Source organism: Hoplias malabaricus, chromosome 13 (genome assembly GCF_029633855.1).
Source record: "Hoplias malabaricus isolate fHopMal1 chromosome 13, fHopMal1.hap1, whole genome shotgun sequence".
Taxonomy (NCBI): Eukaryota; Metazoa; Chordata; class Actinopteri; order Characiformes; family Erythrinidae; genus Hoplias; species Hoplias malabaricus.
In genome coordinates, this window is record NC_089812.1 from 20,871,337 (window position 1) to 21,159,694 (window position 288,358).

Sequence of the window (288,358 nt, forward strand, 5' to 3'; positions counted from 1 at the left end):
AGTGGAAGGAAGTCTTCACGTTTAAAAGCCTGGCCAGGCTTTGATTAAAGTGAATAAACAGAAACCATATGTGAATTTGTGTAATATATACCCATCAGCCACAAGATTAAAATCCCTGAATAGTGATGTGAATAACTCTCATGATCTGGGTACAGTGGCACCTGTTGGGTGGTGATATACCAGGCAGCAACAGACGACCGAGTCAGAGCATCTCAAAAACAGCAGGAGCCTCGTTTATAAAGGGAGTGTACGCATACAAACGGGTCTGAAATGTGCGTGCGCAACATCTCATGCAGAAACTGTGATTTGTAAAGACATATCTGCGTAAAAATCAACGTATTTTAAAGCAAAGTTTGACTCATGCGTACCCAGAAAACATCGCAGAGAGAGTGCAAATTGGTGACATCATGTGATAAAATAGAGAATTGCAAGTAAAGGAACAAACCATGCTGACACGCATCAGTCCATAACGAATAAAGATAAAAGAAAAACAGTTTAAAACAGAGTTAAGGAAGATTAACACCCATTTGTTTAAATTGCTTTCATTTTTTTTAGATTCTGCATTTTTTAAGTTTCACTGTGTGCTGTAACTCATTCATGAATGATTCACTTACAGGATGTTATCGCGCCAGGATGCAGAATAAGAAGAAGGCAAGCTAAAGCAGGCAGTGTAATCTTCTAGGTAACGTACTGCTGAGTAGCCTTGGATGAATTACAGATGACTACTTGGTGCTGGGTGTCTGCATTTTGTCACACATCATGGTTTAGTCCCTACTTGGCTCGCCTGGAACCATGACAGAGCAGGTACTGCAAAAAAGCTCCTGGTTCCAGGCACCAGAACCAAATTAACATAATCCATCCATCGTCCACCGCTTATCCAGGTCCGGGTTGCAGGGGAAGGAGTCAGTGTAAAGAAACCCAGACCTCCCTCTCCCTAGCCACTTCCAGCTCTTCTGGGGGATACCAAGGCATTCCCAGGCCAGTTGAGACATGTAGTCTCTCCAGCGTGTTCTGGGTCTTCCCCAGGGCCTCCTCCCTGTTGGACACGCCCCAAACACCTCATCAGGGAGGCTTCCAGGAGGCATCTGGACCAGACGCCTGTACCACCTGAACCAGGGTTGAGATGTAGATAAGAGCTTTGCTTTTTGGCTAAACTCTCTCTTCACAATTTACGTAATGGAAAATCAAAATAAATAAAAGCAGATTAGATCCGAGCTGATTCAAGTAGGTACTATACAGTGGAAAAGTGCCATTAGAGTGTCTCCTGAGTATAGCATTGGTTTTGTCAGACCTACAGTGCTATAAAAGTGTTGTAAAGAGCCCTGTGGCTTTCTGCACACAGTGTACGTCAACTTTGTTTCTCACAAACAGTGAGAAACATGATTCCATCATGTCCTTCCACCTGCAGAGATTCAGCGTCTGTCTGATCTGCTTAGCGTGGGGATTATCCATGGCCTCTTATCCTGAACCCCACTGCAGACGTTTGTTCAAACACTGCCAGCATATTCAAGTCAACCTTATCATTCATTAACTCTAATGAGACTAAACTATAACTAGGGAGAAGGTTCTACCTTTCATTTCAGCAGAGGTAACACCTTACTGATGTTCTTCTTTAGTTTGGCATCCTTCTAGATAACGTACAGATCAGCCACAAGATTAAAACCACTGACATATTAGACAGCAACAGAACAAGATTTTGAAGTTGAATGTGTGAATGGGAAAAATGAGTGGGCTTTGACAAAGGCCCAACTTGGTCAGATCTACCCCAAATGCACGTCTCGTGGAGTGTTACCGTATGTGGGGGTTAGGACCTGCCAACAGTGGTCCAAAGAAAGATAACCAGTGGAATGCCCACAGGGACCTGTGTGCCAAGGCTTACAGATAAGGAAAGGGGAGATAAAGCAGTGTTCCCTCAGAGCCAGTGTTAACTCTTTGAGCAATGTGTGCTGCCGTAGCTCTTCTGTGGGGTCAGACAAGATGGTTTAGGCCAGTAGTCCCCAAACTTTTGAATGCTACAATTAATATAAACTGCTACTTCTTACTGAAAAACAAACGAAAAAGAAACTATTCTTTTTGCATCCCTTTACACTGGAATGATTACAAACTACATGCATCATGTATCTCATTCATGTGCCCCCCCTGCAATAACTCCTCGCCTCCTTTAGGGGGCACACTCACTGTTTTAGCCTTTGTTCCTTTCACACATCAGTGAGCCCAGTGCAGCCATGACCCTGTCACCATTTTCCTGGTTGTCTTTCCTTTGACCATTTTACTTAGGTGCTCTGTTCTTGTTTGTGGTTTTCTACCCACTGCTTGTTTTCTGACTCCTGTTTTCCCTCATATTTTCTTGTGAGCTGTAATCATGTCACGAAAACAGTTCTGTATTAATCAGTGCCTGTTACACACTACCTGCTGCACCAGTGATTTATCACTCTTTTGAATATAAAGTTTTGTATGAATTACAGTGTTTGTAAATGCAAATGTGGTTTAGTTTTAATAGAAAGGTGAACATGGAGAGAAAAAAAAAGCAGGTCCCAAACACAGGTTGCCGGTCACAGTTCCAGGGTCCTGGAGGTTGTGGGTTTGATTCCCGCTCCGGGTGACTGTCTGTAAGAAGTGTGGTGTGTTCTCCCTGTGTCTGTGTGGGTTTCTTCCGGGTGCTCCGGTTTCCTCCCACACTCCAAAAACACACGTTGGTAGGTGGATTGGAGACTCAAAAGCGTCCATAGGTGTGAGTGTGTGAGTGAATGTGTGAGTGAGTGTCGCCCTGTGAAGGACTGGCGCCCCCTCCAGGGTTTGTTCCCACCTTGCGCCCAGTAATTCCAGGTAGGCTCCGGACTCTCCGCCGCCCTGAACTGGATAAGGGATACAGACAATAAATGAATGAATGAATGTTACAAGTGTCATGCGTTATGTATGTATTTATTTACCTTGATGTGCCCGCCCCAGGAACCACTATTTTTAATGACCAGCCATGACAACGTAGGTCCAGCGCTGTGATTGGAGAGACTCACATGAGGCGGCGAGGCATTTTTTATGTCTTAGAACCTGATATCAGAAGTGGAGCAGAAACAGAATATCTCATTTTCTTCTGTGTTTTCTGACTTAAGCAGCCCACAGCAGCCCAACTGACTGGGAGGTATCGTTTTACAGTTTGAGGTTTGGTAGCTGCCAGATCTCCAAATTAATGTGTACATGCACTGAACATGTTGTATTTCCAAAAATATGCGCCCTTTAAAAAACATGATTAATTTTAGCACGATGAAATAAAAGTCGTCCAAACCAAAGGCCACTAGTCACTCAGTCACCTTTGACTTTGGAGCGCCGCGGTGCCGCATGTGGGACAAAGGCTATTTATTTGCCACACTCCCTGCAATTGTGAGCTCTAATCATGTGACAACAAGTCACAGAGTACCTTGTTCCCTAGTCTCAAGTCTTTGTCCTCTTTTGGCTGTTATTTATGCTGCATGTGTTTGGAGGGTCTCACTGCAGCTCTGTTTTAATCAGTGCCTGTTACACTTCAACCTGTGTTTATGTGTATGTCTTTGTTTTATTTTTTTTGTTCATGTTCACCTTTCTATTGAAATTAAACCATATTCGCACTTACAGCTGTCTCCACTTTCCTTGTCCCTAGTCCCAATGCACTGCTCATTAGAGGTACTAATTACTGAATGCCAGGAGCACCCACATGCTCTCTAAACTCTAAGAATTGATCATCACAATGTCACTTACACTGAGTATTTCTCCTGTGTCCTACATCATCCAGACAGCAATGAATTTCTGGTTAAAACGTGGCACATCTGCAGATCTCTTACTGTCCACGTTTGGCCTTGAATTACAGGCAGACGTGGCTGCCTCAACTCAGCCACATTTCCACTTTTTATGTGCTGTCAAATAAGTCCACTACTTATCATTACTGCGCATGCTCAGACCCACAAATTTTTTTATGTTTTCATGTGTTTTTGTGATAAATCATTTTTCCTCATTGGAATTAAAGAATGATAAGGTGTTTTTCCACTGCATGGAACCTACTCAGCTCAGCTTGGCTCGGCTCTTCTGCTTTTCCACTGGCCAAATCTGATACCTGGTCCCTGCCCGTTTAGGGATCCAACCAAGCTGAGTAGGTACTAAATATGAGGTGTAAACCCTGCAGAGCTTTGATTGGCCAAAGACCACCCGCATTGTTGTGGTTTTTAAAGCCTGTGGTTCCCCTTAGAGCAGGGGTGTCAAACCAAATACATGGAGGGCCATGTGGGTGCAGGTGTTCTTTTCAACCACGCAAAAGCCCCACACTACTGAAAGTCAAGCTCTATTGATTAGATCCAATGATTAAAAACAGGTGGAATGAGGTGTGGCCTCTGCGTGGTTGGAAAGAAAACCTGCACCCACATGGCCCTCCGTGGATCTGGTTTGACACCCCTGCCTTAGAGACTGGGTTTTGTTACATCATCCTACCCTCTTCCACATGTTAAATAGTGTGGTTTCTGCAGTGCTGGACCCAGAGTAGCAATGGCGGTCATTTAAGGAACAGGTGGTGGAACCAGACGTTCTGAACAGGGCTGTTTAGACAGGGGAGGACGCTGGTGTGGGTTTAGTCCTTGTAGTATTTTGACCAAAGCAGGTCACAAACATTTAATTTGGACACCAGAACTGTGTTTACTATATTCCCTTTAAAAACTGAAATGCTATTCGAATGAGACATAGTCAGTGTCGTGTGGGAATTTACATTAAAGGAAACGACCCTGTTTTTATAAAGCGAGGCTGGGAAATGGTCAGTTTTTAGAACATACACCGATACAAACTTTTTAAGGAGGAGCTAATAAAGTAAAAATAGACTATTGACTCTAGGTATGGTTTACGTCTCCTGTTGCTTCGTGTAAACGGAATATTCCTGAAAGTTTTGAAAGAAAATGTAACTGCGTTCCTTCGACATTGTAGGCTCATTTGAGTGTATACACTCTTTGGAGAGGTAACGTTAACGATATGTTTTCTATGAAGGCATATTAGCCCTAGTAAATAATTTTGGCTCTGAATTACCCAGTCCACCTTAAGGTTTACCTTTAAGGTGGAATGTATGGAACTTTCTAAACCGATAAACGTGAAGCCGTTAGCTAGCCGTGTTTTATTGCACTAAAACAACGACATGAAACAATCAACCTCTCATATTTATTGTTTGTTTCGTTTGGACCACTATTGTTTGTCCATTTCTACCGATGGATTTCATACGTTATACTTCCTTGTATATTTAAACTTATCTGGACGCTGTTTAATGAACGGATTCAGCGTTAAGAGCGGCATAAAACAAGACATTTTCCACATTTATTGTTTTGTTCCTTTATTCACCCTTTAAATCCGAATAACATTCTCTGACTTTAAACATAACTAACAACGTCAACATAGACCAAGTGTTGCAGTCCTAGGTCGTGGATTGTTTCATATATTTCTATTTTAATGATATTAATATTAAACGTATAAATTATTGTTTGGCGACAATGCGTGTAATAACTGATTAATGGGGAAACGTCAGCTGGGGATTAATACCTTTTAATACATCATTCGTTAGTGTACACTTTTATACCGCCCCTGTCTCCTCCTCCTCCTCCTCCTCTTTCTCTTTTCCTTTTTTCACTCGCAGAGCCGCACTCACTACTCATTCTTCGTTGCAGAGAGGTCCGCTGCTCCTGCTCCGGTCCGATCGAAGATCTCCAGCACACACCTGAGTGAGAACTCCAGTCCTGTGGCCCTGACCATGTCCAGTGATAAGCCAGGTTTAGTTTATTTGATAACAGGGGGATGTGGGTTTCTCGGGCAGCACCTGCTGACAGTTCTGTTGGAAAAGGACGACGAAGTCAAGGAGATTCGACTCTTCGACAAAATCGCAGATATCAGCTTGCAGAGCCACAGCACAGGTGAGTGAGATTCGTTTGTTTTTTTTGTTTTATTAGTTAGATCTGACTTGCCTAGGTGTGAAGGATATGACATAGATGGTATGATGACGTTTTCAGGATACACAATGCACATTTAAAAACTCACATGCTATTGACGTCTGCAGTTGCTTAGTGTCCAGTTTCTCACCCACGAAGTACAGGAGCACACTGCTGGTTTTACTGCCCTCAACAAAAATGCTTAAAATCAGCAGCTCCTTACAAACCCTTACTGAGCAACAGGTGTGTAGAGCCGTGCAGGGCAGAGCCGTCCGCCTCTTTTCCACCAGTATAACACCAGTACTAACTTAGGTTCTGACATATCAATGATGTGCGCATAAGAACCTATTGTTGATTATGAATACAGACTGTATCATGAGTGATAAAATATTATATATCTAATTTTATAAACCTGTTTATATCATCTGTTTAATCTCAATGTTATCTGATACATAATGAAACTGGAATTGACCTCAGAGGTGGACACTGGGCATTTTTAGAAATGGTTTGGTTAAAAAAGGTTGTCTTGTTTCAGTACATGGGTAATGTCCCTTTGGGATTAATAGAGTTTTCTTTAATTTATCTTTGTTTATCTTAAAGTGTCAGTCACTCACTCACACGCACATATATAATGACAAAGTCTAACACATTTTAAAACCATGTATCATGATTATACAGTGACACCATACGAATGTTCTGACTTTAACAATTAGTGAACCTTGATGTTCAGGAGTGTGGTGGCATGTGGGAAGAAGCTTCTCTGTAGCCTGTGTCAGGTCTTCTCTGCAAACCTGATGATGCGCTGCACTCTGTGAATGTCCTGATTGGTGGTCAGAGAATGTGATAAGATTAGTGACCCATGTTTTATGTTTTAGCTACTATAAATCACAGAGTTCAAACACAGGGTTAAAAGCCTTTATTTTTAGTTTTAATGTTGTTGCTGGATTTAAAATCAACAATGACCTCATGAACTCAAATGAAGACAGCTAATTTTGATGCAAAAATAAGCAGTGAAGTGATTCAGCTGATAATGATCTGATGAGATACAGGAGCCACAATCTGAAAGAAAACTTAACAAACGAAAATGACAGCTGAAAATAAAGGCCTCCTGCTTTGCCATTTCTTTTTCAAACATAGTTGATGTAATTAATTTTAAGTGTAGTGCATGCTTAGGGCACAGATGCTTTGATATTCATCCTGTTTGAATAAGATGTACATTACTTTCATTTGTCTGCATTAGAGATCATTTTTGTGAGGTCTTCTTTTTTATGTTAAAAAAACACTGTAACACCCCTGTGACAAAAAAAACCCACACAGTCCAGAGATTGCAGAATGGATGTTGACCTCATGCATGGAAGCAAAGACAGATTAATTATTTTTCACCCCAGAAACCTGAAGTACCAAGTACCACCTAAGACAGGTGATCAGAACTTGGGCTGTTTTCTTTGTTCTGTGGTGTTGTAAGAACTGCAATTCTGAGAACTGATTCTCCCGAGGTCTAACTAAATATTTATGTGAGACCACGGTTTTCAAGCTTGTCCTGGTGAATGCCCTATTCTTCCTACTTTTGTAGTTTTCTGCTCGTACACTACACACTCACCTCATCTCAGACCAGTGTGTTATTGCTGTGTCAAGATGGTCCTGGTCTAGAGGACCACTCCTATACTTTCCGCAAGTGGACAAATGAACAGACCCTTTGTGAATAAGGGGAATTGAGCAGGGAGATCAATAGCAGATGTTCACAGTCTTGATCATGGTGACCCCAAGCTGCATTTTTGTGTTTGGCCTCCTCTAACAATCTCTGTAAGTCAGTGAACGTGCTCCTCGTGGTCTGACTCAGGCGTCTGGGTGTTGTTTGGATGAACGCAAAAATGTGCAGAGCATGAGGTCAGCAGATTTGAAGAGCAGTTGTACTGAAGATATATTCAGTATATATTTCTATGTATGTACTAACATGGTTTTCAGAAGAAATAAGCTTGATTTCATGGTGGTTTTAATTTGTGTTTCTGAGAGGACGTTTATTCCCTGTCACAAACAAAACACAGCCCCAGTTCAGGGTCATTGTTCAATCAACACAGATAAAGAGAGCTGAAAAATTAATCACTATATAATGGTTAAAAGGATTGTGGGGAAGCACAGTTCTAACTCTGCCTCTTTTAAAATGGAACGGTGTGTTTGAGGGAGGATAAGGATTGTGGTTTTGTGGTATGTCTGAAGTGGAATTTGTCTGTACGTTTTTATTCACTGTTTAAATTCCCACAGAAATTCATTTGTAACTCAAGTATTTAGTTTTGTAGCACTTTCGCTAATGCAGTTAGCCGTCTCCCGTATTTGAAGACCTTAAGTGATCCGAAAAGGTAAAAATAAGTCAATATTAACCACCTATGGGGCAGGAATAGAGCAATATCCTCATCTCGGTTAATGTTTTTCAGTATTTGGAGTTCTCTCCGTTGTCTGAAACTCCAGATGTCGCTGCTCAGAGAGGGACAGAAAGACTAGCATGTTTTTTTTTTTTTTTTTTAAATATATATATATATATATATATATATATATATATATATATATATATATATATATATATATATATATATATATATATATATATATATATATATATATAAAAACCTCATTTACTAACACTGGTGCTTTGTAAACACATTTGACCAGTTTTGAGCACAGAAACACTGTAGAGCAGCAAATGGCAACGAAACGCCTTTTGAATTTGTAAAACATGACATTTGATTACAATTGTGAACTTCATCTTTAAATCACATTGCGACCTCACAAATTCTGTTCATATCTTTTATGGACAGAATTTTTCACTGTACCCAAGTGGTGGAATGTGTCCGATTTGGATTCTCAGGATTCAGTGTCTGCTTTTTGCAGATGATGTGGTCCCCAGTTTGCAGCTGAGTGTAAACCGTTGGGGATGAGAATCGGTTTCCTCCGCAGAGTGCCTGGACTCTCCCATAGAGATAAGGTGAGGACTTGGACCTCAGGGAGAGACTCTGAGTGGAGCTGCTGTTCCTCCACATCAAGAGGAGCCAGTCAAGGTGGTTCAGACATCTGGTCTGAGCAGCTCCTGAGCGCTTCCCTGGTGAGGTGTTTCGAGACCCCAGGGAGGACCCAGTACACACTGGAGAGGTTATTGGTCTGACACCACACCTAGTGAGCTGTCTAACTAGAGAGCACTTTACATCACAGTGAGCGCGCTCCTGACACGGAGGCTGTCCCAAATCTTAGATACCTCATTATGCTGTCTACAAAGATATCTTGGCTGAATTTTTAAGGCGGCATTGCACCCTTCCTCAGCCGAGAATTCAATCCCATGATGCAACACAAGAACAGCTCCCATTTCTTCTCCTAGAGCAAAAATAATTAAAATCGCGATTAAAAACAGGAAGTTTAGAATCCACCGCGCTTCAACACTGAGGCGACGCTAAAAAAAAAAAAAGCTTATTGCGAGTGGTTGGCGGGAACAACCCATGCCGCAATCGCTCACTAACTACAGTATCTCAATAATCTGCCTCATGAGGACAGACGACCGTTAGAGTGCTGTCTACTTAAGCAGCTGACTATGCTGTCAGTGCTTACCTACAGTCCCTGACAGAAGTTCTGTGGCTTATCAATGTTGTGGAAACAAAACTTATAACCTGACTTTAAATTCATCCATTGGTTTTAGAAATGACTCATATGAAAGCTGAGGTTTAATTTACAGAAATAAATTTGCTTCACTGCAGAAATATTGATCATTTAATGAAAACAGAAAGGTCAGATTTTGGCAAGAAAAAAGTTTTGTCACCTTGTCATATAATGCACCCAATACTAGTTTACAGCCTCACCTGTGCTCACTAATTGATCGGTTAATTAGTGGGTGTGTATAACTTGAACTGCAACTTGACTTCTGACAACATGCCAAAAATCCATTCTGCGACCAAAGCCATGGTTGAAGGCTGAAGGCCATATCTATTGCAGAGGTGGCTGGTACCATTTAATGTGTCTCAGTGGTCGAATCAGTGCGCAGAAGCCAGCACTAAACAAAAGGCAATTAAAAAGCTGTGTGGCATTTGTCAAGGCCCACAGCCTGGTAAACGGATGGACGCTGGAAAAGTGGCAGAAGGTGGATTTGTCAGATGAATCTTCAGTTGAATTACACCACAGCCGCCTCAAATACTGCAGGAGACCTACTGGAGCCCGTATGGATCCAAGATTCACCCGGAAAACAGTTAAGTTTGGTGGTGAAAAGATCATGGTCTGGGGTTACATTCAGTGTGGGGGTTTGCGAATCATTTGCAAGGTGGAAGGCAATCAATAGCCTCAAATATCAAGAAGTATTAGCTACCTCTTACATTCCCAATCATAAAAGGGGTCAAATTTCACAGCAGGATGGTGCTCCATCTCATACATCCATTTCTACATCAAAGTTCCTCAAGGCGAAGAAGATCAAGGTGCTCCAGGACTGGCCAGCCCAGTCACCAGACATGAACATCACTGAGCATGTTTGGGGTAGGATGAAAGAGGAAGCTTGGAAGACAAAACCAAAGAATCTTGATGAACTCTGGGAGGCATGTAAGACTGCATTCTTTACTATTCCTGATGCCTTCATCAATAAATTGTATGAATCACTGTTGAACCGCATGGATGCACTCCTTCAAGCTCATGGAAGTCACACAAAATATTAAATATGGCTCAAATAGCACCACAACTTCTTTCACCAATGTTATGAAACATATCTTTGTATTTGAAGTAAATTATTTGTTAAATTTTCACATTACTTTCTGTGGGCGACAACTTTTGTCTTGCCAAAATCTGACCTTTCTGTTTTCATTAAATGATCAATATTTCTGAACATTATAATAAATGGAAGCGGAAATGAGTCGTGTCTGTCTCTCTCTGTCCGTTTTCCTGTGACATTGGTCATATGCAGCAAGACCTTATTCACACTGGCATGTCATGTATAGTGTTATGAGAGGTTTCATTAAATGATATATATATTTCTGCAGTGAAGCAAATTTATTTCCGTAAATTAAACCTCATTTGGTGGATTTCAGCCTTCATATGAGTCATTTCTAAAACCAATGGATGAATTTAAAGTCAGGTTATAAGTTTTTGTTTCCACAACATGGATAAGCGATAGAAGTTCTGTCAGGGAGTGTAGGCTGCTCACTAGGTTTTGGGACAGACCGTATGTTTATGGACTGGCCTGGGAACCCCTCTGTATCCTGTGGAACAGTTGATAGAGGTGGCTAGGGATGGGGTGGTCTGGGTTGTGACCTGGCAGTAGACAATGGACACAAGTCAAGACTGGGTGGGGTACTGTGGAATGGGCAGAAGAACATTATTATAAATGGAACCGGAAATGAGTCGTGTCTGTCTCCCTCTGTCCGTTTTCCTGTGACATTGGTCATATGCAGGAAGACCTTATTCACACTGGCATGTCACGTATAGTGTTATCTGAAACAAAAGGACATTTGTCCACCATTCCCACTCTTTTGAATTGAATTGCCTCTTCTGTTTCTCTGTTAAAATCAGCAGAATTCTCATTCCCATTCTGCTTCCATGTAATTAATTAATTTTCCTGCCTATTCCCTCCTCTCATTCATAAGATAATTGTTCTACTTAAATTTATCAACCATTCCCTGTTTCAGCGCTCTTAATATGGCATAGGGAAGGAAGCAGATTTGCATCTTTGCAGTCACACAACTTTTTATAGTTGGAATATTGATGGAAAACCATTCTCAACTCCAGCGGACATTAATAAAATACTATTTTGGGTCTATTTCTATTGGCCATAAAGAAATTTTTGGAAAAGATTAGCTGATTAAAGTGGTTTTGAATTCAATGTATGATTTTAAATTTACAGTGCCTTTACACTTAATCCATGGTAATACACCAAATTTCCCCTTCGCCCGAGGAGTCCAGCAAATCAGTGACCTTCCCTAAGTCCCAGAGCCTTCTTCCCTAACCATGAGGCCAAAACTGCCCATGATAAGGGAGTAATGGCCCGGAGTGATAGAATTGGCCACTGTTTACATATTGGCTGAAGCTGCTATATAGAAATGCAGACTATGGCTGTTTCTCGGTACCAGGAATACAAAGAACAGACTTATGTTCTATAAAAACGTATTTGAGAAGTCACATCCAAAAGCCAAATTCACGAAGCTGCTGTTAATGATGGGATTTTCAGGTTGTTGTAACAAACCAATGTATCTTCATTATTTTGAGCAAATTGAGAGCAACATCACAGTACTTGAACAGTTCTTCCCGTTTGTGTTCTTAAGCACTGGCGTATGATTTCAGCAGTGGAAAATGATGTCCAGCAAGAACATGAGAACGTAAGCATGGACAAGAACACCTGTTGAGAAATCTATATTTACCTTAAAGGGAATGTCTATGGTTGTGGGGAGAACTGTTGTTTGTATGCGGCTGAAGTGTAGGTCCAATAATTTTTTATCTAATTTATTATTTGAATTTCCACAGAAACTCATTTGTAACTCAATTAGATTAGTTTTGTAGCAGTTAGCCGTCTCTTGGGTTTGGAGCAAAAATAAGTGTAATATTATCCACCTATGGAGCAGGAAGAGAGCAACATCCTCATCTCGGTTCATGCTTTTCAATGTTTGGAGTACTATCTGTTGCCTAAAAACCTCAAGATGCCTTGACAGAGAAAGCCTAGCATAATGGACAGAGCCAGTTCGTTTTTTTACCCATTTACAGACACTGGGGCTTCATGAGAACATTAGACCGCTTTATAACCAGCACGAAAACAGATGGGAGAGCAGCACATGGGTGCACATCTGAATTTTATAAAAAGTGTTTATTTGTTTCAGGCGTGACTGTTGCCTTTAAATCACATTACATATTACATCATGATAGTGATGATGCTGCCACTGTTTGTGTTGAGTTCTCTCTGTGTCTGCTAGTTAATGTCTGTCTCTCAGTGTATGTTAGTGTGCTCTTTGTGCCAGTCCCAGGCCTGGGAGGAAAGGGCGGCTGCATCTGGAAAGGAATGCTGTGTGAAACCTGCACCAAGTTGATTGTGCAAATCAACTGATCTTCTGTTGTTTTACAACAGGATTAAAGTCTACATTCTCTGCTTTTCATTCATTCATTCGTTCGTTCATTGTCTTTATCCCTTATCCAGTTCAGGGCTGCGGTGCAGAATCACTGGGCGCAAGGCAGGAACACACCCTGGAGGGGGTGCCAGTCCTTCACAGGGCAACACATGTTTACACCTATGGACACTTGAGTCACCAATCCACCTACCAACGTGTGTTTTTAGAGCGTGGGAGGAAACCGGAGCACCCAGAGGAAACCCACACAGACACGGGGAGAGCACAGTTGTTCTGTTTAACTAATGAACAAACATCAGTTCAAAGTTTTATGAGCGCAGTGGTGTAAATACATGCTCCGATGTTTCCCAAGTCATCTGATCCAAAATGAAAATAAGCACTGTATTGTTTTTTTTTTAAATGATATACTTGCATGTCTTGTTCTTGTTGATGAGATCCCTAGGCAGCTTGCTCTCACACGTTGACCCTTGAGGATTAATGAACTTTGAACTGTTTGAAGTGCTGTTTGTTTAATGGAGCAAAAATATGTAACACGAGTCCAGAAGATGTTTTTGTACCTAAATCATCCTGTATTTACTGATCCTCTAAACATTAGGACATTTGGCTCTTTGTGTGCTCTGAAATGTAGTGTGATTGATGTATTGTAACTTTTACCCTGTTCTAAATCAGTTTCCTATTGCTTCAGGTTTGGTGCCCCCCCTCAGCTATTCTTTTATATGGTTGCAAGTTTTGTGAAGAAAAGCTGTGGTCTGAAAGAATGATTTCAAGTTTAGTCTTCGAGAAAAGTATTGCAGTGTTTTGCTGATGCGTAATGAGGTTAGATTCTGTCGAAATGGAAGACACACAGACAGAGAGAGAAAAGCGCAACAGCAACAAACTTTGACCCGTTCTTACAAGCAGAGACTGAGCCTGCTTTGAAAATCAAGTCAGAACTAGAGTCTCTGTTTAAACATGGTATACTGCAGTCTTGAAAAAAGACTTTCAGGTTTAGTCTTTGGGGAAATCCACCAGGTTCCACACACACACCTGAGGCTTTGTGCTTCCTTTATTTGTGTCTTTGTTAGGAACAATTAGAGTTTAACACATTCTGGACTCGCTGGGGTTCCCTATGCAGTGGATGGAGGACCTCACACCACCATAAGGAGGATATAACACCAGAATATTGTTGAGGGGGCTGGTATTTATCAATTTCAAGAAACTCACAGTATGGTGTCAAGAGATGAAATGATTTCACGAGTGTACACAATTTCAACAAGTAACAACCTATAAAAGAGCTGCAAGTGTGTACTTCTGTAAGCGTGACGGTGCATCACAGTGATATATTTTGCCGTTGAGTGGAAAAAAGGATGCTACAGATGATGTACCTGTGCTGTGGATGTTTTTGCTTGTGCTTGTCTGTATCAGCATGGTTTTTTATAGCACCCTTTCCTTTGCTGCTGATGTCTCCTTCACATCAGCACAGCGTACCAATCTTTCCTAGTTTTTTAAATGAAAGGAAGTTGTGCTGACCCCTCCAAACTCGAAGTCGTTTTTCTTTTCTGCACTTTCACAGCGTTGCTTGTAGCAGTTATTAGAATTTACTAATTGAATAGAACTTGGAGTGGGTTTTCTGTGGTCAGCTGACTGGTGAGTCATAAGAGTCACATGTCCTCCTCCAGAAGGAGGACTAATGTCTGTCCAGGCATTGAGCCAGATGGAGGACAAGGAGCAGGAAAACCGCCGGACGTCTGGCAGCCCTAAAGTGGATTTAAGATTTGTTCTCGAGGAATTAATTCATATGGTCATCCTCCAGAAGTATTTCCCAGCTTCAAGCTTTAGTTCACAGATGTTTCCTGCTCTTTAAACCCACAATTAGGGGCATCCTAGGGAATTTCATTCATGTGTGTTAGAGCAGGAACCCAAAGTGCTGCAGTAGTGGGGGTCTAATGAGGGCATTCTTGCCAGGCCCTTAAGCGTACTTTGATTAAAGCCTTAAAACATTTTCCTTTTCTAAAAAGCATGTCACTTGATTGTTCATGATGAATGCTACACAGTTGAGGACACATGCATGAGAGTTAATACTGTTTTTTTGTGCAGGAAAGTAGCAGAAAGTTTGCTACTGCAGCATCTGTAAGGTTTTGTGAAGGAACAATGGCAATGAGACACGGGTTGGTAAAAGTGTGTTTAAAAAAAAAAAAGCCACAAAACAGATGTGTAGAGAACACTTTTTGATTGTGTTTGGATAAATTTATACTTTATGCTTAGGGCAAAGTCTATGTCCTTGGGACTCAGGTCTTAGCTGATAACATTAAGCGCCTGAATTAGGACTCAATGGTGCAATCTGACAGCTGTAAATAATTTATGAAGTTGGACAACTGTCAATTCACTGAGCTGTAACTATCAGAGCTTGGGTAGTTATCACTAACTGGTAGAAATATCACACAATCAATACTTCTGGACCAGCCCCAGCTTGATCAGCTGTGTTTAGTAATGACCAATGTTTTGGTTTGTGATACAAACATGGGTTACTTTAAACTTGGCCAGGTTTATTTATTTGTGGTAGGACTTGGAGTACAAGCCTAGCTGCTTTTAGAAGTAATTTAAAAGTAAAGCTGGACGATACGGCCAACATTTTATATCACAATATATTTCAAAATTTTGGTTGATACGATATAGTTCAGATATAGATATGAACAATAAAAAATCGCCAGAATGTCTGCCAAGAACTAAAAGCAACATGATATCACCATCAAACAACAACCTCTTGGCTTTGTCAATGTTAATATTTTTAAACTAACTTTAAAATTGAGTGCTGAACTACAGACAGTGCCCTCTAATGACCGTCAGTCAGTGACAGATGCAGTAAATGTGTACTGAAATACTGAAAATGTGTTTAAAAATCATATCATTGTTATTGAAACATATACATTTTTTTTCCCGCTCTATGAGGAAGTTTCCTATTTGGAAATTGAATAAAGGCATTAAAAAGTGCTGGAAGCCAGGACACAAACAATGCGAATTGAGATGGGAAACGTTGGGTGTGGTCCAATGTATTCTTTGTAAACTGTTTTATGGAAGATAGATGTTTTACTGGTTCTACACCAGATGAGTTCCACATGGCATTCCCGAATGATTTCTCAGAAAGCTTTAGTGGAAAGACTCCGTGGAAAGCATGAGACAGTAGGGCACTCTCAATGTTTCTCCATGGCCATTTTGGAGAGTTTCTGTGGAGACAATAAAAACCTTTGGACAGAAGTGGTGCTGTGTATTGGTCTCTGGGACTACTGCTAGTGGAAGAAGTATTTTAGAGGAGTTGATGGAAGGCAGGATGGATGAGTGGATGGCAATTCATGTTCATCCTAAAGGAAAATGCAGTGTAAAAGCAGAAAGACTTCCTATTTTCTGTTAACTTTAACAGATGCTGTATTATTGCAACTGACACTTTTAACCTATATGTAAATATTTTGATATATATACAGTTATTAAAGGAACATAATATTTTATCATAAAATTACAGCTTCAAAATTACTGTGATGCTCCACTGAGCTGTAGTAGGAAGAACAGAGCCTCTCTTATTGCTACTCTGGGCTCAACACTGCAGAAACTACACTATGTAACTTTTGCAGGAATGTAGGAAACCACCCTCCCTCCCCATACCCACTGATTTCAGTACAGTGCTATAATTATTTATTACCCTAGAAGAAGCCCCAGGTGTCCAAAAGCCAAATCTTATGTAGTTTTATAGTTTGTCTGATTATAGTCATTACCCAGTGCTGTGTAAAGTTGGGTAATATAGTGTGTGTGTGTGTGTGTGTGCTAATCATGATGATACATTTCTGGGAGGACTTATAAATAAGCAGAATATTAGTTCTGTTTAATTGATTAGCACAGTCAGAATATTGTGGTGCAATGCATATCTTGTGGAAAGTTGTTTAATAATAATAATTGCTACATAAAACCATGCTTTAATCAGATAGTGACTCAGATTACCTTTATGCCAATCAGATTGTGTGGGAGACCTAGGCATGATATAGATTTACAGTGTGGGGTGCTGACCATTCAGAGCAGTGTTGTTTACCTCAGGCAAATCAACAGGTCCTGAGTAGAAAAATGTCTGTGCCTGGCCTTGCGCTGTATGAGTCCAGACAAAGTAAACAGGTTGCACAATGGCCCGAGGACACAAACAGGAGACCAACAAACATCCCTGTCTCTCTCTCTCTCACGCAAACACACACACACAAACATGCCAGACTTCCATGAACTGAGTGTTTAGAGGAAGCCTGTGGTGGAATTTCTTAAAGCACAAACCTGTTTTCTTAAGGTTACAAAGACTTTATGGAATTTACAAGGGGAACCACACACGCCAGACGCTCCCACATACATGCTCACATTAGCATACAAACACACACACACACGACATATGCACTCTCACACGCAAGTCTCAGTGTGGGCAGACGGAAAACACACAAACAAAAGGTGAACTGTCCTGACAATATGAGCATTTACTTACTCAACAATGACTCTGTCACATTCAAATTTCTGCTGTTCCCTGATCAGTCTCTGACTTTTCACTGGAAGTCAAGAAACACGTGAAGGAGTTTTTAAAGCATATTTATATTCATATTTGTTTGTATATCGCTATTTTACAACCTAATGGTGTCACAAAACAGCTTTATAAATCCAAATGAAAAGCAGAATGGATTACACCCTGTGAGTGGCCAACAGTGACAATGAAAGTGGCAGTAAAGAATCTCCCTCCACGCTAGATGAAGAAACTATGCGAGGAATCATAACTCACAAAGGTGGGACTCCTCCTTTGGTCAAACAAATTACACATAATAGAGCTTTTATCTGTCCAACACTAAACCATATGTACTACATGAAAATAAAGCTGCAAAACATGTTTTTAATTTCGCATTGGTTTTGTCATGTCACTGTTTTCCTGTCCACAGCAGTGTAACCCAGGGCAGCCATTTAGAGCAGGATATATTAAAATTGAGATTTAAGTAAACTGTGGCTTTGATGTGACCATGTAGGCAATCGCAAATTATAGACAATAAAAAAATAATAATTTATCAAGAAGATTGACCAGAGAAGGATAGGTCACCCCTATATTTAACACCCCTGTGTGAGCCTTGCTTTCTTCCAGCTGAGGGAGTTTTTCCTTGCCACTGTCGACCTTGGCCTCACTCACCTGGGGATTTGTACATGTTTACATTCTTTACATTCTTTACATTTTTACATTTCGTGTCAAAACTCTGTCTTACCGGAATTCTGTGACGCTGCTTTGTGACAACAAAACAAGTTGTAAAAAGCGCTTTACAGGTAAATTTGTTTTGGTTTGAAGACACCAAGGATCATCATATCGCTCACTTCTTGTTTTTCAGCTTTTTCTGAGCATGGTTGTACAGTAGGAGTAATTCTCTCTCTCCCTCCCTCTCTCCCTCCCCTTTAGAGCGAGTGAAGGTGGTGGCCATTAAGGGGGATATCACAGATTACGAGAATGTTCTGGACTCCTGCCAGGGGGCTGACCTGATCATCCACGCTGCGAGTTTGGTGGACGTCTGGCACAGAGTTCCAGAGAAGACCATCCAGGCCGTGAATGTGGGAGGTGAGGGAGAGGCTATTAACATGTACTTTATTTTCACACGTACACAGACCAAACAGATATCACCTCACATGATGAACAAGCATCTGACTGTTCCTCATCACGGCTGAGAAGTGTGTGGGGCTGTGATTATCATATCATCAAATTTGTGCTCTTCATGTTCGGATGAAACGGACGGTTGGTGAGTGTGTGTAAACAGCAAAACTAACTTCAGGTTAGGGCCAATTCCCTGTGTGGGACTGAAATCAAATCCACATGCAGCAGTGAGCCTTGGACAGAAACAGTCAAACTGGAATTCAGTAGACTACTATCAATCCAACTCAAATTACTTATCATTTTAGCAGTCGTAGGATGATTAGAGAAAGCTTGCCCAAAGTGGTTAATTGGAGACATTCGGGGAATAGAAACTCATGGTTCAAAGCTTTTATTTATTTTTTGTTTTCTAAAATTACTGGAAAATAACCAGTGTGTCATATTTCTTAATTCATTTTGAAGGAGCTGCCTTATGAGAAACAAAAACTGAAAACAGAACAAGAGAAAAGAGAACTTGTTTCTTAGTGTGGCTTTATCTGTTGTATATTGTCATGTCTGCTCTTTGGAGAGCCCATGTTTGTCAGCGCCTTTGTTTGTTTTGACAGGATGTGCAGACCTTTACCTCTGGTCAGCGTGTATGCCGTTCTTTTGTGGCTTCTGTTCAGAGTAATATCGGGTACAGGGGTCATTACTAGCATAGTGTGAACAACTGGATAGTAAAACCCCTAAAGAAAACAGAGATTATTCAACACCAGCCTTAACCCACGCTGTGACACAGTTCTCCATCAGCATGGTTGTGCTGGGAATGGAGAGTTTGTGCCAGTAAGTGATCTACGTGTTGTTTCCCGTGAGTTTTACACCTCACCTTCCAGCCATGCTCTGTACTGTTTTTAGTGGGTGGTGGTGTGTGACATTTGGGACGCTGCTGACATTAAACTTTGCACCGCACTTTGGTGACCTGGGAACCACAGCGTGGAAACACCTCACTTTACAGTTCTTTTCATAGCAAAACCTCATGTTACCAATTGAGAAGTTTAAAGGAAAAGGAAGTACGATTTTTAAATTGCGGTGTCAGCAAAGGATATGAAATTGTCATTGCTGGTATGTCCATCAAATGCTTACATAGTATAAAGGTGAAGTTATGAGCCCATTTTGTAAGCACTGTGCTGGAGTGTTTTTTTAAACCCTGTGTCCACTCACTGTCCACTCTGTGAGACACTCCTCTGTTGTTGGTCCACCTTGTAGATGTAAAGTCAGAGACAGTAGCTCATCTGTCACTGCACAGTGTGTGTCGGTCGTCCTCTACATCAGTGACACAGGACGCTGTCAGCTAGATGTTTTTCGTCGGTGGAATATTCTCAGTCCAGCAGTGACACTGAGGGGTTTAAACACTCCAGCAGCATTGCTGTGTCTGATCCACTCGCACCAGCACAACAAACACTAACACACCACCACCATGTCAGTGTCACTGCAGCGCTGAGAATGATCCAACAACAAATCCAAAAAAATGGACTGTTCATAAGTGTGGAGTTAGACTTTTCTCACAAAAGGTAGGGCAGGGTTGGAGAGAGAAAGTATTTGCATATTAATTGCAGCTGCTGGCAAATAGTTATGAATATATTTGACAGGAAAATAGGTGGAACAGTGCAGGGCCTTCAATGGAAATTCAGTCTGCTGAGTACATGATATACAAATTATCTCCAAACGTGTGTATACTGCCCTTGTAATGAGGCAGTTCAGCTAGTTTAAGGTGCACAATTTCATACATTCAAGGATTTCAAGCTCCATAATGAGGAATGAGGCACCGTGGAACACTGGAACTGCGTTCAGTATAATCTGTGTTTACCAGTACCTTTTCCGATAAGTTGGAATGGTGTTTGTGATCTAGAACTAATCATCCAACATCTGTGCCTGACTTCACTCATGCTCCTGTGGCTAAATGCCATCAAATCCTCACACAAATGGTCAGACATAATGAGTGTAACAGCTTCCCAGTGGATGGTGGACATCCGTAATAAGAAATGTTTGATAAATAGATGTACACACACATTTAGTGTAACCACTGGTCCACACTTATTTATAAACACTGATCTAAGATCAGTTCACCTCAGTCCATGTGATGTTGTATAATTGAAAGTTATTGCAAATCGAAGTTGTAACCTAACCCCTGATCAGTGAGTGGGTGGACTTGGGCCTGTTTTGTGTGCGTGCTGCAGTGAACGTTTTGTGAACCTCAGATGAAAGAACACCAGAAGAAGGAATGTGCTCTTGTGCTTAGCAGTTTGCTGTTAATTTTCAACATGCCACATCACCTTCCAGACGTTATTCACATGCTCTGCTCTTAATCTGTTACCATTCCTCTAAATCAAGACAGAGTACAAAGAGGTGACCCTGCTCACAGCCTTTGATCATAAAAAGGGACCTTTTTTATTTATTTAAACTGTTCTTGGTTTGATTTATATCCTACAAATATGTCTTTGGTACTGGTATAAATGAAGACCACCTGGTCCTGACCCTCGTTCCTCTTTCTCCGTGTCCTGCTTTCACACTTGGGTATGTAGCTATATGCAAAACTTTGTGGACTTTGGTTTAAGTAGATGTTTTATTTAGCTGGACGATACAGTTAAAATTTATATCACAACATATTTCTTAAAACCTCTTGTCTGTAAGCGTTTATCCAGTTCAGGGCGTTGGTGGGTCCGGAGCCTACCCGGAATCACTGGGCGCAGGGCGGGAACACACCCTGGAGGGGGCGCTAGTCCTTCACAGTACGACTCTCACATTCACTCACAAGCTCACACCTACGGACACTATATTCATGTTCAAAAATCACCTGTGCAAAGGCTAAAATAAACATGACATTTTGAGATCATTCATGTTTTCTCTTTCACTTCTGTCAGCGACAGATTCGGGGAAACGAGCTGCACTTGAATGCAATATAAGTCCAAGCTTTGGATCTCTGTCACTGTTTCCATCCATTGTTTTGTAGGTCTGTTAGCAACTATTTTCTACATTTTAAGAGCTATTTTGAACAAGTATTTGTCTGTTTACAGAAAACTCTTGTTAGTGCAGATCCAACTTCTTCCCAGGGGAGTTTTGCTGACTTTGTAAGGTTCAGCTCCTCTGCCGATAACAGGCTTTAAAAGGCTTTATACACAGTTACTGTGTACATCCTGACGTTAACGTTCACTCATTTGCTGTCTGTAACCCTTATCCAGTTCAGGGTCACGGTGGATCAGGAGCCTACCCGGAATCAATGGGTACAAAGACCCACTTCCACCCTCAACAGGATGAAGCACATATAGAAGATGAATGAATTATTGAGGGAATATAATGATTTATACTGTGTGTACATTTGCTTCCAATTGTTTAAGCTCAACAATTGAAAGAAATTGTGCAGAAAAAGGTAATATCTAAGTTAATTCATTCATTTTGTTTAATTCAAAATAGGTGTGTGATTTATAAAATACATCTGATGATATATGAAGGAGTGAGGGGAAAAGAGAAAGAAGAGCAAAGCAGAGAGAAATGGAATGTGAGATGCCAAAGAGTGCTGTTCATAAATGAGTTATTATTGCTTTATTCCACAGCCCCTGTATCTCACTCTTTCCATCTTGCTTCTCCCTGCTGGGCCATCATCCCTCACTCATGGCTTTCCTTTCAGATTCAACCCTCCACATGCCTCTGTCCTCGTCGCTGGTTTTCCTGCCAGATGACGCACAACAGCTGCTACTGGAATCTACTGCAGTAAATATTGTGAAGATTGTATTGTCCTCCAGGTGACTCTGCGTGTCTCTGGAGCTGATTAAACGGACATTTACCACCGCTTCCTGATTACATTCTTTTGTCACGGAGACTTCTGGTGTGGTGTAAACATCCTCTGCTGCCCTTTTTAGATTCTACATCTATGTCACCTTCTGTCCTGGTGAGGAGACTGCAGTAGCAGGCAGATATTTGAATGTACACGCTTGAAGCTATATTTAACATAGGCAAATTGCATTTAAATGGAAGAATCTAGCCAAGGAATTCAAGTGAAATTTGTGTGAAACACGAAACTCAATTCAGAATTCATTTTTGTGCCTGTGGTGAATATACCATTTGGGATTTATTTTTAGTCCAGTTCTAATCCCACCCTCAAAGGTACATTTGTCATAATCACAATCCTGTAATTTCTCATAGAAATGGACATCAGCTTTCAGGAGAATCAGACCGTCTGCACTTGCTGTGTCCAAGATCATTAATGATCCAACGTAATGGAAATTCATGAGATCCAGTACAAGTCGGGAATGGAGCAGAGTGACCTCAGAGTCTGAAATTAGTTCATTCAATACCTAAGGCCATGAAATTAACAGAATGAAGCAGGCCCAGAAATTGCAGCACAGTTAACCACATGTAGAAATTCAAGTGTTTCTGCATCAACTGCATATGTTACAACTGTTTAGAGGATGTTGCGTGAAACTAGGCCTCACTGCAAAGACACCGTTGTTATGTCAGAAGAGGAAGAGCGTAATGAATGAGGACGAGAGGTGGGATTCAAGGGTCATTTCATCTGGGCGACAAAAAAACATTCTCACTATCCAAAGCAATACAAGTATCTCGATTTTAATCGTTCATTTTTAATTTACCACATCATTTGTACACAGCGGATGTCTCTTGCAATGTGTGAAAATGTAATGATGAATGAACCAATAGAAACGCTGCAAAATTACTCTGAATTAAATATTCTAAAAAAGGTTACTATTTTGGAGCTGCGTGTTCTTTGAACAGCGGCGATATGTATTTATAGACGACATGCTTTTTCTCATTGCTACTGATTTCTGGAAGCCTATGCAATGTGAACAAGGTCATTGAGAATCATTTGGTGAGAAATTCTCAGTTTCAGAAAAACGTTCCGAGTCAGATTTTCTCAGCGGTAAGCGGTGATAAGAATCAGGTTTCTGTTTACCGTTTTTATGCTGAACTGTTATAAAGGCATTGTCTGATGCGCGAGACTTTCTGATGTGATTCTGATTTATAGTTCAGCCTCTGAAATCTGTTTATGTTTGAGAGATACAGGGAGGATGTTATCTGTAATACAGGCTGATGTACCTTTTTATATACAAACAGTGCTGAGAAAAAGTATTTACTGTTTGGTGACCTCCTGGATGAGCTGTCCATGCACTCCTGGAGAAATTGATGGTGGCCCAACTACTCCCTGGAAGATTTGCCACTGTTTCTAATTTTCTCTTTTATCTGTGGATAATGTTTTTCTCTCTTTGTTTCATTTCTGTTTTGAGTGTCTTTAGAACACGGAAAATGTACAGCATTCCAGAGATATATTTTAGTCTGTTTCACATTGTGAAATTGAAAGTTGAATTTTATAAGAGGGTTACTTTAATATTTAAGCGGCAATTAATATTAACTCTGAACAGTAAACTAGTTGATGGTAGCTTTTACACCCATTTTCCTATATTCATATTTAGCCTCAAACAATCAGGAAATTGAACTGATAAACATTACACCGACCCTAGAACAGTGGTTCTCAAACTTTTTCTGTCATTCAGCACCTCAGACGAAGGGGAATTTTCGTGCCCCACCTGCACCATATCGGCCCCAAAAAATGGTAGTAAAATACACATGCAAGTTTACAATTTTGTAATTTACTTAAGTAACATCAATTTCTATCTTTACAGAAGTAGCTTAACATTATAACAACAGATACAACATTAACATCAGTGTTCACAAATACAGAACATTGTGCTTCACTTTCTCACTTTTCAGTCAAAAACATGTTGATGTTGAGCAAAGGCAGGTGCAGGGCGTAGGAGTGAGGTTTATATTGGTGAGGGATATATTTGCTACATCAAAATATTAGGTAGCTATAAGCTGTTTGCTATGTAGATAAAGCAGTAAAATACTACATTTATAACGATGTGGAACAGTATTTGATTAACATTAACGTTAGAGAATGAGGCTGTGTCCCAACAACACACTATGGAACTTAACACACTACACTACAGAGAGCACTGATAAGGGTGGTGTGTATATATATATTCACACCATTCAGAGCACCCGTGTGCAGTTTGAGACACGGCCAGAGACTAACGTTAACTTGCTGCATGTTTAGAGCTCTTTCTCACGACAAGAACACAGCTAATATCAACGTTCACTGACTCTCAGATCCTCCTCTGTTTCCCTAACAGTTATAAACAAGCCACTTTCATAACTGTAATTGTCCCTCATTGTTATCTGTTGTGCTCTCGTTACTGACCTCAGCCCAGAGCTGGTCAACATTAAACTTTAAAAACCAGACTCTGACGGTGAAGCTGATGTTTGGAGCTAATTTATATTTGAACAGGTGCCTTAACGAAAGCTGAAAGAAGACCCGGTGTCTGACTCACTGCCAAAACACGTTAATCTCAGTGGCACATTTTCAAAATAAAGGTTTGCCAATAAAAGCATATTTTGTTTCCAGGCAAGCTACGTTTTTCTGGGGTCCCATCTAATGCTCTTTTATTATGTTCAAGAGCTATTAATGAATCTATTGTGAGTGGGTGCTTTTTACTGAGTAAGCTTTATAGGCAAAACAGAAAGGCATTAATAAAGAAATGCTAATTTCTTTAGATTCCTTGCTCCCCACCTGCAATACCCACACGCCCCACACTTTGAGATACACTGCCCTATAGAGTTATCTTTCATTAATATACAGGGCCTGCTCTGGCTGCATAACAGCAACATTAATGGAGACACAGGCAGTGCTGGGAGTGAAGCAGGCTGATGAGATGGGAATAGTATGGTATTTAGGAGTGTCTGAAATCTTATTACAGAAGAGATTTAGGCATGAATAATGGAAATATATTAGGAATATATTTGTTCTGCTCTACCCGGCTGTACATGAGCAGAGTTTCCCCTTCAGTCATTGAAATCAATATCTTATTAATTACTTATCTTAGTCTAATATTACAATTAATTTTATGATCTGAAATATTTGTGGGTGACGGATATGCACAAATAGAATCTGGGGAAGAAGCGTAATAGTTCACAGAACTGTGCACACGTACGTCTGATCCACAGTTCTTGTTTTTCTCAGCCCTCGTGGTTATAATACCAGTAGTGGCCTCAAACTCAACTCAAGGTTGTGCAAGAACCTTCTGATGAAGTAGTATGGTCATTCAATTCCATAAATTTTTTTTTTTTTTATTAATTTCAGAAACAGAGACAATGCCTCACATCTCTGGACTTTACTGCATAGTAACTGGAAAAAGTACTGAAAAAAAACCCAAAACGCCTTGTGGTCTGGGAGCTGTTATTATGGAAACTTATTAATGCTGTTTGAGGAATCTGAGATTTCGAAAGATTTTTCTGCTTTCAGGAATGTGGCTTTGATACTTTTATGTTTCCTGTCATTTGACGTTTTGGTTACAAACCTTCCCATAAGCACTGTGTATGAGGAGACCAGACTTTACTTAATAATGTTTTGGGTGAGTGACCGTACAAAAATAAGTGATTCCATGTTGTTGTTCTCTCTTTCTTGTGTTCTACAGGTACAGAGAATGTTATAAATGCCTGTGTGGAGCTCGGTATTCAGTACCTGGTCTATACGAGCAGTATGGAGGTGGTGGGTCCCAACGTAAAAGGAGATGCCTTCATCAGGTGTGTGTGTTGTTTTTTTTTTTTTTTTTTTTTTTTTTTTCTTAAACCATTTTGGAAGTCATACATTCCCTTCTGTCCTGATTTCTCTCCCTCTCCCATGTCATTACGTGGATCATGATCCATCATGCCGGATCATCTTCTCTAAAAGCATCCAAAACGAAAAGTGCCCCACACAGCAAAGTAGTGGTAGTTACTCAAAAACATAATTGGTTACCAATAACTGATCTCTTCTCTCAAACTGGAATTATTTTGCTCTACCCTTTGAACTAAAACCCAACAGCTCCTTTACATATTTACTTATGAACAGAAAGCCCGGTCAGTGTCCTCACCTTCACTCAGAACAACACAAACTGTTATGCTGATTAAAATTATACCAGGCAGGTCCAGTCTCAACACCCCTTTCAAAATAGATTTTAAAAAGCTTTCAAGAGATGCAGCCGTTTAAAGTTGGCTAACTGTCTGATCCCCTGTGACGCATCAATCATCTGAAGATGGCAGTTAAAAAGTGGCCTGTCTCTCTCTCTCCCCCCATGTCACACAATTAGAATGAGAATCGCTTTATTGGCCACTGTGCTGCACACAGAGGAATGTGTTCTCTGCATTTAACCCAATCCGTGCAGTGAAACAAATTTGCATACACACACACACACATACACACTAGTGAACACTGCTCCAGGCAGTGAGCAGTGCCTGGAGCGGTGGACAGCCCTAGCCACGGCGCCCGGGGAGCAGTTGGGGTTTAGGTGTGCACTTCAGTCATGACCTGCCAGCTCTGGGGATTGAATCAGCAACCTTCCAGTTACACGCCCAGTTCCCTCACCACCAGGCCACGGCTGCCCTCCCAAGCACCCTGCTAGTCAGTGTTGAGCATGCTAGCTGATGTGACAGAACTGGGTATTTGTTGTTCTCCTCCAGTGTGTTGAGCTGTCCATGCCTCCACCTTCCCAGTTTGGTGTCAGTGTGTGTGACTGGGGGGCAGTATGAGTTCTTGGGTGGCATTGGTGATGACTAATATTTGGGGCAGGAGCAGGGGTGTCACTTACTGAGAATGTTCCTGTTGACTTTATGGAGTTTATAGCGTGCTGCTCACTGTCAGAGAAGACAACACACAGTAATTGCTCAATGAAAGAAGGAGAAATCAAGCAACAGTTGCATGTTTCTTTGCACAGTTCTGCCCCTAAATCCCCATGATTTATTCTTCTACAAATGAGTCCAACATAAAGGTAAAGATCTCAGAAGATGTTGGAAGTCTCCTGGAGAAAAGGATGTTTGTTGATGTTGGTGACATGAAAGAGAAGATTATTTTTAAACCTGCTCTAAGAGCATTCCTATAGTATCTTTTGGACATTGCCAGCAGGGGTCCACAGCTTGAGGCCTGGAGGACTTCACTGCGCTCTTTTCCATTGGCACATCTAAACCAGCATTTACTGCAGATAAATCCTGTTCCAGTGAACTAAATCAGTTCATCTTTAAATGTAAAGCACAAAGAGGAAATGCTAATCAGAAGACCATGTCCATGTCCCTTTATTCTCTGCACTGTTTTGTCTTCTCATTCATCTTAAACATCAGTGGCATGACAGCTTGCTCTCAGTTCGATCAGCATGACTGAAAACAGACTAAACAGCAGAGAAGAGATTGAGTGTGTTACTGTGAATTTGTTACTGTGATTTTACCACAGGATAAGGGATTAGAAAACACAGTGCAAGCAAGTGTATGCAGAGCAACAGATGGACTACAGTCTTCAGTTTTAGAAATAGGATGTGTGGCTGTGAAAGTTGAAAACTGGAATGCGAGTGTAGTTTTACAGTTATGGCTGATTTGTGTGACGCCTATTGTCCAGAGACGTTGAACATGACTCTACAACCTGATCTGTCCAATTTAAGCCTGTTTTTATTTCATTATACTGAATATGAAATAATATTAGACCTTAGTTTGGTCAGCAGGGAAAAATCCTGAGATGAGAACAGCGCTTTTGGAGTATTGTTTCAGCTGCATACTTCACCATCCACTCTTCACTTAAGCTACAGCACAGCAAGTTTAATCCTGTGGATGACTGAAAACTGCAGTACAGCAATATATCACTGTCTATGAGATGACATCACTGAAGCACAGGCTCTAGTTTCAAGGGGCTGGATTCTGTAGTGGTGGTGTTTTTGTTATAATTATTATTATCATTATTATATTATTGTACACAGAGTATATCAGTATGATATACACACACACACACACACACTTATACATAAACATGTGTGTGGGGAATTGTATGGAATTTTCACGATGAATGGACCAATAGAAATGCTCCAAAATGACTTGAAATAAAATCTTTTTACATTGATTCCATTAAAATTTAAGAAAATACATGTTATTAGTTTTGAAATATATGTATATAAAATAGATTTATATTTTTTTGGGGAGGATGACAAGCAAATGCTACTTGGAATTCAGAGGCAGTCAGAGTCCACAAACATCAGAAACAGACCAGTGATTTGCTTTTAAAGCTTGCTGTTTTTTGTTTGTTTGTTTTTTCGTATTTGTGGAGAACAGAGGCAGAACCCCAAGGAGTGTGTTAGAGTCATATTACTGATCTGTCGGGTTCTGACCCCCCTCTGACTAGCCTAAGTGTGGCTTAAATCAGTGAAGAATGCAGAATGTTCTTTGCCAGTCCGTGGTCACTGGAGCTTTTGAAGTCTTAGAGCATCAACAACAGCACTATAAACCCAGGGGAATAGTTAGCTCTCCCGCCACGCGTTCAAGGGCAGTTTACATAATATACACAGCCCTGCAGAGTTAAAGTTGTCATCCACTAGTTGTTTAAAGTTTTGTTTGAATTCAGTCATTGAAATGTAAATAAGATCATCCAAACTGTATTTATGTAAAATGGTTCTGATATATCAGCGCTGGGGGATTCCTCACCATGTTTCATAATCCAGCTTTTAGATGCGTTCAAATCAACTCTTCAGACGCCTGGTTCCTGTCACTGTCATTGTGATCCAAATGGACTCTCTAGAACAGGGCTTAGCACACTAAATCATGCTGAAGTATTCTATAATATACATTTATAATGGTTTAATTATACAGAAATGATGGTAAATCTGTAGAATTCAATTTCAAACACACACACACAGAAAAAGAGGAGGAACTGTAAAAATAAAATGTTTTTTGTTTGTTTTTTGGGTGAAGTCCTGGCATTTCCTCACTCCTTAGTCCCCTACAAAGAGAAAAAACAACCCTCTGGACCATTTGGCCAATTCCTGTGGACCCCCAGAGTGCATTACAACAACAGGCTGCTATTGTTGTCAGTTTTATCACTGTTACATTTCCTGGTCCCAGAAAGCATGTGTTTTGAAATTATGGAATCTAGGTATGTTTCTCTTGGATGAAGTATGTGGACCTTTGGTAACACTTAATAAGTGGAGCACCCCAGTTTCCAGGGCCCTTTTCTGTAAGGCTTAGAATGGTTATGATTTATGTCGTTGAGTGTGCAGAAACATGTAGGCAGCGTTTTACCTTAAAATTTCAGCTTAAAATCATTGTGATGTTTCACTGAGGTTTAATAGGGAGATTGCCGCCTGTCGTAGCTACTCTGGGCTCAGCACTACAGAAACCACACTATGTAACTCCCTCCACTCCCCCCATCTCCCTTGATTTTAGGACAGTGCTGTAAAAATGAAATACAATCTGCATCTGTAGCTGGAGGGCGGCACAATGAAGCTGCAGGTACAGCTCCAGGGTCATAGGGATTATGGGTTCGTGTTTGGTGTGTTCTCCCAGTGTTTGTGTGGATTTCCTCCAGGTGCTCCGGTTTCTTACCATGCTCCAAAAACACACGTTGGGAGGTGGATTGGCAACTCAAGTATCCACAGGTGTGAGCATGTGAGTGAATGTGTGAGTGTGTGTCGCCCTGTGTGGGACTGCTGCTCCCTCCAGGGTGTGTTCCTGCCTTGCGCCCAGTGATTCCGGGTAGGCTCTGGACCCACTGCCGCCCTGAACTGGATAAGGGCTACAGACGATGAATGAACTGTAGGTGGAGCCCATGAGCAAAAATACCAAAGCTTGCCTAGTGTTCCTTTAATGTAGTTGATTCTAAGTCTTTTAAAGATTATTTTTGTAAACCAAAGTCTACCATTGGGAAGTCTATCATTAGTCTTCACAGTTGTCCACAGCTAATCCATACTCCCAGTATTTGCTACACTCCAAAACTTCACTCCACATCTGTGGCCCCTGTTGTCCCCATGCAGCAGCTCTTGGATATTTGATGGAACTGAGAGAGCAGTTCTAAAGACCGCCATGATCTATACGGACTCCAAGGCTGCTTCCACCAGCAGTTTTAAATTATAACTCTATTGTGTATAATTAGTTTGACCACAGGAGGGTGTGTACCCTGTGAGTATTGATTTGTTCCAAGGTTTCTTCCTTCAGTTTTTCAATTTAGATTTTTGTTTAATTCTCAATTTTGCTTTGAGACACCATCAGGTTATAAAAAGCGCTATACAAATACATTTAACTTGACTGGACTCATTGTTGAATCCTCTGGAGTAGGGTTCACACCTGAACAAACAGTTTTAACTGTGTAAATCTAGAGAATACTGTTTACTGAAGAATCGGACATAGCCTGTTTCTCTTCTTTGCCCTTCCACATTTTCCAGAGAAACTCTAAGTCCAAAGATCTACAGGTTATCCATGTCTAGTGCAGGATTCCTGTGAAAATCCCAATCCAACACACATTAGCACTGAAATCTCAACTGGGTCCAGTCACTGCCTTAAAAACAACAGCTCTGAAAGGTTTGAAAGGATTCATGACTATTCTGGTGGGCTTCCTTATGTTACTGCATCTTCTCTGCTCCCTTATATGGAGTCAAAGGAGTCAGTGCAGTACAAGAGCCAGCGTGTTTTGGTGTTATCAAAGCTATAAGTCGATGACAGACATCAGCCATAGTTCATCAACGCCAGGATATTACTTGAAATAAAATATGACCTCGAGTGTTGTGTTTTATTTACACAATACTTCTGCAAAAGCACTTCAGTCAACACAAAAATTAAAAGTCTTTTATAACACAGAGCTGGCAAAGCGTTGCAAAGACAGATTAAGCTCAGCTTTTTAAATCTTTGCCATATGCAGTAAATAGTGGTTTTGTTCCCGTGAGAAAAAAATTTGACATTTGATTTTATAAATATTAATTTGTTTATTTGTTTGTTTCTTCAGAGCTTTTTTTTTTTTAATCTTCAATCTGAAAATGTGTTGCCAGTTTTTTAAAATCCACACTCATATGTCCAAGTGTTGTGTTTTTTTTTTTTTCTATCTTTGGGTGGAAATCTGGCAAATAGCAAGTTCAGTACATGATACTGATATTGCCGCACTCTTCGGAACCTCAGTGTTGTTCCTGTGGGAGTGAAAGTAGGAACTCTGACGGCTCTGTGTTTCAGGCCGCAGTTATGTGGGCTATGTTATGTTATGTTGTGAATTTGAGGACATTGCTCACACACTTTCTTACAAAAAACACTAGATCACAGTTCAGCTATGTGTGTGTGTGCGCGCATTGGGGGAATCTTGTTACTAAGCTGTGGATGCCAAAGTGGCCTAAAAAAATGTATCAGTGTACATACTATCTGGTATCATAGCTGCAGCCCCATTACAGAGTTAATATCCAAGCATGTTTACAGCCTGTGATGTTGTGCTAGGCAGGAACACACCCTGGAAGGGGCACCAGTCCTTCACAAGGTGACACATTTACACATTCACTCACACCTACGGACACTTTTGAGTCTCCAATCCACCTACCAACGTGTGTTTTTGGAGCGTGGGAAGAAAATGAAGCACCCGGAGGAAACCCACACGGATACGGGAAGAACACACCACACTCCTCACAGACAGTCACCCGTAGCAGGACTCGAACCCACAACCTCCAGGACCCTGGAGCTATGACAGAGGCTACCTGCTGCGACATCATATGGCTCTTTTAAATACATATATGATTTTATTTTTAAATAGAAATGATCTGTGTTTTAATGCTAGACTAAGAACATTGTGTTGCCTCAGTTTTGATGTGTGTGGGTGTTGTCTTATGGCAACTGTGTTCTAGTATTATATAAGACAATTTAACAACATTTAACTGTTTATTCCCCATTCTCATTTATACTCCAGGGGTGATGAGGAGACACCGTATAAAATCTGCCATGAGATGCCGTACCCCAAGAGCAAAGCTGAGGCAGAGGAAATGGTGCTAAAAGCTAACGGTATAAAGGTACAGCAGCAGATCACTGAGATCTTTTCCTCATACGTACACACACATATAATACAGTGCCAAGAAAAAGATAAGATGTAAACTAGTGGTAAATAGAAATATGCAAGTCAGAATAACAAGCTGTACCTGGGAAATATCTGTAACTACTCCCAGATGTGTCACATGACCACAGCAGGGCAAGGGTGGAGCAAGGAACATAACATAAACCAAAGCACATCAAACACAAAGATGAAGGAATTTACAAGAAGAACAGACAGAGACTAGAACATGCAGGGCGTTACAGTTCATAGCATCTAACCAAATTCCCAGATTGTAAACAACAGTACACCCCGAAATACAGAGTCTCTCTACTTCTCTTTCTCAGTCTCTCCTTATGTCTCCTCTATTTGAAGCCATCGTCATCACCAGTTAGAGGCTTCTGCACACAGGACTTAAAAATGATGGTCCTACAAGGGTTCTTTATTACAGGAAATGGTTCTACATAGAACCCTGAACACTTGAAAAACCTTTTGCTTGATTAACAGGTTCTTTGCATCATGAAGGGGTCCTTCAGATTGATGGAGAATGTGTTATAGATGGTTCTATACAGCACCTTTCATAGAAATGGTTTCTAGACATCACCAAAAACAGTTCCTCTACTGTAACAAGCATGTCATCATAACAATAGTTACTAGGTTTTTCAAGTGTGCAGGGTTCTATGTAGAACCATTTTCTGTAATAAAGAACCCTTGGTGGACCATCATTTTTAAGTGCACTATCTGCAGCTACATTGAAATAATATTGTCCCTCTTCTAACCAACAATGTAATGTAACAACCCAGGTCTTTTCACACTCAAACCTAGCATCATACACACACACACACACACACACACACACATGCATGCACACAAGCAACAGGGCAATACCACAAAGAGGATGTCAAAACAGTATGCAGCCCTGACCCTCTGCAAGTACACACATCCTCACAGATAAAGAACTGAAAGAAAAACATGCCTTAAATGGCACATTGTTCAGCACATGTCCATGCTTCATTTTTCCTCATTATCTCAGCCCTGCAGTGTTCTCGCTGTCAGCCCCTGCTCGGTCTACATCTACCTGATAATATCTTCATGCACTGGATGAAGATGGATTGATGCGCCTTTTGAAACTCATGTCTAAACTGTCCACCCTGATGCTTTGCTCAGTTTTTCCATCCTGGCTGTTTCTTTTTTTTTGTTTTAGAGCCCTTCGTATCTCTCCTCACCATTCTTTTTCAAAGAAGCAGAATAGCTGCAGGATAACATAGGGGCCTTAATGAGAAATGTCCACAAAAATGTTCAGAGGAACTGTCTTTTCACTTTGCTGTTTTCGAAAGAAGCGCCTTTATCTCTTGTCTATGGGAGTCTGACGATGCTTCCTGGAACTCCAAGCTTTGAAACACATAGTCACTGGGTAGATAGGACTCATTGGCTTACAGACAAACATAGTTTAATTACACCCTTCCTTTGAGGTAGCCGTCGGCCCTTAAACCTCCCTCTGAAACATCTTCCTGCTGATATACAGGGCAGGATTCAAGTCCCCTTCCATAATCCTGCAGTAAAACCACCCAAAGTCCACAACCTGATGCCTCAGTTGGTACTACAAATGGGTTGTTCAAGTCACAAAAAGTTCCTGAGGTCCTGAAACGCTGCCTCACACTTCAGTCAGTTCATTTTACTTTGTTTGGCATGTCCTTTTCACCAACTCTGTTAAAACTGCTGCTCTTTTAGAAATAATGGGAATATAGTAAGGGTACCACCCAACTACTCCTGAAAAGGTTCACACACTATGTTTTATGTTGGGCGCCAGGGCTCTTCTTCACTGCCTCCACCTTGTCGACTCCACTTCCAAGTACGTACCCCAAATGGGAGACTGATTCTTTTGCCAGGTGACACTAGTTTGTATTCACAGTAAATCCTGCCCTACCGATTCTCTGAAGTATGTCCTCCACGTGCAGCAGATGCTCTTACCACAACTCGCTATCCACCTGTTAAGTGTGATGCTATGTCTCCAGGTCCAGTCGCACTGTCTCAATCAATTGTGACCTCAGTTCAGGAGTGCAGAAAAAGAAAGAAATTGAATGTTTAAAAAAGCAAACATGTCTTTGACATTCACAGCTCATTCTGATGTTTGTGAGTTGCCGTGCGGACTCTGGGAGCAGAGAGGCTGCGGAGAGAGAGCTCCTGCAGCTCCATCTCTGGGAGCAGAGGAACCGCAGAAAGAGAGCTGTGTCTCCCGCTGCTCCATGTGTGGAAAGGTCTTAAGTGGTTTCAAACTTACGTCACCACTTAACAAATGGCATCATAGAAAAATGGTATAGACCTGCAGATACATGGACATCTGTAATTTGTGGATTTAAATGAACTTGCCCATGACCTTTGCAAAGGTGAAGTGTTGAAAGGTGCCCATCTTTTCCCAATCTTTCGATTAGCTCAGTTTCTAAAAGTTGACACAGAATCTTAAACCTCCATCTTTCTTTGGAACAAGGAACACGGGACTGAATCATTTGCTTGTTAAAGGTTCAGTTATTCCCGGCTGAAACATAGTCTCTACCTCCTTCCCCATGTCTGGTATCAGACGTGCCAGAACTCTACAGTTGGTCTAGCGGATTGGCTCACTTTTCAGCTGAACTGAGGTTGTGCTGGATCAGGTCCATCCTACCAGGTGCTATTCTGAAGAGTCCTGCTGGAATGACTCTCATCAGTTTTGCATCATTTTGCACAGCTTTGCATCGAAAGGAGTAAGATCGGGATCTGAACCGAAGTTGCTGGCTATAGGGTCTCTTTCTCCTCCCTGAGGACTCGCACCCACAGCTGCTCTGTCTGGTATTAGTTCTTTATTTGTATTTAGTTGTATAACCTTTATTTCTGATAACTGCTTTACATCTGTGTGGCACAGTTCTGTTATTAACATATAAAGCTGTACATGGGCTCGCTCCTGAATACCTTCAAGATACTATTTCCTATTATGAGCCTCCACGTTTACTCAGATCACGGAGTACTGGAATTTTAATAGTTCCCAGAATTCAGAAGGCCTCAGTTAGTGGAAGATCTTTTTCTTATATAACTTCCAGATAATGTTCGGGACTCAGACACAGTCTTCACAATCTTCAAATCTAGGGTAAAAACGAATTAGTTTAGTTTATCTTTTGGTAGTTAATGCTCCCCTTAGATAAAGGAGGCAGATATAGGGGGTCCATGGACCTAGGGAATTACAGTAAACTGAGATGCTGCTGTCGTCCCGCCACTTGAAGTTTTCACGGACACCTAACTATTATTACCAGTAGATTGACCAGAGGAGGATAGGTCCCCCTGTGTGAGCCTTGGTTCCTTCCTCAGTTCTGATGGAGTTTCTCTGTGCCACTGTTGCCCCTGGCCTCACTCTCCTGGGGATTTTATAGTCTTAACATTTTTACATTAAACTTCATCTTAAACATGTTAAAACTTTATCTTAACTGGAATTCTGTGAAGCTGCTTTGTGACATCATCAGTTGTAAAAAGTGCTACACAATTAAATGTGATTTGATTTGGTTTGATGTTAAACTACTGACTGATAAAAAGTTTAGTGCAGCCATAGTGCAAATGAAACAAGTCTCATGCATCAGCAATAATAAAAGTAGGTGGAGCATGGCATAATCTCCACAAAACCAACAAAGACTATTGTAGCCTGCTGTGTGCTGTGCCACAAAGCCTAGCATTGCCATTAACGTTATTATGATGGACTCATTTCATTAGCGAACTTGTCTTTAAGTAACTTACACGTTTCTTTGAAAAATAGCTTCTTTTGTCCACCTTTTTCTTTTTTGCTGCCATCCTCACTTGTTTTAGACTTGAGTCACGCATTTGACTGAAAACGTAGCTAGACGTTGACAGAAACATTTTTGTTTGTTTTGGAGGGGATCAAATTATTGGTGGGGACAGTTCAGTAATCGCTGTAAATTGGGCTCTTGGGCTGGTCACTTCATAACATCAATCTTGTCAGTCTGATGTGTTTGGGGTCGTTGTCCTGCTGAAACATCCATTTCAAGGGCATTTCTTCTTCAGCAAAAGGCATTTTGACCTATTCAAACTGGTCCATGGTGCACGGTTTGCGATAAATGGGCAAAACTCTGAAGTATGAGAAACATCCTCAAACCATTATGTCTGCGCTTCCATGTTTTACAGTCTTCACATGTAGACTCTCTACAGCTACAGCTCCTGTACAGCTCCTTTAGACCCAACAATCTTGCTCTCACCTATAACTATAGAATGTAGCGCTGATTCTCTTTAGGCCAGTCACTGTGTTCTTTGGCAAAACTGTGTTGACCTTTCCAACACATTTTAATTTTTTAGAAATGGTAGTTTACAAGGGTTTCTTGCAAATAGTTTGGCTTCACGTAGGTGTCTTCTGGATGTTGCAGTACTCACCGGTAACTGGAGATCTTCTTTGATTTCCCTGGAGCTGATCATTGGATGCTGCTTTGCCATTCTTGTTATTCTATGATCTACGCAAATGGTAGTGTTTCTTTTCCTAGCACGTTTCAACTTTTTTTTTTAGCTGAGCAGCCAATTATTTTCAGCCCTTCTTAATATGTTTTTCCTTCTCCAATCAACAACTTGATCAAAGTTCTTTCTCCTTCGGTACAGTGTCTGGAACGACACATTTTACTCACCAAGCAAGGGCTAAACCCAACAACATTTACTGCCCTCCTCCTTTAAATAAGGGCTCTAATTGACACAAGTTTCTTCAGAGTCAGTGATCTCCCTAGTTGAACTCCACACTGCTAATTACACTATTGTAATTAATTGACATTAATAGTCAATTACACCCAATTAGCAGTGTGCCTGTCATGATTGTTGATTATGTTGGTTGCCCACTGCTTGGCTACACCCAGTCAATAATATTTTTCCCTTCTCTTTTATGCCAAAGTCTGTAACTTAACACACATTGGTGATGTTAGACTGCTATTATTTTGCATGTAACTGTACAACAGTACACAAATTTTATAGTGAAAAGCAAAGACATTTGTCCTCATCAGAGGGAGAAATAACACATCCATCATTTCAGCCTCATCCTGGGGAAAAAACATTGTGTAATTAGTGATTCTGAGCTGTGGCTCCACCTTTCCTGTGACAGATTTATACATCTTGGCAGTGCAGTTCATTCATGTTGTAAAGTGTTTTTCTCTCTCCCCCTTATTTTTGTCTTTCTTTTTCCTTTATTGCTGTCTGTTTCTCAATTTTCTCTCCATCTCTTTGACTATTGTCTCTCTGTTTCTCTCTTTCGCTCATTCTCTCCGTTTTGTCTATCTCTCTCTCTCTCTCCCACCAGGTGAAAGGAGGACAACCTCTGTACACATGTGCCCTGCGACCCACAGGTATTTACGGAGAGAATCACCAGTTAATGAAAGATTTCTACCAGATGGGAGTCCGCACTGGGGGCTGGCTGATTAGAGGAGTTCCCCAGAACACAGAGCACGGACGTGTCTACGCAGGTAAATAGAGATTCATCAAAAACAAAGCATCAGCGTTGAAGACATTTGCCATTCTGTTTATTTGAAATCGCCGTGACAGTTTTTTTCTTGTTTTAAGACAAGATAGAAAAAAAGAATAAGAAAATGCTAATAAATAATGAGCGGATTTCACAAGGAAAAGTATTTTTCAACAAATCTACCTCCTCCTCTTCAAAGCCTTCTGCCATGATGCAGTATATACGTGTGTAGATTACAGAGTTAATTGATCATTTAATTAACATTAAAACTGCAGAATCTATGATGGACTGGCGCCCCTCCAGGGTGTGCTCCTGTCTCGATGATTCTGAGTAGGCCCTGGACCCATCGTGACCCCGATCCTTATGAAATAAATAATTAAACAGTCTTCTATAGAGGTCAGGAAGGTAACACTGGTCTTGTTGAGAAGAAAATTATCTAACGCTAGAAGTGTGAGCCGGGCCGATCCTGTGTTATACTCTGCAGCTGCATGTCAGCTACAATACAGCCCCAAATGCTAAAACGAACGAACGGCACACAACCGAAGCTGGTACTTTGTCATTCGTTAGATAGTTATTTTAATTTACAATGTATACATTATGGCTGAGATATTTTTCTCCATATTCATATTTATATATATATATATATCATTCTGATCTGTCTATCTCATGTGTAAAAGACAGATCAGAGAAATTAACCAATGAACCTTGATCAAAAGAAAAATATAAATATATACAAACAAATTGTTTGCTATACCTCATTTACATATGAAAGGATAGATAATGGTCCACTAAGGGGCTGCAAGGAGGAGGAGGTAATGTTCTCAGGTTCTGAACATTTCTAAATTCAGGAAACCTTTATTGGAATGACACTGAAGCAGGTGCAAAGCGGTGAAACGCTGGGATGAACATCAGAGGAAAAGCATTATTCATGTTCAAAACCTGTGTGCACCTTGGAACCAAACAGTTATGACATGTCTATATCAGAGTTGGCCTGGGGCGCTGATAATGGTTGTGTTAGCAAAATAAGAGACAGCAGATCCAATGTTAACAAACCCTTTGAACTGTTTCTTCTAAAATAAAGAGCTGTGTCTGTTCTCCACTTAGTGCAGAGGTTAACACAGTCAGCTGCTTCTACACAAAATTGCTGGCTCCGTTCACTGAAGAAAATGTCTCTTTGTTTTGGCTTGTTCTTTAAAGAGCCATTTTGTCCTTTGTAGAATAAACATTTGATATCCATTTCAGTCATTTATTACTGGATGGGTTCAGTTTCAAAAGAAGATGTTTATTTAATTACATTCTTAAATAGTCTCCTCTGTCAAGCAAACGATTATGCTTTTGTGATCTTTGTTCATCCGTGTCGTCGTTGTTTAAAGTCCAGGTGCATTTTTCTTGTGTACGGATAGTTTTCCGGCCAAAATTCAGTGTAAGACTGGATCCAAAAAGAAAGCAAGTGCTGTTCCAGTTGAGTAGGGTGCGGACTTTCTGACCTGAGTTATCCATTATCTAAAATGCAAAAACTGCTCTCTGACTTCTGTGGGAGGGTTAATTGCACAACAACCTGAAGGATTATGCCGTTTAATTTTACTAATGGTCATTTTTGTAGTGCTACAAGTCTTGGAACCACAGAAGTCCAGTATATCCAGTGATTATAAAAATCCAGCCCTAGGACGTGTCTTCAAATACACAAGTATTTTGTTTTGGCCTTTCTTCTCAGATTTTAGTTAACTGAAAGTGAATGTAGTTTAACTGTGTGGAGTTTTAGTGCCAGAGCCTTAGTGAAAATATTTACAAACTGAGCTGTGAACAGAGCTTGTGTATATAACCATTATGAATTGTAAACTTTGTACCACAGTCGATGGCGCTGTCGAGCACGGTGCTCACTCTGGTGTCAGTGGAGAGCAGAGTTCTGTTTGTGTGACACAAGGGGTAAAAGGCTGAGGGTAAAAAGGAGAAATCTAGCAGAAAATTCACCTCAGAGTGCAGGATTCCACTATTTTAATGTGTAACGTAATGAAAGAATATGACACGGAGCGGTAGCTCCTCAGCGCTGCTAACTCACAAAAAGACCATGTCAAAATAAAAGTCACAAATACAAACGCCTCGGCCTTTGGGGTCCTGGTTTGTTTGGGATTGTTTTTGGGGCAGTTTGATGCATGTTCAATGTTGGGGAATGTGAGTGCACTGAGATTAACAAAGCACCTATTAGCTCCGCTGGACACTACGCGCTGATGTGTGTGAGGTTCCCCAGTTCTCAGCGTGGGGTTAGTACCATACTGTACTCTCCTTTGGCATTTGCTACATTATGTTAAATATTTTACACTTGTCTTCTCTGGTCCGAACCAGGAGTTTTGTCCAGCGTGAAGACGATTAGAAACTGAAAGGTTTTCAGTGTTGTTGTGTAGATTGGGCGGCACGGTGGCTTAGTTGTTAGCAAGTTCGCCTCCCAGCACTGGGATCTTGAGTTCAAGTCCCATCTGGATGGAGTTTCCATGTTCTCCCCTTGTCTGCGTGGGTTTCCTCCGGGGTCTCCTGTTTCCTCCCACAGTCCAAAAAAAAAAACAAAACATGGAGGGTAGGTGAATTGGCTTCTGTCTAATAACTGTCCTGCTGTGTGAGTGAATGAGTGTGTATGTGTGAGTGAATGTGTGTGTGCCCAGATATGGATTGGCACTCTGTCCTGGGTGAAATCCTAGTGCCCGATGCAGTCCTCCAGGTGGACGGTCGTTCCTGGTTGAGAGTACACTGTGCGCGTTTGGCTGCTGCTTCTCGCCAGTGCGTGGATTGAGTGTTCTGAGCGTTCTGAGCAGTGTGGATTGTAAAGCATCCTTGGCTGTCTAGAAAGGCGCTATATAAGTGTAACGATAGATGGATAGAAAAGACAGGTTTTTGGCTTGTAAGCTCAAAAATCACCCATCGTTTCTTAGGCTTGATGTCAGAGTGAGAGGGGATTTGTGCAATGCCAGGAACAGGGTGTTCTGGGAGTGCTGGGTGTAGCACTGACCTCTGTAGATCATTCTGGCTCCTTTGTTCCCTGTAGTAAATATGTAACGGTATATGCATTTATAAATGTTTAACATCCTGTTGGCAGTTGTAAAAAACGCCACTATTTTGGCTGCACTCTCCCCTATAATTTATTTGGGTTTGTTGTGATGTTTGTGCACTTTAGGTAGTCCTGTTTTGTTTCACTGTGTACTATATGCACTGTGTATGGTTGAAATGACTGCTGTCAGCGCCACTGGCTTGAACCAAATCCATTTGGATCCTAGTGGCACAGAAGTGTTGCTGCAGAATATGAGTGAGAATGTTTTTGTTTGTCAAAGAAATCAGTTTTGTTGTTTAGTAATCTGCCTCTCCTACACATTGAGAGCAGAAATGTGTTTTCATGACTCATGATTCATGTGATCGCCAATTGTTTTAAAATCAGTAGGTGGATACTTTTAAAAAGCAAAGGAGCAAACTGCAGTTTTAAAAAGCACCAGTGTTTAAAGCAGTCCAGACCTCATTATTCAAGCCTCATTTCTTTGAAAAACAGGGTGGGACTTTTTCCTCCCACTCTAACCTTGATATGAATCTTTATCCCTCAGTATCTCACATGTTTTCCCAATGCTTGAATTCCTAGGTAATGTGGCGTGGATGCACGTCCTGGCAGCGAGGGCAATCCGGGAGCATCCTGAGAAGCTCGGGGGCGAGGTATACTTCTGCTACGATGACTCGCCCTACAAGAGCTACGAGGACTTCAACATGCAGTTCCTGTCGGCCTTTAACTTCCGCTCTCTGAGGGTCCCTCTGTGGCTGCTGTGGTTCCAGGCGTGTGTGAACGACCTGCTGCACTGGGCCCTGCAGCCTGTCTGCAACTTCACTCCGCTGCTGAACCGCTACACTCTGGCTGTGGCCAGCACCTCCTTCACCGTCAAGACGGACAAGGCCCAACGCCACTTCCAGTACAGTCCGCTCTACGACTGGGACCAGTGCCGCTTGCGCACGCAGAAATGGGTGGACACTTTTCCACTGGAAACCAGGAGCAAGGACGAGTAATGATAAAAGAAACAGGGATTTATCTGGGGTCTGAGAAACTGCTAATCAATTAAAGTTGACTGGAAGGGAGGTAGAGGATTTCTGAACGTGTATCTGATGATTGAGTCTTTTCAAGCACAGCATTAGGCGTCTACACTTTATACACCAGGGTATTACATCACATTATAACTCCAGGTGGTGGCTCACTTGACCTTGTTTAATAAATCTTTTAAGAGGGTGGACAAGAAAGAGTAGACGCCCTGTTCCTGGACACCACCCATTAGTAGGAGTAAAGCTAAAGAGCAAGGCGTCATGAACTGATGGTATGTGAAAAGTTAAAGCAGAGGACTGAAAGTGATGGACTGCTAAAAGATGTAGTTGGACCTGCCTGATTGAAGATTCCTGAAATAGCAATGTTCACATTCACAATGTTTAACAACATTTACCTTCACCATTTATAACAGAGGTGAACATAGTTATGATATGATACAGCTGAGTATATTTCCGCAGTTCCTCAACATGCCCCACTATTCTGACCTTGATCAAGGTCCACCAGAGCATAGCACAGTTCCTCAGTGTTAAAACACAGCTTCGTTTGTGTAAGCGACACAGTGGACACCTCTTTAATACCTCTGAATCCAGGAAGCAATACCAAAGGGATCTTGTTGAGAATCCTGCCATGGGCCTTTTCCGGTGTTGGACTTACCTTCATATGAATGCAGTAACATTTATATAGGTTAGTGATGCAGTATTCTTAAAGACGGCTGCTTTCATGTGTGAGTTCGTTTCCAAAATATGTTATATCTTTCGTTAAATTAGGAAGTACTAACAGGTTTTGATGTATAAATGTAATTCAGAATTTAAACATTCTCCTGCTCTTTTGTCATTTTCTGGTAACTGTTACATAGTATAAAAAAAACGACAATTAAAAAAAAAACCTACAATTATGCTATGTTTATGTTTCCTAATATCGAAGTCGCCATCTGTAACTCGTCTAAACCCAAACTCACACATACTTTTGGAGTTAATATTATCCCCAAGAACAGAACAAATCCATTACTCACCTCTCGCCATTTTCAGACTCCTTATATTTAAGTTTATTTTGTTGAATAAAATGACAAATTTAATTTTTAATACCACTCAACAGTTACCAAAAATCATTAGAGCAGGAGAATATTTGAACTTTTAATTACAACTGAAATGTAACACAAAAATGTTACATTTGACCACAGAGCTCTTTAAGCTCAGTTTACAGATGAACCCTCAACAACATCAGCCCTAAATGATGTGTAACATATTTATTGTTACTCGTTTCATCACTGCACTTTAATTTAGAAGTCATAATTTTCTATGTAATGTAATATTTATTTGATATATTGTAACAATTTTACAATTAAACTTGGATCAGTTATAATTCTAAAATGTTGTTCATGTTTTTGAGGTTTCCTCCTGGTGCTCTGGTTTCCTCCCACCTGGATTGGAAATTCAAGTGTCCGTAGGTGTGAGTGTGTGAGTGAATGTGTGAGTGAGTGTCGCCCTGTGAAGGACTAGCGCCCCCTCCAGGGTGTGTTCCTGCCTTGTACCCAGTGATTCCGGGTAGGCTCCGGACCCACCGCCGCCCTGAACTGGATAAAGGTTACAGACAATGAATGAATAAATGAATGTTTTTGAGGTGTAAAGTCTAGTCCAGGGCGGCACGGTGGTGTAGCAGGTAGTGTCGCAGTCAGACAGCTCTAGGGGCCTGGAGGTTGTGGGTTCGATTCCCGCTCCGGGTGACTGTCTGTGACTGTCTGTTGGTGTGTTCTCCCCGTGTCCGCGTGGGTTTCCTCCCACAGTTCCTCCCACAGTCCAAAAACACACGTTGGTAGGTGGATTAGCGACTCAAAAGTGTCCGTAGGTGTGAGTGAATGTGTGTGTGTGTATGTGTGTGTCTGTGTTGCCCTGTGAAAGACTGATGCCCCCTCCAGGGTGTATTCCCGCCTTGCGCCCAATGATTCCAGGTAGGATCTGGACCCACCGCGACCCTGAACTGGATAAGCGGTTACAGATAATGAATGAATGAAGGTCTAGTCCAATTAAATAAACACACAAGTGAATTTCTTGAAAGAAATTCTTGAGAGTGGCTGCAGCTTTATGGTTCTGGCTTGGGTCTCGTTAGATATTTGCTGTGGTATTTTTGGCAGCTGCCAGTTTGCAATGTCTTTCCTCGGGGGATTACCAGGTAGATGCTAAAGTATTAGAGGGTTATGCTATAACAATTTTTTGTGAACAAAGTTCTAGGATCCCATTTCAACATATGACCTGCTTTGGTCAAAATACCACAAAGATCAAACCCCACAGCAGCATTCTCGCCCTGTCAAAACAGCACTGTTGAGAATGTCCTGTTTTAGCGCCTGTTCCTTTAAATGACAACAAGCCACAGCCACCCACACCCCCATCATCAAGTGCAGAGGAGAAGCTCCAATTTTTTTTATTTAAATTTTTTTACTTGTTTTCACTTAGTTTTTCCCTGTGTGTTTTTGATGGGCTCCAGATTCACACATTAATTGAACATGCACTGAACAACGTTTATATAATACATTCACTTTAAAGGCATAGTTAGTTCACAATTGTAAACAAAAGACACTTTTTTTTTTTGTAAAATTCAGAAGATGTTTCCTCTCCATGTGCTGCTCTCCAGTCAGTTTGCATTGGAAACCAGTCTAATGTGTTTACAGTCTGTAAATGAAAGAAAAAACAAAGTGGCTCTGGTATGCTAGTTTCTCTCTCTGCTCATGGGAGAGGCATCTGGAGTATTCTTAGTCAATAGAGAGACTCCAAACATTGAAAAGCATGAACCGAAGTGAGGATATTGCTCTATTCCTGCTCCAAAAACCTACAGACGAGTTACACTTCAGTCATGTAAAAACAGTCTTTATTCTCCCTCAAACACACCGTTCCACCTTAAAAGCCACAGAGCTTAGAGCAACATTTCCCCACAATCGTAGACATTCTTTTTTAAACATGGTTGGTAGAATACAAGTTATTTTGACAGTATCCTGTGTGTTTTCTAAAGCATTGCATGAGGATGACACTGATATCATAGGTGGTTTCTATGTGTTGAGAAGTGGCATATATGTTAGTGTACATCATTGCTCAGGTGTCACATGGTTTATGTAGTATTCCAGGTGGTTGCCAGGTAGCTGTGGAGCTATTAGAAGAAAACTGCAAGAATGCAAGTATATTGCTAGGATTTGATTGGGTGGCTGTTTTGGTGTCCCAGTTGGTTGTTAGGGTTTCACTAGGGTACATATATTATGCAGGCCAACATTGGCACAGCCATTCAGATTTTTTTAACGGTTGCTCTGTGGACATCACTCACCCACCCTAATAATACCAGCTCTGTGGGTGTCCTTACAGGGAGGAACAGGATGGAAGGGGGTGAAAAAGAATGCAACGCAACAGATGGACTAGAGCTTACAAAGTGCATCTATGTGGTCAGTGGAGCTAACGAAAAAGGTTTTGGCAGAACAGGGTGTATTAAAATCAGATAATGAAATCATCTACATACAAATGAGTCCAAAAAGATTTCAAGCTCAGCAAAACAAAACATTCTTAATCATTTCCTTGCCTGTGGATCCTGTGGACATTGAGAGATATCCTTGTAATCTGATCTGACCAAAAATTAGCATTGGTCTGAAACCAGGCCAGTATTTTGTGTCAACAGGTAATAAGACAAGTGTTGTATTGCTTTTAGTTTTCTGAGAAAGTGCCCCTCAAATTCAAATCAAGGGCCTTTTTGTCATAAGTCAATATAACTTGTATACACTGGAACGAAGAGTGATTATTCAGGCCCAACACACAACAGAAACACGCTGCGTGCACACACAAAATCTTAAATCTGTGTCTTGTGGGGGTATTACATTAACTTTATTTGGACTATTTATTTTATTTATACTTACAATTAAAGGGAACATCTACGACTGTGTGGAAATACAGCTCTAAACTCCATGTCTTTTAAGTTGGAACTTTGTGTTTGATGAGAATAACGACTGTTTGTATGCGGCTAAAGTGTAAATTGTCTGTTAGTGTATATTCACTGTTCAAATCACCACAGAAACTCATTTGTAACGAGTTGTTTAGTTTTGTAGCACTGTCGCTAATGCAGTTAGCAGTCTCCTGAGTTTGGAGACATTTCCACCTTAAGTGATTTGAAACAGAAAAAATAAGTCAATACTAAAACAACTCCAGATGCCTCTGCCATAGAGAGAGAGAGAGTGAGAGAACAAGATAACCTGAGAACCTAGCATACCGGGCGGAGACACTTTCATTAATTTACAGACACTGGGGCTGTAAACCCATTAGATCTTTTTCGAGCTCAAACAGACTGGAGAGCAGCACATGGAGAGGAAACACATTTTATTTTTTTAAAAAAGGTGCTTTTTGATTACAATCGTAAACTATGCCTTTAAGTTTCCCACAAGGAAGACAAGTCCCTACAACGTGAGAGTGTATACAGGTTTGTTCTCCACAATGTGACATATCCCAAGCAGACACACACACACAGCAAAAAGAAATGGGTGCTAAATATACAACAGAGATACCAGAGGATAAACACAACTCTACATGTAGAACACGAAAGGCAATAAATAACAGTCCTCCTTGGCTCTAGGTAAGTGATCTCCCTGGTCCTCGTGACTGCTGAAAGTTTGGGTGGACTGATTCACAGCCATGGAGTTTTATTTGTGGTCTCTGGAAGTGGAACACCCAGACTGAAGTGCCAGTCCCAGCCACAAAAACACAGAGGAAATGGAACTGTTGCTAGGAGGCTGTGTTTACAAACATTAGAGCAGATTTTCCTAAATTATGTTCCATCAACAGGGCAACTATCGGGAAAACGAAACTTGCTCCATCTCTGGAGCAAGTTCCTGAAAACCACAGGCACACAGATACTCTGAAATTGTTTTATAGCAAAGACTACTCACCGCTTTCGAGAGAGAGAAAGAGAAAACAAGCCATTTCTGAACAAGAAACTTAGATTCTTTCCCCTTTACTGAGCCAGGGCCTTGTACAAACACTGGAGCTTTTTCTGCAGGCCCAGCATCTACTCTTCTGGTAAAGATTTAGACCAGATTCTAGAACACTGCTGTGAGGATTTGATAGTCATTACTGAGGTCAGGCACTGATGTTGAGTGATTACCTCTGAAGACGGATACTGGTGGCTTGATACCCCTTGTAGCCCAGGCAGCCTTGGCCTAATGGTTAGAGACTGGGCTTGGTAGCAGAAGGTTGCCGATTCTATCCACAGGATTGTTGGGAACAAGAGCAAGGCATTGAACCCTCAAATGCTCCCTGGGCGCTGGAGATGGCTGCCTGCCACTCTGGGTGTGTGTTCACAGCCCCTAGTGCACTAGTGTGTGTGTGTGTGTTCACTGCCACAGATGGGTTAAATGCCGAAGGCACATTTAGTTGTACAGTGAAGTAATTGCACATTTTCACATTTCATTGCATTGGACATGGTGATTTTGGGCTAGTGCAGCTGTTCCATTTGAGTTCTTGCTTTTCTACAGAGGTTATATAAGCTTGTGTGTGTGTATATGTGTGTGTCAGTGGGTGGCTGAAGATGGTGATCACCTGTCTGGAGAAGGGGTGCTGTGTGGGATGTAGTGTGTTTATACATACCGTGCTAAGTCTCAAAAAAGTGTGTTTGATGGAGGCAAGCCTTTTAATGCCCCTTTAGTTGCAAGGATTATGACCTATGGGTTTTGGCTGAACCATCTCTGTAAACACTTGTGGTTTATTTTCTTCTCTAGGAGTTTATTTTCCTTCACGTGTTGTTAGGGGGAAACAGATGGCAGTGTTTTTCGATGAATAATATGGAAACTTCAGGAGAGGTAGTGCTGCATGGGGGAACCCTGTTCCAGTGAGGGATTCCCTAAACACATCATCTTCTCCATGGTAACTGACAAAACACACTGAGTCAGAACCCCGGCCTTGTACACTTTCGACACACGCTATTTGGGAATGTCAGGGCAGCCACCAACATAGCAACACAACCATTATATATAGTGAGATATATATATAGTGAGAAGCTGTCAATGTCCTGTGCGCAGCCTCCACCCACTCAAAACACTGTAGGGTTGTGCCTCAGCTCAGGATTGTGGTGCTAACTTCCAGATGGACAGAGACAACATCTGAAATTCATAATGGTGAATTTGCTACTTTTAGGTGCAGCCTCTGAAGACGACGCTTGTATAATGTTCATCAAAAACTATTAATTGATACGGGATGCTCTGGAGCAGCTGCACATGAACCAAGTATCACCCTGCCTCATGCCTAGCTCAAGCTAGAGAAGTGTAAAGCCTGCCAGCACTGGGCTGTGGTGTAATCCTAGTGATGTTTGCAGTGACAGAGCTGTGTTTGTGATTCAGAGTTAAATCATCCACCATCGTTAACTCTCTCAGCTTTGACACATGCCAGAACAAAACTGCACACACCTCCATTACCAGACGTGTAAATATGAGAATGATGTAAGAGTGTCTCATTTTTACCCCACCTTCCAAACAAATAAAATAAAGTAGCAGTAGATAGCGTCTTTGTCACATCTCCAGGGTCCTGGAGGTTGTGGGTTCGATTCCCGCTCCAGGTGACTGTCTGTGAGGAGTGTGGTGTGTTCTCCCTGTGTCCGCATGGGTTTCCTCCAGGTGCTCTGGTTTCCTCCCACGCTCCAAAAACACACGTTGGTAGGTGGATTGGAGACTCAAATGTGTCGGTAGGTGTGAGAGTGTGAGTGAATGTGTGAGTGATTGTCGCCCTGTGAAGGACTGGCGCCCCCTCCAGGGTGTGTTCCTGCCTTGCGCCCAGTGATTCTGGGTCAGCTCCTTATCCCTGAACTGGATAAGGGTTACAGACAATGAATGAATAAATGATGACTACAAGTCATGATACTGTTAACTGAATAGTCTTCTGACCGTCCCAATGACCATGAACAGGATGAAGCAGTGGTGAAAGTGGTGTGTTAGTGTGTGTTGTGCTGGTGCGAGTGGATCAGACACAGCAGTTCTGCTGGAGTTTTTAAACCCCTCAGTGTCACTGCTGGACTGAGAATAGTCCACTGACAAAAACATCCAGTGATGAAGGACTGGAAGACGGCATGTGCTCCTCACCCTCCCAGGTTGGTGGCATTGAGTGTGATTGGGGGCAGGGTCTTAGCTAAAGCGGAGCTGGTGATGACTAACTGCAAATCTGCTGTTGTTTAAATCTTAAATTCATATTTATGAAATTTTAAAAGCCTGAGGTTTGTATGTGTAAGTAATAAATGCCAGAGAACAGGAAAATGAGCAGGGAAGTGATAGCATGTCTCCATGGAAAGTCTCAATCCTAACATGTGAACACAAACCCAACAGAGACGCATTTTCTGAGTGGTCTTATGTAATGAATTAAAAAAGGCTGGTATTACGTAATGCATTATTCTTATAAATGCAGTGTAACACACACTCCACCCTTACACACCACCACCCTGTCTCCAGCTGAGCATTACGCTAGATTTAATAAGCAGCAGTAACAAACAAATACCACAGTAATTCACAATACAATGCTTCACATTCACACACACAGTTTTAAAAAATTAATTGCTTCTGTGTTAGCAGAACACTTTAGGAGTGGGGGTGGGGGGTGGGGGGTAAACAGCAGTAATCAACAACGATTTTCCTGTTCATTTGTAAATCTATTAAATAAAGAGGTACATTATACAGGATACTTAAAAATCTGTAAAACAAATAATAAATTGGGCTGAGCCCCAGATCTTAATTTAATTGTAAAGTGAAATTATTTGTTACACTGTGGGTTCAGTGCCTTGCTCAAGGTCCCCTCAGCTGTGGATTGAGGAGGAGGACAGTGCTGTTCCTTCACACCCACCACCCCCAATGTTTCTGCAGTTCCAGGGAATCAGTTCACTTCACTAACCATTAGGCCACAGCTGCACACATACTGTATTCACTGTGCATACCCAGCCAACACCCCTGGTCCACGTAGACACCAACTGAAGGCCACATGAGAGTCAGAGGCCACTGTTTGGGCCACGTCTTGCTCGCATCCACTTTTCCACGGCCAGCACAGCCATGTCTTTCCCGTGTCTTTTGTGACATGTTGTAGAAACAGTGTGTGTGTTTTTTTTTTTTAAGGTGGACCACTTTTGGTTCACCTGCTCTTCTCCAGTACAGACAGTGGGACAGCTGTTCTGAATCTTTGCCTGAAGTGGCCCACATTCGCATACAAAAACCACGATATGTGTTATCAGTTATTTATTGGGTTATTAGCTTGTGTGCTCTCAGTGTCCGGTATTCAAAGGGTACTGTGTTCACAGGGTTCTATACAGAGAGGGTCTTATATTGAGGGAAAACATGGCCTAGTTATTAGAGACGGGAACTTGGCATCTGAAGGTCACCGGTTTCATCCAACGGGAAATGACCAGCAGGAAAATTGAGGGCAGTGGCAGAAAAGGAACAGCGCTGTCCTCTTACCTCAATCTACGTCTGTGGTGCCCTTGAGCAAAGCAGCTTAATCCAAGCTGCTCCCTGAGTGCCTGGGGTGGCTGCCCATCACTCTCTTCTCCTAGTGCACTAGTGTGAGTGTGTGTGTTACCTGCAATGAATGAATGAGTTAATGTGCAGAAGACACATTTTTTTTATAATTTAATTTTAATTTCACATTTACGTTTATGTACTATGGTTACTGGTTTTGATATAAGTTGACATTAGAAGATAACATCTAAAAAAAATAATAAAACACTAGAAATAGAAATAATGCATTTAAAATATACTACCAGAACTCAATTGAAAATTACAATAATAAAAATAATCTTAGTTTGTGTTAGGGCCTTGATTCAGCAGCTCTACACTAACATCTTCAAACATCTAAATTTATTACATGTGATTTTATTTATCGTTTTATATCCACTTACATAGATCTATCTCTACACATTAATAACTCTCCTTCTATTTCCCATTCATTCTCTGGAAATGAAAAACAAGCTCAGGGCGCCACCTGGTGGACATCCAACATAACGTCTGAGCATATGATTTATTTCCTCTAAAATTTGCAAGATAGGACTTAAAGATTGGATTTAACATAACAAATATGCATAATAAATAAATAAATAAATAAATAAGGGTGTGCACCGTTTTTGTGTGTGTTTTGTTTTGTTTCCTTGTGGGGCAAAAGGCCATAGTTTTTTTGAGGGTGAAGAGCCAAGCAGGTCAAATAAATCACAACTAAAGGAGGTAGAAAGCAGGTGTGTTTCTAGACTAGGCCTGTGTGCTTTACTGGGACAGGATTTAGAGTGGCTCAGCTGTCTAAACTATCAAATCAAATCGAATCAAATTTATATAGCGGTTTTCACAACTGATGTTGTCACAAAGCGGCTTCACAGAATTCCAGTAAGACAAGATTTGACATGAAATGTAAAAACAAATTGTAAAACCCTCAAGTGAGCAAGCCAGGGGCGACAGTGTCAAGGAAAAACTCCCCCAGCTGAGGAAGAAACCTTGGGAGGAACCAAGGCTCACAAGGGGTGACCCATCCTCCTCTGGTCAATCTACTGGTGATAATAGTTAGTAGTCCATGAGAACTTCAGTGTAGGGACAGCTTCAAGGCACTTGGTGGTTGCTGGAGCGTGGGCAGCTGGTCTGAAGCGTGGAGGAGGATCTCGACAGTCATCCATCAGTGTCCAGACAGACAGGTGGGCAATCATTTACTCGGAAAGATGTAAAGGGTTTTGTGTTTTGTGTTTGTAAAGTAGAAAATATGAAAATTTCCAGAGTGTGGCTAATGACTCCGGCAGATCTGACTATGACAGCTTTAACTAAAAGGAGAGAACCAGGAGGACACACAGACACGGGAGCATCCTGAAACACTGGCATCCCTCCGCTCCACCGTCAACAAACCTGAGTGATCGCGAGAAGCGGCGGGACGACAGCACCAGCGTCTCAGTTTACTATAATTCCCTGTGTCCATGCACCCCACCGGATCTGCCGCCTTTATCTATGGGGGAGCATTAGCTACCAAATGATAGCGAATGACAGAAATGGCAAATTTGAAATAGGCCTGTAATTAGACAGTGTACTAGCATCAAGATTTGGTTTCTTGATCATAGGTTTAATAACTGCTAGTTTAAAAGCTTTGGGTACATGGCCCAGACTAAGCGATGAGTTTACTATAGTTAAAAGAGGATCAATAATAGCTGGTAGTACTACTTTGAACAATTTTGTGGGAATTGCATCAAGTGTGCAAGTTGTACAGTTTGCGGAGGTGATAATCTTCTCTAGATCTAACTGTGGGAGTGGGTAAAAGGTTTCAAGTCTTTCTTTTACAGTTACATTATATTTTATATCATTTACATCGGGTGGCAGCCAGGATGGATTTAATCCTGTGGCTTGAGTTTGTTGTCTAATATTCTCAATTTTATTATTAAAAAAGTCTATAAAATCTTTACTGGTGAGAGTTGCTGGAATTAGTTGTTCGGAACCTGCTTGATTTTTTGTAGTTCTAGAAAACACACTAAACAGTGCTCTTGGATTATTTTTATTATTGGAGATCAGCGAGGCCAGATATGCTGAGCGAGCTTTAGTGAGGGCATTTCTATACTCTATAAGGCTGTCCTTCCAGGCAGAATGGAACACTTCAAGCTTGGTTGATCGCCATTTCCTAGTGTAAGAACTAAGTCTAAAGTGTGACTGCAGTAGTGTGTAGGCCCTGTTACATTTTTAGTAATACCAATAGAGTATAAGATTGAGGTAAATGCCTAAACTATAACCACAATTCTTCCTACTCGTGGGTTCCGCTGGAAATGTGAAACAATTGTGTAATTACTTACTTTCTGTGTTTCCTAATTCTAAATCTTATAAAAATTAATAATTCATAAATGACAATCTTTAAAAAGTACATGCTCAAGAGACGTTCTGCTGGGTGGTGTTATGTTCTGTGTGAAGGGAATTTCTGACTGTTTGCTTTAGTTGTGTACTGTGTATTTTATACGGTATATAATAAATATATATACGGTTAAGTGGATACTAAACATAGCTGTGAGTCTTTACCTGTCCCTGTCTTCTGCATGATTTTCTTTTAAACATTTATGAGTATCCATTACTCCTTGTTGTTGTTAATAATAATAATAATAATAATAATAATAATAATAATAATGACTCTGGCTGACAGGTTCAAGCTTTTTGGACTGTGCTGATGCATTATGGGAAATTTTGTTCATATAGTAAATTCACATGGCGTTTTCTGTAGTTCTCCTCAGCAATCCTGAATAAAATTAGACTATTTAACGCTTTGATTTATTGTGGCATATGCCACAGTGAACTGGGTCCAATACGCCCCTGGTTGGTGGGTTTTTAATCCAGTTTGTTTTATCATTTCCCAGAGAGTATGGGGATGTAGGCCTGGTGTGGCACCGAATGGGCTGAGAAGTTGACCCCTGGCTGATTGTGGCACTGGTGCAGTGTTTCTCAAAATGTGGGGCGCGCCTAGTGGGGTGTGTAGGTATTGCAGGTGGGGGCAAGGAATATAAAGAAGTGAGCATTTATTTTATTAATGACCCACCGCGACCCTGAACTGGATAAGGGTTACAGACAATGAATGAATGAATGAATGAATGAATGAATGAAGGTTGACCAGCTCTGGGCTGAGGTCAGTAACGAGAGACCAACAGATAACAATGAGGGATAATTACAGTTATGAAAGCGGCTTGTTTATAACTGTTAGGGAAACAGAGGAGGATCTGAGAGTCAGTGAACGTTGATATTAGCTGTGTTCTTGTCGTGAGAAAGAGTTCTAAACATGCAGCAAGTTAACGTTAGTCTCTGGCCGTGTCTCAAACTGCACACGGGTGCTCTGAATGGTGTGAATATATATATACACACCACCCTTATCAGTGCTCTCTGTAGTGTAGTGTGTTAAGTTCCATAGTGTGTTAAGTTCCATAGCCTCGTTCTCTAACGTTAATGTTAATCAAATATTGTTCCACATCGTTATAAATGCAGTATTTCAACAATATAAACCTCACTCCTACGCCCTGCACCTGCCTTTGCTCAACATCAACATGTTTTTGACTGAAAAGTGAGAAAGTGAAGCACAATGTTCTGTATTTGTGAACACTGATGTTAATGTTGTATCTGGTGTTATAATGTTAAGCTACTGATGTAGAGATAGAAATTGATGTTATTTAAATATATTAGAAAATTGTAAACTTGCATGTGTATTTTATTACCATCTTTTTGGGGCGATATATTGCAGGTGGGGCATGAAATTTCCCCATCGTCTGCGGTGGGGAATAATAGAAAAATTTGAGAACCACTGCCCTGGTGATTGTGTCTCTCTTGTGGCCAGAATCAGATTTTTTTTAAGAATATAATTTTTAGGATTAAAACAGTTCCTTGTAGTATAATTATTGAGATAAATCAGATCCGTTATTGGTGCTGATCAGACTTTGAGTGGTGGATCAGACACAGCAGTGCTGCTGGAGTGTTTAAACCCCTCAGTGTCACTGCTGGACTGAGAAAAGTCCACCGACCAAAAACATCCAGCCGACAGCATCCTGTGTCACTGATGAAGGACTAGAGGACGACCGACACACACTGTGCAGCGAGAGATGAGCTACTGTATCTGAATTTACATCTACAAGGTGGACCAACGACGGAGGAGTGTCTCACAGAGTGGACAGTGAGTGGACAGAGAAAGGAGTATCTCACAGAGTGGCAGAGCAAGAGATGGAGTACAGTTTGTAATTGTAGAACTACAAAGTGGGCTCAAGCCTAGGGGTGGACACAGAAAATGCAGAATTTTAAGTGGTCAATGTTGTTGGGAGCAGCCGGCTGAGAACTCTGGAGGAAAGATTATATTCCTTCTTTTTTCCCAGGATCTAATCTCAGTTCCAGCTCCAGATCACAGCCAGAGGACACTGCAGTCTCCAGAGAGCCCAGCCCTGCATCCACAACCCAGTAGGCCCCAGGATGTCTCTCTACAAAGGACAGAGACACAGACCACAGACCACAGCTACAGCTTCTGAAATGGCCCATTCACGGAGGAGGAGCTGCTTTGGGAACGGAGGGGATTATGTTTAAAAATGTATATATAAAAATATGTATTTTTAGATGTAAAAATATCATAAAACTGTTGTTTAATCATTGATTCATTCATTCATAAGTAATCACATTTTCAATCACAGATATTTACATATCAGTGGCGGATGCTGGTCTTTCAAGGAGGGGGAAGCTCAATTTCGGCCTACATCATAAAATGTGTCGGTTTATTTATACGTAAATTCTACCCTCCGTTCCTTTTCAAGAAAATGATCTGTGACCCTGTCGTACCAACAACGTGTCTTTTCCAGGGACTTGACTAGTGTCCTCTCAATGTCCAGCAGAGCTAGGCTGCTTAAACGGCCTTGGCTCATGTGAAGTGTGTCCGCCGGTGAGTGCTTTGTGACGGTGGAGGGGCTCAGCAGCACCCGCTGGACAGAAACTGCGATAGAAGTCAGAAAGAGTGATAGAAGTTAGTCTCCAAACACAAGCAGCTACAAAAAACCCACCAGAAATAGAAGCTCGATTTGTCACTAGTCGTTTTTAACAAAGAAAATGCCACTAAGAGGATTAAGAAAGTCTGGTTCAACTCGGAACAGAATGAAAATGTAATGCTCCCACGGATCTTTAAACCAAAGGATCGCTGATTCGCTCATTTCGCTGTCAATCAAAAAGGGATTCAGCCTCAGACAGATCATCCAATCATCATGCAGAAACTGAGCGTCTGGGCCAGCCGAGGCCAGCCCACTGCACCATAGAGCCCCAGAGACGCTGAGCGTCCGATGGGCGGGACAAAGCCCAGCATTTATCCAATCACTCGTCTCGTTTCGCTGCACTTCACTGCTTCGCTATTGAACTCTGTGGACGCTCTGTTTAAAGCACCGTGAATCTGCGTGAATGATTGAGAGGAAAGCCGCATCTTTACCAGTGATAAGAAGCTGATTCTGAACAAAAGTTGAGCACGTTGTAGTGCAGATTTATTCAGTGACATGTACACACAACAGTATATATTTGATCACTTATTTTTTGAAATTTTAGGGGAAGCTGAGCTTCCCTTGCAGTCTTAGAGCAATCGCCTCTGTTACATATACATTATCTCGCATAATTACTTCTTCGCTAATTTACTCACTCATTTTACCACATATAATATATATACACACCCACTTACTCACATACTTTCTCATTCACATACATACCCATATTTACTCATTCACTTCTTCATCCACACATTCATTTATTCACACACTCACTCACTTAGACACTCCCTCACTCACTTACCTCTTCATCATTCACTCACCAACATACTGACATACACACATACTAGTATTGCACTGTATACCGACACTAGAAAAGTATCTCAATACGGAAACAGGAATGTTTTAAAATAAGAGTGCCACAGGAGGTCAGTGTGCGCCTGCAGCGCTTTGCCAACTCTCCCTCTTTTAAGGATGTTGCCGCTAGTTTTAGCGACTTATCAGATCTTCTAGCGAATTATTTAAAAACACTTTTTGTACAAACCTTAGCTACTCTATATAGAAGACAAATGCTAATAGCACGACTCATTAGAACACCAGGACTGACTGTGTGTGGGAGAGACATCTCTCTCTCAGTGTCTTCTCTGCTCCTGGAGACAGAGCTCTGGGAGACACAGCTGAACTCTTGAACTGAGATCACATAATTGATCAAGGCATTCAGCTTTATTCAAACAGTAAACACTTATCGGAATCGACAGTATGTCTGATGACTTTGAGTTTGGCGATAGTAAGGCCCTTGATGTTGAGTTGGAGCACTGACAGGCCTTGGTTTTTGACTGTGGGGCATGTCCGCCCATCCTGAAGATGACGTTCTCTGCCTTGGTCTGCCAGCTCGATGATTCAGTTTTATGAGTTGGTCTTGCACCATTTCTTACGACTCTCAGGGGAGGCTGCATGGAAGTTGTCTTCTCCCCTGCCATTCCACTTGTGGACCTTGCTGAACTGTCTACGCACTGGGTCGGGAGTGTGGTGAACCTGAACATACTGTCGAGCACATAATTACTGGCTGCCCCCTGTACAGCCCACCCTTAGAAGCTGGCCTATTCGACATGAACCAGAGACAAGGATGTGGCAGCATGACACTGAGTTGGCCATCAGATGATATACAAAAGGAGGAGGATGAATGTATGACATGGGACTGAAGGCGTGATTGGACCCAGAAGTGGCAAAACGTCATGTGTGGCGTCACACTTAACAAGCAAATACCAGTGATTTTGCCGACCGCCCTCAGCTTGTAGAGAAAGTACATTACTTTTGCTGATGTTTCAGCTTTTTGCCATGGTATCGTTTCAGTATCGGTATCAAGATATTTAGGCAGGTATTGTATCAAAAGTTATAATTTTGGTATCGTGACAACAGTAATACATACTCATTCAATCACTCTCATACTTGTTGTACCCACATACCCACACTCTCATGCACCCACTCATATGTAACTCGAGTTGTTTAGTTTTGTAGCACTGTCGCTAATGCAATGGTCTCCTCAGTTTGGAGACATTTTCACCTTAAGTGATCCGAAACAGCAAAAACATGTCTGTATCACCCACCTATGGAGCAGGAACAGAGCCTCATTTCATCTCTGTTTGTGCTTTTCAACGAGTTTGTTAAAACAACTCCTGATGCCTCTGCCATGAGCAGACAGAGACAAATAAAGACAGACTAGCATAGCATACCAGACCCAGGCAGTTTATTTTTTTACTCATTTACAGACACTGGGGCTTTGTAAACACATTAAACCCATTTCAAGAGTAAACCGACTGGAGAGCAGCACATGGAGAGGAAACATCTTCTGAATTTTATTAAAAGCGTTTTTGATTACGTGTCCGCGTGGGTTTCCTCCGGGTGCTCCGGTTTCCTCCCACAGTCCAAAAAAAAAACACACGTTGCAGGTGGATTGGCGACTCGAAAGTGTCCGTAGGTGTGAGTGTGTGAGTGAATGTGTGTGTGTATGTGTGTGTGTCTGTGTTGCCCTGTGAAGGACTGGCGTCCCCTCCAGGGTGTATTCCTGCCTTGCGCCCGATGATTCCAGGTAGGCTCTGGACCCCCCGCGACCCTAAAATTGGATAAGCGGTTACAGATAATGGATGGATGGATGGCGTTTTTGATTACAATTGTGAACTATACCTTTAATATTAGGAACGGCACAAGTGGCCCATTTGTCACAAGGGGGTGCTATTGTACTTTGCCTCAGTGACACTTTGTGTCCTTTGTATGAAATTATGAAACAAACTGAGATTATTTGTTGAAATGTTCACTCCTCACCACTGAGAAAATATCCTCACCACTGTAAATGAACCGAAATCACTTTAAACAACAACAAAGTCTAAAATATGAACGAAAACTGAGTTGGTCTGAAGAATGACATTTCTTTCCAGTCATTCCTCAGTAGAACCTGTTTATCCTAGAATGAAATGTCGTTCTTCACCCCATGACAGAAATCCTGAGATATCTAGAAAGCTATAAATTGTGCTGGCGTGTCTCAGAAGCTGCCCTCTCTGATTTGTGGCTGTAGCAGCAAAAATAACTAGGTTTGTTTACACAGTAGAAATATTTTCCACAAAGTGGAAACAAGTCCAGAGAGTTATTTTAAATTTCTTAATTTTTACCATAACTACCTCCATGTCTCTGTGGCAGATGTGGGCTGAGAGGAAGGCAGTGTGTGTGTGTATCTGTGTGTGTGTGTGTATGTGTGTGGTTGGGGGGCAGTAGTGGTGGTGATGTGAGTCAGGGTGTTGGAAACCTCAGTGCTGTAGACAACACCAGGAGATTGTTCATTGCCTGGAGGAGAGTTTGGCAGCATGTATGTGTGTGTGTGTGTGTGTGTGTGTGTGAGTGAGGGGGTGGAGTATCTGCATAAACACAGAGTCTGACTGATGCAATCAGTGTGTAACTAAAGTTTGTGTGGAGCGTATCTGATCATGTCTCTTCAGGGCCATGTCTAAACTTCAGGGTGCAAATAAAGAGCTGGTGTTTATCTCCTGTAGTGACAGCTTCTACAATGCTGCCAAAGCTTTACACTGATACTAGAGCATTGCTGTGAGGATCTGATTGCATTCAGCCACAAGAACTTCTGTGACGTCAGGAACAGATGTTGGATGATTAGGATCAAAAACACCACTCCAGCTCGTCCCAGGAGTATTGATTGGAGCTCTAGAGAACCCAGGTCCACTGCCCCACAGTCTAGTGCCTGTGATTGGCTGGAAAGAGGCTGAGTTGTATTTGAAAAATGCACCTCCTGCTGTGTACATTGTTGTATGAAGTATGATTCCTGAAATCTGGAAGTGGTCAGTGTGTCAGAGGATGGTGACCAAAAAGCATGAGTCAAGTAAGGAAATGTAGTGACTTCAGAAAATCAGATTACACTCAGACTTTAGAAACGAAGGACCACAGCTCTTTATTGTTTTATACTGAATGGAATACTGTGTGAGCTCCTCAGATAATGTCCAATCTCTTCCATGATTTGAATTAGGAGTGTATTAAGTGTGTGCATTGGAAAATGCCATTTTCCACTGCATGATGCATACTCAAATCGTCTCCACCCGGCTCTGCTTTATTGCATGTCCATCAGGTAAATTTGGTTCTGGTTCCTGGTCTGGGTTTTTAGCCCCTGTTCTTTTGTGGTCCCGAGCAAGCCGAGTAGGGACTAACTGTCACGTGTAAACCTTGCAGAGTGCTGATTGGCCAGAGAGATGATGAAATGCAGACATCCAGTAGAGGTGGGTGATACAGGGAATTTTGGTATCAATCCGATACCAAGTAAATGCAGGGCCAGTATCGCTGATACCGATACTGCTAGTCTTCGCCACGTGACGGTGCAACAGCAAAAAACTTGAGTATCGATCTTTTTACACGAGTATTGCTCAATATCAAAACCAGCGTTGGTATCGATATTATCGATATTTGGATCCATCCGCCCACCTCTAACATCCAGCACAAACTTGCCATCTATACAATTCAAGTTACAGCAGTGATTGCAAGTATTTTCATCCAGCTCACAACAGCAGTTTGTAAAATTATGCTGTGGTCGTGTTAAAAGTTAAAAACTAGGGCAGGACCCGATATTCAGTTAATTGGATAGATATTCTGCTTTTAATTTAGCAATTCGGATACTGGGATGTTAAAGTTGGTGTCAGATGCAGGTTTTCTTAATGACAGCCCCCCTCCCCAAACCCTGAATATTTGAGTATTCGCCAAATATCACTTCCAAAGCTCGGAAGCCCTAAAAATGTGTTGGTGGCCAAAGCCTGTTAGAGACAGGGCTTTCCAACATCTCTAGCTTGTGGTAATAGAAATTTAAGTGGGGACCTGGTCCCAAAAAGCCAGTAGAGACTAGTAGAGACGGTACTCTAAAGTGGAAAAAAATAAGAGTTCTCAGTGATTTCTACTGGACTGGAGACACAGTACTACCCCCATGGAAGAAATAGTCATCACTGAAGGTCATAGCCACCCACTGCTTATATAGATGAAGAGGCAGGAAACCAAACAGGAATTAATGTGTAAAAGTCCCAAGTGCTGTGCTGAGTTCAGAGAGGGTGGAAAGTAAATACCACAGCTATATTTGTAACATAGACAGAGCGACCCCTGGTTCCTATCACCACCTCTGTACGGAAATCAGAGTCGTGGGTTTCACGTCAGACCCTTCAGACCTTATAACAGAGCATACAGCTGCTCTAGTTCCATTGTTGTTGAACTGGGGCTAGTTGGCTCTTATTTCTTGCTGTGTGTTGAGGAGGAGGACGCGCTGGCCTTCATGTGATTGTGACACTGTGTCTCCTGTCTGTCTTTTTTTGCCCTGAGCAAGACATTCCCCACATGACTCTTCCTCACAGACTAGAGCTGCATCTGACTCAGTGTTAAAGGAGCTATGCTTCACTTTTAATCACAGAAACTAGTAAATATAATTGAATGGGACCAAAAGGTCACTGCACTGGCAGGAAATGTGGGGGTGGGGGGAGAGGAAGTACAGTTCCCTAAAACTAGGCACCTTAGTGCCCCCCCCCCCCCACCTGCAAACTGCTCCATAGTTTCTGAGGTGGATGTCTTCCACCCTGGCTGTGTGTGTGTGTGTGTGTGAGTGAGTGCGTGCATGAGTGAGTGTGAGTGCATGTGTGTGTGTGTGAGTGAGTGAGTGAGTGAGTGAGTGAGTGTGCGCGTATGTGAGTGAGTGTGTGTGCGTGAGTGAGTGAAATCTTGAAGAAAACCATTGCTTGCATCTTTAATGAACCAGTTTATGTTCCATAGAGTGGGTTTGATTGCCTTCATCCCCATAAGCTCAGAGTCATCTCTGTGGTATTGGATGGAGCTCCATTACTGCAGCGAAACACAGTCCCTCTGCTCCACAGCCCAAAGCTGGGGTCATGTACACTTAACAATGGGTGGCTTTAGGCTCATGTGCAGCTGCTCCATAGCATCCTGTTGCATAAAAAGCGCTTTCTTAGAGAAATTATACAAACCGTGACATCGATCTGAGCCCCTCAAAAAAGCTGAATTCACTCCTTATGAAGGGCGTCAGCAAACAGTTGGACATATAATACATCTGAATTTGTTTGATCAAGCAGACGCCTCATTTCACATCCACAGGAGATACAGAGAGCTAGATCGGACTCTTGAGAGGCTGTTTTGCCTAATTTCAGATAAGGACAGCAGACAGAGGGCTGCAGTGTTAGCAGTAAGTCCTGTGTGAGACCGATGTTTGAATATGTATCGCTCCTGTTGAACTGAACTGTGCTCGGTGCTGAGATCAAGATTCTACATTTCCATGTGAAAACCTCAGAGGTCAGTACAGCTGTGTAAGTCCATTCTTATTTAGGTCTTCAGGGTCAAGCTAGACCTCACAGGGCACAGGCTGTGTGTATGTGTGTGTGTGTGTGTGTGTGTGTGTGTGTGTGTGTGTGTGTGTGTGTGTGTGTGGAGGGACGGGTTATGTGGCTACAGTCTCTTGCTCAATGAGATGTTGTTTAGGTTTGTTTGGCCATGCCCTCGCTGATGTCATTACTGATAACTAATTCTCAACTCTGGAAGTAATGCATAAACATCCTTTAATATTAATTTAACATTTCATTTCTGAATATATGACAGTGTCCATTTTCCACTATTTGCATATGTTGAGTTATTTATTCCTCGACAGCATCCTTGTTCCTCACAGGGTTTCACAAACTCACCCAGTCACTCACACACTCACCCAGTCACTCACACACTCTCCCAGTCACTCACACACTCACACAGTCAACAACACACTCACCCAGTCACTCACACACTCGCCCAGTCACTCACACACTCACCCAGTCACTCATACACTCAAACCTGTGGACAGTTTCACAAACTCAGTTTGACAAGGCCAATCCATCTACCATCATGAGTTTCTGGGAGGAATATTTGTAAACATTGTAAGATAATTTATTCATGCATTGTTTTCCTTATGTTCTCCTTGTGTCTATTGTTTTCATAAGAAGTCATCTTCTGGTGAACAGTGTCAAAGTACAGTACGCTTTAGCTCTGCTTGTGCCTTTAAAACCTTGGGGGAAGGGTGAGGGGAGGAGTGTGACTCTGACTTCACTTTTTTCTTTTTTTTTTTTCAAACAGAAATTCCTCTCTCAAGAGTTTGGCATTTCCTCTTAGCTCACACACTCAACGGCTGCGCTCCTCTTTCGCTCATCTCTTCCCAGAGTAGAGGGGGATTTTCAAACATCCTGAATGAGTGGTAGAGGCCACGAGGCATCCACGAAGAGACGTTCACTGGGAGAGAAGAGCTCAGAAGTTGTTTGGTGGAACTAAAACTGAAGACACAGCAAAAGAACTTCAGAACATCTGCTGGAACTGGGCGGCTGGATAAGGATGGGCTAGCGACCACTGGGAAACCTGAGAAGCTAGGACTGAAAGAGTAGGATGAGCGTCTACACTCTAAACCTCAGGGTTTTCTGGCCTTTGGTCACTTGTATTCTCAGCGCCTTGCTTCTGCTGCATCACTTCATCCTGTCAGGCTCGGAGGAGCGAGGGGACGGCTGCTCTGAACAAGGCCCGGGAGCCATCTCGCTGTTCAAGTATGTGCTGGCTTTCGCACTCTGCTACTTCTTCATCAGGTTCTGCACGTCTCCACCAGGCACTGCCAAGCGCGGTGTCCACAGGGTCCCGGATGCAGCCGGAAAACCAGCTGTGCCTAAGAGGGAACTGCTGGAGGATCACTTTGAGAAACATGTCCGTCTTTCTCCTCACGTTCTGGGCCATAGTAAAGCTCACGTGGCTAAGCTGGTGAGCGAGTTAGTCAGGGTTGGAAGGGCAGAGGTACCCCCAGAGTCATCTCTGGCTTTCCGCGGTGACTTTGTCCAAATCGGAAGCTCGTATGAGGAGCACAAGGTGGGCTCCCCGGACTGTTTCGATATCCTGGTACCCTTGCGCCTACCTCGTGGACTTAAACTTGAGCCTTGCAATTACTCTGGTACCCAAGGAGGGACGCTACTGGTCACTCTGGAGACGCCACGCAAAGCCGAATGGACGAGGCGCCACAGAGCTTTCACAGACACCTTCTTGCATTCGAAAAGCACTGCTGGAGTCTACAGGTTAAACCCAGATTCTGTCCTCCGCTGGTTCTATTCCGCATCCCAACGCTGCCTCTCCACTGTTCGATATCCGTTTGAGCAGCGATGCTCCCTCAGCTTGTCCCTCTGCGAAGGCCAGCGGGTCCAACTGCACCTCACACCTCGCTCAGACTACGTGTGCTGCCATATCTCCATGGGTGTCCGACTGATTCCAGCTTTGCCCTTGGGTGACAACGCCTTCCTAGTCGCATCAACTGGAGCTCAGAAATCTCAGAAAGGTGAGGATTTATGGACAGTCTACTTCCCCAGGCAGGAGCACAGGTTGCTGGGCTTCTTGAAGGGCAAACTCCCAGCCAGTTCCTGCCATCTGAAGTGCCTTCAGCTGCTCAAGGAGGTACGAGACTTAGGAGGTCAGACTTTAGACCAGCAAGCTGGGGCGGAGTGGAGAGGAGTGCTCTCCTCCTATGCCCTGAAAACCGCCTGGCTCCGTCTGCTCCTAACTACACCCTCCGAGGCCTGGGACGATTGCCACCTCGTGGACAGGCTGGAGGACTTGCTGCGGTGTTTGAGGGACAGTCTCCAGGCCAGGGTGCTTCGCCATCTCCTCCTCAGCGGTGAGGCTGGGATCCTGCCTGAATCCATGCCTTTGCCAAAGCTGGTTAAGGAGATGGCGCCATCCAACTTGTGGGCAGATTGTAGTGCTACCTCTCTGGACCTGGTCTCTGCTCGTCTGGCTTATTCTTGGACTCACCTCCATCGCCTGATTCGTCTCGGCCGTCCACAGAAGACTGCTCTCGGCCGAGGGGTCCACTGCAAGCACATAGATGCTGAGTAAATCGTGATTGCTTCCAGAGATTATGTTATTTTGAGAGTCAGTTTATTTATGACTGAAAGCTTCAATGATCTGAATATCTCACACGTTGCTCATGTGCTTCAGAAGGAAAGGGAACATGGTTTTGGGAAGCGTATTTAGGAATTCAGTGCAAATATCCAAAGCATGAAGCATGGAAGTACAATTGGTTTAACTGGTACAAATCAGTGTAATCTAACTTGGTGCTGGTTAGGGACATAGTGCCATCACTAACTGCTGCTTTGTTTTCAGGTAATAGGCCTATTAAAGAGGTTTCTTGAGGAGGGTCTGACTGCAGAGCTTCAGAACCACAGTTTCACTCCAGCAGTTTCAGGCCAGTAACGTTGATCATATGCAGAGAAGAAGAGAACGGCTTTAATAGTATATAAATAATAATATATAAATAATAACCTTTAATAGTCCCAGAGCGGGTAAATATTCATGAGCTAAAAGTTAAATTTTCTGCTGTGTATATGTTGATCTGTACAGGTTTATTTAGATATAAATCATTTAGATGTAGGTTTATTTCTGCACACAGCGTATTATTTGAATTACACTCTATAAGCTATTAGCTGATGTGTGGTCAACATACTGGTACAAACTGCTTGCTGTTGCGTGGTCCAGGGTGGACGCTGCACCCTGAGGAGACTCCTTAATGTCGCAAAGACTGTAAAGTGCTTTGATGGTCTAGGAATGCGATACGTAAGTGTAACTATCCCTCATCATATCATTCTTACACACAAAGCCCACACAACAGTAGGCCATCAGAGCTTGTTCTGATCCTGTGTGAATTCCTCCTGTAGACGCTACAAAATTAGAGAAGAGTAAGTAGATAATAACTTAATTAGCTGAAAACAAATTGATCCTTACCATGTGAATGTTTGTATCTGTTCATATGAAATTGTGTTTAAATCTATAACATTAAATATGAGGTCACACCCACACACATTTATTACAAATATATCAGAAACTAGACTTAAATTGATTGAGATATTGATTAGACTAGCAGTAGCTGAGGAAATGCAAGGAAAGTTCATTTATAGAGTAGCTTTCATACACAGTTATAATTCAAAATGCAAAAAGAAACACTAAATACAATTAATTAACAAGATAAATTAATTAAAACAGTAAAAATCGTTAAAAGCGTTAGAACATTTCAAGGCCTCTGAAAAATTCAAACAAATGTCGGTGCACTGTCCTGAATCTGCTGGCTTGAAGTCGTTGGCATAAATCTGCGGCTATGCAGATGGATATTATTGGTTCTCTTTGGTACTTGTGTCTTTTTAAAGCAATGCATTCGATGCTCCACGTGGCACCGTAGCCATGTGCATATTATAGTGTCTTACTGGCTGTATTTTATGGAGGATTAGTGTTGAAACCGCTGTCGTAGGAGCTGAAAAACTGTGTTAGCTCTGTTTTGACTCAGAGTCAGTGATGTCATAGCTCCTGGGGGGGGTGTTGTCTGTGGTTAGAGAATAGTTCAACCCACAGCAAGATCACCTTTTCCCACACTCCCTCTGTGCTTATAAGGCCCGTGATATCTTACGAACGAGGACACAAATGAGAATAGGGCGCTGCAGGCTTTCTGGCCACAGACGCCCTGTTGTGAGTTCCCTTCTGGGGATTTGTGTAGTGAAACATCTGGGGACACGGCTGATGCGATCAGTTTGACTCACTGTGTCTGTTTACCTCTTTCAGAGTTTTTCAGAGATAATACTTTATTGTCAGATCCAAGATCTGACACGTGTCTTGCATAGAAACAGCAGCTCTATTGAGACACTGTATATTAACAATACAACAATTAAAAAGAAAAAAAAAGTAGCAAGGCCTTGTGTCGTACTCGGATGCACACTCCCTGGTCCCCAGGAGATGCTACTCTGCAGCCTGTTGCCAAGGAGACGGGAATCTCAGACAGGGGTCAGTCATAAAGTTCGGGTTTAATGTCAGCGCAAAGCTGGCGGTGTTTCTGTGTGCGCAGAAAACCACAGTCAATGCAGTGGATTGAGATAGTTCTAGTGCAACTTGGTGGTGTCCAAATGTTTGAGACCACAACAGGCCATAACTGTATTTCTATTTAATTTTTAAATAATTAAATAAATTATAAGAACATAATATGACCTCAGACCTATGGACAGCAACGTATACTGCATTACAGACAGTTAACTGTGTTGTCATTTTACATGCTGTACAGTTCATTACTTTATTGTCATTGTGGGGTCCGGGCCTTTTTGGTTTTGCTCCTGATCCGTTAGAAACAGGTCTGGATCCGTGCTTCCCACTGTTCCTGGACTTTCAGTCATGCAGAAAGGTCTGAATCAGAGTCCTGAAGCTGTGTTGCTTTGTTGCTTAAGACTGTGCCCCCATTTCCGTGAGGAACTGCAGAGGGTTTCAGTTCAGTCGCTTTAGGTACTTTAAAGAGGAAGAGAAGCTGAAATAAGGAAATAAGTATGCTATAATTTATCATGCACGCAAAGAGGAATCCACACCAAGCCCCTTATGACACGGATGTCACAGCCATGTTCTGTACTGTTAAGTCAGAGAACATTTGTTTAATTTCCAGTTAAAACAGCCTTTAATTATTCTGTGCTAATTAATCATTCCTTCTTCACTGTCACAAAAAAAGCAGAAAACGTGTTGAAGAAATCTATTTCTCCTTTGCAGAAGTTCACTAATCCCAGAACACATTTAATGAACACCAGCAGCATCTTTCTCTCATTAGCAAATGTTCTTCTGTGTCTCTCACATAAACGAGGGTCCATCGCTATAGGACAGACTCAGATGAGGGGGCGGGGCTATTCCAATATGTCTGCACCCTATTCATGCAGCTTTCAGACTTTGACAGATCACAAAAACTGACTGTTGCTGTTGTTAGTGGTAGCATTGATGGGCTTTTCATAATACGTCTCATTTAAAGGTTGTTTTGACTGGAACTGACTTTTGCTTTTAACTTTTGTACAGCACTGTACGTACCGAATGCATGAAAATGAATGAATGTATTTTTTTTTATCTGTTTATATGTGTGTTTGTTTATTGTATATTGTATATCTGTTGTATATACACCTGAAAATAAGTGGCAGTCTTAATTCTTAATTTAAATGTTGCATGTGTATTTATACATGGCCTAAATAAATGCCCTATTTTGGATAGCAGTGTTTGGGATAATGACAGAGTTTATTTACTGTCTACAGGAGGAAAGGAGAGGGTTGGAAGGTGTGGCATTACGACAGGGCTTTGTTTAGAGCAGATTTCATGTTAGCAGTAGCTGTTCAACCCTGTATTCCAGACGAGGAAAGGTGAGTCAAACCAATGGTTGCACATAAAGGTCTTTTGTGATTCAGTTAAAGTCTACAGCACTCGACAAAGTCCATCACATCCTTACACACCCCCAGGGCAGGAGAGTGAAGCAAGAGGGACTTGGGAAACCTATCATCTTCCTAAATGTAGCTCAGCCTATGTTGTTTCTCAACATGTTTTGAAGTAAGTTTCAGAATTCACGAAAGCTTGAAAAGCTCTGGAGCAACTGCATATGAGCCATAGGTCAGCAGGCCCAATGCCAAGTGTCAGCTAGAAGAGTGTGAATTCCCCTAGAGAGGCTGTGTTCTCTGGAAAGCATACATTTAGGATGAGCTGGAGTATTGTACATGATATAATCATCCAGCATCAGGAGAAAATGCTCTCAGACAAAACAAGTTTATGTACAGAGCACCTTTTGGCTTTGGCTTTACAAAACTGGACCGGGAGATTAGAGCATTAAAACAAGACACTACAAGAATTAAACACTTAAATGATAGTTAAAACATTGCAGGGCAGTACAATGGAGCAGTAGGTAGTGTCTCTGTCACAGCTCCAGGGTCCTGGAGGTTGTGGGTTTGAGTCCCGCTCCAGGTGACTGTCTGTGAGGAGTGTGGTGTGTTCTCCCTGTGTCTCCCTGCATGGGTTTCCTCCAGGTGCTCTGGTTTCCTCCCACACACCAAAAAGCATGGGTGGATTGGAGATTCAAAAGTGTCCACAAGTGTAAATCAATGTGTGAGTGTGTGTGTCGCCCTGTGAAGGACTGGCGCCCCCTCCAGGGTGTGTTCCTGTCTTGCGCCCAGTGATTTGGGTAGGGTCCGGACCCACCGCCGCCCTGAACTGGATAAGGGTTACAGACAATGAATGAGTGAATAAAATATTTAAAAAGATTAAATAAGAAACAGTTTACTATGCTAATACAGTAACCAGGGCGGCAGCAGGTAGTGTCGCAGTCACACATATCTATGGACCTGGAGGGTGTGGGTTCGATTCCCACTCCGGGTGACTGTGAGGAGTTTGGTGTGTTCTCCCTGTGTCCGCGTGGGTTTCCTCCAGGTGCTCTGGTTTCCTCCCACAGTCCAAAAACACACGTTGGTAAGTGGATTGGTGACTCAAAAGTGTCCATAGGTGTGAGTGACTGTGAGTGTGTTTGTTGCCCTGTGAAGAACTGGCATCCCCTCCAGGGTGTATTCCCACCTTGCTCCCAGTGATTCCAGGTAGGCTCTACACCCACCACCACCCTGAACTGGATAAGCGTTTGCAGATAATGAATGAATGAATGAATAATACAGTAACCAGACATGAAAAAACTATTTTTCGCATTTATCTCCTGCGACCAACACCCCCACACCCCCCAGTCCCAGTAAGCATTCTAGCTGCTACATTTTAAATAAGCTGTAGTTGTCTAAAGTCCAGTAGACGATCGCAGTATTCCAGCCTGCTAGAGACAATGCCTGAATTACATCTGGTCATGAGATGTAATATTTGGACTGTCTTCTTGAAATTATAAAAGAAATTTTATATACATATATATACATCAAATAAGATAATGACAACAAAAAATATATATATAGAATATATATATATTACAGATTATAGATTATGTATATAATAGAATTTAAAATAACAAGTGGAAGTATAACATAAAATAGAATATAAAATAGAAAAATCAGTGTGATGAATGTATTGCAGTTAACCAGCGTAAACTGTGTAAACCAGTATGTACAGCACTGTACGTACCGAATGCATGAAAATGAATGAATGTATTTTTTTTTATCTGTTTATATGTGTGTTTGTTTATTGTATATTGTATATCTGTTGTATATACACCTGAAAATAAGTGGCAGTCTTAATTCTTAATTTAAATGTTGCATGTGTATTTATACATGGCCTAAATAAATGCCCTATTTTGGATAGCAGTGTTTGGGATAATGACAGAGTTTATTTACTGTCTACAGGAGGAAAGGAGAGGGTTGGAAGGTGTGGCATTACGACAGGGCTTTGTTTAGAGCAGATTTCATGTTAGCAGTAGCTGTTCAACCCTGTATTCCAGACGAGGAAAGGTGAGTCAAACCAATGGTTGCACATAAAGGTCTTTTGTGATTCAGTTAAAGTCTACAGCACTCGACAAAGTCCATCACATCCTTACACACCCCCAGGGCAGGAGAGTGAAGCAAGAGGGACTTGGGAAACCTATCATCTTCCTAAATGTAGCTCAGCCTATGTTGTTTCTCAACATGTTTTGAAGTAAGTTTCAGAATTCACGAAAGCTTGAAAAGCTCTGGAGCAACTGCATATGAGCCATAGGTCAGCAGGCCCAATGCCAAGTGTCAGCTAGAAGAGTGTGAATTCCCCTAGAGAGGCTGTGTTCTCTGGAAAGCATACATTTAGGATGAGCTGGAGTATTGTACATGATATAATCATCCAGCATCAGGAGAAAATGCTCTCAGACAAAACAAGTTTATGTACAGAGCACCTTTTGGCTTTGGCTTTACAAAACTGGACCGGGAGATTAGAGCATTAAAACAAGACACTACAAGAATTAAACACTTAAATGATAGTTAAAACATTGCAGGGCAGTACAATGGAGCAGTAGGTAGTGTCTCTGTCACAGCTCCAGGGTCCTGGAGGTTGTGGGTTTGAGTCCCGCTCCAGGTGACTGTCTGTGAGGAGTGTGGTGTGTTCTCCCTGTGTCTCCCTGCATGGGTTTCCTCCAGGTGCTCTGGTTTCCTCCCACACACCAAAAAGCATGGGTGGATTGGAGATTCAAAAGTGTCCACAAGTGTAAATCAATGTGTGAGTGTGTGTGTCGCCCTGTGAAGGACTGGCGCCCCCTCCAGGGTGTGTTCCTGTCTTGCGCCCAGTGATTTGGGTAGGGTCCGGACCCACCGCCGCCCTGAACTGGATAAGGGTTACAGACAATGAATGAGTGAATAAAATATTTAAAAAGATTAAATAAGAAACAGTTTACTATGCTAATACAGTAACCAGGGCGGCAGCAGGTAGTGTCGCAGTCACACATATCTATGGACCTGGAGGGTGTGGGTTCGATTCCCACTCCGGGTGACTGTGAGGAGTTTGGTGTGTTCTCCCTGTGTCCGCGTGGGTTTCCTCCAGGTGCTCTGGTTTCCTCCCACAGTCCAAAAACACACGTTGGTAAGTGGATTGGTGACTCAAAAGTGTCCATAGGTGTGAGTGACTGTGAGTGTGTTTGTTGCCCTGTGAAGAACTGGCATCCCCTCCAGGGTGTATTCCCACCTTGCTCCCAGTGATTCCAGGTAGGCTCTACACCCACCACCACCCTGAACTGGATAAGCGTTTGCAGATAATGAATGAATGAATGAATAATACAGTAACCAGACATGAAAAAACTATTTTTCGCATTTATCTCCTGCGACCAACACCCCCACACCCCCCAGTCCCAGTAAGCATTCTAGCTGCTACATTTTAAATAAGCTGTAGTTGTCTAAAGTCCAGTAGACGATCGCAGTATTCCAGCCTGCTAGAGACAATGCCTGAATTACATCTGGTCATGAGATGTAATATTTGGACTGTCTTCTTGAAATTATAAAAGAAATTTTATATACATATATATACATCAAATAAGATAATGACAACAAAAAATATATATATAGAATATATATATATTACAGATTATAGATTATGTATATAATAGAATTTAAAATAACAAGTGGAAGTATAACATAAAATAGAATATAAAATAGAAAAATCAGTGTGATGAATGTATTGCAGTTAACCAGCGTAAACTGTGTAAACCAGTATGGTAGTACAATTATAATGTCGGCAGTGAAAATACGCAAATATATAGAGGAGTATATCTCTTCAATTGACTGGAGTCACAGGATTAATATTTGTTGTGATGGGATAAGTCAAACATCCTAATCTGACTTGGGCTTTTAGTCTTTGGAGCTCTGAAGTTAAGATGAGCCATGGCCTTTCTTTGCTCTTTTAGTGTTCCTTTAGGATTTGGTATTTTAGATCTTGGGTTTCGCCTACAGTTACAGAACATAGCTAAATTTTAGGCTATTTTGTTATTTTTAAGAGTTGCCCTAGTGGTAACGTAAAGATTAAACAATAGAGGCCCATGGATTAATCCTTGTAGGACACTGCAAATGAATGATGTCCCACAAGGATCCAGCCTTGGCCCTTGACTTTTTAAACTAGTGTAAAGCTTTACCAGAAGTGTAGAAGCCGTAACTTTCGCAGCAGGGGACAAAACCCTTCATGATACCCTACTGAAATGTTATATAAGCAGTCTGATAACTTTATTTCCCTCTTGTCCATGCTTGCTATTAACTATGCAGAGCATAAGCTCATGTGCAGCTGCTTAAGAACATGAGCAAGAACAATTTTACAGATTTATTTCCTATGGAGCTGTGTGTGCATTACTGACCACATGCATCACAAATGTACAGGAATAGAACCAGGACCACCCTCATCGTCTTCACTCCTGATGTAACCGAGTCTCTGGGCTGGACCTGGTCAGAGTAATATTGTGTGTGGTGGGTCAACAGTCTGCTGGCTGCTCCTCTGTGTAATCAGGTTATGTGCTGTGTTTATGGAGCCTCTTGTTTAGAGTGATGTGGCCGTCTGGATTACAGTGTGGAGGGCAGGGTGCACCCACTGGCTGCTGGACGTTACCTCATCCTTCCTAATAAGCGCTTAATTTATGCACTTACCTGTCAATCAAGGTTACCTTGGAGGTCAAGCCCCTGTGGTGAAGCTGTGGATGACCGCATTGGATTAGGGTTGGGCTGAAAGTGTGGGTGGCACCAGAGGCTTATGTTTGTTTACATCAGCACCGGTCAGTATTAAATACTCATATGACAGGCTTAACTGACCACTGTCCAACATGTTTATAATTCTGATATTTTATGACATATCTACTGTATTATGTTCTTGCTGTCTTGCGCTGCTGAGGCCACTAGGGGTCAGTACAATCTTAGGTTCCTCCCACAGAGTTTCATTTCCTCAGGTTCCTGGAGATGAGAATGGGACTGCAGCATACGGCCAAATTTGTAGAAATCCACTTGTCTAGTCTTGTCCAGTCCAGCTGCATCCAACAAGGAGAACCACCTTCACTGCTTCAGTACCGTGCCTCCTCACTCCAGAGAATGCAGTTCAACTGCTCCACGGCCCAGAGCATACTAGTCTGGGGAGCTGTGCTGTAAAGAATCATCGTGTGATAGGTTGTTTAGCAAAAGGGGTTCTTTTTAAAAAAGTTGCCATTGCACAAAGAACCCTTGGCAGAACCTATAACAATGTTCTCAACTGAACCATAAGTTCACACAGTTGACACGACGTCATGAGCCCCCGCTGTCTTCACAGAAAGCTTCACATTAGTTGGTTGCAGCTCACCTACTCAGGTAACCAATGAACTAAGTTCAGGCATTCATCTCACACATACACACTGCGCACAGTTCCTTTACCTGACATCTAAGGTTTCCCCAATCTTTCAAGTATTCTGCTTTACTACTTTGTGTGTGTGTGAGTGTGTATAAAGTGAGCAACAAAATCAATTTACACACTTGAATTGTAATGTAAAGATGTGTTTTAATGGTTAGGATTAGGGTTAAGCTTAGTGTAAGGTTAGTGTTAAGATTAATTTTTAATTTTAGGATTAGAGTTATGGTTAGGGTTAAGGTTTGGATAAATTAAGGGGAAAAAGAATGGATGTCTGTGTAATAGCCCCATAATGCATGAAAACAAATAAAACAGAGATTTGTTCTTCACAGTGAAACGTATCCTATCTCAGACAGGACAGAACCTTGCATTTACATTCATTTATTCATTCATTGTCTATAACCTTTATCCAGTTCAGAGTCATGGTGGGTCCGGAGCCTACCCGAAATCACTGGGTGCAAGGTGGGAACACACAATGGAGGGGGCACCAGTCCATCACAGTAAATTGTAGTGTAAGAAAATGTAATAAAGGAATTTTGCATCAGTTCTGTTGAACACTCATTAAATGTTCTCACAGTGTATGTGGTAGGTTTCACTGTGTTTTTGCAGATTTTGTTCCAACAGCGATGATAAAAATATATATGGCTGTAGCCCTAGGGGAGGAAACCCATGGCTTACTGTGATTTTTATGTCAGAAATAACTGTTTAAAGAAAGAAACAATCTTTTGTCAGTGCTCAATTGCTTTAGTAGGCATACACAGTCACTTAGCTGCAGAGTGTGATTAGTGTTTAAACCCTGAATCGGTGCAAGAATCCGTTTATTCAGAAGAGGGCATGTACTTTCACAGAATACATTTAATGATCAAGAAAATGATGGATCCGGAGGCAGAGGAACTACAGTGTGTCCACGAGGCTCCATTGTGTTACGGCTCAGACTCGTGCAATAAACTAAAGCCGTACACGTCACAGTAAGGGGCCGCACTGATGGGGGTTAGTTGTCATGTCGTGTGAATGCATTTAATAAATAATTCTGTTCACTTCACTGACTGCTAACCCAAACCGTGCCTCTCTAAATATTCTGACTTTATTCTCTGAATTATATTGACCTTTTTTTCTCAGAATTATTCTGACATTATTCTCAGAATCCTGTTTTTTTTCAATGCCATGGCCCTAAAACTCCAGCGTAGGCTCATAGAGAAACCTACTTCTCTAAATTAACTCAAACCCACTATGAGCACACAAGGGTTTCATAGATATCTGCAGCCTGCCTAAGTCCCACTACGTCTAATAATGTGGACACCTTAAAGTGTGTTAGCCACAAGATGTTTGCTGATAGTGACCTAGCATAGCATTTGATTGTGAATTGAGTTAGCTTAGCTTAGCCAAAGCTCTACTAGTAGAGTTCCTTACTGAGGTAACTTACCAAAATATTTTATTTATTTATATATTTTTTTAAAAAATGATGGACTTGGACTATAAAAATCTTTAAAAATTGAACGTTTTGTTAGGTGTTAACCTCTTTATATTGTAACAGCGAATCTTAGATAATGCTAATGTAACTGCATATGTGACTTTAAAAGGGTACCATTTAAGACTCCCTCCATTGAAATTCCAGTGTTAAACCTTGTGGACATGTCTGTGTGGTGTTAATATGCTAGAAGACATCATGAGTGAAGTAACACAGATTCAAACAGATATGGTTTCTCAAGTCACACACTTATAGAGCCAGTATTTCAGCTTGCAGGGTGGCTCCATAAGTAAAATTACCAAAAAACATTGATGCACAATGCTGCGTTAGCTAGAAACTTTCCCAATTAAAATTGCCCACAGTGGTGGTGATAGGAACCAGACATCAGTAGAAGCTTGTCAAATCAAAGTATTTTGCAGGGAAAAAAAGTAAAATACACAGCCTGATGTATGTAAAGCCTGTATCTGTTTATTAGCCATAGATCCATATTAATATGATTATGCAGAGTGAAGGAACTGCTTGAAACCATAGAGCATTGTGGTTTAGCTACAGTCACTCAGGAAGACATCATAAAACCCCACTACAGCAAAAATACATTCTGGTGAATGCGTGGAGCAGTAGTAGCAGCAGGTGGCCTCACAGGCTGCCTCTCGTAAACTCTCTGTTTAACGTTGCCTTGGCAGCAATTAGCCCCTTCCCCTGGCTGGCTGTCTGTGTCTTGTCAGCATTGAGCCGCTTCCCTCTCAGCGGGAAACAACAAGTGGCCGCACAGCCGCAAGATGTTGTAAAACAGAGAGCAGGAGGAGGCAGAGAGGGGAGGCAAGGGGCAGAATGTGACATCCATCTGTGCTCCTGTAAACCTGGATGAGTCATTTTGTGCCGAGAGGAGCAAGGGAGGGTGTGTGTGTGTGGGGTGGGGGTTGAAGGCAGGGGGGGTCTGATTTCTCCAGGGACAGAAAAATCACTGCCTGGTACCTCGCACAAGAGAGAGAGAGAGACAGAGAGAGAGAGAGATAGAGAGAGAGAGAGAGAGAGAGAGAGAGAGAGAGAGAGAGACAGGGAGAGAGAGAGAGAGAGAGAGAGAGATGGAGAAAGAGGAAGATTAGGAGCATCAGAGTGGGTGGGGTTGGAGATGCTGATAGGGAGGAGGGGGTTAGTTAAGGGAGAGAGAGAGAGAGAGAGAGAGAGAGAGAGAGAGAGAGAGAGAGAAACAGGTGTCTGTGGTGGTCGTCATCATCATCATCATCATCATCATCATCCTTGGAGAATCATTTTGTAAGGATGGACGGTTTACTACCAGTCTACTTCATTCACACTGGGAGATTTCATGCTTGTGCTTTGTTTCTGTTTACTATAAAATCCTTGTTTTTGTTTTCTAGTTGTTTATATCCGAAGTGAAACTGGAGCTGGGCAGCAGTATGGTCCTGTGGAAAGGAAGTGAAAAGGTGGGAAGAGACTGAGGAAAGGATGGCGTACACACAGGTAAGCCTCAGTAACTACTGCCACACACACACCTATATTAGATTTATCTCACTCTCTCTCTCTCTCTCTCTCTCTCTCTCTCTCTCTCTCTCTCTCTCTCTCTCACACACACACACACACACACACACACACGTGTTACCAGCTCAGTGTGTATGTTTAAAGTGTAACCACTTGCGTTTTTAATTGTATGCACTAAATCTTTTCCAGAGTGACTTACAAATTGTGCAAACAGTGGAAGCCACACAGAGCACAGAGAATCTGAAAGGATGATTGTAACAGGACTAAGATTTATAATACTTTGTTTCTACACTTATTTTTATGTGATTTTATGCTCTCAGACACAGGGAAAAACAGATGCTGTTCCAAAATACCATCTACATTTAAGTTACTGACATTTCTTTTCAGATACAATATTACCATGCTTACATTTAAACGAGCAAATGCACAGTAAAGAAAAACACCAGACTGATTGTAGGTCATAAGTCACACTTAACCTTCCGATTTAATTATGAAGGATTCATATTTTTTCCATGCTTTTCCATTATTATTTCCTCTGATGTCCACTCATTAGATGCATGTGCTTCTCTGTCCCAAAGTCTGTCCTGTATTCCCATCGACCCAGTTTCAGCTGCACATATTCAAAAAGCAGTCAGGGTAGAGCTTTACTGTGTTACTCAGCACAGGTGGCACACAGAGCATTATTTTGTGACATCACAACAACAACAAGTTTCAACCACATTGTTTTCACCTGAAATTTAAAGTGTTTTATTGCAGAAGATAAGAGAGAATTATGATGTGGGAATTTTATTATTTTTATTATTATTATTATTATTATTATTATTATTATAGCATGTTAATAAGGATGTATGTTTATGGGTGTGGTTTTTATTTGATTTGTGTTGAAGGATTTTTTTTTCCAAATATGAGTCCACACATTGCTGGTATCTATAACCTATATATTTTAATGAGAAAATATAATAATAAAATATGAATAATAAAAGTATATATATAGTAATATATCTCATGATACAACATTGATGTTTCTCATGTTAAAATGGTCTATGGTGCATTTTGGATTGAAATCCACTGAATGTTATTTTGTATCAGTGATGAGACCAGTGTGTGTGCGTGTGTGTGTGTGTGTGTGGTGTACTGTAGTGTTTTTACGTGCGAAGGCCATGTGCTGCCGAAGCTGTGTGTGTGTGTAGTATAATGTTTTCATATGTGATGGTCATGTGCTGCCCAAGCTCTCTCTGTGTGTCTGTGTGTGTGTGTGTGTGTGTGTGCTGAGTGTGTTTCTGACCCGCTGTGTCACGCCTGCTCCAGCTGCAGCAGGGCTGTATCACTGTTACCATGGTTACAGCCAGAGCTAATTGCTCAGACAACATCAGGCCGCTGATGGAGAGAGACACAGGGGCAAAGGGCTGCATGCAGAGAGAGAGAGAGAGAGAGAGAGAGAGAGAGAGAGAGAGAGAGAGAGAAAGAGGAGAAGGAGAGAGGGAGAGAGAAAGAGGATAAGGAGAGAGAGACAGAGAGAAGGAGAGAGAGAAAGAGAGAGAGACAGAGAGAGAGGGGGGGATCGCTTGTTCAGGAAAAGACAGGAAGCTGTAGCTGTAGTGAGATATTGGACGATGATTTGTTAGCTGTCACCACAGAGCAGTAGAGAGAAATATGAGCCCAGCCATCAATGTTCACCCACTGACCTATTGCTTCAGGTTGTTCTCAGGGGAAATCTAGAGCTTCATCTGCTCCTTGTGTAAGGTCACAGGCTCCAGCCTTCTATTGAATGTTAGGATTTTAATTGAGGGGACCTTGGTCAGAGCACAGAATGCAACAGCTCACTTTAAAGGTTTCAGCATCATGACAAAATAAATCTGTGGATTAATTATCTATCAATCTACAGAGTCTCCACTCACTGTCCAGTCTATAAGACACATCTAACTTAGAGGCAGGATCTTCACAGTGTGTGTCGGTCGTCCTCTAGTCCTTCATCAGTGACACAGGACCCTGTCGGCTGGATGTTTTTGGTCGGTGGACTATTCTCAGTCCAGCAGTGACACTGAGGGGTTTAAAAACTTCAGCAGCACTGATGTGTCTGATCCACTCGCACCAGCACAACACACACTAACACACCACCACCACCACATCAGTGTCACTGCAGCACTGAAAATGATCCACCACCACATCACACCTGCTCTGTGGGGGTCCTGAGCGCTGAAGACCTGGGTGAAAGTATGCAGAGAAACAGATGGACTACACTCTGCAATTGTACATCTAAAAGTGCTCCTGTAATTGCAATACAGCTGTGTCTCTCAGTTATCCTGAAAGGAAGGGTTGTGTGTAATGAAATGTCTTTTATTGTTGTGTGATGTTTGTCCCGCTAAACTCTTTGGTTTTCTTTGCTTGTCTGCTCTCCTGCCCGCTGCTGACCTCTGCTCCTCTGCTTTCTTCCCCCGGTAAAAAGGACAGTTGGAACCCGTCAATGAGGTAAGCAGGAAACAAAACCAAAACTTAACACACGCATGTGCTCTTTATTTAAGAGCTTATTTACTTAGTGTGACTATGTCCATGCCACTGTGCAGGTTTGGTACTCTTTTGGTCTCTAACCAAGCAAACACAAGAACCAGGGGACGTTACAGGGAAACTCAAGGGAAAGATTTAAACAAAACAAGATCTGGGAGTGTCACGTGTGTTAGGAATCTCTGTTTAGCCTTTGGTTATAGTCATGTGGCATGATGTCCCTGTCTTTGGGGCACGGCCAAAAACATTGTGAAACATCAGTGAGACCCCATGTTACACTTGGCAGTGACCCGCAGCATCAGGGAGTAAAAAATAATAGCTTTTTATTGTTTTATTGAATTGTCTGTATTTGTCTTTCACACAAAAATAAAAACGGCAGCTGTACGGATGCCGCGAGAGACTGTTGTTTTGGGCCAAAGACACAGTGCATGTGTTATGTATTGTGCCAAAGAACTTTCCCTCCCTACACCGTGGGCTGAATTTTACATCACAACAACCAGCCAAATTATATGCGAACTTTTGAAAATGTTGAGGGGGATGAGAGGGACATTGTTTTATGAAGAAAAGTGCATGACCCCACAAATAATTCATTAAGAACACTTAAACAGTTTCTGTTGCGCTGTCAGAAAACATGGGATAAAACGAGCCGTTCTGATTCTACTTCACTTCTGACGTCAAGTGCAGAGACTTTAGAATCACCCTGCCTCCTCTTTTGAGTCTGTCCAACCACAGCGCTGGACCCGTGTTTATGTGTGAGCACAAAGACGAGGTTAAATGCAGCAAAACAGACACAACGAGCGCAGAGAAATAAGAATGGAGGAGAAAGAACCGAGCAAAAATGGTCAGGGTGAACAGCGAGCGGCTCATTATCATTTAAAAGATTAAAAAATTTAAAGGAACAGGTGCTGAAAGCGGGCGTTCTGAACAGGGCTGACTGGTGTTGCACTTTAAAAATGTGTCATGCAGAATATACACAGTAAAATAATAAAGAAATCCCACTTTGTAACAATTGGGTTACTATATTACTAAAAAGGACAGAGCAGTCTGATGATTCTGCAGAAGATAATCACTAGTCTGAGCACTATTTTTACATGATCTTTCAAGCATCACAGGCTTAGATGCAGAAGCAATGTACAGATAGTGTAAAAGATGTACGCACTGAAGCATTTAAAAGTGTTTTCTCTTTCAACTCACTGCCTCTTCCTCTATTTTCATTTCCTCTGTTTTCCCCATCAGCATCTTGTTTTTAATCATTAATTATGGAGGAGGCACAGACCTGTAATCTGACCCCCCAGGGGTGTGAGAGGTCTTTCTGCATTTTTGTTTGTGGGGGGGTAGTAATCATCTCCCTCATCATCCTCCCCCCTCTCTTTGACGGGAGTCACTCAGCCGAAATCAAGCGGAAAATAAGTTCCTCTCTTGAACGTGACATCATCTGGCTGGGATGCGTCACGGCGTCTCTCTGGTCCGAACCCGCAGTGTCGTGACTGTCTCTGCTGCGGGACCATCATGTTTGAGATCTTCTTTATTTCCTCCCCAGGCTCCTAAGCTGCTTGTTCCACTGCCAAAGTGTGAGGGCGCTAAATAGAGTGTGAGATTTGGGGCCACAAGGGCATGAGTCGTGCCGGAGCGAAGCCCATGACTCATACACTTCTAGACGGAGGATATATGAAGAGGATTGTGGATGTCTGTCTCTGCTCTACTGGGAGCCTTTAAGAACAAAAGCAATCTCAAGCTTGGGCTCCTTGGGACTTGAAGCTTATCACATTCTTACACTGCTTTGAAGATCAGATGAGCAGGGAGTGGTGAACATTTTAGGGGCAGTTGTGGTCTGGGTAAGATTAGGGGGCATGGGAGTGCAAGGTTGCTAGACCGATACTTAGAACTGGCAGAACATATGGTGACAGGGGATTGAAGGAACAGCACTGTCTCCTCCCTCAAGATCCACTGCCCCTTACCACGTTTCAAATTATGCCTTTACAAATGGCCCAAATGGCTTTCAGGCAGCTTACTTACAGTGACAGTTTGGTGCCTGTTACTGTCCCTCCTGCTGAGGTGGTCTGCTGTTATACACGCTGTTCAGTTGGCTAAAGTGGGCTAATATCACTCTGGTAACCCCATGCTTTGTTCATTATAGTGTTTTCATCACTTTACAGACCTGATCCTGACTATCAAGCTTGTTGGTTAGTAATAAGGAGAATCATTTTTGCCAGAGGGGTGTCTGGATTGGGACTGAGCATGTTGTTTTATTAGCAGGGGTCTTAAGTTATCCAGAAAGAGGCTGTTACTGTGGTTGCTAAAGAGAACCTGTTGAACTAAGTACAAACCCAGAGGCCTAGCCACAGGTGGCCCACCCAGTCAGCCATGGTTAATGCCCTATGTGTGAGTTCAAGTGCACAGTTTTTCCTGGATGTTCTGTGCAAGTTTCTGTGAGTCAGATTCAGAGCTGGCGACTAGGGGAGGTGGCCCTGCCACCCTACTTCTGCCAAACCCCACTGGTCAACTACTGACTATTCCACTGACTAAACATTTATTAGTTAATTTATTAATTTATTATTATGGTAATTTTCCATGGGAACTTTGGAAATATTCCAAAATGTAAACTTTCCATGGAAATTTTGTGAACCTTCGGGAATTGTTGGAATTAATAGGAAATATTGGATAATTTAAGGGAAATATATCATACGCTGTCATGGATGTACCATTTTTTGTCGACAGCGACATGAAGCCATAACAATACAAATAATAACTGACACCTGTGATGTCATAGTTGGTGCATGTGTCATTTATCTATTGAATAAACGACGAAGTGTTAAAACACTAAAGCTAATGGTCTTCAAAAGGGTAAATAAATATGGAATAAGTTTTAATACTTGGTTACAAAAACCCACTGAGGCAAAAAATATAGGTAGCTAGCCTATGCTAACATTGGTAAGCTAGCGTATTGCTAGCGTGCTAGCCTTGGTAAATAAGTCTCTTAAATGTAATTGCTCACTAAGCTTTTCTGATTTAGCAGGTAGCAAGCAACCATTGAATTACACATTGATTTAACAGTTGCTTAAACTTTTCAATGCTTTTACTGTCAATAAAAGTATGAACCTTGTCAAAACTTACCTGACGTTAGGTAGTGCTTTGTTCCAAATCTGTGCTTAAGTAGGTGAGTGTCAGGTTTCTAGAAATCATCTAGACTCATGCTGTAGCTGTGATGGAGGAATGAACAGTTCAGGGGTGTGGTCTCAGCAGCCCTTCAGTGTGTAATGTGAGGAGCTTTGCTATTCAACTATTTGGAATCATATCTAATTATTTTAGCCAAGATTATGCTTCAGTATATTTTTTACAAACTATATGCAAGTTTCTCACCTTTAGCTTTGAATATTCCCATTTTATTCCCATTAATTACTCATTAAACCCCATAGTGAATTTCCCAACTATGGAAATTCCCAGAATTTTGCAACCCTATCACTGACCCTGGAGGGCATCCACATGTGCGGCCAACAGTTAAACAGTGGACAAAACTTGCTGGTCTGCCCGTTTGGACCCCACATAAGTGTGCAGGCTGGGAACAATATATATGCCATTGGGGGTTGTGTTTTCTGTGCAGGTGTGTGAATGTGTGTGGGAGTGTTTGTATATAATCACTAAGTAATGTGTGTGTATATAATCAATAAATAATGTGTGTGTGTGTGTGTGTGTGTGTGTGTGTGTTTGGTTCTGTGTTTGTTGTGTTCCTGTGCAGGGACTTCTGTCCAGACTGTCTGACTTGCTGCTCTGTCGCTGGTCGTGCCAGTCCTGCTGGCAGTGGTGCTGGGAATGTAGCTGCTGTCAGTCCAGTGAAGAGGAGGTGGAGATTTTGGGGCCGTTCCCTGCACAGACCCCGTCCTGGCTGTGAGTACATTTCCACAAGCTCTTTTGTACACCAGACACACAGCTCAAGGGCTCATCAGCCTTGGATATTGAGGTAAAATAAAGAACTGTTCCTTCACTCCACCCCTGCCTCATTTCCCAGGGGTGTCAAACCAAATCAAATCAAATCAAATCAAATTTATTTATATAGCGCTTTTCACAACTGATGTTGTCACAAAGCAGCTTCACAGAATTCCAGTAAGACAAGATTTGACATGAAATGTAAAGACAAATGTAAAACCCTCAAGTGAGCAAGCCAGGGGCGACAGTGGCAAGGAAAAACTCCCCCAGCTGAGGAAGAAACCTTGGGAGGAACCAAGGCTCACAAGGGGTGACCCATCCTCCTCTGGTCAATCTACTGGTGATGATAGTTAGTAGTCCATGAGAACTTCAGTGTAGGGACAGCTTCAAGGCACTTGGTGGTTGCTGGAGCGTGGGCAGCTGGTCTGAAGCGTGGAGGAGGATCTCGACAGTCATCCATCAGTGTCCAGACAGACAGGTGGGCAGTCGTTTACTCGGAAAGATGTAAAGGGATGGAATTAGTTTTGAACTGTTTTGTGTTTGTAAAGTAGAAAATATGAAAATTTCCAGAGTGTGGCTAATGACTCCGGCAGATCTGACTATGACAGCATTAACTAAAAGGAGAGAACCAGAAGGACACACAGACACGGGAGCATCCTGAAACACTGGCATCCCTCCGCTCCACCGTCAACAAACCTGAGTGATCGCGAGAAGCGGCGGGACGACAGCACCAGCGTCTCAGTATACTATAATTCCCTGTGTCCATGGACCCCCCGGATCTGCCGCCTTTATCTATGGGGGAGCATTAGCTACCAAATGATAAACTAAACAAATGAGTTTTTAGCCTACATTTGAAGATTGCGACTGTGTCTGAGTCCCGAACATTTTTTGGAAGATCATTCCAGAGTTGGGGGGCTTTATAAGAAAAGGCTCTTCCCCCAGCTGAGGCCTTCTGAATTCTGGGAACATTTAAAAATCCAGTATTCTGTGATCTGAGTGAACGTGGAGGCTCATAATAGGAAATTGTATCTTGAAGATATTCAGGAGCAAGCCCATGTAGAGCTTTATATGTTAATAACAAAATTTTGTAGTCAATGCGGAATTTAACAGGCAGCCAATGAAGTGATGATAAAACTGGGCTGATATGTTCAAATTTTCTAGTTTTAGTGAGGACCCTAGCTGCAGCATTTTGAACTAGTTGAAGTTTTCTTAAATTGCTGCTGGTGCATCCTGACAGTAGTGCGTTACAGTAGTCAAGCCTTGAAGTAATAAAGGCATGTACTAATGTTTCTGCGTCCTGGAGGGATAAGGCATTTCTAATCTTAGCAATATTGCGAAGATGTAAAAAAGCTGTCCTAGTGATACTACCTATGTGTTGATCAAATGATAAATCCGGGTCAATTATGACACCAAGATTTTTTGCTGCTGAACCAGGTTTAACTGGAAAGTTAGCTAGATCTAAAATTAAATCTGATAATTTATTTCTTGTCACTTTTGGACCCAAAAGCAGGACCTCTGTTTTGTTGCTGTTTAGAAGGAGGAAGTTACGCAACATCCAGCCTTTCACGTCTTTTACACAGTCCTCTATTTTCTTTAATCTGTGTTTGTCATCGGGCTTGGCTGAAATATACAATTGTGTGTCATCTGCGTAACAGTGAAAGTTAATGTCATGGTTTCTTATAACTGTGCCTAGCGGTAACATGTATAATGTAAATAATAATGGTCCTAAAATAGAGCCTTGTGGAATTCCAAATCTTACTTTAGAATAATTTGAATTTAGATTGTTTACTTTTACGAATTGATAACGTTCCGTTAAGTAAGATTTGAACCATAATAGGGCTGTCCCTGTGATTCCAACCATGTTTTCTAACCTTTCTATGAGAATATTGTGGTCTATTGTATCGAAGGCTGCGCTTAGGTCAAGAAGCACCAACAGGGATACGTGGCCTTGATCAGAGGCAAGAAGAAGATCATTTGTTATCTTGACTAGAGCTGTCTCTGTACTATGATGTTGCCTGAATCCAGATTGGAATTTTTCATATATATGATTCTTATGTAGATATGAACTAAGTTGTTGGGCCACAGCTCTTTCTAAGATCTTAGACAGAAATGGCAAATTAGAAATAGGCCTGTAATTAGACAGTGTACTAGCATCAAGATTTGGTTTCTTGATCATAGGTTTAATAACTGCTAGTTTAAAAGCTTTGGGTACATGGCCCAGACTAAGCGATGAGTTTACTATAGTTAAAAGAGGATCAATAATAGCTGGTAGTACTTCTTTGAGCAACTTTGTGGGAATTGCGTCAAGTGTGCAAGTTGTACAGTTTGCGGAGGTGATAATCTTCTCTAGTTCTAATTGTGGGAGTGGGTAAAAGGTTTCAAGTCTTTCTTTTACAGTTATATTATGTTTTATTTCATTCACATCAGGTGGCAGCCAGGATGGATTTGATCCTGTGGCTAGAGTTTGTTGTCTAATATTCTCAATTTTATTATTAAAAAAGTCCATAAAATCTTTACTGGTGAGAGTTGTTGGAATTAGTTGTTCAGAACCTGCTTGATTTTTTGTAATTCTAGAAAACACACTAAACAGTGCTCTCGGATTATTTTTATTATTGGAGATCAGCGAGGCCAGATATGCTGAGCGAGCTTTAGTGAGGGCATTTCTATACTCTATAAGGCTGTCCTTCCAGGCAGAATGAAACACTTCAAGCTTGGTTGATCGCCATTTCCGCTCTAGTTTTCGTAATGTTTGTTTTAAAGTACGGGTCTTATCGTTATACCATGGTGCGAGCTTTTTCTGTCTTATACTTTTATGTTTAAGTGGTGCTACCTTTTCTAAAGTAGATCGACAGGTATTTTCTAGGTAGTCAGTTAGTACATCTAGGTCCATTGGGTCTGATGGAGTTGGAACTGGGGTCGATAGTTCTGGTAGGTTTTCTATAAATTGTAGGGCGGTAGATGGTTTTATTATACGCCTTGTAGAATAGCGAGGGTTCTTACATAGATTATGGATAAAACGTAGCTCATATGAAATTAAATAATGATCGGAGATTGATGAGGATTGCGGTAAGATATTAATTTTGTCAATGTTAAGACCTAGTGTCAGAACTAAGTCTAAAGTGTGGCTGCAGTAGTGTGTAGGCCCTTTTACATTTTGAGTAATACCAATAGAGTCTAAGATTGAGGTAAATGCCTTTTTTAGTGGGTCACTTTCCTTCTCGAAATGGATATTGAAATCTCCTACAATTATAACTTTATGATTGCACACCGCTAGGTTTGTAGCAAAATCGCTGAATTCTTTCAGAAATTCTAAGTAAGGCCCTGGTGGTCTGTAAATGTTGCATAATAAAAATGCGTCCTTTTTTGTGACCGGATTTGTAATAATAGTGGAGAGAACCTCAAAAGAAGAAAAGGTGTCACATTGTTTAAGACTAATTTCTAGGGTATTTTGGTAAATTACACATACTCCACCTCCTTTGCCTGATATTCTTGGGCTATGTGCATAATTATAGCCTAGGGGGGTGGCTTCATTTAGTGCTAAATATTCATTTGGTTTAACCCACGTTTCCGTGAGACAGAAAACATTGAATTTATGATCACTTATAATATCATTTACGATGAGTGCTTTTGAGTTTAGTGATCTTATGTTGAGTAACCCAAATTTTAGTTCTGAGGTGTTGCTGCTAGGTGTTGTGTATGATTTAATATTGATTAGGTTGCTGAAACAGGCTGATTTTGTTTTTCTACTTTTACATTTAGTTCGGGGGGAAGACACAGTCTCAATACAGTTGAACCTGGGTGACGCCTCAAGACAGTTCGCAGACGGTCGGTTTAGCCTGTCTGTCTGCGGCCTGGTCCCGGCTCTGGATTGTCAGCAGCTATCTACACTACTCTGCCGACTAACTAAAAGACTATGTGCTATACTGCAAGAAAGTAAGGCAGCACCCTCCCGCGTGGGGTGGATACCATCCCTACCTATAAGACCAGGCTTGCCCTCAAAACGTAACCAATTGTCTATAAAGCCCACTTGATTTTCGGAACACCACTTGGACATCCAGCAGTTTAACGCCCAAAGTCTGCTGTAAGCTTCGTCGCCACGCCGCATTGGTATGGGACCAGAGCAGATTACGGCATCGGACATCGTCTGGGCCAGTTTAATCACCTCTGTAATATTACCCTTAGTTACCTCAGACTGCCGCAGACGAATATCATTGGCCCCTACATGAATGACTACCCTCGAATATCTCCTATTAGCTAACAGTCTAAGGTTGCCACTAATATCCGGCGCTCTGGCTCCCGATAAACAGCTAACTGTTACTGCCGGCGCCCCTAAAGGAGTAGCTAATTTCACGTGCCGAACAATAGAGTCTCCTATAACCAGAGCACTCTTAACAGGCTCCTCAGCGGGTGCTTCGCTGAGCGGGGCAAACCTGTTTGACACGCGAATCGGAGGAGCGTGGTGTCCCGGTGGGCTAGCTTTGGCCTCAGCGTTAGCATCAGCCTTAGCTTTCCGGCTATGACGCCGAGACGTCACCCATTCACCCCGCTGTGAGGGCTCTAACGCCGGAGTCGTGGGGGTGCTAACTCTCCCTAAGGCACCCGGAGTTGCTAACACTGAATCTCGCTGTTTATCCCTCAACAATAAGCTCCGGATGCGCACTTCTAGCTGGTCCACTTTATCCACCAGAGAGCTAACTAGCTGACACTTACTACAAATACAACCACTATATTTATCGCTAGAGGTGGAAAAGGGCGTTAAACTAAACATGCCACACTCTGAACAGGCAAAACAGCCAGTAGTAGCCATGGAATTGCAGGTACTTACCGCTTTTAGTGAATTTTAGTAACTTACACCAAGAACGTTACTCCAGGGTCCGGTGGCAGTTTTAGTGCCTCTGTAATGAATATTCCTGCGGAGACAATCTAAAAGATAGATCTATGGATGGTTAGTAGGTTATAAAAACAGATATAAATATAGAAATAACAATGGAAACGATTAAACAGGAAAACCCGAGCGATCAAAACAGCTTCCAAACGGGTACAGAAACAGCCAAACGGGTTGCCAGATCTCCACTCTCAAACCCCTCTCGGAATTCAACCAATGACCTTTAGATCTACAGCCTGATTCTTTATCCTTTATGACATTGCCATAAAGCAGGTCATATGTTTGTATTTTGGAGAAGGCAAAGAAAAGTGAGGAGGGCCACTGATTCCACTGTACAAGAATAACATACACTCATGACCAGCTCGGCTACAAAAACAAAGAGCAGAGAACAACACGCACAGAGGGTGTATGACTTCATGTTTGCTGCTTTATTAATGATTGAAATGTTGAATATAGCACCTTTAAAGAAAGGTTTGTTAAATTAACTTCCAGCAGAAGTTAAGAATGTTTTTCCTCCTCCTGTAAAGAGTCCATGTTGGTGTGTCTTTGTACTGACATTGGTTTCCCAAAATATATCAAGGCAGGAGGGGCTCTGTGGTCAGAATCTGACTTTTTGGGAAGTTACAGTATCAAAAGACAGACTGTATTCTTTAACATTACATCAGAAAAGTGGAGCTAAGTTGGGGTCCTAATAAAAGCCGTTGGTTTGTTGACATATACACACACATTCTTTAAGATCTCTTGCCATAACAACAGCTTGGACTAAAATATTCCCTTACAGCCTCTCTGCTGGAAAATGAGGCTCCCCCTGATGGTGGTGATGTGCCACACTCTCTTTAAACATATTGCACTTGGGGAAATCCAGCGTTTTGAGCTGTGTGAGACTGGGGCAGTTTTAAAGCTGTTGCTGCTCTGGTGACTCGTGGATGGGTAAATTTCTGTGTGGGTGAATGTAGAGTGTTAGAAAAGGAAAGAGAACAGAGGTCTGAACCTTAAGGGGCTTTGAATTTCAAGATGCTGGAAGAGAGAAACCTTGTGAGGGTAAGGGTCGGTATGTGGGCTTTCGCTTCAGTTTCTCATTCTCCTACCTACATGACTCAGATATATTTTTATAACGGTTGCTGTATAAAATAAAGATAAGCAAGAGGTTAGTGTCACTGCCACACAGCTTGAGGGACTCTGGGTCCTGAGTTTGATCCTCACCTCAGTTCACTGTCTGTGTGGGTTTCCACGTAGTTACCGCCCACAGTCCAAACACACACACACACATTGGTAGGTGGATTGGCTGTTATACTCTTATATACGCAGACAGAGACCCAGCATTACAGTAACACAATAATTGACAAGACTAAGAAGAAGACACAGGACAGGGACAACCAGTGAGCTCTATCCCATGATCTCTGATAACTCACAGGAGTCAGGCGCGTGTGGAGGAACCTGAGGAAACGAGGGGTGGGATTTAAGACAAGCACAAAAACAAAAGACATGGACAAAACACAAAAGTATGCAGGCTGAATAAGCACAGAGATAAGGGCAGAAGGCAGTGGCAGAACGTGTCCACAGGTATTAGTGTGTGTGAGTGACTGGGTGAGTGTGTGAATTTGTCCACAGGTGTGATTGTGTGAGTGACTGGGTGAGTGTGAATTTCTCCATAGGTGTGAGTGTGTGAGTTTTGTATGGTTCACAATAATATCGTTATAATTTTTAAATAGAAAAAAAATCTATATGGTGATAATAGTGATATTCTGACTTGTTTACATAATGATGTCATGCAGTTACCCATAATATTGAATACGCTTTTTACATGCTTCAAAAAAGGAGCGTGGCTTCAGTCATTTGGAGGGGGTGTGGTTAAAAGAATATCAAACATACAGTAAACCATGGTGTTATGTAAGAAATGGACGAGGCGTTTAATAGTATGATTACATATATTAAATGTATTTAATTTATTATAATGAATATTTATATAAAATTGGTTTTGTTGCAATAATCTGTTCTTGAAATTAATAAAAGTTTTCTTCAGTGTTTTGTTTGTATCCCCAAGAATATCGTTATCACCAAAATACCCTGAAATATCATGATAGTATTTTAGGGCCATATCGCCCACACCTATTGTCAGTGATTGACTGAGTGTGTGATGCTCTGTGTAGGCTGTGCACCCACCCTGAACAGGATGAAATAGTTATAGAAGATGAACAAACGAATTAATTAATGAATTAAAAAGCCTATATTTCAGTGTGTTACACGGTTAATTACAGCATCTTTTAAGTAAATGCTGCTATTTTGGTTCGTGCTGTTTTGCTAAGCGCTGGAGCCTGGAGATTTGTTTCCTGTGGGCGTTGCAGGATATTTTTCTCTGTGATATGACTCTATCCAGCCTGTGGTTTCTTGGGTGTGTTATTGTTTATGCTGCCAAAATCAGGCATCACTTAAGGGCAGAGGAACAGGAGTCGGCAAATGAATGTTTTTAGGCTAGGGGTTCTGTGAATGACCGTCCGTCTGCACCAGCTGTGGCTCTGCAGCATTAATGAATATGTTTTCATCATCTAAATCCAAATTGAAGCCCAGAGGGTGCAGCCATGCTTTCATCCATGGCTCATATTGTTGTGGCCAACTCTTATTATCATTAATTATCAGCTTCTGCGCTGAAATGTCAATCACTTGTTGTCTCTGGGATGGAGCCATCCACTGATGTGGCCCCTAGGGGCTGCTGGGTAATTACTAGCCTGACTGCGCTGGTTGTTCTGAAGTGCAAAGAGATGTTTGTGAGCAAGTGGGATCAAAAGCCTTACTGAAGATGCAAGAGAGTGTTGATCATGTTTTCCATTTGCTTTTTTTTTATGAGTATGAGTTATTTTTTTTGTTTTATATATATGAGTATAATCCATCCACCACAAAAGATAAACCAAAAGACATGGCCAAAATTTGTGGACACCCACTCATCTAAAATGCAGGGTGAGAACAGGTATTTTGTTCCACTTTCCTACAGTAACATCTACTTATTTGGCAAGGAATTAAAGTAGTTGTAGGGCAATTGCTGGGAGGATCCAATAGATATGGAAGCCCTAAAAGATACGATGTAAAAAAAAACTTATCTCCTCAGACGTATTCCCCTTGTTTCAATGGAAGCCTGGAAGGGTAACTGAAAAAAGAATCCTCTGCCAAACTGGTATAACATGCTAAGTGTTAGACATTTTTTTATTATTTTTGTTACCCTTCTAGCTGACTTCACAATTCTAAAAAAATTGAAGAATATTAATAATAATGAATAATAATGAATAAAATAATGAATAAAAAAAAGAAGAATATTTTTTCATATTTAATGATGGGTAAAATTGTACAATTGATGCTAGAAACATTTTTTCCACTGTTTAATGTGTCTTATACACATTAATGTGGAACTTAGTCTCAGGAATGCACTTTCAACAATTTTTCCCCCATTGTACCCTATAGATAGCTCCTAGCCATCGGAGTATTAAAGAGGGCATGAACTGATGTTGGGTGATTAGGTCTTTATCTTAAAATCCACTCTAACTAATCCCAAAAGTATAGGATAGAGCACCATCACTCCAGAGAAGGCAGCTCCCAGTACTTTAGAGCTTTAAAACTACCTGTAGACTATCATTAACATTGAGCATACTGATCTTAGACTCATGTGCAGCTGCTCCAACCATCCCATTTCATGCTTCTCATGCTTTTCTATGGTTATACACACTGTGTTTGAACAACCAAAAGGCCATGTCCACAATAGATGCTCCTACGGTCTACTCCTTCAGTGCTCTTTTTCATGGCTGTGCTATAACCCATCAGTCCTGTCGAACGTAGAGTCCGGCAGCACCCCCCCGTCCACGCCAACCCCCCACCCCGCCTCCAAAGGCCATGTGTTTTAGATTGCTCTGTTGCCATGACAACTATCTCCCGGCGAGCTGTAGTCATGGACACAAAGGATCCTTGATGATCCCTTAGGGATGGCTCTGAATTAGGCCTTCACAAAAAAAACAACATACTCCGACATTAAAACACAATGCAGTGAAAAGAATGGGCCGCAGCTGTTGTTACTCAATGTTTGGGCAACTGACAGAAGGCAGGCTGTTGGTCTTTTTACACTGCCCCATGGTCAGGCACGAGAAAATGTGCAGTTTGTGAGCTAAACTAATTCTCAGCTGTTTGCAAGTTTGTGGAAAGTAATTTTTTATGATGCCATCCACATTTGTGCCCAACGCAAGGCATTTTCCATGATCTGGGCAGTGAGGTCAGCAGAGGTGGCCCAGATTGAGGTCAGGGTATTTGTTTAACTGTTTTCATTCCTTCTCCGGTGTAGATGGCTTTCGTTGGTGCTTCATGAGGTGGGCAGCACTTCTGTGCATGAAGTAATGCCGAATGATGTTGCTGTATGTTGTATGGGAAGACCGTCAGTAGCAGTCAGGAGCAAGACATGCCAAATCAAACCAAGGCAGCAAGGCGTTTTCCATTAAATATCATTTTTCTAAGCTCCACTGATCATACATGGGCTGTACAGGGACTACAGTCTGTAACTGTAGATCTGTAACTGTAGATCTCAGTGGAGCTGAGAGAATGGAGAATGACTGTAGAAACAAGTAGGTCATTTTAATGATACGGCTGACTGCATAAAGTCATAATACAAAAAAATATTCTACATAGTCTACCTTGCCAAACTACCTACACAGACTGACCAATCACTGTCCTTGCTGATGTTGACATAAACTGCTTCCGAAACTGTGCCCATATTCACTATATAGTGCACTATTTTGGGAGGTTTGGGGTGTTTTTTTAGTAGCGTCCAAAAACAGTGGATAATTTTCATTGCCCTCAAACAATCCCAGGAAAAAGATATGGTACATTCGATATACACTAGTTAATAGTGGATATTATTACAATCTTTAAGTCTAGATTAAAAACCTACCTTTTCAAACAAGCTTTTGGTTAATCACTCACTTTTAGGTTACTCCTTCTCTATAGGTGTTAGGGCTGGTTTTCATATTATTGCTACTCTGTATTAACCCTGTCATAATACCATAGCTACAGCTTTTTTAGTTAGCTTTCTAGTAACCACCAAGCCGCTGTCTGTTGCTGGGTTCTCTTGCCTGACCCGTGGAAGCCTTTTTTGAAGGACAATTTTGCTCGTTCTTTACCATGACCCTACTAACCCCTTTATTATTTTTATTTGTATATTTCCCCGTTCTCTGTTTTTTTCTCCTGTCTCTCTCATGCTTTGAGATGTCCTGCTGCTCTCTAGGTGTTGCCCTGAACCAGCCCCTGACCCTGTATATCCAGATTCAGGCTTTGTCCCACCTACAGTATCAGGCTTGGCCATGCAGGGATGCTGTTTTATCCCAAATGTACTCTGCATCTGGTTTTACCCTTCCACAGAATCACTGCCCACCTCCTCCTTCCTCAGACACATATCTCACTAATATTTTACCTTCACATTACTATAACCCATTCATCTGTCATCAGTTTACTTTTACTTCTGTTCTGTTCCCTGTTGTGTCTCCGTTGTCGACCCGAGGAGGATGGGTTCCCCGTATGAGTCTTGGTTCCTTCCAAGATTTCTTCCTCTTCCTTGCCACAGTTGCCCCTGACTTGCTCATAGGAGGCTTGGACCCAAATCTCTGTAAAGCTGCTTTGTGACAACTTTCGGTTGTGAAAAGCATGTTATATATAAAATTTGATTTGATTTGATTTGATTTGATACCCATAATCCACTGCGCTCTTTGGTAAAAACCCACATGAGGTAGAGTCTGAAATCATTCACTGAATTGACCAGAATTCTGTTCCCTGTAATAGTGTATAGTGAGTAATATGGAGAATAGTGAACAGAGAGACATTTTGGACAGGGAATACTGGGATAGCATCAACCAATTTTGTTTGTGTTTAAATTGCTTTGAAACCAACACCACAACTCTAACCAGGACCTTTTTTTCATCTTGTTTGTTGGTACCATGCTAAATGTGTAATGTATTTTAAAGCAGAGGTTGACCATTGCGTCCCTGGCTCTTAATAAAAACACACTTCCACTTCTCTCTGTCTCAGCATCAACGACTGTAATGAAGAGAAGCCATCAAACTCTCACCTCATCAGCCGTGAACATGCTCCTCCGGACCAGAACCACAGCAGCAGCAGCAGCAGCCCCAGCCGGAGGCGCTCCAGCTCTGAGAACTCCCGCTCCACCTTTAGCCTCGCTCGCCAGCTCTCCTGTAGGTCCAGCACTCTCAACTGTCTGCCCCTGAAATGTTTCTGAGTTTGTGTGAGTGTCCGAGTGAATGTGTGATGGACTGGAGCCTTGTCTCTCTGGTAGGGTCCAGACCCACTGGAACCCTGATCAAGATGAAGCAGTTACAGAAGATAAATACATGAATAAATCATGCTAACCACTTTCCTTATAAATTTACCTTTTAGAAAATGTACAATATAATTTTGCAATACCTCTTCTACCTCTGTCTTGTCTCAGCCTTGGATGCTCGACGGCCCAGCTCCCCTCTGGTGGACATGAAGCCCATTGAATTCTGGGCCATGGGCCCAAGGAAGGAGGTGGTACAGCCCCTTCGTAAACCACAGACCCCGCCGGATGACTACTTCCGCAAGCTGGAGCCCCGTCTGTACTCGGCTGACTCAGGTGGAGATGATGTGGACACTCTGACGGATGAGGAGATCCTGCTGCGCTACAAGCTGGGGATGCTGCACTTCAGCACCCAGTACGACCTCATTAACGCTCACCTGACCGTGCGGGTGATTGAGGCTCGAGACCTGCCTCCTCCGCTCACCTGCGATGGCACTCGGCAGGACATGGCTCACTCGAACCCCTACGTCAAGATGAGCCTGCTGCCTGACCACAAGAACTCGCGGCAGACCGGTGTCAAGCGCAAGACCCAGAACCCTGTGTTTGAGGAGCGCTTTACCTTCGAGTTGCCTTTCCTCGAGGCCCAGCGCCGCACCTTGCTGCTTTCTGTTGTCGACTTCGACAAGTTTTCACGCCACTGTGTCATCGGGAAGGTGGTGCTGCCCCTCAGCGAGGTCGACCTGGTGAAGGGGGGACACTGGTGGAAGGCCCTGGTGCCCAGCTCTCAGGTACCTTCTGGAATGGTTTTCATGTATACGATTGAAACAAACAGAGGGTTAGTAAAGGTGGCTAATTCAGGTCCAGAAAATATAAATCCTTCCCAGAACTTTGCTCCTCTGAGTCTGATCTTAGAAACAGAGAAAAGCCAGGTAGCAGGGATGAAATCCTGGTGTGACAAACAAACAACCCCGGTCAGGACAGGCAGGGGTCAGACATCAATAGATCAAGTGAATCCATTCTTAGAAACAAAATTGAGGTCATCAACAGAGAAACACTGGGCTCTGAACTCAGAGATACACTACAGTGCCTTCACAAAGCATGTCTGACCCCAAAGGATTTATAAATCAGGCTGTTTCTCACTAGTGGGAAGGAGAAAATGAACTAGTGATACTGCAGTGAATGACAGGACTTTTAGGTGGTTCTTTTTGGGAAGTCATAGACTGATACATCCTTGTTATTTGGAGCAGATTCAATCAGCTGGAATCTCAGTGAGTTCAGAAGCCACTGCTGGTTGTACTGGTTTCACTGTGTGAAATTGCCTGAAATCTAAAACAATGACATGCAAATATTTTACATTGAGAATAGATCTTTTTTGTCTTTTTTTTTGATGCTCATGTGATGTCAGAAACATACTTCAGAATCATGTTTCTGGATCTTGTTTATTTACATTTACCAGTTCTGGATTTGGGCCTTGCATATAGAGATTTCTCCAGATTCTCTGAAACGTTTAAAGATATTATATACCGTAGATGATGAAATCCCCTGCTTCTTTGCTCTTCTAAACTGTAACTCTTATCCAGTTCAGGGCGGCTGTGGGTCCGTAGCCTACCCAGAATCACTGGGTACAAGGCAGGAACACACCCTGAAGGGGGCACCAGTCCTTCACAGGGCGACACACACTCTAGCATTCACTCACATACTCACACCGATGGACACTTTTGAGTCTCCAATCCACCTACCAACACATCACACTCCTCACAGACAGTCACCCGGATCGGGACTCGAACACACGACCTCCAGGACCCTGGAGCTGTGACAGAGACACTACCTGCTGCTCCACAGTGTTGCCCAAGATTACACTATTTTACCAGATTTTGGTCGACCTTTACTCAGTTGTTTTGAAATGTGTTGCTGGCATCAAATTCAAAAAATTTTGAGCTTAATCATTTGATTTATGTTGTCTTTGTGCTATTTTCAATTAAATATAGGCTTCAAATAATCTGTAAATCATTGCATTTCTTATTCACAGTGCACAACGTGTGCTTTTTTGTCCAACTTTGTGATGTTTATAACCCTTAATAAATAGCTTAATAAATAACTATACACAGCATTAGCCTTGAGCACTGGCTTTTAATAGAAATGAATGTACATCCTCCATCCCCTGGAAATGTTTTGGCATACATTATTAAGTTCAAAAGAGTCTTGCAAGCATGAGTAGTCAAGCCACTCCAGTCAGAAGGCTAATCAAGCACAGCATACCAGGCTAATGTGTCTAGTAACAGTCGCACAGCAACTAGCTGTTTCAAATAAAGTGATGTACTCATTCGCTCTTCTGAGCTTTATTCCCTCGACTAGTCTTTTCAGACAATACTGTCCGTAATGTAATTATTAAATCTCAAAAGCATGGCGCTACATGAACCCCGCAGATGTTGTGACTTGGGGTTATGAGGCTTTAGAGCTGTTCCAGATTCTGTGAATCTAAAATAACTGTTTGGAAAATAGAAACAGCTGTGAACTCTGGGGATTTCGACAAATCCATAACACTTTCCATTGTCATCTTACTCCAAAGCTGATTTTCAGGCCAGAATCATTTGTCCGATGGATTTTCTTTGCATGGACAATGCTTGTTATTGTCTGTGGGATTTCTTATCTTTAAACATCATCCTCTGTATCTCAAGGTTTTAGTGACTTCCTCCATATTATGTTGCAGAATGAAGTGGAGCTCGGTGAACTCCTGCTGTCCTTAAATTACTTGCCCAGTGCTGGGAGGCTGAATGTGGACGTCATCAGAGCAAAGCAGCTGCTACAGACTGATATGTGTCAAGGTTCAGGTAACTCACCATTCTCTTTGGCTCTTCTATGCCTCTGTTGCAACTTATTAAGGTTCTAGAGCTATAGCTGAAGGCCAGGGAGCTTGGTATCTGTGTTATTGTAGGCAGGTTTGGGCATGGCCAGTACTTGGATGGTAGACCTCCTTCCACCCATCGTCCACTGCTTATTTGGTCCAGGTCGCGGGGGACGCAGTCTGTGTTAAGAAACCCAAACCTCCCTCTCTCTAGCCACTTCTTCCAGCTCTTCTGAGACATGTATTCTCTCCAACATGTTCTGGGTCTTCCCCGGGGCTTCTTACCTGTTGGATGCACCCCTCACCAGGTTACTGGAACTGGCTCTTGGATGGGAGACGTCCTCCTAGGAAATCTGGAGTGGCCGTTGGAAATGTTGTTGACGGGTCCAATGGAGACGGTAGGGGTGCTGTCCCTGTGGTCTGTGTTGATCCCAATGCCTTGGTGTAGTGACAGGGACACTGTATTTGATAAATGGCACTGTCCTTTGAATGAGACGTAAAACAAGCTTCTGATTCTCTGAGGATATAAAAGACCCTGAGGCGGTTTGGATGTCTGCTAAATCCAGACATGTGGGCTGTGGTCACTTCTGGCCTCTCAATCCCCAGTTTCAATAATCTGGATCTGTCACACTCTCTCATCTCTTATTTACCTGATATCTGATATGTGGTGATGTGAATGTTGCGGATCGGCAGGTCGTTGTATCGTCTGATGGGCATTGCACACAGGCAACTTCCTAATATCCCAAAGAATGTAAAGAAATTTGGGGATCTAGAAAAGTGATAACTGTTAACTATCAAACATTATGAGATGCAGGGTGCTGTGTGTGACATAAGTGATGTATTTATGTTCTCTGGTCCTTGCATGTGTTCCAGATCCCTTTGTTAAGGTGCAGTTGGTCGCAGGGCTAAAACTGGTGAAAACAAAGAAGACGTCTTGCATGAGAGGCACCATTGACCCCTACTACAACGAGTCCTTCAGTTTCCGCGTTCCACAGGAGGAACTGAGGGAGGTTAGCCTCGTGTTCACAGGTATTGCCCTGTCTCTCTCACACACTCAGACTCACACACTGAGAAACATACCCACTACACATAACAGAGGTCGGCGAAAGAAATAGTGACACTTTGCTCTGCGTGTACAAGACCTGGTGAGCAGAGATGGACCAGAGATATCTGACACGGTTCATTATTTGGCCATCAAATATGCATTTTCTATAGCAGTAAGAGGGGATTTACATGTTCTAAAAACCCAGCTGACATCTAACAGTCATACAGCCTTCTCAAAATAGACAGTTTCATGTTTTTTAACTGTCTTTGTGCTCCTGGGAAGATCTAAAATCTTTAACAATAATGGAAGCTCACAACCCTCCAATTACCATCATGCTATGACTGTCTGAAGCAGGCTTTATGGTTTCTGACATTGTATGACATACTGTTGTCTTTAAAGGAGACATATTTTCCCTCTTTTCCACAAGTGAACACATGTCTAGATCTTACTGATATGTCTGTGACCTGCTTTGGTCAAAATACCACAAGGATAAAACCCCACAGCAGGGTTTTCCTCCTGTCTAAACAGCCGTGTTCAGAAAGGCTGGTTTGCAAATGTTTCTTTTAATGATAATGAGCCGCTCACTGTTCACCACGACCACAGCAGTTAGGAGCGAGGAGCACAAGCTCTGTTCTTTAGCCATTTTCGCTCGGTTCTCTTTATTCTTCGTTCTCGTTTTCACTCAGTACTCTTATTTCTCCAAGCTCGTTTTGTCTGTTCTGCTGTGTTTGATTTCATCTGTGTGCTGTCACATAAACGCGAGTCCAGCACTGTGATTGGAAAGACATTTTAAAGTCTCTGCACTTAACGTCAGGAGCAGCAGAAAATCATGACTCATTTTATCCCATGTGTTCAGAATTAGGCAGACCGCCTCAGACTGAGTAAGTGGCCTTGTATCACAGTGTGTGTGTTGGTCTGCGCACTAGCACACCAAACTTTAATTCAGATAGATGCCAAGCTGTAAACACTGGAGAGGGTCTACTGAAGTAATCCTGAGGTCTTTGTGAAGAGATCAGACCCTTAGACCTCTGAGGAAAGAGCTCTCTCTCATTAATTAAGCAAGCTCTGGCTGTGTTTTTGACCTGAGTGACACAACAGCCCAGTGCTTTCTTAATTGGGCCCCAAAGTAAGACCGAAGGAGTGAGAGCCACCCCGAGATGTTGACAAGTTTCAGCAAGCCACACAGTTCTGGTCTTCTGGGTTAAAGTAATGCAGCTAGTGACCTGGGCCTGCCACACGAGCTCTCATTAGGCTTCATTTAAAATGCCAGCCGCATTTATTTGATCAAGGGCACTGTCAGCTGCAGTGTAAACCGGACCGAGACGTGGCTTGAGCTACCACCTTCTCACACACACTCTGGCATTTAAGATTTGGGGCTGAGGATCGGCTTCCACCAGTCACATTGAACACAGATGAAACTATGCCCTGGGGTCTCTCCCTACTGTGAGTGAGATGTGAGTTCACCAAGTGGCAGATGGTCTTTACCGATGGCAAGATAAAGTAGTTAAGTATTTAAGTCCCGGGTTGAGCAAGAGGTTATAAAAGCAGAATTTTTCAGGAAAGCCAATGCACCCGGAAAAAAAAAACAGATTTGTTACCTAAAACACCAGAAAACATTCATATTTTTGGGTCTGAGCATGTGCAGAGCTGCAGAGTAGCACATTTTGACAAGGCAGCACAACTCGTCAGAACACAGGCTTTCCACATGTTTGCAGTGTTATTGTTGTTGTCATGGAAACAGTGGAACTTTACTGCAACACATCCTCAGTCCCTGCAGTAAATTCCTTACTTAATAAATAAATAAATAAATCCCTTAGTTCAGTGAAAAGTCTGGGGGTTTTATGCAACACACTTAAGTAATTCACTTTAAGTAAGGGCAAATCTTCACTTAAGGTTTATACTTAAGGAAAAAGCCTAAGGTGTTTTATGCAACCGGGCATTCTTAGGATTCTGCTGATACCACATATGTCCATATTGGGTAAATATCCAGGGACTAGTTTGCACTCAAAAATGTGTGTGAATTTGCATATAATGCAAATTAGCTCTAAATCTAAGTAGGTGGAGTTTATAGGTTCTTGAGGCTGTTTTGTAGGGTCTGACCTGAGAAATCGGGGGGGGGGGGGGGGGGGGTTTTGTTTCTGCATCACACAGGCAGGGGATATGGACCTTGACGTGTTCACTATAGCTCCACCATCAGGCCAATCAGTGTCCTTTTTGTTGCCCACCGAAATGCACCAAAGCTACATCTAGCTTCTGTTTGGTGTCTGTATGACCTATGCTCTCTTCAGGACAGGTCTCTTTTTCAGAAGAAAAATCATAATAATAAGAAGAAAATCCCTTACAAAACATAAGGTTCTACACACTGTGGGCTTGAACCCTAATAAAAAGACTGTGCACCGTAAACTGGCCCATATAACCCCATTACCTCTACTACTAAGGAAAAACAATGACCAGGCAGTAGGTTGATATATGCCGTAAGAGCCTGATAAATAAAGTGACTATGCACTGTAAACAGACTGTATGTCAAGAACTGACATAGTTAACTAAGGCACACAACAGTACCTCATTAAAAATTTGGAGGATGTAATAAAAATTTAAGGTGTCTGTGCGTATGCATGGATAAGATGTCTGTGTATAGTAGTATGTAGCATTAACCCTCCATTTGCCAGTAGGCCAGTGTGCTAAGATTAAAATGATTAAAATTAAAATTGTTCTCTCAGCCTCTCTTAGCCCTTGTCCACCTAAAGAACTCTGGTTCTTGAGCTGCTTCCGCTCAGGATTCTTGGTACCTTGGTGTTCTCCAGCAAACCCTATCTATTTTGATGGAAACCAAGGCTATGTCATCAGCCAGAGATAGAGTAAGGACAGAGTCATGGTTTATCCACTGTTTACAGCAGAGTCAGATCAGAGAGAGATATGATAGAAATGTGGACATGTAGCTGAGATCTGAGTCATCTGCTGAGCTTGAGAAGAGTGAGAAAAGTGGAGTTAATACACAGTTGTAGCATTTCCCTGATTTGTTTCCCTTTTATTTATATAACTCGCTGTAAATGACCCTGTCCAGTTCCATTACATGATAACAATTTATTTGAAGCTCTGAGCTCTTTCTGGAGCTTCTTTAGCTGGACACACCATATCATGTGCTGCTCTTCCCTGGCTCCAGCTGGGAACATATTTTTTTCTGGGTCCGAAGCCAAACTTTTCCAAATTAGTTTCGTGAATGAGAATCGAACCAGTTCCATGTTGATGGACAAGTGTAGCACTGGTTTTCAAACCAGTTTTCAGGGGTTAAAAGATGTTTCACATTTTGAGAACAACCAAGCTGTAAATATTTGGATCCATGTTCCTGAGATTTTAAAATGGCCAGTCGGTATGACACTACAGCAGCTACTGCTAATGTACCTGACCGGCCAGGAATAGCAATATAAAATCTCAGCTTGTAACCTGGATCCAAGTTTGAGATGTGAAGGTCGAGACAGGTCTAGTGAGCCAGTCTGGAGGAGCTGTTTGCATTCACTGACTGACTGCTGAACACCAGGGTATGTGACCAGCAGAGGTATTGTGAACTAATGTGCCGTCATCTGATGTGTTTCTTTTTTGAAATGTTACTGGAAAAATGTAAAAAAAAATTATGCAGATACGCACTATTTTTTTACAACTGTTAAAAGACCCCAATTTGACTCCATACATTGAAAAGTCTACCGTTGTTAAATAAATAGTATTTATAGTTTATTTAATCAATTCACTATGTAAGAAATAGCTGTTTATCTATCTGTCCATTAAAACTGTGGTCAAGACCACCTTTACTGTGTTTGGACAATCAAACCTTTGAAACTAGTGACAGTCTGCCAGTACAGCCGTGATATGGAAGGTTGGGAAGCACATGAACGACCGCCTGACTCCCTGATACTACAATTGTAAACTCTTGTAAATATGCTTTAATTATCATTGCACAACCCACAAAGAAATCCACTCCAGGTCAGGAGTGGATGACCTCTGTGGTAGAGGGCACTAACTGCTGCAGTGTCCTGACCAGGCGGCGCAGCATGAAGCCTGGGGCTCTGTGCCCACCAATGCTCTCTGATGTTCCTGACTACAAAAACTGCAATCAAACACCAAACACTGGGCTCCATCTCCCCCCACTTGGCCTGCGTCTCGCTCTCTCTGCACTCGTTTGATCAGCTCCTCATCTCCTTCTTTCTCACTCTATCTCTCTCTTTTTCTGTCAGATACTTCTTTCATACTTGCTCTACACTCTCTCTCTCTCTCTCTCTCTCTCTCTCTCTCTCTCTCTCTCTCTCTCTCACTCTTCACTTCATTCCATTCCCTTTTCTCTCTCATATTTACCTCACTCCATCTCTCTCTTTCTGTCTGGCTTTATCTCACCCTCGTTCCCCTCTCTACAGAAGATAATAGGCCTTTAATGATGGCTTTTTCCCCCCATAAGCTCTCTGATGTGCTGAGTGGAAACAGACGTCTCCCTGGCCCAGCTGAACCTGGAGCAAATCAGGCCTCTCAGAGCCCAGCAGTGGGGCTGACTAAAGGGTGAATAAAGCTGACCACTACTGAAGGAGTGCGGCTGACCCCGGAAAGAGAAGTAAAGCTGTCCCATGAGGGTGGAGAGAGTTCATCACAGAGGGGAAAGAATAGGAATGACCATAGACTACATCACCCCATAATGTGCCAAAAGTTTTGAGCATTTGGAAATTTGACAATGTTCATTTTAGTTGTGTCATTCTACAGAGTATTTCTGTGCATGTTGAAGAGTAAGGACATCTGTGTATAATTCTGTGCATATAAAATTAACTATGACATAGAGCTTTGTATCATTTGATGCAAATACAACAACAACAACGAATACAGCTAAAGGCCCCTGACATTTATTTCTGCCGGAAATTATTGCCACATACAGTCCATTTTGGTGCAACTATTGGAAAACAATTTTTGTGTAAAACAGCGAAAAAAGAAAAACCTGGGGATTTCATTGTCTATGGAACAGAATATCATTACTATATTCAGAGAATCAGGAAAAATCTCTGCTTGCAAAGAACAAGGCCTTGAATGTATATTGAATGGCAGGGATCTGCATTGCATTAGAAACTGGATAAGGGTTACAGATAATGAATGAATGATTTGCATTTCATTGCACCTGTTTTATTTAAATTTGGCCCAGTCAACCACTAACGTATTGTATCAACTGACATTTGTAATATTGCCGTCTCAATGTTAAATATAGAGAAACTTTTTCCCATAATTTGTGACTGTTGGAGCAGTTGTGGCTGAGTTTCAGGAAAGTGTCGAATGAGTTGCGTGAGGCTCTACCTTATGCAATTCAGGCATAAACAAAAGTTGCAGGGCAGTTTCACCACGGACAGCCAACCACACTCTCAGGCTGAAAGCACATCAAATACGAATCTGTCCAGTTCATGTGGAAGAACGGCCCACCCAGCCCAGGAGTGCTGTGACAGGGTCTGCTGATGTAATCACCTCAACATAACGAGTACACTCAGTGTGTGTGTGGAACTCGCACCGCACCCACTCCCTCCTGACGCTCCGAGCCGTGACTTCACACAGGCCCAGGGCTCAGCGTTCGTCTGTCTGAGGGCTGGTGTTTGTTTAACTGAGCGCCAAGAATGAATGCATTTCAGCTAATTGCGGTTACGGTTAGTTTTGTCTGATGAGACAAGCCGCATCCTGTCACGCGAGTGAATCGCCAGGGGCCCAGAGTATATCACAGATTAGTTCTTGTGTCCATTTCAAGAAGCTGACCATCCCCTTGAATCCAAAGAAGATGATATAAATGAGAATTGAAACAGAGAAGTCGTGTATGTCCCTGTGGGCTGTAATGAGCTGCAGGGCATGAGTGGAGCACTAGCAGTGGCCCAAGGTGAAGGAGTCCTTGGCTCTGGCCTTGCCTCGAGTGCTGCGGTTGCTTGGCGACAGCATGCGAGCTGCTCGAGTCTGACCCACAGCCTCTCGTCTGGAGTAGCGCCTCTCTTCCGACTCCCATCCCCACACTTCTCTGTCAGATTCACATATGTGACTGTGACAGGCAAAGACAGAAACTACACTATGTAACAAGGCTATGTGTCTGCCACGAGGAGAAAATTCAAGCTCCAAATTGGCAGCTAGTTTTGGTTGTAGTTGTTTTGGATTTTATGAAGCACATAAGAAATTAATTGTTCATTTTATCAGCTACACTGACCATAATATGTGCACTGTAGTCCATCTGTTGTTCTGCATACATGATTTACCCCTTTCCCCCTGTTCTTTAATAGTCAAGAACCCCACAGGACAGGAATGATTTAGGAGGTGGATCACTCCACATTGTGGTGGTGGTGTGTTAGTGTGTGTTGTGCTGGTACGAATGGATCAGACACAGCAGAGCTGCTGGAGTTTTTAAACCCTGTATCCGCTCACTTTCCACACTGTTACCTCATTGGTCCACGTTGTAGATGTGAAATATATATCACCTTATTGTCACACAGCTCCAGGGTCCTGGAGGTTGTGGGTTCAAGTGCCGCTCCGGGCTCCGAGACACTCTCCCCGTGTCTGCGTGGGTTTCCTCCGGGTTCTCGGGTTTCCTCCCACGGTCCAAAAGCACACGTTGGTAGGTGGATCGGAGACTCAAAAGTGTCCGTAGGTGTGAATGTGTGAGTGAGTGTCACCCTGTGAAGGACTGGCGCCCCCTCCAGGCTGTGTTCCTGCCTTGCTCCCAGTGATCCTGGGTAGGCTGCAGACCCACCGCCGCCCTGAACTGGATAAGGTCTACAGACAATGAATGAATGATTTAATCCTAGAGATCTCAAAAATCGTTACACATTCTTAGTGGCAGCACAAAAAAAGAAGATGGGGCAAATCTTTCTGGATATGTCTTTCAGCTTCTTTCATGATCATGATTTTCTCTGCATCAATCCAATTTGGCTAATAGAGTCAGCTTGGTCCATGGGGCTATGAGTTAATTTCATCAAGTTGTTTAGAAACAAGATTGAAGGGTTTTCTCGCCAATGATTCCTCACCCAGTTTCCTTCCTTCCTCTAGCTCTGTAGCTGGCAGAGGAGCAGCAGAGTATAGGACTCTACTAACATCAGCACAGGCTGTTTCTAAGTGTTGATATAAGGAATTGTTTTATTCTTCCCAATGTGGGCTGGAGCAAGGAGGCAGGGACTCTGAGGAACTTGGGTTGGATTTCTGGTTGGCTTAAGCTGATGAGTGTTCCAGCAAATGTTGAACGTGTGTTGGAAAAGAAGGAGGTTCTGGTGTGGTGGGGTGCCAATGTTCATCACGAGATGGTGAGGGGAGAGGAGTGGTTTTATAGGGTGTGTGTGATGATGGAGAGAAGGAAATTGACATGGTCCTTCTCCCAAAGTTTATTTATTTCATAACTCCATTATAAATAATTATTCAGTTGTTCATTCATTGTCTGTAATTGTCCTGCAAGGTGGGAACACACCCTGGAGGGGGCGCCAGTTCTTCACATGGTGACACACACTCACACATTCACTCACACATTCACACACACCTACGGACACTTTTGAGTCACCAATCCACCTACCAACGTGTATTTTTGGAGTGTGGGAGGTAAACGGACCACCCGGAGGAAACCCACACACACACAGGGAGAACACACCACATCCCTCACAGACAGTCACCCAGAGTGGCAGCCTCTGGTGGATTGGGCTCTTACAGACTAACTACAGCTAGTCCTAATGGTCAATATTTTTTTTTCTTCCAAGGTAAGATTTGTATCCAGACAGGAATAACATTATTAGAAAAGTCTGTAGTTCAGTGTGTCTGATCTGGGCAGAAAAAAATCACAGAGGAACATGTTAAAGCAGCAGAGGGCATTGTTTTTACTTTAAAATTATAGACTCAGAATCATTGTGATGCTCCACTGAGCTGTAACAGGGAGAACAGAGCCTCTGTCGTTGCTACTCTGGGCCCGACACTGCAGAAACTGCACTATGTAACGGTTGGAGGAAACCCCTTGATTTTTGGACAGTGGTGTGAATGTGAATGTGAAATGTGAGTCCAGAGGCAAAAATATTAAATCTTATATAGTGATGCGGTAAAGGGAATGATGACCCCAGAACCACATTTACATTTAATTTTACAAACTCCTGAGCCTTCAGAGAGCCCTGTTGGAGCTTTGAGATGTTGCTCTGAGGTTGTAAAGTGAACGCAGCCTAAGTGCGTGTTGATGTGATGTTGATACTTTCTCTCTCCTCTCCTCCCCCAGTGTACGGTCACAATGTGAAGAGCAGTAACGACTTCGTTGGCCGGGTGGTGATCGGTCAATTCTCCACGGGGCCTGCGGAAACCACACATTGGCGGCGGCTGCTGCGCTCCCAGCGAACCCCTGTGGAGCAGTGGCACAGTCTGCGGTCCCGAGCCGAGTGTGACCGCGTGTCCCCTGCGTCTCTGGAGGTCACATGATCCTGACCGGCATGCCTGATTGATGGAGGCGGAAGGGAGATGACGCAAAGACTGGACTGTGCTGTGAAATGGCAAGAAACGTTTGTGGTTTCACCTGAAACACAAAAGACAATCTGAAAGACAATATTTTTGATTCTGGGGAAGGTGGGGTCAGGGGTACGCCAACTTTTACTTATGGTTTGTAGGAGCGAGGTGTGGACAGATTTATGGTCGAACCACAACATGGGCTCTGGCTGTGGACCACCTGCTCTGACCTCATTCGCCTTTTACAGCAGCTGAAACGGGAGGGTTAGGCCTCGTAGTGTTTTTCCACTCTCTGCACAGAGCAGGAGCCTGCCGTCCACATTTTCTCTTTATCACATTGATACTATCTTACTGAGAACAGCTCCATAACCTCATCACCGTCCCTCTCTCGACCGCCGGCCATGGGACAGCTCCCAGGTCACTCCTCCTCCTGCTGCAACTTCGCTGATAATCAAAGTAGTGAAAAGAATTCAGAAGCAATCTTTGTCCTTTCTTGGATTTTGTTTACTATTTTTGTTTGACACCAAAGCTTCTGTCAGTCGTGACTTTATTCTGTATTAATTATGCTGGGCCTCGTCCTCGTGTCCACAGTGAATGTCTAGTGTTCTCTGTAAGTGTTTGCACTTATAATAGCAATTGCGTTGTCACAGCTCCTTGGTGTTCATGTCTATGAGGAGGTGAATGTTGTTGCAGGGATTGAGAACACGGTGCCATTCCAGAGCGGTGCACCTCCCTCTGGATTACTCCCTTAAACGTTCACCAACAGTCCAGTCCAGGTGTGGTCCACATGTTGCAGTGGTGTGTATCTTGTCCTACCTCCTCTCTGTCTGACTAGTGAGTAGATGGATATAGACTGGTCTTTTTGGGGGAGTGACGTAGTGTAGAAGTCACAGTGCAATCAGAAACATTAACGTATCCGTGTCCTTCAGCTTTCTGTGTGCCTAGTAGTGAACAGTTCCGGGTCTAGAGGCACTTTGTACGGTATGATAGTGTTGAATCTCTATGTTAGTGTGTGAGTTGACTCTAAAAATGTTAAAGTGATGACAGTAGACCACAGTTCATAAGAATAATAAAGACGTGCCAGTGAAGATATTTATTTAGATAAACAAATGCGTAGATAAATAGACACACACACACACACACACACACACATATATATATTTATCTCTAGAAATCTAGATGTATATATTTATTACTTTAAACTGTATACGATGAATGCTATGACTTGAACAAATACAGTATGTATTGCTGGACATGAACAGAAGGAGAGGAAGCAACAGGAGAATGTTGGAATAAACAGAGCAGTGGTGAACTTCACTCTCATGTTTCTACCTGTTGAAAGAACACCTCTGCGAGGGTCCACCTCTGCTGCTCAATGTGAAATGCTGCTTTGTGAGGGTTTGTGCATGAGTGTAAGACTGGGTTTTAATAGAAGGAAGGCACACCTGGTGTCCAGGTGAATGCTGTGGGGTTATAAATGTCCTCCACTGGCTTTTTTAACCTTGGCAAACTAGACCACTTGTAACTGATGAGCGGTTCTCCCTTTAAACGGCCATTCAAATGAAATCGTGACCTGTGATTACTGTGAGTGCTGTGGTGTTAGTCACCGGCTTCGTCCTCGTGACTCTCTCTCTCGAGGGTTTGTGTTATTTCTGTGTGTTTATGGAAGCTAGTTTTACCGAACTCGATGATAGTTCTGTCCTGGTATCGGGTTCTCTGAAGCCTGAGTGATTATCGTTTGTGTTGATGGTTAAGGTTTATTAATAGACCTTTGGTCCATGGACACAAAGGCCCTCAAACTGAACATTGTGGATTGTTACAATAAAATGGAGCCGGAGAGAAAACACTGACCTTCTCATGTCTGGGTCCTGCAGTCTTCAAATTATTTTTAAGCCACAGAATATGTTTTGCAACCACAACAGGACAAGATTCCCGGAAGGCACTAACTCAATGAAATAATAGAAATCCAGTGCTTGTTTGTGTGTAAATAATTAAAATAATATTGATTCTTCACATTCCTTTGTGTAGTTAATTGCAATTAATCACAAATCATGTGGACAATTTCACACATTCATACAGTCACACACACACACACACGCATACACACACACACACACACATACACACACACACACACACACACACAGTATCATGCAGCCAGTCCACCTACACTCTCAGAAGCAAAGGTACAGTACAGGTACGTTATCATCACTAAAGTTACACACCGTGTGAATGTAAGATTAAAGGTACAGCAGTGATTTTAAGGTTCAGTTGTGTTCCATTAATGTACAATACATTCTCTTCTCCAGAAAGAGAGGTAAATATTCATAAGTTTTCATTATAGAACTGTGTAAAATAAAATAACATAATAAAAGTCCTATAAAAAATGTATAAAATCAACACAACATTAAAATCTACAGTCAATATAGAATATGGTACAGTTATGTTCCCTAATTAGAAGTACTGAATTTATAACTTTGAAATTGAAAATCCTATTAGTCACCACAAGCTTTTCATCAAAAGAAAAGGTGCTGTACAGGCTCATCAGGTCAGAGCTAAGGAGCATGTTTTGCAACCATAATATGATGTGGACCCCGGAATGCACTAATTGAATCTCTGCAATGATAATGATTCAGGGCTTGTTTGTGTGTAAACATTCCCTCCGAGGGCCAGCAGACCTGGTGATCAGTCGCTTAATTACTCCACTCAGCTCGGCTCAGCAGTGGAAGAACAGCTTAACCCCTCGGTGGGTCATCTCAGCTCTGGGTCTGCGTCAGAAGCTCAGGGAGCCGGACACCACGGCTCATCCAATGTTGACGTACACCGTTCCAATGAACACGCGTAAATGTGGAATTCCCTCCCAGGGAGATGATTAGAGGTTCCCAGCCAGGGATTTGGCCAGATTTGCACCACCTTACTTCCGCCTCGATGCTGTGAAACTCGATGCTGTGTTCATGTGATTGTTTAATACCATATCAAAGTCTGGGCAAGTGTTCTCCAGTGAGAGGAACTGTTAGCTAGGTTCGTCTCAGGTTTTCACAATGATGCTTTTACGTACAGGTCGTAAGAGCATCAGTGAGGACAAGTGTTGATGTTGGAGGATTAGAATTGGATCACAAACACCACTCCAACTCATCCCTGGTGTTAGGAGATTACTCAGAGATTGCAGTTTTATACACCACTAACCTGCTCTTGGCATTGGGCGTGGTGACCTTAAAGACTGTCCACACATTTTCATACTTTTCTTCTAAACACATCGTGTATATTTAATGACAAATGTGCTCTGATGTGGCTCTGGGGCAAAGGCATAGGATATTATTGTTTGAGAGAGTCTTAAAATTTTTACCTGCAGCGAATTATTCCTAGATTATTATCAGAATTATTTCAATATTTTTCTCAGAATCTTTTTCTTATTTCAATGCCGTGGCCCTAAAACTCCATCTTATCTTTGTGCTGCAAAAGTGTCTTTTGTCTTTCTTGACTGCAACCAAGTACAGCAAAATCAACTTGATGCACATTTCTCTGCAGTTAAAGCAGAACAAAATATGTTTCTATGTTGGAACTACGGCATAAGTCAGGCATAGGTAGCACATTGCTGCATAACCCTATGCTGTACCTCATTTATTATTGGTCTGCAGTTGGACAAACATGGATCGAGTTGAGGAGAAATTAATGAAGGAATCAAGAAATATGAACCCCTCTTCTCCACACTACAGAGACAGCAGACGAAAGCAAAGTCATTCAGATTTATAGATTATAAATATATTAATACTACACCCAGACAGTGCATGAAATGTTAGACAGAGACACATGAAACTGAAAACCCAGTAAAAATGATTTTATTACCCAATATACAATGCACTTGGTGAATGCAGAAACCATGATTTTAAGACTTACATTGTGCACTACATAGGGTGGAGGACGATATCTGAGATTCTGCCTGTGTTTTGGCGGTGTAATTACAGAGCGAAGTAGACACAAAAATGCACAAGTATAAATGCTCACAGCAGTGTAGGGCATTTGTGCAGGCTGCACTGTCAACTCCAGATTGATTTGATGCAGAAGCAGAAATTAACCTTGAGTTTGTAAGTTCATCAAGCATTTTGTGCAGTTGCCCAAACAAGAACAGACAGAGGCTGGCACAGTAAATGTGTTTCTTTGTCTTTCTCCAGGCACGATTTCCATTTACATGTTCAGTGGATACATATGTGAGACACTTGTGCCAGTTGTCAACAGTTGTATCTCTCAGTCATGAGCAGATTAACTGAGGCTGATGGTAAAAAAAATGTGAATGGGGCATATTTGAGATTACTTAACAACACAGTGGGTTTGAGGCAAGGGTGTGATTTGGTGGACATGCAGTTTTACACAGTGCCCGTTGTTGGAGTATTAGCTTCTGTTATTTTTCAATCATATTAGCCTTAGATCTCTGGTGTAAATCTAAAGAAGCAAACCACATACAACAACATCTTGGATAATCAAACACATAAGGGCGTTGTATTTAAAGACAGCAATAAATTTAATTTCTTTTATAGAAAGAAAGTTAAGCTCTATTTGAATACAAGCAAATCATGTCCTCAGCTAGCTGGACATGGGCAGGGACATCTGATGTCCCTCATGTCTGAGGGTCCAGAGGTATTGCCTTAGTGTGCCACTCTTGGTCTTTTATTCTTGGTCTTTATTTTTAAAATGAGAACTGACTGCTCAGTACAACACCGACATCAGTGCAGATAACCATCCAAAAGCTGCAGGAGAAGAAAACCATGCTGTGTATCCAAGATTGAGTTTGTAGAGAGGGTGTGAGAGCAACATGAGTCACTCAACGAAGCCCAGATGGACGTGGACCTTGGCAGCGTGTGACGGGATGGAGAGGAAAGGGCAGCTGGAGAAAGCCCAGTGTCCTCAGGAATAGGGATGAGAAAAGATCCAGTTTGCTGTGACTTGGCGGTGACGGGACGTCACACAGAGATGCCAACAAAACAAGCAAACAATGGACTTGAGGCTAGTTGTCCAGCGTGGGGATCTTGCAGACAAACTGGAAGGCCTTGTCACAGCTGTTGTCGTTCCAAGACCTTAGTGCTGTCAGAGATAAAGATGAGAGGAATGAGCTGGCTCCAATTTGTTAAGACATTTGCTTGGTTTCATAACGCGTGTATGGTAGCGTGTGTTTGGGAGAGAGATGGATGACTCACCACTGTTCTGTCTGAACCAGATCTCCACACAGTCCTCCTCCTCAGGGATGCGATGGATGCCGTCATCTGGCTGGTTACCGTCCCAGTAGCTGTACTCATATGGTGATCCGTCCGTCCACTCCAGAGTGCCCTCCTGTAAACGGAGGTTTTGAAGCACTCTCAACACACCAAATCCAACTAAATATCCATCCAATTATTTGTAACGTGTGTTTGGACTGTGGGAAGGAGCTGGAGCCCATATAATCAGCTCATTAATAGTAATGAGCTTCGTTAACAAACACTTTCTGAGATGAAGGTGTTATGTTGGAGGAAAACACAAAAATATACAGCACAGGGATTATTCCAGGATGATCCTCTGACCTGGAGTGGCTAAGCTTGGACTTTGAGTTCAATCAATGAGTTCAATCAGTTCAACGAGTACAACGAGTAAGTAGCATTTCCACATGGACACTGTTCATCATGGAATGTTTACAAACCACGGTCAGCCCAGTTTAAGCACTTTTAACTTTAAATTTACCTAGAACAGTGGTCACCAGCCTTTTACGTATAAGATCTACCAGCGTAAACACCAGGCTCAGGCGATATAAAATAACAAATCTGTGTATGTCCCCATTGCCTCAATAACATAAAACTACACTGTTAACTTAATTCATGTATACAATGTACATCTGAGTGTGGGCTGTGGTGGGAATCCCATTCTGAGGCTGTACACTGTGTGTAAGAGCTATACAAAGGTTCTGACCAGTCATGTTGCCTATCGATTCCTGTCCTACAGCAGCTCTGCGCAGGCTCAGACCCACAATTCTGAATGTTTTCATGTGTTTCTCATGATAAATCTGTTTTCCTCTAGTGCATTATACAATCTGAGCTTACTGTTATTTCCTTCATTGTTCCGAAACTGTACATGATTAATCACATGTGAAAAATATTATACATTTATAAACAATTTATTATCACCGTAATTACTTTTAATTACCTTATCTTTCCCCATACACAGGGGTTTAGAGTCTGCATATCTCCTGCTTATACTTCTGTTGGGAGCATTTTCTGATCTGCTTTATTTAAAATATAAAATACATTTATCAAAATATCCTCCCTACTGTTTAAATTAGGTGGTTGTATTTATAAAAGTACACTATGCTCACAGATTTCCACAAGGCAGCACAACTCGACAGAACACTGGGGTACAGTGTGACTCTCACTGTGCTGTAATTTGCAATAACCTCTGTATATATTTGTATAGTACCTCCTGTTTTGAAACAGAGCAGAGACAGAGCAGCAGCACTTTTGGACAGTGACACGATTTAGTCAGTCAGAATTTGAGGACACAAGCTCAATGTGAAATCAGCTTTATCTGTCCCTGATTAACTAGCTAGCAAACCACTGCAGATACAGAATGACGCAGCTATAGTAACTTAAACGCGATAACTGAAGCAGCCATGATTTAAGAGGTCAATCTCCAAGGCCATGTAATTTGATCGTGAACGACTGGTTGGTGACCACTGACCTCAAGGACACTATGGTGAGGTAGGGATCCACTGATTGGTTTCACATTAATTATACTCTGACATTTTGAGCAGTTTTTTAGACACATCATGGCCACACAAACAGAAATCATCAGACCAACGCTGAACAGTGTGATGCTAAGGTAAGGATTATGTCCAGTGGTAAAGCGAACTAGCTCAACATGTCCAGGTAATGAAGGATTTAATAGCCTCAGATCCCTAAAGGGGACATATTCTCTAAATTTTCCCACGAGTGAACACAGTACTGGGGCCTTTAGTAAAGATACCACAAGGATCAAACATCACAGCAGCATTCTCCCCGTCTAAACAGCCCTGTTCTGAACGGCCCGTTGGAAAATGAGCCCGTTGGAAAAAAATGTTTACTCTAAGCGTACTTAAGAAATGTAATCTAGTACTGATTACAAATTACACATATGAAATCTAATCAGTGACGTAATCCCACATTATTCAAAACTGTGCTTACCTCCAACTACCCCCTTCTCTGTCTCTTCTGCCACCTTAAATAATGAGTTATTACTGTATATTCAGTATTGGGCAATAATGACCACTGCAACTTATTTGTGTGATGCTAGAAACATCTGAAGATAAAGCCCTAGTACCTTCTTTTCTTTCTTTTCCTCAAATCACATATACTCCATCCTAGTGACCGCGATTGGAAGTTATGAGCGCACTCAGTATGTTAAGGATTAATCAACTGATTTATTGTGTCTAATCCAGACCCATATCATGAATCCTTGTGCTTTATTTCCCCCTGAGCTCCTTGGATGATGTTTGTTTGGGTGTGTTCAACAAAAGGAATTTTTACATGACTATGTTCAAGTCTCTCTTTGTGTCCTAGAATTAAACAGTCTTCCTTAAAGTTATTAAAACTGATATATTATGTAAATGAGCTCTGTTCTTGTTGGTTGCCCTGATTTATGACTCATTCAGAAAGCAGTCCTGGGCTAAACACTGGATCTATACTCAACTTAAATGGCCCGAGCTACACGACTGCTGTCTAATGAGGCAGATATAGAAAAATATTTTGGGCTTAATGACATTGAGACATTTTGTTTATACCCTATGTTTACATAATTTTATTTTTTTTCATGAGCATGAGAAAATGTGGGCTCATTAAAAAGGTAACTGTGATAAGAATATCACTGATTACAATGTATTAGCACATGACTCAGTAAAGCTGTGGTAAATAACATGGGTCAGCTTTAAATACTTAATATCAGACATAACCACTGTCTAACCAGAAAGCATTTTACGTCACAGGGTGCGAACTCCCGACACGTAGGCTGTCCCAAATTTTAGACACCTCATACCTGCTTGGCTGGGTTGGAACCTGGAGTGAACTGGGACTGAAAACCTACCAGTTTACCCCAGCCTGGAGGAACTGTGAGGCCTTGCCCCTTAAGCTCCTCCTGGTTGCTTCCGCAGGGTATGAGGTGCCCCCTCGCACGCTCTGGTCTTCCTGATTGCAGTTTCCCTCATCAGAGTAACCGAGTTCTTAAGGGTGAGTGGGGCAGGATCTGTGATACCTAAAGCAGAACAGTGGCTCTATACCTGACATATTCTACTAGAAATTTCATATCGAACTGAGCCCCAGATTGACTCACTGAGGAGGGTGCAGGTTCTGTGTCTGCAGCGTGAACTCTGGTGTGTTTGTTCTTCACCAGCATCCGTAACTGATTAAATGTAGCTAGAACCCATATATTTGTTTCATGAGCTTTCCACTGAGAGGTTTTATTGGCTGAGCTCAGCCTTTTACAAGAGAGTCTAAGATATCTGTTTCATTTGTGTCAGCGCTGGAGCCACTACGGGATTTTTATGGATAACCGTAAATCCTCTACGGCATTTTTATTCATGTCAAATTGGTTATTATTTGTTTTATATGAGAGTTATAACAGATTTTATTTTATATTTTCATTTAAGCAGTTGTATTGTAGAAGATAAGTATATGAAGATGCCAGTCTATGAGACTTCATCCAGGAAGGACTCTGCATGAAAGGATTCCTTGAAAATTGTGATTCACATACCCCCTATTCCATCTTATTTTAGTGTAAGGACAAACCAGCTAGGTTTATACCCCTGCTCCCTGATTTCTGTCTTGTGTCCTGCTTTTCCTCTCTTCCTTAGTTGTTTCCTTCACACATTTGCTGCATTCCGAAGCCTAGGCTGAGGCTGAGCTTGGCTGCATTTTTCGGCCGCTACGTCACAGAAGGCTGTTCCAATGTTATGGACCCTTTATTTACAGCTGAGAAATGCAGAGATTTGGAGGACGCAACAGACGTATCCTTCATGGCCCTCAGTTACCCACAATTCTCTGCGCACGTACTGAGAAAATAAACAAGACTAGGTGAAAAACTGAGCTTCAGAAGTTTCAGGAGCAGTTTGTTTACCTTCTAAAGTGTAAAGTATCTGATAAATTACAATAACATATTTAATCAGTAAGCTTACTGGCCTGTTACTGCACCTTATCTAGCATATGTTTTACTTAGTAGTGTTTTATTTGTAACCCCATTTGAATTTTAAAAGTTTAAAGTTGTCGTTTCAGAGTTTAAGATTGAAGAATGAGTTTTAATAACATTTTTAAATACTATTGTCTTACAATATAATATTAATAATCAAATACAACTTTTTTTTAACTCTCAGTCATGTTAGTGCTTCAAAGGAAGATGAGACCTTTCCGGTGACGTCACGACGCATCCTCCTTACACTGTTCCTTGTGTGTGACCCGGGTTATAAATGAAGAGTCTTCATAGAACAGTCCTACCAACTGCGCCCTACCTCAGCTGCAGCCTAGGCTTTGGAACGCCGCTGTTGTTCCGTGTATATTCTCTCAAGGGGTCACATGCTTCTACTTCCCAGCCTCTTTTGGTCAAGTGTTCTGTTCACATTTGTTTCTTGTCAGTCTCTGTGTATTTAAATGGTTTCTAATGTATTTATGTTTGTCAGTCATTTATTCTATGTAGAATTTCCCTAAGGTGTTCCTTGTTTCTTTCTTGTAGTCTATTTTAGTCTATTATCATGTTTGTGATCTTTGGTAGGTTGTATTTTCCATGGTTATGGTTTGTTTCTAGTCTCATAAGTTCCTCCCTAGCTCCCTGTTTACTTGTATCGTAGTGCATATTCTGCTGTTCGACTTGTAGTAAGTATGGTGTCATGTGTCTGTTGTTCTAGGAATCCCTTTTACTTTGGTTAACGTTTGTTTCTGTTTTTAATGTCTGTTTATGTGTTCCTCAGTTTCCTGTGCTCTTTTGGTCTTTGTGTAGTAGTCCTCTCTATGTTCATCTCTAGACCTCAGTATTGTTTAGCTTGTGTTCCTGTTTGTCCAGGTTATTTTGCTGGTCCCACATGCATGGTCTCTGTCTGTTACTGTAGTCACTTCCTGGGTATTCCCAATATTGCTTTATTTCTCTTAAGTCATTAGTTTTTGTGATCCCCTGCATTATAGTTACCTAGCGTTTATAGATTCTGTCATTTGTTTCATTTTCATGTCTAATAAATGAGCATTTCAGCTCTTACACATGCCTCGTTTCTCCCTGCACGCACGCATGACACCTATGTATATCTCTCTTTTATTCTCTATACCTTCAAGCGCATCCATATGTGTTGCCTGCTTGTAGTTACTGACCATAAAAAGAGAAGAGGGGTTTGGTGGATTTTACCTGTCTCCTGTCGTGCAGACCGATCCAGATATCTGTGGGGATTCCAGGCACACGGCTGTTCACCAGATCATAGACAAACACGTTCTCCTCCCAGCTGTTCTCAAAGATGTAATGAGTCAAATGAGTGAGTGGTTTAAAGGGATAGTTTGGATTAAAAAAAAAAATCCGCCAAGACAACCAAGGTTTGGTGTTAAATTGGAGCTACAAGGCTAATGCATTACTTGAGCTGGCCTTGTACTTCAGACAATAAAAGAAAGATTTTAAAAGTGCCATATTACTGTTGAACACACTGTCATAATAATAATAATAATAATAATAATAATAATGTGCAATTATTTGTCATTGTAGAATGTAGAAATGTGTCTTCCGCATGTAACCCATCTGTGGCAGTGAACACACACACACACACACACACACACACACTCATACACTAGCAGCTGTGAACACACACCCAGAGCAGCAGGTAGCCATCGCTAACCCTGGGCTGTGAAACATCGCAGTTATATATGAAGCTGTAATTTTAAAAAAAATACAAACTAGTGTTGTTTTAAGTCCATGATGCATAACTAAAAAAATAATAGAGCAGTTTAAACCTGAAATATAACTTTACTGCTATTCATTGTCAGATATAACATACATTTTACACAATGCTAATGGTTATCATATGAGTTTCCAGTGCTAGCTGCATTAGCCATGAATCTCCAGTACAAAAAAAAAAACTTGAATTGTTCTCATTGTCCTACCTAATTTTTACACAGTTCGACACTGTGGCGTGTTACTGAGGCTCTGAAGGCTGTTTACCTGTGTATGGAGGTGAGTTTGGCAGATCTATGTCCATTGGAGAACTCAGCACAGTAAAGATCAGCCTCGGCCCATGTTCGGTTCAGGGGGAAGAACCTGTAGCAGTGCCCCTCGAACTCGGTCCAGAAGAGTGGACAGGCTGCCGGCTGGCTCGGGTCAGGGAGCTGAAGAGGCAGCGCTGAGGAGGAAGAGGTGGAGAAGAGTAAGACTGGAACTAAATTAGTTTTATTAGAGACAAGTGTATGGTTACATTTGGTTCAGAGATACTGAATAAAGTACACTTTATTGTCACCTGGGAGTTTCTTCTGAAATGAAGGGTAATATTTAGGAGTTTATTCACAGAGGAAAGAAAGAGTCAAAAAGAAGATTTCCTTTACATCTCTGTAGTTTCTCTTCAACAACAATGAGATCAGATGGAAAGGAGATTTGAGCTTCTCAGATATGTGTCCTGAGATAAAGATTGCAGTGATTTCACAGGTGTCTCCTCTGAGATTTTAGTGGAGATCATAGTAAAGTCACAAACTGTACTCAGATTTTCCAGATTAACTAAACCCTACTCGTTTCTTTTTCTCTGCCTTTTGTCTTTTTTATTTCTCTCAAGGAATTTTAGGAGAATCACATCCAGCCGATGACGACCTCAAGACGAGCTCTGACTTTACATTTAGAAGGTGGACCAATGAGGTAGGAGTGTCTCACAGAGTGGACACAAGTTTTGAAAACTCCAGCAGCACTGCTGGGTCTGATCCACTCACACCAGCACAACACACACTAACACACCACCACGCCAGGGTCACTGCAGCACTGAGAACACCTGCTCTGTGGGAGTTCTGAGCGCTGAAGAACAGGGGGAAATAGGGCTAAGAAAGTATGCAAAGCAACCAATGGACTACATTCTGTAAGTGTAGAACTACAAAGTGGTCCTGTGAGCTGAGAGAATAGAGAGAGAATGTAGAAACAAGGAGGCCATGGGTTGATAGCTATAATGGCTATAATCTGAGTTTGTTCTCACTGCGGTTTTGTTGTATACAGTTGGTCACATACTTGAAGGGGATTTGAGCTTTTGTTAACTGAAACTAATCTGCAGCAGTTCTGGGGGGGGGGGGTCTTTCTTCAGACACGTCCTGAAAGACACTCGAACATAAGCAGAAATCTTTACAGACTGTTTATTGAAGTTTTCAAAGCTTTTGCATGGCAAACCCTGTTTGACTTATTGATGAGTTCCTTTTTCTGAAATGAGGTCACACAATTTTTCAGTATTTAGTCATACCACAGTCACTCAGAAATTATACAGTATTTGTACAGTATTGTTATTAGACAGACTGAATAGTGCACACTTAGAAATGACAATGAAGGAGCCAGTTTTGAGTACTAAATCAAGCTTAAAGGAACACTATGTAGCATTGTTACATTAAAATTACAACTTCAAAATCATTGTGATGCTCCAATGAGCTGTAAAAGGGAGAATAGAGCCTCTAATAGACACTCTGCATCTATAAGGGGTGCCCAGGACCCAAAATATCAAGTCTTACATAGTGTTTCTTTAAGTCCACTCTAATAAGTCATTTCAGTAGTGCGTCACCGCTGTAAAGACACATCCAAAATTATCCTGCTACATAAAGCTGCACATGTCGTGTTTTGGAAACTGATACACTGGCAATTACCTAGCAATAGTTTGGCTAACAAAGCTACAAATATTCTGCACTTAACGCAACATTATAATTAATGAGGATGATAGTGTCAAAGACTGGCTCCTGAAAGTGTGCCTTAAGAGTGTGCCTTAAGAGTGTGTCAGAGTGGGTTCGGTGGTCTGCTGGTGCTGAGTCAGTGTGGAACTCACCTTGAGTGATCTTGATGTTGGTTGAAGGAAGAGCCCACGCAGGAACACAGCTGAACACCAAAAAGGCCAAGCACAGTTCCCAAACCAGCATTTTCAGAGAGAGAGAGAAAGAGAGAGAGAGTGTGTGTGTGTGTGTGTGAGTTTGAGTGTGTGAAGTGTGTGTAGTGTTGGACAGATTGAGGGTGGGTGAGTCCTGAAACCTTGTCCCTCTGCCAGACTCTTCCCACCCGCACACGTCCACATCTCTGACCAGAAAGAGAGAGAGAGAGAGAGAGAGTCAAGTCATGTGCAAACACTTTGGCACCCTTCTCAAATCCAATGCTCTATTGGTTTTCTGTTAACGCTCTGGATAAAGAGCTTCCACAATCCAAAAACACATGTTGGTAAGTGGATTGGGTATTAAAAGTGTGTGAGTGACTGGGTGAGTGTGTGAAACTTTCCACAGGTGTGAGCGACTGGGTGAGTGTGTGAAACTTTCCACAGGTGTGAGTGACTGGGTGAGTGTGTGATGAAACTGTCCACAGGTGTGAGTGTGTGAGTGACTGGGTGACTGTGTGAAACTGTCCATAGGTGTGAGTGTGTGAGTGATTGGGTGAGTGTGTGAAACTGTCCACAGGTGTGTGTGAGTGACTGGGTGAATGTGTGAGTGACTGGGTGAGCATGTGAAACTGTCCATAGGTGTGAGTGTGTGAGTGACTGGATGAATATGTGAAACTGTCCACAGGTGTGAGTGACTGGGTGAGTGTGTGAAACTGTCCACAGGTGTGAGTGTGTGAGTGACTGGTTAACTGTGTGAAACTGTCCACAAGTGTGAGTGTGTGAGTGACTGGGTGACTGTGTGAAACTGTCCTCAGGTGTAAGTGTGTGAGTGACTGGATGAATATGTGAAACTGTCCACAGGTGTGAGTGACTGGGTGACTGTTTGAAACTGTCCACAGGTGTGAATGTGTGAGTGACTGGGTGAGTGTGTGAAACTGTCCATAGGTGTGAGTGTGTGAGTGACTGGGTGAGAGTGTGAAACTTCCCACAGGTATGAGTGTGTGAGTGACTGGGTGAGTGTGTGAAACTGTCCATAGGTATGAGTGACTGGGTGAGTGTGTGAAACTATCCACAGGTGTGAGTGTGTGAGTGACTGGGCGAGTGTGTGAGTGACTGCGTGAGTGTGTGAAACTGTCCACAGGTGTGAGTGTGTGAGTGACTGGGCGACTGTGTGAGTGACTGGGCGAGTGTGTGAAACTGTCCACAGGTGTGAGTGTGAGTGACTGGGTGAGTGTGTGAAACTGTCCACGGGTGTGAGTGTGTGAGTGACTGGGTGAGTGTGTGAAACTGTCCACAGGTGTGAGTGTGTGAGTGACTGGATGAGTGTGTGAAACTGTCCGTAGGTGTGAGTGTGTGAGTGACTGTGTGAGAGTGTGAAACAGTCCACAGGTGTGAGTGTGTGAGTGACTGTGTGACTGTGTGAAACTGTCCACAAGTGTGAGTGTGTGAGTGACTGGGTGACTGTGTGAAACTGTCCACAAGTGTGAGTGTGTGAGTGACTGGATGAATGTGTGAAACTGTCTATAGGTGTGAGTGTGTGAGTGACTGGGGGACTGTGTGAAACTGTCCACAGGTGTGAGTGTGTGAGTGACTGGATGAATGTGTGAAACTGTCCACAGGTGTGAGTGTGTGAGTGACTGGGTGAGTGTGTGAAACTGTCCATAGGTGTGAGTGTGTGAGTGACTGGGTGAGAGTGTGAAACTGTCCACAGGTGTGAGTGTGTGAGTGACTGGGTGAGAGTGTGAAACTGTCCACAAGTGTGAGTGTGTGAGTGACTGGGTGAGTGTGTGAAACTGTCCACAGGTGTGAGTGTGTGAGTGACTGGATGAGTGTGTGAAACTGTCCACAGGTGTGCGTGTGTGAGTGAAAGGATGAGTGTGTGAAACTGTCCATAGGTGTGAGTGTGTGAGTGACTGGGTGAATGTGTGAGTGACTGGGTGAGTGTGTGAAACTGTCCATAGGTGTGAGTGTGTGAGTGACTGGATGAATGTGTGAAACAGTCCACAGGTGTGAGTGTGTGAGTGACTGGGTGAATTTTTCCCCCAGAGTGAACAATTTGGACTAAATGCAGCTATTAGCATCTAAACTGAGTTTTTTTCTGCTCATTAAATTTATTTAATGTTACACTTATAGAGCGCCTTTCTAAAAAACTTAAGGACGCTTTACAATCAATACTCAACCTTCAATACACACACACACACACACAGTGGCGAGATTCATGCAGCCAGCGCACAGCATCCTCTCGACCAGGAATGACCGTCCACCTGGAGGACTGAATCCTAGGGTTTCACCCAGGAGAGCTCCAGTCCATATCTGGGCACACACAGTTATGAGAGAAGCCAACTAACCTAACCTCCATGCTTTTGGGCTCCAGGAGGAAACCCATGCAGACACAGGGAGAACATGGAAACTCCACCCAGATGGGACTTGAATCCAAGATCCCAACGCTGAGGGGCGAACGTGCTCACTCACCGCTGCACAGAGCTCACTGCACAAAGTAACAGGCATTAACTCAAAGGCAGAGTCTCTGAATGATTTTGCAGTGTGACTGGATGTTGGAATAAACAGCTGTAGCTTGTGTCTTGTATTTTAGAGTCACATATAAGCAAACAAAAGCAATGTGCTTAACTGTACTGGGTTGGAATATGCTTTCTGATACTCATACAAAGCACAATCATTTATAATAAACCTGTCAAATGAAAAATGTAAGTGCAACACATGTACAAGTTAACAGCAGTTAAGATTTCAGGAACTCGTCCTGTCTTTATCATCAGTTGATGGCATAATTAGGAGTGAGTCCCACTCCGGGTGACTGTCTGTGAGTGTGGTGTGTTTTCGCCGTGTCCGTCTGGATTTAAAGCGGATGCTCTGGTTTCCTCCCACGCTCCAAAAAGACATGTTGGTAGGTGGATTGGAGATTCAAAAGTGTCCGTAGATATGAGTGTGTGAGTGAATGTGTGTGTGTGTGTCACCCTGTGAAGGACTGGCGTCCCCTCCAGGGTGTGTTCCTGTCTTGTGCCCAGTGATTCTGGGTAGGTACCAGACCAGGAAGAATGGACAGTGAGTGTAACAACAAGGAGGTGGTAGTAATGTTATGACAGAACAGTGTATAAGCTACAGTTAAATGAATAATAAAAGTCCCCTTTGTAGTGAATTAGTGTAGCAGTGTTAGTGAAGATGCTGATGGATGTTACTCTCACCTCTTGTCTCCTCCAGCTGTTTTTCTTCTTGAAGATAGCTTGTCAGTTTTATCTCCAGGCCTACAGTGTCCTGGGCTATTAAAGGCCCCGGGCCCCTCTTATCTCTCAGAAGGGCCATAGTTCGTCACAGCGTGGAACAGGCTGCAGAGATACCAGTTATTCTCAAGTGTCCTGCTGACAGAAAGCACACGTCTGCTATTTTCAGGATGTCTGTGTCTCCTTTCTAAATAACACACAACATAATCACATCCCAGAAGTGCATATCACCACACAACAGGCAATATATCTGATTTAAAGAGAGAGAGAGAGAGAGAGAGAGAGAGAGAGAGAGAGAGAGAGAGAAATACATTGGAAATGGGCAGTTCATGGATCATGGGTGGAAACTGGAGCACCCGGAGGAAACCCATGAGGACACAAGGAGAACACACCACACTCCTCACAGACAGTCACCTGGAGTGGGACTCGAACCCACAACCTTCAGGTCCCTGGAGCTGTGACAGAGACACTACCTGCTGCTCAACCGTGCCAGCCCACACACTAATATAAATAATAAAAATATTTTAAATTCCTAATGCAAATAAATCAAAATGGCAAAGATTAGTTACATTCAGTGAAGCAAATGTTGACTTTGAGAGTGTGGTGTGTTGATTGTTTATCCCACTACTGTGTAAGAAGTAAAAACCAGAACAACTGAAACTGACGCAACGTGTGGCATACAGAATATTTTCCAAATGGATTGTAATCATGTGAAATGGTTGTAAGCTCAGAGATTTACACATAATAAATCATCACTCTGTGTGACTCTTCTACAGAGTGAGAGGCTGTGCAGAGCTCTGCTGAACAGTATTCTCTGTGGTGCAGACTGACTGTGACTGAACTTTAAATCTGTCCACACCACGTCATCCTTAAACCCTTCCAACGCTAATGCCTCAGCTATTCGAGGCTAGGAGCCCTAGGCAGCACATTTGACTTCACTTTCTTAGTCCGATAACCCACTCTCTACCCTCACCACAGAGTGCACATGGTCAGCCAGCGCAGGCATTTGGCAGCTGATGTGACAGATCTGGGCAGTCAGCATTCTCCTCCGGCATGCTGAATGGCATAAGTTCAGAATGAAGCATGTGCAGCCCTCGCCCTCCCACTTCTCCTATACATCCTCGGGGGTGTCCAAGATCTGAGAGACAGAAAACTCGGACATGTGAGCTTCTAAAAATAACCAAAGGCTGTTATTGATTTTGAGTCAACTCAAATAAACGCAAGAAAAAGTACGTCACTCGTTCCACTCGTGCCCACCCTGCAATGTTTGATGCCTTTAGAGTCAAACTGTTGACCGACACTTTTGTAGACCAATTACTTTAAGATAATAATGCATCCTGGGGGCAGATGTGGCCAAATGCCAAAGAGGGTGTGAGACCAGAACACAACAGGCAGGAAAGTTAAGTGAAGGAACAACGCTGTTTTTTGCGCAACGTCTACAGCGGATGTGCCTTGAGGCTGGTGGCTCCCTTTTGTTCCAGGTGTGTGTATCTCTCTCTGTGTGTGTGTGTATGTTTGTGTGTTCACTCCCTGTATTAATCCACTGTGCTTAGTGCAGGGATGATCGACAGCTGTGTGTTTCCTGTTGGCTCATTATAATAATCTCATTAGCATATTTTAGTATCCTGGAACATGATTAGCTAAAGCTCATTTGAAGGGAAGATGTTTGTGTCTGGTAGGTTAGATTCTCTCCCTCCCTCTCTCTCTCTCTCTCTCTCTCTGCTTGTGACAGAGGTATATGGAGTATTTTTAGACAACGGAGAGACTCCAAACTCTGAAAAACACGAACCAAGATGAGGATGTTGTTCTATTCCTGCTCCATAAGGGAGTACCTCTGACTTATTTTTGCTGTTTCTGATCACTTAAGGTGGAACAATCTCAGGAGACTGCTAACTGCATTAGCGACAGTGCTACAAAACTAAACAACTCGAGCTACACATGAGTTTCTGTGGGAATTCAAACAGTGAATAAACACTTACAGACAATTTACACAATTCACACATGTACAAACAACAGTCATTATTCTCTTCAAACACACCTTTCCACCATAAAAGATGCTTAGACAGGTTGTAAACAACCAGAGAGAACTGCACTTAGCCACAATTGTACACATTCCCTTTAAGATCCCAATAATTAATTCAGGAGTTGACTGTTTAAACAGAAACACATTTCTAACTGCAGGGCCTGGACATGAGGCAGCTACAGTACTGACCTCTTTATGCAGCAGACCTGAAAGGTTGCTTGTACTTTATCTGAGGAGGGAACAGGGTGTGTTCCTGCCTTGCACCCAGTGATTCTGGGTAGGCTCCGGACCCACCGCCGCCCTGAACTGGGTAAGGGTTACAGACAATGGATGAAGATACTGTACTGTATTTCTACATTTATTTCTCTATTTAATTATCTTTAATTCCTAATTTTGACTTACATGTCACTACACAGAACAAGCAAATTTCACTTTGGGGATTAATAACGTTAATCTAATTTTCTGTTTCTATTAGATGCTGTGCTCAATAAATGCATAAATGATGTTCACTTGTTCATTCGTTCATTCATTTATTCATTCAACTTCATTTATTCATGTAACTGTGTAAATAGAAGGTGTTATTTTCATATTAGCCTAGGTTAAAAAACGAGGTAGGTTTCATGTCAAAATCTTGAACCACTACATTATGTATATATATATATATATATATATATATATATATATATATATATATATATATATATAAAATCCTCGGTGTTGAATATCTTCTCAATGCCTTTGCCTTTTTATTAGTCACGGCAATTAATTGGCAAACTGTGTGAGTGACTGAAACCACTATGAAACTGAACTCCTCAGTTCCATATTCTCAGAGGAAAAGCAAATAATAATAATAATAATAATAATAATAATTATGTAATACATTTATTTCGAGCACCTTTCTATACACCCACTCTACAAAGAAAAATACAATAAAGAGTAAAGTTTATAACATAAAACATATAAAGCATATCTAAAAATTTTATATATTTTACATTATTAAAAGAAAAAATATTTTAAAAAAGGAGGAGGAGTCACAGCAAGGTGTGGGTCACAGAAGAGGAGGTGAAGTCACGCAGAGGAGGAGGAGTCAAAGCAGATGGGGATGAGGAGTCACAACAGAGGAAGTGGACAGCTCTCAGCTCAGTTTTCTGTTGCAGATTTTTAACTCAATGCTGACATCTTGTGGCGGTGTGTAATTATCTGAGCTCTTAGTGGGTGTGGTGACTGTGGTTTTTCAGATTAAAATCATTTTTCATTTGTTCGTTCATACTTTTATTCATTCATTCGTTCATTTGTTCATTCGTTCAACTTTTTAACCACTTCATCCTGTTCACGGTTATGAGAGATCCAGAGCCATAACACACACTGGACACAGCATAGTCAGTCTCAGGCTATCACACACTCACCCATTCGCACCTGTGGACAGTTTCACACAGTCACTCACACACTCACCCAGTCACTCACACACTCAAACCTGTGGACAGTGTCACACACTCACCCAGTCACTCACACACTCAAACCTGTGGACAGTGTCACACACTCACCCAGTCACTCACACACTCACACCTGTGGACCGTTTCACACACTCACCCACACCTGTGGACCGTTCCACACGCTCACCCAGTCACTCACACACTCACACCTGTGGACCGTTTCACACGCTCACCCAATCACTCACATCTGTGGACAGTTTCACACACTCACCCAGTCACTCACACACTCAAACCTGTGGACAGTGTCACACACTCACCCAGTCACTCACACACTCACACCTGTGGACCGTTTCACACACTCACCCACACCTGTGGACCGTTCCACACGCTCACCCAGTCACTCACACACTCACACCTGTGGACCGTTTCACACTCTCACCCAATCACTCACATCTGTGGACAGTTTCACACACTCACCCAGTCACTCACACACTCAAACCTGTGGACAGTGTCACACACTCACCCAATCACTCACACACTCACACCTGTGGACCGTTTCACACACTCACCCACACCTGTGGACCGTTCCACACGCTCACCCAGTCACTCACACACTCACACCTGTGGACCGTTTCACACACTCACCCAGTCACTCACACACTCACACCTGTGGACAGTGTCACACACTCACCCAGTCACTCACACACTCACACCTGTGGACCGTTTCACACACTCACCCAGTCACTCACACACTCACACCTGTGGACCGTTTCACACACTCACCCAGTCACCCACACACTCACACCTGTGGACCGTTTCACACGCTCACCCAGTCACTCACACCTGTGGACAATAAAGCACATTACTACCTCTTTTCATTGCCATAATCATTGTGACCGCCACAACATAATTGTTGCTGATTCTGATCATGTAGACACAACAAACAAAGAAACAAACAAACATACCAATAGAAATGTTTTAATATGGCTTGGAATATTATCTCGATAATAATTTGCATTAGAACAAATGTTTTATAAATATTTTACCTTTTCTACCTACTTCTACCTATTTCTTCAATTTGTGAGATTATTGTTTTTTCGACAGCAATGATATACATTTTAATGTATATTACATCAGCATTTACATGAGAATCTTAAAAATCAATTACAATACCGAACCTATTAATTGAACAGTCGACAGTTCTCGTGTCAGCCTGTGGGAGCCGCTGTTTCCCCGCATTTTAAACCGTCCACGGCAGAAACGGAGCGCCGCCGCTTTTTTCGGATTTTCAAACAACAGTGATTATTTTCTGCTCATGAATGTAGGACAAACCCTGTACATTCACTGCGTTCGTGGCTCTTTCCCGTGGCGAAGCGGGTCATGCTGTCCCGGCGAAGGTAATGAGCCGCAAAGCCCACGGGTCTCGGCTTAGCAGCGCCCATAAACTGCAGCGGAACTGGAATGATTGGCATCCCAGGTTAGTAGCATCTCCATGGGTATCCGTCCCTGCGAGAGCCCGTGGATTGTAGCAGGCCGCTTTATGAAGACTCTTGGTGTTTTTCCTCCACGTGTGGACGAAAAGGTCTTATCAGAGGGGTTTTAGAATAAAAAAGACATATACTACGTTTGTGCAATTTAAATAATTTAATATCACGGCCTTTTCCTTTCAAAACTAACCAGAAACTCCGCTGTGTGAGAGAAGCGCCAGCTGCATTTTGTTGCTGGTCAAACGTTCACTGTTATCAAACGCGATATTGTCGAAAGTTTAATCCTTCGTTGTTTTTGCCTAACGGTAATGTTTATTTGTTTTAAAACATACCAGCTCGGAAATTCCAATCCAAAAAGCCCACAAGTGCTAATTCACATTCCATTTGCTCTGTTCCACCTTAAATGGCGCATTGCAACTGTTTCGCCATTTAAGGTGGAACGGAACCATTCGAAAAGGGAGCGAACTTTACCCTCATGCTTTCGCAGCTAGCAGTATTTTCTAACTGTAGGAATGATTTGAAATAAAGTAAATAAAACCTAAATTATTTTATCTCAGACCTAGTGCTTTTATATGCTTGTTTTTCCAGAAATTGTTTTTAAAAATTCCACTATTGGAACACGAGGCCTCGAAATATTAACGCAAGGTATTGATTGGCAAGTTTACTCCATTATAAGGATGTATATATGTTTAATTATCATTCTTATTATTGCTATCACATACTACAGTAAAGTCTCCTGAATGTGTATACCCCCTGACAACGTAGTGGCATTTCTAAATTCTCTAAACTGCAAGTTTCTGTATAGTTATTCTAAGATACAACTGTTATAGCAGTAACACCCTTAAGGATTTTTTTGAATGTTCTTATGCTTAAGTGTAGCTGAACAATTAATATTTTGCATTTTAAACACAGACAATATTTCATTGATCTTAGTGATGAATAGCACTGCCTTGTGAAGGATCTTTCAACTGCTAAATGTGAGTCACACAATTACTACCATCTAACATAGTAACTTATGAATTTAAGTCATAAATGTAGAAGAAAGGATCTAAATATAGATCACCTATTTCTGACTTGCTGTTATTGTTCTTGTTGATGTGGGATATTTAAGTCGAAGTCAGAAATTTAAATTAATACCACCTCCACCACAGGGCCCATTTGAGAACTTTTCAGTCTGAACGCGTTAAATCCTTTGTGACCTATTCATAAAAAATACACATTTAGAAATTACTTATTGCCAAGTAAAAATCCCTCAAAGTCTTAAAATTGGCTCAGACATAATGCTACACCTTTGCCTTTATTCAGTTCATGAGGTGAATGTTAATTATTTCGCCTTCGCCTCTATCTCTGCAAAGCCCTGCTCTGCAATTTGATGGGATTGGTTCAGCCACAACGTTGACTGCTTGTTTCACTGTTTATACATGTTCTAGTATACAAACAACACGCGCATAAACTAACAGTGTTATATAAAATGTTTTTACTTGGGGGGGGGGGTGTATAAGTAGTCATCTGTATGGACACACTCTATCCAAAAGTGTCCATACAACACTTTCTAATGAGTATGTCCAGCTAATTTTAGGTGCACTCATTACTGATACTACTAGATCTCATTACTATGTACAGGGAAAATACATTGCAGTTAAATGTATGATACAGATGCAGCAGATGGAGATTAAATTAAAAATAGAGCATTATTACTTTAACACTTGGCATCTGTAGACCTGGAGTCTTCTGACTGAGGCTGTTCAAACCAAGGTCATATTAGAAGACATTTTCCAGTGGCACCCCATTAGGAGTTTTACTTTGGGATATGGCTCGACTTTCACGATCAGATTATTACAAATGACAGCTTTATGTATCTCATTTATTTGGGTGTGTCCCCACTTTAGGAGCCACAGGGTTAGCTGAACATTCAGAAGTTGTGCAATCATGATACTGCAAATGAACTACCAACTCAGTCATTTTCATTGGTCATTTTAATGTTTCCACACAGTCCCCTCCACATATAATACACCAGTGTCGGCTCAAATGAGTCTCGATCATTGGCTGATGTGCCTCCTGCAGGACAAACGTGATGTTGTTCAGCGGACACCAGACTTTACAAAACAATCTGATTTGATTTGAAAGCAGCATACTTTTTACATAGGTTAATAATGCCATTTCAATTGTTCCTAATTTTGTAAAATGGAATCATGGTATAAAGATGGTGTGTAGTGAATTAAATCAGTTCAGTTTCTATCATAAAAGCTACTCTTACATAAAAGCTCAGCTTTATTTAAATTGCTCTTTGCTTAAATGTGTGGTTACATGATTGTAATCAAAAGACACTTTTTATAAAATTCAGATGTTTCTTCACCATGTGCTGCTATCCAGTCTGTTTATGCGCTTCAAACCAGTCTATTGTGTTTACAAAGCCCCAGTGTCTGTAAATGAATGAAAAAACAATCTGGCTCGGTCCGGTATGCTAGTTTTTCCTCTCTCTCTGCTCATGCATCTAGAGTTGAAAAGCACAAACTGAGATAAGGATATTGCTCTACTCTTGCTCCATAGGAGGGTAATATTGACTTATTTTTGCTGTTTCAGATCACTTAAGGTGGAAATGTCTCCAAACTCGGGTGACGGTTTACTACTTTAGCGACAGTGTTACAAAACTAAACAACTCGAGTTACACATGAGTTTCTGTGGGAATACAAACAGTAAAAAAATATCAGCCACATACAAACAAAATTGCTTTTTCCCCTCAAACACACAGTTCCATCTTAAAAGATGGAGAGCTTAGTGCTGGATTTCCCCACAATTGTAGAGTTTCCCTTTTAAAGTAATGTTTTGACTATACCATGGAAATGAGGGGTAGGTGTACCTATTAGACTAATAAAAATGTATTTTATTTTAAAGTAAGTGATTAAGCGTGTTGAGTTTTGACCTCTTTATAGCCACGAATTTCAAAGAACCTTACAGTACCCCTTTTAAATATTTTATGATTTGCCAAATAAACAAATGTAAATCTAGTCAGTCAACTGAGATTTGTTTGATGTCTCAATTTTATTCCCTTATTTTATAACTGGGGCTAAAAAAACTAATTAGTCCCTCAAATATTTTTTCTTAAATACACCCTCAGAAGGTTTGCAGAGAGTTGTTGCTGTGGTTTATAACCCTTTATGGTGGGCTAAGAGCTATCAAACATATAACCTATATAACAGAATACTATGGTCGATCATTTGACTGTGTCCCTAATTTTGATCTGAATGTGGTTTATTTGAGGAGTTGGTGTGTTCTCCCTGTGTCCGCGTGGGTTTCCTCTGGGTGCTCCGGTTTCCTTCCACAGTCCAAAAAAACACACGTTGGTAGGTGGATTGGGGACTCAAAAGTGTCCGTAGGTGTGAGTGAATGTGTGTGTGTCTGTGTTGCCCGGTGAAGGACTGGCGCCCCCTCCAGGGTGTATTCCCGCCTTGCGCCCAATGATTCCAGGTAGGCTCTGGACCCACCGCGACCCTGAGCTGGATAAGTGCTAACAGATAATGAATGAATGTGGGTTTTTTGAGGAATTTTGAAAGTACATTTTCAGGTGACTAAAGACCTCAATGGCTGCTAGTTTTATTAGCCTCATACCTCCCATTTAAACAAAGAAGCCAATTTTGGACAGTACATGTGTTGGCTGATCGACCACATCTGGGTAGAAGGAAAACGGTAACTTAGATATTTCACTGAAACATTTCTTTAACATTTTCACTAAACATGACGCATGGAGTGCTAAGCACTCTGACACAGCATAGTCAAAAAATGAGTAGGGTTTTTAAAATGACCTTCCACATGTACCTGTACAAGTGAGGCCCCGCTCGATGACTGGTTGCGTGTGTTTCAGAGGTGACAGTGTGTCAGCCAGCCAGGAAGGTGTGAAGTGCAGTGTCTTGAGAGACCTCGGTTCAGCAGCTCTTTACGACACTCCTCCGTCTGACCAGCCTGGCTCCCCACCTCTGCACAATGACGCCTTCTCTACCCCCATCGCACTGGAAGAAGGAGGTGGGTTCTGGATGAGGGTGGCCATAAGTCACTACTTTTACTCTTGGTGTTGCTGCAATGTTGCTTCTGTGAAATGTATTATTGAGAAGGGCTTTTATAAAAATAAATTAATTAATTACCTTTATTTTCTTTAGACTTATGTAGATAAACTTCTTAAACGTTTTGGTTCATTCCTATATACTTCCTGTATACTTGTGGTAACTTATGGGCTGATAGGGATGCACAGGCTGATATAAACAATAAATAACACCTTGATTTTGCAGATACTGATATATTACAGATAATTTTATCTTTTTGTGTCTAAAGCAAATTCATACTGTGTTAAAGCAAAACGCAGTGGGTCTGTCCTTAAACCTAGTGAGCTGGCTAACTAGAGAGCTCACAGTGAGCGTGCACCCGACACGGAGAGACACCTCATTATGCTGTCTACTAAGATATCTTAATTTGGTTGAATTTTAATGCGGCATCGAACCTTTCCTCATCCGCGAAGGCAATCCGATGATGCAACGCAAGAACAACTCCCATTTCTTCTCCCAGAGCAAAAATAATTAAAATCCCAATAAAAACAGGAAGATTAGGATCCACCGCGCTGAAACGCAAAAAAAAAAAACACCAGTTGCTTGCAGTGGGTGGGAACAACCCGTAACGCAATCGCTCACTAACTACAGCGTCTACGGAATCCGCACCTATCTATGGAGCTCACTAGGTTTTGGGACAAACTTATTATTTTTATACTATGTTATAATGGTATAGTGTAATAATAGTATGATTTGTTTTTGTATTTCTGACTCTTGGAGTTCACTGATGGCTGATGTACAGTCTTGTGCTGTAAATGTGCTCCAGTATTAAATATGGCATATTTTTTCAAATGTTGCTGGGAGCTTGTTTCTCTGGTGGCCCGGAGCGTTGAACAACAGGGTAAAAGGAGGCAAAGTATGCAGAGCAACAGCTTGATTAGTTTGTAATAGTCAAACTGCTGGTCAGTGGGGTTGAGAGAATGGTCAGTGAGTGTAGAAACAAGGAGGTGGTGGTCATGTCACGGCTGATTGGTGTAAGCTACACGTCTTATTTGCTGTGCACTGTGACTTTTTAAAATGTGAGATGCGATATCAGATGCTTATTTCATATGATATATATCTGCAATACTCAGTCTCAGACTTGATTTAAAAACTAGTCTGGGAAACTAAATCTTATAAAGGCTCTTGTAGGTATCATGTAGCCTTATAAACACACAAGACTAAATGATTATGCATCTTTGTTTCATTTCAAACAAAAAACCTGAACTGAAGAACACCATTTGAACACTTAGAAGTGTATTTGAACATCCACACCCATGTCTTGTTCTCGATTGATCAGTTTACATGTAATTTGTCTCCAGAGAAGAAAGTGTATTCATTGCAGAATTTCCCAACCCTGAGGCAGTTTATTTGGCATTATCTCAGTTCTCCGTTGCTTGATGGAGTTGGAAATTGATATACTGTTAAAATGTTGTCCTACTCAGGTGGCGATATGTTAATAAACTTGGGTCTTGTGTATTTTGCTCCATTTTGGTGGTTGTAAGCAGGAGTTTCAGGCAAAGCTATTATAATTACATGGCTTTGTGCCTCCATCAGAGGTTCCTGGTAGGAAATGAAACTGAAAATAACCTGGTCAGGTTTTTTTTTTAACTGTTTGTTTGGAAAGCACCTTGTTTTCTTGCAAGTCATTCATGTGTGTGATGTATGCAAGAAACCACGGAGCAGGTTTGTAGTCTCCTCCCATTTTATTGCAGGTGTGTATGACACTGATGGAGGCCTCAGTGAAAATACTTTTGGTTGGAAGTCGTTGGGGCAAGAGTTGAGAATCAATGATGTGACCACTGATTTAACCAGTTTTCAGCATGGAAACCGTGCTTTAGCTGCAAAGGACATGAGGAAATCACAGGGTGAGTGTGCACACTGACTCCACAGTCATATTCCTCTGTTTCTCTTTAAGATTCAGTGATTTTTGCAAAGACATGGAACATCTTTTCTGGAAAATCAGAAGTTTATTTTAATACAAATGTAGATTAAATCTCTTCTCCTCGGGCAGCCCTAGCCATGGTGCCCGGGGAGCAGTTGGGGGCACTTCAGTCATGACCTTCCGGCTCTGGGGAGCGAACCAGCAACCTTCCCATTACACGCACATTTCCCTACACACCAGGCCAGGGCTGCCCCAGTATGAATGCTCTGGAATTAAAACTTGTGTGCCAATTAGCCATAGTTTTGGCTTTCCTGTTTAGTAAATGAGTTTTATTCCCAGTCTATTTATTAAGGGGCTGTGAATACTAAAAAAAAAACAACCAAACAAACAAAAAAAACCCACATTTTTCATTGCATTAGGTCATTTAATTATTTTACATTTTTTTGTATGTATGCGTAAGTCTGAATGCATAGGAAAAAAATTACCGTTCTGATTTTGTGCTGTGTCTTATATAAAGTGCAGATGCTTCAGGATTGCCCCTCCCACTCATCTGAGCCTCCCCTGTTACAGTGCTGGACCCACATTTATGTGGCAGTGCAAAAACTAGGTTAAATGGAGCAAAACTGATGCGAGTGCAGAGTAAAAAGCGCATACCATTTATAAACAGGAAAATGAAGAGAACCAAGCAGAAGTGGCTAAAATTCAGATCTGCGTCTTGGTCATGGGCGCTGAACTGAACTGTCACTCATCTTTTAAAGGAACATGTGAGATTTTTACCAAAGCTTGCCACAGATATTATATAAAGACCCTAGACCTGTGTTAATTTGTGGAAAAGGGGTAGAATTGTCCCCTTTTGAAGTTGTTACAGATCTGTCTGCTGTTTAAAATAAGCAAATTTTAAACAGTAGGGTATTGCTAAGAAGCACTAAAACTATCAAAGATTATTAATAGTAGTAGTAGTAAATAATTTTCATCTCTATGCATGTTATAGTTTCTATTTATTGCTTCATTAAGAGCCCTAAATCCATGGTCGAAAGGTGTCAGTCATGCTGCAAAGTAATAGCTCATATCTCCTTATAAATTTAGTAATAGTTTGTTCCTTTTCTGCCACTTCTCTCAGACCGACCGCAGGCTCATTCTGATGAGTCTCGGCTTGCGAATCTTCTGCGGAGAGTCTCGCGGGAGGATGACCGGGACCGCAGGCTGGCCACCATGAAACAAATGAGGGAACTCATTGTGCACTCTGAAAATAAGGTGGTAAGTTCTGGGACCCAGTTCAGTAACACTCTGCTGTATGTGCAGTTACTGATGGATGTCTTTTGGACTGTTCTGGAAGCTTGCATGTTCTCTGATTTATGAGGTTTTGTAGTGAAATTCATTGTAGAGAAACTCCCTGTGGTAACAGGACATGGGTCCCTATGTCTACAACACAGATTCAGCCTTTTATTTACTATCCACTACCACTAGTGAACAACATATGTTTTCTTAACTTTTATATGAATTATAACATTAATATTATAGTACTTATGGAGTAGCTAGATGACTTTGTGTGGGGCAGAGATGCATGAAACGGACAAAACTGAGAAGATGATGGTGATGATTGTACTGAAAGCTACAGTAAAGCAATGGTCTTTGGCCTCCAGCAGCAAATCCATAAACACTGTAATAACTTTCTTTAGGGGACTTTTTATAGGTGTATCTAAAATTGTGTAGAGCAGCTCATTTCACATCAGGCACCTCTGAATGACTTTATGCGTCTTAAGGATTGAATTAAACCATTGGTTGCCAACCAGTCGATCTCCAGGACTGTGCAAGAAGATTTCGATATCTCATGCTGCCTCAGTTATGGTGTTTATTTTACTATAGCTGCGTAAATCAGTATCCGTAGTGGTTTGCGACCAATAGTGCTGCGGCTCTGCTGTCTCTGTCTAAATAAAACTTTAAAAATCATATTGTTGTCCAATCAAACATTTGAAATTGTCTGAGCATGAGCAGAGATGCTATAGGATAGGTATCAATAGGTAATGAAGCCTGTCAGGACACCTGTGTAGCACTTGCAGCCACTACCAGCCTTAGACACTGAGTACCACCACAGCCCACACTCAGCTGTAATTAATTTTATGTTGTTGGAGGCAATGGGGACATAAAAAGCTTTGTTATTTTAAATATCCTAAGCATGGCATTTAAGCCACTTTTTTTCAGATTTCAAAAGTGATCTTGTATTTAAAAAAAGGTTGGTGACAACTGAATGAAACAAATAAAAATGTAGAGAAGGTATCAGTGTTTTGATTGTGTTCTGTTGCAGGTCCTGGTGAAACAGTTGGATAACATTTTGAGTACTCTGAATGACATTTTGAATGAAAGGTAAGAACATGGATCTGGTTTATTTTTAGCAGTATAAACCGTTATCCTATCTCCCCATGTATTGGGTATTTTTAGCTCCCCATTGTTTTAAAGACCATCTGTCTCCCAGCTGCTTTCCGTGCATGCTGTTAGTGAGCAGATGAAAACTAACCTGCAGGTGAATGGAGTTGCTTATTTATTTATTTATTTATTTTTGTATACACAATTTTTGTCTTTGTGTGTGTGTTTTTTTACAGCAGTAAGCTCCTGCAGGAGCTGAGACAGGAAGCTGCCTGCTGCCTGGGCCTGCTCTGTGCAGCCCTCAGTTACGAGTCTGAGAGGATCTTCAAGTGGATGTTTGTCAAGTTCAGTTCTTGCACCAAGGATGAGGCGAAGCTGCTCTATCTAGTGGCAGTGTACAAGGCTCTGGAGACAGCAGGAGAGAAAAAGGCCTTCTCTCCTGTAATGCAGGTATTCCCTCTAGAACCTGTTGAAGAAGTTATAGAAGCTATATCATTTTATCTGTCAAAAGTATTTGAGAGTGACTTATTCACTTCAATGGCAAATCTGTTTTGAAGTGAAATTACTAAAAGTGACATGCATTGTGTGTATCCATTTGTATTGCTCTGCACCCACTGAATGAACCAGTTCATTCTTCTTAGTGCAGGCCTCAAAACTGGCATCAGCCATGTCAGGTCTAGTATAGAATCTCTAATACCTCCAGGCCACTTGGTGTCAGTATGATGACTGTTTCACTACATGAACAAGAATCGTTGAAGAAAATCACTGCCTTTTTTAGCCTTTTTCATACAGGGTTGCACGTTGTAGATGCAAAAGGAGGTGTTTGATATTGTAATTAGTACATAGATCATTAATTATGAGCCATAAATATAAATGCAAGGGCAGAGTTTGGGCATTCCTGGTTTGTAGATTTTCCTTTTACATTGTTCCAGTCAGTGTCCCCATCATTTGGAGATCCATATGTACAAAGTGTTAAAATCAGATAAAACTGCACTGATTATTTATCATGTGTTTGTTTATTTACAGTTGGTGATGAGCAGTCTTCAGTCTATTCTGGAGAACCTGGACACACCAGAGCTGCTGTGTCAGAGTGTGAAGTGCATTCTGCTGGTGGCTCGCTGCTACCCACACATCTTCAGCACCAACTTCAGAGTAAGATTAGACATCCTGGAGCCCTCTCATACTTTAGTGTCCCTTCAGTCATTAAAGGTGAAGTCCTAATTGAATATTTCCCTTTTCTCTTCAGGACACAGTGGATATCCTTGTGGGTTGGCATATAGATCACACTCAGAAGCAGTCTCTCACTCTGCAGGTGTCTGGTAAGGGTTTAATGTGCAATAGAAAGAGAGAGAAGCTTGAGCTTTGATTTGTTCATCAGAGAACTGAGGATAAACTGTTTACAGGGTGGTTGCAGAGTCTGGAGCAGTTTTGGGTAGCAGATTTGGCCTTTTCTACAACGTTGTTGGGTCAGTTTCTGGAAGACATGGAAGCATATGCTGAGGTGAGTAGGGGACAGTAAGGGTTGCCAGTGTGACTAATATTGTTATGATAAATGACATTACGTTATGCTTTTTCTAGCATGTCATGACTATAGACTCAAAAAACACTTTTATATGTACCTTACATACGTATTAATTATCCTCTATATTTTAGAGAGACACTAGTAAATATGCTGAGGTCATTGGAACAAGCAGCTGATTCGAATTTCTTAGTAGGAAAAAAATATGTTGAATCAGGGAGGGGCTGTATCGACATTTCATACAATTTCAAAATATTAACACAGTATATGGTTACGTTCAAACCAGTTGGACCGACAGTGCACACAGACGCGTGTTGACAATAAAAACACACCACAGGTTTAGCACACACCACAGCAGATGATTTTCTAGCGAAACTGAGGCTCAAATCACACACATTTAGAGATAAAGCCTTATAGTCGAGTGAAGGCTCTTAGTGTGTTGTCTGTTTTCAGCTTCATTCCTCTCTCTTTTTAACCCAAACACTGAGGTGGGCGACTGGGCTTGTGTTTTTACCTCCCAACCGTTTTCAGAGTGTGACATCAGCAGTCACTGAGCTCCCACAGTGCCTCCTCCCTGTAGCTCTCTTAAATACACCTGAATGAACCCTGGCCTTGTGATTCACATAGTCAGGCATGGGACAGAAAATCACACGCCATAATATTGGAAATGCTGCCCTCATTTTTCTATACAGTATTACCAGAGGCGATTGCTCTAAGACTGCAAGGGAAGCTCAGCTTCCCCTACAATGTCAAAAAATAAGTGATCAAATATATACTGTTGCATGTACATGTCATTGAATAAATATGCACTACAATGCACTCATCTTTTGTTCAGAATCAGCTTCTTATCACTGGTAAATACGTGGCTTTCCTCTCAATCATTCCCGCAGTGCTTTAAACAGTGTCCACGTTGTTCAATAGCGAAGCAGCGAAGGGCAGCGAAACGAGACGAGTCATTGGATAAATGCTGGGCTTTGTCCCGCTCATCGGACGCTCAGCGTCTCTGGGGGTCTATGGGGCAGGGGGCCGGCCTCGGCTGCCCCGGATGCTCAGCTTCTGCATGATGATTGGATGATCTGTCTGAGGCTGAATCCCTTTTTGATTGACAGCGAAATGAGCGAATCAGCAATCCTTTGGTGTAAAGATCCGTGGGAGCATTACATTTTCATTCTGTTCTGAGTTGAACCGGAGACTTTCTTAAACCTCTTAGCGGCATTTTCTTTGTTAAAAACGACTAGCTACAAATCGAGCTTCTATTTCTGGTGGGTTTTTTGTAGCTGCTTGTGTTTGGAGAATGACTTCTATCACTCTTTTTGACTTCTATTGCAATTTCTGTCCAGCGGGTGCTGCTGAGCCCCTCCACCGTCACAAAGCACTCACTGACGGACACACTTCACATGAGCCAAGGCCGTTTAAGCACTCTAGCTCTGCTGGCCATTGAGAGTACACTAGTAAAGTCCCTGAAAAAGACGCGTTGTTGGTACGACAGGGTCACAGATCATTTTCTTGAAAAGGAACGGAGGGTAGAATTTACGTATAAATAAACCGACACATTTTATGATGTAGGCTGAAATTGAGCTTCCCCACCTTGAAAGACCAGCATCCACCACTGAGTATTACCGTGTGAACCATCTCAATGTCACATTGGTGTTTACCTGTTCTTTTTTTTTTACAAGCTTCTGAAAAAAAATATTTAATTCAAGTTGTGTATAGCGAAAATGAGTATTCTTTTATTTTTCTAATGTTCACTGTTGCAAAATAACATTTTGTCACTGTTTGGGTGAAATCGCACTCATTTTCCAAAATGATTTCATTTTTAGAAGGAGTTAGAATGTGTTTTTATATTTTAAAGTTTTTGCATTTATTTTATTGAAATGTTTCTGATGTTTGGTTCCTGTTCTGGATCCACTCATGTTTTTTCAGGATTTGAGTCACGTGGAGTCTGGAGAGGCAGTGGATGAGGACATACCCCCACCCACAGTGTCTCTCCCCAAACTGGCGGCTCTGCTGCGTGTCTTCAGCACAGTGGTGCGCAGCATCGGAGAAAGATTTAACCCCATCCGTGGACCCCCCATCACTGAGGCATATGTCACTGATGTGAGTGTTCGAGAAACACAACTCCAAAGATCATGTGCACACAACAGAGGAGTGTGGATGTTATGTTTATCATCCAGTTGTCAGTAGCCCTGTGGAAATCTCTGAAAAGGAATTCAGTTTCTCAGTGAGCATTGTCAGTGCAGACCACAAGACACCCACATTTATCACACATCTGAGAGTGGTTGCTTGCTCTTTTGTTCATTTTGGTTATTTATTTGCATCCAGCGCTGTCTGCTTCAGAGATACAGTAAACTAAATGTAGCCTTAAAAGCGACTATGACTGTAGGCAAGGATCAGATGTAATGTACAAATCTGATTCAGGGTCTTGTAATGTCAGAACTAGGACTATGCGATATCGTATCACTCGCAATAATATCATCATTTTTAAAACAATTAAAAAAAATCAGTATAGTCATAGTGATACTCTGACTTGTTTACGTAAAGACATCATGCAGTTACCTGTAGCATGCTCTTTACATGAAGCATTTAGACACAGTGAAGTACAGTAGAGTGTGTCTCTGAGGCGGAGGAATTTGCTCCAAAAGGGGCATGGCTTCAGTCATGTGGACTGGGTGTAGTTACATAATATCAGACGTACAACAAACCACGTTTATGTTAGAAATGAAAGAATCCTTTTAATATTATTACATACAGCGCCCTTCGTAATTATTGGCACCCCTGGTTAAGTGTTGGTTAAGTGTTATTTGGCTTCAAATTTTTTTTCTTTTAAATAATGTAGGACAACAATACAAAAAAGTAGAAAAATCTAAGCTTTAATTCAAATGTCTTTATTTGGTGGGGAACTCTTCACAAGATGGGAGAATACAGAAAGAGGAATCTTTGACCATTCCTCTTTGCACAACCTCTTTAAATCGTCCGGGGTCTTCTCCTGTGCTCTCCCCTCTTCAGCTCCCCCCACAGGTTTTCTATTGGGTTGAGGTCTGGGGACTGAGATGGCCATGAGAGGAGTTTGATTTTTGTGCCTTGTGAACCATTTTTGAGTAGATCTGGCCACATGTTTAGGGTCATTATCTTGCTGAAAGACCCAGTGACAACCCATCTTCAGCTTTTGGGCAGATGCCACCAGATTCTGATTCAAAATGTCCTGATATTTCAAAGAGTTCATGATCCCATGTATCCTTACAAGGTTCCCAGGTCCTTTGGAGGAGAAACAGGCCCACAGCATCAATGATCCTCCCTCATACTTGGGCATGAGGTGTTTTTTGGTGTTAGGCCAGACCCACTTAAGAGTGTTTGTTGCCAAAAATCTCTATCTTGTTCTCTGACCAAAAGCATACGATCCCAGTTAAAATCCCAGTACCGCTGGCAAACTCCACCAATTTACGCTTATGAGTATAACTCAGAAAAGGCTTTCTCCGTGCATGCCTCCCAAAGAGCTTGCTGGCATGTAGATAGCACCTGATGGTTGTTTGGGAGACCTCGTAACCACAAGATACTATCATTTGATTCAATTCTCTTACAGTGAGCTTTGGAGAACATTTTACTTCTCTTACCATCCTTCTAACTGTGCTTGGTGGCAAGATACCCTTGTGTCCTCTTCTGGGCTTGTTGTCACAGTTCCAGGTGTTTTTAACATTTTGATGATTGCTCTGACTCTGACGTCTGCAGGCCTGTGGCTATTTTCTTGTAACCATTGCCTGATTTATGAAGGTCAACGCACATCCGCCTTTCTTGAATATTGTGTTCTCTTGTCTTTCTCATGTTCAAGAGTGAGTAAAAGAAATGGGCCTCTGTGTAGCGCCATATTTGTACCCCAGGGACACAGGAAATGTTGAATTACTAATTAAAGGTTCTTAGATGCTATGATCCACTTTATACACAACAGTAGAAATGACTTAAATGGCTCAAATACATTTATTTCCAAGAAATTAAGGGTGCCAATAATTTATGTAGGCTGTATATTTAATTTATTATAATTAATATTAGGAGCGGCACGGTGGTTTCGAACCCCACTCCAGGTGACTGTCTGTGAGGAGTGTGGTGTGTTCTCCCCGTGTATGCGTGGGTTTCCTCCTGGTGCTCCGGTTTCCTCCTACGCTCCAAAAACACACGTTGGTAGGTGAATTGGCGACTAAGAAAAAACTATCCGTAGGGTTGGGTGTCTGTGTTTGTGTGTGTTGTCCTGTGAAGGACTGGCACCCCCTCCAGGGTGTGTTCCTGCCTTGTGCCCAGTGATTCTGGGTAGGCTCCGGACCCACCGCTGCCCTGAGCTAGGTGAGGGTTACAGACAATGAATGAATAATTAATATTAATGTAACATTGATTTTTGTTGAAAAAGTTTGTTCTTGAAATTAATAAAAGTATTTTTCAGTTATCGTATATTAAACCCTGAAATATTGTGATATTATTTTAAGGCCGTATCACCCACCCCCTAGTCAGTAAGAAACACATCTGATTGGCCCTATTGTATGAGCAAAGCCAGTATTTATCAGTGAAGTAGGCAAAATCTTGTCCGGTTGCTCTCCTCGTCTTTGTGTCTGCAGTTTCAGTATCTCCTTCTGAAATCTAGTTTGCCGTGTGTGCTCCTTTCTCAACAGGTTTTGAACCGTGTGCTGACCTGCATCACCACGGCTAAGCAGGTGTTCTTCTCAGAGGTGGTGCTGACTGCAGGGAACGAGTGTGTGTGTGTTCTGCTGACAAGCATGGACTCCAGCAGTCAGCTGACTGGGGCGGTCATCTCCTATGGCCTGGACCAGCTGGAGAGCTGCCAGTCCTGTGGCCCAGACTACAGCATGGGTGTCCTCCACTTGCTCACACTGGTGAGGCCCAGCCTTCTGAGACACTTCACACAAACATGCTGTCCTCACTGGTTATGAAAAGGCTAGCAGTGACCTGTTGGTGTAATTATATTATATTGGTTACGCTCCATTTTTCAAGCATTGGTCAACTATATTTTAACATCCATCAACTCTCATCAAAATAAATGAGCTGACGTGTATTTATTTCCTCTCCTTTACCCCCCGCCTTTTCTTTCTTTCTATTTTTACCTCTTTTTCTTTCTCTCTTCCATCTTTTTCTCATTTTTTTCTTTCTCTCTTCATCCCTTTTTTCTTGTTTGTCTTGCTCATTTTTTCTTTTTTCTTTTGTTTTTATTTTTTTTTCTTCTTTCTTTTTTTCTTTTTCCTTTTTTTTTTTTAATGTTCTTATTCTCCTTTTTCTTTTTTTCTTTTTTTCAGATTGTCGACCAGATAAACACTAAGCTACCTGCGACATTTGTGGAAAAGCTGCTGGCCCCAAACTCCCAACTTTTGGAGCTTCGTTTCCACAGAGAGAGAGAGGTACAATGTGAATCCGTGGTATCTGCAGCAGTAAAACTACATTAGTCAAAAATACATATTTTCAGGTTTAGGCTTATCCTGAGTGACTTTTGCAGGTGATTGCTGCAGCTCATGGCGTGTATCAGGCTGTTTTGAGCCTGAAGAACATCCCTATCCTAGAGGCAGCTTATAAGCTGGTGCTTGGGGAGATGGGCTGTGCTCTGAACAGCCTTCTGGGGCCACTGGGTCTGCCTCCAACCTGCCCTGACATCCAGCATCCAGCCTTTAGCCAGCTCCAGCTCAGCCCTGAGAGAGCAGAGTTCATCCTCATCTTCAACCTCAGCACACTCACCACCATCGGCAACACCAAGAACTCCCTCATTGGCGTAAGAGCACTGTTTTAACCCAGCGTCTGGACAGAAATATATCCTCATAGTTTTTCTACATAGTCATTCAGTGTTCAGTGTCCTCCTTTAGTTTTGCACTGAAGATAAAATCTTGTGGAATAAAAAGGAAGCTTAGAAGTGGACAATAATGACAATATTTTGACAATAATGTTTATTTTTATAGACAACAGGATGTGAGATGTGAGCAGTGTGTGATTTGGGTGAAGGTTAAACTGCTAAACATGTAGGTTTAAGCTTCTGTACATTTATCTACAGTAGCCTTGTAGCATCCATTCCAAATGTAAAGACATCATTTCAGAAATAAAACATGTCTAGTGCCTCTTTCACAATTTTTAGAGAAACTCCGGAGTGTCTGGTCCAGAGGTGTCCTGGAGTGGTCATTCACACACAAAGCTCACAGCAGGAGATTTTCTGTATGAGGCGCTCTCTCACAGAGGGAGATGACACTTGTGTTTTATGCGTGGGGGTGGAGCCTGTGCAGTGCGTGTAGGAGAATCCTCGGAATATTTCTCTCTCTGTTCTCACATGCGTTGACTCACCCGGAGTTTTTACCAGGGCGCGATGAGGATAAAGTCCGGGTAATGTCTGAGACGAATGTTACGGGTGGTCACGTTCTTTCACGCACACTCAGCTAACCCGGGTAAACTCCAGAACATGTCTGGATTACTGTGCATGTGTAAAGGGACTGTTTTTAGAGACCATTTTGAATGTATGGGAAGTTTGGATAAATAATCACCAGTAATGATTTCCTGCTTGTGTTTCAGATGTGGGCTCTGTCTCCTACTGTGTTTGCTCTGCTCAGTCAGAACCTGCTGGTGGTTCACAATGAGCTGGCTGTGCACCACCCTGCAGTTCAGTACGCAGTGTTATACACACTCTACTCTCACTGCACCAGGTAAACCCTCACACACACACTACATTGCTTGAGCTTCATTTTCAGCTTCTTCAGGATGTTTGCTAAATCCCTTAAATGCATCCAGCTGCCAGATTTTAAGGTGTGGTCTGTTTATTCGTGCATTCTGTCTCTCTGCAGACATGATCACTTCATCTCCAGCAGTCTTAGTTCCTCATCGCCCTCGCTCTTTGATGGTGCCGTCATCAGCACTGTTACCACAGCAACCAAGAAGCATTTCAGCACACTCCTGAATCTGCTGGGAATGCTGCTTAGCAAAGAACACTTGAACTCTGAGACCAGGTAATCGTCCGTCTCTGTCTCTTAGTCCCCTGTCTGGCTTTGTGTCCGTTTGTTTGTCTCTGTAAGTGTCATGTCTCACTTCTCCCTCTCTTATGCCTCACTTCACTCTCACTCTCTTCCTCCCTGTCCTTTTTTCTGTGTGTCTGGTTCGCTGTCTCGTTCTTGTTTCGCTTTGTCACTCAGATATATATTCTGTAAAACTATTGAGACTTGGTTTATTTGATTACAGTTCAATTTTTTAAAGAAAAGAGCAGTGGTTCCCGTTCGTCACTTAAGATTTCCTTGGTCTTGGTCATGTCAAATTAATGTATATCTGCAGGAGGTTGTTGCTCACCTGGTCTCTGGAGGTCGCTCTGATGATGAAGAAATCTGAGACATATACTCCACTTTTCTCTTTGCCCTCCTTTCACAAATTTTGTAAGGGACTTCTGGCTAATGGTGAGTGTAAAATCTGAACGCATAGGTCTTATGTGTTTTAATGTGTTCACTGCTTTCCAGATGCAACTGTAGTAGTGTGGATGATTGTATTTGAGGGATTACATTGTGTTGTAAAGACCTGGTGGTTTATATAGTTCCTCCATCTCTTTCTCTTACTCTTTTTTTGGTAAAGCTTTGAATGAAGACCCCACTGTTTGCCTGCAGACGTGCAGCAGTTTGCAGGTGCTGTCATTCTCTCTGCCGACAGAGCTTCTGCAAAGGTCAGCACATGCATTTTCACCAAACTGTCCCCCACCCTAGTTGTGAGAGTGCTGTATGATACCAGTTACAATGTTTCTGATTAGTTTGAACAGATAAAAAAAGGTGGCACATTTACAATTGCCATATAGACAAAACCCACTCGCCTCTTTGTAATGAAAAACGTATCTGATCTGTGTCCTTTAAAGGCACACACATATATTTATTTATTTTTATTTTATTTATTTTTTTAAATATGTAATACTTTACTATTTATAGATGTTTCTTCATCATTCACTATGCATCAAACCGCTTCGTAATGTGTTTACGAAGCCCCAGTCTCTGTAAATGGGAAAAAAAAAAATTGGTATGATTATATCCCTCTCTCAACTCCAAACATTGAAAAGCACAAACTGGGAAGAGGATATTTCTCTGTTCCTGCTCCATAGGTGGTTAATATTAACTTATTGATGTTTCAGATCATTTAAGGTGGAAATGTGTATGTACATACATACTTTTATCTTGAAATGTTCAGATTTGAGTTCCACGTTGGGTTTAACAACATATTTACACACACACCCTGGTGTGGGTGGGTGTGTGTGTGTGTGTGTGCAGGTGTGTAGATGTGTGCCGTGTGCAACTGGTACACTCTGCCGTAAGAGTGAGACAGGCCTTTGGGAAACTACTGAGGTCTGTCCCTCTGCATGTCACATTGAGGTGAGTCCTTCACTCAAACAAAGTGATTCTTAAAGGAGCACTTTTACTGTTATCACCCAGTCTTTATCCTTACACATGTCGTCTGCAGTTATTGTTTAAAGCTACTAGTGAAAGACATGGGCAGTTTCTGGGGAGGTTCTTTAAACCATGGCTGCCCAAATTGTGGTTAACCAAAGACACTAAAACAGCCGAGATTACCAGAGTTTATAGACGATGGTACACTTTCAATAGGTTTACCTGTGCAAGAGAATGAACACTGGATCTGGGTGTGTGTTAGAGACTTGTGCTTGTTTTATTCCCCTGATGTAAATGCAAATTGCATTTATTTAATTTCCCTTGTAATTAAACTTAAGGATTAATATTCATTATAATTACTTTTTAATTTATTATTATATATATATAATATTTTTATTTTTTTTTTTTTATTTTTTTTTTTATTATTATTTTTTTTTTTTAAAGACTTGCTTTAAACCCATGTTAAATGAACCCAGTGCCTTTCACTTGTGGTGATACCCAAAGGAGCTGATTCTTATTGGGGTTTTTGTGTTCTCAGCTGTAACCGCAGTCCCTCAGAAATTCATGAGATTTCTCTCGCCGTCCGCCGACATATGAGCAAAGCACCCAGCAACACCTTCCACCCACAGGATTTCTCTGACCTTATCAGCTTCATCTTATATGGAACGGTCCACCGTGGGGGGTGAGTAGGAGGATGTCTGCTGGGGAGAACACAGCTTTCGTTTCAGTTCTCCTTGAGCAATAAAAACAAGTAATGGTGCCGCTTGGCTCAGTGACCTGTTGCTCCATGTATCTGTTGGAGCGAAGTTGATGACTATTGTCAAATTAAAATTAAGTTTACTAATATGTACGAGCAGCACATGTCTAGCCCGTGTTAAACTAAGGAGCTTGGTAGGCAGCTCTGTACTTGGAAGTGTCAACTTTTAGAGATTTTTTTAATTTGTTCTGATCTTTGCTCCTAGAAGCGAACTGTTGATTTCTGCCAGCTTCACTGTGTATAAGTAACAGCTCATCCTAGATCAGTGCTCTTACAGAAGAAGGTATCTCCAAATGTGTGTGTGTGTGGTTTTTTTTTTTTTAGGAAGGAGCCGTGGTTGGAGAGGCTGTACCACAGCTGCCAGCGGCTGGAGAAGCGCGAGTGTGGCGTGGTGCCTCGTTCTCTGCTGAAGACTGAGGCGGTGCTGTGGCAGTGGGCCGTGTGGGAAGCAGCTCAGTTCACGGTTCTCTCGAAACTGCGCACACCTCTGGGAAGAGCTCAGGACACTTTCCAAACCATCGAAGGTCAGATCCGTGCTGCCCAGTGGTGATTTAGTTTTTGTAAGGGTAGACGTTACGTTTTTTAGGTAAATTTATTTACCTTTTCCTTGACTGCAGGCATGATCCGCAGCCTGGCTGCCCACAGTCTTAACAGTGAGCAGGAGCTGAGTCAGTGGAGTGGAGGAGAGAGTGATGAAGGACACCACACTAACCAGCTCCGTTTAGCTCTGCTGCTTCAGTTTCTAGAGAATCTGGAGAAACTCATGTACAATGCTTATGAAGGCTGTGCCAACGCCCTCACTGCTCCACCAAAGGTAAGACCTCAGCCTCCGTTCACCTTGTTGCTTTAACAATGCCTAATGCAGAATTAAGCTTTTACTCAGTAATTTAATACAGTCTAAATGACTAAACATTTGCATTCTACCACTGTGACTCTGTACCTAGGAAGCTCTCTACAATAGGCAGCATTCGTCAGCATTTAGATCTTGTGTTTGATTATACAGGGTGGGCCATTTATATGGATACACCTTAATAAAATGGGAATGGTTGGTGATATTAACTTCCTGTTTGTGGCACATCAGTATATGGGAGGGGTGAAAAACATTTCAAGATGGGTGGTAGCCATTTTGAAGTCTGCAATTTTGGATCCTATTGGGAATTTCACAAGAAAAACAATGGTGTGCTTGGTTTTAACATAACATTATTCATTCATGGGTTATTTGCAAGTTTTTGACCACTTTATAAAATGTGTTCAAAGTGCTGCCCATTGTGTTGGATTGTCAATGCAACCCTCTTCTCCCACTCTTAACACACAGATAGCTTCCAGTATCAGTGTACTTCAAAATGGCCACCATGGTCACCACCCATCTTAAAGTTTTCCCCCTCCCATATACAAATGTGCCACAAACAGGAAGTTAATATCACCAACCATTCCCATTTTATTAGGGTGTATCCATATAAATGGCCCACCCTGTATATGGAGGACATATTGTACCCGTTCCAACAGTGGAACACAGGTCTAGGGTCTTTATGAAGTGGCTGTGACCCACAAGGACCAAGCCCCACTGCAGCGTTCTCCCCCTGTTTAAACAGCCATATTCAGGACGCCCGCTTTCAGCACCTGTTCCTTTTAAATGATAATGAGGCGCTCACTGTTCACCCCGACCCTGAGCGCACAGCAGTGAGGAGCAAAAGCTCTGGTTTTCAGCTGTTTTCGCTCTGTTCTCTTTCTTCTTCGTGCTCTTATTTTTTTTGGCACTCATTATCTGTTTGGTTGCGTTTAATCTTTTCCTTGCGCTCTCACTTAAACATGGGTGCAGTGATGTGATTGGATAGACTCAGAGGAGGGGGTGGGGCAATTTTAATGTCTCAGGACTTGATGCAAAAAGCACAGCAGAATCAGAACTGCTCGTTTTATCACATGTTTTCTGGCTTGGGCAGCACACAGAAAACCTACTGTTTTATTTTACATATTGTTAGTTGGGAGTTCCAGATCCCCAAATATGCTATTGCAGTGATTTTTCTTATGACCTCTTTCAGCTAGATCAAGGGTATTTGTAGATTATCATGTGATGTATCAGCAAGTGAAATAAATGGCTAACTTGTGCTTGGTTGTGTGAATTTTCCTGTTGAACCATTGTTATATGAGCAGTGTCATCAGGAAGTGGGAATTATAAAGTAACTGAACTTCCTTGTGTCTCTGTAATGAACTACTGTAATATCATTTATAAAGGTTGATTTTTGGTTCAGATTCTGCAGGCAGCATTTGTAGGGAACAAGCCAGCTCACTAAGTAGTGAGACACCCTACTTGTGCTTCGGTTTCACCTTAGACTCAAGCTGTAAATGAGTGCAAGCAAATGTGAGTGATGCCTCCTGTCCATCTTCTCCTTCAGGGCATTAGGACATTTTTCTACACCAACCGTCAGACCTGTCAAGATTGGCTGACCAGGATCAGAATGGCTCTGATGAGGGTGGGTCTCCTGTCAGGTCAGCCAGCAGTCACCATCCGCCATGGCTTCGATCTGCTCACGGAGATCAAAAACAGCAGCGCACAGGTGAGGTCTCCCTTTAACATCTTTACACCTGTCTGACCTTCAGTCTAAATGTGTGTCATTTTAGGTGCAAACACATCATGGGACTGGCTTCTCTCTCTAGGGGCTGAATCTCAAGCATCTTCCTCTACACTGTGTAGTAGTATTGCTTCTCGTTGAGTAATTTATCCTGGAGACGTCCGAATTTTACCTTTTTGTTTTCCTTTTATCTGCATTTTTTGCCCTGATGTCCACACCACTCCCGCTGTGAATGTGAAGGAGAGGACTTTGTGTTCCTGTACTACTTCAATTCAAATTAAACAATGCACGTCTGACTACTGACCAATCACAGTCAGCAGTCTGCGTCTCAGACACATAGTTACATTTCTGGAGAGATGCGCATGAAGCTGTGGTGTAGGGCTTGTGTCGACGTGTTGCCTACAGCGTAGATTTGGTATAGAAATATAAATCGGGCTTTACTCTCTCTTTACATAGGCCTAGATGATGTAGCCAAAATTTATGTCATGGTATATTTCTACGTTTCAGTTGATACAATACAATTCTGATATTGATATAAACAGCATAAAAGTCACAGAAAAACTGTCAACAAACATGAAACATGACTTAGCCATCAAACATTAACCTCATGGCTTTGTCAGTATTAACTTTTTTAAACTTTAAAATTCTCTCTCTCCCTCCCCTGAGTGTTTACATATCTCCACTCTGTGAGGGAGCAGTAGAATAGTGCGAACAGTAAACTATCCTGATGTATCTTTGAGGACTAACACTAACCACTAAAAATGGGCAACCCTTTTGTAGTTTTTATTTAAATGTTTCGTTTCATTTTTTTTTTTTAGATCCCTTTCACATTTTATCTCCATTATTGAAGCTGTTTTTAAGAGTTATTCTTGCTGATGTAGGGTCCTGAGATGGAGGTTCCCATCACCATGCTGGTGGAGGCTCTGTGTGAGTTGCGCTGTCCTGAGGCTATCCAGGGTCTGGCAGCCTGGAACCAGGCCAACATGGGCAAGAGCCTGGCGTGGGTGAGCTCCGTTGCCCTGCAGGCGGAGGGGAAGTAAGTTCATGAGCAAGACTGCATTGTGTAGAGCCACTTTATCTGTGTATAGTCTGTGTATTGTGCTGCAGAGTTCATTGTTTAAACATGCAGTTAATTGAAGTGGAGTTCGGTTTGGAAGTGAAGTGCCCCACAAACCGTTTTAGATAACGCAGTGTAAAGTAATGTTTTTCTAACACAGTGATTTGTGTGCGTCAGGTTTGAGAAGGCTGCTCTGGAGTATCAGGAGCAGCTCTGTGCTGTTACAGGGATGGACTGCTCCATCAAAGGCTTTGACAGATCTTTACTGACACTGACCAACTCAACCACAGGCAACAGCTCCAGCCCAAAGCACACGGGCAGTGGTGAGGAAACCCTCACAGAGGACTTCAGTTTTACTTTAGCTTTCTTTTTTTTTTTTTTTTTTTTAACTTTTACTCTTTTTTTATTTTATTTATTTATTTATTCTCCCTTTCTTGCTCTTGCCATCTCTCGCTCTCTCTGTAGTGGATGGAAGGAAGACTGTGTTGCTGAAGTCCAGTGAGTGTTCTCCTGAGGTGCTGAACTTCTTGGCCAACAAGGTGTGTGAATGCTATGTGGCGCTGAGTGACTGGGCCTCAGTGCAGGAGTGGCAGGCCAGCATGCTCTCACTCAAAAAGAACAGCAGCTTCACCACAGTCAACCTCAAGACTGATTTCAACTACATAAAGTGAGCGACAAGATACAGCCTAATGACCTCAAAATTAATTTGTGTGATGTTTGAGATGTTCTTCCTTAATTGCATGACCAGATACATTCATATTGAATGGATTTAACCGTTCTCTAACAGCCCTTTGTATCCTCCTCTTTGTGTGTGTGTGTTTCAGAGCACTGAGCAGGTTCCAGGATGGGGATTTTCCGGAATGTCGTGCACAGTTGGAACTGCTACCTGGAGAAGATTATGGACTCCTTAACTCCTCCACAAAGGATAAGCTAGGTAATAGCTTGCATCTCGTTTCTGGTCATGGTGAACAGCGAGCGGCTCATCATTTAAAGGAACAGGCGCTGAAATCGTTACAGAATTTCCAAACAGGGGCAGTTTAGACAGGGGGAGTACACTGCTGTGAGGTTTGATCCTTGTAGTGTTGACTAAAGCATATCCTAAGAGTGGTTTTAGGTTGTGCTAGTAGTAGTAGATGAGTAGTTAATTAACGTGTTAAGGGGAGACTAAATGGTTGTCCACTATGAACCAAGCTAAAGTGCAATACTTAAATACTTGGTTTGCTGTTTTACTTTATCCCGCCTGCATTTTGTGGCTGAGCATGGTTTTGTGTGTGTGTCTGTGTAGACCTGAAGAGGCTCCTGCCTGCTGTACTAAGCCCTGATCCATCAGAACTGCAGAAAGCCATAGAGGTTCAGCTGCTGAGGAGCGCAGTGGGAGCTCTCACATCCACCAATCACGAGCAGGACCAGAAAGTTCTGCCCTCATCTGAGTAAGTCTGCACCGTATGTTATTCCTGTTTCCAAGTCCTGGCCCCGGAGCCCTGCTGCACATTTGAGTGCTTTTCATCCCATGACTCATTTTAACCTCAAAGGATTTATAATGAGCCAATGAGTGGAGCCAGATATTTTGAAGACAACATAAATAACTAATGTTTCCTTGGTATTCACTGCGTGTGTTTTGAGGTAGGTACTAGGTTTGACAGGGGTATTTTTCAGATATTTGTAGCCCTTTACCTGTTACCAGTTTAGGTTTCTCTTCCTTTCTGCAGTGAATTCTAGCAGTATCCTAAATTATTATTATTATTATTTTTTTTATTTTTTTTTACAGATGTTTAGACATCACAGCGGAAGGTGTCTGGTTACTTAACTTGATTTTGTTTCTTGTTGAAACTCCGCAGCACGCTGGTGAAGTACCTGAAACAGACTGGTCGAATTGCCCTGGGACCCATGCGTCTGTCCACCCTTACACTCTCTGAATCACTGCCCACGCTCAACACCCTGCAGCTCCACTGTGCCAGCTCTCTGGAAACCTCTCTCTGCAGCCAGCACCCTTCAGAGGTCAGTGTCTGCCTACATATAGAATAACACAACCGACCCCTGTGCACCACCTGCTCCAAAACCTTCCAGTGTCTGGCATTCTTTAGCTTGGTGCTGTTGGTTTGGGGCACGCTAGTTTTCAGACCTGTTTGTAATGTCTCCAGATGGTCATTGCATTGTGCTTTCTGTCTCACCAGGAGTGTCTTATCCCACTCTACAGTGAAGCTTTGAGTACTTGTAAGCAGCAGGACGTTCAGCCGTGGCTTCATGCTCTCCGCTACACCATCTTCCAGAGGCAGCTCTTCCAGAAACTCCGAGGTAGGTTGGTGTTTGTTGCCTATGCTGACCCAGTGTCATGTGAAGACTGTGGCTCTTTTGAGGGAACTCGGGGCAGCATGGGTCAGCATATGACCGAGCGATAGGATTCCTGGTTTAATCTTCTGTGTTTCAGTATGACAGTTCATTTCCTTATTAACATGCCCCAGGACTGCTTTAAAGCCTTTTTAAAAAAGGTTAACTTGATTATTGTTTTTCTCCGATAGGTTCCTCTGGTCCCATAGACTCTCACTTGATGGAACTGTGTCTGACGGCGGTGAAGTTTGCCCGTAAGCAGGGAAACCTCGCTCTGGCCTCACGGCTGTTGGCTCAGTGCAGCAAGCCGTCTACCGATGACTCCGAAACCCCGGACCTGGTGCAGAGTTTCAAGCAACTGTCACTAGAGGGAGCTGTAGGCGAGAGATGGGGGCCGGAGCTGAAAATTGAACGGGCTAAAGTCCTGTTCACTGCAGGTTGGTCTGTGGTCTGAAGTCAGTTTACACTTCCAACATGTCCAACTGGAATCATACGTTGGTTTTCATGCTGGGAACCAGGTGCTCTGTACATTTCTCTTATTTGGCGCACTTGCCAAATTTAATGATCAAACTGTGTAAGAGCGATTTGTCTAGCCCTGCAATGCTCTTAATGCACACCAGTCAATACATCTAAGAATTCAAAGCTTCATATTGCTCGCTGATTACTGATTTGTTATTTGGTGTTGACCAGAAGAGGATGGATCCCTGTTTTGTGTCTTTCTCCCTCTCAGGGATTATTTTACATGCTCTGAGGAAGCTGTACTTGCTGACTTGGGTTTCTGTAAAACTTGGCCTATGCCACTTACTAAAAAGGAATTGCTTGGAATCCTTACTTGGAATTGGTGTAACAAGGAATTACATTCAACTTCAGATGTCTTTAAAACCCAGGCTGTTGTGAATGTGATTTATGAGTCAAAAGCTTTACAGTGTTTACTGTGACTATTAATGTAATCACTGTGTGCAATGACACACCCCTGTTCTCAGGTCAGTCCGCAGCTGCGATGGAGATGCTGAGCTCATGTGCCCTGTCCTACTGTCGCTCGGGGAAGTGTGAGCGTGCAGCTTGCCGCTCTGTGCTTACTCTGTGTAAGTGGCTGCTGTCCGACTGGAAGGACCTGACTCCGCAGATGAAGCAGGCGGTGAAGAAGAACGCAGCCAGCGGCACCCTCTCTACTCTCAGCAAAAACATCTCGGGCCTCCTTGAGCTGCCTGTGGAGGAGCAGGGCATGCCACGCATCACCACAGAGACCACAGGTACACTTACTGTTTTAATTATTATTAATAACTAACCTAGGTGTCCTAACTAAACCGAATGATGCCACAGCTGGGTTTGATTTCGCAGGCTGAGTGACTGTCTGAGATCCAGTCTCACATAACAATGGCGGGGGAACGTGGGTGAAGTCTGTAGTGTGCATGCAGGACACACATGTCAAGAATGCTTGTTTGTATTCAGATTTTTAACCATTTTAACTGGATGTGTGTGTTATCATCATAAACAGATTAGTATTTTTCATGTGAAAAAGCTTCATCAGATGCCCATTAGTGTCTGAGGCTATCCACCAGAGCCTTATTTATGCAGCCCGTGCCTGTTTTATTTGTTGCATAAATCGGTGCTCTTGAGGTGAAATGCTTCCTTGTAGCCATTTTTGTTTATAAAATGGACGTTTGTTGAGGCATAGCCCACCCCATACCCAAAATATTAGCTATAAGCTGAATCCTATATATATATATATAAATTAAAAAATATTTCCACACTATTCAGTGCAGTTTGGGACTTGCTTCATGTTTAGAGTGCTTTTTACAACCTGAACTTAGCTAATATTAACGTTCACTAACTCTCAGATCCTCCTCTGTTTCAGTGAGTGTAGGTGTAGGAGAAGCTGATTTTGTCCTGGGTCAGCTGTACCAGCTGTCTGCTAATCAGGCTCCAGAAATGGCCAAGTCATGGGCGGCTCTCGCAAGCTGGGCCTACAGATGGGGCCGTAAGGTTGTGGATAATGCAAGGTGTGTATGTTGTTTTACATCGTCAGGTGTTAATGTCTATAATATCAGCTTGGTATCTGTTGAAGTGCTCCATGCTTTTTTATATATATATATATATATATATATATATATATATATATATATATATATATATATATAATTATTTTTTTTATTTATTTTTAAATTGTGCAGCCAAGGAGAAGGGGTTCCTTTGCTTCTGGGAGAGAAAAAGGAGATAGAAGAGTTGCTACCCTCAGGCACCAGCGAGGAGGATAAGGAGATGATTTTCAGCATCCTTGGCCAAGCCATGTGTCGGCCAGCTGGGATTCAGGTAAGAGGAGTTGGTGTAAAACACAAAACTCTCCTCAAGGTGTGGGCTTGTCCACAGAAGAGCACTCTGTAGTTTTACAATTCCAGACTGTAGTCCACTGGTTGCTTTGCATACTTCATAGTCATTTCCCCCTGTTCTTCAGAGCTCAGGACTCCTACAGAGCAGGTGTGATGTGGTGGTGGATAAATGTACGATGTAAAGTCAGAGACAGAAGCTTATCTGTCGCTGCACAGTGTGTGCCAGTCGTCCTCTAGTCCTTCATCAGTGACAGAGGGCGCTTGATGTTTTTGGTCGGTGGACTATTGAGTCCAGCAGTGACACAGGGATTTAATAACTCCAGCAGCACAGCTGTGTCTGCTCCACTCGCACCAGCACAACACACACTAACACACCACCACCACGTCAGTGACACAGCAGCGCTGAGAATGATCCACCACCACATCACACCTGCTCTGTGAGGGTCAGATGGAAGCCCTGACCATTTGAAGAGAAGGACGAAATGGGGGAGAGTATGCAGAGAAACAGATGGACTACAGTTTAACATAAACATATTTATGTAATACAGTTATGGTCCATTCCTTTTCTAAATAAAGTTTATGGTCGTGATCATGTAAATATCTCTCACGCCCCCAGGATGAAGACATGGCTTTGCAGAATGAAGAGGATGATGAAGATGACATGGTGGATGTGATCTGGAGGCAGCTGCTCAGCTCATGCCCGTGGCTCGCAGAGGTGGAGGACGGAGTAACGGACGGCCTGATCAGAGTGTGGAGGCGGGTGGTGGACAGAATCTTCAGCCTCTACCGAGTCTCCTGTAGGGCCTACTTCACCTTCCTTAAACTCAATGCTGGGCAGGTCAGCGTCCCTTCCATTGCTCCTTTTGGAAAATCTTTTCCTCTTCTCAGACAAACTATAACACATTGCTTTTCTGCTAAATCTAACCAGGCAAGCCACAATCCTGAAGCTGTTTCTGAGAACTTGTCTCAAAGTTTTGACACATTACTTGAGCCTGTGTTTTCTTGTTCAGGTGCCCATTGATGAAGATGACCCTAAACTCCTCTTGAACAACCAAAGCAGCAAGCAGAGCAGTGATGATGTAATTGTAATGGCGACCCTGCGTCTGCTTCGCCTCCTTGTGAAACATGCTGGAGAGCTGAGGGAGGGGTTGGAGCTTGGCTTGGCCTCCACTCCCACTGCCCCCTGGAGAGGTGACCACCAACTCTGGCTACAGAAGCTATCTACAGTTAAAAATAGAGCTTGAGGAATGCAAGAAATGATTCATGCGTCATTAACATTTATGTAGTTAGGGCTTTGAATTTACATCGTTCAGTAAAAGGAGATGTTTGTTGTCAGGTATTGCTTATTGACCATTGTTTATTATGCTATACTTAAGGCATCATCCCACAGCTGTTCTCCAGGCTGAACCACCCTGAGGCGTACATCCGCCAGAGCATTTGCAGCCTGCTCTGCCGCGTGGCCCAGGATTCACCTCACCTGATTCTCTACCCAGCTATCGTGGGCTCCATCTCACTGGGTGGAGAAGCCCAAACAGCAGGTACGAGATTTCGGGTTGATTCAGCTTTTTGCTGAACCATATTGAGTCCCAAGGGTAGTGGATGATCCACAGGAATGCATTTCCTGGCCACAATTAGACTATAAATGCATGAAAAATCAAGGGTCAACTGTATTAATTTTTGGTGTGGGTTGAATATGCCCCCTGTGAGTTTTTTTCCTCCTGAAAAGTTAGAGGAGTTTTATTATTATTTGTTGTTTATGATTTTGTGTTACTGTTGTGTTTCTATATCGGAGCTATTGATTAGGCTTTGCCTTTTTGGAGCAGGTAACAAGCTGCCGTCTGCTCTGCCCACACTGCTGGGGAACATTCAGAGTGAGACTCTGTGTGGAGAAGAGAGCCAGGCAGGCAGTGCCTCTGCCTCTCAGGAGAGTGGTCGAGGGGAGGAGCTGGTGCTGTGCTCCAGTGAAGATCAGGCAATGATGCAGGACTGCTACAGCAAGATCGTGGACACACTTTCTGCTGCCAACCCCACCATGGTCCTCCAGGTATTACTTCTTGTTGCCAGTCTAACACGGTGTTTCACAACATGACATTTATTGTTTTCCCTTCTCCCAACACACATCGTTTTTGCTAATCAGTTAATGAACAAGTCCTTTTAGAGTTGGTGTGTGTGTTAAAACAGGGAAACCATTAAAATGAGCAGGGTAGGGTGGCTCCTGTATCAGGGTTGAGAAACCTAAGGTTTAAAGCTTTTATATCTTCCAAAGGAGGTGGCTACAGTGTTGCCATTTATTTATTTAAAGTTATTTCCTTTATGATAAATAAATAAATTAACCTGCTTTGTATTTGGTTTATGTATAACTTGATGTCTGTGGTTTGTTGTATCTGGGTTTGCCTTATGGCTAGTTCCTTCAGACCAATACATGTGCACAATATGTCCTTGACATATATTATTTGCCAAATTATTATTATTATTTTATTTTTTTCAGTCATTTTCATGGCTCTGAGATTTTGTGCTTGAGCATATGCACTGACATCTGTAAATGCACATCTACGTCTGTTGTGTGGATATTTTTCACACTCTGCAGAGAACGGGATCTCCTTAAAAACCTTAAAGCTCTCCTTTACTACAAAGTATTTTGGTTTAATTGTCGGTTTGGGGGTAAAAATTAATGTGTAGTGTCAGAGACTCTCAGCAGGTTAAACAATAGAAAAATACCTTCCTCGACCACAGTGCAAGAGCCATTCATTCAGAATTTCTTTTACTGAAACATGATGACAAATGATTACACGCATTCACTCAAACACAGTCTTTCACTCTCTCTCACTCTTCTGCACTATTTGGCACTGCTCTAGAAAACACTCCTGCGGAACCATCAGAAAACATCTTCCTTTCTTTAGTGAAGGTTGTTAGTACCCTGATTTGAAACTCTTTTGGGTTGTGTGTATGTAGGTGCAGATGCTAGTGGGAGAGCTGCGGAGGGTCACTCTGCTGTGGGATGAGTTGTGGCTGGGTGTCTTGCAGCAGCAGCACATGCACGTCCTGCGCAGGATCCAGCAGCTGGAGGACGAAGTGAAGAGAGTTCAGAACAACAACACACTGCGCAAGTAAGGGCTTCAGTGCACTTACTCAGGGCTCATCCATCGCTGTTCTGTTTCAAACTGAAAATTTTGGTTACTTTTATGAATAAAAGGCTTTTTCACACAGAGTACGATATATTTTTCTTTTAATCCCTCTGTAAATAGTGTGAAAAGGCCTTTATTGGGATAAAGACATACAGGACTGGTTTCCCAGATTAAGAGAAAGAGACTACTCTATTTTTAACCTTTGTATTTATGTGTGATTTTTATTTATTTATTTATTTATTTTTCATATTGTTATTAGTCTTTGTATTTGTGTGCACTCGTCAGTGTAATGTATGTGGTGGTGGTTCTGTTTTAGGGAGGAGAAGATGGCCATCATGCGGGAGAAACACTCAGCCCTGATGCGTCCTGTTGTGTTTGCTCTGGATCACGTACGAAGCATCACAGCCACCACTGTGGAGACTCCACACGAAACCTGGTTCCAGGAGACTTATGGAGAGGCTATTCGCAATGCTCTGGAGAGACTGAAGAACCCCCTTAACCCGGCAAACCCTGCTAGCAGCTGGGTGCCCTTCAAACAGGTGGGACTTCTGCGCTTGTATTTTGTGTGTTTATCTGTGACCTTACAGGGGCACTTTGTAGTTCTATAATTAGAGTGTAGTCAGTATGTTGCTTATTTTGTTCACACCCTGTTCACAACCTACAAGATGTGTCTAACTCCAGCTGTACCACCATCACCACGTCAGTGTCACTGCAGTGCTGAGAATGAGTCATACTTTGGTGGGAAAGTGGGCTAATAGTATGCAGAGCAGCAAAATATAAATAATATAAAGGTGTAGAACAATAATAAAAAAGTATTTTGGCTTTAATTTTTGCTTCTTTTGCTCAGGAGTCAGTGAACCTTGAGAATGCAGACTGTCAGCCCCTACATTCATTTCTGTACTGAAATAAAAGTCAGTGCTTCACCCTTTTCCTCTAACAGATCATGCTGAGTTTGCAGCAGCGAGCACAGAAGCGAGCCAGTTATCTTCTGAAACTGGATGAGATCAGCCCTCGCTTGGCTTCCATGGCCAACACTGAGATTGCCCTCCCAGGAGAGGTTTCTGCTACTGATGCAGTCACCATCCACAATGTGGGCAACACCATAACCATCCTTCCCACCAAAACCAAGCCCAAAAAGCTCTATTTCCTTGGCTCAGACGGCAGAAACTACCCCTATCTTTTTAAGGGTGAGAATAAGTTGTATTGGCTCTGTGGGTTTTTTTTTTTATTATTATTATTTTTTTTTATTTATTTTTTTTTTTTTTGTATACTGACTGTGTTCTTCATCATCATACAGCCACATTTCAAAACCTGGCATAGTTTTATAAATATTATTTCTTTTTTTTTTCATAAGATTCACAGGTATCATATTTGAAATAATGTTAATTATATTGTAATAACACCTTGTCTCTCTCAGGCCTGGAGGATCTTCATTTGGACGAGAGGATCATGCAGTTCTTGTCTATTGTCAACACCATGTTTACTAAAGTAAATCAGCAGGAGAGCCCATGCTTCCACGCCCGGCACTACTCCGTCACTCCCCTGGGCACACGCTCAGGTCTGATCCAGTGGGTGGATGGAGCCACTCCTCTGTTCGGACTCTATAAACGATGGCAGCAGCGCGAGGCTGTGCTACAGGCTCAGAAGGTCAGTCACACCTTGTTCTCTTGTACTGGTACCCTCCTTCTCTGACACTGATTATTGATTGTTACTGGATTTGATGGTTATTGATTTATTACCTCTGGCATCTTATATTCGAATGGTTGTGACTTTTGCAGATATTTAAAAAAATAATAATAATAACATTGTCTATAATATTTGCCAGTAATTCCTCCCTCTGCTACTACTTGCCACACCTTTGTAGCTATAAAGGATAATTTCAAATACCACAGAACAAATAAAGGCTTGGGAGGTCATTCAGAGGCAGTGTTAATTTCAGACTTATCTTTCATAGGCCCAGGACACCTTTCAGCAGCCTCAAAACCTACCGATGGTCCCTCGCCCCAGTGAGCTCTACTACAGTAAAATTGGCCCTGCCCTGAAAGCTGTGGGGCTCAATCTGGAGGTGTCCCGCCGTGATTGGCCCCTTAGTGTCATGAGGGATGTGCTGCGAGAGCTGATGGAGGCCACACCCCCCAACCTGCTGGCAAAGGAGCTGTGGTGCTCGTGTACCACGCCCAGCGAGTGGTGGAGAGTCACTCAGGTGAGCAGAGGAAGCTGCGGTTATATGTGGTGCACTAGTACGTGCGATGGCCTCAAGTATTTGTTAGAGTGTTCCTGCTGCAACAATGCTTAAACATGGCTGCTCTGACTTTATTCTGTTGTCACCTTTGCAGTCGTATGCGAGGTCCACGGCTGTGATGTCAATGGTGGGCTACATCATTGGTTTGGGAGATCGTCATCTGGACAACGTGCTGATTGACATGACAACTGGCGAGGTGGTGCACATAGACTACAATGTCTGTTTCGAGAAAGGTGAGTCCTTCAGCTGTAAGCGTGTTGAAGAAACATGTTCCAGGATTCAAATGCTTTACACCAGTGGTTCTCAAACTGGTGGTATGCCAGATGACCTTGAAAAAATTACCACTTAATTAAATAATTAATTAATAACTAAGAATCTGAAAACGAAGCATGTTCATGTGTAAACTTCATAATGTTTCACACTTTTCATAATTAAGCTTTAATGAAAAATCTGTTTAAATAGAAAATACAGCATGGACTGTGACTAAACGGTAGATAAGTCTGTAAGGGAAGGGCTGAGCAGAGTTCCCCTGCTTCTTTTTTCCAGGGAGGGAACACGATCGCCCTGTATTTTGTGAAATCCATGTAAATAAAGCCCAGTTTCAGCTTCTTACTGAATGTATTCAAAGGGTAGAGACAGACGTCAGTAAGTTGGACTAGTACGAAAAAGAGCAAAATGAATGAGAAAACAAACGGGGATCAAAGCAGCGAAATACTCCTAAGCCCTTAACTTAAGTACATCAACATGGCTGATCTTCACATCATTAGAGTCAATAAACACTGTTTAACAGTGCCACGCCTCCTTCAGCTACTGACACAAGTGCTGGGAACACCTGCTCCACGCGCTGTGATGCTTTCACCTATAGCCCAGTAAAGTGCACATTAAATTGATTTCTCTTCATATTTTTTTCCTCTCTCATAATGCTTTTTTCCCCAAAATTGTATATGATCTGATAAATTTAGAATTTCAGTTTAGGCTTATAGTATTCTCATTAATTTTTAGAGAGAATTTTTGTAATTCATTCAAATTACAAATATTCAGGCAAGACTTTCATAGTATTCATAGGTGGTACTTGGAGGTTTTGGTTTAAAAATTGGTGGCTTTTGCTCTAAAACGTTTAACTAAATCCACTGCTTTACACGATTAATTGTGATTACAGGAAAAAGCTTGAGGGTTCCAGAGAAGGTGCCCTTTCGCATGACACACAACATTGAGACTGCTCTAGGAGTTACCGGAGTGGAAGGAATCTTCAGACTCTCGTGTGAACAGGTTAGAGATTGACTCATTTATTGGGTTGGAACCCATTTATCAGTGTTTTTTTAACGTACAACATTCAAGTTGACAGCAGCTGTATGCAGTCACCAAGCTCAGAATTGAGGTGGGCATTCACAGAGAGAGAGAGATGCCTAGTAGTTTCAGCATGATATGAATGTTTAGTCTATGCCATCTAAAGGGACAGATGCTTCACAACACTTACCACACTAGCAGTGTTGACACAGAAGATATCTATTCTCTGGCTAATCATTCTCATTTCTAACATATCGTCCTGCTAAGATGTCTCCAGGGTAGAATTTGTCTGCATAACTAGCTATTAGCATCTTGTGGCTAATACATATTGTTCATTGTTAAATGTTTTGTTGTGCTTTTTAATACAAGTTCGCACTGTATTCTATATATAATCCAAAGTTTAAACCTAAAAGATACAGTACTAATTATTTAAGTTTCCTGACAAGAAGTTGTTTACTCTAGTGGCTCTTGTTTGTTATGACAGGGCCTGGCTATATCAGATTCTGTATTCGATTATTTTAAATATAATTAAGAGCAGCTGTGAAGGAGTTATCAGAAACAGCGGAAAGGTCTAGTCAGTGGTTGTGGATAAGGAGAGCACAGATTACGTGCACCAACCACCATAACAGCGTCTCTACAGTGCATTTCCCCAAGTAAAGACCATATGGAACTGGTGGCACTGAGCATGCATTAACGGTGCCAGTGGGCATAGGTACAGCCTTGGTCACAAGGGACGCCAGCATGGAGTGATGGTAAAGGACTGCAAATGAATGTGCTTCATCTCATGTGAGATATATTACTTAGGAAAGAAATCTAAATATAAAGAATTATTGTCATCCATGTTAACTATATTTTTGGTTGTAAAAATTATTATTATTATTATTTTTTTTTTTTTAAAGAAATTTTTATAAATTAAAAAAAAATGTATCAGTGATAACAGTTAAATCAGACATTGCCCTCTGCTTCATGTAGCTATTGATAACAGTATTTATAACAGTCTTCTGCCTTTTTCTACACTGTAGGTGGTTCAGATGATGCGCCGAGGCAGAGAGACCCTTCTGACACTCCTGGAGGCGTTTGTTTACGACCCCCTGGTGGATTGGACAGCGGGTGGTGAGGTGGGATTTGCTGGAGCTGTATATGGAGGTGGTGGGCAGCAGGCAGAGAGCAAACAGAGCAAGAGGGAGATGGAGAGAGATATCACTCGCAGCCTCTTCTCCTCTCGCGTGGCAGAGATCAAGGTGAGTTCATGTTGCAGGGTCCAGATGTAGTTCTTAGTTATTTCCTTGATTTTCAAATCAGAAAAAAACAAGTGATTTTCCTAGGGTTTATTTTTAAAATGTGATGTTATTTGTTTATTTATTGTTTTATATTTGAAAGACTATTTTATTTGGTGCCTTATTGTATAGACTTTACCCTCAGTAAGATATTTCCACCCCCTGCAGGTGAACTGGTTTAAGAACCGTGATGAGATGTTGGTCGTGCTGCCTCAGTTGGAGATGGCTGTGGAGGAATACCTAAGTCTGCAGGAACAGCTCACCCAGGTGGAGAAGGTGCAGGCGAAGCTGCTGGAGGAGATGGAGTTTCTGGAAGGAGCAGAGAATAGGGCGGACCACCCCATCCACACACTTGAGCACAGGTCAGCAGAAGTTTTAAGAAATGCATTTTACTTGTGTAAAAGAAATGGTTCTGTCTTTAAACAATGATTTGATCTTAAATGCTCTTAAACACACCACAGGTTTCTGAAGATTATTCTAATTAATAGAATGATCATTCTGAGATAGGATGTTAACAGGGTGCTCTTGTTTCAAATTCTACAAGAAGTATCACATTTTATATTTATTATCTCTCATTCCCATGATTTCATATTTCTCAAGGTATTCAGAGCACACCCAGCTACAGTCCAGGCAGAGGACTGTGCAGGATGCCATCCAGAGCAAACTCTCAGACTTGGATCAGTGGATTTCTCAGTATCAGGCTGCCTTCACCAGTCTGGAGGCCACACAACTCGCCAGCCTGCTTCAGGAGATCAGCAGCCCCATAGACCTGGGTATATACTTAGTTTGTCACGTTGCCTGCTGTGGAATGAGTAGCACGATAATTAATGTTTAAGAGGAAAAACATCAGAGTCGGCACCCATGTCTCTTTAGTCTCAGATTCTTTCTTATTTTCCTCCGCAGGTCCACCTAGCTACGTTCCAGCCACAGCTTTCCTACAGAACGCAGGCCAAGCTCATCTGATCAGTCAGTGTGAGGCTCTGGAGGCAGAGGTGAGTGCTCTGCTGCAGCAGCGAAGATCTTTGCTTCGCGGCTGTTTGGAGCACCTGCACAGCTACGCCACAGTCGCCCTGCTTTACCCCCGAGCTGTTCTGCACAGGCATAGAGTCTACTCTTGGAAGCAGTGGATGGAGGAGCTGGTGTGTGACATGACTGTGGAGCATTGTCAGGCTGTTTATCACCAGTGAGTGGAAAAAACCTTGTCTGGTTTTAAGTGTGAGAGTAGAGCTGGACAATAATTCAATATCGATTTATATCACAATATAAAATGTTTTAATAACAAACATATGATTTTTAAACACACCTTCAATATTTCAGTACACATTATTTACAGCATCTGTCACTGTCTGACGGTCATAGTTTAGCAATCATTTTAAAATTTCTTTGCTTCTCTCCTCTCTAGTTATGAGATACAATTTGCGCCTCAGCCTCCCGCTACTACGTGTCAGTTCCTGTCAAGTGTAGAGCTGGCACTTCAGCATCACGCGGCAGAGACAAACACACGGCTGCTGCGGCAGGTGGAGCGACTGAAGGCAGAAGGGGCCAGCGTGCCTGTGTGTGAAGAACAGTTACAGGAGATCGAGCGCTGCATCAAAGTCTTCCTGCATGAGGACGCCGAACTTGCCTCCTTCAGCCTCGCCGGCATCATCATCTCGGCCCTCTGCGCTCTCACCAGGTGAGTTTGGCTTGTCTCCCCTTTTTCTTTCTTAGTGTCTCTGTATCAGATGAAATATGGAACCACTGTTCTGGCACATTTTGAATATTTGTAGGAGATGTATCTGGAGATGATGTAAATTTAGTTCAAATTCTTTCCAGCAGAAAGAGAGACATGTTGCACTGCAGGTGTCTTAAGCTGGGGTTACACTATGCGACTTATGGCACGATTTTAACTGCGATTTTCTGTGGGGCCGAGTCTGTGCCAGTTGGCTGTAGTCTGCTGTAGACTCCGGTGCAGTCGCAATTGTCAGTCGTGTAATGTGTGAGGGGCTGCAACTCTGATATGCTGCGACTGATCAGAATCATTCAGAGTTGCAGCCCCTCACACATTACACGACTGACAACTGCGACTTCACCGGAGTCTGCAGACTACAGCCAACTGGCACAGACTCGGCCCCACAGAAAATCGCAGTTAAAATCGTGCTATAAGTCGCATAGTGTAACCCCAGCTTAAGACACCTGCAGTGCAACATGTCTCTCTTTCTGCTGGAAAGAATTTGAACTAGATTTAAATCGAGTTGGTGAAGAGTTTACATTACGCTACTACGTCCAAAGTCGGGTTGGGGAAAAAAATAAAAATAAATAAATAAATAAAATGTTTGATATGCTGCGACTGATCAGAAACATTCAAACATTTTATTTATTTATTTATTTTTTTCCAACCCGACTTTGGATGTAGTAGCGTAAAGTAAACTCTTCACCAACTCGAGTATGGAAGGGTCCCTTCAACAGCTAATGAGAACAGAGCACAGAAATTTAACACAGGAGCGTTCAGTGGAGAACGGATTAAACTATATATTTATGGAGAACTACAAGACATTATATAGTGCTGAATGCACATGTCCCAAAATAACAAGTATTAGCTAGAAGAGAAAGAATCACTCCTAGTTACAGCCTTTGTTCCAACTTTTATTCTAATTTTCCATTTCACCTTAAATGATGAAGCACTGTGGAGCGCGATACTGTTACCGCTAATGATTCGGAACCGCTTAAATTCGGATTTAAGGTGGAATATAGCCTCGAGTCTGTGCTATTCTCCTAATCTCCAGCTCCCTCTTCAGTGTGTAGAGATGGCGCTGACCAAGTCACATTCACGACCCAGAGACTTTTTATTTATTTATTTAATTTTTTTGGGGTGAATTTACACAAATAGCTGTGCAGACAATAACTGCAGTGAGTTGTATGTCCGTGTTTATCTTTGTCTCCGAGAAAACTTGAGTGGTGTGTTTAGTTCGGGAGTTTGAGGTTGTGTGGCGTGTGCCTGACTTCTTCCAGCCTCTGTAAAAATGAGGTGAGATCTGTGAGATACCCAGTCTGTTTACAGTCTGCTCCAACATTAACAGTCGTGTGGTATCTCCAAGGCTTTAGGCTACTATCACATTACAGGCCGAGACCGATGACCAAGTTATCTTCAGCTTTATGTCCACCGCAGGGCCGAATGGTTCTGAGAAGTGGGTAACTCTTCCAGTACTTTGTTTAATGACATGGGGACTCATTGTCACCTTTACAGGTCCTCTCAGGTGCAGATGATCTGCACAAAGCTGTATGAAGACACTTTCAAATCAGATTTAAGACATTTCTTTGTAGATTTAATTCATGTCATGGCTGTGTGACTCTGATGAGAATTTGATGGATCAGAATTCATGCATCTCCATTTGAGGTCTCCAAGTTTAGCTAAGAAAGAAAACAAGCAACCAAAAGAATTATGTATTTCTAGAGTTTATGCTCTTTTAAAGAGATCTGTTCAGAGTATTTACAGTTATGGGCCAGTGGGAAGGACCCTTCAAGTTTTTTGCCTTTTTAACCTGTTTTGTGTTGGTGTTTATACACAAGAATATATGTCCTGAGCTAAATGGGCAGACAAAGCCATGAAACACACGGATTCAGACAGCCAGGATTTCATACATCACAGACCTACAAAACCAGTTTTATAATTTACAGGGTGGGGTTTTACATATACGCTCGAGCTGCAGGCATATTGGGGTGTTTAGGGGTTTAATTGATGGCTGAAGAGGGGCTTGAACATAAATCAAGACAAATATAAGGTCTCTGTAAAGATATAAGCCTTGTTTTTAAAATTGTGGCACCATTTGTCTTGGTTCTTGTTTGACTGATATTAACGTCCCTGTTTTGTCTCAGGCGTAACCTGGTGATGGAGGGTGCAGCAGCGAGTGCAGGAGAGCAGCTGGTGGAGCTGACCTCCCGTGATGGAGCCTGGTTTCTGGAGGAGCTTTGCAGCATGAGTGGCAATATCACTTGTCTGGTGCAGCTGCTGAAAGAGTGTCAGCTCCAGTCTCATGACCTGGACGTCCTTGGCCCTGCTGACACGTCACAGGCTGTCTACCTGGCCAACGGAGTCTACACCTGTCTGCAGGTGAGACTGTTTCCGATCTAGGTTATAGGTACATTTTAATTCGCAGATGTGAAGCAGTTTATAGAGCAGTCTTGTCCCTCGCTCACTTACTTTTTTGTTGTGTTAAGTTTAATTGCCTCAAACCTAAGTTCAGTACATTTCACAAAATGTTTTTATTTCTCCACACAAGCTAAAACACCTCACTGTTGATGACATTGCAGGAGCTGAACACCAATTTCCGTCAGATCATCTTCCCCGAGGCCCTGCGCTGCATGCTGAAAGGAGAGAGCACTCTGGAGACCATGTTGTCTGAGCTGGATGCCCTAATAGAGCAGTGTGCTGATGGAGTTTCCCTGCAGGGACTGGTTGAGGCTCTACAGAATCACGTCCGTAACATTGCCTTGGGAATGGAGGAGGATGCAGATGCACACTACCTTGAGGTTACAAGGTAAGTTGTATGTTGGAATCTCTGTCCATGCTTCGGTGTGTCTTGTGGTGATTAGTATATGCTTTGGCACTGGTTTACTATGCTGCCATGTGTTTGTTTCACAGGCTGCTGCGTGTCCAATACTCAGAGTTGATCCAGCCACGAAACATAGACGGCTCAGTGCAGGACACTCCTAAAATGAGCGCAGGGCAGATGCTGCTGGTGGCCTTTGATGGGATGTTTGCTCAGCTTGAAAATGCTTTTGGACTCCTGATTGAAAAGGTGATTCTGAGAATTTGGAATAGTGTAGAATGCTACAGAGATCAGGAGAGAGTCATTTTAAAAATGATTAAAGGAATGGAGGTCCTTTTATGGAAAGTGTACCTCTCCATTGATTCTTTGTTAATGTCTCTTTAGTCTGTTTGCTCTGTCTTGTTTGTAGTATTTGGAAAAAGTATGCTACTGCTTAGTCTCTTTTTACTGTCTGTTTTGTCCTGCAGTTAAACTCCATGGATGTGCCTGCTGCTTGGAGAAAAGTGGATGTCATCTGGGAGGCCAGGGCCACGCAGGTGCATTTCTTTGATAATGTCCAGACTCGGCAGGTCCTGGAGGAAATATTCTTCCTCAAAAGGTTACAAACCATCTGTGACTTCTTCCGTCTGTGTGCCTCGTTTGCACAGACCTTGTCAGGTAAGACAATAACCTCAATTAATTTCTCATTTCTCTTCTTCAATCTCAAGATTGTGTTTTAAGCTGTTCCTACCTCCAACCAATTGGCATTTCACAGGGAAGACAAATATACAAATTATCTTTCATTTGTGCCTGGCAAATATAACATCCCATGCCCACGTGTAGGTTCAAAGCACAGGTTTTGACTCGTACCACCTCAGTTGATTCTTGTTAGTCACTTCTAAATTCCATAAATGTCTATGCACTACAGAAACTGTTTTAATTGCATTGAATTAATGTTATTTGTTTTTCAGAAGGAATGGAAATTTATTGTGTGTATTTCACTGCAAAACAACAGGACAGAAAGCTAAGGTGTTTTCCCTGTCTTCCTCAGGCACTTGCCTACCTCCCTCTGATGAGCCCACACCGTCTAACGGCCCTGTCCCAATAGTGAAGCCCTTGTACCGCGGCTCCACTGTTGTGAGCGAGGACCAGATGACGCGGCCCATTAAAGCCTTCATAGCTGATTTTGTCAGGCAACTGCTTATGGGTTTGCCCACACAAGCTCTGGGCCTAGCCCTCTGCAGCGCTCTCAGCGCCCTCGGCACCGACCTCATCGCCCAGGTCGAGGCCAAAGACTTCGGTGCCGAGGGGAAGGTTTCTCTGGATGATCTGTGTAAGAAAGCGGTGGAGCAGGGAGTTCAGGCAGGACGCCTCTCTCAGCTACTGTTGAACAGAGCCACTGTGCTGGCCAGCTCTTACGACACGGCCTGGAAGAAGCTGGACCTGGTTCGCCGCCTGGAGGTCAGCATAGACGCTTGCAAGGTCAGCCTGCAGAGAGCCCAGCTCCACATAGCCATGTTCCAGGTAAGGCCAGGTTCATGTGGTTGACTAGAGAATTGTTTTCTGTTTGTTTTCTCAATCCTGATCTGTAAACCAATCTTCAAACAGTGGCAGCATGAGGATGTGCTTGGTGCTCGCAGTCAGCCCTTGACGGTCAGCCCCCCGCCTCGTGCCATCATCCTCAGCAACATGAAGAAGAAGCTCTATAAGCTCAGTCAAGATGAAGCAGCCATAGCCAGCGTTCAGGTAAATATCACTCATTGGAAAATCTTTCTTAATATGGGTACAGTTTACATTCCTTGTTTACGTGTGTAATTTGCTTTGTTTTGTAGGAAAAGCTGGCATCACTAGAGGGCAGCATTGAGCAAAGGCTGAAATGGGCTGGTGGTGCAAACCCGGCTCTGGCCCCGGTGCTGCAGGACTTCGAGGGAACCATTACAGAGCGGCGCGCCCTGGTGATGAAGGAGAATCAGCGCATCAGCCAGGTCACGTTCCTCTGCAGCACAGTGCTCAACTTCGAGAGCCTTCGCACCCGAACCCCCGAGGCCCTGAGCATGGATGCTGCCCTGTTTGACTTGGTGAAGCGTTGCCAGGCCACCTGTTCCTACGCAGCTCAGTTCAGCACCTCTGTCTCTGCGCTGGAGCTTCAGCTCCTTCACAGGCTGGTTAGTCCATCAGTCAACTGTGTGTGTGAGAGAGAAGGCGTGTGACCTGCTGAGTGTGTGAAAATGTCCTCTAGTGCCCTCTGATCAACTATTGCTCTCTCCAGTGTGTTCCTGCCTTGCACCCAATGATGCTGGGTACCCTTTGGATGATGAAGTAGTTACAGAGGATGTATTAATGAATACTGTAGTAGTGCCACACTGAAGAAAAATACAACATTACACAATATGTAAATCAAAATTAACAGAACTAGGCTTGGCCTTGTATTCACGAAATAAGAAGTCAGTCAGTGTTGGTTAATACACTGGGTTATACACTGTGTATTTATCTTTTTAATCATATGTATTGGTATTGCCCAGCTCAATGGTGTAGATTTGCTCTTGACATTGGTGGGTACCTATGAATCCCCGCACCCCCCTTCCTCCCACTTTTTTATTTTTTTATTTATTTTTTTTTTTTTCTTTCCTTTCCTTCCCCCCTTTTTATTCCATGATAAAATGACACTGTAAGAGAACTGACAGTGTGTTGTGCAGTTAATTTCCAAACCGTGTTATTCTTAGCTACAGATGATTGTAGCCCGCTGTTATTATGATGGACTCATTTCAGTAGCGAACTTGATGTGACTTAGACGTTTCTTTGAAAAATAGCTCCTTATGTCCACCTTCTTCGTTCTTGCTGCTATTTTCTCACTCGCTTTTCACCCCCATTTGTCACCCACGATGCACCTTGCAATAAGTCTTGCATATGACTGGAAAGTTTTCCTTCCAGTTTTGGCGCAGCTCACAACCAAACTACAGAGACTCAGGTGTCAGCAGGGAAAGGCACAGCCAATCACACTGGCTGTATGTGTTACGGGGAGGTAGGACTCCAGTAGAGAATGTGATTTATCCGTTTCTGCACCTCTAATGAGACGTAAGATCTGTTGTTGTGTTTCTTTTCCCCCAAATTATTGGTGGGGTCACATCACCTCCATCTATGTTAATTCTACACCCTTTGCCCAGCTCATCACACTTCACATCAAAATGTTCATATTAGCATGTTTATACCTAGCATTGTGTCAGTCTTCAAGATGGTTGCTCCTTCTGCTACAGTCTGTTATATTGTGTCTTTAGTGAGACTTTCAGATTTTTGAGACACTTTGAAAATAGATATAATATCCACAAGAAGGAAGCTGAACGTGTAGTTTTTCCGCGGTACGGAAGTTGTGTTCGTATTTTGCACTATTTTAAGGTGAAACAGAAAATCCAAATGAATCGATTGCTTATTCTTTGTATCCCGGATGTGTACTCTGAATTTTTTCACTCATATTTTGGCTTCTGAATTTAGCCTATCGAATTTGAGCAACTTTGAATGAAATTGTTAGAATTTTTTTATCTGAATTTATTAACCTTGAATAATAACAGTGAGAACATGTTTTTAGAAAATACATGAGTTCAGTTCAAGAGCAATTATATTCAGATGCGTAATTGCAAAGTAAAATATTCACAGGTGTAAATCTGAAGACTTAAATTCAAAAGCAAGAAATTTCAGTGCAAAAAATTCAGTGCTACAAATTCAAAGGGGGTAATATTTCAAAGTCTTGAGACAGATTTGCTACCATAATCTCCGTTCTAAAGGTCTCTGGTATAAAACAAAACATTGCAATTAAATTCAATTGCCTGAACTTGACTGTGATGGTTGTGTTGCTGCAGAGTCCAGTGATGGAGCTGTCCATTGGTGGACCCGAGTGGCTGGCATGTGCTCAGAAGCATCTCTCTCAAGAGATGTCCAGTCAGAGAGCTCTGCAGGAGGAGCGGGAGCAGACGCTGGACAGTGTCACCGAAAGCCTACAGCTCCTGGTGGATAAAATCAAAGGCATTCTGTCCAGTCACAACCGGCTGCTGGCTGACGTGAAGCATCTGCTGCGTGCTATGGCCAAGGTAGGGTTTGTTAGATCAATTTGTAGTGGTTTGGTTTGAAAATCATCTAGAAAAGTACACATAGAAATATCCGTCCTCAAACGTGCGTCCATTAAGCTCAGTTTTGGTGACTGTTAGGATGAAGAGAATGCCCTTGCAGAAGGAGAGGAAGTGACCTACGAAGGAAGCGTGCGTCAGTTCCTGTCTGAGTACAAGGCTTGGCAGGATAACGTGCAGATTGTGCTGTTCACAGTGGTGCAGGCCACAGGTCAGCCTCGGAGCCTGGAGCAGGTGGAGCTGCTTCAGGAGATTCCTGCCACACTCAAGGAGCTCAAAGTCCAAAGCCAGAGGTGAGCCTTTAGGCAGTTGGTTTAACACAGGATGGGATGAACATTATGGCAGATGTTTATTCTTATTATATACCACACAGTAGGGTTGAACAATATGGTTAAAATTTATATCACAATGTTTCTTAATTTTGGTCGATAGAATATAATCTGATATCGATATGAACAATATATACGCCACAGAAACTGTGGGGGGAAAAAAAACTATAAACACAATATTACCGGCAAACACAAACCTCTTGGCTTTGTCAATATTAATTTTAAAGTTAGTTTAAAAAAATATTGAACTGATGGCAGTGCCCTGTGTCAGCCAGTGACAGATGCTGTAAATAATGTGTATTGAAAAATCATATTGTCGTTATTTTTTATTGAAACATTTTATATTTCGATATATATATTGATATTTAATAATTGCCCAGGCCTGCTACACAGTATTTTAACAAACAGATCAAAGTTCCAGGTTTAAAAGCATGTATCTAGGCATCCTGAGTGGGCCAGCAGTCTTAAGTGTTGGCTGTATCAATGCCCTGGTTATGCCTCAGCAATACAAACCCAGGAGTCCTAGGAGAGCACAATTTGCCTCACTCTGCGGTTGGGTGGGATGGCCCCTTTCATCCCCTCATCACACGTCACAGCACTAAAGAGCAGGGGGCGTCTGTCTGCTGATGTGAAAGACGTAGTCCCACAGTGGGGCAGACCAGTGACTGAGCATTAGCAGCAGTGCAATAAAACAGAGGCAGAGTTTGACATCACATGTCTCAGACCATGCACGTGCTTGTCCTCAGGCTCCCAGTGTTGGTGGTAGTGTGTTAGCAGATAACAGCTAACAGCGTGGAGTTGGAGACATATAATGGCTGGGTGAATATTTGACAACAAATGTGTCACATAGATATTTTTATAATATGATCTTAGTGCAGTGATGTGATTTTAAACAGGGCAAATCTCTGTTTAATTATGTAGTATAGCATAGATTATAAAGAGAGTGAGTGAGATTCAGGTGGTTATTTCATTAAGTTAAATTATAGTGAAAAACATTCTGAAAAGGTTGTTCTTGAAAGTTTTGTTAAATAATAATTACTGATTTGAACTGATGTTAAACAACAGATTCCTAAAGACTACACCAGATACAGTTTGCTTTTAACCAGTGGTAGTGTGGGAATTGCTGATACCATGAAGTTCTGTGTTTGTGGCTGAAGTGTCGTTCTTGTTCTTGCAGCATCTACAATGGTTTGGTTGGTTTTGCTTCTCCCCTGGTCACTGAGAGAGGAAGCGACTGTGCAAGCCCCACTTCAACAGTGCAGACAAGCTTTGCTGCCGGTAGGGGAGATGATCTTTCTTTATTGCAATATTTGTATTTTTTATGTTTAAGTTTTTGTCTAATTGTAGTTTGTTGGTTCCTCTGTTTGTTGAAAGCTGTGCGTTGCAGTGCAATGAAGACTCAGCCGGACAGCATGTCTCAGAACGCTCGCAAAGCACTTCCTCGAAACTTCGGGACCCCAGCAGACACCCCCCCCAGTACCCTACTCATCGCCTCCAAAGGCCTGGCCCCGAGCCCCAAAAGAGCTGTGAGGGACCCTAAAACAGGGAGAGGTTTGTTCATCTTTGAGTCACAGCCGAAGACCTTTGGAAAACTGCTGATCTAATACACACTGTGTGGTTTAAAGCTGAGTGTAGTGTGAATGCTTTTTACACCCTTACTCCACATTGCTAAATAAACATTGTGTGTGTGTGTGCTGACAGTTTTACATATTGTTGTTGCTTCAAAGGCTAATATCTGACATGTAGTGATCCAGATATAAAAATCTGAATGCTTGAATCAACATTGTAACGAAATCAGTTCTCATGAGTGATGATTGATTTTTTTTTTTTTTTTTTTTAATTTATTAATTATTTCCCTCCATTTAGCTGTACAAGAGAGGAACTCGTATGCTGTGAGTGTGTGGAAACGAGTAAAGGCGAAGTTGGAGGGGAGGGATGTGGACCCTAACAGGCGAATGAGCGTCACTGAGCAGGCATCTACCATTTCTTTTGTCTTGATTAATAGCATTTGTTACCTAGACTAGAATAAACGCTCATAACTCTGTCCTCTTGATGACTTCCTTTTGCAGGTGGATTACGTCATCAAAGAAGCTACGAACCTGGATAACTTGGCACAGTTGTACGAAGGATGGACAGCGTGGGTGTGAACGGGATCCTTGTAGATCACTTCGGTCCAGCGAGAGTAGAAATCCACCAGAATCCACTGGTTCTGGGGCGACAGAGCCACAGAGCACCGTGCGGGAAAAGACGGGGGGGTGTAGAGACCCTCCGCGTGCCCACACGGGACCCCCGTAAGCACAGCTGCACTCGGAGATCCAGCTAACACCAACGAAAATGGGTCTGCATCTGTCTCCCTGAGATGTGTGGGGAGCATAAAAGACGGGGACGGGGAGGGGGGGTGGGGGGGAAGAGAGGCATCCCAGCTTGAACTACCCCCCAAACTACCCCTGTATCATCATAAACAACAAAATGTCTGTCAACTATCTCTCAATAGGGTTTGCCGCGGGGACATTGCAGGAAAGCTCCCAATCCCTTCCTCTTTAGAGCAGAGGTCCACAATCAGTGGCCTGTCTCTGGACTTGGCTAAAGAGGTGCTGGGGTCCTGGGATGTCCGTTCCTCTGAGGATCCTCTGGCCTCTGTTTTTGGATGGCTCAGGGATGGCGATGTTGCGGCGGCTGAAGCTGATGTGTGCTGGGGAAGGTGCTGAAGGTTCAAAGGGGGACTCCATTCAAAGCCAGATGGCCGTTGGCAGAGAATTCTTTAATCTCTTTAATCACATTTGTAACCAAGACTTTTTTCCCCTCTCCCCTTTCCAAGCTCTTTATTCGAAACTTGTTTTACATCCTGCTAACTGTTGGCGACGGTTCAAAGAAATCAACACAGCGATGGCTTTTGGGGAAAACAAACTCTGAATGCTTGGCACATGAATGATGTGAATTGAGGTGGTAAATGTCTTAGATTTCTTTGATTGATCTTTGGTTGAGATATGGTGGAAAATGTTTAAGGCCCCTACTCTAATCTGATACGATGCAAAAATCAGTTTCTAAAGCCTTGGGTTTTTTGTTTTGTTTTGTTTTTTTCCTTTTGCTTAGTATGCATCTCTGTGATTTGTTGTGTATTGTAGGTATTTTTCTCCCTTTCCCTTCTTTACTAGTGGTTTAGATTAGATGACACCTTTTTTTACTTGCCTGTGGAAGTGTATCAGTTTTGGTGCGTGTTCCCCACTAAGCTTGCGTTTTACTGATCTTGACCTAGTTTTACCTTTTTAGTGGGAGAAATAATTAAGTCATGGAATAGTGCTGTGGTGATGGTAAAAATATTGTCTCTTAATGATTTTACTCTTATTTTGTTCGCCAAATAAACCTGGATTTCAGACATTAAGCTCTTGGGTCATTTATTGTTGTGTTCATGTTTTGTCCTTGATGTATCCTGACTCGCAGTAGAAACCGTTGCAGTGGGAGTGAGATACGTGGTTCTTTCTTTGCCCCGGGCTGCACCCTTCTGCCTCTACTACACCTTGTACATCTCATTCATGTCCATTCTCATTACATACAAGTCAGTTTGAGGGCTTTCCTTGAACTGACACTGAATGCACTGCTGATTTATCCTGATAAACAGGCTGTAGTCCCAACTGAAGTCTAGCCAACAGAAGAAAAGTATAATTCTGTGATGTGAAGCAGCAAGTGTAAGTTAGTTTTTGACCAGTAAACTTCTACCCTCTAATTCTCTACTTCCAAAGTCCCTCATCAAACCACATTAACACAAATACACTGCCAGACTACAGCTGGAGGAGGCCATGAGAAAACACTGGAGAGTGGAACACAACCTGTCATTTTCTACATTTGTCTTCATGTCTGGCAGTGTGAGCTCTTGCAGGACATGATGAAATCTCTCTGCAGTTGTGCAATAGCAGTGTGTGTGCAGAGCTGTGTAGAGTCCACACATGCAGAATGCAGAGCAGTGTAAACAGACAGGCCATTCAGTCATTTCAGTAGGTCAGACTGAAACTGGGTGGGATTTTCAGACCTGCCGCTGTCATTAATAATGATACTTTCCCATTTTGTTATCAGATTATTTGACTTATAGACTTATAAAGAGCATTTCCAAAAATATAAGAAATTATTTACAGCTTTTCTTAAATGTGACTTATTCTGAGTGAAACAGGACATTTGTGTAGGAACAAATACGAGCGGACATGATTTTATCCATCTGGATTTGACTGGATCATGAAAAGAAAGCTTTTTAAAGTAGTACTGCACAATTAATTATACTGAAAGTGAACTAGGGCAGCTTGATAAGTTAAATTTGACCCAAGGCCTTTGTGAACTCAATTTCCCATGGAGCATTGCGCCTGAATTTCAGATAAAAACATCCTGCCTGTAACCGTTAACCGCCAGTGAGCTGCGTACTGCTGGGGCGAGGGCGTTCAATTTTCAACAGCGACGAAAATAAAACCCCACAAAGAGAAAACAAACCATGGCAGAAGGCGATAATAAAAGCTCCAATCAGCTGGTAAGTTTTGTGGTTTGTTGTATTGAAAGCGATGGACATTGTTTAAATAAGAGAACAAGAGAAGTAGCCGGTTAGCTTCGCGTCAACGGCTCCGGTTTCCGATCGTAAATGAACAGCTAATTAGAACATTCCGTTCCACCTTAAAAGGGGTGGCAGTTACAGCGTTCGGAACGAGGAATGCTGCGTTATTTAAGGTGGAACTGGAATTTTAAATTCTCGAGGGTTGGTTGGGTCTCTCCTACATTTATTTATTTTCTTGTTCTCCCTGGGGCCCACCGACCGTATGTGATTGTGCTAACAAAATGTTTACCTATAACTTATAGGTTATAAGGATCCCTTTAGCCTTTGGTGAAGTGTTTAGGGGCCGTTAGCATGTCCGTGTGGTGTTCGTACGCTAGAATACGTATCATGGGGGGATAAGCAGTCAGTTTCCACCTCGGAACTTTCCGTCCAAAATATGGATTCAGACAGCAAAGCTTGCCTCATAAACCTAAGGAACAATTTCTGTCAAATTGCAGGGCAGGGCTTTATATCTGCAGAAGACTGGGTGGAGATGTATGTCTAATGTGACTAATAGGTTGTCACAAGAAAGGTGAAGTAGAGTCACATCCTCACATCTAAAGACAGACTCCGGTAAAGTTGGTTTCATATTCGCATATTCAGATTTCTTTCTTCAATAGCTCTCAAACGGTGCATGCAAATGACTTAATACTTGCAAAGTATTGTTTTTGGGATGCAAGACAAGCAACTACAACCCAGTTTATGTCAGAAATGTTTGCCATTTAAAAAACACGAAATATATTGTTTTCTATGGGCTGCCGCCATCTCCGCGAGAGCTAAGGGACCGTTTACAAACTACACTACACAGTAAAAACGAAGGTGACGAACCTCACACATGATGTATGCTACATCTCCTACCTTGATAAATTTAACCATTACTGGCCCGTGGTGATACATTTTTCATTACAAATTTCAATAGATTTTGAACCTTTGATGATATTGTTTTTAAACAAATTGTATGTGATCAAGTGCCATCCACATGACGTACTACACCTGTTATTTTGGTAAATTTAACCCTTACTGGCCCGTGGTGATACATTTTTCATTATAAATTTCAATTGCTTTTGAACCTTTTATAATATTGTTTCAAAACAAGTTGTATTTGATAAAGTGCAACCCACATGACGTACTACACCTGTTATTTTGGTAAATTTAACCCTTACTGGCCCGTGGTGATATATTTTTCATTACAAATTTCAATAGATTTTGAACCTTTGATGATATGGTTTCAAAGCAAGTTTTATTTGATCAAGTGCCACCCACATGATGTACTACACCTGTTATTTTGGTAAATTTAACCCTTACTGGCCCGTGGTGATACATTTTTCATTATAAATTTCAATAGCTTTTGAACCTTTGATGATATGGTTTCAAAACAAACTGTATTTGATCAAGTGCCACCCACATGACATACTACACCTCTTATTTTGGCAAATTTAACCCTTACTGGCCCGTGGTGATACATTTTTCATTATACATTTCAATAGCTTTTGAACCTTTGATGATATTGTTTCAAAACAAGTTGTATTTGATCAAGTGCCACCCACATGACGTACTACACCTGTTATTTTGCCAAATTTAACTATTTCTGGCCCGTGGTGATGGGTTTTTGAAAATAAATTTCAATAGCTTTTGAAACTTTGATGATATGGTTTCTAAACAAATTGTATTTGATCAAGTGCAACCCACATGACATACTACACCTGTTATTTTGGTCAATTTAACCCTTACTGGCTCATGGTGATACATTTTTCATTATAAATTTCAATAGCTTTTGAAACTTTGATGATATGGTTTCTAAACAAATTGTATTTGATCAAGTGCAACCCACATGACATACTACACCTGTTATTTTGGTCAATTTAACCCTTACTGGCTCATGGTGATACATTTTTCATTATAAATTTCAATAGCTTTTGAACCTTTGATGATATGGTTTCAAAACAAATTTTATTTGATCAAGTGCCACCCACATGACATACTACACCTCTTATTTTGCCAAATTTAACTATTTCTGGCCCGTGGTGATGGGTTTTTGAAAATAAATTTCAATAGCTTTTGAAACTTTGATGATATGGTTTCTAAACAAATTGTATTTGATCAAGTGCAACCCACATGACATACTACACCTGTTATTTTGGTCAATTTAACCCTTACTGGCTCATGGTGATACATTTTTCATTATAAATTTCAATAGCCTTTGAACCTTTGATGATATGGTTTCAAAACAAATTTTATTTGATCAAGTGCCACCCACATGACATACTACACCTCTTATTTGGGCAAATTTAACTATTTCTGGCCCGTGGTGATACATTTATCATTACAAATTTCAATAGCTTTTGAATGTTTATTGAAATTGCTCAGAAAGAACATGTAGCTGTTTGAATGAAGTAATGGTGGGGTAGGCAATAATTTGAGCAGCTTTTTTAACAGGTTTTAAAATATTTTTATTGACCGTCAATATTTTGCAGAATGTAAGTATATACACACAAAACAACAGCAATAGTTATAATCCAAAAAAATTACTTTCAATGTAAAAATTAAGTTGTCTGACTCATGAGAGACATAACTTTTGCCAGAGGTGTACATACAGTAGGTTTATGCAAAATGTTGGTGTTTCCACAGGATTCATTTAAAGAAAGCTGGAGCAGACATTCCCAGAAACAGAGACTGTTTGTCTGTAAAGGGCCATTGTGGATCTAGAACATTGTCCAAGACAAGTAGCAACACATCTCATGTTATGCATTACATAAGGTAGTCTCTGTTTCTGGGAATGTCTGCTCCAGCTTTCTTTAAATGAATCCTGTGGAAACACCAACATTTTGCATACACCTACTATGAGAGACATAACTTTTGCCAGAGGTGTACATACAGTAGGTGTATGCAAAATACATATATTAATAAAAATATTTTAAAACCTGTTAAAAAAAGCTGCTCAAATTATTGCCTACCCCACCATTACTTCATTCAAACAGCTACATGTTCTTTCTGAGCAATTTCAATAAACATTCAAAAGCTATTGAAATGTATTCTCAAAAATGCATCATCATGGGCCATTAATTGTTAAATTGACCAAAATAAGAGGTGTAGTATGTCATGTGGGTGGCACTTGTTGAAATAAAACTTGTTTAGAAACAATATCATAAAAGGTTAAAAAGCTATTGAAATTTATTTTCAAAAACCCATCACCACTGCCCAGCAATGGTTAAATTGACCAAAAAAAAAGGTGTAGTATGTCATGTGGGTTGCACTTTATCAAATACAACTTGTTTTGAAACAATTTCATAAAAGGTTCAAAAGCTATTGAAATTTGTAATGATAAATGTATCACCACGGGCCAGAAATAGTTAAATTTGCCCAAATAAGAGGTGTAGTATGTCATGTGGGTGGCACTTGATCAAATAAAATTTGATTTGAAACCATATCATCAAAGGTTCAAAAGCTATTGAAATTTATAATGAAAAATGTATCACCACGGGCCAGCAATGGTTAAATTTACCAAAATAAGAGGTGTAGTACGTCATGTGGGTGGCACTTGATCAAATACAACTTGTTTTGAAACAATATCATAAAAGGTTCAAAAGCTATTGAAATGTATAATGAAAAATGTATCACCACGGGCCAGTAAGGGTTAAATTTACCAAAATAACAGGTGTAGTATGTCATGTGGGTGGCATTTTATCAAATACAACTTGTTTTGAAACAATATCATAAAAGTTTCAAAAGCTATTGAAATGTACAATTAAAAATATATCACCACGGGCCAGTAAGGGTTAAATTTACCAAAATAACAGGTGTAGTATGTCATGTGGGTGGCATTTTATCAAATACAACTTGTTTTGAAACAATATTATAAAAGGTTCAAAAGCAATTGAAATTTATAATGAAAAATGTATCACCACGGGCCAGTAAGGGTTAAATTTACCAAAATAACAGGTGTAGTACGTCATGTGGATGGCACTTGATCACATACAATTTGTTTAAAAACAATATCATCAAAGGTTCAAAATCTATTGAAATTTGTAATGAAAAATGTATCACCACGGGCCAGTAATGGTTAAATTTATCAAGGTAGGAGATGTAGCATACATCATGTGTGAGGTTCGTCACCTTCGTTTTTACTGTGTAGTGTAGTTTGTAAACGGTCCCTTAGCTCTCGCGGAGATGGCGGCAGCCCATAGAAAACAATATATTTCGTGTTTTTTAAATGGCAAACATTTCTGACATAAACTGGGTTGTAGTTGCTTGTCTTGCATCCCAAAAACAATACTTTGCAAGTATTAAGTCATTTGCATGCACCGTTTGAGAGCTATTGAAGAAAGAAATCTGAATATGCGAATATGAAACCAACTTTACCGGAGTTAAAGACAGTGAGTGTTTAGTCAGGCCCTGACCATGACTAGGGTCTTGTAGGTAGGGCTGGACGATACAGCCAGAATCTATATCATGATATGTTTCTTAATTTTAGCCAATACAATTCCGATAGGAACAGTATAAAATCCATTGCACATCTTCCACGATCAAATAAGAAATATCACCGTCATACATCAACGTATTGCCTTTGTAAATATAAAAAATTTATACAAAAGTTTAAATAGTACTGAACTGACGACAGCGCTCTCTAATGACTGTCAGTCAGTGACAGATGCTGTAAATAGTGTACTGAAATATCGAAGATGCTTAAAAAAGTCTTATTATTATTATTATTATTATTATTGAAACATTTTTATGGCTATTATATTATAAGTATTGTCCAGCCCTACTTGCAGAGGTCACAAGACAAAAACTTAAAGCTTATAACATTGAACCATCGCATCCAGAAAAAGACTGTCATAGGACAGTATAATCAATAAACTGACTATATTGTAGACTGAGCTAGTCATAAAAGGCAGATATTTATCAATATTTTAGTTAGTTATTAGCAGCATGGGCTTCGTTTTAGAGGTCAACAAAGCCTGTTTTTAATTAGATGTCTCAGTCTAATTATAAAAATAAAGGATGCACACAGTCTGTTTATTTACCCCTATGATGTTTCTGTTGTAGTGTAACTACGCTCCAAAAATGTGGGCTGTTTCAAGCCTGTATAAAACTTACATGGTTGTCTTATGTAGGTGTGAATCACATTGTTTTATGGCCTGTGTATTGCAGAATACCTGAAGTATGGAGCCAGTCTGAGACTAATGAAAGTGTTTCTGTTGTTTATACTGGGTCTACCTTGACATTAACACACCCAGATGCTGTCAGGTTAAGCAATATACATGATAGATTATAGGATCTGGACCCATTGTGACCGTGAACAGGTCGAAGGAGTTGCAGAATTTGAAAAAAAAAGAATAAAAATGGTCCCTGTTTACAGGGAGTTTGTGTAAATATTTATCTAGATCTGTTTTTGGTGATTTTAATCATGCCAAAGTGTTCCTGTCAGATAAAGAAACAGTCTGGCCTAACATTGTAATATAACGCTGTTTTAAACCTGCCTACTCATTGCAGTAATATTACACAACATGATAAATAACATTTAGTGCACAAATGCCGCTTTCCCTGGGATGTATTTACATAGAAGTATATTTTTAAAAAGAAAAATGTTCAAATTTGCCTGTGCTAGTGTAAGTATCTGATTCCATGATATTCAGTGTTGAATTTGATCAGTATTGCCTGGCAATTCCAGTGTCAAGTGTTGGCTAGAGTGTTATAAAGCTGCACTGCATTGGGCTGTGGAGCAATAGAACTGTGTTGTCCATGTAACATCAGTCCATGACCTCACTGATATTTTTTTTTGCTGAATGCAATCACATCCTCACACAAATGGTCCTGTATCTACTGTATTATACTTGCACAGTTCTTCAGCTGGTCTGCCCTAACCCACATCATCAGCAGTGTGGGTTCAGATGTTGCTGTAGTGTGTTATTAACTGTAAACTTCATGTATGTTTCAGGCCCAAGAGACAGCACAGCTGGAGGAGCAACTGCAGGGCTGGGGAGAGGTGATTTTAGCTGGAGACCAGTTCCTGCGATGGGAGAAGCCATGGTTCCCCGGTGTTCTGATGGGTGTCACCACAGTGCTCTTCCTGTGAGTTTTTTTATAGATAAGACACTTCATTTTATGAAACTAACCCACAGTCAGCTTAGAAATGCACTTCCCTTGCCTTCATCTCTCACTGCAAGTAAACTAACAGTTGTAGGCAGGTAGTATCTGTTATTTACTCAGTTCTAGGTAGTAGGCTTTTGATGGACTTGGATTTTCCAGGAGATTTTAAAGTATAACATGCACACCAGTGTTGGTTATTTGTCTGCGTAAGAAATGGCTGTGGTTCTGTATTTCGTGTGTTTGTGTGTAGTTTGTCTGACTTTTAAATGGAGCTTTCACAGCCATTTTTGTGTGTTGACCACTTTTCTTCACGCCTAAACAAATGTGATGAAAGGCTAGAGGGTTCACACTTTGGTGGAGAGAGACAGACACCAATCATTATACAGCAATTAGCCATGATGTTAAATCCATGTCCTTGTTTCTCCATTCACTGTCCATTTCACCAGCTCCACTGACCACACAGGTGCACTTGAAGTTCTACGATTAGACTGTAGTCCTTCTGTTTCTTCTGCATACTTTTAGCACCGTTTTCCCCCTGTTCTTTAGCACTCAGGACCCCCACAGAGCAGGGGGATATGGTGTGGTGGTGGGTTCTCAGTGCTGCAGTGACACTGACGTGGTGGTTGTGTTAGCGTGTGCTGGTGCGAGTGGATTAGACACAGCTGCCACTATCTGTGTGTGCATGTACTGAGCATCGCTAATATTTTAAATTAGTTTTCAGCACTGAGAAATTTAATCCCAGAGACTGTTCTCTTCAGAAACTGTGAAAAATGTCCACATGGCAGTGCATACACGCAAGCACAAAACATTATCTGTGTAATATCAGCTAAAATTCCAATGTCGGACCAATAACAATAACTAAAAAAAATATATCAGCCACCGATATATTGTACATCACTAGTGTGGGTTTAAACTGCTCTTCCCACCTTAGACCCTACCCCTGCTGCTGAAAACAGACCACAGACATCTCAAGTGTAGCATGTAGCTTGAGCTTATTGTCTGGGAATTAGTCCTTGTGCTGCTCCAAACGTTTGGAGGGTTTTACAGGATTAAACCGTCCTCCCTTCCAGCTCTTTATTAGAGCAGCTGTTTGTTGTCTGATGGATTATTGTGTTATTAAAGATTATGCCCGATTTTCCTGATATCTGCATACCTTTAGTTTTAAAGAAATACTTTTCAGGATTACATTTCAGTGCCGTGATTGTTGGTGGAGTTTTGTTTTGGTCATTTTGGCTACTATAATTAAGAGCTGATCTGGGAAACTGAAGGGCTTTAGGAAACACAAAGCCATGCTTGGTTCATAAAAATGTAAATGTTGTGTAAAGTGACCACTGGGGTAATATGTGGTTCTAAAAACTGAATTGAAGACAGTTCTTAGCAGCATATTATTTAATTTCATGTAGCTAAGCGTTGTCTTAAGCCTCTGGGTTTCATCCAATTCAAGCTGCATGCCTTTTCTCTCTCCCTCTCTTTCTTTGGCAGGCTCATCTACTATCTGGACCCATCTGTGCTGACTGGACTGTCCTGCACCGTGATGATCCTGTGCCTGGCTGATTACCTAGTGCCCACCCTCGCCCCACGCATTTTCGGCTCCAACAAATGGTGTGTGATTGTGAAGAAAAGATAGCCCTAGATATTTCTCAGTGTTATGTAGATGAATAGATGCATATACACAGACAGAGAGAGAGGCAGGCATGCATCAAACTGCAGGGTGACTGCTTCAAGGAAACAAACCAAGAAAACGTTTTTCTATTTGTGGCATTGTGCAGACACACACATCCATAGATACTTACAATTTTAAATCAGTTGCAAGATCACCTCTGCATGATCTAACACTGTCTTATCAACGCTTAATCTGTATTTTCTCATTATTCAAGCATGTTCAGAGGCTGAGTTTTAGGGTTGTTCTGTTCTGTGTTTTATTTTATTAATTGGGAAATGGTGAGATAGGAACCCCACACAGTGAGACATGAGAATGAACATGCTGAAAGCCAGCAAGTTTGTGTGCGCTGTGGCTAACAACAGCTTAAAAATGTAAAGCATACATTTGTGTGAAAGTCTCTCTATTTTCTCACACTGTTCTCTCTCTCTCTCTCTCTCTCTCTCTCTCTCACTGCGCTCTCTCTCTCTCTCTGCGCTGTCTCTTTCTGTTCTCTCAATCATTGCTCTCTCTCTCCTTTCTCTGTTCTCGCTCTCTTTCACTGTTCTCTCTCTTCTCTCTCTATTTTCTCTCTGTTCTCTCTCTCTCTCTCTCTCTCTCTCTCTCTCTCTCTCTCTCTCTCTCTCTCAGAGGCTGATATAAATAGACACTAGACTTTACTGCAGATTAAGGCAGAACTGTTGTCTCTGATCAAGCTGGTGGTTAAAGGGCAACATGAACACGCAGCAGCAGAGGCCTTTTCATTTTTGCAGTTTCATATATAATTTTTTTTTCTCCCCCCATTCCTCTGGTTGCATTTGCAGACGTAAGAGGTGTTTAATAATGCATTAATAATGCTCTCCTCATATGCTCTTATGAGGAGTGCATTTTTGTGCTGTTCCGTCTTGCTCTTGATGTGGATGTAAAAAGGAGGGTGTACTTTCACAAAGGGAGCCCCTGCCCTCATTATGGCTTTGTTTGTTTAAATTACAGTGTCAAGATTTATAATCATTTGTCAGAATTGAGAAGCTTGCACTGTACAGTACTAGATAATGTTGTTACAGGTCTGTTTTTAGTGATGCATTTCTTTCTGGAGGTGAGCAGAATAAATGTATTGGTCTGTCTCTGGCTGGGGTGAGTGTTCCCCTTCATGGTTCTCCTGTCATTTCTGAGTGGCAGAATACAGGTGCTACTGTGTGTGCAGTGTCAGACTGAGCTCTGACTTAGCAGTCTCTCACTCACTCACTCTCTCTTACTTTTTGCAGAAGGAAAAGTTCTTCTCACAGTCAGCTGAGCGAGTATAGATCAGAGCGCAGCAGTTTATTTTAGACTGGCAGTGTCCTTGTACCTCGACCTCCTGTATATATGGGCATGGTTTACGTCCAGAAATAAAAAGTAGTGTCTAAGCACATGTGTAGACAAGTTTCCCACAGCAAATAAGGATGCGTTTGCAGAATGTGTTACTGCTGTGTAAGGGATTATATGAGACTTTTACGGTATCTTCTCTCATTTGAATTAAAAAAAGTGCTGTGTGTTTTTGTGAATAGGCATGAAGAGCTGTTAAAAGATGTTTCATGTTTGGCATCTTGCTCCATTTTAAATTCTTTTGAAATAAAGATTGCATGAGTGTAAAACAGGATTGGAGTCTCTAAATTTGAGGAACAGAAATGTAGTTATAGCATGTCACGAGAACTGAAATGTACAGTGTTGTGCCAAAGTCAGACCACTTTTCAGCAGTTTAACTCTAAAATATTCAGTACATCTTTTTTGAGATAAAATAAATCCAGTCTATGGCTTGAGGACAATATAATATATATCACATACACTTGTTTAATTACAGGTCTTTCATTAATGCTGTTCTGTGGTTAATTTTTAATAATCTTCTCATGAACTCCATGCTCCACAGGACCACAGAGCAGCAGCAGCGTTTCCATCAGATCTGTGGGAACTTGGTGAAGACTCAGCGCCGTGTGCTTGGCTGGTGGAAGCGCCTGTTTGCCCTGAAGGAGGAGAAGCCCAAGATGGTGAACAACTGCCTCTTTGTTCCTCTCTGAACAGTGACTCTGTTGTTCTTGACCTGTAACGGTGTGAAGTGTCTTGGGTTAAATTTGAAAACAGATGCTCTTTAGTTTGAGAGAAGCTGGCTCACCTTAAAGGAGGCGTGTTGACAGTAATAGAGTTATATTAACTACAACTTTACTACCATCACATTTTGCTCAGCTGTGTAATACTCTGGCCTTGTTTCCCAACAGTACTTCCTGTCTGTAATCAGCAGCCTGGTGGTGATGGCCTGGATTGGACAGCAGGTCCATAACCTCTTCCTCACGTATCTGATTGGTAGGTACAACACTGGGCAGCTGTTATCTGGGGTTAAATGTTGTTAGGCAGAAAGGCAGTGTCCATTTTGTTAAGCAGTAAAAGGCACTGGGTGTTTTCCGTTGGCGGTGTCAAAAATAGAACATTACTGAAATGTTTGTGAACATTTAACAGAAGTTAAAAGGACCCAGGAGATGGACGCCCACACTTAAGGAGCAGTGGTGTGAACCCTGCATACATAGCAGGGAAAACTCAAACAACCATCTGAATGCAGAAATTGTTCTCTGGCTGGTTAAATACCTCCTTAATAATTGTTAAATGACTCTTTAAGTCTGGGGAGTACAACTGGTCTTAGTGGGCCAATATCCAACAGGGTGTGGTGATTTTTCTGCTTTCACACACCTGGTTCATCTCATCTGTTAATTGCCAAGTTTGGTGTGTGTGTTTTAGCAGAAAAATTATCCAGCTTTGCTGGACCAGGACCAAAGTTGTGCACACCTGCTTTAATATCAAAAACCAATTCAGCCCTAACTCTAACTATAGCAGTGACTGTCCGCTTTAGTTTGTTTGTTTGTTAAACTGTGTACAGGCCTTTTAAAAATGTGAAGGTGTTTCTACTGGTAAATGACTTCTATTTTTCTTACAATATAATGAAACCTTGCTGCAAAAATTCATGATTCACTGACAACTGCAGGACATTTTTGTAACTTTGTGTGTGAGGAGGAATGAGAATGGTGTGTGCGCAAAATCATGAGTCACAGCTGTGAAGTTTAAGAAGAGAAGTTCACGCGCTCAGTGAGAGAAGTCTGTTCAACAAAGAGGCCATGGTATGTAGGCCAAGAAAACAGGCCACAGCACCAGTCCAAAAATATGCACTTCATTACCCTGCTCCGTAACAATGTTAAAGAGGCTGCATCCATACAGAGTTATGTTCTATCATATTTGTGACCACAAGCTGAGGTCTTAAATATGTAAGGCATTATACCTATTTAAATAAGACCCATTATTACATTTTTATTTCAGCTGGAAACAGGGTCTATGAAGGATTATCAGATGAAACAGCCGTACAAGCTGATGTGTTCTGAACTAAACCCGTTTTCATTAAGTGATGTTGCGTATGATGAAGTCGAGTTAGATTTCATGAAGCCTCTTTCACACGGCAGACAATTTATCACTCGCATCAGATAAAATCAGGTTTGAGCTGCTTCTCTGAACCAGTCTGCAGTACACTATATGCCATTAGCCATGATTTCTTATAATGCAGCCAAAATATTAGGCGCAGTCTCTACACTCCCCTCTGGTGGAGAACATTGTTCAGACAAGTCATGAGTCTTAAGCACAACAAGCGTTTGATGTAACTATCGTATTATACTGTTCTACCAATCAGCCATATCAACACCACCAGTGTGGGCAAACAAAGTATGCAGAGCAACAGCCGGACTTAGGTCTGTATTTGTAGAACTACAAGATGTTCCTGTATGTTCAATGTAGCCGAGAGAATGGAGAGTGATTAGAAATAAGAAGGTGGTGTTGTGGTTATGTCAGACCTGTAAATGTTTTTAAATATTTTTAAGGTGGTTTGGGTATTCAAAAATCCTGACTCAGTATGTAAGGGGGTTGTGATATGAGACGCACATAAACAGCACATTCTGAACATTCTGAAGAAACCCAGTTTTTCCATGGTACAGGCTCTTTTTTTTTTTTAAGGTGGAATGAAAAGGGAGGGTTCGATTCTGGGAAATGTCCTAATAGACATTCCTGGTTTCCCTCTGAGAGAACCTCTGCATTTAAAGGGTGTAACTGTGCTCTGTTGGAGCAGGTGCTGTGATTGTCTGCTCTGGTGTGATATGTTGCGGCTTGCCTGCTCATTTTTTCTTCTCCCCACCCTCCACCCCCCCGCTCCCTCAGTGAGTTTCCTCCTGCTTTTGCCTGGCCTCAACCAGCATGGCATCATCACCAAGTACGCCGGCATGGCCAAGAGGGAGATCAACAAACTGCTGAAGCAGAAGGAGAAGAAGAATGAGTAAAGAAGGAAGTGTCCTGGCTCGATGACGTAGTTGAAAGGAATAAGGCGTATTTTAAGAGTTGAACATGGCCATTTCCCCTTGTGTCCTTAAAATAATGGCACAGACCAATGAAGTTCTGGCTTGAGCTGCAGTGACCAGTGCAGAGAGAATCAACAACACAGTATCTAGGCTAAATACAAGCTTTAAACAAGACAACAGCTTCTCTGCTTCACTTTACTGCTCAAAATTCATTGATTTGCTGAGCTTGGATATTTTATACCATTCTGATACATCAGTCTCTGTACAGCATCTGTTTGTGTGTAATGATAGTACTTAATGCAGTCACTTTACAGAATTGGGAAACCCATTACCCATTACAGCCATTCCCTTTTTTTTTTTTTCTTTAAGCCAGTGAGGCGACTACTGAAATACGTACTCATGGTCCTGTTTCTGATCAGCTGTGTCCTCGTTCTTGAAAGGCTTTAGGAATAGCCCTGTAACGTACACTCAGCATTACTTAATCAAAGGCGTTTAGCTGTGTTTAAAAATTGCACTGGAAGTGTAGGAGAAACTGGATGTGTCGGTGCCCTGTGAATTCTGCACGACGGGAACACGCTCGTACTGCTGTTTATTTAAAACTCTACTCTAGCGCCTGCCCCTCACGACTTTTGGGTTACCGCTGTAAATATACGTCCTCTTTCACTTCTATATCTGTGTGTGTCCGTGAGTGTAAGTGTTTGAGATTCACTGTCTGAACTGTCAGTCTTCATCTGTGTCTTCTTCTCACCCTCATATTTCCATCTTTTGTTTTTTTTTCAATTCTCTATTCTATCATAATAAAGACTGATTAAACATTTTCTCTAAGGGCTCTTTATTTTACCACCACCTTTTTTTATATAGCTGCTTTTGGGGAATACATTCAGCTTTCGCTACTTCTCAGGGGATTACAGAGAATCAAAGTGTATGATTTAAGGCTGAATGCTTTTGGGTGGGTGGAGAAAATAACAGCATTTGTCAGAAATATAGAGTAATATTTTAAGTGCAATTCTTTTCCATATTGTAAGGTCCAGGTCTGTTTTTAACCCTAAAACAAAACTCTGGCTCTGATTCTGAGTGCTGAATGTACTTTTTCAGTTGTGATTGGAGTCCTGTCCAGAGCAGTGTTTGGCTGTCTCTGATTGGTTAACTTATTTTATTAAAGTTAATACGAGTGAAGGCTACAATTAAAAAGACAGTTATTGTCATTTGAAAATGTCACTCCTTAAAATTATGACTTTGACTGGGGAATAGTGCATCTGTGTGTGATGTCCTGAGATGGACTGGAGCCCTGTCAATGGCATGTGCCCATGTGACCCCATCAGGATGAAGAGTTCATTCATTCATTGTCTGTATCCAGTTCAGGGTGGCGCTGGGTCCTGAGCCAGAAACACACCTTAGAGGGGGCGCCAGTCCTTAGGATTTGATAGGTCATCATTTTTGATTCCAGAAATGAATACATACAGAAAAATCACAAAACTATTAGCGTATTGACTTGGACTGGAAAAGTACTGTAAACTGGCCGTTCTGAATGGAGCTGTTTAGACTGCTGTGAGGTTTGGTCTTTGGGGTAGTTTGACCAAAGTAGGTCACATGTTTTATTAAGGCCCCAGAACTGTTCACTTGTAGAAGAGGGTTAGTCTGTGTCCCTTTTAACCTAAATATAAGAAAGCACGGGACGTTAAAATACTAAATATTTTACAACACTAACCACCACCTGTCATTAGGACCAATGACCGTTTAATGTGCGACTGTGTTTCAGTAGAGTCGGAGAGAGGTGCAGTCCATCTCCCAGCAGCGATTTGCCCATATCTGTCTCTCTCTTGACTTCCTCCTCTGTGTCCCTGGTCCAGCTGAGACTCTGTCCTCTCCTGTGGAGTACACATAGTCCTTCAGATACTTGCCCCAAGAAAATAAATAATAAACAAATTAATAAAATAATTATCCAAACAGCCCACACCCAAACATCTGCCTATGTATATTTCCACGTTCAAAATACAATACTAAAAAGGTTTTTCTTAGTTTAAAAACCAAGAAATCTCTCTGGAGACCCAACGGATGCAACTTCAGTCACGTTTCTTATTTCAGACAGACTGTCACTTTAAGAGATATAAACACTTGGCACTGGTTCGGTGTCCCCAGGCCTGGATTAAGGGCTGTATACAGAACCTGTGAGGATGTTGTGCTGGTGCCAGGGTGTGGGCAGTCCACACGCTGCCGTGTGCAGAGAGCTGAACGCAGGGCTGCGGTGCTGTGAATGAGAGGAGCTGCTGTAAGAGGTGGAATCTGGAGGGTTGGTCACTTCCTTCACGGACAGGCCTTCACGGTTCACAGTCTGGTTCCTGGTTCTGAGGCTCTGCAGGACACTGAGCTGAGTGTGGAAAGACAAAAATAAACCACACTGCCATCTGCTGTTAAGTGTAGACACTATCCTGAGTCTGATGGGGGTTCAAGTCCAAGCTCGGGCAGGAACACCACATGTCACTGCATCAGACTACCTCTATGCTTTGGTGAACAGTGTCTGCCAAACGTTATAACTGTAAGTGAATGCTGAACCTGTCTAATGTAAAACTACATTCAAACTGAAGGTGCTGCACTATACCGGTAGGCCGTCTTTTGGGCTGTAGACGTCTCTGGAGTGTGTGGAAGTGTATAAAGACTCTTTTTTCAGGATGTTGCTGATGTCCACGCTGCTGTAATGCTGCGAAGGAAAACATGGATCCCTCAGCTGGAAAATCAGAGGCCTTCCATCTTGACTCTTCCCAGAGAAGCTCTGCAAAAGAACAGGTCGGCTGGGTTTTTATTATTTCATGATCATTCTGAATGGGTAAAATTGCAGTGTGCTCCAGTTTCCTCCCAGGGTCCAAAAAATAATAATAACATGCTGTAGGTGAACTGGCTTCTCAAAGTTGTCCATAGGTGTGAGTGAAGGTGTGAGTGCGTAGTGCCTTCTGGTGGACCGACACCCTGTTGCAGTTATAGGAGCTCCAGGGTTTTTGGGTCCTGGGTTCGAGCTTCATCTTAAGCCACTGTTTGTGAGGAGTGTGGTGTGTTCTCCCTGTGTCTGTGTGGGTTTCCTCCAGGAGCGCCAGTGTCCTCCCACAGTCCAAACACTCTGAGTGAGTATGTGTGTGTGAGTGACGGGGTGTGTGAAACTGTCCACAGGTGTGTATGTGATGTTCTGTCCATGGTGTGTTCCTGTTTTGTATCCAATGATTCTGGGTAGGCTTTAGACCCTGCAACCCTGTACTGGCCGAAGCTGTTACAGAAGATGAAAGAGTGAATGAATGATGTATTTCTGTGGAGTGTGCTTTTCTAAAGTGAGATACAGTGTAGAATCAACCCTTCATTTATTTTGCTTCCAGTCCTTATTCAAGTTATTAATTTTTCAGTGTCTGGGGAAAAATTAATAACACACATGAAACAGAAATGTACACAGGAGCCTTACATGTTCAGTGCATACTGTCTAATCTTAACATTTATCACAGCTTCCATTCTTTCAAGAACATTTATGTTTCTCAAAGAATCCTAAAGCCATGCCTCCAAAGTTCAGTCTCAGAAGTTGGTTGTGTTCCCTGCTTCTCACGAACCGAGTCAATCACAAACACATTCAGTGATGCTGAGGTCTGGGCTCTGAGGTGGCCTGTCCATGGTTCTGTGAAACACCAGCAATTTCTTTGGCTGATTTCAACTTTTGTGTCTATTTCCTTTTCTCAGTAAGGACTTTTGACTGCTCCATGTTCTTTCAGACCCACAGTTGAGTTGTTCTCCCAGTAGAAGGGAGCTGTGGATGTGCTTCAATCTGAAGCGAGAGTGGAGCTTGATTCTCAAACATGGAAGAGTGCTGTTTCTCTGATGCGGTTTTAGTGTGACATCAGTGTGAGTGAGTGTGTGTCGCCTACAGGGTGTGTTGCTGCCTTGCAGGGTTACAGACAATGAAAGAATGAATATTAAAGGCTTCTTTCATTTCTCACATAACACCGTGGTTTATTGTACGTCTTATATTTTGTAACCACACCCCCTCCAAGCGAATGAAGCCACACCCCTTTTGGAACAAATTCCTCTGCCTCTCCACCGTACTTCACTGTGACTAAATGACTCATGACGTCATTAACATAAACAAGTCAGAATATCACAATAACAATTATAGCAATGTTTATTTTTTTTATAGTTTAAAAAATTATGATGGTATTATTGTGAATAATACGATATCACACAGCTCTAGTTCTGTGTGTTGAATCATGAGACACTGATTAGAACCACAGGACACTGAACTAAACGGTGGCACTAATCTCACCTCTGTATGTGTGGTAGAGTAGGTGGTCTTGGTTTGGTCTCCAAAAGACATGGTGGTCTGATGTAATAAACGTCCACCTACAAATCTGCTGTGGAAATGGTAAACAGAGTCTGTCTCAACATCAACTTCAGATAAAAACAGTGTTTTCTCATTCATTCATTCATTCATTTTCTGTAACCGGTGGATGCGGACCCTGGAATCACTGAAACTCACCCTGGACAGGGCTCTAGTCCATCACAGGGTATCACTCACTCACCCAGTCACTCACACCTTTGAACAATTTCACACACTCACACCTGTAGAAATGGTACATTTCTGAAATACAAAATTAAACTCCTGATGAACTGGTGCTGTGTCCAATTCTTGTTATGACATTGGTGAATGAATGGATGAGTGAAAATTCTCATACATACTGAATTCATTAAACCATGATTTGTGTGTTTTGTGTAGAGAAATTAAATTAACCTAATATCAGTTCAATAATGTTCCTGTAACTTTTAAAAATAAGTTTTAGTAAAATGAAATGTTAAAAAGTTACAGGGAGTCTTTAACAATTACAGTATTGTATCACACTGCTTAACTTATAGATAATAACACAAGCAATATCTTACAAATCATCTGTTCTTTAAAGCTCCCCTCACAGATCTCTGTGGCAGGGCACTGAGCTGGGGACCCATATTAAATCTTGAAGGTGAACTTTAAAGATGATGAAAGTCATTAATATTAATCTCAGACCTGGTTTAATATTGTGAAAAATCATCTCACCTTGAATTCATCATCACGGTTTGGGCACTCTGTCACGGATCTGTTGGCTTAATGTTCCCATGGCAACACCCACTCACACACACAAACCCATGCTCACAAGCTTTATATGCCATTTCAAAGTCTCCCATTTATTTTATTTACCTCAAGTAAATTAAAAGTGCTTCTCTAGCTTTACCCCAGTGGTTCCCAGAATAATACTATAATAATAAAGTCACAAATCACTTTAACAGTTGATATATTATAAATGACAGGCGTCCCCTACTTTCAGAACCAAAAAATAAGCAAAAATAAATATAATAGCCTTCTATGCATGAAAACAAATGTGTGTGTGTGACCAATATTAAAACTGAAAGAATCTGTAACTCAAGCAGGCAAAGAAAGAAAGTGAATCCAAGGATGAAGTAAGAGTTTGCTGACAGTAGATAATTAATGTCCTCTGTATGAATTGTGTAACTGCATTTCAGGTGTTGTACTCGTTTGTAATCCTAAAAATTATATTATGTATTTCTTTGACGCCCACATATGGATGCATCCCTACTAGTTGTCATAAAGGAGTACTTTTAATTACTTTTCAATTACAGATTGTACTATGTTGCTCTGCATACTTTATATGCCCCCTTTCACCCTATTCTTCAGTACCACACAGAGCAGGTATGACTTTGGGTGGTGGGTCATTCTCAGAGCTGCAGTGACACTGATAGTGGGTGTTGCGCTGGTAGTGGATTAGACACAAAAACTGCTTTATATAGCAACCTTTATTCTGACACCTAGCGTCCTGGGTGTGTCAGAGATTCTATAGTAGGCCTATTTTAAACATGGTCACCCCCTGTGGGAGACCCCCTCCCAAGTATAAAGTGGGGTCAGGTGGGGACGACAAAACTATTTAAATTCTTATACACTTTATAGAAAAAATATATATTATAAATAATCACATTCCCTGGTTTCTTTAGGTGGATAAAAAACACTTATTGCACCTTTAATTAATCCAAAATAAGAACGCTTTTCTTTGTTGGGTGTTTTGGAGCCACACACAAAGGCGGTGTGCTGTGCGCAGTGCAGTGTGGGAAAGTGGAGGACTGCAACCGGTAACTGAAATGGTGAGTGAGGATTATAAACAGCTAAATAAACCTTTTTTACTCTGCCCATTTTACATTTTAACGATATAAAAAGCATTTCTACGCAATTGTATGACCTCTAAAGACACAGTGACTGCGGAGTATTAAGAAAGCGTTTGAGTTTGGCAGTGTTTTACCCCGCGAAGGAGGGTTAGCTTCCAGTAAATGCTGCAGTGTTTCGTTTCAGTTGCTGGAAAAGCCTTTCATTTTATATTAAGCTTCTCAAAATAATCCATAGCACTTTTAAAGACGGGTTAATTTCGTTAAGCTGTAATTGAATCCCCTGTCTTTGTTGTTAATCCTTATAATATAAACTATGGCTTTAGGAACCTTAAGTTCGTCAGCTTCTTTTTAAAATTTTCCGTTCCACCTTAAATGCCGCAGTTACAGTTGCATTTAAGGTGGAATGGAAAATTCCAATAATTTGGGCTAGATGTTGGATCTGGATTTTGGGGATTTCAGCTGAAATAGACCACAACAACAACTTTGACTAATTTCTAGTGTTTCTAATGAGCTTTTTGGCTGTTTAATATTTACAGACGCCATTTTACACAACTTCTTCAGAGCCCAAAGCCACTTCTGCTGGAGTGTAGCTGGTGTAATGTGTAGGCCACAGCCCTTTAGGAAAGTACAATAGAATTAAAAACCGGTTTGAGATATTTGGGAAAAAATATATAGACATTTACTAAGTTGTAATAATGAGAAAGTTTCCCTTCATGGATTCTGATTACATAATCATGGCTTGGTATTTTACAGTTGAGGCTTAGTTTATCAATAACATACTTATTATTATTATTATTTTGCATATAGTATGGTGAAAGTTTCAGGAACAGTCTGTCTAGGTAAAGACTGGACAGTACTTTTAAATGCCCAGTACCTTTGAGCCCTCAGACAGCAATGCGTCATAAACCAGGAAGCCCAGTGTTGTTGTTAAAAGATTGTGGATTGCTCTGACATTAAGTGCATGTGCATGTTCAGCTTGAGGAGAATTGAAACACTATTACAATGCACTGCTGAGGAGTTAAAGTCGTGCACTGAGACAGTGGGCAAATTATTCCACTCGTCAGGCTTAAACCAAGCGTATCCTCAGTTTCCAAATGCTAAAAGAGTATTTTTGAAAGGAAGGGTGATGTAACACAGTGGGAAACTTGTCTGCTGAAGGCATTAAATATACAAAGTACAATCAATCTGGTCAGTGGAAACTTTAATAGTGGGAAATGTAATACTTTGACGTGTTATATTTGTGCCCTTTTTCAGTTAAATAAAGCGTCAAGAAAATTAACACATCACAGATTCTGGTGTTTATTCCAACTTTCCCTGAAATGGGGTTGTTTGTATGACTCACTCCATGACCGTAGCCTATATTTCTGGAAAGAAAAATACTTACGTTTGCTCACTTTTCTCCTGCTGCTGAGATATTTCTGCTGAGGAAACGTGTCTCTCTTGAGCTTCCCGTGGAGATCTCAATAGTCACATACTGTACTGAGTTTTACATTTTTATTATTTTTAAAACACTTGTTACACTCCTATTTATCTGTAGATCTGTCATCTCTCTTCTGTCTCCATTATATCTAAGTGCATTCATATATTTATCACTAGCAAATATACTAAACTGTCCAAGAGCAACACTGGAGATATAAATCATCTTCTCCGGGAGTGGTTCTAATCTTTCTTGTGGAGTTCTCATCAGCTTAATCCCATTATGGGGTTAAGATGAGGTTATCTGAGAAGAGAAAGCTTTGGTTAGAATATTGTGAAGAATAACAGTCTGAGTTTTGATTCACAGCTCAGGCAGGAACAACACACTGTACCAGTTATACTCCATGAGCAAGTCTCCTAATACTGCCTTTGTCTGTAACACAAAGTCACAAGCAGCTTTGTGTAATCGTGTCTGTTAAATGCCTTAAATATAGGCTAAATATTAATGAAAGGGGACATATTCTGCCACTTTTCCATAAGTGAACATAGTTCTGGGTCTTAATGAAACCTCTGTGTCCTGCTTTGGTCAAAATATCACAAGGGTCAAACCCAACAGCTGCGTGCTCCCACTGTCTAAACAACCCTTTTCAGAACGCCTGTTTTCAGCGCCTGTTCCTTTAAATGATAATGAGTAGCTTGCTGTTCACCCTAACCCCGAGTGCACAGGAGTGAGGAGCAGAAGCTCTGGTTTTTAGCCGTTTTGCTCTGTTTAACCTTTTCTTTGCGCTCTCACATAACCACGGCTCCAACGCTGCAGCTGGAGAGACTCAGATGAAAGGGTGGGACAGTTCAGGAGTCTGCACTCTATGTAAGATGCATCACAAATCAGATTGCCTTGTGTTTTCCCATGTTTAAAGACTTGGGAAAGTCACTAACTGCATGGTCTAATTTCAAAATGCGTTGATTCATAGGGGCTTCAGATGTCCAAATTAATGTGCTAATGCACTCAAAAGTGATCAGTTCTCATAAGATATCCCCTTTTAAAAATTTAGATGTGTAATGAATATTCAAGGTACAGGGTTAGAGGAACACTGGCCTAACAATTGCAATAGTGAATCACCTACAAACTTAAAATATGCTACTTATTTTTAGTCAAAGTTTGATACAGAGTAACAGCCTTTTAATAAGTAACTTGTTGTTGGTAGAACTGTTATACATTACCTGACCCTCTGCTGTTTAAATCCTCTTAAAAGATATTCAAATTACAGTGAAACACTTGTTCTGAGAAAACTGGTGGCTGACATTAAGTAGGAATCATTGTAGGTCTGTGGCATCACCACAAAGATCCAAGTGAGTTATGATTTAACTGTACAGGAGCGTCAAATCGGACTCAAACTTTCTTTAGCTAAAAATACAGGCTACTTCCAGCAGCATTACACTGACCACGCCATGATCAGGAGCAGGATTGGGAACACTCGTTTTAGTGCAGATGGCCAGGTTTTTGCTGTCTTTTTGGTATTCAAAGCTATAATGTGGAGGTACAGTCCCATAATCTTTTTCATGAGTAACTTTATTGTTTAAAACTGACATTTTATTAATCGTAGTGTTTACATAAAGTTGTAACTACGGTGCTATAAAGAGAAAGCTAACAGTGTAGGTTAATTTGCTTTTAAAAACATAATGTTTTTTCATTTTTGTCATCACTTACAAAACGGTCTAACCGAAATTACAAAGTACAAAACCAGTGAAAATATAGCTGTTAATATGTGACCCACAACACTTGTTGCTTCGCTTTAGTTTTGCAGAACTGTCCACTTTAAACCGTGGAGATATTTACTTAAGGAGATAAGCAGTTATATTTATTTTTGTAGTTAGTACTGGACTTTCAAAGGTGTTTTTCAAATGTAAAAATGAGTTATATTGAGTTTTTTTTCAATCAATATATCCAATTTAATATGTATCTGAATAGTTCAAACTGTGGTGAAATTAGAGATTAAATTCCATGTTGTTCTTTCAAAAGTTGAATCAATATTAGCTGAAATGCCAATGATTAGTCCACCTGTCAATCCCTATCCGAGATTACAGTGTGATGGATGTTATCCTCCTGTTCCCTTTCATTTCTCTCAGGACGTGTTTTTAATGATCAGACGTCATAAGACGACCATCTTCACAGATGCTAAAGAGTCGACCACTGTCTATGAGCTGAAGCGTATCGTGGAGGGCATCCTCAAGCGGCCACCGGAGGAGCAGAGACTTTACAAGGTCAGCTGGGAACGCTAACAATATCTCCAAAAGTGCCTAAACAAACATTGTAATAATAATAAAAAAAACCCATTTAAACATTTTGTGAAAAAGAGATGTTAAGTATTCATTCATTCATTCATTATCTGTAACCACTTTTTCAATTCAGGGTCACGATTTTAGCTTAACAATAGTAGATTTTCACTGAAACCTTTTCTATAAATATATCTCTAAAACTTCCAACACACTCTGACCACTTCCTTGTCAGTGTTGTCAGTATGGTTTAGGAAACTGTCACTGTTCATTTTTGGCACCACTTTATTTAATTTTTTATATATATATATATATATATATATATATATATGAATTCTGACTTCCCTGCACATGCACACTGCACTGAGGCTAATGGACACCACAAAATACATTCACCTCTTTTGTTTGAGTAACTTTCTTGCCATGCAGTTTAGCCTGTGGTGACGTGTGTCACAAACTCTTTAAAAGTTCCCTACAGAGCTTTATCCTTCGGTTTCAGTTTCCCTAAGTGACTTTTACTGAACATCCTGGATGCAGTCACATGAGTGTGTAAATGTGAGTATGTGTGACTGCCTTTACAGAATGATGGTGCATGGGGTGAGGACACAGACCAGAGAAACACTTAATTTGAAAGGAATATTTTTGTTTCTAAAAGGTGTGTTCCAACACTTTTAACATACAACCCTGTGATTCTGTTTCAAGACTAAAATGTTGAAATACAAGTTACAAACCTTTTTTTAACCCAAAATTAATTACAGAATATGGCAAGAAATGTGGGGGGAAAAAACATATTCCACATTGTTTCTTTGGTCTGTTTTAAATTTCTCATAATTTGGGTTCAAAGCAAAGATGTACACAAACCAGCCAAACCATTAGTGACCTCCTTGTTTCTACACTCATTTTTCATTGTATCAGCTCCACTGTAGCATTCTGTAGTTCTACGTTTAGTAGCCCATCTGTTGTTCTGCTTACTCTCCAGATTTCACACTGTTCCTCAATGCTCCTCCAAAGGACCACCACAGAGCAGGTATTATGGACGTGGTGGTGCTGGTGGGCTCAGACACAGCAGCCCTGCTAGAGATGATCCACCAGCCAAACCATACCTGCTGTACTGGTCCTGTTTATTGAAAAACAGGGTGAAAGGAGCTGATGAAATATGCAGAAATAAGAGTGCACCTGTTTGGTCAGTGGAGCTAATAAAATGGACAATGAATGCAGAGACATGAAGGCCTTTTTCATGTGTTAACGCAGTATTATATTGTGTATGAAACAAATCCACAGAAGTCTGGCTTTCATGTGCCGGAGTGATGTGTGTGCACCATTAAGGGGATGTTAATTTTGTGTGTGAGGTGGAGTTAAGTTAGAACTTGTATAGCCTTCTTGGAAAAGGACTGGCGATAGAATTGGATGTTCTGGAGGCTGAGGTCACTGTGCCCAGTGTCAGGCATCGGCTAGAAGGATATATAAAGTCTCCAGCGCTAGTCTGTGGAGCTGTGCTTTCTGTATTACTGGGTGCTATTGATCAAGTTCAGTATCATGTTTCATGCTTAAAGCCTTCCCAGAAGCGTGGAAGCTATTACTGCAGCAAAAGCAGAAAGAAATTCGGTATAAATTCCCTTCATTACCAGAGAGATGTGGGTAAACAGTGTCTACAAGCTTTTGAAAATGTACTGTAGAATTATATATTTTTGAGGAGCACTGATTAGATTTATTTATTTATTTTATTTTTTAGATTTATCCATTATCAGCAAAATGCAAATTTCCTTCCTCTACAGACGCTTCCCCTTTGTGTTGAGGGCATGGATTATTCAGTTGTGTATTATTCAGCTGTGGTGTGTCCAGCACTGCTGGTTAAATCTGAAGAGCTGTTAGTTTTGTATGTAATGGGTAGGCTTGTTAACCTGTATCCTGGACTTTCTGGCCTCCTGTATAGGATGATATGTTGCTAGAAGACAGCAAGACACTTGGAGACTGTGGATTCACAAACCAAACAGCAAGACCCCAGGCTCCAGCCACAGTAGGATTGGCGTTTCGCATCAACGGTGAGAGCATATCGTACACTGTACATCTTGGATCTTTACATGTTGGTCATGAAGGAGTGGTGCATGTTACATTAACTGGAGTTGACCCACATCAAATACCCACCATATCATTATATTTTAATAAATGCATAGCTGTCCGAAAGCTGCAACTCCACAAATTGCTCTGTTTTACTGTGACCAGTGTGGCTCCCCCTCTAACAGAAACTGATAAAAAGCTGAATCGGACGTTGTCAAAATCTCACACAAACAAATGACAGCAGACAATGCATTTATAGACTTAAAAGGGACAATCTACCCCTTTTTCACAAGTGATAACAGTTCTGGGTTCAGCTACTTTGGTTGGTTAATTATTTATTGATTTATTTATCGTTACACTTGCACAGTGTCTTTCTAGATACCCAAGGACACTTTTACAATCAACACTGCTCAAACATTAGTCATAATTCCACAAGGATCAAACATGACAGCAGCATTCTCCCAGGTCGAAACAGACCGAGAAGCTCTGGTTTTTAAGCCGTTTCCTCTCCGTTCTTGGTTTTGATTCAGCGCACCCTGTATGTTTTGCTCAGTTTAAACTTGTCTTTACATTCATATGAGGGGTTGGGGCAGTTCTAAAATCTCTCCACTCTATGTAACGTGCAGCACAAATCCAGAACGATATTAGATTTAATCCCTTGTTTTCAGACAGGCAGATCACCAATAGCTGACTGGGTGGTTTTATCTCAGCGTATAGGTTGGTAGGAACTGCCAGACCCATATTATTGTTCCAATGCATTCACAAAGTGATTTTGTATTTTTCAAAATACAGTTTTCAAAACAACCGGAGAGCTGTAGTTTTAGTTCTGTTTTTTTTTTTTTTTTTTTTAAATCAAGAATAGGGTTAGACAGAGGCGAAACACTAACAAACATTTACATTGAGTGCTCAGAATTATAGAAAATAAAGAAAAAAAAAGCCAAGGAAGGGAAATCGCATACATAAGTAAATATGCACATATCAACAAACAATATACAGACTTTACAAATTACACACAAATATGCAAAACCACTTACCCAAAGGAAAAGTTTGACTGCATTTGGAATGAACGACTAGGGTCCCTCTGTAGCACCACCCAGAGGAGAGCATCTCAAACTCAGAATGAGGAGGATGCTTTAGGTCATGAATAATTAATTGAAAATGCTCATGGGTTAATCTTTAAGATCGACGGGCACATAATTTAGTTCTAAATTTAGCTCCTTTAGGAACTTGTTTTCAAAAGCAGAACACTTGGCCATTGTCGGAAAATGTGTTTATCACTGACGCAGCTTTTCAGGTGCTACATCCCTGAGCATGAAATGAACTGATTGTTGTTGTTGTTTCCTCAGAGGATGCGTTTGAGCCTCTGCGAGTGGAGCCATTCTCCAGTCCTCCCGAACTGCCCGATGTGATGAAGCCCCAGGACTCCGGCAGCACTGCCAACGAACAGGCGGTGCAGTGAACCCGTGAACACACACCAGAGGGCAGGAGGGGGGAGAGGAAGGGAGGGAATCATTCTGGGGAAACATCAGGAATCATGTAGAAGTGTTTGAACATGATGGAGGGGGGGGATGCATGAGGTAGCGTGATCCTGTGTGATGCTGTGACTTTTGCTGAAAAAAAAAAAATCGAATTATTCTCCTTTGCAGCCCTTCTCTAGCCACTGGCTCTCTGACTGACTCTGTTAATCTCGAACCCTTCACGCATCCGGTCGAGTCTCTGGTCAGAGCGACATTTCTGACCCGCCGCCCCACCTGCGCTCGGGCACCTTCTTTTGATTTGCTCATGTGTCTCCGTGCATTTCTGGATAAAATCGCTCATTTGTCAGAGTGCTGCCAGTCAGTCATCTAGAGGGGCATGGCGATAGACTATTTAAAAGAAAAGAAAGAAAAAATCATTACCTTTTTATTTAATTCACATTTAAGTTTGGAAACTCGAGCTTTATGTGCTGTGTGTGTTTTGGCCTTGTGTTGAGGGGGAGGGTGGGGGTTTTGTTCCGGGGTTTTGTTCTGGTGATGGAGCGGCTGTAGACTTTTACTGTGCCCTCTTGAATTGTACTAACAGTATGTTGTGTGTTTAATGAATATTGATATTATTATTATTATTACTCATCATTCAGAGCCTGAGGTTTATCGAGCCGTTGGGCACGTGAAAGCTGGAAGCTGATGTTTTAAGTTACCTTCTAATTTAGCATAGCTGCGCACTAGACTGCTCTGAAATCACGATGGACGCTGAGTTTGTATCCCCAAGGTCACTCCTGAAAAGTCTGTACTCCACGACAAAGTGGTAGATTAAGTGTAAAAACATTGTGTTTTACGTTTTTGCTTCTGTTTGTGTTCTGACTTTCTTTGCGTGATCTGACTGTAAGGATGTTGTTCAGCCACAATTTTTTTTTTTTTTTTGTCTCGTCTTGTTTTCCTGAGTCAGGTTGATCTGAAAAGACTAAGCAGTGTCACAGTGTCATTTTCTTTAATTCCCTAATTTTGTATTTATACCAAAGGGGAAGCATAAATGCACGATTGATATTTTTGTTTTTGTTTCGTTTTGGTTTTGTGTGTGTGAGCGCGTTTGTGTGTGAAGGAATGGCTTAAGTTACATTTTGCAGACATGTAGGAACCAGGCGTAATTGCATAAAGCGGTGATTGTTTAGTTTTAACAAATGCTGACATGGTGTTCATCCCAAAAACAGAAGTCCTAGTGTCTTGTTTTTTGAGAACTTGCTCCTTCTCCATGGAAATGGTTCCTCACAGCCCTCTTTCAGGAAAATTAAAAAGGAAGAATCCCAGATGAACAAAGCAATGCAGCAGTATCTGTAATCAAGTTTAAATTAAACCAACCCTTTTCACACTTGTATGCTTTATTGGTTTTCTTTCTCCTGGATTAATATGCAAATTCTTTGTGATATGTGTTACGTCCGAAGGTTTATGGAAACCCATCTAATGACTCTTTGTAAATCAGTCAGGAGTTTGTCCGAACTTGGCTGCAGTGACAGGCTCTAACCTTAGGGGACATAAGCACAAGCGGCCACATCAGCATTAGTAAGGATGGATGGATAAGTGAATGGAATGGAGTGCCCTCACTCCAGAGATCATTTACGCTACTGCACAGACATACTCCTCTGGTGGGCTCTCTCTATTGCACACGTTGACCATTGGTTGCTGTGTGGTAACTCCAGATTCCTCAGTTAATGGTTTTTCTGAGGAGATTATACAAAAAAGGGTGAGCAGGGGGAATATCTTAAAGTATCTAAATTCACTATAAGAGCTGTCTACAAACATTTGGGCGCACTGTGTATTAAGGACAGAACAGTAAAGCTATGCACTGTCAGAAAAACTGTCACTGTGGTGATACCCTCAATGGTTAACTTTATTTTACCTTATTCTATAATAATTGTAGATATTTAAATTGTGTTGATTTCATATGCCCCATTTCATCTCCAGGGTCTATATCATGTTATTGTATTTTGAACAGTTCTATAATGAATATGTACAAATATTCACTTCTCCTTCTGTAGAACAATTTAATGTACCTTTAGGGAATAAACCTGGACTTGAACACCACTGCTGTACCTTTTAGTAATCAATAATGTACCTGTACCGTACCTGTTTTCCCTGGAGAGTGTGTAATAATTTAAATGCTTTTTAGAAAGGAATAAAACAAGTAGATTTTTGCACTGAGAGGCTGTAGGCCATTACATTAGAAACTTGTGTCCATTGCTTTGTCCAAAATGGCTGTCATTGACAATTCCCTACATCACTCACTATACAATGCACTATACAGAATTCTGGAGTGGACTGAATAATTTCGGACACTAGCGATATTAATTATCTGAATTATTTCCCTCAATACTCTTATTATTCTGATTTTAGTCCACTAACTCCTCACAGAGTACTCCTGATGGTGTGAAGCCGGCTTGTTCACTGATATTTCCCATAGGATAAAAATGGGTGTCAAAGTCTGTGTTCCCCTCATCTGTCTCTATGATACAAATACCCAACCAACCACTGGGGTACCAAAGCTAGACCATAACAACTACCTGAAATACCTAAGCACCAGAAATGATATAAAAGTCAATATAACAACTTACAGGAACACTTTATTAACCACCTGGATACCACAGCAATCAACTAGGAACACATTAGCAACACCAAAACAGTCCTATAACAACACCTAGGCAACCACCTGGGGAACATTAACAACCACCACAAATACATTTGCAAACACCAGAAATACCTGAGAAGCCTCCTGATACAGTACAGCAACCATCTGGAAACACTATAGCAACTACCTGGGAAGCCTTAACAACCATCTGACGTGCTTTACAAACCACCATAGAAACCACCTGTAATGTCTTAGCAACCACACTAAACACAAAAGCTACACCATAGCAACCATCTGGGCAATCATCATGAACACCTTAGCAAACACCAGAAATTCTTTAGCAACCATCTGGGATACTATAGCAACCATCTAGAAACACTTTAGCTACCTACAATACCTGCTGCACCACAGTGCCGCCCTAGAAACCACATTGGATACCAAATGTATAATGTTAGCAACATCATAGCTACCACATGGGCAACTTCAGGAACCATGTGAAATACAATAGCAACTGACATAGCAAACAACCACCAGGATACACCTAGCACCCATTAATGAGTACCCGTTTTCCAGACTGTAGTCTTTTACAATCTCAGTCCCTCTATCTAACCCGCACTGTACATGAGATTCACTCTCATAAAAGTAATGAATGAAGACGTAGCAGCCAGCGAGTGGATTCAAATTATTATTTTTTTTATATAATAAAGTACATGGGCCTTTTAATACGTGTGTGAAGGAAACGCGCATGCGCAGTAGGTGTTTGAGACACGGTTTGCGGTCCTGACTGTGTTGGGGGCAGTAGGTTTTGCTCCAGGAGGTGGTCTCTCCGGAGTGGGTGAGTACTCAGCACAAACTTTAGCACCAAAAAGGCGCTGCTAGAGAAATTAAAGTGAGGTTTAACTGCATTTTATCACATTATAACAGCGTTAGCGGATAGCCTCGCTGTACGGATCTGGACTGAACGGTTAGTGGTCAGCTGCTGGACAGAAACAGGAGACTGGTGACCTCTGTTTTCATTTCTGTTGTTCAGGAACTCTAGTAGAAAACTGGAAACATCTCCTGCTTATAGCGCTCTGTAGTAAAGCGTTATGAACGATATCCTCTTTAACCATACAGAAACACAGAGAGGACAGTGAGTGAACACAGGGTTTAAAAACTCCAGCAGCACTGCTGTGTCTGATCCACTGATCAACACAACACACACTAACACCCCACAACCACGTCAGTGTCACTGCAGCGCTGTGTAACACTCTTCTTGAATGAGACTTTCCTGTATGGTGTTTTTAGTATAATTTTAATCACTAAAGGAGCTATTTATGAGTTTCTTCACTGTGATGCATTAAAGTATATCTTCAAATGGTTCTCTATAGCACCATAAAGGAACAGTTACTACCCGTAGCCCATTTGACCCTGCACAGGATCTGTGCTACATTTGTCAGTTCTGTCAGATGAGTTTCTCATTACAGGACCATTTTTGAGCAGATACTACTTAGGTAGTGGAACCCTCATTGATGTGTGTGTGGTGTTTATGTGAGTGCATCCAGAGTGTAACACACGTTAGTGTCACTGCTGTAGAGTGTTCCACCACCTAAAATTATACAGACAACCCAGCTACGATCAGAAAAAGGACACAGAGGACCTAGAGGATGGCTGAGAAAGTGGGCTAGAGTCTCTGAGTTTCTGAGTGTATAGTTACACGCCTTTCTCTTTGCAGATGGAGGTCCGGAAGTCCTGTCTCGGAGCCGCTGGCCGGTTGATGATGGACATCATGCAGTTTGACTGGGAGCCTCTGGGCCACTGGGAACTGGACCAACGTCTGGACCAAGCCGTGGAGGAGCTGATTGAGACGGAGCTGATAAACAGTGTCCAGGCTCAGTGTGGACCTGTTCTAATGCAGGTCTCTACACAAGACGATTTCATACATTTTACTCAAGAGCAAGCCCCAACGTTGAGCGTCCAGCTGTTTGAACAGCAGCCTGCCGTGTTTCAGCAGGAGCAAAGAGTCCATGACCAGCCAGAACACATCACTGAAATTGAGGGAAATCCCACTGTCCAGGTACCATTTAAAATTCAAGCATTTAAAAACACGAGAGGGAGTGTGTTATAGCAAATAATATCATAGCTGTGGGACGGCACGGCTGATTGCAGGTAGCACCACTGGTAAACAGATCCTCTCCAGGTGAGTGGGATGACCCCCTCGTTTCTCCCCCACTTGCACATGCTGCTAGAAATCACAGTGGTCTGTCAGCTGATGTGATAGATCTGGAGAGTTTGTGTTCTCTGATGTGTTCAGTGTTGTTGTGGTAGTGACATTTTGGAATGAGGGTAGGCATGGGCTCAGGTATCTTGGCATTTGTAGCCTTGGACTGGCTTTAGGAGGTTAGAGATTGAGCTTGAGGCTGGGGGGTGGGGGGGGTATCATTCACGGCCAAATTGCCCTTGAGCAAGGCACCTAACCTGCTCCCTGGGCACCGAGGTGGTCACAGCCCTCTGCTCACTAGTGTGTGTTTGTGTGTTCACTGCCACAGATTGGTCAAATGCAGAGAAGCGATTACCCCAAGGGATAAATAAAGTGACTTTACTCTTCTTCTTCTGTTTCTCAAGCTCCTTTAGCTTGACATGCCCATGGACACCATCACGGTTCGTCCTGAAAAACTCGCTGTTATTTGCTTCCTGCTGGGACTGGACCTTTGGGGTCCCTTTGGGGTTACAGAACCCATTCCACAATGGTGGGAAATGGCTACGTAAGAACTTCAGATGAGATTCACTGTCGAGTGGGAACTAAAGACTTCCCAGGCAAAATTAGCCTAAGAGTCAGTTGTGTGTGTCTACATTTCAGTACCAGTGTGACCTGGAATCAATCTCTCTTTCTCTCTCTCAGTACGTCACAGCACTTCTACAGAACTCCAGCTCCACTCAAAGCCAGAGTCGCCTGACGGGCAGAGCTCGTTTGTCATTGTCTCACACCGTCTTCCTTTCTCTCACACTGCTTTCCAAACGTCTCAGTTACCGCTCAGTCTCTTCCACCTTTCGCCTGGAGAAAGGCAACATCCACCGGATCTTCTTCTCCTTCTGTGAGCGGGTCATTGCGCTTAGAGAACAGCTCATCCACTGGCCCTCAGGTGGGTACATTAACACACCTCTATGATACATTGAACTATAAGGTGCTGTATGATACATTTTTGTGGCCCAAGGCGTGTGGACATCTTGGTACACCAAGGTGTTAATAATTAGTTATCGTATCGGCCCCAAAAATTCAATATCAGTGCATCTCTAATTTGATGGCATTCAGACATGAGTGAGGTCAGTTACTGATGTTGAAACATTTACCCTGACACTCCAACTCATCCCAAACAAAGCAGATGCACTGCTCCCTGGTGCAGGTTTTTGGGGTCTGTACTCTTCTAACTCATGCTTGGCAATGATTGTGATGGCCATTTCATGTTATGTTTGTCCACAAGATGTCGAAATGTTTGAACGTATTGTGTAACTACCATCTTCTTGTCCACAGGCGAAGAAGCTTTGGAGCATCTGCTTCCCTTCTCCAGCTGGCTGGGGTGGGACGAAAGACTGGAGGAGAGGGGTTTACCTCGGGTTTTGGGGGTGCTGGGCCACACCCGCATTCCCATCCGCCTTCCAATCAGTAAACAGGATGCTGAGAGTGGCGTGCTGGACGCTAAAAGGATGAAGAAGGAGCCTCACCCTGACTCCTGGCTGAACCTGGAGCTGGTGTGTAACCACGAGGGTCGCTTTATCCACTGTCTCATCAGCAGAGGCTCGGACGAGGATCGGGGCAGCACCCTGAGTGAAAAACTTAGACAAAACCCTGATCTCATGCCTCCAGGGACCTGCCTTGTGGCCAGAGTGGGATATCCCCTCACTGGACACATACTGACCCCCTTCTCCCAAGGACAAAGCCCACAGGAGAACCTTTACAACAGGTCAATGGAAACCCACCTGAGCATGTTTGACCAAGCCATAGCTGACCTGAAAGAACGCTTCCAGAAGCTCAGGTACCTGGACATGGGCAACTTTGAGAGGGCCAAGGCTGTGGTGCTGACTTCCTGCATTCTCCACAATGCCTTCCAGGACATGGGACATGTGACCAAGGGGCAGGTGGAGAGAGAAATGAGGGAAGAAGAGCAAGAGGGAAAGAAAGAGCATGCTGGAATCACTCTGAGAGACACTGTTGTGAATCTACTGTACAGTGCCCTGGAGGCAGGGGGTGATTAACATGTGAGGGGTATGGCGTTATTTTTGTGCCACAATTCTGCCTGCGCGCGCGGATATTTCGAGCGAGCAAGAAGGTTTCTTGAACGCACACTACAACCTACATACACATCTTGCTCTCCTGTCCTGCACACGCGATGTCTGTGACCCGCACGCTCGCTTCACACTTACAGTCTTTACAAAGTGCCTCGCTTTCAGCCAATCAAAAATGACAAAGGTCATTTCTGATTGGATGGCTTGACCACCAAGTGGGCGGGACATACAGGCCAGAGACCAGTAAACAGTGGGACACCGGTTACAGGTTATGGTTAGGGGTGAAATTGTATTTATCTAGTTTTACTGAGTAAGCAAGGTAGCTGATGTGCTGAAAATAATGTACAGAGTATAAAATAGTGCTAGCAATGACTGTAAATGGTACTGCAACTACTATAGAAACTTCTTTATTAGTAATCCCAGACAGCGAACATATATCGGTCCACTGGCATATAAAGGCTGGCACACCACTAACTGTAGACCACTTCTGGTCCACCATCCGACCACTCCGATTACTGTCTTGTACAAGATATAACTCATTTTTAATCTCCTCAAACAGACTTTAAATTCACAGAGGATTTTTTATTCTGGAAAATGAACTAATACAAATATTACCAACAACTATGAGAGATATAATAATGTACGACGGAGTTTTAGGGCCACAGCGTTTAAAAAAATAAAAAAAAAGATTCCGAGATTAAAATCAGAATTCTGAGAAAAAAAATCTCGGAATAATTCTGAGAAAAAAATGGAGCAGACACAGTGTAACAGAGTAGAACTCCAGCGCCCACGAGGCTCCATCGTGTTACGGCCTGGACTCGTACAAAAAACTAAAGCCTTTATGCATCTCAGTCAGGGGCTGCGTCATGTCGTGTGAATGCGTTTAATAAATAATTCATGCATAAGGCTTTAGTTTTTTGTACAAGTCCGAGCCGTAACGCGATGGAGCTTCGTGGGCGCCGGAGTTCTACTCGTTCTGTATCCATCATTTTCGTGATCCTTAATTTTTTATCGTGAATCTACATGCCATGAATTCGTGCACTGATTCAGGGTTTAAACACTAATCACACTGTGGCCCTGATGTGGAAGAGAAGAGTGTTTATTCCTGTAATCTATACCATAGCATGACTTAAGCAACACATTGCGTTCCACAGTTACACTGTGTCTGCTCCAATATACGCAGCAAATTATTCTGAGATTTTTTCCTCAGAATTCTGACTTTAATCTCGGAATCTTTTTTTTTTGTTTTTGTTTTTGTTTTTTTTTTGTTTTTTTTTACCGCTGTGGCCCTAAAACTCCGTCGTAAATAATGAGTATAAGCCTGATATAAAATGATTATGCTGAAAATGTTGACACTGCTGGATTAAATTTTTTTTTACTAATCTATAAATCTATAAACAATAACAAAAGAACCTAATGGAGGAAAAAATGTAAATTGGGATGTGAATGGAAAAGTGCTAAAATGTGGTATTTTGTCTAATGTGGTTTGATGTAAAATGGTTGATTTTAGAGAGGCCTAGAGAGGATGTTTCCTCACCAATTACTCTTGTTTGTCTGAAATGGCTCAGGATTTATGTGTCTCATCCATGAGAAATTACATCTAGAGGTGTTTGGATTGTGGAGAGACCTCTGTAGGTTGAAAAGCATGAAAAGAGATGAGCATGTTGCTGTATTTCTGCTCCATAGGAGGGTAACACTGACTTGTTTTTGCTGTTACATTACTTAAGGTGGAACTGACTCTAAATTTGGGAAAGCACTAACTGAGTGAAAGTAAACGCAGAACAAAAGTGCTACAAAACTAAACAGCTCAAGTTACAAATGAATTTCTGTGGTAATTCAAACTGCGAATCAAACATACCTTTCCACTTAAGATGATGTGGCGCTTCTGAATGAAAACAAACGAGGATTTTTTTTTTTGTTTTTTTGCTGTGAGAACAATAATTCTCCAGAATTGTCAATGCACCACTTTTCCACAAGTGAACACAGTTCTGTTCTTAATAAAACGTCTGTGACATGCTTTGGTCAAAATATCAAAAAACAAAAATAGTTTTGTTTACAGTTTAAGAAACTCATCGTAAAATCAAATAAAAAAACAGAAATGGAATAAAGGGGTTGTGTTTTATCATACACGTATGATAGCAGCAACACCTCAGAACTAAAATTTGGGTTACTCAATATAAGATCACTAAACTCAAAAGCAGTCATCGTAAATGATATTATAAGTGATCATACATTTGAGGTTTTCTGTTTCATGGAAACGTGGGTTAGACCAAATGAATATTCAGCACTAAATGAAGCCACAGCCTTCACTCCTATAGACTATAATTATGTGCATAGCCCAAGATTATCAGGCAAAAGAGGTGGAGTACGTGTAATTTACCAAATAAATTAGACATCAGTCTCTCCACTATTAATACAAATCCAGTCACAAAAAAGGAAGCATTTTTATTATGTAACATTTACAGCCCACCAGGGCCGTACTCAGAATTCTTTAAAGAATTTAGTGATTTTGCTGCAAATCTAGATGTGTGCAATCATAAAGTTATAATTGTAGGAGATTTCAATATCCATTTTGAGAAGGCAGATGACCCACTAAAAAGGCATTTACTCCAATCCTAGACTCTATTGGTTTTATTTAAAATGTAACAGGGCCTACTCACTACCAAGCTGGAAGTGTTCCACTCTCACTGGAAGGACAGCCTTATAGAGTATAGAAATGCTCTCACTATAGCTCACTCAGCTTATCTGGCCTCGCTGATCTCCAATAATAAAAATAATCCTAGAGTACTGTTTAGTGTGTTTTCCAGAATTACAAAAAATCAGGCAGGTTCTGAACCACAAATTCCAGCAACTCTTACCAGTCTTTATGGACTTTTTTTAATAATAAAATTGAGAATATTAGACAACCCACTGTATTAAATCCGACCTGGCTGCCATGATGTGGCTAATATAAAACATAATGTAATCGTAAAAGAAAGACTTGAAACCTTTTACCCACTCCCACAGTTAGAACTAGAGAAGATTATCATCTCCGCAAACTGTACAACTTGCACACTGGATGCAATTCCCACAAAATTACTTAAAGAAGTACTACCAGCTATTATCAATCCTCTTTTAACTATAGTAAACTCATCCCTTATCCTGGGCTATGTACGCAAAGCTTTTAAACTAGCAGTTATTAAACCCCTGATCAAGAAATCAAACCTTGATGCTAGCACATTGTCTAATTACAGGCCTATTTCTAATCTGCCATTTCTATCCAAGATCTTAGAAAAAGCTGTGGCCCAACAACTTAGTTCATATCTACATAAGAATCATATATATGAAAAATTCCAATCTGGATTCAGGCCACATCATAGCACTGAGACAGCTCTAGTCAAGATAACAAACGATCTTCTTGCCTCTGATCAAGGCCACGTATCCCTGTTGGTGCTTCTTGACCTCAGCGCAGCTTTCAATACGATAGACCACAGTATTCTCCTAGAAAGGTTAGAAAACATGGTTGGAATTACAGGGACAGCCCTATAATGGTTCAAATCTTACTTAAGGGAACCTTATCAATTTGAAAAGTAAACGATTTATCTTCAAATTATTCTAAAGTAAGATTTGGAATTCCACAAGGCTCTATTTTAGGACCATTATTATTTACATATATACATGTTACCGCTAGGTACAGTTATAAGAAACCATGACATTAACTTTCACTGTTACGCAGACGACACGCAATTGTATATTTCAGCCATTTCCGATGACAAACAAATATTAAAGAAAATAGAGGACTGTGTAAAAGACGTGAAAGGCTGGATGTTGCATAACTTCCTCCTTCTAAACAGCAACAAGGCAGTGGTCCTGCTTTTGGGTCCATAGGTGGCAAGAAATAAATGATGAGATTTAATTTTAAATCTCGCTGACTTTCCAGTTAAACCTGGTTCAGCAGCAAAAAATCTTGGCATTATAATTGACCCAGATTCATCATTTGATCAGCACATAGGCAGTATCACTAGGACAGCTTTTTTTACATCTTCACAATATTGCTAAGATTAGAAATGCCTTATCCCTGCAGGACACAGAAACATAAGTACATGCCTTTATTACTTCAAGGCTTGACTATTGTAACGCACTACTGTCAGGATGCACCAGCAGAACTTTAAGTAAACTTCAACAAGTTCAACACAGCTCCAGGGACCTGGAGATTGTGGGTTCGATTCCCGCTCTGGGTGACTGTCGGTGTGTTCTCCCCGTGTCTGCATGGGTTTCCTCCGGGTGCTCTGGTTTCCTCCCACAGTCCAAAAACACATGTTGGTAGGTGGATTTGCGACTCAAAAGTGTCCATAGGTGTGACTATGTGAGTGAATGTGTGAGTGTGTGTTGCCCTGTGAAGGACTGGCGCCCCCTCCAGAATGTATTCCCGCCTTGCGCCCAATGATTCCAGGTAGGCTCTGGACCCACCGCGACCCTGAACTGGATAAGCAGTTACAGATAATGAATGAATGAATGAGTCCAGTTCTATCATCACTTCATTGGCTGCCTATTAACTTCCACATCGATTACAAAATTCTGTTATTAACATATAAAGCCCTACATGGGCTCACTCCTGAATACCTTCAAGATACTATTTCCTATTATGAGTATCCACGTTTACTCAGATCACAGAGTACTGGATTTTTAATTGTTCCCAGAATTCAGAAGGCCTCAGCTTGGGGAAAAGCTTCTTCTTATAAAGCCCCTCAACTCTGGAGTGATCGTCCAGAAAATGTTTGGGACTCAGACACAGTCACAATCTTCAAATCTAGGCTAAAAACTCATTAGTTTAGTTTATATTTTGGTAATTAATGCTCCCCAATAGAAAAAGGCTGCAGATGGGTCCATGGACACAGGGAATTATAGTAAACTGAGACGCTGGTGTCGTTCTCCGCTTCATGCGATCACTCGGGTTTGTTGATGGTGGAGATGAGGGATTCCAGTGTTTCAGGATGCTCCCGCATCTGTGTGTCCTTCTTGTACTCTCCTTTAGTTAAAGCTGTCGTAGTCAGATCTGCCGGAGTGATTAGCCACACTCTGGAAATCTTCACATTTTCTGCTTTACAAACACCAAACAGATTAAAATTAATTCCATCCCTTTACATTTTTCCGAGTAAACGACTGCTCACCTGTCCGTCTGGACACTGATGGTTGACTGTCAAGCTCCTGCTCCATGCTTCAGACCAGCTGTACATGCTCCAGCCACCACCAAATGCCTTGGACCTGCCCCTACACTGAAGTTTTCACAGACTCCCAATTATTATTACCAGCAGATTGACCAGAAGAGGATAGGTCACCCCTTTTGAGCCTTGGTACCTCCCAAGGGTTCTTCCTCAGCTCAGCTTTTCCTTGCCACTGTCGCCCTTGGCTTACTCACCTGGGGATTTTTACACCTTTACATTCTTAACATTTTTACATTTAATGTCAAAACTCTTACTGTAATTCTGTGAAGCTGCTTTGTGCCAACATCAGTTGTAAAAAGCGCTATACAAATAAATTTGATTTGATTGATTTGATTTTATTCCTGATGTGCCCTTCCAAAGGCTACATCTCCAAAATAAACTTAACAGGATGAAAGGAAGGGACAGATACAGACCACACTCTGGAGAGTGTGCCAGTCCATCACAGTGTATTACAGTCACCCAGTCTCTCACTCACTCACCTCTGTGTACAATTTTACTGAACACACTGATCATAACAAAATATCAAAAATGATTTAATTGCTAAATGAAATGTTGTGAGATCACAGACATATGCCTCTAATTTCTAATTCTGAGAGGTCAGTGAGGAGAGGGGGTCTGTGATGGTGGGTTCTTTACTGAACTGATCGGCACTGTCCCGTGAGAGGCTGCTGATGGCTCTGGCAAGATTATTGATGGCCTCTATCTTCCGCTCCTCCAGGGCCTTCTGCTGCGCCCACATGCTGAGCTTCCTCTCCTGGAGCTCCAGGTAGAGCTGCAGGACATCCTGAGGGGGTCTGTTAGGGATGGCTGTTAGAGGAGGGGCTGTTAAAGTGGGAGTGGGTAATATGGGAGTGTACTTCTTGCTGGCCATGGCTTTGCCCACTTTGGTGTTGCTGATCTTGGCTCTTCTTTGGGCTTCGATCTCCTCATAGCTGCGCCCTAGGACCTGATGCATGGTCCTGAAGAACTCCCAGTGCACACTGTGGTCCCCCAGCCGTTTCACACGCTCTGCATTCTTCCTGTACGTCGCCAGCATGTTCCTCCACTTCAGATCACACTCGAAGGCTCTCACCGTCGCGTCCTGGCAGGCCTCTGCCCTCAGCCTCGCGTTCACTCTCTCCGCCACTGTCTCCCACAGCTTCTTCTTCTTACAAACAGGCTGCTCAAATTCCGCCTCCATCTCCAGACGTACTCGGACCAGATGCCATGTCGCCTGCAACGTCCACACAAAGTCTTTTCGGGGAAAAATCAGGAGAAAAAGAGAGATTTATTCAGTTTATATTCATATATATAAAAAGGTGCAGTTAATGTCTGAAGGCTTCCTAGCCCAGTGTGGTTTTGATATGTTTGACTATAAAGACACTCCTCACAGACAGTGACCCAAACACAGGGGCTAAATTTCCTACTAATAATTCATAATCATGATACAATTAATAAGTTTTATTGCAGTATTTACTGAAAAGTCAGATGATTTAATATAAGGTGTAATCCTGATATTAGTTTTGATAGGGCACTAACATTTGTAGGAAAATGCAGAGATTCGCTCCAGAAACCTGTTAACCTAAATTCACATAAACAAACAACAAAGCTGTAATTTGACCAGTGCGGTAATCCACAAAGCAGGTTTTCTCAGTAACCAGCTAACTTAAGCCCAAAGTTGAGGACTGTCCAATGGGTATCAACCTCAGCTCTGTTCCTATTGGATATACTTGACTTTGGACGTTCGTTAGCTGGCTAACTGAGAAATCCTTTTTTGTGGAATACCCCTTGGAATGTCCAAAATTTTAATATATGTGAAAATAGGCTGAAATTTGTGATATCACAAAAGCAATGGACCCTCAGTCCGCTCAGTTTTCATAGGTGGACGGTTTCAATTTTATACAAAATGCTACTTGAGCAATGTTTACAACAAAAAGCAAAGTGAAATCTACAGAAAGAGGACAGTTGTGTTTGGTGTGATATGGGCCCTTTAACCCTTTCACCACTTTCACCTGTTTTTGATTTTTCAGAGTCAATCAACGTGGAAACGGTTGCAGTTGACTCCTCTACCTCAATCCCGTCCGTAACTATCGCCTCAATCACCTCCATCTCCGCCTTTAATCGCGTGTACTTAGATTAAATCCAAAGTGTCTTCCAGGCCGTTGTTGTTGTAATCGCAGAGTTTAACAACGCCGAATGGTTAGCGATGACTTCTTCACAACATCGATGACTATAACAACCTCGGATTCGTGTTATTCGTTTTCTGAAAACACAGAGGATCATGGGAAATTAAGTCCTCGAATATGTTTAAACGTCGTACCTCTTTGTTTACAACATCATTATTACTTGCGTCCTGATAAAACGTAGTAAATACGATGAACACATACATACGTTTATACATAATTTGTTTGTTTAAGAAATGCCGATTGTAAAGCACTATAACCCTTCAGTCAGACTACAGCACCCACAAACCAACAGCTCGTCCTCCCCCCTCTACAACTCTCCATTATGGTTGCCAGATCATTAGTTTTCACACAGTGTGCTTGTTTGGATAACAACAGCTTTGCGCAAAAGTTTCAGTAGCTTTGTGGGGTATTCCACAAGTCAGATCATTTAAGCTCAGTGTAGAAGATTAGACATATATTGTCCCTCAACTCTTGACAAATTTGACCTTTGGCTTAAGTTATCTGGCTAAACTGAAAAATGGGAATACCTTAATTGTTACAAATCTACAAGGGACATATTTTTTTGCACTTACGCCCAGCTAAACCACAGTAAACAGCTCACTTAGAAATCATGAGGCTTGCTGTTGTTGTCAGCAGAACTACACAGAATGTGTAAACATTAGACAAGGAATAAATACAAACAGACTGTTTATGGATATATTGGACAGAAAAGAAGAACACAGGCTCAGTTCCTGACTTCTCAGTGCTCTCCAGCAATTACGGGAGTTGTTAAAGTCCATCCGTGACATTCACTTATTTTCTGTAACCTTTTCATCCTGATCAGGTTTGTGATGGGTCCAGAGACTACTCAGAATTACTGGGGGTAAGGCAGGGACACACCCAGGATAAGATGCCAGTCCATAACAGACAAGTCACTCACTCACAACTGTGGACAAACTTTAGAAACCCACCCAGTTATTCACACAGTCACACCTGTGGACAATCTCACACAGCCTGGAAGTTGAAGCACCTGAAAGAAACCTGCATAGACACAGGGATCTCACTCATAACAGACAGATGAAGATTAAACACAGGCCCCTTGGAGCTGTGTGACAGTGACAATACCTGCAGCATCATTGACATCTTGATTTAATGAAGGAGTCATTTGACAGACTATTGAATACTAAAAATAAATCCTGGACTTCCACGAGACAGGAACAGAAATGGTGAAGCAGATGTAGCAGGTCTGATACTGGAATATTTCAATAGATTTTTTTAACAGATGCATTAATCTGTTTACATAGAATGATGCTGTATTTGATTCACAACTTTGTCAATGAACCAAAAGGACTTTTACGTTGAAAGTGCCCAATTGTGAGGCGGTGGAGCGCAGGTACCGTCCAGTTTGTTATCTCACACTGAGGGTAGAGCTGTGCTTTCCTCTGGAAATAAAGTTTATATCGACGTACACAAGCAAAGAACACACATCTTACTTGTGATATAAGTCACAGTATCAAATCTGAGGAGTGTTTTTGAAATACAGCACTACACTTTTCCAACACGAACTGCTGTCCAATAAGTATAGATCCCGCAGTTTCTTATAGTTTAAGGTGTTATTTTACATCTTTCTTAAAACTGTAAGATCATGTCCTTTGTAACCAGGGCAAGTATAGAATAATAAATGTTGGTAATCGATAGGTGTACGTCTTGTGTCGTTTATTTCAGTCAACACGGCTGTGAGGGAGCCATGTCTACTAACACACGCAGGACAATTAGTGTTGTTTACTTTATTCCCATATGTTTATCGAAAAATACATGCAGTTCATTTACAGTAAATTCTCCAGGTAGGTAATATGTAATTTTTACGAAGCACCGTGGATAAAAACACATTTTAGTTTTGATACTGTCCATTTCGTTTAATTTATCAATTACTTTGTTCGTTTTTTGAGCTTCGTGTGGGCGGGTTTAAAGCACATACAGGCTAGAAGGTTTTTGCTGGACCTGGCAACCCTGCCCGTCGTCGTTGTGCAAGAAATGGCGTGAGTGCAAAAACAGTGACGATTGCGTTTGTTTGAGCGCGAGAAATTGCCCGCGAGGAAGGTCGACGCACGAAAAATCAGCGAAAACCCGCGACAAATTTTAAAAATCCATCAACACCAGACACTTGTAATATCTGAGGTTTGGGTTTATTTTGTGTGTGGCCTACTTTCAGGCCTGGTGTAATTTACCGAGGGCAAGAGGGAGGGGCACGTAAAAAAAACTACAATTCCCAGCAGTCTTTGCTGGACGTGTGACGGAGTGTTTCGCTGTTGTCTGGTAATTGTAGTTTGTTTTGTTTTGAAAGTTCGTTAAGTCTTAAATAATTTTTGAATTTACTATATGAAGAAAGATTAGCTATGTAATTTATTTTTATTTTTGTAATTTTGAATTTCATGCCGAACATCATGAATAGTTATTGTTACATTTACAGTTTATTCTCAAATTTATTTCAGATCATAGAAACTGCTGAAAAGAAGCAATAAGAGTGGAGAGAGTGGAAAGGAAGGGGAGGGGTGGGTGGGGATAAGCCTGAACAGTTTTGAGGTGAAATTAGTAATCAGGATATATGTTGCACTAATTTTGCTATTCATTTCCTCTTGAGAACCTGAACATTTTATCACTCATTTACATTGCTAAGACTACAAGGAATAATGCAGGGTAAAAGTAATTTTTTTTAAAAGATGTTTGCGATTTGAAAATTAGAAAATCACAATTGTCAATATCACGCAATTATGGCTACACAAGGAGAAAGAAAACATCCAAAAGACTTGTCCAGCACTAGAGAGACGTCCCCCATGTCTGTGGAGTCCTCGTTGTCCTGGTGCCTGGCCCAGTTGAGCAAATCAAACCCAGTGGACCGGTCTGGGCCTGGACAAGCTGGGGCAGATAATAAAACTAGTAACGGAAGAGAGAGCAGCAGAGAGGCGGAGAAGAGGCTCAGAGTTGGACAGTGGAAAGCTCTGGTGGCCATTCGGACGCAGCATATTAAAGGTGGACGGAGCAGAATAATTCAGTTCCAATCCAAGGGTGGTTTGCCTCCTTTACTGAACATCCTCCGCAGAACTGAGAGCTCCAGGAAAATCCTGGATCTGACACTTAGCATCCTTGCCAACTGCTGCACTGAGAGGGAGGCTAGAGCAGAGGTAAGGGACAATACGGAAAACCGAGTCACACTTTAGGCCACGCATTTCCATGTCTGTATTCTGATGCTTGTGCCTCTCCTGTTTGGTGAATGAAGATTTCTTGTTAATAGTTTTAAATCCCACATTTGTAGTTGCAAGTCCTTGAAATATATTTTTACTCGCACTAACCTCGTTAATAAACACTGAACAGTTTTCTCCTTATGTTTCATTTGTTTATCAAACCTTTACCATATATAAGTTTATAATAAATGTTTGCCCTATTTGTCTTTTAGGTGAGGAAGCTGGGTGGCATTTCTGTTGTGGGTAAGTCACAATTTCTTTCACAGTATTCAAATTTCATGGACTGACTCCTTAAATTTGACTTTTTAAGGGCTCCAACAAAAACAGTAAACAGCCTCAATGACAGAAGAAGCAAAAGGGTTAAAGAGTATGCTACTGTATGCCAGAAGCATTGCATCACAAGTGTTTGGGTTTTTCTGGGATATAATACTTGTTGTAGCCCAGAATGTCATTTTCCCTCTGTTCCTGTTTAATCTTTCAGTGGAGGTGCTTAAGAGACATGCATCTGAGGAAACAGTGGAGAATCGTGCAGCTCGAGCTTTGGGGAACCTGGCCATGGATCCAGAGGGCTCTGCACAGGTTCACTCTGCAGGTCGACTCAGCTCTGTACTTCATCGTCTGTGGCATATTACAGTGGTGCTGTGTTTTAAGGCTGTTACAGGGCTTTGTTTGCAGATGTTTGTATTTCTAAAAGAATTAGTCCAGCGCAATCTAATCCCTGCTCAAACAAACCAGGTTCAGCTTAATACACTGTAGTTTATTATTAATCGCGACTGTAATAAAAAAAATCACTTTTTATAAAATTCAGTTTCTCTCTATGTGGTTCTCTGTAGTCGGTTTGTGCTTAACGCTGGTCTAATGTGTTTACGAAGCCCCAGTTTCTTTAAATGGGTAAGAAGATACTGTCTCAGTCTGATACAGTAGGCTTTCTCTCTCTCTGCTTGTGGCAGAGGCATTACTTTATTCCCATATGTTTATCGAAAAATACAATACGTAATTTTTACGAAGCACCGTGGATAAAAACACATTTTATTTTTGATACTGTCCATTTCGTTTAATTTATCAATTACTTTGTTCTTTTTTTGAGCTTCGTGTGGGCGGGTTTAAAGCACATACAGGCTAGAAGGTTTGTGCTGGACCTGGCAACCCTGCCCGTCGTCGTTGTGCAGGAAATGGCATGTGGTGTATTTATAGAAAAAATTCAAACGCTAAAAAGCTTGAACAGACATGAGGATGTTGCTCTATTCTTGCTCCATTGGGAAGTAACACTGACTTATTTTAGAAGCTTCCGATCACTTAAAGTGGAAGAATCTCCAAACTCAGGAGATGGCTAACTGCATTAGCGACAGTGCTACAAAACTAAACAACTTGAGTTTCAAATGAGTTTCTGTGCGAATTCAAACAGTGAAGAAAAACTTACAAGTTGCACTTCAGCTGTGTACAAACAACAGTTTTGGAGGAGGGAGTGTCAGTATTGGGCCGGCACAGTGGCAATAGACTGCAGGTGGTGTCTCTGTCACAGCTCCAGGGACCTAGGGTTGTGGTGTGTTCTCCCTGTGTCTGTGTGGGTTTCCTCTGGGTGCTCCGGGTTCCTCCCACGCTCCAAAAACACATGTTGGTAGGTGGATTGGAGACTCAAAATTGTCCATAGGTGTGAATGTGTGTCACCCTGTGAAGGATTGGCACCCCCTCCTGTTCCTGCCTTGCGCCCAGTGATTCCAGGTAGGCTCTGGACCCACCGCTGACCTGAACTGGATAAGGGTCACAGACAATGAATGAATGAGTAGGTTGCAAGTCCTGTTCCTCATCTTTCAGCGAAGTACTGCTAACTATACACTGCTGAGGGCTACTTGGCTTCTCCATTCTGTCTTCAGCTGGAGCTGGGTCCCTAGGTCTGAGTCGCGACGACAAGAGCCAGAGAGATGGATATGAGTTCTCCGACACATAAAACACTAGGAATGAAGGAGGTGTCTACCGTCAGAAAGTACTGCTCGCTTTTGGTGTGACGGCTTTGTCGTCCGTTTTGGAAGAGCTGTGCAGTATTCATAACTGTTAGTCTCATGTGTCATTGCACCATTGTTTACTACTTCTATTTTTGCCACTTTTTAATCCAGTTTCTCTCTCCCACACAGGCGGTGTTCCTCCGCTCCTCCTCTGCCTGGCCCTCTCCAACTCTCCGTCATGTCCCTCACCACCTTCACCCTGCTCCTCCTCCTGCTCCTCTTCACCTTCTTCCTCCAGTTTACCCTCAGTGCCAGAGTCGTCTTCTCCTAAACTGGAGTGCGCTCAGTCTGCGGCTCGAGCCCTGCTCTATCTGTCTGACACTCAGGCCAATCGCCTGGCTCTCCTCTCTCAGGGAGCGCTGAGGTCTCTGGCTCTCTTCATGGCTCCAGAGTATCCTCAGGGTCTTAGACGAGCCTCTCTGCGTGCCCTTCACGAGCTCACGCGAGGCTGCGGAGCCGAGTGTGCTCGAGAAGTGTCGGTCTCCGGAGCCCTCGCTCAGCTTGGCCTCCTGGCCTCTGGAGATGGAGGAAAACCCCTGGAGGAGCTGGCTCTAAAAACCCTTGCCAACCTGTGCTCTCAGGGCTGCTTGCGCCCCCTGGTGGGCTCCCTTGGTGTCATCCAGAAGTTTACGGAAGAAGTTAGAAAAGACCCTTTGCGTTCTGGTGTCTTTTTCAAGGCTTTGTGTCTCTGCTGTAAAGAGGCAGTGAACCGGGCCAAGGTGAAAGAGAGCGGTGGGCTGGAGGTGCTGATCGGCTTCCTCTCCACCTACCAGAACCACCCTCTCACGCGACTGGCCGTCCTGGCCTGCGTGGACTTTGTGTATGACGAATCGGCTCTGGAGCAGCTCCAGGAGCTTGGCTTGGTCCCGCTTCTGGTGGCATGGCTGGTGGAACTGGCCAAAGGAGAGGAGCTCAGTGCAGGGAAACTGGACTCTGGGTTGACTTCAGGTTCCAGCTCCGAGCTGATGACGTCCTGCTTTGATTCGTTTGATTTCCCTCCTCCTGAGGGCAGCAGAAGGGAGGAAATGGGGAAGGAGCAAGGCCCTGGATCCTCCAGCTTCCTTAGCCTCAGGTGAGACAGCAGTGTCACTCAAAACCAAGGGTTCATTTTACCCCTTGTTTTCAAGTGTTATCTTGCCCCTTGGAGCTGACTTTATAAGGTGTAGTGGTTAAAATCTGCCCCATGAAACTGGACGACCCTTCAAGAGCCTGATGCATCTTCACAACACAAAAAAGTAGCGCTTCAGTTGCACTCTGCTGCCAGTCTGCAGTGATATCAGAGCCCCTGAACTTTAAAGGAACACTAGGAATTTTTGCTCCTTGAGGCTTCCCGTAGTGTAATGTAATTTTACAACACTGTGCTGCAGTCAATGGGGAGTGGATGTGGTTTCCTACCCTTCTCCAAAAGTTACATAGTGCTGTTTCTGCAGTGCCGAGCCCAGAGTAGCAATGACAGAGACACTCCTCTTTGTATCACAGGCCAGTAAAGCGTCACAATAATTTTGAAACTGTAATTGTAAGTTAAATATATTACATATTGTTCCTTTAACATAGTTACATTTAGGGCATCGTGACTTTAGAAGCGTTCCACAGTCATATATTATCACCCACTCCTCACTCTCTGTGATATGAAGCTGAATTCAGCTGCTCATTCTGCAGCTTTTTATTTGAAACTTCCATTTCCCCTTTAAATGTTGCATTGGCTATGCACATTGGCTACGCAAATTGGGAGACATAAAATATTAGCGATGCTTTATGATTGTTATGAAGTAATGAAACATAATGCATTGAAAGTACATTAAAAAAAGATAAACCAATGTTTATCATATTTCTTTAAAGGAGAAAATACTGACATCTGTGGCTTTGTTTGTTCATTTGTGCCACCATTTGTCACTGATTCACAAGGTATTTATAGCCCTTCATTTGAAGTGTGCCTCTGCAAAATCTCTGTTTTAAATGGTGTGTATAGCCTTCCCCCTCTGCCCTACGCCTCTTTCCCACAAAGAATTGGGACACCCTACCCCTAGGCAAAACGGAGGGCTAGGAAGTGGTTGGACTTAAAGGGTTAAATGGGATTTGCCCCAAATCTCACATTGTATTGGATTACTTGAGTTTTACTTGAGGGCTTAAAGCAACCATTTCAACTTCAAAAATCATTGTATTTCTTAACTGACCTGTAATAGGAAGAATAGGCCTCTGTTATTGCTACTTCTGGCTCAGCACTGCACTATGCAATTTCTGGATTGTGGAGGTGGAGTAGCAAACCACCCCCTCCCCCACTCCTTTGTTTCAGGTCAATGTTCTAAAAGTGAATTACAGTCTGCAACTGTTGGTGGATCCCAGAAGCAAAAATACGAAGTCTTACCTAGTGTTGCTTTAAGTTATCTGGGTAAATTCATAAGTTCTGCTTTGGAAATTTGAAAATTTCTGATTTTTTTCAGATAGTTTAAGCTGAGGATTGTCCAACACCTATGTCCTTCAGCTCTTTTTCAATAGGACAGCCTTAAATTTGGGCTAAACTGCTTTGTGGAACAGTCCCTGATCTGTAGGATGTTTATTTTTGTTTTGTGGGTGTCCACTTCAGGTCCTGGCTGGTATCGGAGGGCTTGATCTCATCGGAAGGGGAGCTAATGGAATCCCCCTGTGGGACGGACGGAGACTCAGCCAGCCCTCATCCGTCCTGCTCTCCATCTTCATCAACATCGTCATTAACCCCTCTTTCTGAGGCTCCCGCCCCAGCACCAGTTCTCCTGAAGCCTGTATCGTCCCCCAGACCCAAGCCCTGCCGTCTTTCTGCCTCGGCTTCCCCTATCCTGGTATCCCCTCAGAATATCCTGAATATAACCTCCCCCAATTCTCCCCCACCTTTACTCTCCACCTCCACCCCCCAGACCAAGCCTTCAAGTACCCCCATCTGCCCACTCAAAGTCTCTTCTCCACCGCGGAAGCGACCCCGTACATCTTCATCCTCCTCCTCCGTTTCCACTTCATCTTCTTCATCATCCACAGCCTCTCGCTCCACCCTGCTCTCCCTGGAAGCCCTGCCAATGATGCCAAAGAACCCCATCTATCAGCACCCGTACCACCCCGAGCCTTGGGCTCCTGAGTCTCCCGTCCTGCTGCTTTTGTCCCGTTTCTCTCACGCCACAGATCCCAGCTCCGCGCTGATAAACGCCCCCGTACTCTCTGGGCTGCTCTACTACCTCACGCAGCACCAAGACCCGAGTGGCCGCTGCTTCCGCATGCTCCTCAGACTCAGCTGTAACCCAAACTGCCTCCAGCCTCTCGTCCGCACCGGCGCCGTGGCTCTCATCAGGCATGCGCTCTGCCTTGCACAGCAGGAAAGAGGGAGTCACAAGAAGGAAAGGCAGTCTGACCGAGTGAAGGCCAAAATCAGGCAACTGGGTAAGACTCTCTTAGGCAGTGAAACTTTCTCTTCCTCCTTCTGTGTTTCTGCTTCATATAGAATTGCTACTGCTGCCACATCAGAGATTTGAGTTGTCATAAAATTGCAATGACAGACCTCTGCAAAGGGCTTTTAATTTGAAATGACAGATACAGGCAGAGGTGAGAAGAGGGAAATATAGATTAAAGTAGGTAACATTGAGTTTGATAGGTTTAACAGTTGAAACCAACATTCAGAAAATAACGTGATGCCTGTTGCAGACCAGCGCTGCACCACACACGGAGGCTGTACGACACCCAGCTTTGCCCAAGTCCTTGGTGGAGCATTCTGACACTTCTTTTCTTTCTTTTTGTAAATAGCAAATAATAACGCCATGTTACTTCACGTAATTTTACTTTGCTCACCCTGTACCTTTCAGCTCGGAATTATATTTATGTGGCATTTGATGAACTTGTGGGGTGGTGTTATATTCAGATTAAAAAAAGATTTCAAAATATTGTTTGTTTAAAAAAAAAAAATACCTGTATGATTCACCAGCTCAGGTTCAAGTTTAGGACCGCAGGTAGTGTCTCTGTCACAGCTCCAGGGACCTGGAGGTTGTGGGTTCGAGTCCCACTCCGGGTGACTCCCTGTGTCCCCGTGGGTTTTTTCCGGGTGCACGTTGGTAGGTGGATTGGAGACTCAAAATTGTCCGTAGGTGTGAGTGAGTGTGTGTCACCCTGTGAAGGACTAGCACCCCCTTCAGGCTGTGTTCCTGCCATGCGCCCAGTGATTCCGGGTAGACTCCGGACCCACCGCTGCCCAGAACTGGATAAGAGTTACAGACAATGAATGAATGAATGAATGAATGAATGGAGTTCATGTTTACCTCTTTTCATATAAATATAACTCAAACGTAAAATACACAGATAAATATCATTCAAATATTCAAAATTTAGATTAATGTAATTTATGACGGTAGAATAAACATGAACTTGTATCTGGTGTTTTTAACGGCTCTCACGGCCTTTTAATACTCACCAGTGGAAAAAAAAAACCCTGGAGGAAACTCTTTCCTTTATGACATGTTTAATATTGTATTTTCCTTTATGAAGCTTTATGGCGTCTTCTGTTTTGATTTTTGTAGGCCAGGGTTTGCTAAGCAACATACGAGTTCAGAGTGAAACTGGATTCGGATCTGGAGTCCTCGCCCATGTCATGCTCTCAGGCTCCGAATCCGACCGGTTGTTCTGTGCCCTCTCTCTGCCTTTGATAACCAGGTATGTCCAACTGTCGGGTGTCTATTGATGTCGTGTCTGTTGTCTGTCTCAGCTGCTGGGTTTAAAGGTACACTAGGTAAGATTGGGTAATTCTGCTGTCTGATATCCAGCTCAGTGGAGCCTCACAATGATTTTGAAGTGTCAATTTGAAGGTAAAAATACTACCTAATGTTCCTTTAAGCTTCAGTCTTAGCCCAGGCTTGATGCAGCACAGCTGCAGATGTATTAGCTGAAAAGTGGCAGAGCAGGGTAGACACAAAAGCATTAGCTTCTTTGTGATACTCAATAATGGACATGTTGTGTTCCATCTGCAGTAACCGAGTTCTTCTGAAGAAGCTGCTTTTGGATAGTGGAGGATTGTCATTTGCCCTTGAACCTCTCTTCGACTGCATGGATGACGGTGATGAAGACAGTGACTGCTCCGATAAATGTAGAACATTCCTCTCAGCTTGGATGTGTCCTCCTGAACAGGGGTCCAGCTCCAAACTACATTCCCTGTACGTCTCCCTTTTGATTGGCTGCCTCTCTAGTATAATGGCGTGTTCCAAAGTGGAAAGGAGAGGTGGTTCTGTAGTGGAGACACCAGCGAGTCCAAGCAGAAACCTCCCATCTGTGGGAGAAGAGGCCAGTCATTGTCCCCTGGTCTTGGAGAATCCACCATCTTCCCGTTTTTGTCCTTACCAAGCATCTACACACAACCTCAGCTTTCTCCTGGACGATGGGACTCTGCTCACAGCCAATCGGCAAGTGGTTGCTGGAGACGAGAACATGGAGGAGGTCGGGTCTGAGTATTTCCGGGCTTTGCTGAGAGGTGGGTTTGGTGAAGCCTGCAAGTCGGAGTCCATTCCCATAAGAGATGTGAGTAGAGGGATGCTGCTTCCCGTGCTTCATTATCTTCACGGCTGCAGGATGGTCAGCGTGGACCAAGGCATAGATGACGAACCTGGAAGATGTCCTGTCCTAAGCTCTATTATCTCTGGAGGTCTGAAAGGGCTCAAGGCATTTCAGAACAGCCCCTTGGCTGAGGTGATGACAGGGGCCTCTAGGTTTTTGGTGTCTGAGTTGCAGAGGGAGGCTGAGGACTTGTGTATTTCACTGATTTCGTCTGTGGCTTCATCTGCACCGAGTAGTCCGTGTAAAGCAAGACCACCAGAAGATCTGGCTAAGAAGACTAAAGCTGACCCGGGATCTGCGAGTAGAGATTTATCCCAGGCTAACACCAGAGTGGACGGACAGTCTTCAGAGCAGAGAGCAGTGCCACAGTCCTCTTTGCGATTCCTCCTTCCCCAGGCGTACTCGTTCTCTCAGCGGTTCTCCTACTCCAGACTGGGCAGAGCCTGTTTATCCATCATTTTCCAGCCTCAGGAGACCCACAGCTCTTCCCTGCCTCCGTCTCTATCTGCTGACTGCTTCCTGCGGCTGACCAGGGAGGCAGAAAGCGCAGAGAGCCTGCGCCAGGACCTGCTCAGCCTGGCCATGGCGGCGCTGAGGTAATGCTGCTGGAATCGAAGGGAATAAACATGATTCCGTTGGGATTTTTCATCTGTGCATCCTTTTTAATTTAGAATTACATGGCTAACCCAGTCTGGCTTTAAGAACATTTTCCCTTGTACACTGTTTTGCCAAACGTTTGTGCCTCTTTAGCTGCAGAAACATATTTAACTGTTCAGGGAAGGATTTACACTAGATATTTTTGTCAGGATTTGATGGCCGCGACAAGAGAGAACAAGTACTGATGTTAGATGTTTAATACTGGATAGCAAACCTCATTCCAACTCATCCTAAATATATTGGATGGAACTCCATATTTCCAGAGAACACAGTTCCCCTGCTCCACAGCAGGTTAGTCTTAGGGAAACATGGAAGAGTATATTATAAACTAAATGAGAGCATTAGAATGTTGTGGCCACAGTGGGTGTACCTTAATCTCTGAATTCACTTATTTAAGGGTGTCTACAAACCTTTGGACACTCAGCAGGCGTCTGGTCGCCTTGGAGCTGTAATGGAAGTCTGAACAGCAAAGATAACTTTACCAAGTATGGCTTTATGATTGATTTACCATGAACATATTCGATAAAATTAATCAATGTTTCATTGTACGAGCTGAGACGTTTGGTTACCATTGAAGACTATGTAGTGTCATAAGGACTTGAATGCTTCACTGACCAGCAGTTGACTAATGGAACTATGTTGGATACATGTTTTTAAAATTGAGTATCCGTTTCAGAGCATAATTCATCACTGTTGCGACAAAACCTTGTATCTCCAGTTTTCATAAATCGATATAATCTGGAAATACCTGCTGGCTTTTATATTCAGTCAGTTTTGGGATGAATGGATCAGTAGAAATGTAGAATTGGACAAAATAATTTATCCTCCTGTAACGTCTCCATTTTGGAGGTTTAAGTTCTGAAAACCTCGAAAGGCCTGTAGTTTTGAAGGGCCGATTAGATCAGATTAAATCAGAGCTGAATATTTGACCCAACATGGACAGTCATGGATAATTTCTCTTTTGTTTCAGAATTATTATTATTTTTTTAATTATTATTTATTAATTTGCTAGTGGATTTGTAATTAAGTGTAGAATGCACGGGCCTGTCTGTGTCTTCAACTGACCTTATTTTTTTTATTCTTTTTTTTTGTGTTGTACAGGCAAGTTGACTTTGATGATGCTGCATTAAAAAATCCATTTACTCAGTGATGCGATGTAATATAAAATATATATATATATATATATATATATATATATATATATATATATATATATATCCTGAAGTAGTTTGTGACTTTGTACAGTGTACTATTACGTATCTTAAGGAGACGACAGGGATAGAGCAATGCTTACGTTATATTTTTCATTTCGTAATTTTGTATAAAAGGAAAAGCAGAAAAACAGAGCTTATTGAGTGTCAGATCTAGAATGATTTGTGATCAGTTTAAAGGAACACTATGTAAGATTTGGGTTTCTTTGATCCTGGGGCTCTCCCTAGCCCCTTTCCATTACTGTACTGAAATCAATGGGGAGGTGGAGGCATTGGGGGTGGTTTCCTGCCCTCCCCCAAAACTTGCATAGTGCAGTTTCTGCTGTGCTGAGCCCATATTGGCAGTGAGAGAGGCTCTTTTCTCCCTGTTACAGCTCAATAGAGCATCACGATGATTTTGAAGCTGTTATGTTAAGGTTAAAAAAAATAAGTAGTGTTCCTTTATTGTTTGGGTGTCATCATATGCTGTGTATGCAAAAGATGTCAAAGGCCAAAATCAAGGGATTTTTTTCCCTTGCTCTCCTGAAACACCTGAATTAAACTCCTCTGCACTACATCTGTGTCCATTTTTTTTTAAATATACACTTGCTCTTCTGAATTAAACCAATTGTCAATTTCCTGTGTCATGACATTCCTGTGGCCTGGTGGTGCCAGAGATCCAGTACTAAACGTTTTTTATTATTTTTATTTTTAAATCATATAAGGGACCTGTCCAATTGGATTCTGCATCTAATGAGTTAAACTCCAGAAGAAGATAAGTAATAAATATTAATCTCTTTCATAAATTATATATATATATATAATATATAAACTGTCAATGCTTCAGTATTGTACCAACTGAACTCTGTTCTAGGTGCTTTGATGCATGTGATCGGACATTTTGTGAACACTCAAGCTCAAGTAAGAAATTGTGGTAGTGATTTATTGACTTGGTCAGAAACAAAGCTTTATTGTGTTTACAAAAAAATGCTTTATTTTTGTCAAAGCTGACGACTCCTCGGTGAACAGAGAACTGGAGGAGAGAGAGAGACAGAAAGAAGAGACAGGTTTAGGGTGCACAGTTTAACTTGGACACCTGGTGGTGCTGTGCTCAATGGTGAGAGTCCTCATATCCAGTGGGCAGAGCGTTGGTGTGAGAATTGTGGAAAAAAGAGTGGTTTCCGTCACCCCAGGGCCAAGGCTGTGTGAGAGAGAAATAGAGAGAGAGGTAACTTAAATTCAAATGGCGACTGTCCCATTTAAAAGCTCTACACGCTTTAGTATACATGTCCCTGAGGCTCACTTCATTTAATTTGGACTCAAACAGAAACCGCTGTAGATATTAGAAGTAGTTCCTTGAAATGGTTGTAGGTAGGGATAGGTCGCTCCACACGCTGTGTCAAAACACGTTTTCAAAGCAGAAGTGAATCGACACAGCCGTTCGGAGTGTCGTTCAAAATAACCGATCCCTGGAAACGAAGCTTCGTTACGTCACCGAAGCACAATCACGTTGCGAATCTGAGGCGCGTCAGTAGCTCCCATATACCAGTACCCGATTTAGACGGCGCATGCGATAGAGATCATAGCAGCAGACTGTTTTTCAAAGCAAAGAGAAGCTTTATCTTGAGAAGTGTGTAACTTTAAACACACAAACACGAGTTAGCCTTTCTCGCTGTCCGTTACACTTTTAATCACCTGGAGAACCGACAAAGTGTTTTACTTACAAGTGACGATATCAGTGTTGAGGAATTCACTTTTTAAACAAAACATGACGTTCAATCAAAAAACATGTCTCTTTACAATTATAATCGAAGAAGAAATTAGTAAAATGTCAGAGCTATCAGTAAAATGTTCAATTATGATTATTCTGCGCATGCGCAGTCCAAATTGGGCAGCGGCGCATATCTGGTAGTAACAGTACTAAGCGCATATATATATATGCGCCAAAATAAAAACCAAACCAAAATACATATAAATATGTTTATATATAAATATATATAGTGTTTTTATTTTGGTTGACTTTATGCTTAAAAAAGGGTATTTAAAAGGTATAAAAAAGGACAAGCTATTTAGATTGAATGTCAGGTCTTATTCCCAAACTATCAAAAGAGTATAAAAATCCTCCACAAATCTCCGTATTTTGAGTGGCCATTTGAATAATGTGTAAAACGCAAGAAAGATACAAAGATATCAAGTGTGGAAGCATTCAAAAAAGCTTATAAACTTAAAGCTTAAAAAAGCTGATAAACATAGGTAATTGTAGTGTAGTGTTTTTATTTGAACAGCAGGTGGCGTAGTAATGGTGCGTTTCAAATGCTTCGAAGCATCAAACCATTTTGGCTTTAAATGGGTTATTGTTACAAAAGCCTCGCTCAGCACATCCCTAGCTCTAGGCGTACACCTGAAATCATTAGATATTATTGTCAAAGTTACTGAATGGTATTGAGTGCTCAGTTATTATACTTTTGTGGTCAATTCGATGTCCATGATGACATATACTTTCAAACACATTTCTACTACAGTGTAATTTTAATATATTTTTAGTGGAAATTTTGATTCCATATGTTTGTGCTGATGCGTCCTGTACCAATTCTGTGTGCATTAGAGTAAGATGGAGTTGACCTTGGTACGGATGCGGAGATGTGGGTAAGGGACAAACTCCGGTGGCTCATGGGATTGAGCGACCATTTTCAGGTAAGCGTTGACCATACACACACCCACACCGGGCAGAGCCACCATGTATGACAACATCTTCCAGGTCTTTGCTGTGTGTTCAGATCAGATAGAAAATATCAGTCTGAATTAGCCCTATTTATACATATATAAACACACACAAAAAGATCATTCAAAATGATGACTTACTACAAGGAGATAGTTTTAATGTTTTGGCTGATTGTAATTTACATGTGCTGCTAACATACTTTTAATTTAAATGGCTTTAAACTCCAAAGCTCAGATACCAAATGCCAGTAAATAAAAATTTGGACAACCCTTGGCCTGTTATTTACATATTTTACACATGCATAACACTGTTAAAACTGTAATATACTGGGAAATCTGCATTAATTATTGTCTTAACATTTGTCAAAAAGTCATGAATTTTGCAATTTTTATTCCAAATAAAAAGAAATGCACATTAACGTTGCAGTAAGAATTTCAGATATGTGCCCCCTATAGTGGAAAATCAACACATCCAAAGCACCCCAGCTGAGTGAGAAATAATGAAAATAAAAAGACATGTTTTTATTATGGCTGCTGATCATGTTTGAGGGCAAACTGGAATCTCAGAATGTCACCTACATTGTGAAACTGCCGTCATGTAAGGGATCATAGATTAAATACCTGCGTGGGCAGGGTCAGATGAGGACACAAGCACAAGCACGCGCGCGCACACACACACACACACACACACACTGTATACATATAAATAAAGGCATAATAGTCAAACCTCCTCCCTCTTGGCCATGTGACGCAGCAGCGAGGACCCTCCTGGCCACCATAGATGAGGCAGAAGCCATCTCTCTACAAACCAGACCATAAACAACACTTAATCATATTACACCTGCTGTTATTACTGAGATTAGTGTGTCTGAGGTGGGGAAAACAACAACACAGAGTAAAGGATCTAGGTTATGGATTACAGCCTTGATAATCCCAGAGGCGTAGACACTAAAACAAGTGTTAAACCATATAAACAATGATTTAATCTTCAATTAAAGATCATTTAAGTCAAGGGTAATAGCTGTAAATATCTGGATCATGTACGTGAAAATATTAAACACATCCTCACACATTCATTCATCAATATGTAATAAATTGCCCGGCTATAAATCTATAAATTCAAGATTCAAGATTCAACATTCCAGATAATATTGGCAAATGATATCAGGCTCTCCTTGAGCAGCTATGATGGACAGACAATTCTGATCTAAATCAGAGAAATCAGTATTTTCAAAAGTCTCTCATGCACATCAAAGCATGACTAGAATATGCTTAAATGCACAGGTCAGCCCTGCACCATGTTAGATTTTGAATACGTTCTGATTCATTAAAGCATGATTTTATTACAGGTAGTGTCTCTGTCACAGCTCCAGGGTCCTGGAGGTTGTGGGTTCAAGTCCCTGCTCCAGGTGACTGTCTGTGAGGAGTGTGGTGTGTTCTCCCCGTGTCTGTGTGGGTTTCCTCCCACACTCCAAAGACACATGTTGGTAAGTGGATTGGAGACTCAAAAGTGTGTGTGTGTGTGTGTGTAGCTTGACATTCACAAAATGTTTGAAATTATGGGCTCTTAACTGTGTTATTGTTCAAAAGGTTACATTACACCTACATAAGCCACCCCTAACAAATGACTTAAGCCTATATAAATATCAATGAAGACTTCCAACAAACAGCAGCTGTCAATACTTTCCAGGGTGGAGTTTGTCCAAAGTTAGAGCTGAAATATACGGCAAAAATATTTATCACAATATATTTCATTTCGGTCAACAAAATATAGTTCATATATCAATATGAACAATAAAAAAACACAGAAAAAATGCCAAGAACTGAAAGCAGCACAACATCACCATCAAACAACAACCTTTTGGCTTTGTCAATATTCATATTTTTAAGCTAACTTTAAACTTTATAACTGATCACAGCACCCTCTAATGACCGTCAGTCAGTGACAGATGCTGTAAATAATGTATATAGAAATATTGAAAATGTGTTTAAAAATCATATACATTTTTTTAAACATTTTATATTGTGATGTATATTGATACAGAATTATTGTCCAGCCCTGGTGTAAAGCAGCTGTTATGACGGCTGACGTTTGTGGGAATAGGTTGTCATTAAAGGTTTGTGGTAGTTGTCATTAAAGGCTTATGTAGATGTTATTTGGCCTTATTTCAGTGACCTACATTCAGTAGATATTACTGAGATATGATGTATTTGGAGTGTCCTCTGTTATTATTTAACATTTTAATGTATTTTACAACGTACAGTTTTATTTGAATTATAAAAAAGTTAAATGCAGCAAGGCCTACACTCTGCTGTCCTTCAGACCCCTCTGAGATCAAATATTAATCCATTTATTATTAAGACCATCGATATCATGCATTATTATCTATAAATCATATATTATTACTTACACAGCTTATACTGTAATATTGAAACTGAAGAGAAAAACAAGCTCATCAAAGTGAGTCGTGTTATTTCAGGAAGGAAACACTGCATATCTAAGTTCTTGTGAAACACTGGGAACTCTTCCAATAAAATATAGATTTATTTGAAATGTACTCACACTTCTGTCCGGAGAGCTGATCAGATGCGATTTCTGGGTTGTTTTCTTTGTTAATCAACTTCTTGTCCACTTTCTCTGTGTGTGTTTGTCCTTCAGTCTGTCCTGCCGTCTGTCGGCCAGCTCCTCCCCCCTGCAGAAAGTCCTGCTGCCAAGTCTGATGAAGTTTATATTTGGTGCAGTGCAGGCAGCAGGTGGAAGAAGAGCAGAGTTACTGTAGCTTTAACTGAGATCTTACAAACCAACCACTCAACTCTGAATACGTGATCACATACAGGTTGTGTGTGCAACTGTGTCTGTTAGCCGTGTATTTAACTCATTACGAAGACCAAATGTTTAGTGATGGGAACAAGAACATTTACACATTTTTGGAACATTTTGCACGAGGAAAGATGTCATAAATGCAGCTCTTAGACGAAGTAAATAAGGGATTGGACCTTGGTTCAACAATGTAGAACCAACTAGAACATGAGTTATTAAAATGAGGGTTCTTCTATTGTTCTATGGTGCGTTGTACGATGTTCTTCTGCATTTCTGCATTTTTTTTTTTTTTTTTTTAAATCACCTGTAGCCTGAACAGCAGAGTTGATATTTAATTATTTCTGTTGTTTTTACTACTGCAGGCTGAAGCCCAGTTGCAGAGGACTCAGGGTTTTCTTCAGGATGCATAGAGTATTACTTCAACTACAGGAATACACAGAGAAAATATTTCCACTGTTTTGTATTATCCATTGTATAAGCAACTTAAAAAAGTGCATCAAAACCTTCCATTCTCTGAATGCCCAGTGGACATAGAGAACCATGATAGTTCTCACTTTGTTTATATGAAACAGGAATCTAATGTAAAGTAAAAAAAACTGTGTAGATTGCAATGCTGTTTGTGTTATTCACTTTGTTGGTACGAAACAGTAAGATGTTAATATTCTGTGTAGTAACCAGATTTGTGTCTCATAGTAGCACTTAATATTGCTGCTTTTGAATAAACCAGCAGGAAGAATGACCATAACCTGTTCAGTCTGTTCATCGTTAAACATTTTCTTCATTAACTTATCGTATTTTTGAGCAGGCCTCGTTGTCCTTTCTCTCTACTGACTGGCCATGCAGTTTAAATAGCTGGAAGGTGGAGAAGGATGTGTATTGAATGAAAGTAATGTGTAGAGTTACATCCAAACAACATCTGACCTACCTGAGGTAGCTTTAGCTGGCAGCTGGTTTTAGAGGTCTTGAGCTGGTCTTTGATAGTTAAGGTGGTTGGAAAGTTGGTCATTCAGGCAAAACACACCCTATGCTTGTAAGCTAGCTGGTTAACCAGCTCTTGACCAGCATAGCGTATGTTGCATTTGATTTTGGTCATGCTTGATGGTGCTGGTCATGCTGGACAGCCAGTTTGATTATGCTGGTCCAGTGTGGTCAGGTTGATCATGCTTTTAGTCCAGATAAACCATCCATCCATCCATTATCTATAACCGCTTATCCAATTTAGGGTCGCGGGGGGTCCAGAGCCTACCTGGAATCATCGGGCGCAAGGCGGGAACACACCCTGGAGGGGACGCCAGTCCTTCACAGGGCAACACAGACACATTCACTCACACACTCACACCTACGGACACTTTCGAGTCGACAATCCACCTGCAACGTGTGTTTTTGGACTGTGGGAGGAAACCGGAGCACCCGGAGGAAACCCACGCGGACACGGGGAGAACACACCAACTCCTCACAGACAGTCACCCGGAGCTGGAATCGAACCCACAACTCCCTGGAGCTGGAGCTGTGTGACTGCGACACCACCTGCTGCCTCCAGATAAACCATCAAATTAAAAAAAAAAAAATCTTACCCTAAATTGGTTAAGATTTACGCTGGTCAACCAGCAAAACCAGCATGACTAGCTTGCTGTTTTTTTTTTTTTCATGAAGGTCGTTTTAATGAAAATAATCAGGCAATTTTTGGTGTAGATAAGGACACATGCTGATTTGAAGAATAGTGTAAATGACTATTAGCGTAAACTGCCAAATTAATGTGCAGTTTACATTACATTTTCTCTTTAAATGCCGTATTAAAATGACTTTTGTGCTTCGTAGTTGGGCCCAGTTGAAAAATTCAAATTTAACGGACTTTTTTTTTAAGTTTTACGTTAAAAGTGTAACGTGAAATAATTTTTCCTGCAACAAAAGCCAGGCTACAGTTAGTTAAAGTTGTATTTCCGTACTTGGGTCCGTGTAGACTGAGGCAAAGTCTATTTCTGTCGTTTCTTGGTTTAATAGCAGAATGGTGCAGTAGCAAATGATTGAACCGTTCATTTATGCTTACTCTGTAACAGCCAACTTACCCACGTTTAACCTCGCTGTCATGGTGTCAGCCTCTGGTTTAAGGGCAAGTACGGAATCAATCCCAAAACGAATCGATTCCTCGATTTTAGCATTCGGACATTAAGAGTCAACTGTTAAGCTTTTGAATCATTTTTAGAATCCGAGCTTGCAAGAGTCCTTACCTTTAGACACGTTTCTGCAGTGCCGCTAATTTTTAAAGAAGCACTAGGTAAGATTTGTTGGTTTTGCTCCTGGGCTCCCAATACAGTGGCAGAGTGTGTTTTACTTTTATAGAACGGTTCTGAGATTAGTGGTTGGCGGGGGTGGGTTCCTTCCCTCCACAAAGGTTACATAGCGCAGTTTCTGCAGTGCTGAGCCTGGGATAGAAACGTCAGAGGCTCTGTTCTTCCTATTACTGGTCAATGAAGCATCACGAGGGTTTTGAAGCTGTAATTTCGAGGTAAAAAAATACCATCTAGCGTTGCTTTAAATGATATTTGGAAGAAATTCCTAGGTAAAAAAACGGAGAGTTGTTTTATTTATGTATTTAGTTAAATTTTATATTCCACAATTCATTAACCAGTAAAATGTCTTCTTAGGCCATGAGCATCATAGACTTGTGTTGGTCAAAAAACTCATCTTTTATATCAAAAGTCCTTATTTATAAGGTATTGATTTTAAAATATTTTCCTTTACAAGGATCTTTTGAACTAAATTACACATTTATTCAGCACATGAACATCTTTATATATGCAATTAGTTTCCACCTCTATGTCCACACACCTACTGTTGCTTTAAAGGAATACTTGGTAGTATTACATTTTTCCCTTAAAATTACAGATACGGAATCTTTGTGACGCTTCACTGAGCTGTTATAGTGAGAATAGAGACTTTCTCGTTGCTATTCCAGGCTCAGCACTGCAGAAACTGCACTATGTAAGTATTGGAGGAGGGTAGGCAGTCATTGTGTCATTTTATGCGGAAAGTGGGCCATGAAAAAGGGATATGAGCCAGACCAAGGCAGAAATAGTTTTGCTCTGAGGAAAAGCACCCCAGCATCCGCCTGTGGAGCAGTAGAATGGTTTCTTATAAAAGAGGCGCTCCATCCAATACCTTAGGGATGAATTTGAGAGATGTTTGTTTTCTAGAACTAATCAACCCTCATCAGCTCTTGATCTTAGCAGTCCATAAGAGTCTGTGGTGACATCACAAACTCTTTATAAGGTTTGGAAAGTTCCCCACACAGATTTATCCTACAGTTTAAACCACTAAGTCCCTAAGTGACACTTCCCGAACGTCCTGAATGCAGTTACATGAATTTGTATACGCGTCACCTCATTTACAGGATAACAATGTGATTGGTGAGTTTCAAGAAGAAATGCTGACGTTACCGAATGTTTGTAGTGATGTTTACACTGTACTGGGATTTTAACACATAAATAATTACAGAATATGACAAGAACTGTGGGCGGAAAGTGTTACATGTGTTTTATATTTCTCATAATTTGGCTTCATGGTGAACTGTGTCTGGGCTCTTATTGATTAATATTTATGTGACTGAATGCAGTTTAATCCTCACAGGAATGTTCCAGTACCAAGTGAAGATCCTTCCCACAGACTTCCGCAGTAACGTATAAACCTGCAACAGCTCAACCACTAGGTGGAGCACAGAGACAAGGATGTGACATCTTGTTATTTATGTACTGGGATGGAAAGAGAAATCATACATTTGGATAGTATGAAGACTTTTTCCTGGGTACGTTTCATCTCTATTTTTTAGCCTTTTTTAGTTTGTAACATGGCACAATTTCTAACTATGATATAGATGCCATGTTTTGTGCACTGTGGAGGAACAAGTATTAAAATATTTTTATTTACTTTATTTTAATACTTATATTTTATAAGTATTCAAATATTTTTATTTACTTAGGGTGAAGATAGCACTGACACACATTATTTATCTGGAGAAAATATACGATTTTTAATCCACAATGGTAGCATTCAAGTTCAGTTTTTTTACTGATTGTTCAAAATACCTTCTAAAGTCAAGTGTCCACATAATTCAGAGTTGTTTCCCTGAGAGCAAGGAGATGGCGGACCACGGTTGGTGACTGAGGGCAAAGTTGGAGTTCCACTGGTGTTTTGCATAGCATTTTTTTTGGGGCGGGCCACCGGTGATTAAACAGAACTTTAGACAAAATGCCACATTTGAACACTTTTCTATTCACTGTCCAATTCAGTATTTTTTTCCTTCATTAGGTTCTTTTATTATTCTTTATCATTTAGATTAATAAATAAATGTAATCCAGCACAGCATTAACATTTTCAGCATAATCAATTTATATCAGGCTTGTATTTTTTATTCATTATTTTATCGCTCATAGTTGTTGGTAATATTTGTATTAGTATGTTTTCCAGAATAAAAGTCCCTGTGAATTTAAAATCTGTTTGAGGAGATTATAAATGAGTTCTATCCTGTACAACACAGTGATCTGAGTGGTCGGATGGTAGACCAGCAGTGGTCTACAGTCAGTGGTGTGCCAACCTTTTTACACCAGTGGACCAATAAATGCTCGCTGTCTGGGTTGGTTGATTTTACAGACGTGTAATGACTCAGAATGCTTTAGTGTGGTGATGAGAGGCACATGAGAGTTACTGTATCATCTACACAAACGTAGCTGTTTTATTTACTGCGCAGGAACACCAGTGAAACTGTGTTCACATGTGATGTAGACTATTAAGAAACAGGGGACTATTTTGCCTTAGAACACCCTGCATGCACCATTTTATTCATCAATATGGTCACACCTCTTTGATGCTGGGTGGCATGGTACGCGATGGTGATTCACAGCTCCAGGACTTGGGGGTCCCAGGTTCTGTCGTCTCCTTTAGGTCACTCTCTGTGCCAAAGCTGACTGTGCAAAACCTTTGATCCACTGTGGCAACACCTCACATAAGCAGCTAAAAGTGGAACAATATGTGTTTGATGTGAAGCACTGGATAGCACCCCTTGTGGAGCCTAAACATGTCCCTAACATTGTGAAGAATTTAAAGGAACAGTAGGTAAATGTGGCCTCTAGAGTTAGGGTTAAAGGGGTCAAGTGTGGCCCCTAGGGTTAGGTTTTTGCTCCTGGGTCTCCTCTTGTGTAAGTCATTTTTACAGCACAGTACTGAAATCGATTATGAGAGGGTTTGGAATTCTATGAACCTCCAAATGTTACACAGTGCCATTTCTGTAGTGCTGAGCCCAGATTAGCAAGGACAGAGACTCTGTTCTTTCTATTACAGGTCAGTAAAGCTTCACAATGATTTTGAAGCTGTAATTTTAATGTAAAAATATTACATAGTGTTCCTTTAACACTAGCCATAAATGTGTTTGAGTTAGAATCTGGTATTGTGCATTTATTTCTTCCAAAGACGTTTATGTCACTCGGAGCAGGCAAACAAGGGGGATTTTACTGGTTTGGTACAGTATTTAAAAAAAATAGAGTGGAGGAACAGCAAGACACCGAACCCACAACTGCTCCTCCAGCTCTGGGTGTGTGTTCTCAGCCCCTAGTGCACTAGTGTGTGTGTGTGTGTATGTTCCCTGCCACAGATGGGTTAAATGCGGAAGACACATTTTGTTGTAGGTGTGATTATGTAATTTAAATCCAAAAATCGGGACGAGAAAAATTCAGTGTTATTAACAGGTGTAGGTTACTGCATCATATATTTACAGATGAAAGATTTGTAAATCACTAACTGAAAGCTAAATTTATTCCCTCCTGGGCTTTAAGAGCTCTTACCTGTGATGTACGGTCAGGAATAAAGCTGTATATCCTTCTGTGGAATGGCTCCTTGCTTTTCCCAAGGTACTTGCACATTTCTGATCACATTTTCTTGTAAGTAATCAACATAAGGCTCCAAAATACCTACATGAGCCTTTTATGATGACTGACATAAACACCTACACATTTATTTAATGGTCATGTAGATATATGAACAATGACCTGCAGTAAAATCATACCTTTTTCAAACCAACAAGCTTCTAATGCCTTGTGTATCATTTTGTAATTCACACACACCTTTAGTAAAATGGCAAATTCTAAAATCGTAAACACAGATCTTGCCTCAGTTTATAGTTTACAGGCTGGCTTGGCTCTGCTGGAGCTGTGGCTCACTTTAACTGTCTGAGAAAGTGGTAGAGTAAGCAGAGGTCATTGGAAAACCATTAAAGCCCATGAATAAAGTGTCATTGCTGTGTGTGCGAGCCTAAATAAAAGATTAATTCTCTTCAAGTAGCCGTTTCAAATTCCAGACCTCAGATATTTCCATGTTGAAATGTATCTACGTTTAAAATTGCTTGAGATAAAATTAGAGGGAGACTGAGAAATTCTTCCTTATCCTTTTGCAAACTGTAGGTACTAGCTCTGTGTCCTTTTGGGTAAACTCATTTCTGTACTCAGCGACTCAGGACTGGGAGCCTCACAGACCTGGAATCCATTTAGTCATTCAGTTTGTGTTTATTTTCTAACAAACTGGCTTTGTGGCATAATTCTGTGCTGTGTGTGTTATGTGGTGGAACATTTAACGACACGGTGGTGCAGCAGGTACTGTCTTTGTTACAGCTCCAGGGTCCTGGAGGTTGTGGGTTCGAGTCCCGCTCCGAGCGACTGTCTGTGAGGAGTGTGATGTGTTCTCCCTGTGTCTGTGTGGGTTTCCTCTGGGTGCTCCAGTTTCCTCCCATGTTCCAAAAACATACGTTGCTAGGTGCTAGGACTCAAAGGGACTGTGAGTGTGTGTCACTCTGTGAAGGACTGGCGCTCCCTCCAGTGTGTTTCCGCCTTGCGTCCTGTGATTCTGGGTAGGCTCAGAACCCACCGCCGCCCTGAACTAGATAAGGGTCACAGACAATGAATGAATGAATGAAAAAAATGACAAAATATGAAAATTACAAAATTTTATAACGTGATAAAACAATTTGTGATTTGTTAATTATCTTAAACCTGTATTTAACTGACCTAGAGTTATTTAACTTGATTTTATTTTTGAAATAGAAACCCATTTCCAATTTGATGGCTGCAACATTCACCGCGACACTGAAACGGACAAGAGAAAAGGATGATGATGACGGCTGCAACATACTCCAAAAAGAGCTGAGAAAGCGGCAAGATAAAAGTGAAAGCTGATAGATTATTTAATTCCAACATTTTGAAACATTTCTTGAAAATTTCTCAGTGCAGGATTGCAAGGAATTAAGGTATTTCATGACCTACCATGCATAATGTAGTGAAAAGGTTTAGGAGATCCAGAGAGATCTGTCTGTAGGGCCAGGATGAACACTACTGTTGGAAGTTTTTGACCTTTAAAGGGAACGTCTATGATTGTGGGCAATCATAGTACTCTCTGGTTGTTTACATTCCGAGGCAAAGCCTCTTTTAATGTGGAACAGTGTGTTTGAGGAGAATAATGAATGTAATTTGTTTGCGGCTGAAGTGTAAATTGTAAGTGTTTATTCACTGGTTGAATTCTCACAGAAACTCATGTGTAACTTGAGGTGTTTAGTTTTGTAGCACTGTCGCTAATGCAGTTAGCAATCTCCTGAGTTTGGAGACATTTCCACCTTAAGTGATCTGAAAGAGCAAAAATAGTTCAATGTTACCCCCCTATGGAGCAGGAAAAGAGCAACATCCTCATCTTGGTTCATGCTTTTTTAACATTTGGGGTCTCTCCGTTGTCTAAAAATACTCTAGATACCTCTGCCATAAGCCGAGAGAGAGAGAGGCAGACACACACACAGAGAGAGATCCTACTATACTGGACAGAGAAAGCTTTTTTTTCTCATTTACAGACACTGGGCTTCGTAAACACATTAGAGCGGTTTTGAGCACAAACCGACTGGAGAGCAGCAAACGGTGAGGAAACATCTTTTGGGAGACATGGGATCTATGCCTTTAAGTCTAACATAGATGAGTTTACATTTCACCATGATTTCAGGAAATAAAAACAGATGTTGAGTTCTTTGTGCCAAAGATAACATGGCTATGTAGAAACACAGTGTGTGTCTTTGGGCGCTTGCATTTGAGATCGATCTCCTTGGTACATCATGCAGAGGAAAGTTGAGCAGCTGAAGGCAAGTATCAGTCAAGTAGGGTTGGACGATTTGAGATATATTTCTAAACTTCAGCCGATATGATAAAATCCCGATATCGATAAACAACATAAAAGCCACAGAAAAAGTGCCAAGAACACACTAGAAACATAACATCACCCTCAAAAAACAATCTTGGCTTTGTCAATATTTATATTTTTTAAACTAACTTTAAAATCAAGTGCTGAATTGACGACAGCACCTTGTAATGGCGGTCAGTCAGTGATAGATGCTGTAAATAACGTATATAGACGTATTAAAAATGTGTTTAGAAATCACAATTGTTTTTGAATCAATTTATATTGTGATTTATAGATATTGAATTATTGTCCAGCCCTACTCTCAAGAATGAGCAAAAGCATCCACTCGCACTACTGCAGCAATAAGCATCCTCAGTTATATATGCTTCTGTCTTGTGGTTTTTTGTTTTTTTTTGGTGTGTGCTGCATGCATCAGATTATAAATGTTTATATTTTCAAAATGCAGTCAAGTTGGTTAACTAATCACAAATTGGATTTAATAAAATGTCCCGATTTTTGTGGAAAGTTTTTAAGAATTGAAGGCAGTAGCCAGAAGTGTTCGGATGATACTCTGCAATTTTCAGTGGATTTCTCACAGCCGTTTGTTTTCTATCTTTCCGTGCATAAGAGCAGTGTTTATGAGAAAGTGAGGTGCTACCAGTTTTCACACATTGCACACATTGGCTTTTGTGAGTTTTCTTCAAGCATGAGGTAGAGTCAAAGTGTGAATGCTTTGCTTTGCATGCTGCTTGTGTATCATGTCCTCATCTCTGTCTGCGCAACATCCAGCTCAAATTCAAACAGGCGAGGAGGCCGTCCGTCTGGAACTGTGTTATTGTGGGCAGAGGCACTGTCTTAGTGTTCAGACACCCTCTCAGGAAAGCACACACAAGGAATGAGGCCTGCAAAAACACATAGCTCAGGAAAGCTTCAAGTGCAAGGGTCGGATGTGAGGCCTTCAGCAAACTGTTGCGAGCCTGTTGGTGGATTATTGGTATGAGAACATTTGAAAACATGAGTGAGGTCTGTTTCTGATTTTGAAGGAGTAATGCTCCCACATAGAAATATAATATGAAATATATGTCCCTATCAAGAGTGTTATTTGTTATTTCCATATATGTTACCTACAATGTTATAAACATATCTGTCCAATATAAAACATGTATTTCCCAAAATACCAAATTTAAAAGAGTAGTAAAAAACCTTCTTAAATTTTAATGGGAGTGAACTGAAAAAGATTTATTTATTTAAGTAATTTTGGAGTATTTTTATTGGTCCGTTCATATATATGTAGGCTGTAACCAATATATATATATATATATATATATATATATATATATATATATATATATATATATACACACACACACACACACACTGTAGTATTTATATTGCATCCATGTCTTAGCCTTATATATTTAAAACAACATTTATTCTCTATTTTATTCTCTTTTATTTTTAATTTTCATTTATTTTAATATAATTATCATTCTGTTTATGTTTATTTTAATATATATTACACTTTCTTCTATTTTACATAATGTTTAAGCGCTCTTATCTGTTGGAGGATGTGCTATATAAATACATTATTATTTTCTTTAATAATTTCAAAAATACATGTCTGTGGTTTATATTTAGATGTGTAAAATCCATGACCATTGGGATGGGTATATGTGTATATATGGCTACCATATTGTCGTATATTATACATCAATACAAATACATCACAAACACTGCTCCATCTCTTCTATTGTATGGAGAATTAGTTCCACACCAGGAGGGGAGACTCTTTATTTATTAATATATTTATTTATTTATTTTTTAAATGTATTTATTAATTTAATGTGATTTATCCACATATCTTTTTTTCTAGTTTGTGTTTCTGCCACATTCCTTTCCCCCAGGAGGCTCAGACACTCCACACACAGTCTGTTGGCTGTCGCTGCAGTTATCGCTAGTTAAAACTTTTAATGCCCTGTAAAATAGCACTAGAATTAAATGTTTGTTTACTCAGAAGAGATCAGGGTCACATCAGCCACAGTTATTCTGTCTCTGCTCAAGGGAGGATTCGGCAAAACTCAGACATATTTGAAAATCTAAGACGGAAATGGTGTCAAAAGTCTATTTTCTTGAATTTCACACTGGAGCTCAGTGGGTAATGTGGTTAACAAGTTGTAAGGGTTACAGAATATGAATGAATGAATGAATGAATGGATAATAATAGTAGTGGTACTAGTTAGGACTCCATGAAATCTTCAGCGTAGTGTGGGCAGTTAGTCCAAAGCAAGTGGCGGTAGCTGGAGCATGGGCAGCTGGTCTGAAGCAGGTCTTGACATTTCTTGTTGCTATAGGAATCACCAACAACAAGCCGTTTCTCCAGAGGCAGATGTGATGGTATATAGGTTTTGGCTCAGGAGTGAAGAGGTGGTGTTTTGTCTGCTTTACTCCAACACTGAGATGCCTGTCCTGCATCAGTGCCTTTTACACACTGTGGAATTTGAGTGTTGGCCCTGTATCGTCTGCAGGTGTGGAGAGATGGAGCAGAAACAATCCTGGCTGCAGGACTATGTAGTGGATCTTGAATATTTTCCTCAAGCAGAGATGTCATACGTCTGGGGTGATATGATGTTGTGAGAAAGATGACGGAGATAAACAGTGTCTCAGGTAGCTGCAAGGTTTAGAGACTCTACTCTAGTATTCAAATTTGAAATTCTTGGAAAGTGGGAGGCTGTGTGTTTCTAAGATTTACTGCTCAACAGAGAGAAAGATGAGAACCGTATTGTAGTGTTAGGTGCAGAACCGAGACATCTCCACCCATTCCCATTTCTTATTTTTACACCTGCCCCTTGGAACTGAGTTACAAGGTGCAGTGGATAAAATCTTCCCCTACAGGACAGTCCTTCAAGAACCTGGTATGTCATCGGAACACAAATTAAAAAAGAGCAACGCTTCATTCCCAGGCGGTTTGCGGTGCTCTGTATCAGCTCTGCACCAGTCTGCAGTGATATCAGAGGAGCTGATGGACTTTAGTTACATTTAGAGGCTCATTCGCCTTCAGAAGAGTTCCACAATTCTCACAGAGTGGACAGTGAGTGGACACAGGGTTTATAAACTCCAGCAGCACTGCTGTGTGTGATCCACTCGCACCAGCACAACACACACTAACACACAACCGCCACGTCAGTGTTTGCACTCAGAATGATCCACCACCACATCAAACCTGCTCTGTGGGGGTCCTGAGAGGTCCTGATCATTGAAGAGCAGATTTTGATGTTGTGTGTGTGTATAGACAGTTAAAAATATAGATTTGAAGAGGCACACTGGAGGAGCGGAGTACAGTTTAAACGTGTGTGTATCTGTGAGATCCCTGAGTGTGAAGAACAGAGCAGTGCAGTGTGACCACAGAGAAGCATCTGGGTGTAACCCGAGGGGCCAAGGGCTGGGAGCGTACAGAGCCAGGGATTGAGGGCTTTCTTTCTCTGCCTCTACCATCTGCATCCTAATGTTTCTCGTCTCCGTCTTTGATGGATAGACATGGACTGACCGTTTTTGGCGAGTTCTTTTGGCTGTAGACGACTAAGCAAATCTTAGACGTGGAAGAATCTACCACCAATATTGTCCCTGTCTGAGTGTGTCAGCGGGACACTGGAGAGCACCAGCTGGCAAATATGATTCAGCACAGAAAGCCTCCATTTGCCCAATGCAGAGCCATACAGGAGCAAGGACATATGTGTCAGCATAGTTTTAATGTAGTTTTTTTGTTGACTTTAAAATTCACAATGTATTTGGGTAATTGCATGCATCTAAAATTATACTGATGTTTTCTTCTCTCTGAGCTAGGTATATTATTATGCAGAGGGTAAATAAATTGCCTCAGTTGAAGGGTTAGAATATGAAATTGCTCTATTTAGAAGTTATATCAAATAAAAAGACAACCCCCTAACTTTTTTTATTTTATTTTCAGAATTGCTTTCTAAAAACTATAAAGTTGTAAACAGTTTTCTGTAAAGTTCCCCCATTCAGCCAGTACCACTATCACGTCAATGTGGATCTGCTGGAGAAACAATAGCTTTATGTTCAGAGCATGCACAGTTCAGAAATAAATTGGCACTTGTTTGGTAGAGACACTAACTTATGTCTCGTTTCTTCACTGATCCACAGAGTGGTCCACAGTGCTTCCCGTCCTGTGTATCACATGCTGTCAGCCCAGATAACCCCTAGATCTGCCGCTGGCAACAATTACATACTAACATGAAACAAAGCGGCTCGGTCAGATGAGCTAGGCTTCCTCTCTCTCTGTTCAACACAAAGAACATGTTCTTTCATATTTTTTAGGTAGGAACCCACTCTAAATTCAGGAGAGCACTAACTGTATGAAAGTAAACACAGAGCGAAAGTGCTATGAACCTAAACAATTCAAAATAAAAATGAGTTTCTGTGGTAATTCAAACAGTAAATAATAATACACACAAAAAAAAAAAACAGACAAATTGAACAAAAACAAGTTATATTTCTCCTCAAAAACACTGTTCCACCTTAAAAGATGTGGTGCTTCTGAACATAAACAAAACAGAGAGGACTGCAGTTTCCCACAATTGCAGATATCACCTTTAACAGGGATGTATTATGATATAAATATTAAAATTGTATGCACATGTTCAGTGCATGTTCACATTTGATGTTTGATCCTCATGGTATTTTGAACAAAGCAGGTTACAGTTGCTTCACTAAAACCCATAACTGTGTTCACTTGTGGGAAAAAGGGGTATAATACAGGTGCTGGTCATAAAATTAGAATATCATGAAAAAGTTGATTTATTTCAGTAATGTCATTCAAAAAGTGAAACTTGTATATTATACTCATTCATTACACACAGACTGATATATTTCAAGTGTTTATTTTAATTTGCTGATTATAACTGACAACAAATAAAAAAAAATTCAATATCTCAGAAAATTAGAATATTATGAAAAGGTCTAATATTGAAGACACCTGGTGCCACACTTTAATCAGCTAATTAACTCAAAATACCTGTAAAGGCCTTTAAATGGTCTCTCAGTCTAGTTCTGTAGGCTACACAGTCATGGGGAAGACTGCTGACTTGACAGTTGTCAAAAAGATGACCATTGACACTTTACACAAGCAGAGCAAGACACAAAAGGTTATTGCTAAAGAGGCTGGATGTTCAGAGAGCTCTGTGTTCAAGCACGTTAATAGAGAGGCGAAAGAAAAGAGAAGATTTGGTAGAAAAAAGTGTAAAAGCAATAGGGATAACCGCACCATGGAGAGGATTGTGAAACGAAACCCATTCAAAATTGTGGGGGAGATTCACAAAGACTGGACTGCAGCTGGAATCAGTGCTTCAAGAACCACCACACAGACATATGCAAGACATGGGTTTCAGCTGTCGCATTCCTTATGTCAAGCCACTCTTGAAAAAGAGACGTCAGAAGCATCTCGCCTGGGCTAAAGACAAAAAGGACTGGACTGCTGCTGATTGGTCCAAAGTTATGTTCTCTGATGAAAGTAAATTTTGCATTTCCTTTGGAAAGGCAGAGGGGGAGAGGCACAGAATCCATGTTGCTTGAGGTCCAGTGTAAAGTTTCCACTGTCAGTGATAGTTTGGTGGGCCATGTCATCTGCTGGTGTTGGTCCACTGTATTTTCTAAGGTCCAAGGTCAACGCAGCTGTTTACCAGGAAGTTTTATAGCACTTCATGCTTCCTGCTGCTGACCAACTTCATGGAGATGCAGATTTCTTTGCACCTGCCCACAGTGCCAAAGCTACCAGTACCTGGTTTAAGGACCATGGTATCCCTGTTCTTAATTGGAAAGCAAGCTCCCCTGACCTTAACCTTAAATCTATGGGTTATTGTGAAGAGGAAGATGCAATACGCTAGACCCAACAATGCAGAAGAGCTGAAGGCCACTATCAGAGCAACCTGTGCTCTCATATAACACCTGAGCAGTGCCACAGACTGATCAACTCCATGCCACACCACATTGCTGCAGTAATTCAGGCAAAAGGAGCCCCAACTAAGTATTGAGTGCTGTACATGTTCATACTTTTCATGTTCATACTTTTCAGTTGGCCAACATTTCTAAAAATATTTTTTTTCATTGGTCTTAAGTAATATTCAAATTTTCTGTGATACTGAATTTGGGGTTTTCATTAGTTGTCAGTTATAATCATCAAATTAAAAGAATTAACACTTGAAATATATCAGTCTGTGTGTAATGAATGAGTATAATATACAAGTTTAGGCCAAGTATTAGGAAGATTAGGCCATATCTAACTCAACATGCAACACAGCTCCTCGTTCAGACGTTAGTAATCTCCTGTCTAGACTATTGCATAGCCCTCCTGACAGGTCTTCCGGCCTGTGCTGTGAGACCGCTACAGATGATACAGAATGCTGCAGCACGCCTGGTTTTCAACCAACCAAAAAGAGCACATGACACGCCCCTATTAGTTGAGCTACATTGGCTACTCTTAGCTGCTCGCATCAAATTTAAATCATTAATGATGGCATTCTAAGTATTCACTGGTTCTGCTCCCATCTACCTCAATAGACTCTTAAAACCATACGCTAGCACCCACCCTCTCTGTTCCTCAAAGGAGCGCCTACTAACACGACCAACCCCCCGTACAGGTCAGTCGAGACTATTCTCATCTCTGGTACCACGCTGGTGGAACGAGCTTCCAAGCACCATCAGAGCAACAGAAACCCTCTCCCCATTCAAAAAATCATTGAAAACCCAGCTCTTCATGATATTGATAACTGATAAATGATAACTTTTTTATGATATTGTAATTTTATGACCAGCACCTGTATATCCCTTTTAAAATAATCTCTCTTTCCAAGTTTAGGGGCTTATTACAGATCCAGATCTGTCACCATATCAGTTCTTAACACAATCTTACCTTTTTACGATATAAAATATAGGTCCTGCCTTTCACAGGAACATTAAGTGTTTGTTTTCTGATCTCAACTGACGTCAACCACAAACACCATGATGATCTGCTGCTGTCACACTTCTGCTGTGGCTACTAATGTGAAAGCCATAGAGAACTGAGCAACTATGATTATGACTCGAAGTAATGACAGTGAACTCTTTATGAAAAAAACCCTTGCCCTTTTCCACCAGTGAACACAGTTCTGGGTTTTAATGTGACCTTCTTTGGCCAAAATACCACAAGGATCATACCCCACAGCAGCGTAAAAAATTATTGCATAGTTTTTCTTTAAGGCACAGACATTCTCTCATAGGCTTCTGAAAATGAAGTTGTGTAATTCTTTGTTCTTCTGCTGCTTTCGGTTCATGGTAGTCTTGTTTAAAAGATCTGCGTATATTCTGGCCATAACACATCTGGAGGATCACGTTCTTTGGCAGAACACCAGCCCTACTGTCCTTAGTAGACCTCTGTGGACTTAAATGCGTTGTTCAGGTTCAGCTTGTTGGCTTTCCTCATAGGAACCCTCTTTAATTTTTCTTCTGATCATGTCCCAGTGGAGTCCTCAGTGTGTTTAGAAATGGGTTTAAAATTAAACGTGTGTAATCACTGTTTTAATCACATTTCAGATTAAAACCCCATAGCATCAGATATGTTTATTATTTAACACCTAACCCTATACAGACAGAATGTGTGTGTGAGATGTGGCTCTTATTTTGTGGTTGTTCGTATTCTGTCACCTTTCTTCCATAGCACTCTGAAACACTTGTAGAACTCCAAACCCACCAACACAGCTGTGGGCCAGGTGATGATTCCCACCTATAGATGGTTTTAACACACCGTCTCCGTGCAGTAAGCTAAAGGCCAAGACATATGCTGTGTGTGTTTTTAAGCATGTGTGTGCTTACAGAAAGGGTAGATATATTCTGAAACATGTGGGTCCTTGCGCTGTGCTGGAAAACAGAAGCCTATTAAATGGAAAACTGTGTGGACACAGACACAATACAGAATTTTCCTGTTTACCGTCTCATATTTTAAATCATAGCAATAATAATACTGAATAAACATCAACAATATAATAGAATATACTAAATACTAACACTAAGGATGAGAGTAGTCAGTGCAGTGAAGTGAAAGTGGGATCAGTTTGTCAATTAAAAGACCATAGAAACATACATACTAATTATCGAATGAATAAGTGTTGTCATTCTGTCAGGATTCACGGAGCGGACTGACGGAGGCGGACGCATTTGCTAAAACACGGTATTTTAATTATAATGAAAGAAATAACAAAACAATGACAGGAAACAGTAGTTACAACACAACACGAAATGAAACTAAACTAACACTTAGACAGACTAGACTGGGGAGCGAAACGACGACGAGAGAAACTACGGAGACAGACAGATAACATGACTGACATGAGAAAGGATAAATGAGAATGTGAAATGAACGACAAACAGGACACGAGACAAGAGAGCTTAAATACCAACACAAACGAGACACACCTGGACAGATAACGAGGACGGGTAACACATGACACGGACGAGGAGGCGGAACAAAGGCGGAGACTCGAACATAAACAAAACAGAGCCATGTGCAAATAAAGCACATGGCGGGGACAACAAACTGACAGGACGAAGGCGTGACAGATGCCCCCCCCAAGAACGCGCAACTCCTGGGCGCGTACTCCTAAACCCCCCAGGAGCTGGCACAGGAGAGGGCACGGAAAACAAGACAGGACAACAAACCAACGGGTGACAGGACTCAGGACAGGACGGGAACAGACACAGGAGCTGGGGACACGACAGGACCGAATATACTAGACGGGACATGGGACATGACAGGAGACTGACAAAGGGGGGCCACAAGAGACGAGAACGGACTGGACAGGACAGGAGTGGACACATGGGAATTGACGGGAGACTGGACTGGAGACAAGACAGGGGACTGAACGTGGGACGGATACGGAGACTGGACACATTTGGGGACAGAAGACTGGACATGAACAGGGGACAGGAATGGAGACGGGACTGATGACAGGACCGGGTGCTGGGACTGGACGGGAGCAGAGACTGGTGACAAGACACTGGACAGGATAGGAACATTAGACTGGACAGGGGTATGTGACTGGACAGAAGACAGGACAGGTGACATGACACTAGACGGATACGGAGACTGGACATGAGACAGGACAGAGGGTTGAAACGGGGACTGGACAGGACTAATAGGGGACTGGACATGAGACTGGACAGGGGTCTGAAACAGAGACTGGACAGGACTAACAGGGGACTGGACATGAGACTGGACAGGAGACGGGACAGGTGACTGAACGCGGGATGGATACCGTGACTTGACATGTTTGGGGACAGTGGACTGGACAGGAGACGAGACAGAGGGTTGAAACAAGGACTGGACAGGAGACGGGACATAGGGTTGAAATGGGGCCTGGACAGGACTAACAGGGGACTGGACATGTTTGGGGACCAAAGACTGGACATGGGCAGGAGACAGGACAGGGGACTGGAATGGAGACAGGACCGAGGGTTGAAACGGGGACTGGAGAGGAGACGAGACTTGAGACTGGACAGGGGGTTGAAACATAGACTGGTCAGGGCTGACAGGGAACTGGACAGGACTCACAGGAAACTGGACTGGACTAGGTAGGGGAACAGGGACCAAGACATTCAGGGGGACAGACACAAACACAGTGACAGGGACCGGGACAGACACAAAGGCAGAAACGGGTACAGGGACAAGGACAGAGACGGGAACCAGGACAGGGACAGACAATGGAACCAAAGTAACAGGGGGGTGCCCAGGACTGGCTAATGTCTGTGTGGCAGTCTGAGGAACCAGCCTGGGCACAGTTCTGGGGATCGGCCCTGAAGTCCTTCGGGCCGACCTACGGACATGGACCGGGGAGGCCGTAGCCACAGTCACGGGGACAGGAGCGGCCGTAGCCACAGTCACGGGTACAGGAGAGGCCGTAGCCACAGTCACGGGTACAGGAGAGGCCGTAGCCACAGTCACGGGTACAGGAGAGGCCGTAGCCACAGTCACGGGTACAGGAGAGGCCGTAGCCACAGTCACGGGGACAGGAGAGGCCGTAGCCACAGTCACGGGGACAGGAGAGGCCGTAGCCACAGTCACGGGGACAGGAGCGGCGGGAGCCGCCATAGTCACGGGGACAGGAGCGGCGGGTGCCGCCGTCACGGACACTGGAGCGGCGGGTGCCGCCGTCACGGACACTGGAGCGGCGGGTGCCGCCATCACCGGGACAGGAGCGGCGGGTGCCGCCATCACGGACACTGGAGCGGCGGGTGCCGCCATCACGGACACTGGAGCGGCGGGTGCCGCCATCACGGACACTGGAGCGGCGGGTGCCGCCATCACGGACACTGGAGCGGCGGGTGCCGCCATCACGGACACTGGAGCGGCGGGTGCCGCCTTCACGGACACTGGAGCGGCGGGTGCCGCCTTCACGGACACTGGAGCGGCGGGTGCCGCCTTCACGGGGACTGGAGCGGCGGGTGCCGCCTTCACGGGGACTGGAGCGGCGGGTGCCGCCTTCACGGGGACTGGAGCGGCGGGTGCCGCCGTCAACGGGACAGGAGAACCTGCGACTTCCTCCTCGGAGGCAGGGGAACCTGCAGCGACGTCGTCCTCGGAGGCAGGGGAACCTGCAGCGACGTCGTCCTCGGAGGCAGGGGAACCTGCAGCGACGTCGTCCTCGGAGGCAGGGGAACCTGCAGCGACGTCGTCCTCGGAGGCAGGGGAACCTGCAGCGACGTCGTCCTCGGAGGCAGGAGAGGCGCGCGCCGCGCTCACGAAGACAGGCGCGGCAGGAGGCCCCGCGTTCACGAAGACAGGCGCGGCTGGAGGCGCCGCGCTCACGAAGATAGGCGCGGCTGGAGGTGCCGCGCTCTCGAGGACTGGAGCTGTGGAAGGGTTAGGAGGTCTGGTGGGCGCACACTTGTGGGGCTTTCTGAAGGCGCCCCTGTTAGCCTCATTTCCTTTGTCTTGAGGGACGAGGCCAACAGTACCAGCCCTTAACCCCCCCCCAAAAATTTCCCCGGACCTGAGGGGGTAGTCCTCGGGAGCAGGGGTTCCTGCAGAGACGTCCTCGGGAGCTGGTTGTGAGAATCGTCTTTTTAGAAGTCCACAAAATGAGTCAACAGTAAGGGTTGAGGCTTTTTCTTTTAGTAGTTCCTCTGCCCACTTCAACGCTTCTCCTCTAAGGAGGGATTTAAGGAACATGACCTGGATCAGGTCAGGAGGAGCAGGACAGGTTAAAAACTGAAAATAAAGTTTGCACTGCAAAATAAATCCATCACACTTGGGACCGCCTTCGAATTCGGCAGGAACTCCCATAACAGACTGTAAAACAGCGGGTTGATCACCCACCGTTCTGGCCAGTAATTTCTCCCCTTGTTTAAGGATTTCGTCCAATATTTCGGCTGTGTTAGCTGCGTCCTGGGGGTCGTTCATTCTGTCAGGATTCACGGAGCGGACTGACGGAGGCGGACGCATTTGCTAAAACACGGTATTTTAATTATAATGAAAGAAATAACAAAACAATGACAGGAAACAGTAGTTACAACACAACACGAAATGAAACTAAACTAACACTTAGACAGACTAGACTGGGGAGCGAAACGACGACGAGAGAAACTACGGAGACAGACAGATAACATGACTGACATGAGAAAGGATAAATGAGAATGTGAAATGAACGACAAACAGGACACGAGACAAGAGAGCTTAAATACCAACACAAACGAGACACACCTGGACAGATAACGAGGACGGGTAACACATGACACGGACGAGGAGGCGGAACAAAGGCGGAGACTCGAACATAAACAAAACAGAGCCATGTGCAAATAAAGCACATGGCGGGGACAACAAACTGACAGGACGAAGGCGTGACACATTCATTCATTCATTCATTCTCTGTCTGTAATCAGTTTCCTTGTATGTTCTGCAATGACCATTAAAAAAAAAAGAAAAAAAGGAAATATTAGTCAGTCCTAGACCAGCTCTCCCTCTCTCCACTTTCAGAAAAACTGTCCCTGTGTTGGGACCCTCGAGGGTGCATGTTTAGTTCTTGAATGAGAACATAACAGTACTGTAATCTGTATTTATTGTGGACTGCGTTGTGTTGATTTCAAACGCCCCGTTTCATCTCCAGGACTTGTGTGGTTTTTCTGTTTTATCCAGTTAATGAAAGCTTATAATTATTCACCTCTCCTTCTGGAGAAGAGAATGTATTTCACTTATAGGAAAACAAATGGAAAACCGCTATTGTTCCTGTAAAGATACTGTACAGCACTTTTTTTCTCTCTTGACAGTACAGTAGGAGACTAACAGTAGACAGCTGTATGTCTGGTTTAAACTAGGTGTCAGTGTGCACACTTGCTCTGTCCGTCATTGAAAGTTTGAAGCTCTATTTAAGCTTGTTTTTTGAGAGTGGCCTGTAGTGCACACACAGTGCTGAAGTGAGGAATGGGAGTGTGCTGGAGATTACTGAATGTCAAGAGGTCTGCGGTGATGGCACAGGGCCAGGCCACCTCAGGCCTCCCTCACGCTGCGGGGGAAGCATGTGTGAGGGATATTTAGGAACGGCACATCTGCCATTTATGGGCTCGGCTGTGGCCGTCAGGTATCAACCTGTGGCTGGTTCTGTGTATTTATCTGCGCAGGACTTCTGGGTGGTTCGTGGTCAGAGTCTGGGTGTCAGTTTAAGTGCACAGCAATTTCAGGCTATGCATGAATTGGTAGAACCTCTAGTCTTAGAGAACAGGGCGCGTGCACATTTGTTCCCTCCTCTACATCTGTGTTTTTCTCTCACGTGTTTTGGGTGTTATTTCTCAGCATCTTTGAGTCACTCTCTCACTCTTCGGTTTATACTACACCTCCAACATGTGCTGGGACTGCCACCTTTTTTTTCCTGTAAACTGACACTTGACACTAAGTGTGGAAATATTTGACCACTTGATAGTTCTGATTAGAACACTTTAGGAACTCATTTCATTCAGATTTGGATTCAGAATGACTGATATGAATTAGAATGGGGGAAATACTTTGTATATCATTGCTATGTATCTCCATGTTTGTAGGTGTTTAGTTTACTGCATCATTTGAACACAGTAGATGTCCTTTCATGATGAATGGACCAATAGAAACACTCCAAAATTATATATATATATATATATATATATATATATATATATATATATATATATATATATATGCAAATGCACTTATATTTATACATTTATAGGTCTGTTTTTGGGGGATGAGGACGATATCACAGCACATGAGTTGTTTGGCTGCTTCTTATTGGTCTAACATTTCTACAGTTCATGATCTCTGTTGTTTTGGGTTAAAGCAACACTACGTAGTATTTTTACCTTAAAAATTCAGTTTCAAAGTCATTGTGATGATTCACTGACCTGCAATAAGGAGAAAAGAGCCTCTGTCGCTGCTGCTATAGGCTCAGCACTGCAGAAACTGCACTATGTAACTTTTGGAGACTGGTAGGAATCCACCCTTTCAACGTTGTTGCTGACGTAGGCTATAACAAACATTGTAGCTCTAGCTATTTGAAAACGATGCTCTTGAAAACTCTGACTGCGATATAAAATTATTAAGCTTTTAGCTGGAATTTTAAAATACATAATATATTTATATAAATATAAAATAAAAATACACACAGCATACTAACTTCAATGAGGTGTTTAGAAAGCAACACTCTTTTTTAACGTCTACACTTAAAGTCCTGACCTCAACTGCTTAATGTTACTGGAATATTACTGCCTCAGGTAAAGCTGAGAGTGTGTTTGTGCAGCACTTTGTCACTCATCTCTTCATGCAGAGGCTCCACAAACATAATGAATATATTGTAACCCTGCCTTTCCTCTTCCCCCAAACCACAGTCTAACAGGAGCAAGGCAGCGAAAGGGGAAAAGAGTGTGGAGAGCAGGGATCATGCTCTAATGAAGGGCTCATATTCACATCGTCTAAAAACTGGATGGTCCAAACACAACTGCCTGTGAATAACACTTGTTTGGGCATTGGCTTAGCAAGCTGTACTTTGCGCCTCCTTAAAAAATAGAAAAAGGCTTAGAAGAACCTAAGTGTGCAAACAGAGAAAGGCCCCAAATGACCCAAACTAGCTGAAGAGAGACGGGCAGTGAGTGGCACGCTGAATTCCACTTTAAACATGACTTCACTGAGTAAAAGTGGCTGCCAGGCCCTGTCCTCACACCAGAAACAGGCACCGACTGAGGTTTAATGTGGAACTCTGCGTCTCAACATCCTGCGGTAGTTTGTATTATTCCTCTCTCATGTTTACAAAGCCATCATTGCTTGGGTTTTTCCAAGCTTTAGCAAGAGAGGTGCATTGTTGTAAAAGCTAGGGTTAAGAAGCCCACCTTTGTGAGCTATGAAAGCTCCATTTGATGCCTCTCTAACATTATCCACAACAAGGTGTTCGTCATGGGTCGTCTCCGCAATAACACAAGCCCCAGCCGTGGAAGAAACACCCGGTGACTGTTGGGTTACGATGCCGGTGATGAGTTTTAACGCAGTCCAGTTATTTTAGTTTGGTCGTGGTGATTAACTAAAAACTCCAGACCAGGAAGAGGTTTCACAAAGCAGTTTCTTAGTTTGCTAATAACATTTTAGTTTTTCCCACTGAAGAAGTGGTCGTGGACATTTCTGCTGGACAGTATTTCTAGCTAAAACACATTGGCTTTGGCATGTCAGCAGTGCTGTGCCATTTTTACCTATTACCTCTGTTAAATCTTTGCATTTCCATGACTGATAAAATTTCTAAATACATAAACATTGGTTAAATCCCTAAAAACTCATCTCCCTACATGTTTAAAAATTAATTAATTCATTCATTCATTCATTGTCTGTGACCCTTATCCAGTTCAGGGCCGCGGTGGGTCTGGAGTCTACCCGGAATCACTGGGCGCAAGGTGGGAACACACCTTGGAGGGGGTGTCAGTCCTTCACAGGGCGACACACACTCACACATTCACTCACACCTACGGACACTTTTGAGTCTCCAATCCACATACCAACGTATGTTTTTGGAGCGTGGGAGGTAATCGGAGCACCCGGAGGAAACCCACGCAGACACAGGGAGAACACACCACACTCCTCACAGACAGTCACCCAGAGCGGGACTCGAACCCACAACCTCCAGGCCCCTGGAGCTGTGACAGAGACACTACCTGCCACTATGCCACATTAATTATTATTTGATGTTTTACTGCTGATGGACTGTTATGCCGGGTTGAAAACTGTTTACGTCACGTTAACGGCATTAAATAACTTCAGCTTCCAACTTCAGAGGGTGTTCATGTGGTGCCTCCTGGTGGGAAACTCGTTTTTCAGATAAAACCGACACCACTCTATCTTACAATCGATTTCTCTCTTAAAATCATATTTTGGACTGATTGATTACTGTAATACCTTGACTTACGAGTTTAATTTGTTCTGTGACCAAACTTGTAACTCAGTTTGCTCGTATATCAAAACAAGTATCCCCATTAAAATGAATTGAAATGCTATTAATCTGTTCCAGCCCCAAAACACACACCAATTTTCTGAAATAAGAAAAATTATTATTATAATTTAATAAATAACAAATTTGTATAATGTATGTAATTTTTTATACAAATGTATAAAAAAATAATACATAATAAAAAAGAATGTAAAGAAATAAACATGCATCATAAAGCAAAAAAATTCAACCAAGCGATGTCTTATTTTCTTGGAAAATTCGTAAGTTGATTCAGTCATAAGTCAAGATTTCACTGTATTTGCAAAATGAAGATTGAAACTAAGCCCAAACAACCACATGTTAGCAAGGTCTCCGCTTTTCAGCTCACCCACACTTTATCTCTTTGCTCACCTTTATTATCATTTAATGCCATCAGTGCACAGTAGAATCTGTTTGCAATTATCTTTACAGTTGAATATACAGTACGTCCTGTTAGCAGAAATGCTCAAATGAGCCGGAGAGTGAGTCACTACTGAGATTATCTTATTGAAAACATTACTGCCAAAAGTAAGTGGACCAAAAACACATGGTGTTCTTGTGAAAAAGATGCACACGCCGAATCCTATCAACACATGACATCTCTCAATCCCTCCGAGCCTCGACTTGAGTCCTAGAGAGTCCTGACTGCACTTTGTCTCTCATCCACTTGCACTCACCTGGAACGTGGTGTCTTTGGATGAGTATTTTTCTTAGACGTGTGTGTCTATCCTGGAGGAGGAGGAGGGGGTAGAGTAGGACAAGGAGAGCCACAGAGGGCAGGTGCTTTGGGGTAAGGGGTGCCCAATGGCATGGCAGAAGGCAGGGCTCTGTTGGAGGGAAGGTAGAGGGGTCTGAAGCATATTTAAGGGGAGTGTGGACACTCAGTCTGGCCATTAGTTGTGTTTCCAAAAACCGGCCTGCTCATCCGTCCCAGTTTGTCCTCTTGGACACCCGTCTTTCTCTCCGTTTCTTTGTCGGTCTGTTGGCTGCCATGTTAGGACAGAGGCTTCTGCAGACTTCACTGGTGCTGTGGCTGGCACAGTTAACTTTACAAGGAGGTAAGGAGTGGAGGGGTGGGGCACATCTCTCTGAGATCCTGCTGGAGAGTGGGAACTGAGAGAGAGAGTTGCTGAAGCAGAGACCTGCACTTTTATATTTTATGTTCAATGTTTTTAGGTGGAAATATCTCCACCCCTTTTTTACCTGTTACAGATGAAAATGCTGTTACTTTGTTCTGAACGACTGACCTCTGAATCCTTATCTATTTTCATACTAAAATTTTGTGTCTAAAATATGGGGAAAATTTAATGATACATTGTCGCTGTCCAAAGAAAAATATGTATAGTTTATAAAATAGTAACTTTACAGGAGAAGGAAGAAAATGTCTTAACTTTTGATTGAAGCCAGTGTAAAAAAAATGTATTCAGAGTAATTTTGGAGCGTTTCTATTGGTCCATTCATCATGAAATTCTCACACAGTGTAAAGAACTCCTGCTGTGTTCACAGTAAACATCCAAACTGTGTTTGTTTAAGAAATGCGAGAGTGAAGAAACTTTTCAAAGGTTTAAAAATCTATCACTCGGTTTTAAGGTTCTTTACCCATTTAAACACATCAGCAAAAGTGGTACTTTATGGAACCAAAAGTGGTTCTTTTATGGCATCGCTCAAAGAACCTTTTGTAGCCCCTTTATTTTTAAGAATGTATTGTACTTTGTACAAGTCTGAGGCTACACTTCGTTTATCAAACGTCCAGTCAACAACCATCACCTGGGAATGAAAACACGTCTAATTAACAGAAAAGGACTCCAAAGATAAAACATTATCCTCAGCATTTACTGTATTAACCCTTTACTGTATTAACCCTTTATTACAGCTTTCGGGTTTTTAAAAAAAGTCTACAGAAATATTCAGAGTGTATCTGGATTTCCCCGTATTTCTCAACAAACAAAGTAAAGCATTGAACACTGAGAGATTTGTTGTTGAACGATGCCTTACACTGTTATTAGGAACCAAATTTACGCTAATCTGGTGGATGTATTTATCTGTAATTTACCATGTTACGGATTCACAACTGTGTGTGCAAACTAGTTGTCCCTCATACTGGAGCTGTGTGCATGTTTGAGGTTTCATAAACATTCAAGAAATGTACCTATAAGAATTGAATATTATCTAATCAAAGTAAGCAACAAGTAAATAAATATATAAACATTTAAAAACTGTTATTGTGTGACGTACACAAAGTTTCATTATACTCTCCAAGTGGACAGTGGTTAAAAAAACTGTTGATAGCATTTTAAATGGCCCATTATATATATAAAACTGTGTGTGTTTTATTAAATCATTTTATAGGCATTATTAATTATTATCTTATCATCATACCCATTTTTGGACCTGCTTTTACTACAGTCATCTATAATATTGAATCTAATTTCATCTATTATATTAAATATCTAGTTTTGTTTCATTCTGAAGCATCACTGCAGCGTACACTGAAGAAGGGGTATCACTGTACATAGTAAAAGAAACAGGATTACTAGGTATTACTGTAATATATAAGATATGAGTTAAACTGGAAATAAATTATTTTTGAGACGTCACCAAATCTCCTCATAGTGGAATTTAATTCCAATTTATATGTCGTCCACCATAATTGAATGATTTCCCTGATTACAGAACTGAACACAGTGCAGCTGATGTATCTCAGGACTGTCTATAATCTGTCACTGTCCTGGCTGCAGCCACCGCAGCCGTCGCAGGCCAATCGTCCAAACAGCGACCGGGATTATGTCACAATGCCAAATAGATCTCAGTCAATTCACGGATTAATGCACTATTTCTGAGCTGCAGTTCTGCGTCAGCAAATGTATTTTCAGTCCGCAGATATTTCCTCCTAATCCCCGTTTACACACGCGGCCACAGATGGTTGCGTGAATGACAGATTAGGGTTTGTGTGACATGGCACGCAGCACTGTCCGGAAATAAAGGCGCTGCCTCTCAGACTGTCAGCTTCTGGCTTTGCGCTCTGTGTGTTGATGAAGTCAGATAAGTCTCTGCTCGTGAGACCATAGCAGCGCCGTGTCAGATTTTTAACTCAGTCGATAAACGGAAGGGGGAAAAAGCCAGTCTCCTGGAACCAGATCACACCCGAGCGGGTCTCAGTCATCTGGACTCTCTCCAGCGTCCTCCGCCACGGCATCAGAACTCCCCGTGTTTCATGTCTGTGGCTGAGAATCGCAGCCCTCAGCCTGGGGTTGTCAGAGGGGGTCAGAATTTGACGACCAGACGCGAGCGGGTGCGTTCACATGCGGCGCACAGGCCTTCCGTTTGTCCCAGCGCATGTGCGCCTCAATGGGAGCCTGTTTCTGGTTTGTGCTGAGTCTGCTCTAAGCCTCTCGACGCTCACGTGGCTACTCCATTTTACGTCAGACGTCATTCTTTATTGGCCATGAGTACGGCATTGCCTTCGTCCTGAGAAAGGCAAAGGAAGAAAAGGCAGGGGGCACTCTCAGAGGGCTGGGGGTGTGGGGTAAATTACAGAACCCCTGCACAGTTTTACATTCATGCATCATTTAGACCTTGTCACAGAGCTTTTTTTTAGAAGCTGTCTGCCATTAATGGGCCTGACGCTTACTGTCTACGTCCTTGACTCTGAAGGGCTGATGTTGTGTGTGATGCTGGAGACACTATACATGCTGCTTTATTGATTACGGTCTTTTCAATCAATATCTCAATCTATTTATCGCCTTGCTGCCAATCACACAAAGGGAGATTCAGTTCAGCGGTTCAGAGATTCTGACGACCTCTCTCTCTCTTTCTCTCTTTCTCTCTCTCTCTCTCTCTCTCTCTCTCTCTTTCTCTCTCTCTTTCTTTCTCTCTCTCTCTCTCTCTCTCTCTCTCTCTCTCTCTCTCTCTCTCTCTTTCTCTCTCTCTTTCTTTCTCTCTCTCTTCTCTCTCTCTCTCTCTCTCTCTCTCTCTCTCTCTCTCTCTCTCTCTCTCTAGGAGTAGTCAGACCTCAGGCTGGAACCCTGGGGAGATTCGTACCAAGTCGAGGTAAAGCAGCGTTCATTTTAAATGTCTTTTTTCACCAGTAAATACTCCAACAGTTATCTCAGTTTTCCTAGAAATTTTACATAAAACATTCCAGTGTTTATCTCTGGATGATCTGAGTATTTATCCCAGGCTTCTATTAAATTCACTTAGGAATTATGCAATGCCTCAAAGCATTTTCCCTGCAGCTCTCTGAGAAATGATCAGGGAACTCTTCACATTTCAACCTACCATCCCAGTGGAGTGTGGTTAACACTCTGTCCCTCTGCCCCTCTACCCCTCTGTCCCTCTGTCTCTCTGTCCCTCTGTCTCTGTCTCTCTGTCAATCTGTCCCTCTGTCTCTTTGCCCCTGTGTCTCTGTGTCCCTCTGGCCCTCTGTCTCTCTGCCCCTCTGTCTCTGTCTCTCTGTCCCTCTGTCTCTCTGCCCCTCTGTCTCTCTGCCACTCTGTCCCTCTGCCCCTCTGTCTCTGTCTCTCTGTCTCTGTCTCTCTGGCCCTCTGCCCCTCTGTCTCTTTGTCCCTCTGCCCCTCTGTCTCTGTCTCTGTCTCTCTGCCACTCTGTCCCTCTGCCCCTCTGTCTCTGTCTCTCTGCCCCTCTCTTTCACTGCCCCTCTGTCTCTGTCTCTCTGGCCCTCTGCCCCTCTGTCTCTTTGTCCCTCTGCCCCTCTGTCTCTGTCTCTGTCTCTTTGTTCCTCTGCCCCTCTGTCTTTGTCTCTCTGGCCCTCTGCCCCTCTGTCTCTGTCTCTTTGTCCCTCTGCCCCTCTGTCTCTGTCTCTGTCTCTTTGTCCCTCTGCCCCTCTGTCTTTGTCTCTCTGGCCCTCTGCCCCTCTGTCTCTGTCTCTTTGTCCCTCTGCCCCTCCCTGCTCTGTGTTTCTCTTTCTGCTGTTATCACAGGTGCTGCTCTTGGCGCTGCTGGTCTCAGTGGAAAACCTGGAGGTTTGTGTTTTATTTACCTTCTTTCCTTTTATATTTTTTCTTACAGTTATGTAACTCAGCTACATTGTTCTCCTCTCTAGGCACTGGACTCCTCGGAAGCCGTGCCTATGGGAGCAAACCTGGAAATACAGGCAGTAAGTGCCATGTTTTATAGCTGGGTGGGGCTGGGTATGGGGGGTGGTGTTTGTTCAGGTAGCGGAAGTACCTGAGGTGTCCTTACCAACAGGATGGTGATACATTTGCCCTCAAATAATCAATCATGGGTCAATCTGGACATTGGATACATCTCAAACAGAGAAACCCTTCATCGTTTAAACTGTTAGATCAGAAATAGCCCAAAAATATCTGTTTAAAGAAGATATCAGGTGTTTTACCTCCTCAAGCGTTTATAAACGTGAGCAGTTATTATTTAATATTTTTCTAAGTATTGCAACTTGTATCGAGATGAAACAAATAGCTTTGTATTCCCTGAATGACCCAGTTCATGCTCCTTACAGTGGGTCCCCCACATGGGTGTGGCCATTTTTATAACAGATTTAAAATCATTATAATATGAAGATGAATCACTGAAGAAAATAACTGACTGCTGATGCTACAGTGTCATCTGGAGTTCCAATGTGTGTGTGTTTATGTATATGTAAATATTTAATATGTCGGGGTGTCATATCCAGCCTTGTAACGTTTTAACACCAGTTCATAAAAGAAAGCCGTACCACTTTAGAATAAGACTGCACTTATAAAAGTTTATGAATGGCTTAAAATCTGTTTATTAATGGTTATGTCGTTAATACATTAATAGCCATTAATAATCAGTTATAACACAGAGATAGAAAGGGCAACAGTGACTTGTTGTTTGCCAAACCCACATCCACCATAGCCCCAACTGCTCCCCAGGCACCCTGCATGTGTGCTCACTGCCCCCTAGTGTTCACTAGTGTGTGTATAAATATGTGTTTTTCTGCACGGATTGGGTTAAATGCAGAGAACACGTTCCTCTATGTGCAGCACAGTGGCCAATAAAATGATTCTGTTTCTACACAGTGAAATCTCAGATCTTGCCAAATACCGACCATACTTTGTCTTGTCCATCTGTCGACAATAACCCTGTCGTCCCCAGCATGTATTTGTTGATAAGTTTAACCATTTACTAAATGAACCACCAACAGAGTGTCTGTTTATACATCAGTGATAATGTGGTGTATACATTAACCTGTGAAATGACTACATTCACATTCTCATTCTTTACACTGACATTTTCAGCATTAAACAAAAAGTGGTCACTGTTCTTCTTCCTATCTCTGTTACAAATGATCATTAATGACCTTTAATGTGTTTACAACCTAATTAATGACCATGTAATAAACAGGTTTTTAGACCATTTATAAAACTGTAACTGTAGTCTTATTTTAAAGTGGTACCAATAAAGCACTTATTTCTATAAACTCTGCACTGTGCCCAGCATCAAACGCAGTAATCTCTCTCTCTCTGTTTTAAACAGCTGGACGTTATCTCGGAGGTGAGTTTATTCGTAAACCATCAGCATCGTGTTGTTAGGATATGAACACTGTTGTATATAATCTGTAATATGTAAATGTGTGTAAATGTGTTTATTTCTATCACATGGCCTTATTTTCTTTAAGCGGCGGGATACAGACCTGTAGCAGGTAGAGGAGGCATGAAACAAGGCTACGGAGGAGGAGCTCTGGGAGGCTATGGTAGGAATTATGATGCTGCAGACATTGTTCCAGATGATATATTGCATACGTATCATTTGCATGCATTATTTGGCATTCCATGCACATTGCAAATGCAGTTTAAAAGGCCTTTAAGTCTACGTGGATTTGTAAAGACGCAGCATTTTTGTGATGCTTTGGTTGGTTTTGACTCTAGGTGCTGCTCTTGGAGCAGGAATGGGGAATGGCCTGGGACTGGCTCTAGGGGCTCAGGCAGGAAGGTTTGGAGGACGAGGTGAGAGAGCTTTGGGTGTTTGGCTGATTTCTTATACCTTCATCAAGCTGTCCTCTGAGACATGTTTTTATTAAAACTGATAGAAGCAGCATTTTCAGAGGAAAATAAAGTGTGCACTGCTGTGTGTCACTCTGTAAAGCCTGAAATATAGTTCAGAATCAGACATCACATGTCATTCAGGATCCAGCACAGTGGGTTGTGCACCTTAATACCAGAGAGTGTCTGAAATGTACAATTATTTACTACTTTGAGCAGAAGTAAGACATGATGATTAAAGCAGATAAAACACTTACATCCTCTGATCGCATGCTCCTTGCCAGGTTTTCATCAGATAAGATCAGGTTCAGATTTAGGGAACGGGTCTGAAGCAAAACATCTTGCATCTTGCTGTTATCCCCACTGCTACTCTGCTCTACACATGGGCCCAGTGAGGCTGCTATCTCCGCTGCTACTCTTCTCTACATGCCGGCCCAGTGAGGCCACTATCTCCGCTGCTACTCTGCTGTACAGCTGACCAAGTGGATCTACCTTCCCCGCTGCTACTCTGCTGTACAGGCTGGCTCAGTGCAGCTGCTATCTCTGCTGCTACTTTGTTATACATGCAGACAGAGTGTTACTGCTATCTCTGCTGTACTTCCAGTTCAGAGTTCCTGTCTTTGAGTTCTTTTGAGTGTCTGAAACGTACTATAAAAATATAATGTAGATATTATTATTATTATTATTATTATTATTATTATTATTATTATGACTATTGTTAAATCATTGTTATAAAATGTCCCACATGCTGCTTTCCATTACACATTTACCAGAGGTCTCTGAATATCAAACTCACACAGAAATACATAGTGCAACTTTATAACTTATGTATAATTTGGAGTAAAATGTTTTTCTAGTTTAAAATATGCTCTCAATGTTTTACAATATATTTATTTTCATTAGGGGTTTGTTCACAGCTAATGCTGCAGTGGTCTGATCAGAGTTAATGCTTCATTGATTATGTGAATATATTGATTCAGTGTCTGCTTTGTTGCAGGATTCACTAATGGCTATGGAATCCAGCCAGGTGAGTGTACTCTCTATGAGCCTGGAGACTTTGTCAGCATGTCATTGCTGTGTATGAGAGTGTGTACACTGTCAGAAAAACTGTCTCTGTGGTTGTGCCCTCAAGCGAACATATTCGTACCTTTAGTTAGGAAATGTAGTCATACATTAATTCATAATAACTTTAGGTTTTAAAGTTGTTTTGATTTCATACGCCGTTTCCTCTCCAGGACTTTTATTATATTCATAATTTTTGTACAGTTGAATAATGAAAGATTACAGATATCCCCCTCTCCTTCTGGAGAACAGAATGTAATGAACTTTTAGGGAACACAACTGGACTTTAACACCACCGTTGTACCTTTATAGATACACTACACTGTTTGTACCTTTAGTGACCAGTAATGTGTGTGTGTGTGTGTGTGTATTTGTGTGTGTGTGTGTGTGTGCACGCACCAGGAATATATCACATTGTGGGGATATAACCTATTTACACACTCATATTGCGAAGACTTCTGTTCCCACCAGCTGGTCCCCACAATGTACATGATGTTTTATGGTTGGGTTAAAGTTAAGGTTAGGGTTAAGCTTGTTGGATTTTCAGAAATGTCAAAAGTCCCCACAATTCACAGATACAAGATTATATGTTTGAATGAGTGAACGTATGTTGGGGAGGACGCAGTAATTTGTTTACACCTATTTGCACTAACCTTGGCCCTGTTTCTGTCTTGTTGCTAGGTTACGGTGCTGGTGGATACCCTGGTGCTGGACGCGGTGAGTTTGTCCACACTTAACAAGACTCTTTGTGATGACTGACCTTTAACACATTTCTCTAATCATTTCATTTATTCTCACGTTTCATAACGTTCAGTTTTATTTATGCTCTTCTTATTCTCTGTGGCGTGTCGTGGATTTATTCGAGGGAGCGTGCCGTCAGACTGGTTGGATGTGAGGTGACAGACAGTGCATGGCGTCACTGTAGTTAGAGCATGTAGTCAAAAGTTTCTACTAGTTATACCATCTGGATGAAAATCTGATAGCATTCCACCATGAGAACATTAGTGAGGTCAGGTGCTGATGTTGGACAATTAGTTTTGGATCAAAAACACAACTCCAACTTATCCTGAAGATACTGGATAAAGATCCATCACTCCAGAGGTCACAGTTCCACTGCTGAGGAGCTCTACAGGGTTTCACCCACACTAGGCTTTGAGCTCATGTACAGCTGCTAGAGGAAATCCCAGTTGATTGCGTGCTGTGTGGGCACAAGTGAATACCTGTGTTCACAACAAAGTTTAGTAACAAGTCTACAAATCTACTATATAAAGAAACAAGAAAGACCTGTGTCCTGTGTGTCTGGCTTTGTATTTGTTTTGTTGGTTTGTCCACAAAGCCTCTCCCGTGTTTTTACTGTGGCTCTGCTCTCCACGGCTCATCAGATGTGTTTTTGATGGAGCAGACTCTGATCTCTGGCTTTTGTCTGCAGGTGTGTGAAGACAGGCTTGTTGTGAGCACTGCTCATTTATTGTCAGTGGGTGTGGACAGTGGATCTTTTAATAACGTGTACATTTGCATTTTTGTTCATGCTCACGTTTTTGATCATCCTCTGAAGCGGAGAGCAGACGGTCCAGACATTTTTTAACAAACACCAGCAAACACTGTCTTGAGGTTGTTTGGTTTCAGTATCGTGCATCGCTATAGCTGTGAGTGTCCTTGTGAAAAGTGGTTTACACTGGTGTAAGCATGTATCAGCAGCCATAGCACATCATACAAATCCACAGAAGTCAAAGGGAGGTCACAGAACGAAGCGTGGGTGGCTGCTGTTGGGGCCAACTATGGGCTGTCCCTGGTCAGTGTACATTTTTAGCCTCCTAAACAGCCCCATTTTTGATAAAATCCCTCCATCTCATCTCTTTTCTACCTATGAGCTGGTGTGTGGTGGAGGTACGGGTGCATTGTTTAGGAGGCTGTACACTGGTGATAGTATTTGTAGGTAACCGATTCATGGGTTCACCTTTTACATCCCTACTATGAAGATTTAGGCATGCTGTTAGCACAATGCAAACTGGGAGACTGCTTCACAATTGTGTACTGTATTCTAATACTGTTGCGTAGTGCACAGTGTAGGTCATAAAATTCTTCTACAGTGAAACTGTGCATTATATGTCAGGTAATAAAAACATTTTTATTCGATATAACAACTAATACACTGTCTGAGTGTAGTAGTAGTGCATTATGTAGATAGTAGGGCAATATTTTGGACACAGACAATTTCCCATACGTAAGAATCTCTACCGTCTCTTCTTCCAGTTGGACTGTGGGACAATGTCCATTGTTCCTGTACTCAAAAACTGCTACTAAGTATGCACTGTGGATTTTTAGTATCCTCTACTTTAATACTTGTAAGTGCACACTGCACACCCACACACTAGTTAGAATTACTATTAAGTGCACAATTGGGACGCAGCTATAATCATCCTTTATGAAGATTTAGGCATGCTGCTAGCACAATGCTAACTAGAAGATACAGGCTGTGTCCCATATGTGTTTTGCAAACTTATACTATCCATCCATCCATCATCTGTAACCGCTTATCCAATTTAGGGTCGCGGGGGGTCCAGAGCCTACCTGGAATCATCGGGTGCAAGGCAGGAATACACCCTGGAGGGGCCAGTCCTTCACAGGGCAACACAGACACACACACATTCACACCTACGGACACTTTCGAGTCGCCAATCCACCTTGCAACGTGTGTTTTTGGACTGTGGGAGGAAACCGGAGTACCCGGAGGAAACCCACGCGGACACGGGGAGAACACACCAACTCCTCACAGACAGTCACCCGGAGCGGGAATTGAACCCACAACCTCCAAGTTCCTGGAGCTGTGTGACTGCGACACTACCTGCTGCGCCACCGTGCCGCCCGAACTTATACTATAGAGTACATAATATACCACTCATACTATACCTTAGCCTCATTAGTCGAGTCAAGTGTGCTTACTATAAAATTTTAAAAATGCTGTAGTGTTCTCTGAAGTACAGTTTTCTCACAAGCCTTGGCGCTTTATTTTTTTAGCTTCTGTTGGCCAAAGTCACACTGTAATTTGTGGTGTTTTCACTGGCTCGTTCCCTCCCCAGCACCTAACACACACACAAACATGTGAACCATGAAAGAACCGTGACTAAACAAGAATCCGCTTCCAGAACCAGGACCAGATTTACCTGGTGGAGAAGCAAAAGAAAAAAAAGGCAGAGCCTTGTAGAATAGATGCCCTGTGGTGGAAAAAGCCATACTAAGCTATTCTCTGACCACACTAGACTAGAATAATCCGGTCCTCACCACTGTTTCGTAGAAAAGACCAAAGCGTCATTTCACACAACCTTAGTTACCACATTGCTCTTTGCGCAGGCTTTGGTTTATAGGTTCGTAAATAGATCTTTTCTTTGTGAGGAGACCTTGATGACCTAAATGATTTTGTGAAAGTGGTTTGATCTGTGTGAATTTGACTGCTATGTGTGAAGATGTCTAAGGCCTGATAAGATGTTACAATCTGAAACACAATCAGATTAAGCTAATGATGGTGTGGCTCTAACAATGCACTGCTTAAATCCAGCTTTCAGCTTCATCACAGTCAAAGTGAACCAGTACTGTTGTCAATTTTGCCTGAAAATGGAGAGGCTCTGCATTAGCATCAATGGGACTTCATCTGTTTCACAAGCTGAGGTTCATGAGTTCCAGCTGTCCCTGTCACCTTCTGGCAGGAGAGGAGAAAAGAAAAAGACAGGGAGGTGTTCTTGAGACTGAGGCACTGGGCTCAGATGATATGATGAGGGTCGGTAGCTCAAGCTGATGATGTCTTCATTTACAGCTGCATCCAGGGGCTGGAGGGGGCTCAAGACTCTGATTGAAAGCAGCCAGGGCAGAAGAGTGAAAACCGAGCTGAGAAGGAAGTATTGCATGTTGTGATATAATTTAGGGCAGTAAAGTGCTCTTTCTCCTCGTGCCCTTGCACTGAAGCTAAAAGGTGAGGCAGCTGGTCGAGTCATGGGTCGCTCGGACTGACCCTGAGGGCGAGTGTAGATTTCTTTTGCTTTGACTTTCTGTTGGTAACACGTTATCTGTGTTTTATCAGAATTGGTTTAGGTTTATTTATATCTCATGGTGGCGTAACATGCGTGTAACTCTAAGAACCCTATCTATATAGCTATTTTGCTATTCCCTTTTTTTTTCAGTGCCTGTTTCAGTTACATGTAAACAGTAATTATGTGACATAGCCATATTCAATATGTTATTTTATGTTCTAAAGACCCTTTCCTACTCAAATATGTAATCACTTGAGGTTTTCATGCTGACCGACAAATTAATTTTTCTATAAATTTGTCATGTTTTGACCAAAATTTTACCTAGCGCCTGCTGTTTTTTTTTTTTTCATATTTCTCAATGTACAGCCTTGAAATCATATTCCCACATCGGATATCGTGACATAGATTGTTAGTGTGAGGTGTCTGTTAGTTGAAAACATAAGCATTTTTGATGCTAATTTATTACATGTCATATTACTGTGACAAAATAAATTTGTAGCATCAGACGGACTTATTTTTTTTGATATTTCAAGCTCTGGGATGTATGACTGATAAAGCTCTGACAGTCACAGCAGGCCCAGACTTTCAGGAATTTAATTCAGGGCAAATATGGACAATATCCCAACAAATAAAAAATGTTTTGGTACTTTGGCAGTTTTCTCAGCTGCTGATAATAATAACAATTATTATTATTATTATTATTATTATTATTATTATTATCTTTTAAAAATATGATGAAATAATACTTGTTTATTTAGAATACACACAATGAAGAATTATTTAAGCTTTTTAGTTTATATATGATCCATCCATTAGCTGTAACCGCTTATCCAATTTTAGGGTCACGGAGGGTCCAGAGCCTACCTGGAATCATTGGGCGCAAAGCGGGAATACACCCTGGAGGGGACGCCAGTCCTTCACAGGGCAACACAGACACACACACACCCACCTACGGACACTTTCGAGTCGCCAATCCACCTGCAACGTGTGTTTTTGGACTGTGGGAGGAAACCGGAGCACCCGGAGGAAACCCACGCGGACACGGGGAGAACACACCAACTCCTCACAGACAGTCACCCGGAGCGGGAATCGAACCCACAACCTCCAGATCCCTGGAGTAGTGACTGCGACACTACCTGCTGGGCCACCGTGCCGCCCTATTTGGTGATCTAATGCAATATTATTTGATGTGAAACCTACAAAAACTATTTTTCTGCCCGAAGACAGCGTGGGTTGACGTGAGTTGAAAGTAAACACCGTCTTTCTTGTCCCTTTGCAGAGTCCTCATTTCTGATTATAGTGCAATATGATGTAATTAGAATATAATTAGAATTCTTTATGACAGCAACATAACACATAGATTTTGAAGGAGCGCCTTGATTTTTAGTTGATTTTTCACACTGGATTTCTCCCAGAGGCTTCACTGCACAGAGAGCGCTATTTTTAGAAACGGTAGGATCTGCGCTTTCTAATGGTATGCGGAGCTCACAGACGCATTCAGACATTCAAGAATTATAAGGCTGATTATATAAGTTGTGCTTTTTACCCCACAAACTGCGGAGTTCGGGCTCAAGGAGACCCTATTGTCACAATATATAATGTTTTCTTGAATATTTTGTACACCAGCCATAACATTATGACCATAATGACCAACTTTTTGTCTCTACACTCACTGTCCATTCTCCCAGCTAAACTGACCACACAGGAGCACTTTGTTGTTCTACGTTTACAGACTGTAGCCCATCTGTTGCCCTGAATACTTTATTACCCCCCTTTCCCCTGTTCTTCAGTGCTCAGGACCCCACAGAGCAGGTGTGTTGTGCTGGTGCGAGTGGATCAGACACAGCAGTGCTGCTGGAGTTTTTAAACTAAACCCTGTGTCCACTCATTGTCCACTCTGTGAGACACTCCTCCCTCGTTGGTCCACCTTGTAGATGTAAAGTCAGAGACAGTAGCTCATCTGCCGCTGCACAGTGTGTGTCGGTCGTCCTCTAATCCTTCATCAGTGACACAGGACTCTGTCGGCTGGTTGTTTTTGGTCGGTGGACTATTCTCAGTCCAGCAGTGACACTGAGGGGTTTAGAAACTCCAGCAGCACTGCTGTGTCTGATCCACTCGCACCAGCACAACACACACTAACACACCACCACCACGTCAGTGTCACTGCAGCACTGAGAATGATCCACTACCACATCACACCTGATCTGTGGGAGTCCTGGGCACTGAAGAACAGGGGGAAAAGTGGGTAACAAAGTATGCACAACAACAGGTGGACTACAACTCTTAATTGCAGATCTACACAGTGCTCCGGTATGTTCAGCGGAGCTGAGAAAATGGGCAGTGAATGAAGAAACAAGGAGGTTGGTGTGTGTGTGTGTGTGTAGACTCGGGTCTAACAGTTTTTTTCAGTCTGTCATTGCCCTCATTGTTTTTCTTCCTCAAGACAAAACTGTTTCTTGTGGCTGCTTTGTGCACATCTGTAGGTAACGGGGTCGGAGGAGGACTGCCTGTTTCACAGGGAGAAAAAGGCAATGGTAAAAGGACTTTGAATTCATCTCTGAGATCTGATAGGTAGTCTGCCCACTGTCCGAGTGAAAATGTTAAGATGTCCTGTTACTACTTCAAAACTAAGGAGTGCTAACCCATGTTGTGCTCTTTAGGCTATGCACCATCTGTAGGTGTTCCAAATGGACAAGGTAACTGTCTGCTGTGTGTATATCTTGTGTAAAGAGACCAGTGGTTGAATCCGTAGAAACGATATGGTATCATTATTCACACTGACTACCTAGTAACTGCTTTCTTGGTGTGTAGGTTATGCCCCGGCCCCAGTGGTGCCCAGTGGACAGGGAGGTACAATGATGCCCCTCATTCTTACTTTACTCCATTCTAAAATGCTTTGGTGTTGTTTTAAAAGCATTGTTTATGATTATTTATCAAGTTATGGCTCTGGAGCAGGAATAATTAACAGAAAGGGAGCTAAAGCTAACGGTAAACCTGCCTGTGTGTGCTTTTAGGTCATTTGGGTTTCTATTTTCATGACTATATTAGTGTTGCCAAATGTGCAGTGTGATTATTTTTTTCTTGTTTTGTGTGGTATTGTTTTTTATAGTTAATTATCAATATGCTCTGTAGGCTACAGCCCAGGGGCAGGAGTGTCTAATGGAGCTGGAGTTATAAGCAATGGTAAAGCACCACAGCGTATCCATACGTGTCAATGAAGGCTTGTGTTTCTGCTGAGTTTGGCACACTGAGTGATCAATATGGCAGTAGGTATTGATCAGTGGTAGAACTTGAAGCATTGCAGTTAAGCCACCTATGCTGTCTTTATCCTTAGTAAAGAAATCTAATCCTACGTTAAATAACAGAGGAATATGAAATGTGCTGTCACTGAAACGTTGTTATTTTCCACCTAATGTGTGGAAAAGAGCCTTTTTGGGGGCAGTCATGAGTGCTGTGTTTTGTAGGTTATGGAGCAGGGCCAGCAGGAGCCAGTGGACAAGGTGGTAAAGGTAACACAACCTGCCAAAATCTGTATGTGCAGGCAGTACACTGCACTGCCTACATCAGCTGTTCCTCTCACAATCTTAAAGTGTCTCTTGCACATTCTTTAGCTGCTTAAAGACAATGACACTGCCCGCTGAACTGAACTGATAAGGGTTACAGACAATGAACTACATGAGGTGACCCAAAAAAACAGCCTTTTGTGACAATGTCAAATTAGTTTCTGATTCATTTGTACACTGCAGTGTAGACAGCATTAGATGTCAACAACTGCCTCCCTAAGAGATTTGGCAGTAGCAGCCACTGCTGAAAAGCATGGAGTCTTTGGGATTGTGACTGGGAGCCACTGGTGTTAATGGGAACACGGTAAATCAGTGTTGAATTTACTCTGACAACATTCTGTTGTGTTTAACACCAGACTGTGAAGATGTAACCCTTGAGTGCTACTAAGTTTAGTTCGTAACTTAGATGGTGTTGAAATGGTTTGTGTTGAAATGTTGGCGTTGGTGCTGTTTCTGAAATGAATTTTGATCTGTATGGTGTAGGAGGAGCCTTGCCCTGCAGAAAGGGCACCAAGACTCCCTCCAAGACTGGTAAACGTCTTTCTAAAGTGTGTCACAGGCTCTATGGCCAAATGCATGCTGTGCCAGCTACAGGATCAGACTGAGCTAGACAGTGAAGAAGGATTTAGGGCTGTAAACATCCTTCATTCACTCCAGATCCTCTGCTGCACTGTGACTTCACGTACACCTTCCCTGTCTGTGGCATTCACCTCCCACCCTCGACCCTCACTCCCTCCCCTTGTCTCTTTTCCTCTTTTCTGTAAACCGATGAGCTGCGGAACACTCTTCATGGTCTTTACACCTTCCAGTTCTCTGTGGTTTATCACTGCCTCCGCTCTGGCTGCTGTCACAAATGTGTGTGTTCATTATGAAAGCTTTGTCTTGTTTAATTTTCCTTGCTCCACAGACTCTTCTGTCACGCTTTTTAGTGATGTTTGAGATATTTGGGTAAAGTGTAGGCGATAAAGCCACAAAGTACGGTTGTAGCTTTTTGGTTTGATGATTAAGGCTGTGGTACCTAAAGCAACACAACCTGAAAATTCATAACCTGGAGAATCACTGGAGAAAATGACTGCTTGCTCCTTTAAAGTAAGGCTATGTGTAGGGCAGTGTAGCACAGTGTAGGGGTATATTATGTATAGATACTGATCATAAATATCATAAACAATCCTTTGTGATTTTATCAGCTACATAATACCATTATGTTTGTGCTCCACAGCTTCCAGGCAAATCACAGCATCTGGCAAAACAACATGATTTTATCCCTGCATGTGTTTTAAAGCAGTTGTGAATGTTTTTTTTTTAAATAGGATACAGCCTGGGTACAGGCAGCTATCCAGGAGCTGGACTTGTGAACGGCTACGGAGCAGGTGTGAATTTTGTTATAAATCTTTCCCAAATGCTTACAGTGAAGACTTTAAAGATAATTTGTTTTATAAATAAATGTATTTTTTATGTTGACACACAGCAGGGTTAATTTTGATAATTCGACAATCTATTTTTCATAATGAAAATTAGACAAGAGATAAATCAGTATAATCGTTAAAGGACGAGAACTAAGATGAAATGTTTTGCATTTTCATCAAAAATAAAAACAAAATGATAGTGTGAAAGCCCTGAATTATTACCGATAATGATAAACCATCCATCAGCTGTGGGACTAATGGAAATAGAAATTGGGCTTGTTGCCAAAAGGTTGAGGGGCCCTTGAACAAGGCAGTGAACCCACAAACGCTCTCCGGGCACCAGGGATGGCTGCCCCCACTCTGGGTGTGTGTTCACAGCCCCTAGTGCACTAGTGTGTGTCTGTTCACTGTCACAGATGGGTTACACACAGGGTGACACACACTCACACATTCACTCACACTCACACCTACGGACACTTTTGAGTCTCCAATTCACCAACCAACATGTGTTTTTGGAACGTGGGAGAAAACCAGAGCACCTGGACTAAAACCCACAACCTCCAGGATCCTGGAGCTGTGACAGAGGCACTACCTGCTGCACCACTGTGCCACCCTAAATACAACTAAATATTTTACTTTTAATCGACTAAAAATGGACTAAAACTAACAAGTAAATGACTGAAATTAGACTTAAACTACTACACATTTTAAGAAGTTTAAATTAAATTGAAAACAGCTGCCAGAATGAACACTGCCACACAGTGATTTTAAGTGATATACTGGCACCTTGTCTGACGATGATTTGCTGTCTAATATTTTACTGTAATCCTATAGCATTAGCCCCAGAGTGTCTCCCATTTCCACCATATCATCTCCTGTCCACAGCTAACAGCGTGATGTGTCACTGATGTTGTGTTTGATCTGTAATAACCATGAGCCGGACATTTCTAGTTGCGTATTTTGTTGAGATCAGAAATGGTATTTCTGAACCATTGAACATCAATATAATTATATCAACAACAATATCATTAACACATCCAATGCTTTGATAGTTCCTCTAATGAAATACAACAGAGATCAGCTTTGAACCCTCCAGTCTCCACTTGGAATAAGTAAGAAACACAGAAGAGAAAGCCTTGCACATCATTTCTATAGTGACATAGGAGATATGGAAGTAACAGAGAGCTCTGATTCAATCCTGGTTTTATTTATACTATTAAGAGTGAACATGCATGCACGGGGACTTCTCTTTCAACAGGATAAAACCTCTAAAAAACAAATGGTGCTGGTCTGTTTTAATCCCACCAGTGATATAGCCACTAGGGGGCCTGTGGAAGAAGGCTACAGATGTTAATGAATGTGTCTTGACTTTGCACACACAGTTTGTAGTTTGTGACAGTCTAATATAACTGCTAGAGTAATGAACGACTGTAATCTGTTTCAGGTCTAGGCCCAGGTGGCTTTCCAGCTGGCAGACTGGGCAAACAGACTGGTGAGACCATTTCTGTTTTATCTTCTGTTCCTTTTCTCTGTGTCCCATTTTCAGGAGTGCAGTGCGGTTTACCTAAAAATGTCCTAAAATATGAATACTGGTGTGTTCTGTTTAATTTACTTTTCCCTGTGAGTGTCTACACTCTGTAATATTTACATACAGCACTCTGCAAACGTCCTTAGCAGACATTATAACCACCTTGTTTCTGCACTCATCGTCCATTCTCTCAGCTCCACTGACCACACAGGAGCACTTTTGACACTAGTCAAAAGCCCATTAGTTGCTCTGCATACTTTGCTAGCCCATTTACATTCCATGCAGTGTTGCTGGAGTTTTTTAAACCCCTCAGTGTCACTGCTGGACTGAGAACAGTCCACCGACCAAAAACATCCAGCCGACAGCGTCCTGTGTCACAGATGAAGGACTAGAGGACAACCAACACACACTGTGCAGCGACAGATGAGCTACTGTCTCTGATTTTACATCTACAAGGTGTTTGGTCAGTGGATCTGATCCAATGAAAAATGAAGGCATCTATCTCAGCAGTAAGTATGTGTCTACTTGTAGAAACCCTATATATCATAGTACATATACAGGGGCAGCTGTGGCCTGGTGGGTAGGGAAATGTGCGTGTAACCGGAAGGTTGCCGGTTCGATCCCCAGAGCCGGCAGGTCATGACTGAAGTGCCCTTGAGAAAGGCACTTAACCCCCAACAGTTCCCTGGGCACCGTGACTAGGGCTGCCCAAAGCTAGTGCCCTAGTGTTCACTAGTGTGTGCGTAAATGTGTGTTTCACTGCATGGATTGGGTTAAATGCAGATGGTGCAGCACAGGGGCCATTAAAGTGATTCTACACTTTAGATGGTGACTATAAACACTGGGCTAGTAATGATTAAGCTCTCACTATTCACACAGTTCACTTTACATGTTTTCACAGATGGCCTGGTTTTGCACAGAACTGCGAGCGCATATATTTTATATATATTTAGTGTCACACATGCATCTTCCTGTCAGCACTGCTGCGTCTGATGTGTCTGTGGTTAATCATCATTTACTGATAATGTGACAGGATATGGGGCTGGTCAGAGAGGTTAGCCAGACTTACCTACACAGCTCTGTGGAAAAAGTGACTAATCTTACACTTCTGCTTGCTCAGATCTTCTTCGTGCAAATGGGGTGGAGGGTGTGGGTGTGGACTTGAGTTTCTCACAATAGAAACAAGGGCCTTGATCATTATCTCCCACAATACATGTTGATGCAGAGGCTGAATCAGTTAGGGGCAAAGTCTTCTGCTAATGCATTGCTAGCTGTTTGTATATGTGTGCGTGTGCGTGTGCGTGTGTGTGTGTGTGTGTGTGTGCATCTCGGCACCATAGGCTGTCCACAAGCCCTGCCAGCGCTCAGTATTTCAGTTTCTAATCTAAGAAGGTTATATCTCATATTTACAAAAGGCTGCACACACAGCTTATTGTTTTCAGCAGCAGTAACTGTAGCCATGCCCCCTTCACTCTCCACTCTCCCCAGGCTACGGCAATGTGTATGGCATTAATGGATATGATGGTGGCTATGGAGCTGGTGAGTTTGATCACGCCTTTATAACACTGCCCCAGCAGTCTACTAACATTCAGGCATAATTATAATCCAACCAGAATTATAATTATGTTACAGAGCTTGGCTATCCAACAGCATTAGGGGATGGTGCAGGGCTTGGAAGCAATGCTGGTAAGAGCTGAATCTAACCACTTAAAGCACTAGAGAGCAAGTATACTTCTGGTTCTTGTTCCTCAAACTTGGTTTTTGCCTCTACAAAATTGTCCCCCCTAGAATCACATAGCCCTTTTCCACCAATGTGGAGCTGCTTCGCGTCAAACGTAATTTGGAAACTTTCAGTGTGTTTCCACCAACATAAATTGCATCCATTACCTGAAAAGCATAGATTTTTTAGAGTAGGTTCTTCAGCACAAACTGTGAAAGCTTCTGGGGGCACATTGAGCTAAAGAAGCTCCAGAAAGAGCACAGAGCCTCTAATAAAGTGTTATTTCACAGTGGAGGTGGATGGGCTCATTTACAGTGTGTTATGTAAATATATAAAAGGAAATAAAACTGGAAAATGCTCCATTTGTGTGTTTTCTGGAGATGTGTTTAGTGGGACACAGGAAAGAACTCTGTAGCATTTACATATGTATCATATCTCACTCTGATATAAACAGTGGATAAACCATGACTCTGTCCTGACTCTATTCATTTATTTCTGGCTCTGGCACTGAATTCAGACACAGCCACACTGAAACTGAGCCCCCCACACAGCCCCCAACGCTGTCGAGTTATTACTAGTTCCCATCAAAACTGGTGGAAAGCACCAAGGTTCCAGGAAACCAGAACGTAACAAGAACAAGATTTGATTTGTTGAAAAGGGGCTACGAGAGACTGCTTCGAGGTAACATCAGGCTAGGAGTCCTTGCTCTCTGTGTTGGCGAGATGACCCTTTATCAACCCCCATCTCTGCTCACAGGGCTAGCCAGCACAGTCATCTTTCAGCTGCTGTGACAGATCTGGGCAGTTTGCAGTAAACTGTTCAGAGCTGTTGCTTTAGCAGATGCTTGAAAAGAAGTGGTGGGTTGGCCTCACGTGTCTTTGAAGAAGCACGGATTCACCCTCTACCTCTTGAGGCTGAGGGCACTGTGCGTGTTAGGGGGAGATTCACTGACTGGTGGAAATGGAGACAACTAATAATTGAGGAGATATTCAGTAAAAACTTTTTAAAAATTATTACAAAAAATACTTATTGATGTGAATATTTGATAACTTTTAGCCACATAGACATTAGTGATGTCAGAAACCTTCCTCTCCCTTGATTTCAAAACAGTAATAGTGAATTACACTCCGCAACTGTAGGGGGAGCCCAGGAGCCAAAATATTAAATCTTACCTAGGGTTGCTTTAAGTGGTTCCCATCTTTTGATATCTTCCATTATATATTAATTATATATTTATTAATTGGCCCAGACACGTAAAAAAACTTCCACGTAACTAGCCCTCGGCGAGAGATATATTATAACGGTGAGGAATCTAGCTGTTAAGGTTATTTATCTATGTGTCTGTGCTGCTGTAGGTCTGGGAGCTGGAGGCTTTGCAGCTCCATCCTTGGGACTGAGTACAGGCCTGGGTTCAGACGCCAAGTCTGCGAAATACGGTAAGAGAGAGACTAACGTTAAATTTGTTTACATTCCTCCCAGCCAACACACCCATGTGGGGCCCTTATGTGCAGCTCAGCTGAAAAACAGCAAGGTTAGTCCACAACTTAAGCCCAATTTATACTTCTGTGTCGAACTTACAAACCCAACATCGTAGCCTAACCCGCACCTCTTGGTCGACGCAGACCGCAACGATTGGTTTATGTTGAACTGAGAAGCCAAAGAAGCACAGAAACATGAACCCTCTCTCCTCCACACACAGAGACACAGACAGGAGCAAATTCATGGCGAGAGATTTCCTCAGACATGGTGGGATTCAGGGATGAATAAATACTTTGAAGAAAGGAAAAATATCAAACATCAGTCTACTCCCTAAATACTGCACTTTAAAGATTTATAAAAGTGATTCTAATACAGCACTACCTTGTGTACTACAGAGTGTAAAGGATGATGTTTGAGATTCAACCCTATTGGTGTGGAGGTGTAATTACACAGTGACACAGACACCAATGCAGAATTATGAAATGCTCACAACAGCGTAGGCTTTGTGTGTAGTCAACACAGTACAAATCGGCCTTAAAATGATGGCCCTATGTATGGATGCCCTCCAGATACTGGGCTGGCCACATTTATGCACAATATGGACAAAAGTATCCCCTGTATGTTACATCTCCAGGAGCTTTCCTGAATTCCCACAGGCGTTAATATGGAATTAGTTCCCCCTTTAAAGTGCACCCCAGCAATCGGGACCCCTCACTTCACCACTGTAGTCATCTGTGGTTTATCTGAATGACCTCGGGTATTATATAACACACTTGCATTATAGTACACTATACATTACAGTACAAAGATTTAAAACAGATGTTGGAACATTTCTGTGTGGGTTTGATGGCCTTCACCCACAAGTCAACAATGAATGGACTGTACTGATCTTTAAGTAGCTGAATTGACTATTATAAGGGATACAGATAAACTGCAGGACTACATGATTACTTGTGTACTGATGCAGTAACTGTGTTTTATCTGTAGGGGGAGCTACTCCAGGTTCTGTGCTAGGTGCTGCTGGTGGACAGCCAGTAGTATCTGCTGGTCTCGGCTCTCAAAGTAAATCTGGAAGCTATGGAGGCGCTCCTTACGTGGGGCAGACAGCAGGCCTGGGACCAGATGCTACTTTGGGTAAATACACACCTGTACCTGAACAGGGCTGTGTGTGACAGAGGTGTGTGCGTGTGTACGTGGATGTAAAGTGTCTTTGTGTGTATGTGCAAGTCAAATGTTGACGCAAATCACTGTCTGTCATGCCTCTTAAGCATTTACATGTGAGAAAGCACAGTAGATGGCAGAAGCTCTGGTGCCAAGCTCTAACACACTGGAAAAAAACAGAAAGACAGTGAGGAAGACATTAAAGGGGACATATTATGCCCTTTTTTCAAATGTGAACAAACTTCTGGGTCTTAATTAAACCTCTGTGACCTTCTTTGTTTAAAACACCACAAGGATCAAACCCCACGGCAGTGTTCTCCCCCTGTCTAAGCAGCCCTGTTCAGAACGCCCGCTTTCAGCACGTGTTCTTTAAAAAATAACGAGCTGTTCCCTGTTCACCCGACCCGGAGCGCACAGCAGTGAGGAGCAGAAGCTCTGGTTTTTTGCCATTTTCGCTCGGTTCTCTGTCTTCTCTGTTCTCGTTTTCTCTGTTTTTACTCAGTGCTCTTATTACTCTGTACTCGTTGTGTCTGTTTTGCTGCGTTTAACCTCGTCTTTGCGTGTTCAAATAAATGCAGGTCCAGTGCTGTGATTGGACAGACTCAGGCGAGGGGGCGGGGCAATTCCAATGTGCCTGCAGTCTAAATAAGATGCCGCACTAGATCAGAACCGCTCATTTTATCTCATGTATGACATAATTTGTGGGATTAAGAAATACAAGTGGGACAATAACTAAGTCCCTCTCTCTTCTCTTTTTAAGGAGGTACTGGTGGAGTCCTGGAACCTGTGACTGGTAAATTATCTAAATCGGAGTCATATGGTTGAGGTTTAGATTTGAGAAGTTTACTAGCACCCTGTGAACCAGTTCTGATCGGTCTTTCTGCACAGGTGGAGGTGTGGGTGCATACAATGGAGCAGGAGTCATTCCTACAGGACTGGAAGGTCAGTTTGACAGCGTCAGTGAGAGAGGTAATTATAGAGGATTATGATTATGATGCTGATTGTGAAAGCTAGAGTAGGTGTTCAGAACAATGAGAAATAGCACGTGAAACACTCGTTGTTCATTTTATATTGTAAATGTGCTGAGTAAGTCCATATTTTAGGTGAAAATACAGACTGTAAGTCATCTGTTGCTGCCGTCGTCCCCTCAGTGGAAAAGGATCACCACAGGATCACTGCTTGCCGGATATTATGTGGGTAGTGGATAATTCTCCAGCAACAGATGAGCTACAGTCTGAGAGTGTAAATGTGTACAGTGCGCAGAGAGAGTGGGTGTTCCAGAAAAAAAGTCCAGTGGGTTGTATTCATGTTTGTATTTATCCCCAGGTGAAAACGGTTATGGCTATGGTCCTCAGCAGCTCAGTATGGGAACTGATGGAGGCAGGTTAGCATACGGTAAGTGGGAGTATGGATAATAATTTTCATTCATTCATTCTTCTTCTGTAAGACCTAGGGGTGGGCAATATGGTCCTACGATAATATCACAATATTTCAGGGTGTTTTGGCGACAACAGTATCCTTGGTGATGCAAACAAAACACTGAAAAATACTTTTATTAATTTCAAGAACAGAAAATTTATTGCAACAAAATAAATTTTACATTAATATTAATTTAATTCAATATATTTTATATATTAATAGCAATAAGTAACATTATTTATTAAAAACTTTATTTTACTACAAATGTTTTCAGTTTGGGGCGGCATGGTGGCGCAGCAGGTTAGTGTCACAGTCACACAGCTCCAGCGACCTGGAGGTTGTGGGTTTGATTCCCGCTCTGGGTGACTGTCTGTGAGGAGTTTGGTGTGTTCTCCCTGTGTCCGCGTGGGTTTCCTCTGGGTGCTCCGGTTTCCTCCCACAGTCCAAAAACGCACGTTGGTAGGTGGATTGGCGACTCAAAATTGTCCGTAGGTTTGAGTGAATGTGTGTGTGTGTCTGTGTTGTCCTGTGAAGGACTGGCGCCCCCTCCAGGGTGTATTCCTGCCTTGCGCCCAATGATTCCAGGTAGGCTCTGGACCCACCGCGACCCTGAACTGGATAAGCGGTTACAGATAATGAATGAATGTTTTCAGTTTAAAATATTCAGATGTAACAAAAACAAATATTTACTTATTTTGTAGACAACTAGATCTTACCAAGATTCAGTATAAAAGATTTTGTAAAAAATAATAATGTAACATAAATCTAACATACAACTAAAGTGCAGAAAATTTGGTGTGTGAATATAAACTACAAATGTAAGCAATTATACAAAAAGTAATCTTAAAACTTCACATTAAATAACAAAACAAATACAGAATATTTGCTGTGCTGTGTGAGTCATTACTTAAACAAGTCAGAATATTACGATAATCACAATATTGCTTTTCAAAAACCATGATATTATCGTGAACGATAAGATATCACACAGTCCCAGTTAGAACTTCATCCTGATCTGGGTTTCGGTGGGTCCAGAGTCTGTCTGAAATTGCAAGACACCAGTCCATTGCAGGATGTTATGCACTCACACACACACACACACACACACACGCACAGTCACTCACACACTCACACCTGTGAACAATTTCACACAGCCAGTCGACTCAACACCTCCACGCAGTCCGAACACATCAAATTTCCCTGGAGCTACGTGGCAATCTTATTTGGGATGTTAGCATTCTCCATCAAAAGTGTTGAGCTGTTTAGTGATGGTGTGTTAATGGCAGTCCTAAATCATCACATCAGTCCTGAAGGCACCTGCTCTAGTCTTAGTAATAAAAATGACACACAAGTATATTCTGTTGATCAGGACCCCGAACCCCAGAGCTAAGTGGCAGGAAATTAACATATAGCCCCCTGTGCTGCCCCCTTTATTGAAGTGGATGTTTTTTAAACACATGGGCTGTACCTGGATGACAGCATATTTAGTATATTCACAACCATCTGAGGGTAATTAGACCAATTTGAGTTGTTTTTATATATTAATTTATAGAAATATTTATTTTGCTGTAGGTATAAAATCTCTTTTCTCCAAAACCATAATCTTTCTTAAAAGAAAAAAGAAACCTTTACTGATTTTTGATGGAAATTAATGTATATATGAGTAATTTTATTGGTACATTAAAAATGATTTAACAATGTATATGTTTTAACTTTTTAATTTTATTTAAATGGCTGATATTTCCATTGCTTTTCAGAGGATGGGGGAACATATGGAGCACAGCCAGCAGGTACACGCTGACACACACACACACACACACACATATATATATATATATATATATATATATATATATATATATATATATATATATATAAGTAGAGTTAGGTTATCAGAATGTAAATCAGAGTTTCCATTATTGAGCAGAATACACTAATCAATAATTTCTGAATACACTAATCAATAACGTCTTGTGCAGGCTATGGGGCAGCCCTTGGGGCCGGAGGTCAGGGTCCCTATGGAGGTGAGATTTATGACCCCCTACATCAGCTTAGCTTTCTCAGCAGTTGAAGCCATGGCTCTGATTATGAATGTATGAATTTACTGTGGCAACTTCTTCTCTCTCAGGGGCCAAGGACAGCAGCAAGTACGGCCTGAGCGGTTTCTACGGAAACGGAATTAAAGGTGTGAATTTAGGAGGATGTGGCGCTGTTTTTGGTTGTGTTTGCTTCTTTCGTGCATGTTATTGTTTCAAAGTATCTGTTATATTAATACCTTACTTAGTTCCTCTAATAATAACTGAACAATAACAGTAACATAGATCAAATGAAAACCGAGGGGAATTTCCAGGTGTTAGTTTTGATTCAACAAGAAGACCTTGATATCTATCCATTAAAAATACAAGCCCCCACTTCCAAAAATGTGGGGACACTGTGCACAACGTAAATTAAAAACAAAATGCAGTGATGTGCAAATCATTTCCATTATTTTTAACAGAAAATTTACAAGGACAATTTTAAATGTTGAAACTGTGAAAATGTATTGCTATTTGAACAATATTTGGCCAATTTTAATTTATGTTGGTACAGGGTCATAGTTTTGAAAGTGAAGAGTTTTTTAATTCGTGCGATTCTTCCCATTTTCATTTCATAATGCATCAATTATTTTTCAGTGAGTGACAGGTCTGGACTCGTTTAGCTCATGGACTCTTAAACTAAGGAGCCATGATGTTGTAATCCATGCAGAATGTGGACTGGCTTTGTCTCACTGAAATTATCAAGGCCTTGCCAGAAAAGGACAAGGTCTGAATGGCAGCATATCGCTCCAAGACCTGTATATATCTTTTAGCATTAACGGTGCACTCACAGATCTGTATGTCACCCACACCATGCACACTAATGCTCCCCCACACCATCATAATAGTCCTCCTCTTTAGCCTGGAGTAAGCAACAGCCTTGATTTCCCAAAAGAATGTCAAATTTTGATTTGTCAGACCATGGAACGCTTTTCCACTTGACCTCAGTCTTAAATGTGCTCGGGCTCAGAAAAGTGGTGGTGTTTCTGGATACTTGATATTTATAGATTCTTTGTTGCATTTGTGAGGTTTAACTTGTGTTTGTGGATACAGCGATGAACTGTGTTCACAGACATTGGTTTTGAAAAGTGTTTCCACTACAGAAACCTCTCTATTTTTAATTCAGTGCCATCTGAAGTCAGCCAGACACCACAGGGCTGTTATCTATTAGTCACTTACAAATCTGTACAGATTTCTCATTTTGGAATCATCCCCTAATCCGTCAGTCATTTTAAAGGTTTTAAGTTTTTCAGTTTTTTTTTTTACATTTATTTGAATTCTGTGAAGTTGTATAGTGCACACTTCAGTGTTTTCATTTCATATATAGTGTTCATTAATGTATTTACTTATTGAGTCACTCTTTTGAAGTGTTATGGTCTCTTAGCCTTTATTTCTGTCTCTGTGTTTATACTTATCCTGTTAATTTGCAGTTATTTTCTACATTTATTTTTACATTTACAGTTATTTTTAAAATTTATTTATTTATCTTTTAACTTGGTTTTATTATTTATTTATTATCATTTATTAAATTGTCATAATCCAAATAAAAACATATATCTCAAAAATAGTAACTTTAGAGGAGAAGGAAAAAGCTTCCTTAATTTTTAATGGAATTCAATGTAAAAAGATTTTATAATAATAAGTAATTTTGGAGGATTTCTATTGGTCCATTCATCAAATTTTCAGTGAAGGACAGCTGCTCTGTTCAAACGATGTAGTAAATTAAACATCCACAAACAGGAGAGACAGGTTTTTAATTGGACAGCGATTAAAAATTTATTTTTATAGACCTATTCTTTGCAAATGTAACCTAATTAAGCATCTACAGACTTGCTCCAAACCAGATTTCATTGTGTTTGTGCATTGACACATTTGTATAAACCTGAACACTGAGCTGAACCTATAAGATGATGCTGTGGTTTTGGTTTCCTCCTTTAAGTCAGCGTGTGTGATGTTTATACAGAACTGATGCGTTCTCTTTGTTTCATTGTAGGCTGATGTCTGATCTGACTCATGACACGTGGCGTGATTTTGTCCTCATCTCCCTCTGAGTGTTCCTCCACGTCCTTCATCGGCCTGACCCTTGTGTCTGTGTCATTTGTTACTGTGCTTTAGTTGTGATTTAGTCCTTGTCTTTTTGTCCTGGTTGGATCGTGTGTGTTTGTAGTGATTTTAATGTTGGTCATGTTCATGATGTGTGTTTTGTTTTGTCACCTCTCCTCCTTTCTTCTCTCCTCTTGTCTCCCCTCGTCTCCTCTGCTCTCTTCTCTTCTCCTCTTGTCTCTTCTACTCTCCTCTGCTCTTGTCTCCCCTCATCTCCTTTCCTCTCCTCTCGTCTCCTCTTGTCTCCCCTCCTCTCCTCTTGTCTCCCCTAATCTCGTCTCCTCTCCTCTCCTCGTCTCCCCTTGTTTCCTCTTGTCTCTTCTCCTCTCCTCTTGTCTCTTCTTCTCTCCTCTTGTATCCTCTCCTCTGTTGTTTTTATTTGTTTTTTTGAGGGGTGGCGTGTCTTGCTCTCATTGTTGGTGTCTGTATCCAACTAAAAACCTTTTGCGCACTACATTTGGTTGTTATTTTAATCCTTATTAAGACTAAACATGTCCCTTTACTTACTCCTGTGACTAGTCTTTGTGTTGTTTCCACACATGGAAAAATCAAACAATATTTCTATTTATTTCTGTATAGAAAATATCAGAAAATGTGACTGTACGCAGTGCTGGAGCTGGACGCGTTTCATTGTAAGAGGGAATAGAGTAGGTTTGATTTACTGATTGTTTTGGAAATTCCCTCTGAGCCTAGACAGAGCCAGGTCAGAACCTGAGGGTTCATTACGCCACTGATACACTCTGTAACAGTGAACAGTCCAGTGATGTTGTGTTGGTGAGAGTTCAAACAGATGACATCATATGTTCCAGAGGAAGCACCTTGTAGTATGTGGTTTTGGCTTCGACAAAAACCAGCTAAAAATGACACCAGAGTCTGGACTAAAATCTTGTATCTTTTTAATTTGAATTAATCCAGCTCAGAGTTTATGATACAGCTCTAACGTCACTCGTTTAAAAGACTCTAATTTAGCAGCCGCTCTTACTCTGCAACATCTGCGTAGATGCCACTGCTGTTGATTCTCTCACAGTGTGTGTTCATACTGCCCCATGACTTTCAGACCCCATCCGTTCACAGGAAGCCAGCGTTCTTCCTGTGTGTGTGTGTCTGCATCTCGTTTCACAAAGCAGAAACAGACATTTTTGAGAAACAAGTGTTAGGCGAAGACTGACTGGACTCTCAAACACACATCTGCACAGTTTCATCTACAGTGATTCTAGCTAAAGGCTGTCCTGCTTTACTGATGGCAGAGAAATACAGCGTCACTCAGGCTTCAGTTACACAGTCTTTATTTATACAAAGCTTTCAAATAATACACAGGTTTTTAACTTTCATTCAAACCTCATATCGCAAGGTAATTTAAATAAAGCTTCTCCTCTTATATCAGGTTAAATTACTGAGTATTTGCATTATTACTGCAGCCACAATAAAGAGTAGAAATAAAATTTAAATAAAGAACAGTAGAAGGATCCTTCTCTGTATTTGGAAAAAAAACACGAGATGGCAAATATGATATTAATTTATAATGTTCAGTAATGTAAATCAATTTTATCCTATTCATTATGGAATTTCTATTGAGACATTTATTTATATACATTTTAAAAAATATATTACTTTAATTAATTATTATTATTAATTATTTTTAATACAGCAATTGGTCTGTAGCACACTGTGTTTAAAAAAGCACATTATAAAAATCATCATCATTAGCTTTATTACAGTGTACGTTAATAAAAAGCAGCTGATGAGTTCAAATGATGTAGAAAAATAATTTACACGACAGCAGCAGTGTGCTAATGTTTTTTTTCGTCAAATACATAATCAGACTTTTCCAAGAATCTTAAACTGTTCTTAAATGATTTAAGCCTTTACTCAGGTGTCATTTATACAAATGTCAGTCGTACAAATAAGCCTTTTTTGTATTTTATAATTTTATAAATTCATTCATTCTTTCATTATCTGTAGCCCGTATCCAGTTCAGGGTGGCGGTGGGTCTGGAGTCTACCTGGAATCACTGGGTGCAAGGGGGGAACACACCCTGGAGGGGGCGCCAGTCCTTCACAGGGTGACACACACTCACACATTCACTCAAACCTACGGACACTTTTGAGTACAATCCACCTACCA

General features: G+C 41.9%; 13 protein-coding genes across 18 annotated transcripts in view; 9 read left to right on the top strand and 4 right to left on the bottom strand.

Moving 5' to 3' along the window:
* Nucleotides 1-4,416: 4,416 nt before the first annotated feature.
* Nucleotides 4,417-42,398, top strand: hsd3b7 (hydroxy-delta-5-steroid dehydrogenase, 3 beta- and steroid delta-isomerase). Of its 5 annotated transcripts, none has more exons than XM_066641957.1 (7): nt 4,417-4,531; nt 5,667-5,909; nt 18,432-18,587; nt 26,141-26,249; nt 32,392-32,491; nt 37,820-37,982; nt 41,598-42,398. In XM_066641957.1, exons 2-7 carry the CDS (start codon nt 5,750-5,752, stop codon nt 42,011-42,013), a joined length of 1,104 nt encoding a protein of 367 aa, XP_066498054.1. In that variant the 5' UTR covers nt 4,417-4,531; nt 5,667-5,749; the 3' UTR covers nt 42,014-42,398. The 5 variants fall into 5 exon arrangements, with proteins under 5 accessions (XP_066498054.1, XP_066498055.1, XP_066498051.1 ...); XM_066641958.1 differs by lacking the exon at nt 4,417-4,531 and adding an exon at nt 4,564-4,585; XM_066641954.1 differs by lacking the exon at nt 4,417-4,531 and adding an exon at nt 4,597-4,771.
* Nucleotides 42,399-62,811: 20,413 nt separating this feature from the next.
* LOC136665072 (inositol 1,4,5-trisphosphate receptor-interacting protein-like 2) lies at nt 62,812-64,533 on the top strand. The gene has a single exon (XM_066642627.1). The coding sequence runs from the start codon at nt 62,973-62,975 to the stop codon at nt 64,455-64,457; it is 1,485 nt and encodes a 494-aa protein (XP_066498724.1). The 5' UTR covers nt 62,812-62,972; the 3' UTR covers nt 64,458-64,533.
* Nucleotides 64,534-75,842: 11,309 nt separating this feature from the next.
* On the top strand, nt 75,843-108,081 carry syt17 (synaptotagmin XVII). The gene is made up of 9 exons (XM_066642716.1): nt 75,843-75,930; nt 76,035-76,137; nt 78,607-78,624; nt 82,394-82,542; nt 93,521-93,684; nt 93,939-94,555; nt 96,478-96,598; nt 97,486-97,641; nt 105,897-108,081. The coding sequence occupies exons 2-9, from the start codon at nt 76,123-76,125 to the stop codon at nt 106,091-106,093; spliced, it is 1,437 nt and encodes a 478-aa protein (XP_066498813.1). The 5' UTR covers nt 75,843-75,930; nt 76,035-76,122; the 3' UTR covers nt 106,094-108,081.
* Nucleotides 108,082-109,985: 1,904 nt separating this feature from the next.
* clec19a (C-type lectin domain containing 19A) lies at nt 109,986-119,256 on the bottom strand. The gene is made up of 5 exons (XM_066642717.1): nt 119,130-119,256; nt 117,293-117,470; nt 116,492-116,585; nt 111,310-111,442; nt 109,986-111,196 (listed from the first exon to the last, which is right to left on the bottom strand). The coding sequence occupies exons 1-5, from the start codon at nt 119,218-119,220 to the stop codon at nt 111,120-111,122; spliced, it is 573 nt and encodes a 190-aa protein (XP_066498814.1). The 5' UTR covers nt 119,221-119,256; the 3' UTR covers nt 109,986-111,119.
* A 7,891-nt stretch (nt 119,257-127,147) lies between these two features.
* On the top strand, nt 127,148-174,874 carry smg1 (SMG1 nonsense mediated mRNA decay associated PI3K related kinase). Of its 2 annotated transcripts, none has more exons than XM_066641714.1 (62): nt 127,148-127,337; nt 131,210-131,367; nt 133,139-133,291; nt 134,429-134,565; nt 135,614-135,672; nt 135,909-136,122; nt 136,699-136,824; nt 136,919-136,991; nt 137,076-137,173; nt 139,115-139,288; nt 141,847-142,068; nt 142,486-142,587; nt 142,683-142,952; nt 143,738-143,868; nt 144,007-144,168; nt 144,488-144,606; nt 144,779-144,866; nt 145,459-145,560; nt 146,114-146,257; nt 146,657-146,856; nt 146,950-147,146; nt 148,726-148,887; nt 149,784-149,938; nt 150,137-150,282; nt 150,425-150,626; nt 150,784-150,893; nt 151,245-151,389; nt 151,798-151,957; nt 152,134-152,254; nt 152,479-152,724; nt 153,271-153,540; nt 154,146-154,290; nt 154,462-154,600; nt 155,234-155,455; nt 155,628-155,808; nt 155,994-156,155; nt 156,441-156,661; nt 157,570-157,724; nt 158,059-158,281; nt 158,683-158,929; nt 159,160-159,389; nt 159,697-159,945; nt 160,079-160,217; nt 161,144-161,253; nt 162,294-162,512; nt 162,717-162,910; nt 163,149-163,321; nt 163,452-163,731; nt 163,951-164,223; nt 166,404-166,638; nt 166,839-167,065; nt 167,170-167,326; nt 167,545-167,734; nt 168,108-168,580; nt 168,665-168,802; nt 168,889-169,221; nt 170,911-171,138; nt 171,256-171,467; nt 172,681-172,781; nt 172,878-173,054; nt 173,370-173,476; nt 173,573-174,874. In XM_066641714.1, exons 1-62 carry the CDS (start codon nt 127,261-127,263, stop codon nt 173,648-173,650), a joined length of 10,941 nt encoding a protein of 3,646 aa, XP_066497811.1. In that variant the 5' UTR covers nt 127,148-127,260; the 3' UTR covers nt 173,651-174,874. The 2 variants fall into 2 exon arrangements, with proteins under 2 accessions (XP_066497811.1, XP_066497814.1); XM_066641717.1 differs by having other exon boundaries at nt 135,912-136,122.
* Nucleotides 174,875-175,857: 983 nt separating this feature from the next.
* On the top strand, nt 175,858-188,984 carry arl6ip1 (ADP-ribosylation factor-like 6 interacting protein 1). The gene is made up of 6 exons (XM_066642053.1): nt 175,858-176,016; nt 182,015-182,148; nt 183,649-183,768; nt 185,712-185,829; nt 186,058-186,142; nt 188,030-188,984. Exons 1-6 carry the CDS (start codon nt 175,981-175,983, stop codon nt 188,146-188,148), a joined length of 612 nt encoding a protein of 203 aa, XP_066498150.1. The 5' UTR covers nt 175,858-175,980; the 3' UTR covers nt 188,149-188,984.
* Nucleotides 188,985-194,182: 5,198 nt separating this feature from the next.
* Nucleotides 194,183-203,730, top strand: elob (elongin B). Its single transcript, XM_066642198.1, has 4 exons — nt 194,183-194,322; nt 197,887-198,021; nt 199,967-200,075; nt 201,438-203,730. Exons 1-4 carry the CDS (start codon nt 194,320-194,322, stop codon nt 201,548-201,550), a joined length of 360 nt encoding a protein of 119 aa, XP_066498295.1. The 5' UTR covers nt 194,183-194,319; the 3' UTR covers nt 201,551-203,730.
* Nucleotides 203,731-204,959: 1,229 nt separating this feature from the next.
* LOC136665298 (uncharacterized) lies at nt 204,960-209,141 on the top strand. The gene is made up of 4 exons (XM_066642859.1): nt 204,960-205,024; nt 205,904-206,245; nt 207,071-207,311; nt 207,701-209,141. Exons 2-4 carry the CDS (start codon nt 205,904-205,906, stop codon nt 208,420-208,422), a joined length of 1,305 nt encoding a protein of 434 aa, XP_066498956.1. The 5' UTR covers nt 204,960-205,024; the 3' UTR covers nt 208,423-209,141.
* Nucleotides 209,142-213,992: 4,851 nt separating this feature from the next.
* Nucleotides 213,993-216,171, bottom strand: si:dkey-66i24.7 (uncharacterized). The gene is made up of 3 exons (XM_066642844.1): nt 216,027-216,171; nt 215,648-215,898; nt 213,993-214,889 (listed from the first exon to the last, which is right to left on the bottom strand). Exons 2-3 carry the CDS (start codon nt 215,742-215,744, stop codon nt 214,240-214,242), a joined length of 747 nt encoding a protein of 248 aa, XP_066498941.1. The 5' UTR covers nt 215,745-215,898; nt 216,027-216,171; the 3' UTR covers nt 213,993-214,239.
* A 2,210-nt stretch (nt 216,172-218,381) lies between these two features.
* Nucleotides 218,382-229,028, top strand: armc5 (armadillo repeat containing 5). Its single transcript, XM_066642521.1, has 7 exons — nt 218,382-218,982; nt 219,255-219,285; nt 219,524-219,634; nt 221,175-222,117; nt 223,630-224,450; nt 225,578-225,710; nt 226,025-229,028. The coding sequence occupies exons 1-7, from the start codon at nt 218,572-218,574 to the stop codon at nt 227,202-227,204; spliced, it is 3,630 nt and encodes a 1,209-aa protein (XP_066498618.1). The 5' UTR covers nt 218,382-218,571; the 3' UTR covers nt 227,205-229,028.
* Nucleotides 229,029-229,387: 359 nt separating this feature from the next.
* cox6a2 (cytochrome c oxidase subunit 6A2) lies at nt 229,388-233,889 on the bottom strand. The gene is made up of 4 exons (XM_066642418.1): nt 233,736-233,889; nt 231,900-231,973; nt 231,074-231,216; nt 229,388-229,652 (listed from the first exon to the last, which is right to left on the bottom strand). The coding sequence occupies exons 2-4, from the start codon at nt 231,967-231,969 to the stop codon at nt 229,563-229,565; spliced, it is 303 nt and encodes a 100-aa protein (XP_066498515.1). The 5' UTR covers nt 231,970-231,973; nt 233,736-233,889; the 3' UTR covers nt 229,388-229,562.
* A 24,762-nt stretch (nt 233,890-258,651) lies between these two features.
* On the top strand, nt 258,652-286,294 carry LOC136664456 (uncharacterized). Its single transcript, XM_066641637.1, has 24 exons — nt 258,652-258,765; nt 261,707-261,757; nt 262,648-262,689; nt 262,770-262,823; nt 264,188-264,205; nt 264,330-264,404; nt 264,580-264,657; nt 265,691-265,720; nt 266,437-266,472; nt 272,264-272,314; nt 273,245-273,289; nt 274,654-274,713; nt 276,194-276,241; nt 277,766-277,816; nt 277,910-277,963; nt 279,353-279,433; nt 280,464-280,610; nt 281,398-281,430; nt 281,526-281,579; nt 281,964-282,032; nt 283,814-283,846; nt 284,036-284,080; nt 284,185-284,241; nt 286,125-286,294. Exons 1-24 carry the CDS (start codon nt 258,699-258,701, stop codon nt 286,127-286,129), a joined length of 1,284 nt encoding a protein of 427 aa, XP_066497734.1. The 5' UTR covers nt 258,652-258,698; the 3' UTR covers nt 286,130-286,294.
* A 920-nt stretch (nt 286,295-287,214) lies between these two features.
* The window catches only part of LOC136664848 (perforin-1-like), a 9,113-nt gene continuing 7,969 nt past the window's right edge, over nt 287,215-288,358 (bottom strand). The window contains exon 5 of the mRNA XM_066642296.1: nt 287,215-288,358. This exon is cut by the window's right edge and continues 1,200 nt beyond it. The gene's annotated coding sequence lies outside the window, so the exon portion shown is untranslated.

Bases quoted from the DNA above. Each gene is read 5' to 3' on its own strand.
- clec19a (XM_066642717.1), bottom strand. From the start codon at position 119,220: ATGCTGGTTTGGGAACTGTGCTTGGCCTTTTTGGTGTTCAGCTGTGTT. The intron at 117,471-119,129 runs GTGAGTTCCACA...CTTCCTCCTCAG, and splicing joins CAACATCAAGATCACTCAAG to CGCTGCCTCTTCAGCTCCCT. The intron at 116,586-117,292 runs GTAAACAGCCTT...CTTTGAGAACAG, and splicing joins AAACTCACCTCCATACACAG to CTGGGAGGAGAACGTGTTTG.
- syt17 (XM_066642716.1), top strand. The intron at 94,556-96,477 runs GTACCTTCTGGA...ATTATGTTGCAG, and splicing joins CCCTGGTGCCCAGCTCTCAG to AATGAAGTGGAGCTCGGTGA. The intron at 97,642-105,896 runs GTATTGCCCTGT...CTCCTCCCCCAG, and splicing joins GGTTAGCCTCGTGTTCACAG to TGTACGGTCACAATGTGAAG.
- cox6a2 (XM_066642418.1), bottom strand. From the start codon at position 231,969: ATGGCTTCTGCCTCATCTATGGTGGCCAGGAGGGTCCTCGCTGCTGCG. The intron at 231,217-231,899 runs GTTTGACTATTA...CTGAACACACAG, and splicing joins ACATGGCCAAGAGGGAGGAG to CAAAGACCTGGAAGATGTTG. The intron at 229,653-231,073 runs GTCAACTCCATC...TCTCTCACACAG, and splicing joins ATCTCCGCATCCGTACCAAG to CCTTGGCCCTGGGGTGACGG.
- LOC136665072 (XM_066642627.1), top strand. From the start codon at position 62,973: ATGAGCGTCTACACTCTAAACCTCAGGGTTTTCTGGCCTTTGGTCACT.
- elob (XM_066642198.1), top strand. The intron at 198,022-199,966 runs GTCAGCTGGGAA...CCTCCTGTATAG, and splicing joins AGGAGCAGAGACTTTACAAG to GATGATATGTTGCTAGAAGA. The intron at 200,076-201,437 runs GTGAGAGCATAT...TTGTTTCCTCAG, and splicing joins ATTGGCGTTTCGCATCAACG to AGGATGCGTTTGAGCCTCTG.
- LOC136664456 (XM_066641637.1), top strand. From the start codon at position 258,699: ATGTTAGGACAGAGGCTTCTGCAGACTTCACTGGTGCTGTGGCTGGCA. The intron at 264,405-264,579 runs GTAGGAATTATG...TTTTGACTCTAG, and splicing joins AGGAGCTCTGGGAGGCTATG to GTGCTGCTCTTGGAGCAGGA. The intron at 281,431-281,525 runs GTAAATTATCTA...CTTTCTGCACAG, and splicing joins AGTCCTGGAACCTGTGACTG to GTGGAGGTGTGGGTGCATAC.
- LOC136665298 (XM_066642859.1), top strand. From the start codon at position 205,904: ATGGAGGTCCGGAAGTCCTGTCTCGGAGCCGCTGGCCGGTTGATGATG. The intron at 206,246-207,070 runs GTACCATTTAAA...TCTCTCTCTCAG, and splicing joins AGGGAAATCCCACTGTCCAG to TACGTCACAGCACTTCTACA. The intron at 207,312-207,700 runs GTGGGTACATTA...TCTTGTCCACAG, and splicing joins GCTCATCCACTGGCCCTCAG to GCGAAGAAGCTTTGGAGCAT.
- hsd3b7 (XM_066641957.1), top strand. From the start codon at position 5,750: ATGTCCAGTGATAAGCCAGGTTTAGTTTATTTGATAACAGGGGGATGT. The intron at 18,588-26,140 runs GTGAGGGAGAGG...TGTGTTCTACAG, and splicing joins CCAGGCCGTGAATGTGGGAG to GTACAGAGAATGTTATAAAT. The intron at 32,492-37,819 runs GTACAGCAGCAG...CTCTCCCACCAG, and splicing joins TAAAAGCTAACGGTATAAAG to GTGAAAGGAGGACAACCTCT.
- arl6ip1 (XM_066642053.1), top strand. From the start codon at position 175,981: ATGGCAGAAGGCGATAATAAAAGCTCCAATCAGCTG. The intron at 176,017-182,014 runs GTAAGTTTTGTG...TGTATGTTTCAG, and splicing joins ATAAAAGCTCCAATCAGCTG to GCCCAAGAGACAGCACAGCT. The intron at 183,769-185,711 runs GTGTGTGATTGT...CATGCTCCACAG, and splicing joins ATTTTCGGCTCCAACAAATG to GACCACAGAGCAGCAGCAGC.
- smg1 (XM_066641714.1), top strand. From the start codon at position 127,261: ATGAGCCGCAAAGCCCACGGGTCTCGGCTTAGCAGCGCCCATAAACTG. The intron at 146,857-146,949 runs GTCAGATCCGTG...CCTTGACTGCAG, and splicing joins CACTTTCCAAACCATCGAAG to GCATGATCCGCAGCCTGGCT. The intron at 166,639-166,838 runs GTGAGACTGTTT...ATGACATTGCAG, and splicing joins GAGTCTACACCTGTCTGCAG to GAGCTGAACACCAATTTCCG.
- si:dkey-66i24.7 (XM_066642844.1), bottom strand. From the start codon at position 215,744: ATGGAGGTGATTGAGGCGATAGTTACGGACGGGATTGAGGTAGAGGAG. The intron at 214,890-215,647 runs GTGAAAGTGGTG...TTCCCCGAAAAG, and splicing joins CTCTGAAAAATCAAAAACAG to ACTTTGTGTGGACGTTGCAG.
- armc5 (XM_066642521.1), top strand. From the start codon at position 218,572: ATGGCTACACAAGGAGAAAGAAAACATCCAAAAGACTTGTCCAGCACT. The intron at 219,286-219,523 runs GTAAGTCACAAT...TTAATCTTTCAG, and splicing joins GGGTGGCATTTCTGTTGTGG to TGGAGGTGCTTAAGAGACAT. The intron at 224,451-225,577 runs GTAAGACTCTCT...TGATTTTTGTAG, and splicing joins GGCCAAAATCAGGCAACTGG to GCCAGGGTTTGCTAAGCAAC.